Genomic DNA, 288,358 nt, shown 5'->3' with positions numbered 1-288,358 from the left:
AGCCTAGATTCATGAGAAGTCGTTACCGTATTTAATCAAGACTTTTAAAAGTGTATCTTGTAATTTAACAGGACACTTCGAAAGTAATATTTCTCAAAGTATCTGTGGTGAACTATTTTTAAGACTTCCTATCAGTCGCAGGCCAGCAGTTTCATAAGATACAATGAAAATGAATTACTAGAAAATTATCATGGATATCAACAAAAACAAATTGCTATTAAAAACAACAACAACGAAAAACTTCTAAGACAGTTTCTTTTTGGGTGATGCAAAAGTTTTGGAAATAGAGAGTGGTGATGGTTGTACAACATTGTGAAATTAATAAATGTCACTGAAATATACCCTAAAAAATAGCATATTTTATATTATATGTATTTTACCACAATGAAATTAAAAAAAAAACTCAACCAACTTGCTCTCATAGGCCATGTCTTGCATAGCACTATTCTAAACATTCTTGTTATCTTATTCCAGTCTTTTGTCACACATGGGCACCACTGCATACCAAGAGCATGGTAGTGGGAGCAGCCCACCCTGGGTGCAGGCAATAAGGGGTCACATTGTCTACAGAGAATTTAAAAACATTAATAAAACTGACTAAAAATCAGTCTGCTTTTTGTTATCATTATTCACCAGCAATTGTAAACAATGTCAGTGATAAAATACTCCTTCCTGAAAAAATGTCTAAGTTCTAAATAATTGCTACAGTTACTATTGTTTTAATAATATATATAGGCTTTAAATGAGCATATTTTAGTACTTATCCTGTAAAAAAAAAAAATTGTTTCCCAAGACAAAGTTAATTTTGAGGACTCCTAGTTTATACAGTAGAGTCCCTGGGTGGTACAAATGGTTAACACACTCGGCTTATAACTGAAAAGTTGATGATTCAAATCTACCCAGAGATGCCTTGGACGAAAGGTCTGGTGATCTACTTCCAAAAAAATCAGCCGTTGAAAACCCTGTGGAGTACAGTTCTACTCTGACACACATGGGGGTTGCCATGAGTCTGAATCAAATGCACAGCGAATGGTTATACAGTTATAATTATACAGTTAGCATTCCAACCCAGGAGGACTGAGCTACTCTTCTTTGTTCATTAAGTTCATAATGGCTACAAATCGTTTGAGCTCCCTTCCACTGCAGTTCATGTCTCCAATTCCTGTGCCATCTTGCACATGTCTACTGTTTAAAAAGTGGGTTGAGAATAAATATGATAGCTGTATGTGGTTTTTCTTTCCTGTTGTGAATTTTTAGATCAAGTTATCAGACACAAACATATTTGCAAGCAGCTAGAATCAGTCTTGAACAAAATACAGTGAAACACCCACGGTTTAATATTGTTCCTTGAAGAAGGTTATTAACTATGCAACAATAAAATGTAAGGAAAAGACATTTACATAGGAAAAAAAGAACCAGATTGAAAGAAGAATGCCAAGAGAAATGACAAGGGCTGTTGGCCTTACATTGCCAAAAGGAATCAAAAGTGCAATGTTTGACTGCTTTGATTATTTTCTTCAAGAACTGGAGATTCATTTTAAAGCAATCAATCAAATAGCCAGTGTTTGCTATCATTTGGCCATTTTCTCTGACTTCACAGAAGAAAAAGTTGTACAGTTTCTATCAAACATAATAATAATAACAATTAAAAGTATTATTTATGATGAATTTTCTGGTAAACATATTTAGTGGAAATTTTTAGATTGTCTTTGTCAGGATAGCTCCGCTTTTGTCCTTTCTATATATTGGGGTTCAGCAAGTATATTTATTTGAAGAAAGAATTTGGTACGTTAGAAAAATGTTTGAATATTACTATGCAAGATGACTCTAAGGACTTTTTAGTTTTAACCCACTTGAATCTATGAAATACCCTCTTTGAGAAAAAAAAAAATGTAACCACTTCAAATTTATTTGTGTTATTTCTGTAGTGATTGTGAAAAGAAGCTGAAAACAATCTAGATGATTAATGCTCAAGGAAAACAAAGCAAACTGAGTGAAATTATATAGTCATTAAAAGAAGTGGCAGAAAAATGTTTATAATACACAATGAGCGGTAAAAACTAAGAAGTCAGAAGAGTATTCACACAAACACACACAGATGAGTACTTGGCATAACTGGATAAAGATATTGAAAAACATTGTTTAAGTGTTCATTTTTGTCTAAAAATTTGCATAAATTCATAATAAAAAGAATTTTCAGTTCTAAAATTTCTTAAAACTCTAAGTGATCTTTTTAATGTCTTATCAAAATATAGAAAGCTACAAGTCAATGTAGCAAATACCTTTTTTCACCAACATAAGTGGCAACTATACACATGGACCTCGCAGAATGGGATACACAGAATCAAATCAACTACACCTGCAGAAAGAGACAATGGAAAAGTTCAATATCATCAGTCAGAACTGGTGGACAACAACACAACACTGGGAATTATGGCCTAGCCAAGCTCACACACATTTTGGGGTACACGATCAAATCCATAACACAGAAGCAGAGCCTGTGATAAGAATTTGCGGGCATGTGCTTTATTGAAGGAGTGCTCTACAGGAAAACCTATAAAGGATGAGGGAAACAGAATAGGGAAGGGGAAGGAGTTGATAAAGAATATGATCTCAGGTAAACTCTATCTTTGGCCTTATCCATTGAGATGTGCCTGTGTATGTGTGTGGTGGTGAAGGTCTGGGGGAGTGGAGGTGCCCTGGAGCATAAGTCACAAAGCAGATTTGTCCTACCTATAACAAACTATCATTGCCAGCCCCCAGGAGGGAGGTGTGTAATTTTCTAAGCATCCCACCCATTGGACTTGAAGAAATTGAAAAATACATGCACAGGTCTAGTGTGGGGTATCAGCAATATCTGCTATAGTCCATCCCATGCAGTGCTCAGATCCACTGGTTTCTCACATTAACTCCCTTCCATCTAGGTACAACTTCTCCAGGCTTCCAGTTGGTCATGATTTCTGGGGATGCTTCTAAGAGGAAGTTTAGGAGAACAAAGTAGATTTCTGCTATGGTAGTTGGCCCCAAGACAATAACTGATACCCATTGCCCTCCTTTAGCACTCACTCTAGATTTCCTTCATCCTTGGCTAGTACTTCTGCAAGTCTAAGTGGCTTTCTTTGGTGGGGTGACCTACACTGCATCTTTGAGAGGTCTGGCCCCTGCTTACTGTTCTTTGTCAGTCTTTGGTTGCTGTTCTTGCCCATTTACAGTTAAAACTGGGCATGGGAGAATCAAGAGATACCTCAGTTGATCACCTGAGTGCCAAATAATGTTCCTTCTACTCCCATTTTGTAGCAGGCTTATCTATCTCCTCACTAGCAATCAGGATCAACTAAGTCTGACAGTGTGGGACTCTCTTCTGTGCCTGCTACTACCACAAGGAGCCTTAACGACCAGGTGACAGCTATTGTAATCAGTTTAGTGAGTCTCTTTCTGAAAGTGACCTGTTGACCTGTTGGAAGTGTCCCCCTTCTGAGAACCAGGACATGGTCTGAAACATCTTAACCAAATCTCAACAATGAGGGTATTGGCCTAAGTAATGACATAGTAGTTGCCTTAGGCTAGATTCTCTAGAGATGCAAAACCAGTAAAGCATATAAATATACATATGTAAAGAGATTTATATCAAGAAAATGGCTTATGCAGTTGTAGATGCTGGAAAGTCCCCAGTCTGTGGGTCAGGATGGAGGCTTCTCCTGATTCACATAGCCACAGAGGCTGGTGAACCCCAGATTGGCAGATCAGACAGCAGGACTCTCGCTCATAGGCTGCAAAAACTGACAAATCCCAAGACCAGCAGGCAAGCTGCTAGCTCAAGCCACAAGAACCAGAGGTCAGACTAACAGGAGCCAGCTGCATCATTCAGAGAGAGCTAAAGCCCTAAAACTTTGCCAGAAAGTCCGCCTATATTGGATGCAGGCCACACCCACAAGAAAACTTCCTTTCAGCTGATTGGCTACTCTCAGCAGCTCTCATCAGGGAGGTGATTGCATTTGATTCAATCTCATCATGAAGGTGATCACACCATCCTACAACTGCCAAACTATGTAACTGCCAAACCACTGAGAATCATGGCCCAACAAAGTTGACACACAACCTTAACGATCACAGTGATACCTTGTTTTACATTTGTTACCTTTTTCAGTGTGTAGCTCACTCTAGAATCACCCATGAAGGCAAAGGAAAGAATGATTAGAGACTAGAGTCTGAGCATTTCAATACTATTATGTCCCTAAGATTAACTCCAGTAAGTGATAAAGATGTAAAAATGGAAAAAGATAGAATTATCATTCTTGTATGCCAACTATGAGGCGTGTATTAAGTTCTCTTTATTATAACAAGAATCACACAGAATGCTGAGTACGTATCAAAATATTCAGGCTAACAAATCACACACAAGGTCATCACAAAGGATGGATGAGTACTGCCTTCAGCACTAGCTTTTTAATTTCCACTCTATAACTCAACACTATAAACATCATAATTGCACTCCTCATTTTGCTATTCCATATAATCCTGGAAACACTTCAATTTCGAAAGAAAAGGGAAGGGAAAATTTCCTCTAATGAAGTACTTCTTGCTGTAATAATTGGGTTTTCACCATAAATGATGAGATTATGCTGATATCTCCTTGGTTTTAACAGCTGAAAATGAAAACTGAGCTGCAGTAAGCTCAGCTGCTGGGAAGCCAGTCACATAATAAGAGCAAAATCAGATTTTGAAGTGGCTTGAAAATAGGGTTGCCAGATGAAAATATAGGACACCCAATTTAATTCAAGTTTCAGACAATGTTTTTTTTTTAATAGCATAAGTGTGTCCCAAATATTACATGGATAATATTGTTATAAATTATCTGTTGTTTATCTGAAATTCAAATCTAACTGGGCATCCTATAACTTTATCTGCTAAAAACAGCAACCCTAGGTAACAAGAGAAACCAGAAAAGATCTCATCTGCCTGTTTTTATAAAGCCATGGAGCCATCACAACCCCTTTACCCAGTGAAGAGAATGTAACCCGTATACAAACAACTGACACTGAGCTGGGAGTTTTTTCAGATTTTATCAGGACCAAAATTAACTGGTAAAATGAGAGAAACAGACTAGGAGAGTGTCTCAACCCTAGGAGAAATAGAGACAGGAAGGGAAAAACCAAGCAGACAGAAGAAAGAATGAAATACAAGGAAGAGAAAAGAGAACTAGAAAGGAAGAGCACAGGGGAGGAGAGAAAGAAGCCATTAGAAGAAGGAAAATGAGCCACACAGGGTAGAAAGCAGCCATTTTCACCAGCTCAGAAGAAGCAAAATGGAACCAAAGCCCACCAGAAGGGAACCACATAGCATGTCATCTCCGGCTCCAAAGCCAAGCTATCTCCCAACTCAAAAATCGTGGTAAGATACTTATCATATCAAGAATCTAGTAACACACGATGTCCCATCCTCAAGAGTAAGTGAAAAAGCCGTTACACCATATTCAAGCCATAGCCTAAGAGTGATTTCTTATTACCAAAAAAAAAGGCTTCTGTAGCATCTTCTCGAATCTACCTTCTCTCAAAGGAGGCTCTCTAAATACATAAAGCCATTATCTGTGGCGTTAGGAAACTACTGCAATAAAATATACTGGAGCAGAGTCATATTAACAACCTTGAAAGATCCTACCAAGAAGTCAGATATTTTGACAGCACATAATGCAAAAAATACTATGAAACTACTTAGTTCTACACTGCAGGGGCTTTAAATATTACATATATCTTGTAATGATAACAATAAGCAAGCATGTAACTCTAGCCAGTGAGATCAAGCAAATGAGAAAGCTCAAGAATATCACAGAACTTAGAAAACATCTGATTCAAATATTTCTAACAGATGAGGAAAGCCTAATTGTCCACATCTTACGTAAGCTGAGTTTTATGAGGTTTGGCCTCAGTTAAAAAAAATCACGGCAACAGACATCTCGGTGTCTTGTCCACAGCCCCCGTCCTCACCACTTCAGTTAACTCCAGCATGATTTCCAACTGCCAACACCTCCATTCCTTTACGTGCAGGCTTTCTCTCGCAGCTGCTGCTAAAACTTTATGACCCTCAGCACGCTGAGAAATTAGCAAACCCTGTTAACAGCCCTCAAGCATTCCCTCACTGCTTAGGAGGGGGGATCTAACTGGCACCCGCCCTTTCTGCTGTAGGATTAAGCACCTGATTACTGGCTTCATTTGTTGTTGTTAGCTGCCCTTGAGTAGGCCCCACCTCATGGCGGCCCCAGGCACAAGGGTATGAAAGGCTGCCCGAGCCTGGCCTTCCCCATAATCAGTTGCTGATTGGACTTTGTGTTCCATAGGGTTTTCATTGGCTGATTTTCAGAAGTAGATCACCAGGCCTTTCTTCCTAGTCTGTCATTTGGTTAATACATTTCGTTTTTATTATACTATGATAATACCCTATTTTGCATAATAATTGGCACTTATACCACTTAATTTTTTCAAAGGACTTTTATATATATCATCCTAATTCAGTGTTTTTCTTTCACTCGTATTTTCTCTTTTAGGTGACTTTATGAATTAGTAACGTATCAACTTAAAAGAAAAGTGAAACTTTCCTGTCAGAAGATAACAATCACCAAGCCCTTAAGGCAAAACAACAAGAAGAAAAACCTAACTGCTTTTTTAAAAAGGTGAGATGAAGAAGACTTAAAAGAATCTGAAGTCCATTTAAAGACTCTGGCATCATTTAGGTTGCTAATTATTTCTATTTATAGCAGCTAAATGGGCTACGGGACCTTTGCCTGTGCCCTACTAAATCAGTGCCTAAACCGTCCTCTAGAATTGAAAAGTTCTGAGGGTTTCCTTGACCTCTAAAAATTTCTTCTTAAGTAGCCACAGGAAAGTCATCTCAGTACTTCAGGCACTCCACTTCTCAGGTAATAAGGGAGGGACTTAGGAAAGTTGGGAGGAAAAAGATACTTCATTCACAACCCTATCTGTTAGACAGTTAATATATCTTTGGCTTTCTAACACCTTGGAACACCTTTCCTATGGTGAGAAATTCTCTGCCTCTTGAGTCCTGGTCTGCCCAAGACAGAAGCCAGAGACTCTCTTTCCCATTTCCACACAACAAGGCACTGGTACGTGACAGAGGCCTCCCCAATCAGATACACTCCTGTTCAGAACTGGTGACCCACCAAAGACAGTGCCACACAAATCCATCCTGGGCAAAGTGACTGCAGAGACAGGCTTCCAGAGGCAGCCAAGGCCTAGGTTCAGATACAAGCTTCAGAGTAGTTTTTGTGGACAGCAGGGAAGCAGCGATGTCACCTCCATCTGGTGACTTCGCAGGGACAGTCCTGTGCTATGATGTGCAAGACGCTCCTGGCTCTATAGCCATCAAAGCTGGCTCTCTGGCCCCTGGAGGTCATTTGATAAGCTTCTTTTCTGCTGAAACTAGCTAGAGGGGATTTCTGTTGCTTGCAACGGAAAACAGCTATAGCTAGATCTCACTGACAGTCAGTGAAGCTTTCTCTCATGTTTGCAGCTGACAAGCTTTTTATATGAAAAGCTTTAAGCCTCTTGAGGACACAGTCAGATTTATCCTTGAATCTAATAATCCATGATGTTTTAATATCCCAATTTTTCAGAAATGAGAAATCTGAAGTTCAAAGAGATTATATAATTTAGCAAGAGATTGTTGTTGTTGTTAGATGCCGTAGAGTCTCTTCCAACTCATAGTACCCTATGCACAACAGAACGAAACACTGCCCAGTCCTGCACCATACCCACAATTGTTGCCATGCTTGAACCCATTGTCGCAGCCACTGTGTCAATCTATCCTGTTAAGGGTCTCCCTCTTCTTTGCTGACCCTCTGTTTTACCAAGCACAATCCCTCCTGATAACACGTCCAAAGTATGTGAGACAAAGCCTCGCCATTCTTGCTTCTTCTAAGGAGCATTATGGTTGTACTTCTGCCAAGACAGATTTGTTCGTTCTTTTGGCAGTCCGTGCTATATTCAAGGAAACCCTCATGGTGTAGTGGTTAAGTGTTACTGCTGCTAACCAAAAGGTCAGCAGTTCGAATTCGCCAGGTGCTCCTTGGAAACTCTACAGTGCAGTTCTACCCTATCCTATAGGGTCTCTATGAGTCGGAATTGACTCAACGGCAGTGGGTTTGGTTTTGGTTTGGTATGTTCAAAATTCTTCACCAACACCGCAATTCAAAGGGTCAATTCTTCTTAGGTCTTCCTTATTCATTGTCCAGCTTTCACACGCACATGATGCAATTGAAAATACCATGGCTTGGGTCAAACGCACGTTAATCTTGAAGGTGACATCTTTGCTTTTCAACACTTTAAAGAGGTCTTTTGCAACAGATTTGCCCAATGCAATGTGTCTTTTGATTTCTTGACTGCTGCTTCAATGGATGTTGATTGTAGATCTAAGTAAAATGAAATCCTTGACAACTTCAATCTTTTCTCCCTTTATCATCATGTCACTTATTGGTCCAGTTGTGAGGATTTTTGTTTTCTTTATGTTGAGGTGTAACCCATACTGAAGGCTGTGGTCTTTGATCTTCATCAGTAAGTGCTTCAAGTCCTCTTTGCTTTCAGCAAGCAAGGTGGTGTCATCTGAATAATGCAGGTTGTTAGTGAGTCTTCCTCCAATCCTGATGCCCTGTTCTTCTTTATATAATTCAGCTTCTTGGATTATTTGCTCAGCATTTAGATTAAATAGGTATGGTGAAAGAATACAACCCTGACACACACCTTGCCTGACTTTAAACCATGCAGTGTCCCCTTGTTCTGTTCGAATGACTGCCTCTTGATCCATGTACAGATTCCTCATGAGCACAGTTAAGTGTTCCAGAATTTCCATTCTCCACAATGTTATCCATAATTTATTATGATCCACACAGTTGAATACCTTAGCATAGTCAATAAAACACAGGTAAAAGTCTTTCTGGTATTCTCTGCTTTTAGTTAGGATCCATCTGACATCAGTAATGATATTCCTGGTTCCACATCCTCTTCTAAATCCAGCTTGAATTTCTGGCAGTTCCCTGTTGCTATACTGCTGCAGCCGTTTTTGAATGATCTTCAGCAAAATATTGTTTGCTTGTGATATTAATGATATGGTTCTATAATTTCCGCATTTGGTTGGATCACCTTTCTTGGGAATAGGCATAAATACGGATCTCTTCTAGTCAGTTGGCCAGGTAGCTGTCTTCCAAATTTCTTGGCATAGACAAGTGAGCACTTCTAGTGCTGCCTTCGCTTGTTGAAATACCTCATTTGGTAGTCCATCAATTCCTGGAGGCTTGTTTTTCGCCAATTCCTTTAGTGCAGCTTGGACTTCTTCCTTCAGTACCATCAGTTCCTGATCATACGTTACCTCCTAAAATGGTTGAATGTTGACCAATTCTTTTTGGTATAGTGACTCTGCATATTCCTTCCATCTTCTTTTGATGCTTCCTGTGTGTATTTTCCCCATAGAATCCTTCAGTATTGCAACTCGAGACTTGAATTTTTCTTCAGTTCTTTGCTTGAGAAATGCTGAGTGTGTTCTTCCCTTTCGGTTTCCTATCTCCAGGTCTTTGCACATGTCATCATGATACTTCACTTTTTCTTCTCAAGCTACCCTTTTAATCTTCTGTTCAGCTCTTTTACTTCATCATTTTTTTCCTTTTGCTTTAGCTACTCGACATTCAAGAGCAAGTTTGAGAGTCTCTCCTAACATCCATTTTAGTCTTTTCTTTCTCTCCTGTCTTTTTAATGACCTCTTGCTTTCTTCATGTATGATGTCCTTGATGTCATTCCATAACTTGTCTGGTCTTTGGTTATTAGTGTTCAATACGTCAAATCTATTCTTGAGATGGTGTCTAAATTCAGGTGGGATATACTAAAGAATGTACTTTTGCTCTCGTTGACTTGTTTTAATTTTCTCCAGTTTCAACTTGAACTTGCATAGGAGTAATAGATGGTCTGATCAGCAGTCAGCCCCTGGCCTTGTTCTAACTGATGATTTTGAGCTTTCCATCCTCTCTTTCCACAGATGTAGCCAATTTGATTCCTGTGTATTCCATCTGCTGATGTCCATGTGCATAGTAGCCATTTGTGTTGGTGAAAAAAGGTATTTGCAATGAGAAGACGTTGGTCTTGCAAAATTCAATCACGTGATCTCTGGTATTTTTTTCTCTCACCAAGGCCATATTTTCCAACTACTGACCCTTTATCTTGGTTACCACCTTTTGCATTCTAGTGAGAAAAGGAACTAACATTCGAGCTTAACCCCTTCTGACCCTCTGACTCCAGTTGATGCCCTTATCACTCTACTCTGTGAACATACCCATGGGGATGCTGTTGTTGAGATGAACAAAATTTCCTTTACAAAATGGGGGAATTTCCTCTTTAAAAGGTACTACCTCATTTTTCAGATTAAATGAGATAATATATGCAAAGCACTTAGGATAGTACCTAGCACGTAGTAGGTGCTGGATCACACACATGGCCCTGCTTGGGAAACACATACACATTTTCTATATGTAAGCGTGAAATGATAAAATTTTTAATGGTGTTCCATTTTGCACTGAAGCCAGAGATTTATGAAACTATATTGTCAGCTTGGTCAGTCTCCCTGACCTGTCAAAGGACACCAAGGACTAATGGCTCCATTTTGGTATTAAGTGAAGAATTATCACATCCAGACAAAAAAAAAAGTGTCAATTGACTTTTCTTGGTTGCTCCAGAAGGCAGAACATGGACAAAGAAGTAGACATTATATAAAGGCAGATTTCAGCAACATCTGGAGAGAGTTCAGTGGTCAGATGTTTCCTGAGGAAGTAAAGGTTACTGAATGTGTCCAAGCTGCCTGATGGACCATATGGTCAAGGTGATATGTAATGGCATCCTGTGCTGGGTGGGACACCAGATGATCATAGCCTAATCCAGTCTCTGTGCTAAATTTCTATGGCATTTTGTAGGTTGGGGAGAGTAGTTCTACTTCCTAGGTAATTTCGGGACATCTCAGCCTTGGAATGTATGTGAATTTTGCTGGATTGAAGATAGTTTCTTTCTCTCCAAAAGCTATTTTTCCATTTGCCTTTCCCTGTACCTCTTGAGGGAAGAACCGTGTTGAGCATCTGCTCTGGGATTTATGTCCTGTCCTCCAGCTATGAACAACACCCCCGTTCCTGTGTAGGTGGGAGGCTCTCCTTTTAGAAATTCCCTTCTGTGCTGTGCTAATCGCACCCTGGGTAGGTTTTATATCTTATTTTTAGGAGCAAAGAATCCCAGCACCAACAGTAGTTTCTGTGGCAACCTGCATCGCCCCCTTGCCTGTCCAGCTGTGCAGAATTAAATTCTAAAAGAGGCCATTTTACATCATGTAAAGTCTATCCATGGTGAAAGTTTTTTACAAATAAAGGCTTTTTTTTTTTTTTCTAAATTGGAACTAGATGGGGAATTAGGTTGAGGGGGTGAGTAAAAGAAACAAAACCTTTACTTAGAACTGAAACTATTATAAAATCCCAGGTGTTCGCAGGCATGTCTAGTTGCCCTGGTTTTTGTTTTTTTTTTTTTTTCCATAGGACGTCATTTCAGACACAAAAATATCATTGAGACCGATGGAAACTAGGTTTGGATATTTATATCAGAGTTTGTTGATAAGTTCCCCTTCTACGCCCTCCTTCATAAGGTCTTCCTGCATAGCCTTCCGCTAGACTAGATTATAAATTGACATGCTTTTCACATTCATTGAATAGATAGTTCTTTCACACCAACTATTCCCACTTCCAGGAAGTTTTCCCCGTACTCTCCCTTCCTAAAGTAGTCAAAGCAGACAGTGTCTACCTTGGTCAGGCCTAAGGGTGGGCATGTAAAATCAGCTCCCTCAGAGTATGATTTAAGGAAGCAAAAAAACAAACCAGTTGCTGCCACAGTCAAGTGAATTAGACTCATGGTGACCCCATGTGTGTCAGAGTGGAGATGTTGCTCCATAGGGTTTTCAAGGCTATGATCTTTCAGAAGCAGATTGCCAGATCTTTCTTCTGAGGCACCTCTGGGTGGATTCAAACCTCCAATCTTTTTGTTTGTAAGACCACAACCCCAAAATAATCTCTTCTAAGGCCATACCGTGTCCTAGATTGTACTTATAACCACCGCTTTTGGTTATATCATTTGTTTCCACATGATTCTGCAAATATGCTTACAGGAGGAGTAACATCTTGTAATTCAATTTATATTTTATATTCTGCTTGCTTCTAGTAAAACATAAGGCAGCCCACAACAAAAGAGACCTTCTCCCTAAGACCATTAGTATAGAGATTACAGAAGGGAATAAATATGCCCAAATCCTAGACTAACATCATTACTATGCTTAAACATTGATTAAGCTCTAATTTCCCTGAAGCTAGTCAAAAGAAATTTTCATTATGATGGATTATATGGTTCTTATCACCTATCAAAAGGAAACACATCGGTTTGTCAAGAGAGAAATTTTTCTGATGCAAAATTCTTAAACTCTTGTATTTAGGGAACGGAAGAATGACCTTCTCTTATGGTAGTAATTTAAGAAAAGATGCATTCTCCTCATGGCCATTTGTTATATTGACCTTTGATAATATCTGAGGTTATAACCTCAAAATAAAACTCAGTGATGCATTAAAGCATTTAAGAGTCATAAATACATTCACTCAATCCATTTAACCAGATTTGCTCCAGCAATATTTGGGAAATAGGAAGAAGGGTTCTAAGGGGGTGTGACACAAAAAGCCAGGTTTTGATAGGAACGGTGGCAGTAAAAGTGAGCCCTAGATGTCAGATTAGATGTGAGGGGTGAGGATGGGAATCGCATAGGGGGCACTGATTTTATTAGAGAGAAGAAGGGAGAAGGGTAACTACAAAAAGGGGACGAGGTCTGGAAAGAGGAAGTGAGAGGAGTCAAAGACAAACTATACCTGCTTGGTAGTTTTGCCTAAGACCATCGCTGGAACTTGCAACTCCTTGATGGTGAAATTTGATAGTTGCCAGCAGAAGGATAACCATAATAACTCAAATGGCTTTCATTCGGTGCTACTATGCATAAAGCACATTTGTTGTGGGTAAAATATGTCTCTGAAAGCAGTGAATGAAAACTGTAGTCTCAAAATTGTGCCCCTAGGACAGGGAAATTTGGCCCAAACCTCCTTGATTAACCTTACTTCTTTTTACTGAAAGTTCTAGAGTTTTTTTTAGAAAGCCAGAAAAAATAAACTAAAACTCTGTGTGAGTTTTTCATTAGAGTCTTACTTAGACAGTATGTATTGGGTATCAGAAAGCATTAGAACTGGTGTCCAAAAAATGAGCACAAATTGAGTTCTGATTTTAAGGGATACAGAATTGATTTTTTTTCCACTTGGTCTAAATTTTTCCTTTACCCTTAAGTTTTGGTAACGCTGAAATGTCAGCAAAACAGATTCAGCTTATAACAGCATAAGATCTTTATTTTCCATCCCCTTGCTTTCAAAGACAGCTAACTCCAGGGGCAGAAATGAATGCATGGTTTCCAGGGTCCACTCCCGTGTATTTATCCTAATAGCTGTAGAATTAGATTTGAAGGCCAGTAGTTGGCACACATGTTAAAAACTTCTTTGTACACATTTGTCTATATCTGAGAATTCAGAGAAAGCAGTTGGGAGAGAAAGGAGGGGCATTTAATTCTTGATTTGTTTTTTCTCTCCTTGATAGATGGAAATTCCTCAAAGACAGAGGTCACCTTTTACCCATCTTGGCATCCTTGGTACCTAACGCAATACTTTACATGCAGGTGACACGAGGCCATTTATTGAATGAACTGATAATAAGACCAGTTGTGCCAAGTATAGGAGCCCTGGTAGCGCAGTGGTTAAGAACTAGGCTGTTAACCAAAAGGTGGCATTCGAATCCACCAGCTTGGAAACCATATGGGGCAGTTCTACTCTGTCCTATAGGGTTGCTATGAGTCAAAATTGACTCAACAGCAACAGGTTTGGTTTTGTTCTGGTACAAAGTATAACGTCTAATACTCCAGAAAAACTCACCCTGGCTGTATTTTGAAAATGAAAAGGAAGGCTCACAATTCCAAGGGTTTATGAGAGGGGAGTCGAGGTATTATCTCTGAGTCTCCGTCCCCTCACCATGCCTGCCCAAAGCAGGTCAATTCAAGTCAGCATTCTCTTATTTGGCTCTGTAGCTGGTTGGGGGAGTGGGGGGGTGGAAATTTGTATAGTCTTTTTTTGCAAAAGAGGTTGAGGATGGGATACATAACATCATAACAAGGGCTGGCGATAGAAGTCCAGAAAAGCAGACTGCCAGGGTTTCATTCAGCCAAGTGGCTCCTTAAAGAAGACATGACAAAGACTGGAGTGAGTTACAAGAATGCTAGCATGCGCCTTTAGGCAACATGAAAACAGAATAAGCCTAGAGAACCCCAAAGACAGAAGGCTGCCTCAATATTTCTGCTCTTGGGTAATCCCAAAGGATGAGAGTTTTGCCTCTGCTCATCACTGAAATCATGGCTCTTTCTCTGTATTTCTCCTGTAGTAATAGCTCTGTCAGATACTTTTGCATACAATGATTACAGTGATTGCCAACCATTGGATTCCATTTTATTGAGCATGGTGTCTGTTCTTTGGTAAAAATGATTTTTACATCATTTCTGTCTCTTCTATAGCTACCCTGCCCTGTAAATACCTCACCAAAAGCTCTTCAGTTCACTGAGGAAGCAAGGCTGGCTTCCTCTCAGTCTCTTGCTTTCCAGCTGAAATAATTACTGATTCTCTTAGCTTACTCACAGCTACCTGGAATTTTGCACACAGAATTTCTTGAAAGTAGAGTTCTTTCTTTTCTGGGAAAATTCTACCCACACCAAATCCCTTCTGTTGTGGTTCTCTAAAGTTCTCTCATTCTTTATCTAAATGCCCCAAATTTCCTAACGACTCCAGGCTTGACTCATTGCTTTATCTGACAAGTATTAATACATTTAATGAAGGAATTTAGTCCACTAATGTTTATTTTAATCACCAATATATTTAGTATTCCTGGCTTTTTTTTTTAATTCCCTATTTTTTCATGATTTCCTGTTTGGTCTTGTTTCTTCTACTTTCCTAATTTTTACTGGATGAAATAGTTTTCTTTTTTTTCTTTCCTTACAGAGCAGGGGATGGCAGAATTTTTCTTTTATGGGCCAGATAATGAATATTTTAGGCTCTGCAGACCATACGGTCTCTGTCACAACTACTCAGCTCTGCTGTCGTAGTGTGAAGGCAGCCAGACACAATATGTAAATGAATGAGAATGGCTATGTTCCAATAAAACTTTATTTACAAACATAGGCAGCCAGCCAGATTTGGCCTGTGGCCATAGTTTACCAACTCCTGCTGTAGAGGATTAGAAGTTCTACATCATTGAGTTTTTGACAAACATGTTTTGTATGACTTAAAATATACATTCAGCTTCTGTAACAAATAACCTGAATAATGTGGCTTAAACAAGATAGTTTATGTCTTTAATAATGTGTAAGCAGTTTGGGGCTGCTCTGGCAACACCCCAGTCCTGGGTGTTCTCTTACTCGTCCTCATGACCAAGGTATTGACCTCACCTATATAGGGTTGCTATGAGTCAGGATTGACTTGAAGGCAATGGGTTTGGGTTTTTTTTTGGTTTATATCCACACACAAGGGGAAGAGGAAGTGGAGGGCATATCCCTTCTCTTTAGGGGTACAACCAGGAAGGTGCTCAAATCACTTTTGCACGCATCTCTTTGGTCAGAAATTACCGTATTTTTTATGGAAATAACGCACACCTTCTATGTTTGTTTGCCAACCACAACCTCCCTCCGTGAGGTATTTTCATAAGCACGCTATGCTAATTTTTTTTAAAACATCACACCTTGTTGGGGGGAGAGTTCTCTTGGCAAACAAACGTAGGAGGCATGCATTATTTTCGTGAAAATACAGTAGTCATAGCCCATACCTAGCTATCAGGAGGCCTGGAATATGTGGACACACTGGGAGGCCATGTTGTGCTCAGCTACAAATCCTATGACTACAGCTCATGAGGAGGATAGATGTTGGAGAACATCTAGCAGTCTCTGCTACAACTAAAACTTTGGTTTTCTGGTTTATTTCAAGGATTAATTAGAACCTATAACCCCTCATTCAATCAAAACAAAACCTTTAGCATATATTAGCACATTGAAAATCCAGTTACGTTTGTACTACTCTCATCTCCCTAGGTCCTTTTAACTCCCATATTACTTTTTGGTGCTTCACACCTCTTGTTTAATAGATGTGATTGCTTAATTACAAACAATTTCTAAAGTCTGATCTCTAAGCTTTCTCAGTGTCCTTTGTAAATAAAGCAAATTTTAGAGCAGTTATTTTACGGCTTTCCCTCTGTATTAGCTTCTTAGGGCTGCTGTGACAGAATGCCACAAACTGGGTGGTTTATAAGAACAGAAATTAATTATCTCACAGTTTTAGACGCTAGACGTCCAGGTCAACATGTCAGCTAGGCCATAAAGTCTCTCCAAAGTCTCTAGCGGGAAGGTCTTTTTTTGTCTCTACCACCGTCTGGTGGTCCCAGGTCTTCCTTGGCTTGTAGACGCATTTTCACGTGGCCGTCCTTCCATTATCTGTCTCTCTGGGTCTCTTCTCTATTATAAGGCTGCCTCTCAGATCAGATTAGGACCTGTGCTACTCCTCATGTTATCTGATAACATCTTCAAAGGTCCTATTTCCAAACAAATTCACATTCACAAGTACCAGAGATTGGGACTTTAACATATCTTTTTTTTTTTTGGGTGGGGGGACGACAATTCAATCCACAGCACCTGCCTTTTTCCTACGCAGAAAGCCAAAGCAGCATGTGGAAAAGGCTTCATATCTTTGCTTTGAAAGATCTGGGTTTTAATTACTGTAATTTACCTAAGAGTTTTGTGTTTTGTGGTGGAAAACATGAAACGAAATATTTGCTAATGTGACATGACATTAAATGAAGGAACAGCCCTCCACAGACAACATGTGTCTGAACTGAATTCCCTGCAGTGGTAACTGTTCTCAGAATTGCAGACATGGCCCCCTTTCCGGAATAATTTTCCATTCAAATGTATGGGCGTTTGACAGACGGTTTGTTTACATGCACATTGGAATGAAACGCCAAAATCATTTGGCTTGGCATCAAGAACTGTCTCTATTTTTGTTGTCTGCAATGCTGTGATTCAGTGCATTTTAATAAGTTTTTAACTCTGCATGAATTTGAGTCAGAGGAAGCGGAGGAAAGTCTAGGATGACACACACTTATTATAGGCTGTAAAGGGATGAGACGTCATCTATTGTTTGCCGTGCTAACCAACCCTTAAATTAATGCCCTTTCTTCCTTCAGAACCGAATCATTTTCATTACAACTGGGCGTGAGAAACTTGGCATTATTTGGTGCGTTCCTTTAAGAGGCTTTAAATCTCATATCATGCTTTAGTATTCTCCAAGTTCTAACTCACCCAGATTTTATTAGCCTTTTTTAGGGTTTGGACTTTGGAAGGTGTCTTTCCCAGGTGACAGAACATTAGACATTTGCAGTTCACTGTGTGGGAATATATCTGGACCCGAGCAAAGTCAGATACGAAATGCAATGTTGTTTTCTGTAGGGGCTGAAAGAATCCCTTTTTCCCCATGTTCCTCCTCCTGCTTTTTGATTTACTAGGCAGAATCAATTGTGAAACATAAAGTAAAATTTAAAAGCATTGAAGTATATTATATTTTTTTCTTAAGTGAAAAAGTAATTTGGCCTCCCTCATTTAAGTCTTACTTAATAGCTACTATAGCAGGGACAACCAGTATATTTCAGTTGCCTGCAGTTTCTTCCTGTTACTGGTGGTAGAGTTTGAATTTTAAGTTGCTGTCCCTGGGAGACACAGTTAAGTATTAACTGAAAGGTTGGTGATTCTAGTCCACCCAGAGGAGTCCAGGAAAAAAGGTCTGGCAATCTACTTCCAAGAAATCAGCCTTTGAAAACCCAATGAGACCTAATTCTACTCTGACACACATGAGGCCATCATAAGTTGAAATCGACTCTAGGCAACAGCCTTGGCTTTTTTTTTGAAAGTGAAAAACTTCCATGGGGAGGTCCATAACCAATCTCTATGTGTTAAAATGGAAACTGGAATCTGTTCTGGAGACAAGATGTTGTTATGTTTTGTGCTGCAGATAGATGTAAAACAAAGAATTGCACATTACTTTTGGGAAAGCCCTGAACCATTAAAATAACACAAATAGAGATGTTTCAGACCAAGATGTTTTCATTCAGGTTAGTAACAGGAATTGGGTGTGTCTTCAGCAAGACTGTGTCCTTGCAGAAAAATTTTTGTTTTCTAAGTATATTTGGACCGCACTGAATATATCTCAAAGGGGCAGTTATTTGGGACTAAATAACCAAGACTTCGATTAATATGCTGCCTAATAATTACTGTGATTGCCTTGAGGTGGAGAGGGCAGAGCATCAGACCACAAGGAGTTTCCCCTCTGTCAGTCATCCTAGAATAGAAAAGTGCCTTTGGACTGAGGGAAGGAAAACTCTTTTTCTGAGTGGCCGAAAGGGGTAGGGTCTAGACTCTCAGGAGAAAGAGTATGGGTGGTGCCATTCATGGGAAATAAGCAGGTGCCTGTATATGGTGACAGGTCAGGAGAAATGGCCTGTAGGAGACCTCTATGAAGGGGTGTGGTCCACTGGCTCTACTTAACTTTTTTTTGGCCTAGAATTTCCCAAATATCTTTGAACAGGGAACTCCTTTATTTCATGACACTTGTTAGCATGCTGTAGAATAATTTTCTGAAGAATACAGTTTGGGAAATGGTGTTAGGCAGGCTTGTTCCTAGCAAGCATCAGAATCTTCTGGAGGGCTTGTTGGAAGACAGATTGGCGGCCCCACCCCCAGAGTTTCAGGTTCAGTTGATCTGGGGTGGGTGGGGCCTGAACATTTGCATTTTTAACAAGTTCCCAGGTGATGCTAATATGATGCCGCTGACTCAAGGGCATGCTTTGAGAACTACTGGTCTATGTGAGGAGCCCTGGCGGTGCAGTGGTTAAGAGCTCAGGCTACTAACCAAAAAGTTGGCAGCTCAAGTCTACCAGCTGCTCCTTGGAAACCCTATGGGGGTAATTCTACTCTGTCCTATAGGGTCACTATGAGTTGGAATTGACTTGATGGCAATGGGTTTGGTTTTGGGTGTTTTTTTTTTGGTCTATGTGAACAAATCACAGGTTGAAGCTGTCTGGTTTCTTCTTTCTTTTTGTAGAGTGACATAAATCAAGAAGTAGGCACTGAGTCTGTACCATGAGCAAGGCATACAGGTTTAGTTGTGCCCAGGAAACTCAAAGGGGTCCTTGATGAAGAGGATTCCAGAGACTAAGATTCAAATTACAGCCACCCCTCAGTTACAGCAAAGTAATTTTTAAAAATTAATAAGTAGTTATTATATTATCTAAGCTTCCTGGTTACTTTGACCATTGTATAACTCAACAGTATTTTTGTTTAAAGTATAAAGTAAAAGAGAAGAGATGGCGTTTTGCTCATTAATTTTAGCTCTGGTGAATTTTCTACAGTCTTGCCACCTTAAAAGCCATTTGGCCATGCTGGTTTACATAAAATCACAGCAGTCCAACATCTAGTCAATTAAATCTAAATAAACTCAGTCATTAGGCTATTTGGAATGTACAGCAATAAACAACTGGTTCTGTTGATTGCTTTGGCTGGATTGATTAAATGCCTCAGAGAAATAGTAGAAACACTTCAGTTTGTATGACAGCTTTATGTTCCTGCTTTCCAGTAATTATAGAGTCTGTTGAGCCAGTACTTCCAAAGGAAATACTGTGGATGTTCTGAATTGGTATCTAATTTACAATATATTATCGTCTTCATTATATTTACCTGAAATCGAGAAGTTTTTGAACTAATTCTCCATTTCAGGTAAATATCTTGGAGATGATAATATTAAATCATATTAAAGTTAAAGTACATTAATTAAAGTACATCGGAATAGATGAGTTGCCTGCCCCTAGCTGAAGTTCATCTAGGGAAGTTAAATACACACTCAAGTACCATTTCTATATCTGTGAGGCAATTCAAAATGATATGCATCATCAGCCCACAAATTCAAATCTGCTTCACTCCAAGTTGCTTTAGGCATTGCCTCTTGGCAAAAGCAGGCTCATCTGCCTATAGCAGTGAACTTCAAGAAAATGTCAAGGTCACTCATTCTATGTTTCAAAGACTTACTAGCTAGCTCATCCATCTATCCCTCTTCCTATAATGTGCATCTCAACGACTGTGGTGGCCCTTAACTTGGGCCTCTCAAATATCCTGTTCTAAGGAGCATAATCGAATACGGCCCTGACTGCAGCCCCTCTGGATTCACCACCATACACGCCAAGGTCACAATCCACACTGACCACTCCCAGGCAATGATTGAGCATCAGGCGGATACAAATGCAGGCTCATTCCTGTAAGACGCGAGACCCCTTCAATTGGTAGTTTGGCTCATTGACTCCACACTGGCCTGGCTGAGCCTCTCTTGGAACTGTGCTGCAGTGAGACTCTTCCTACCCAAACCTCCTTCCTTCCCTCTCTCCTTCCACAGGGGTTAGACCTTACCTTGGTCTGAAGGCTCTTTCTACCTCCTCCTGCTCTTTTCCCTTTATCCTTCACAGGTATTACAACATATATCTAACCCTATCTTGACATCTGCTTCTCAGAGGACCCAGCTAACACAATGACATGATTTTAATACCACCACATAAAACAAATCAAGACAACTTGTAGTTTATGAGTCAACTTTAAATAATGGGGAAAATAATGCTGGACCTAGGGTTAAAAAAACAATCTGAAGGTTTAGTAAAACAATCTGAAGGTTTAGTAAGCTTTCTTGTCAAGGTCACAAATTAGCTATAAAACCAGTTGAAATTTTCCAATGTTACGTCCTTTGTACTTTGTATGTCAAAATACCCGCAGTGGCACATCGCTATGAAATGTCTGGCTTGTCCTGATACGCACCCACTCCTGTTCAAAGATTGACACAGAATCTTTGTAAACTGTCTGTCATGTAACAATTTTTTGTCTTTGATTAATCTTACTGGTGTACTTTAGATTTTCTTACTTGTTTCTACTTAAAACATTTTCTAGTTGGAAAATCATTAGGGAAACTATAGAATTTTTTTTTTTTAAATAAAAATCATCACCTAGTTCCAGCATCCAAAGATACACAATAACCACAGTTACCGTTGTAGTATGCTTTTGTCCTTTTTTTTTCTATGCACATGTGAGTATATATGTATAAATGTATACACATACATATATATGTTTACACAGTTGAGATAATACTATATATATGAATTTAGTATCCTGTTTTTCCTTATGGTATTAACATTTTTTTATCAAATACTTTTAATGGTTCCTCAATATTCCATTGTACGATCATCTCATTATTTATTTAATTATTCCCTTATTGTTAGAATTTAGATAATTTCTGATTTCCTATGATAAGTACCCCATGTTGAATATCTTTGTTCATAAAAATTTACTCTGCATTTTGGAATATTCTCCTTTATATAGACCCCTAGAAGTCCCTCCTGACTTCCTGATAAGCCTGCAGCTTGAGAAGAATCAGCAGGCTTACTTTCCACATCCACATGGCATATCAGAAGGACATGGGTATAGGAGGGCCTAGGAGTTAGAAGACTCACTAACCCACAAACTAGCTAGGTGCCCTTGGCTAGTCTCCTTACCTCAGTGTCCACAAGTGTTAAGTGAGGGTGTGGAATTAGATAATCCCTATTGTCCCGTCGTGTTTAATATTCTTTGACTCTCTGTGACCTTGCCCCTTATCCTATCATGTTATATAGACACAAGGGAACAACTCGTAATGGATTTAGAATATTACTATGCTTTATACCCTGAAAGAACACTCAACATTGTACAGGAATATGGCTGGTTCTGTGACTCTCCCCTCTCCAGCTCATTTAACTTATTGTTGTCTTTGTGTTTTTAAATTACTTTTGGTTCCATGGTGTTACTGAAGCACATTGTACCCATGTGAACCTGCTCAATGAGCCTTCTAATATTAACCCAAGGCAAAATATTGTTCACTTGTTGGTTGCTAAGATCTCACATTTTAAAATTTTCTTTTGTGTTCCCTGCATTTACTTCTGATTCAATCCTCATTAAAAAAAAAAAAAAAAAAAAGTCTGTATTGTTTCTCTGAGCATGTCCTTGTGCTTGGAACTGAATTAAAAAGAATTATTGTTGGCGTCAAGAAATTTCCAATCGAAGAGCCACAATACTTTGAGTTGTTGTTATTGTTAGATGCCCATTGTTGCAGCCACTGTGTCAGTCCGTCTCATTGACGGTCCTCCTTTTTTTTGCTGACACTCTACTTTACCAAGCATAATGTCCTTCTCTAGGGACTAATCTCTCCTGACAACATGTCCAAAGTATGTGAGACGTAGTCTCACCATCCTTGCTTTGGTATAAACGTCAAAGAGACACCTGAACAATTAGTCTGAACCTCAGTGCCTGCCAAGGAATGAGTTCTTCTCATGGGAAGTCAGAAAAGGAGGTCTCTGAGGAATTCTGAATTTGGAGAGGCTAGAACCAATTTTTTTTTTAGAACCAATGCAATATTGTGCTTCTCAAAGAGAATATGTGTGGAAGAAATGGGATTCTATAAGCTTTTCAAATGAAGTGACAAAGCTTCGGGTCTGCCAAAGAGAGAACATTTTCAGATCTAGACTCTAAATATGTGAAGATTTTCTTCATAATACATAAAAGTAGAAACAGGGCCATCTAATTGTTTATAAATTAGTTGACTACAGAATAAACAGAAATAATAAAAACAGATAGGTCTCAGTGAATGGCAGTACAAACATTTAATCAGAGTTAGTATGGGGAATTAAGGCTAAGCCCTTGGATGCATTAAAATGCTAACAAGAGAAAGTGCAATTGCTGTCAGTTGCCCTAGACCTTTTATTAGGATTCCTTATTACGTCTGGAAACCCTGGTGGCGTAGTGGTTAAGTGCTCAGCTTCTAACCAAAGGGTTGGCAGTTCAAATCCACCAGGCGCTCCTTGGAAACTCTATGGGGCAGTTCTACTACGTCCTGTAGGGTCACTATAAGTTGGAATTGACTCGACAGCACTGGGTTGGGTTATTACGTTTAGTTACAACTGCACTTTATGAACACGGTAGTTCTGGCTATTTGCTCACACATATTGCAAGCTTTACCTGTATTTACCATCATAGACTCAATGGAGGGCTTTAGGAAATAAAGCAAAATATTGCCTCTTCTTTAAATGGACTTGGGATAGAGAGAGTGAAATGTCTATCTGTGTTTTGAGAATGGTAATACAAAGAATCAGTTAATGCTAGGCCAGGATGTTTTCTGAACAAAGAGTTTTGTAGGCGAGCCAGTACCCAGCATACTATGTGACTCAGACATGAATTTTAGAGCTTGAAATTCTAGAGGAGAAGAGTCTTAGTTTGAATTCCCCATAAAGAAAAGCCTGAGACAGGATTGAAGCATGGTAGTTGAATTGAGAGGTAATACCAGGGAGCAGGAGCGAAGTTGCTGAGAATGAAACAGAACAGATATGAAGTCTAATTCAAGGTGCCTTTTTGACCTGGTTACTGCTGACAGCATCAAGTCTCATTCTCACCATAGGCCCTTGGAGGATATATGGAGAACGTGCCTCAACATTGTCTTACTGAAGAACAGGGAGGCAGGGGATTTATTCAACAACTTCTGTTCCTCATTCTTTGAAGCTTGTCCCCAAAGGCATTAACTTCTCCTCATTTCCAGGATGCATGTATGCAGGGACTGAACAGACTATGAAGAAAGTCTAAGGTAAAAAGCAGAGAGATGCCCTGGCACATATTTGAGGTAAGACATTGTTCACTTACACAGACTTACCACTCACCAGTTCCAGTGTTCCATTCTGAGGTTTGTGCTGGAAGCAGATAGGTTGATAGAATGTGGTCCTAGGCCTGCAGAGGACAGCTACTGTTGACTTCTTGGTGATGCTAGTGTCCCCCTCACTAGTGATTCCTGTTGCCTTAGTGATGGGAGTGTCTTCTGGACCATCCTGTTGGAACATAGCCATTTGTTAGGTTCTCTGGTGCCATGCAATAAACCTATTCTAACAGACCCTTCTTATTATTTTCTCCATACTTTGCCAAGGCCATTGTTATGTCTCAGCCTGATTTATTATAAATTATTGTCATGTCTAAGCATCAAAGAGCCCTGTCAGCAACATATGAAGTATCTTTGCTAAGAATTTAAATCCCAAGTTTTTGAGAGGGTGCACTTACATTGCATTCTCCTCTGTCCAGCTCCTCAAGATCCACTCCCATGATGGTGCCAAGTTATAACAGATGACTGCCCTGACAGGGAACACAACAGAAAACACCTGAGGCAGCAGGAGAGCAGTGGGATGCAGGCCTCAAATTCTCGTAAAAAGACCAGACTTAATGGTCTGACTGAGACTACAAGGACCCCAGAGGTCATGGCCCCCAGACCTTCTGTTAGCGCAGGACAGGAACTATTCCCAAAGCCAACACTTCAGACAGGGGTTGGACTGGACTATGGGATAGAAAATGATACTGGTGAAGAGTGAGCTTCTTGGATCAAGTAGACACATGAGACTATGTGGGCAGCTCCTGTCTGGAGAAGAGATGAGAGAGCAGAAGGGGTCAGAACCTGGCTGAATGGACGTGAAAACAGAGAGTGGAGGGAAGGAGTGTGCTGTCTCATTAGAGGGAGAGCAACTAGAAGTATATAGCACACATGTTTTCAGGTTCCTGCCTGTACATATTAGCAAGATCCATCAACTCTTTGAGTAAGAAAGCTATCTGCCCCTGCAGCAAGGGACTGCTTGGGCTGTACTGAGATCCAACTGTAATTACTGGTCTGGAGGCAATGATGGAAGGGGGGAGGATCTTGGAAAGTACAATACTAATTTGCACCTGCCTCAGGTGAGGTCTCTGTGTTGTCTGCTGGAAAGGGGGGTTAGAGGGAGGGGAATGCTCCTTCCAATGCACAGAGTTCTGGGGACTCTAGGGCTTCAATGTTCTCAGGCACATCCTCCCAAATACACCCGTGCCGTGTCTCAGCATCCTAATCTTTTATCATAAGAGCTCTGACTTTACCTAAAGGGACCTATCAAGGATAAGCATTCACTTTCCTTAATAGCACATCCATCCCTCATCAGTAGGCAATTAACATCTCCTTAATATTGCCATGTACATTTTCTAGGCTTTATAGCATGCCCTGAATTGATAATTGGCTTGTTTGTGGTTCTCTTTTTTCAAGGTTTCTACAGCAGATAACAAAAGTTATATACAATCCTGATCCTTATCCTCATAAGTACTAGAGCTACTGTGGAAGTCAAAGCTCCCACTTTTTACCTAAACCTCAATAAAATCCTCCACAAGTAAAGTTCTTGGCAATTATAATGATACAGCTCACCAAAAGTTTTCACAATCCCACTCAACATCAGAAGTGGGATCCTTGTTGTCACTGGACCAGTTTCAGCATCCCGTCCTGAAGGTCCACTATTTCTAGGGCCACTTCCATTCTCAACTGTCTTAATCTGGGCTTCCCTAAAGCAGAGGCTGCTACAAGGTCTTGGTGTGGAAGCTTATTTGGGAAGTGGTCCCAGAAAGCAGAACTGAAGGATGAGGGAGAGTGGGACAGGAAAAGAAGTAAAGCCAATGAAAGGTGCATTTAGAGTTGGTAAATGTAGATGGCAAGTGGAGCTCAATCCTGTGGAAACCATCTGAAGAAATTCACATCAAAATTGTTCTACCTACAGACAGGAAGACAGTGCAGGCTGGGGTATTTACCTAATCTTCCTCCTCCTGTTGATGGAAGTCTGTCCCCAGAGGCAATATCTTCCTGACACTTGGACCATTTGCAGAGTGAGCAACCCTCCATGGCTTCTGAATAAGCAGTACAATGGAAAAGCAGAGGGACACCATGGCTTGCACTCAAGGTAGGATGCTGGACCTGTCACAGAACTGTTCACAATGGCAGTACTGACATCAGGCAGGCCAGGGCTTGTGGTACAGGGCACTCCAAGCATCTGCTACAAGAGGTCAGTGAGCTAGCAAGAACTCAGGAAAACTGACAGATAACAGGATCATCAAAAACCATCAAAACCACCAAATTGAGAATAGGTATAAGATTCATTAGAATAGTTTCTTTAGGGAAGACCTTCAGAATGCCAATGACTCATGGTTCAAGGTGTTAAGCAGAGAGCAATTTCAATTTAAAGCTGAGATCCATGAACAAAAGGGCTCTCTACCTTCCCAGAGACCAAGAAAATTGATCGACATAGCTCAAGCTTTTTGGAGCAAATTAGGAAAAAAAGGACAATGATTGCTCCATCTGAATGAGATAAGGCAAAACAGGGAGAGGCTGGAAGAGACCAGTCAATACTTTATTTTTGAGGTGCGCTAATATATACGTACATACATACACACACACACACACACACACACACATACATACGGAGCCTTGGTGGTCTAGTGGTTAAGAGCTCAGCTGCTAGCCAAAAGGTCAGCAGTTTGAATCTACCAGCCACTCCTTGGAAATGATATGGGGCAGTTCTACTCTGTCCTATAGGGTCGCTATGAGTCTGAATTGACTTGGCAGCAAAGGGTTTGGTTATTGGTTATACATATATGTATGTATGTATGTATTTAACATTATTTGGGGACTAGTGTGTACCCAGAGGGCCCTGCCCATTGTAGCAGAAGATGGCTTTGTGGTATTGTGCATGGGGAATTCTGTGCAGAAGGGTAAGTCATCAAAAGGCAGTGAATCTGGGGTCTCACTCAGGTGGAGAAAGTTTGGTTTTCTCACCTCCAGGAAATATCAGGTGGTGCCTGCAGAAAGTTTTCCAAGAGAAGCAGAAAAGCTAGAAAAGTCAGAATAATGGTTACTTACAAAAAAAAAAAATTTTTTTTTTTTTTATTAGGGGGGCTGGAAGGGTATTGGTTAGGATAAGGCATATGGAAGGGGCTTCTGAAGTGGAAGGCAAAGTTCTATTTCTTGACTTGGATGGTTAACTTTATAAAAAATCATTAAGTCATACTTTTTTGTATGGTTTTCTGTATCTATAATATATATTCCAATAAAAAGTTGTTTTTTTTTTTTTTTCAAAAAGAGAAGGAAAAATATTTAAGGGGCCAACAACCAAATATAATGTGCGGACTCGCTTTAATTCTGATTTGAACAAACCAATTATAAAAAGATATTTATGATATAATCAGGGAAATTAGAACACCAACTAGATCTTTGATGATATTAAGGAACTGTCGTTCACTTTTTGGTATGATAATCGTATTGTAGGTTTTAGAAAACAGTCCTTATTTTTTATAGATACATTCTGAAATATTCTTTGATGATGTTTGGCATTTGCTTTAAAATAAGTTAGTGGGGGGAGAAAAAGCAAATAGGGGTAGAGATGAAACAAATTGGCCATATGTTGGTAATCGTGGAAGCTGGTTGCAGGGTACATGGGAATTGACTATAACCTTCCCTCTACTTTCGTATATGTTTGAAAATTTCTATAGCAAAAAATGTTTTTTATTGACATGATTTGGACGACTAGCTCACAGCAAAAGGCAGATAGATCAATAAGTTCTACATGACTTGTCCAAGGCAAGGTCATGGAAGCTCCACAGATACATCCAAACTCCCTAAGGGACCAAATTACTGGGCTGAGGGCTGTGGGGACCATGGTCTGGGGGAACATCATTTGGCATAACATAATTTATAATGAAAATGTGCTACATCCTACTTTGGTGAATAGCGTCTGAGATCTTAAAAGCTTTGTGGGCGGCCATCTAAAATACTCCACTGGTCTCACTCCGTCTGCAGCAAGGAATAAAACCAAAGACACAAGGGAAAGATTAGTCCAAAGGACTAATGGACCACAAGTACTACACCAGATTGGGTCCAATACAACTAGATGGTGACTAGCTACTACCACCGACTGCTCTGACAGGGATCACAATAGAGGGTCCCAGACAGAGCTGGAGGAAAATGTAGAACAAAATTCTAACTCCCCAAAAAAGAAAAGACCAGACTTATTGGTCTGACAGAGACTGGAGAAACCCCGAGAGTATGGCCCCCAGACACCCTTATAGCTCAGTAATGAAGTCACTCCTAATGCTCACCCTTCGGCCAAAGATTAGACAGGCCCATGAAACAAAACAAGACTAAAGGGGCACACCAGCCCAGAGGCAGAGACAGGAAAGCTGGTAAGGTGGAGCCCAAGGTCAAGAAGGGGAGTGTGTTGACATGTCATGGGGTTGGCAACCAATGTCACAAAACAATGTGTATTAATTGTTTAATGGGAAACTAGTTTGTTCTGTAAACCTTCCTCTAAAAAATAAGTTCTGTTTGTGGATTGCTCAAACAGCTTTCTTTCTCCCTCTTTAATTAACTGCTCGGAAAACTTACCTGACTTGGGATAGTTCTTTAAGTAAGTTGAAACTTCAGGGCCAAGTGTCATTTATCAGACAAATATAATGTCCCTTAATACCAAATATTCCAAATTCTTCTTCCAGATCAGAGTGGCAAAATCAAGCATGTTCTAAGTTCTCTCCGGAGAGCTGGAGACCATGAAGCACAGGCTACAGTTGGCTGCAGTGAGCATGCTGTCTAGAAGCTGAAGCCCAGATTGGTGAAAAATACAGGACAGAACCTTCCATTCCATTCTGCAGAGTTTTAGCTCCAGACCTAAAATCTGTTCTGAAAAACCTCCCACACTTGTTGAACAGCTGTTCAGTCTCAAGTTAGCTTCCAAAGTAAAACATAATAATATAGGTTTTTTTTTTTTTTCAAGGCCTTGCTGCCTCAATTTTGTCATGCTGACATCAGCACTATATGCCTACTGGTGTGGCAAACTGAGAAGAAAATGTTTCTATGACCATGTGCTGATTTTAAAAATAACATATCTAATCAGCCAGCTGTGATGAGACAAAAAAGCATTAATAACCATTTCTGCAGTTTATTTCCTCCTAAGCAGTTCTGAAATATTAATCTATCTTTTCAAAACTGTTATACAGATATCATACAGATGGCCCATTTGATGGGTGCTATTTTTTTTTATTTTAAACACACCTCCTGGGAGATCATGTTTTTACCAAAAGTTAGGAAAAATAATTTAGCCCATATCAAAGGGGTAGAACTAAATATAGAATTAATGTTTTGACAAGTGATTTGTGTTTTATAAGACAGTGTTGTCAGGACATGGGGGTACAGTGATTTGTTCACCTGGAACTTGAAAATAAGGGAAATAAAGACTGACCTCAGAGTTACACCATGCAATCACAATGACAATAGCTGAGGACATAAATGTGCTTTAAAGAGAGAGGACAAGACTAGGCTACAAATGATTAAATATATTCTGATATCTAAAGAATGCGTTCAACAATACAGGAGAGGTCAGCACAACTGCACTAAACCAAAAGCAAAGAAGTTTCCTGAATAAACTGAATGCTTTGAAGGCCAGCATGGCAGGAGCGGGGGTTTGGGCATCATGGTTTCAGGGGACATCTAAGTCAATTGGCATAATAAAATTTAAGAAAACATTCTGCATCCCACTTTGGAGAGTGGCGCCTGAGGTCTTAAATGCTAGCAAGCGGCCATCTAAGATGCATCAATTGGCCCCAACCCACCTGGAGCAAAGGAGAATGAAGAACACCAAAGACACAGGGTAATTATGAGCCCAAGAGACAGAAAAGGCCACATAAGCCAGAGACTACATTAGCCAGAGACCAGAAGAACTAGATGGTGCCCAACTACAACTGATGACTGCCCTGACAGGGAAAACAACAGAGAACCCCTGAGGAAACAGAAGAGCAGTGGGATAAAAAAAAAAAATACAGACTCCAAATTCTGGTAAAAAGACCAGACTTAATGGTCTAACTGAGACTAGAAGGGCCCTGGAGGTCATGGCCCCCCAGACCTTCTGTTAGCCCAAGACAGGAACCATTCCCAAAGCCAACTCTTCAGACAGGGATTGGACTGGACTATGGGATAGAAAATGATACTGGCAAAGAGTGAGCTTCTGGGATCAAGTAGACACGTGAGACTATGTGGCAGCTCCTGTCTGGAGGGGAGATGAGAGGGCAGAGGGGGTCAGACGCTGGCTGAATGGACACAAAAAGAGAGAGTGTAGGGAAGGAGTGTGCTGCCTCATTGGGGGAGAGCATCTAGAAGTATATAGCAAGGTGTATATAAATTTTTGTATACGAGACTGACTTGATTTGTAAACTTTCACTTAAAGCAATAAAGATTGAAAAAAAAAAAAAAAAGAATGTGTTCATCCAAAGGTGTGTGTGGGTGGGAGGAGAAGCGGCAATGGTCAGTCATGGAAACATAGAAAGATGAGCATCACTAAGACAAGTGTCAGCTGTGCACACCTAAACATTGTTTAGGGGACAGGGAGCCTTAACCAATGCCCCTGAGTTACACAAGTCTCATAGTAAGACCATACTTCCTATGAGCCAGATGCATCAGGCTATGGCCACCCAAGACAGAGGTCACAAACTGGAGCACTACACACCTAACCTGGCTCACAGATAGATTTGTCTGGCTCACACAGGTTTTCCTTTTCAATACTCAAATTAACTGGAAACATTTCCAAAAATGAAAAGTTTATATAAAATTCTTCATAGATTATTTTTCTTGTAAAAGTCCATATTCCCATGTGACAACAACCAGCTAGAACCGAGTAAAAGCTGTCCCTTTCAGATCAAACGTGTGCTTTCTAGCTGCTCACGGCCCCCACCAGTTACCTTCATTCATTTCTCTTACCTGCCTAGCCCCTGCAAGCACCTGTGTTGTCCACCTTTGGCCTAATACCTTCAGCTAATCTGTTGGTCTCACTTCCTGGGTCCTGAGTCTATGTTCATCATACAATCTGGTTTTAGTCTGACTTCTCTTGTTGATCTTCTACAGGGAGAGAATGTCTGGTCATGTTGATGTCAGGACTTCTGACTATGTGACAGTTTTACATTTCAGTGCAGTAAGAAACTTGCATTTTGATTTTACACATCAGTCTCTGGTAAATCTACCCTTAAGCCATGGATCCACTCTTGGCGTACTAACAAAACCAAGTGTTGGTCTTCAAAGCTGAGGATCAAAACTCTAAATTCACCATGGGTGATGCTCCCTGGCAAAGTGACTTGGGACTGAACTACCTAAATGTCACCATATGGAATCCACTACAAATAGGACATTTTCCAATATGTATTTAATGTTTAAAAGATAAATTTGCTTACAATATTATGCTTTTCCATTGAATATAGTTGTGTGTGTGTATGTGCGCACGTGCATGTGTGTTAAAAAATCTGGAAATGAGATATTAGTTAGTAGAAGAGCATACCAGATGAACGTTTGAGTTAAAACATAAAAAAGATCTTTGCCTTTCTAGGCACTTCTTCCTGTAGTGCTGGATATATGCTTTTAGTTGCTTTACTCTTTCCATTAGTATCATATTTCATGACTCTTTATAAACTATGAAAGAATTATTGCCTTCCCTAATTCCAAACCTTATCTTCCACTTTGTTAATGTCACTGCCTCCTCAGTCACCCACCAGCCTCCCTTATTTCATAATTTAGAAAATGTCCACCTACATATTGCACCTCAATTGTGTCATCTGCCAAAAAGCAAGATGATTGGGAAAGAAAATCTTAAAAACACTTCCTACACAGTCACACATTGCAGGGGGCTTACATCACAGGCGCTTGGGAGTCCCACTGTGTCTGGGAGAACTTTAGAGCAATTCATGCAGGAAACAACTTGAGAACAGATGAACTATGAAAGAGCCTCTTTAGCATGGGTGTATCAGTACTGACTCATGTGACAACTCTGAAATGTTGAGGATCCTCCAACTCTTTCCTCACCACAGCCATAAACATAGACATTTCATTCATTCATTCAAAAAAAACAATGGATATCAAGTATCTGCTATGCGCAAGTAGCCTAAGTTACACCAAAAGCCAATAGAAAGTATGTTTTCCTAAACTGAGTATCAGTGATCATAATTATGATGGTGATAACAATAAAAACAGACTAGGAACTTTTTGCCCACATAAGTTTTCAGTGGTCTTGTTCCCTCCACTGCACAATATAACTGTTTGGCAGGTTATAAGAATTTCTAGAATGTGCTAAGTGTATATATATATATACACATATATATACACATATATATATATATACACTTATGATTTGTATTATTCTCCTATAAATGTCTTTGGATGACAAATTGGAGATTACTAACAAATATAGGCTGAAAGGTGATAACTACCAAGAAAATATCTCTGAACTCTGCTTCCAAATAACTTTAAAAACACACCAAAATGTCGGGAACTCATTTTATATTTCTGTGCCCCCATATCATTCCTCAGTCAGCATCATTTATGGTCAAAACATCTTAAAATGAAAAGTGAATACGTGGAATGTTAAGAAATAATAAATTGTTCTCTTAAAATTATGTTTTTTGAAATCATATATGTACTTGATTAATAAATGAACCACATGTAAAAGGATCCTAACTGAGCAACTTGTCAGACCTTTAATTTCCACAAAATGGAATACTTCTAAGGCCTATACTTCAATAACTAAAATAGAGAGGGTATATTTCATCTTCCATATCAGAAAGAAGTGTGTGGGTCAATTCCTTAGCAGGGCTACAAACTGTGTTAGACTGGGTTCTCTAAAGAAACAGAACCAGTGAGGTATCTATACAGCTATATGTATATAGAGAGAGAAAGAGAGAATGAGAGAGAGATTTACTTCAAAGGATTGGTTCATATAATTGTGGGGGCTGTCAAGTCCAAAATCTGTAGGTCAGGCAGCAGGATAGAGACTACTGTAGGCTTGCACCCCAAGATTCCTAGGTCAGGCAGCAGGAAGAGTGCAGAGTTAAGAGAGAGCATGAGTTCTGTTAAAATATCTGTTTCTAGTCTGGGAGCAGACCACACCCTAAGGAAACTCCCCTTTTAACTGAAAGATTGATTACATTAGATTTTATTATGGAAGATGATTACATTACACTACATTATATTAGACTACATTATGGAACAGCACCACCACACCACCAGGGTTTACAATATATAAGTATATATATATATGGAACAGCAACTAGTCTAGAGTTTGACCAAATCACCGGGAATCATAACCTAGCCAAGTTGACACGTAAAACTAGCTATCACACAAACATTCATGCTTATCTTAGTTCTTACTCTCTAAAAATCAAACAGAATGATAGGAGAAGAGAAAAATTGACCACATTTTGGGAGGACTAAATATTGATGTTTTAATTATGATTTTAACTCAAATCAGGCACACAGTAATTGGCCCAGGAAAGGGTTTTTTTCTCATAAAGACTGAAGTTTCTTCCCGTTGGTGAATACTTAGAATTCATATACAGGTAGGAACATCAGAGCTACAATTTTAATGTAAACATTATTGTAAATAAAATCTACCCTCTCTCTCTCTCTCTTTTTCTAAAACAGGTCTGCTTAACTGAAAACTTGTTCTTTCTCCTGTCAACTGTCAGCAACAAGCCAAGGAATTTAGTAACCTGACAGTTTCTAGAAACTATGCAAGAGTATGTGTTGTTAAAACTGAGCTGAGATACTGTTAACTTTTAAATGATAGTAAACAACTGTTCTGTTTTATCTTAGAGTGACAAAACAATGACTGAGTTCCACATGAGAACCCTGCAATTACTTTTAAAACTGCATTAGCAATCAATCTACAGGTAGGCCTAGAGATCTGCCAGCCATGAGGACATTTGATGGACTCACAGGGGTGTGTCTGATCTACTTGTATTTTATAGAAGGGAAAAATATCAAGCCAAATGTAAAGTATCAGGCATTCTGTAAGTGACCACAGAATGACATGCCCAAGAATAGCATAAATATTTACCTGTGCTACTCAAAGCCACTACCAAACCTACTCCCAACTTAGACAGAAGGAAGATGACATCCCTAGTATTTGCTTTGAAAGGCAAGGACTGGAGTGAGTCCATCCCAATACAGAACCATGGATTCCCGAAATAGACACTTAGAGTCTGTGACCTTGGGCAGTTTCCATAACTTCTCTGAGTCTAATTTTTTTTATCTGTAAGATTAATAAATTTTTATCTATAAAATTAATAAATTTAGTCTATAAGATTGGAATAAAAATACCTATCTCACAACAATGCAGGGGTGCTATAAGTTCAGATGAAATAATGTGCTTAGCAATTTGCCTGGTGTTTTTTTTTTTAGTAAGTGCTCGATAAATGAGAATAATTTATATTATCTTCCCAATGCACCATTGCCAACTGCTGGAAGCAAAGAAATAGCTGCTGCTTCTGGCTCCTGCTTTGGCTTTACCTCACGGTACCCAGTTGACGTCAGCTGGTGTACCTCACAGTACCCAGTTGGTGTACCCAGTTGATGTCAGCTCATTCAGCTGCTAACTGAAAGGTTGGAAATCAGAGTCTACCCAGAGGTGCCTTGGAAGAAAGGCCTGGTGATCTACTTCTGGAAAAATCAGTCATTAAAAACACTACGGAGCACAGTTCTACTCTGACACACGTGGGGTTGCCATGAGTCAGAATCGACTTGACAGCAACTAGTTTTTACCCATTGGTGGGCACCACAGCTGAACCGAAGCAGCTTCTAGTTTCTGAGAAAGCATTCCTAGAGGAAGTCAGTTAGGTATCAGCAACATCGTGGCTGTGACTTCCTCTACTGACATTGTTGAGATGCCGAGAAAGAGAGATTGTTCTCCTAAGAAGGTCTGACAGAGGGAATATGTGTACCCACTTCTATGAGGCAGTGTGTGCTGGGCACCCCAGTGTAATTTAGAACGTCAGCTTTTGCATGAAAACCATTTTCCTCATTATGAGTGGGGTTGCGCTTCTTCCCTCTATGGGTATTTTCATCACCGACTGAAGTCTTTGCTTAAATGTCACCTCCTCCTACCACAATATTGAAAATAGCAACCCACCTCCCCACCCCTCCTTATGTTTTCTTCTTCCTTAGTTCTACTAATCTAACAGAAAATATTGTTTTCAAATTTATTGTATCTATTGCTTTTGTCTTTTTCCTTCAGTTAGAGTGTAATTTCCTTGGGGGCAGGGACCTTTGTCTGCTTTGTGCCTGGAACACTTGATAATTTGTTGAATGAACAAACAAATACAGAGTTTTGCTTTCTATATGCATACAGAAACTGGAGAGCTTCCTGAGAATATGTAACAGTGATATGGAGGGCAGGGAAAGTGAGGGGGTGGCTGATAAATCGAGAACAGGGTGGAAGGGCAATTTCAGTTTTTGATCTTTGAACCATGTAAATGAATAAATATTTAGTGGAATACCAGACATCGCTGTTTCTACAGTCACCAGCCATCCCTGATAGGCCTGACTACTTTCTCTTCACTCTCTCACAAAGGACCTCTCTCCCTTCCCTTTTCCCTGTACCCCCTTAATTTCTCTGTCAACCCTCAAAATAGCTGATGTTTTTGCTGCTACATACGCATATGCATCTGTACACATCTTTTTTGCATAAGTAAATATTTTAAGTAAAGTATAGAGTTGAACTTCAGTTTCAAAACAGAGATATTCTACTCAAATATGGACTAGAATAAAAAGCCTTTAATAAAGGCTTATGGAAAGACAGCCAAAAAAAAAAGAAAAGGCTGAATCCTAGAGAAAGGCTAAGCAGGAAGAGAAATGGTGCCTTAAAAGGCTTGAGAAAATAAATGACGGTCACTCCTTTGACAGACAGTAGCCTTCCTCCCAGGGGTCACAGAAAGCAAGATGCACCGTGCAGCTGGTAAAGTGACCCTTGGGCTGGGAACAAGGCACTGGGAGGATGCTCCTTGCTGAACTATTTCTTTGAGATCGAAAATCTGTGATTCTGGGTCACATCCTCCACCATTCTGATCAAAGGATTCATTGGTGCTACGTACGGCATCTGAGGCGAATGGCTCAGAAAGAACACAAACAAGCAGCTCTGCAACACGCTGAGAAGAAAACAGGAGGGGCACGTGAGTCGGGATGGGTTAAACATTGTGAATTCACTTACACAGTCGCCAGCAGAAAACATGATCTACACTGAAGACGACACTGAGAGCCCTCCCTTCAAATCTCTAGGGTGTTAGAACATAACTCAAATTTTAAAATATGTGTGCTTTTTTCTTCCATTCCAGCCTCTTTTTCACCTCCTTCCCATATTTTCCAACCAGTTTTAGGCAAGCAAATTATTATTCTAGCCAAATTCCTCCAGGAAGGAAATCTATCTTCATTTCTCTCTGACAAAGTAGGTAAGACAGTGATGATATCAATCTTTTAACTCACTGGATTTTGCTCACAGGGACTTAATGAATATTCATTAATACACTATGATAAGCAATGCAAAAATATGCATTGAAGTGATAATGGCCATGAGTGACAAATACCTAAGCCTTCTTTATGCAGGAAATGAATTTCTTCTTAACTACATTCAGATCTGACCAGGAATAGACCAAGCGCCTTTTATGTGCTTCTATGAATTTTAATTACATAAGTAGTTAAACTACGAAGAAAGGAGTCATTTTTAAATGTAAGACATTCCTAATTTCTTGCAGTTTTTTCTCTGGATAAAAAAAATGTTCGTCAACAGTAATTCTTCTGCATCAAAAATTTTCAGAATCACATACCTCAATAACCTGAAGATGTCTTATTAAAACAAAGTCTAAAAATATGTTTTAAATCAATTTATTAGATTATGTATTGATTTCATCCACAAACCTAGAGAATCATGTTAATATCAGTGGAAATTGAAAGCAACGTTTTCTAAATTGCTGCCTGCTATTTCTCAGTGTCGGTTCTTGCTTCTATCGCAAAGCATTGTAATGACACCATCCTTTGAGATTCTCCTTTCAAAAACAAGACTATCTGTCATATGACGTCATAGCAGCAAGTCACTGCACATCATTCAGTTCTTTGCTTTCCCCCTATCTCCTCACCCCCATGACAGTCATTATTTTACCACTGTGGGAGTCACACAGTGAAGAGGAGCAGGCCCCATTACACGTCCAGGTTACATAACCACTCAGCCCTAAGGGAACAACCCAAATGCTCTGAGCAACACCCACAGGGAGAGAACTTCAGACCCAAAATAGTAACTTGCTCTTAGCAGCAAAAAGAGGACACAACTCCACTGATGATACTCACAGACCGCAGTGCAGTCTGTGAAACTGGGCTTTCCTAGAGTGCCAATCGGAGGTCGCGCTTCAGCGGTCAAGAGCGGGAGGAAGGGCGAAGACAGAAAGCCAAGAGCCCAGGCAGTTGCTATGGCAGCAGCAACAGGACTATGAAAGGTTTCCAGAAGCAGATTGTCTCAAGAGTTTACAACACGGCCATATGCTGTTTGTGTGTAACACAGTCCTGAGGAAGAAGGGTTCTGTGTGTTTTCTGACTCCCTCAGTCAGTTTGCATTAAGATTAATCTAATGAAATTCTGGAGAGGCAAGTCAGACAAGCTCTCTGACCTCGATCTTCAAATTAGGCTGCAAAAAAGGATGTTTCCTTCCCAGCTTCTTGTGCAGGAAATGCAGAAATAAGCCAATCACTCATGTACCTCTGGCCCAGGTGGCTGAAATTTCTGGTTATATGGTAACATTTACTAGTAGTGGGAACCCTGGTGGCATAGTGGTTAAGTGCTATGGCCGCTAACCAAAAGGCCAGCAGTTCAAATCCAGCAGGCACTCCTCGGAAACACTATGGGGGTAGTTCTACTCCGTCCTATAGGGTCACTGTGAGTCAGAAATGGGTTTGGTCTTTTTTTTAACTGGGGAGTAGAGTCCCTGTATCGTGCAAACGGTTAATGGGCTTGGCTGCTAACCAAAAGGTTGGAAGTTGAGTCTACCCAGAGGTACCTTGGATCAACTTTGAAAAATTATCTGTTGAAAACACTATGGAGCACAGTTCTACTCTAACACACATTGGGTCGCCATAAGTCAGAGTTGATTCAACAGCATCTGGTTTTTCACTGGTAACTACATATGGAGTGATTGATCTAATCACAAACCTGATTAGGTTACTTAGAAATATTAGGAGATAGTCCAGGTAGTGAAAGGGGAATAGTCCCTGAATCTGAATTCATTTCAAAAAGCAACAAGGAGATTTTTTGTTTGTTTGTTTCTCTTTATTCCTTGCTGAATAACTAGTTGAGGAAAGCTAGGCTCTGTGTGCAGATGTCAACTGTTTCCTGGGGCAAATGGCCAGACCTTCAGAGGTAGGAGGATGTCCCTTCTCTAGATAAGTTTAACCCCTTTAGTGTCTTTGAAACCATACAATCTCTGGGTTACTTTCCAGATTTCAAGGTGCTGGGGAAGACTGCTAAACCCGTCACAAAACCAAACCCACTGCTGTCAAGTCGATTCCGATTCATGGTGACAGAGTAGAACTGCCGCATAGAGTTTCCAAGGCTGTAAATCTTGACAGAAGCAGACTGCTGCATCTTTCTCCCACACAGTGGCTAAAAAAAAAACAAACGAAACCCACTACTGTCGAGTCGATTCTGACTCACAGAGACTATATAGGACAGAGTAGAACTGCCCCATAGAGTTTCCAAGGAGTACCTGGCAGATCTGAACTGCCAACCTCTTGGTAAACAGCTGTAGCACTTATCCACTACGCCACCAGGGTTTCCACAGAGTGGCTATTGAGTTCAAATCACCATTTTTCCATTAGCTGACAAGCACCACTGTGCCACTAGGGCTCCTTGGAAGACTGCAAGTAACAACCAATCCTGTGAGTCGGTGTTGACACATTTCCCTGATATCACCCTGAAATCCTGATAAACTAAAGTCAGTAAGCATTTATTGAATGCCTACTATGAGCCAACCAATGTGCCAGGCATTAGAGATAAAGGGATAAATAAGACATGAGGTCTACTCAAAAAGAGCTCACAGCCTGGAAAGAAAGACAGACATTTAAATGCAAAAATGTAGTATGATGAGTCCAGTAACAGAAGGATGTGACAGGCAATAAAAGGGCAGGAAAAGATCTACAAAAACTGAGCTGGGTTTTGAATGACAATCAGAAGTTTGTTAGTTGGAAAGAGGATAGTCTAAGTAGAGGGAATAGTAAGTGCAAAGACAAGAAACCCACGAGAACATGGCACCCAGGGAACTCAGTATAGTTCCTTATAGTTCCTGGTTTCTGTGCCTATTGGTGCACCCCGCATCCCTGAAACTCTGTGGTTAGGGCGTGAAGATATGTATTTGCATAAGCATATGTTCATATATGGACTTGTATCTGAGGGTAGGAAGTGGTGGGATTTCACCAGGTGATATCTGGATTCTTGTGATTTGTGGTCAAATGCAGAAGCCTAGAGAAGCTGAGTTAAGAAAGGTGATCGCAGGATGCTATATGACCCTTGAGGCACTGGGGTGGCTATTACCAAACAGAACTTTAAGGTGTCTGGAGATAGTATGTATGACCCACTTAGAATTTTAGAAGAATCAGTCTGGCTCCAGTTTCAACAATATGGCAAACTAAGATATCTGAAAATCCTCCCCCTGCAACTCCTATAAAAAGTAAAAAATCAAACCTATTGCCATCAAGTCGATTCTGACTCACAGTGACCCTATAGGACAGAGTGAGTAGAACTGCCCCATAGAGTTTCCGAGGAGCTCCTGGTGGATTTGAACTGCCGACCTTTTGGTTAGCAGCAGTAACTCTTAACCACTATGCCACCAGGGTTTATAAAGACTCTATAAAATATAATAAAAATAATTATAACTTCATAGTCAAATTCGCACAGACATCAAACGGGGACATCTCCACGTGCCAGAAAAGAGGTCACTGAAAGCCAGAGCTGTGACCTGAAACAGAGCAGTGACCTGAAACAGAGCAGTGGCCACTATAGGCCATGGTGGTTCAAGGACCTGGATGCAGGATGGATGGTAAAGGTAAGACAAGATTTACGAAGAGGAATCAAGAAATCCACAACCGTATTGATATTGTAACACATCTGCCTCAGTTACTAATAATTTAAGCAGACAAAAAGATAGTTGGGATGTAGCATACTTGAACAACACAATTAACATCTTATTTGCCCTTGGGGAACCATCCAAATATTATAGGATCACAGCCACAGTCCAATCCCTGAAGTGCTTTCCAGAAGGAACAGAGCTCTGTGATCTGGAGGGAAAATGTGCTTCCCTTCTGTGGGTAATCTGACAACTTTATGTGAATCCTGGTTACCTAATAGAGTTCTGACAAATGAGCATCTCTCATCAGGGACACAATGGATGAGGGGTTTCTTACGACCCTGATAAGAAGGAAAGGAGAACAATTAAAAAATAAATATTACATATAGACTGCTGGCCTGACAGAGACAGGAGAAACCCTGAGACTGTGGCCCCCGGACACCCTTTCAGCTTGGTAATGAAGTCACTCCTGAGGTTCACTGTTCAGCCATAGATTGGATAGGCCCATAAAAAAAAATGAGACTAAAGGGGCACACCAGCCCAGGGGCAGGGACTATGAGGCAGGAGGGAACAGGAAAGCTGGTAATAGGGAACCCAAGGTTGAAAAAGGAGGAGAGTATTGACATGTCATGGGATTGTTAATCAATGTCATAAAGCAATGTGTGTACTGACTGTTTAAAGAAAAACTAGTTTGTTGTGTAAACCTTCATCTGAAATACAATAAAAAATTAAAAAACAAAAGTTTCCCAGTCAAACCCAGCCAAGGTCAGCAGATCCACCAAATTGACATGTAGACTCCTGAGAAATAATTAATGGTGGTTATTTTAAGCTACCACATTTTGAAGTTATTTGTTACATACCAATATCTACGTTCCTACTAATTTCACTTTTTCAAAAACATGTATAATATTCTCAAGCTACTCTTACTTATGAATTGACATTTACTATCTACCATGAGGTAGAAAATATTTTTAAAATATAATCTACCACTAAATTCAGGCTATCCTACTGTCTTTATAGCGGTTCGATTATTGTATCATCTGTGACGGCACTGGGTACTGGGTTGGGTATGAACCTAGATACTTTTTTAAAGAATTTAGCTGTTTTAATGTTCTTCGATCAATCTCCATTATCTGAAAGAGTATAAAAACCAAACGTATGTATATTTAAAAGTCACCTTTTGAAGAAAAAAAGGCTCAGCTATTACATCTTTTATGAATTGACTGTTTTGAGAATTAGTGGCTGGAACATCTTTGGTCCTTTTGAAATCAAGCTACATTGTTTGCAATAGTGTGGCAGTCAAGATAGTAATTATGAGCAAAGAGAAAATCTTCGTAGAGAATTTTCTAAAGCCACCAGTTTGGGTTTTTTTTTTTTTTTTCCCTTCCGTCTTAGTTTCATCAGTAGCTCTGGACCTCAGTTGACGCAGAACTGGTGTCAAATACAAGAGAAATGAGTGTACCCAAAATCAATCACTAATGTTAAGTCAAAAAAGCAGGAGCCTTTCAGAAAGAAATGAATTTGCCTTCATTTTTATTATTTCAAAAAAACTTTAGGCATTTTTATGATGCTGTATAACACTCTCCTCACTTTTACACTTTTTAAATGCCTATGAAAACAAGATGGATATTGAAAGAGAAGATGCAAATATTAATATTTTAAATCCCTAAGTTTTAAATCCATCAGCTTTTCTTTCTGCTTACTGCCTTTTCTAGAATCTCTGTCTTTTTCCAGTGTTCTTTTTTTTTTCCCCCCGACAGTCTTCAATTTTCCAAAACAAAGGAGGATTGATTAGGACCTTCTTCATTCATGCTTCAGGCACACCATTCTCGGAAGATGGAATGCTCCTTTGATAATCCTCTCCAAACAAGCTCTCTAGTCAATAACTCTCCTTTTTTGGTAATGTAAAACAGATGGTACCATCAGTCATTTAGCACAAGACAAAATGCCTCCCTTTGTGCAAACTACCAAGCCATTTGGTTTAAAACTAAAGGATAAATCACATTTGCCTAATGGATGGAACATGATAATTTCTCCATGTTGTTACTAAAATCAACATGGCGGAAGTTACCAATAGAAAGGGCTAAACAGTAACTCTAAAGAAATAAAAAAGAGCTCTTTAACCCTCATTGAATATATCTTTGTTTTAAAGTTTGGTTCTGTTTTCACCAAATTAATCAACATTTTTACTTTGCCTACAATTAAACAGTTTTAAGGAGTCCCTGGGTGGTACAAATGGTTAAAGTACTTTACTACTAGCTAAAAGGTTGGTAGTTCGAACTCACCCAGAGGTGCCTCAGAAGATAGGCCTGGCAATCTGCTTCTGAAAGATCACAGCCTTTAAAGCCCTATGGAGCAGTTCTACTTGGCACACATGGATTCACCATGAGTCAGAGCTGACTATAGGCAACTAACAACAACGAACAGCTTTTAGAGAGCTCCTTTCAACACAACTATTCTTGAAGCCAGTCTATGGAAAAAACAACATTCCCACGGAACGTTTTATGATACTTAGGATACCAATGAATGGCTTTGAGTATGATCTTTTTATATCTAACAAGGAATCTGTGGGTGGCACAAACAGTTAAGCACTTGGCTACTAAGCAAAAAGTTGGCAGTTTGAATCCACTCAGAGGCATCTTTGTTACCACAAAACATGGATTCGAGCTGCCTGCCACAAAGCCAATACTGAGACAGGGGTGAGGTAAGTACCAAGAGGGCTTTATTGTATACTGGTATACAAGAGACATGGGTTATACAAGAGACAGAGGGGAATGGGCTCCTCCAAAGTCTGTCTGTCTGCTGGCGACTGACTGGAGGGTTTTATAGAGTTAGGGCTTAGGCTTAAAGAATCTGGAGAATGACAGTTCCCCTTTGAGGAGGGGCATGTTGACCGCATTTCAGACATGTTGACCTTCTGTGGGTATTCTTTAAAAAAAAAAAAAAATTAATGCCATCCTGGTTTCAGTCACAAGATGGGCCCCCATTGTCTGGTTGTCTTGTCCCAGACCTTATTGATCATTGTTCTGCTTGTTCAAGAGGAACATAGGTGGATCTTAAACTTTATAAAATCATGGAGAACGGGAGAGGGAAGGAAGGAAACAAACTACAAATCACAAAATCACCTGGAAATGCAAAAGCTAACTATGCAAGCCATGTTGAAACAATGCTACAATACCCAGGACATTAGGCCCCTACAATCTCTTTCTCATGCTGCCCCTTTCATCTTGAAAGAAAGGCCTGGGGATCTACTTCCAAAAGATCACAGCCATGGAAAACCCTACGGAGTACAGTGCTACTCTGACACACATGGGGTAAGCATGGAAATTAGTTTTGTTTTATTTTTTATATCTAACAAAGCAATAAAAAGATGCCCACATCTGCATCATCTGTTTTCTAAGGTAAACAGTCAACCTTGGCACCGAGCATCACCAGTTGGACAAGAAACTAAAGTCCACCAGAGTTAAAGGACCTAGGTTCAAATTGCTTTCTCCAAGTCTGACATGGATCTCCTAACTAAGGTCGTTACCCATATTCAAAATATACACTTACTTCCCCTGGCAATTATACTGCATATCAAAGGAGATTTCACCAAGAAAGTGAAAAGTCTGTCTCTTTTTGTGGTAATGGTTTCCCAAGAAATTAAGTGAAAAAGACTGAAATAACAATCAAAAATCACCTTACTCAATGGCAGGATGCCACTTTAAAAATATGTAACTTGGCCTCACTAGTCCCCTTTGTCTTTTTTTTTTTTTAAAGTTTTCTTACCTGCCTGGACACGTCACGGCAAGAGACTATTGTTTCTTTTATGATAAAACCCAATTCATGTTGTGGTTCTTTGAGTTGTTGAAATACGTTCCCTTTTACATCCACTAAAAAAGGGGTGTGACTCAAACAGAGGGAGGAAAAACTAATTTAGTACCATGTGCCAAGTTCTTTACATATGTCAACTTATTTAGTCATCATGAAAAAAAAAAAAAAACAAAACTGTTGCCTTCCAGTAGATTCCGACCCATAGCAACTCCTAGGGTTTCTGAGGAGTGGATGGTGGATTCGAACTGCTGACTTTTGCTTAGCAGCCAAGCTCTTAACCAGTATAATCATCTCTGTTTCATAGTTGAGAAAATTGGCCCCTTTAAATAGTAACTTGCCCAAGACCACATACAGAGTAAGAATGATGGAGTCAGAACTTGAACCCACATATGTCTGACCCCAAAGCCAGTGATCTATCCACAATTTATTATCTACTTATAATTTTAATACCAAAAAAAACCAAACTCATTTCCATAGAGTTGATTTTGCACATGTTACAGAGTAGACCTGCTCCATAGGGTTTTCTTGGCTATAATGTATATGGAAGCAGATCACCAGGTCTTTCACAGTACTGCTGGGGGGTTCAAATCACCAACCTTTTGGTTAGTAGCCAAGAGCAAACAGGTACCTTCAGAATTTTAATAAAACCTATTTAATGACATTTATAAGAAGCCACCAAGGTTCATGTAATTTCTGGATCTCATCTTTTTATTTAATCTACAACTTCCTTTTTGGCCCTTCTTAGCTGCCCAAAATGTAAATAACACAATTAAAATACTGTCCTCTATTACAATATTAAGACTGTACTAGCATTCATTTGTAGTTGTTGTTGTCATTGAGTTAGTGCCAACTCATGGCGACCCTATGTACAACATAATAAAACATTGCCTGGTCCTGCACCATTTCCTGATTGTTCACATGTTTGAGTCCATTGTTGAACACATTGTGTAGTGTGTTCCAAATTAGGGGGCTCATCTTTCAGCACTATATCAAACAATATTTCGTTGTGATCCATAGTTTTTTATTGACTAATTTTTGGAAGTATATCACCAGGCCTTTCTTCCTAGTCTGTCTTAGTTTGGAAAGGCCACTGAAACCTGCCCACCAGAGCTTCCAGCATTGTAGCAACACACAAGCCACCACAGTATGACAAACTGACAGATGGGTGGCAGGTTAATATTTATGAATATTATATTAAAATTGAATTGTTCCATCAGGATATAAGTGATTTACAGGCAAGAAGGACAAGCTCTTTACACACACTCGGGGGAAAACATTGTGGTTTAAATTCCAGGCTCTGTCATCAAGCATCCTAGGTTCAAATCCTAGGATATTTGATTAATATATGGAGATTGTGTTGAAAATGACTTTTCCCTTTTCTTGCATTTTCTAACCTATTCTCTGTTTGCAAAGATAAACTCTCTAAATCGTGTTAGAAAAATTTGATCATGTGACCATTATATTTTCAATAGACACTTTCTACAAAGCATGCTATAAATTCATACTCTTCTCCAAGCAAATTAATTCAGTCCTTCCCAAAGCAAAAGGAATGGACATGTGTGACCCTCACTGATTCATCAAAATAAGACATCTATAGGGTAGAAGGAAGAAAGCTGTTGTTAGTTGCTGTTGAGTTGGTTCTGACTCATGGCAACCCTATGTACAAAAGGACAAAACATTGCCTGGTCCTGCGCCATCTTTATGATCATTGAATGTGTGAGTCCAATATCGAAGCTACTGTGTCAGTTTATCTCATTGAGGGTTTCCCTTGTTTTCATTGGCCCTCTACTTTACCAAACGGAGAGGAGAAAAGAGAGGGCAAATCACCTGCCTCTATCTCCCCCCACCAAGTGTTTTTGTGAAGGGGAACTCCAGACAATCACTGAAGCATGGCCATATCTTTAGTCTTAAAAATAATAAAAAGGAAATGACTAATAACTGACACTTTTTTCCTTAAAAAATGACAAGTTCATTATATTTCAAAACCTTTGGATTTGCCATTCCTTCTGTCTGGAATGCTTGTCCCCATATTTTCACAAAGCAGTTTCCTTCCTATCTTTCAGGTGCCTTTTTCACAGAGGCCTTCATCCCTGGCTAAAAAAGCCCCCATTCCCATCCCCCCCAGGATCCCTGTTAAAGCATCTCCACAGCGTTATCTGGGCCTGAAGCTATCTTATTGTTATGTGTTATTGCCTGTCTACCTCAATTGACTATAAGCTCCTTGCAAGCGGGGAGCTCTATTTTGTTTACTGCTGCATCCCAGATGCTTGGCACAGAGTAGGTGCTCATTAAGTACTTGCGGATTTAACTGCAGGAAGACAAGTCCCTCTACCACTCTCCAGTCAAGTCACCAAGCCAGGAAGGCTGTATTGAGGGACAAATCTAAGGAAGTAGCACTTCCGCCCTTGGTTGGGCCCTGAAGTCTCAATGATTAGAACACACTGCAGCTCCTGTCTATGGCATCTGCAGCTCAAATCCCAATCCTACACATGTGCAGCATATTGTTTCAAGGAGTCTGTATCATGATTAAAAAAACAGTTGCCATTGAGTCAATTCTGATTCATGGCAACCCCATGTGATGCAAAGTGGAACTGCACTTCATAGGCTTTTCAAGGCTGTGAACTTTTGGAAGCAGATCACTGAACTTTCATCCAAGGCACCTCTAGATGGGTTTGGACCACCAACGTTTTGGTTGATAGTCAAGCACTTAACCATTTGCACCACCTAGGGACCCCTATATCATGACTTTCATTAAAAAAACCATTGCTATCGAGTTGATTCCGACTCACAGCAACCCTAATCTTTCGGTTAGCGGCTGAGCACTTAACCACTGCACCAAGAGGGCTCGTATCATGACTAACCCATTGCTGGTGAGTCGATTCCAATTCATAATGACCCTATAGGGCAGAGTAGAACTGCCCCATAGGGTTTGCAAGGCTGTAATCTACAGAAACAGACTGCCACATCTTTCACCCACTGAGTGGCTGGTGGGTTCAAACTGCCAAACTTTCAGTTAGCAGCTCAGCACTTAACCACTGTGCCACCAGGGCTCCTATATCATGACTATCAGAGTTCAAATTCCAGTTCTGGCTCTTACTAGCTGGATGACCTTGGACTAGTTAGTTAAGCCCACCGTACCGTGCTTAAGTTTCTTTAAATGGGGATACCTGTTCCGTAGGGTTGTTGTGAGGATTCACTGAGATAAACGTATTATATACTGGGCTATAATAAATTATAGTTCTGAATTTATTAGTGATGAAAGGTAATTTATACATGTACTGCTAGTCCTTCTCCCACGACAGATCTCATTAATTGATTGTGGCATTTCTTCTTAAAATAAAACATATTGGCTGCACAGCCTTCTCAACACTGCCTTCTGACTAGGTAAATCACTCCCAATCAATCATTGGGAGTTGGCATGCAAAGTGAAACCTATTAGCCATTCCTGATTCAGAAGCTCTTAACAGTCTGTCAAGCAGGATTATTAACACTGAGCTTGGTGTCCAAAAGTAAATTGGTAGTTAATTTTGTCTCTGGACAAATGGCAAATTCAGCAGTAGGTATCCATGGACAAATTCACTGGCGTAGGAGAAAGTAATGGGAGAATCTGCTCTTGATAGATGAGGGCAGAAGGGAAGGTTTTCCCACTAGCGTTGGCTTCCAAACGTGGAAATAAGGACTGTTGGACGGCAGGATGTGAGCATTGCTCCAATTTACTTTCTGATTTACTCCTTTAGATGAAACAGCTCTGATAGAAATTGAAAGTTCACCAGGAAAAATCATCCCCCTTAAAACTATAAACATCTCAGATGTTGACTGACTTCCCTGGAATTCTTATTAAACATCCTAAACCCCCCCCCCAACAATTTCTGGATACAAATAAATACCAACAGAGGTTTAGAATTTTAAATAATAGAGAATCCAACTTTTTTTTTTTTTTTTTTGCTGGTACAGGTTTTGAAGTGAGAGAGGGGGTTGAGGAGCAAGAGCTGAGGAGCCTGCCAGCTTGACTGAGTAACAACGACACATTCTGAACAAAAATATGAAGGTGGAAAAAATAAGAGCAAAATGAGAAAATGACACGTGTTTGATTTGCTTCTACAAGTTTGGTCCTCCCAAAAAACAGCCAATTAGAAGATGTAGGTCTTTCACCACCCCCATTTCTTCTTCCTTGTTCTCACTCTTGGTGACTCTTCCTCTTCTCTAAAGGATTCAACGCCCCCAGCTTTCTCCATTAATTTCATCATCAAAATCTGCCTTTAGGCAATTAGTTGGGGAAGGACTAATTCACACCAGAGTGGAAATGTCTAACCTGACTTAATAATTCCTCTTATAGGCAATGCATAGACTTTGTGGATTTACTACCCAGTCTTTGGAGTCTGTCAAACTTATGTTAGAATCTCAAATCTTCCATTTAGTAACTAGAAAACCTCAGATGGTTAACTATCTGAGCTTCGGTTTTCTCAACTGTAAATGGAGATGATAATGCCTACCTCATAGGGTGGTTGTGAGGACTAAATGAGACAATGTATATTATTGGTTAGCACAGTGCCCATGTAGCACCTGACACTTAGCACTTCATAAAGTACTATTATTACTGCTATTATCTTGGAATTTTAGCTGGATGCAGATGACCGAAATTTGTATTTCTGCACTAGTACTTGTTTTTAGACAGCAGATACTCAAAACGTATTTATTACAGGATTACACGGCACTGGCAGCTTCTCACTTCTAAGGGGTCCTTAAGGTCCTTAATTCCCATATAAGTGACATCAGAAGCCACAGATGTGGCCTCAATCTCCAAAATATACACAAGAATCATGGAAAAATACAAGCAAAATTCATCCTGCAATAAAAGAGGTAGAGAGGAGTCTAATCTGTGGGACAAAGACCACATCAACCAATGAGATAAAATGTTTAACTTATTATAAAATTACCAATGATTGTGGTTAGTTTACTAAACCATTAATACTAATTAATAAGGAAGCAGCTTGATTCTAATAAACGTTCTAGAAAAGGCTCTTAAACGGGTTCTCAGATAAATGTCTTAACTTGAAGAACAGTTACTTAATCATTATGGATTTCAGGCCAAACAGATTAAATTTCAAATATAAACATTCTTAATTTTCACATTTAAATCATATTAGTGCACAGTTTCTCTAGCAACTGAAACTTTGGACATGAGACGGGAAGGCATCACAAAACCTTGCACCATTTCTTCTATCCCACAGTTTTACAAAAGCACTGTGAAACAGCTCACTCAAAACTATGTACCCACAAGCCATTCTACACAGTCAACATAAACATGCCTTGCTTCTCGCCTGCCATGATTTCCCCAAGAACACAGCCACTTTGGGCTTCTGGGTTCTAGAATTTGAGAAGCAAACAGTTAATCAATAAATGGAATTAAGTTGAGACTCAACCAGCTGGGCACATAACACCAAAATGTAAAATGTATGTAGCCTTCCTTCTGAGTCAGTTCCCTGATGTGCAGACAAGTCTACCCAAGGCCATTCATTCCCACCAGCAGTGAGCTATCTCCTCTTTGTCTCCCTATCTCAATTCTGGCACAATCTGTCTCGGTTCACCAATCTTGAGTCCACAATGTTACTCGGCTGTACAACCTATTCTGTCCCCCTGGTTCCTCTCACCAGGTCCTATCCCCCACTCTCGGGTACCCAAAGGTCAACAAATACACCCCAACTTCTCAATAAATCCCCTTTTATCTATTTCCCCATGTAAGGTAGCTAATAGGACTGTGCAACAAACTCAAGAAATTCCAAGCAGAAAGCCTGAGGGAAGGGAAGAACTGGTTCCTATTCTCACAACAGGCATCTGGGCCTCCTGGGACATGGTGGTTAAGAGTTTATCAGCCTGATAATTCAAAATCTCCCCAAATCCAAAATCGACCCAAAATGAACACATACAAAAATCTTTGGAGAAGTAGTTTAGCAAAATAAAAACAGGCAAAAATTTTATTTTCTAGATTGCTTTATAATTGATGTCTCTTCAAGAAGAATGTAAGTGAGAAAAAATTTAATTGAAGAGAAATGCTCAATTGCAAGTAGTTATTTATTCACCTGACCCTTGCAGAAGCCCTGGAGGTGTAGTGGTTAGGAGTTTGGCTGCTAACCTAAATGGCTGGCAGTTCAAATCCACGAGGTGCTCCTTGGAAACCCTGTGGGGCTGTTCTACTCTGTCCTATAGGGTCGTTATGAGTCGGAATCCACTCAGCGGGAACTTTTTTTTTTTGCAGAAAAATATTTCTCAAAGTCTCTATCAGGACAGCAGTGACCACAATAACAGGTTCCCTTGGCTCCAGTTAGCCTGACACCTCCTGAATGTCCAGCAGAAGAGAGGAGAAAGACTGACTTATAGGTTTCATAAATGGTATAACAGAAACTGATTTGCAAATACGTTTTTGCTTGTTAACTTGCCAAACCTAGTAAAGAAGTATTAGCTTTCAGCTTTCTTAACTAATGATAAATCAGTTGGTTTATTCAGCTCTCTGTCTTTATATCTCATAGTTTATTAAGGTGGATGACAGTACCACCTTGATATTCCTTGTATTGTATCCCTTCACCTTTAAAAAGGTTTTCTGACTATTCAGGTGCCCTCTCTCTCTAAGCTAGCTTAGTTACTCGTGGGTAACTTGGTTTGCAAATATCTGCCAATAGTCTTTGATTCAATGATTTCTAACACCACTGAGTTTGAGTGTGATTTGAATATACTGACTCTCCTTTCACATTATAATTTGGCTGTCAATTTTATTGACCAGTAACTGTGTTTTTATTTTTAGACTATACTGAGGAAAGAAGACAGAAGTTGATCATGTGCTAATCCTCCGGATTTTTTTTTTCCCTAGTGGTTCATGGGGAATTTGAATTCATATGGCTACTGGATGTGACAGCTTCCACGACTATACTGTGATGCCTCTTTTCACCTGATAAAACCTCCATATGCTTTCACAAGCAGATCTATTATGACTGCATGCACAAAAGAACCCACCAGAGCATACAATTATGAGAAGCTTAATCACAGAATTCCCCTAGAATAGTAACTAAAGAATAAAATCAGAAGAAACAATGAAATTAAAAACAGCAAATATAATAAGCCATGCTCTGCATAAGCATTTAGTAGATAACCTGTTAACGGATTAAGAGGCAAAGAAGGTGCCAAACTGTGACTTGGTCTGTGCCATCAGAGATGTGTAGTCATTGAGGAACCACAGATAGTGTGATGAGAGGCTTCATAAACCCCACAGCAGGTGCTGGTGAGACATGAATGGGGGTAGTGTTATTTAAAGTAAAATCTTTAAACCTTAAACTAAAAATATTCCCTGAAGTCTTCTTAAAACCAAAAATAGTTGAGCTTAACTAGTAAAAAAATGTCTGCCTTGAGCACTATGCTCTTCTAAGAACTATCTATATGGGATAAAACTGACATCAGCAACTTGAAAGATTAGATAAGAACCTTAGGGGGCAGTGAGTTTACGTAAACGGGAGAGGACAACTCAGAAAAGGGAGGTGGGAATGGTTGCACAACTTGAAGAATGTAATCAATGTCACTGACTTGTACATACAGAAACTGTCCAACTGGTGTATGTTTTGCTATGGATATTCTCAACAACAAAATAAGTAAAATTTTTTAAATAAATAAATAAAAGGAAAAGGTTTTCTGTTGTTAGTGGTAGCAACATTAACGGAGCAGTGTTTGTTTGGTGAAACTCATCAGACTAAGCCTGTTAGGTACATAAACACAGAGCAAATACTCACCTATTATTTGGGGGGAGGTTGTGTCTGGTTGGCACTAACCTGCATGCACATGCTTCATGTTGAGATGGAAGTGTTCTGTTTAATAATGTATTGGGTCTGTGTCTCCCCTTGGTAGAAACCCATTGCCATCAAGTCCATTCCAACTCATAGTGGCCCTATAGTACAGACTAGAACTGCCCCATAGGGTTTCCAAACAGCAGCTGGTGCATTTGACCTGCCAACCTTTTGGTTAGCAGCCAAGCTCTTAACCGCTATACCACCAGGGCTCCACCCCTTGGTAGAAGTAGAAGAAAATTTTTTTACCTAAGTTTAGTCCTACAGTGTACTGCCTTTGAAAAGTATTGTTTACTTTAGGACTTATTAAAAACCCAGTAAGCCGAGCTTTAGGAAGGGTACCATCAACTATTTGGACACTCTAGACTTGGGACCAGAAATTTGGATTGATGTGGATTTATTCCTAAAAAGAAAGGATGTTTCCTCTTAAACAAACAGTTTCTTTTATAAGGATCAGCACAAAGCTGGTTCCTATGAGGTGGAGGTTAAAGATGTTCCAAGTGTCCAGCTTTTCCAGATTGGTGTACCACTCCATCATCTCTAACATCAACTACTCTTCCTCCCCTCAGTACTCTCTCTCCCATCTTTCAGCTCCATAATTTGCTGCAAAGTCTCTCAGAACTCACGAACTGTACCAAGGAAATTGTTCACATGGTTATGGAGGCCGGCAAGTACCAAATTTGTGAGTCAGGTATAGGCTTCTCCTGACCCAGGTGACCGTAGGGGCTGATGAACCCACACAGGCAGGTCAAACCACAGGCAGCTGGCTCACAAAGCTGCAGAAGCTGGCAAATCAGGTCAGATGATAGGCCACTGGCCCACGGGGCTGTGGAAGCTGGCAAATCCCAGAATCAGCAGGTCAGACGGTAGGCTGCTAGCTAAAGTCCCAAGATCAGCCAGTGACAAACTGGATGCAGGATCCAGATGCAGAGAGAGAGCCCCGCCAGGGAACCCACATATGTATCTTGAAAGCAGGCCACACCCCAGGGAAGGGTGTAACTTGAGTAAGGATGGGACTTGAGCCACGCCCTCCTGCAAAGCTGTGATTCAAAATACACCTCACACCAATCCTGCCCCATTAACATGTAGCAGTTAGGATTTACAACACACAAAATGGAGGACAACCATACAATACTGGAAATTGTGGCCTAGCCAAGTTAACACATAACCCCAACCATCACAGGTTCCATATACCTTATTTGCACAGTTCTCCTCAATCACTGTACGTGAGTCAAAAAGACCATGGCTAGAAGGGCCATATGAAGTAATTAATTGCCCTACGCCCCTTCAATCCCACTGCCAATCATCCTTACATTTGTTGCTGGTGCTAGCTGCCATCAAGTTGGTTCTGACTCATAGCGACCCTACGTACAACAGAACGAAACACTGCCCGGTCCTTCGCTATCCTCACAACTGTTGCTATGCCTCAGCTCATCATTGCAGCCACTGTGTCGGTCCATCTCATTGACAGTCTTCCTCTCTTCTGTTGACCCTATACTTTATAAAGCATGATGTCCTTCTTCAGAGACTGGTCCCTCCAGATAACATGTCCGAAGTATACGAGATGAAATCTCTCTATCCTCGCTTCTAAGGCTCATTTGGGCTGTACTTCTTCCAAGACAGGTTTGTTCATTCTTCTAGCAGTCCCTGGTATATTCAATATCCTTCGCCAACACCATAACTCAAATGCATCAAGTCTTCTTCAGTCTTCCTTATTCATCGTCCAGCTTTCATATGCATATGAGGTGATTGAAAATACCCTGGCTTGAGTCAGATGCACCTGAGTCCTCAAAGTGACATCTTTGCTTTTTAACACTTGAAAGAGGTCTTTTGCAGCAGATTTGCCCAATGCAACACATCATTTGATTTCTTGACTGCTGCTTCCAGAGTAAGGCCAGGCCTCGTGAGAACTGGAACTAATAAGCCATTAAGAATCAGTGTAGCTACTTAGTCTCTTTCAAGGGTCACACTTCATGACTTGTCTTTGTTCCATTCATCTCTCTTTACTACTGTATTAGGTTAGGCTATGCTTGTTACAGTAACACACAATCCTCAAATCTCTGGCTTAATAAAACAAAAGTCAGTTTCTCCTCATTGTTCTCCAGTCAGTGACTCAATGATTATATAGCTGTTCTCCATGTGGTGAGTCAGTGATCCAGCCAGCTTTGAGCTATTAGTTCAACAAATCTCAATACATGCTCTATAGCATTGTACAGGAGCCTTTAATGCCTCAGTTTGGAACCAACACACATCATTTCTGCATGTATTTCTTTGGCCAGAACTGGTCATGAGATCTTGTCTAACAACAAAGAGTTGGGATGTGTAGTCTCCCATAGGCCCAATAAGAAAAAAAGATCTAGATATTGCTATGCACTGCTAATGTCTACTATACCAAATCAGGGCTTCGAACCAGTTCATTCCGATTCAAACCCCTGCTGAAAATTTGCATTTCCACCTGTTATGGATTGAATTATGTGCCTCAAAAATGTGTGTCAACTTGCCTAGGCCATGATTCCCAGTTTTGTGTAGTTGTCCACCATTTTGTGACCTGATGCGAATATTCCTATATGCTGTAAATCCTACCTCTATGATGCTAATGAGGCAGGATTGGAGGCAGTTATGTTAATGAGGCAGGCTCAGTCTACAGTATTAGGTTGTATCTTGAGTCAATCCCTTTTGAGATATGAGAGAGAGAAGTGAGCAAAGAAGAGAGGACTTCCTACTACCAAGAATGAAGAGCCAGGAACAGAGTGTTCTTTGGACCTGGGGTTCCTGCACTGAGAAGCTCCTAGACCAGAGGATGATTGATGACAAGAACCTTCTCCCAGAGCCGACAGAGAAAGCCTTCCCCTGGAGCTGGCACCCTGAATTTGAACTTTTAGCCTCCTAGACTGTGGGAGAAACAATCTCTGTTTGTCAAAGCCATCCACTTGTGGTACTTCTGTTATAGTAGCATTAGATAACTAAGACACCACCCCCAGAAAGGTCTTTTAATTTCTCTCTGGAATGTTTTATAGTTTTCAATGTACAGGTCTTGCACATAAAAACTCAACACTAAATGTTTCATTTCTCTAATGCTATTGTAAATGGTTCAGTTTTAAATATCAATTGCCAATTGTTCATTCCTAGTATATGTAGATAACAATTGATTTTTGTACATTCGGTGAGTTCTCTTCAATCCGGTTCAAGGGAATATGAGTGATTCCTGGCCTGTGTGTGCTCTGAGAATAGTTTATATGGTAACTTCAGTACTTGTTCTTTTCACCGAAGTTGCTATCGCCTAGCCTTGTAGAGGTTCACCCAATACATGCACAGATTGTGTCCAGTCAAAGATCCAAGGAGACTCCCATCCAGATACCTGGAACTCATTCTCTGTCTAGCTTTTTCCTCTCTGAAAATTCTAGTCTCCTTGGTCTTCCAAGGAATCTTGGTGGTGCAGTGGTTAAGAGTTTGGCTGCTAACCAAGATGCTGGCAGTTCAAATCCACCAGCCCCTCCTTGGAAACCTATGGGGCAGTTCTACTCTGTCCTACAGGGTCGATATTAGTTGGAATCAACTCGATCGTAACAGGTTTTTTTTTTTTTTTTTTGAGTTTTGGCCTTCCAAAATCCAATCTCTGTGTCTTCAACTGAGGGAGATTGTTAAGGTTTGTTTGGATTTCTCCTCCCTGTACCACAATCTGGAAATTGCCATGTGGTAGAAAGCCTGGCTGAAGGAAGGGTTCACATCTTTCTTTGCCTTCTCTCAAAAATTATAATCCTATGCTGCCTATTACCCAGTGTCTGGACACCAACTGTTTCCTATAGCTTGTCCTGTTTTCTTGTCATTAATGGAAGGATTACTCCCATATAACCAGAAGAAGGAGTTCTCTTCCTTTAATTTTTTTATGTTTTAAATTGTGTTAATAATTTTCATGATAGTCATACTTGCATTCCAGATAAAATCCCTACTTGGTCATAGTTCATTACTTTTTTTATGTATTACCAAAATCCATTTGCTAATAACCTATTTAGCACTTATATATCTATTACTTTGGTGTTTCTGGTTTCTAGTTTTCAATTTATTTTGTTTTCTATTAATTATATCAGGTTTTGTTATTCAAGTTATGACAGCTTTATAAAAATTGGGGAACATTTTATATTTTTCTTGAATTTAGAATTATTTCAATAACATTGAAATTACTTGTTTTTAAAAGATTAGCTAGAGCCAATCTGTGCAGACATCTAATTTGGATGCCTTTTTAAATGATAAATCTGAAACTACCTTTCAAATCCCTTTATGGAAGTTGGTCTAATGTATATTTTTTTAGGAGGGATTAATTTAATTAACATATTTTTTCCTAGGAACTATCCATTTCCTCTTGCTTTTCAAATTTGTTATCATAGAGTTTCATATAGTATTTTCCCAATGTTTGCTGATTTTCAGGTCTTATTGTACTTTTGGAACCCTGGTAGCACAGTGGTTAAAGCACTCAGCTGCTAACCAGAAGGTCAGTGGTTGGAGCCTACCAGCTTCTCCATGGGAGAAAGATGTGGCAGCCTGCTTCCATAAAGATTTACAGCGTTGGAAACCCTGTGGTGTAGTTCTACTCTGTCCTATAGGGTCGCTATGAGTCAGAATCGACTCGACAGCACTGAGTTCGATTGTTTGTTTTGTTCTGTTTTTTTCTAGTTTATTGTATTTTCAATTATATTAATAGTTATGCTTCTTTTCCCAGGCCTCAACCATACATATATTTATTTACCATTATGTGGGGAAAAAAAGAGGACACTAAGTAATTCCTCCAACAAAGACACTTGATTTCTCACCTTTTCCTCTTCTATTTCTCCTCAATAATATCAGGTCCTTAGAATACTTTTACTTCCCCACTGCCTCCTCATCCAACCTAAAGACTTAGCTAAGGTTCATTTGTTACTTAGTTTAAAATCTTTTCTCAAGTACTTTTCTCAGATGGAATATGTGAGTGCTATGTTCTCTGAATTCTTGGAAATATCTTTCTTTGACCTGAAAAGCCAGTGATCTCCTGGTTGGCTATAAAGTACTTAGGATACCTTCTCTTATTTTTAACAGGCTGTAGTTGTTTTGTTTTGTTTTTCTCACATTCTTCTTGCCTTTAAGTCACAGAAAGAAAACATGTCAATATGATTTTTTTCTTTATGTTTCATTGTCTGGGAGCTTATAAGATTCTCTTTTCCTTTCTTTTTCCCTTGGAGTTCAAGAATTGTATCTGCATATGCTGGGTCTCTTTTCACCAATGTCATCTGTAATTCTAAAAGCCTTTCAATCTGCAATCTCGTATCTTTCCTTGGTTTAGGATAATTATTTCTTCAGTTATGGTTTTTCCTCCACCAGTGCCTATTCCTAGTTCTGGGATACCTATTATTCACAAGTGTTGTCTCCCGGACTTATCCTTCAACTCTCTTATCTTAATACAGGATTCACAAACCTCCATCTTCCCAGATTCTTTTGCCTGTCCTTCCCAAAATATTAGGAACATATTACTTATGGATAGAAATACAACAGAATTTGATTAAGGTCATTTTCCAGTAGTACTAAATGGGCAAAAGGCTCTTACTTTAATAATTGAATAATTAAAAAGACAAAAGAATATTAACCCCAAAGAAATATATAGTTATTACGGATGGTATGGAAACCCTGGTGGTGTGGTGGTTAAGTGCGACGGCTGCTAACCAGAAGGTGGGCACTTCCAATCCACCAGGCGCTCCTTGGAAACTCTATGGGGCAATTCCACTCTGTCCTACAGGGCCACTATGAGTTGAAATCAACTCGACGGCAGTGGTTTTTTTTTAAGAATAGTACAAAATATTACAAGTAGAAAATTTAGTATTAATGGAGTAAGTTACTCTGTAAAAAGAATTCTTATCATAATTTCTTTTGAAATATAAACATCGCATCCATCACTTTGCAAATAATGCAATTTTTACAAACCACAGCCAGCAATACCCTTAATCACTAAGTAAATACAAAATATTTTTTCCTACATGTCAGAGGATCTTCAAGTGTCAAAGCATATGGACAGCTGCTGTCACTGATTTTTTCCCCTAAAACTAAGGATAGATGGCTCTAGGGGAAAATGTGGAGAGAAGGGGAGAACCCTTTCTTCTGTGAGTGGTCATTTCTTTAGAATAAAGAAATCGTGTGTTAATAATCAAGCACTGTAGTCATAAGCAAATAGGAAAGCAACTAATTTTTCACTGGAAAGCAATTTGTCTTTAAAGAATGGAAAAGCAGTTAGTGCATTTTAAATTTCCTCAACCGATTGCCAAGAAACATCATTTGGGTGAATAGTTCAGTAAGTTTCAGGGGATGATTAAGCACTTTACACAAAAGAGAACATCTGTAGCCATCCCAGGAATGACGAAATTACAGGGCTATCAATCCTCCTGCTTCAGGGTATGGGCTGTTCACCAGCTGGAAGGGGAAAGACATTCACCCAATGGTATAGTATTTCTGTAATATCATCAATTACATGCAGATTTTTATTCCCCTTCAAACACAATTCATGGTGGGGGGGGGATTTAAAGTACGTTATGAGCAAGTAGTACACATAAGAGGAAAATCTTTAAAGAAATGAATATGAGAGAAATAATCAACTCTCAGGAAAAGAAGGCAGTATAGCCGGGAGGTTAACGAAGACATTTTGGGATATTTATCACATAGAGCCTGAGACAGTGTAGAATTCCGCATTTGTTGAATGAGTGAGCAAATGAATAAATGAACAAAGGAACAAACTCACAAGTGCCTGGGTCCAAATCCCAGACTCACCAATATTTGACCTTGGGTATTTTACTCATCTGTAGAGATAACTGTGCCACCTTCTTATGTTATTACTAGGTAATAAAAAAAAAAAAAAAGGTAATACATGTACATAAACAAACCCACTACCTGGAACAAGGTAAGTGCTCGACAAATGATAGTCATTTTAACAGCTCTCCTGGGACTGGTTTAATTTCTCTAATTCCTGACCAAATAGACCTAACAAATCATCTGCAGATACTTCATAATAGAGCAAATCTTTGTATATTGACTTTAGTCTATTAAGGCTCTTTGCGAAACCGACAGTGCTGTTAAGTCTCAGATAGTCCCTAATGCTAGCCTTTACTTTCAACGAAGCATTGTTTTCTACCAATAAACAGACCTCTTAGATCACATACTGTTGTGAGCAAAGTTCAAAGGCATAGAAAGAGTAAGAGCTGCTTACCCTGAGTTGTTCAAAGCACAAGTCAAAGGCTACTGTGGCTTTGGGCTAAATTAACACAGCAGTCATGGAAAGGATCATAAATGAGTGGCACTGACACTCCTTTCTAAGTTTTTCAATAATTAACTACTTGTTATTAACAAATTATCTTGGGGCCCACAAATTAGATGTATTCTGCAAGTTCAGGTATCTCAACCACACTTGAAAAATTTCTATGCCTGCAAACAGGGTACATACCCCTTTTTGATGCTCCAGGCTCAACTAGTTAAAAGCCAGGTTAAAAATACATTGCATAGCATTTGTGATTAAGATGGCTTTAACAATGAGGCCTTTCCACAAACCCAAGGATCATTAAAGGCTGCTTTCATTTCAACTGAAGAAGGTGCTGGAAAGAGAACCTGGTTTATTGGACTAGTTCTCCAAGGGCAAAGTTATAAAAAAATCGATTTTTTCCTGAACAATAAACTGGTTCAAAATTATAAATGTAACCATGAATAATCAAGTTATCTCTCTTCTGGAAGATTAGAAATTGGAAGACTGCTTAAAACTTGGAAAGAGTTTTTGTCATTTACTTCATGAATCAGTTAAGGCAGCCATGTACTATTACAAATAAGTTGCTACCTCAGAATGTTACTTGTCTAGAAAACCTTTGTGAGGCACCTTCCCTGATCAAATCAACAGTTCTGCAGACTAGGGGCAGGACCAGGTATCTTCAGCCATGTGTAGGGAGGGGGTACTTAATATACAGGGACGAGCACTAGAGCCCCCTTTCCCCATCACTACCATCAGCATCACCACATACCTCACTGGAGGGAACAGAAAGAAACCACCACGCCGGAGGCTGTGGTCAATGCTCAGGAGGCGTGCCATTTAATACTGGCGTTTGGATTCAAATACTGAGACTCTGCAGTGACAGAGTGACTCATCTATAGATTTATTACTAAACTAAGGTCACTCAGAAACAGACCCACCACTCCTGTCTCAGCTGAACGAAAGCCCTGCTGGCCTCGTGGAAGCTCAGTGAGGAGCTGAGGAGAGCTGATAAAGAAACAGCACTGGGAGGCAGGGGAGTGAAGAGGGGCTAGAGGCACATCCACACCACAGCGTAGAGGCCTTTGGGCCAGTGCGAATTTAAAGCGTAAAATAAAGAGGGTATAAATTTTGACTCATATATTGAGCCTTTACATTGACTGGGGCCCTGGTGGTGCAGCGTCTAAGGCGCTTGGCTGCTAACCGGAAGGTCGGTAGCCACTCCACGGAAGAACTATGCGGCAGTCGCCTTCCATAGAGATTTACAGCCTTGGAAACGCTATGGGGGCAGTTCCCTCTGTCCTGTAAGGTCGCTATGAGTCGGAGTCGACTTAATGGCAATGGGTTTTACATAGATTAACCAAAAAAAAAAAAAAAAAAAAAAACCCACTGCCGTCGAGTCGATTTCGACTCATAGCGACCCTAGAGAACAGAGAACTGCCCCATAGAGTTTCCGAGGAGCGCCTGGCGGATTGAACTGCTTACCTCTTGGTTTGCAGCCATAGCACTTAAGCCACTACGCCACCAGGGTTTCCTTACATAGATTACCTGGTTTAAATCTCACCGCAACACTAGGAAATCCCCTTTTAGAGACGAAGGACTGGGGTTCGGAAAAGCCAAGGGACTCTCTTCCCGGGGCTCATGCCCATCGCCATCAGACTCCGGGGATGTGGGAGCTCCAGCGGCCAGCTTCCGGGGGGTTAGGGAGGGGGAGAGACGCCCAGCAGCCGCTCAGAAACCTAGGCCTGGGTGAGGGGCCTGCTAACGCCGCCAGCAGGGGAAGCAGGAGGGGGGCCGCCGGCGGTGCGCAGCACTGCCCAGAGAAGGTGGGTCGGCGCAGAGACCGTAGCTGGAAGCCAAACGCAAACTGTTGGCAAGAAGCACCCGCTCCCTCAGCCAGCCCACTCGCTACTGGGAGGGGTTTCTCACGCCCCCTGCTCCTGGGTGACTGCACCGGAGGTCGGAAGCAAGCGGGGCGAAGGATGAGTCATCCCGCCTAATTCCTCCTTCTCGGTCCCCTCGCCTCCGCAAGCCAGCCCCCTCCCGAGCTCACGCTGCTGGGAGCAAAGACTCCCCTGACGTTCAGACTCCTCCACTAAACCCCCGGGGGCCTGCGGAGGGGATGGGACGGACGGAGCACGTGGCCAATGAGAACTTCTCTCTGTCACCCGCCGTCCAATGGACCCCTGTTTCGAGGTTGGGGCGGGACTAGGAGGGCAGAAGAAGGCGTTCCGGGGCTGGCGCGCGGCGCGGCGGCTCCTGGGCTCGCAGAGCAAGTGCTTAGCTGGGAGTCCGCGCCAAGGCGACGCGGGAAGGCGCCACCACTCCCGCTGCAGCTGCCGCCGCCGCTGGCCAAGGTGCTGGACGCGACGGGCCCGCTGGCCACCTCGCCAGTTCAGGCACCACTGCAACGCTCCAAACCCGGTCCCCATGGAAGAGATGGAAGAAGAGTTAAAATGCCCTGTATGCGGCTCCTTCTACCGGGAGCCCATCATTTTGCCCTGCTCTCACAATTTATGTCAGGCGTGCGCCCGCAACATCCTGGTACAGACCCCGGAGTCTGAGTCCCCCCAGAGCCGTCGGGCCTCGGGCTCCGGGGTTTCCGACTATGACTATCTGGACCTGGACAAGATGAGCCTGTACAGCGAGGCGGACAGCGGCTATGGCTCCTACGGGGGTTTCGCCAGCGCCCCCACTACCCCATGCCAGAGGTCCCCCAATGGCGTCCGCGTGTTCCCCCCGGCTATGCCGCCACCAGCCACCCACCTGTCACCGGCTCTGGCCCCGGTGCCCCGCAACTCCTGTATCACCTGCCCCCAGTGCCACCGCAGCCTCATCCTGGATGACCGGGGGCTCCGCGGCTTCCCCAAGAATCGCGTCCTGGAAGGGGTGATTGACCGCTACCAACAGAGCAAAGCTGCGGCCCTCAAGTGCCAGCTCTGCGAGAAGGCGCCCAAGGAGGCCACCGTCATGTGCGAACAGTGCGATGTCTTCTACTGCGATCCGTGCCGCCTGCGCTGCCACCCGCCCCGGGGGCCCCTGGCCAAGCACCGTCTGGTACCCCCGGCCCAGGGCCGCGTGAGCCGGCGGCTGAGCCCGCGCAAGGTTTCCACCTGTACAGACCACGAGCTGGAAAACCACAGCATGTACTGCGTGCAGTGCAAGATGCCCGTTTGCTACCAGTGCTTGGAGGAGGGTAAACACTCCAGTCACGAAGTCAAGGCTCTGGGGGCCATGTGGAAACTGCACAAGGTGAGTCCTAAGAAAAACCACCCCTAACTCCCCGCGCCTCCGACCCTCTGATTTTGCAGTAGACGGTCTACCTTTTTTGCTCACAGTGCATCCCAGTGGGGGTGCAATGAACGGGCCTCGGATGTCTGCCTCCCCCGTCTGGTGCATTGCAGGAAGCGCGGCGGTGCTTTAACGGCGCTCAGGGGAGTTGAATGTCCCCAGATAGTTGTTGCGGGGATGCCCTGAAGCAAGGCTCCTGGGGTGCGCTACTCGCGAGCTGGGCCCAGGGCGCCCCCTTTCCGCGGCGGACCTGCAGCCTCTGGCTGTGGACGGGGTGCGGAAAAGCTCTGCATAGCTAGGGACAGGCGTGTCAACGCCCAGGGACACCCGGCACGCTCGAGGGCAGGACCTGCTGCTGGGCTCTAGCCTCCGCCTGGGGTGAAGGGGAGGAGCAGAGGTGTTGGGGTCTCGCTGATGGCGGGGTTGACAGGGGCTGTGACTCACGGCGGGGCTGGGGGAGTCTCCGGCAGCGGAATACTGATGAGCCCGCGCTGGCCCAGGCCCGGCCTCCCAGCTTGAGAAGACGCCGGGTCCCCGTGCCTCGCGGTCAGGAGGCGGAGCCAGGGATTGAGAAGGGGGGGGGTTGGCCTGTGGTCGCCAAGGCAACACGGCAGGCGGTGGCTCTGACCCTCCAAGTGGAGATGTGGGACAAGAGTGGTTAAGACTAGAGGTTTCTGCACAATCTTGGCCCGAAAGCTAAGCAGCTACGCCTCCCAGGGTAACCCCCTCCAGCAACCACCCCCAAATACCCATTGCTCCAGAATTCGACTCTTTTCCTCTTTCAGTAGTTGCATGTACAAAGTCTGTGACACCTGCTATCAGATTTATCCCGCTGGTCTCTTTTGACAGAGCCTCCATCAAGGCTAGTGTCCAGAAGAGTGCTTTTAACAACCTGTTAGAAAGGTCATGCCATCCTCTAATCGAAATCCTCCAGAGGTTCCCCACGTTTCTCAGTCGTCCTTAGAATGGTCTACCAGGACCTGCATGACGTACACCTCCTTTAACCTCTCCGACCTCATTTCCTCCCACGCAGTGCAACCACACTGCTTTTGCTGTTTCTCAACCTCAGCCAGGCACCTTCCCGCCCCATGGTCTTTGCATTTGCTCTTCCCTCAGCCTGAGATGCTCTTCCCCAAAACCCTATATCCAAATGGCTCACTCTCACCTCCTTCAATCTCTGCTCAGATATCACCTTCGCAGTGAGATCTTCCTGACCACAATTGCTGCCACCCACCTCAGACACCCCCTAATTCCCTCCTTGCTTTGTCTCCATAGTACTTACCCTTTCCGGCATGCTATATATGTTAATTATTATCTTACTTTTGTATTGTCTCATGCTTTCCCCCTTCCCCTCCAACTAGAAAATCAGCTTTGTGAGGAAAGAGTTCTTTATAATGTTTTGCTCACCGCTGCTTAGAAGAAAGGAAACCATCCTTGAGGAGATTTGCCTAAATCTGACTTTTACTTTTTAAGCAATCCATTTAGTTGGGGGTGAGGAGGGCAGAGCAGGGGGTTTAAGATTATTGGAGGGAGATTTCCGTCACCTCGCTGCAAGCCCAAGGACGTGCAAGCCCAAGGATGAGGCAGGGCAGTGAAGGTGCTTCCAGGCCTCCACTGTGGCCCTGTGCTCAGAGGTCTCCCACATTCCTGGGAAATGAAGAAAGCCTGGCCTTGGAACAGGGGCCCTGAGGTTGAGGCTGGAACACTGATGTTTTATTTACAACAAGAAAAATAAAATATCGCCATTTTCAGCAAGCAGTGGAGGTTTTCTCAACTGCTGATCCCAACTGAATGGGACCTGTGTTTCCAGTCATTTGTATTCTTACATACAACCTATTAAACCATATTAGTACTGATGGAAATTTTATTCAGTACAAATCAAGCCCCACTAGGCACTTGCCACTTTTTAAAAAACACTTTGATTTAAGTAAAAAACAAGAAAGACATAATTAATTTTGAAAGTTTTTAAAACTTTAGTTTACAGCCAATTTTTTCCTCATATTAAGATTTCAACTCTTAAATTGCTATCTATAGTCAATGTTGAATTGCTCCAGAAATGTATCCTTGGAACTGAGAAATTAATTGCCTTGTCTGGAAAAAGAAGTTAGAGCCACAGGCTAATTAGGATGGTGGAGTCAGAGCATTATTTTTCTGTGGAGAGGAGCCTATACTTTATTCATTAAGACTAAAAGGAACCTTTATCTCTGTCAAGCCCAGTATACATTTGCAACGTTAAACCATTCGTTTTATCAGTAATGGAAGTTGTAAGTAGACAATATGGTGCTGACTGGGTTGAAATTTGAATGTCTGCTAAAAAAGGAATTATGTTATAAACATTAGGACAGAAAATAAGTAGGCAAGGAAGAGAGTTGATTTGGGGTGGCTCATGGGGGAAAGAAAAAAAAGACCATTTCTTCTCTGTCTCATACGTTTTTTTCTAAAATACGAAGTTGGTGTAATGTTTGTTCACGTCTATATTGGGAGCATTAAACTGCCAAGAATAAATAAGGCAGAAGAATGACAGATTTTTAACATTCACTTCTCATCTTTTGGAAACCCTGGTGGCATAGTGGTTAAGAGCCACGGCTGCTGGCCAAAAGGTCGCCAGTTCAGATCCACCAGGCACTCCTTGGAAACCCTGTGGGGCAGTTCTGCTCTGTCCTGTAGGGTCACTATGAGTTGGAATCAAATCAACGGCAATGGGTTTGTCATCTTTTAGATAAGCAAAAAACATTACTTTTATATTTTATCTCCTTAACAAGATAATTAATCTGTTAATGTACAATTTTCTCATGTAGTCTGTTTTAGTTAATGATAACTCTCTCTCCACAAAAGCTCATGGGCCAGAATTCCTATGTCTTTCAGAACATAGGAGAGCAAAGAATTTCACTAAGTAGCTCTTCCAAAGTTAGGAAGTTATTTATGGATACAAGTTATTACTAGACCTGAAAGTGTCCATTAATATTCTATCATATTAATAAATCATTTCTACTGATAAAGAAAATCCTGTGAATAAATGTTTCCCTCAGGCACTAACTCACATCTTCCACATTCAAGGAAATTGGCTAAAGTTTATTTTTTAAGTTGTTTTATAAACAACTGGTTGAAATTCATTATTGTCAATTGACCAAATTAAAATATTTTTCAGATATTTATGGTTCTGATCTTCAAAATACATGTAAAATAATAATGCACAAAGTGGCCTTGTAAATATCTAGTAATAGTTTTTATTTAGTGTTAAAACCAAACCCACTGCCATTCAGTTGATCCCAACTCCTAGCGACCCTGTAGGACAGAGTAGAACTGCGCCATTGGGTCTCCAAGGCTAACCTTTACGGAAGCTGACTGCCACATCCTTCTCATGCAGAGCGACTGTTGGTTCCAATGTGCTTTAACCACTGCTCCATCAGGGCTCCTAATTTAGCATTCACACTTGCTATATCCCTTTATCCAACTTAGGTTTGTATAAAGCATTGATACACAAAAATGATTTTTAGACTTAAAAATAGGTAATTAGAACCACTATTAGGAGACCTGGTTGCACAATGGTAAAGTGCTCAGCTACTAACCAAGAATTTGGTGGTTTGAACCCACCAGTGGCTCCTGGGAGAAAGACCTGGAGATTTACGCTTGTAAAGATTCAAAAAAAAAAAAAAAAAAAACGAAACCCCCTGCTGTCAAGTCGATTCCGACTCATAGTGGCTTTATAGGACAGAGTAGAAGTGCCCGATGGAGTTTCCAGGGAGTGCCTGGCAGATTTGAACTGCTAACCTCTTGGTTAGCAGCCATAGCACTTAACCACCAGGCCACCAGGGTTTTCCCCATAAAGATTACAGCCTAGGAAACCCTATGGTGCTGGTCTAATCTGTCCTACAGGGTCAAGACAAGTTAGAATGGAATGAATGGCTCACACAACAGAAACAACAGAACCACTATTATTACATGTAATTTTAAGCAGTTCATATTTCTAAATGCTAACATTCTCCTTGAATTCCTGGTATGTTTTATCAGTATTATATTCTTTTGTGCTTGTGCTGTTGAACAAGGATTATCTTTTCCTTTCTATCCTAAAGACTGGTTATTCATTCTGAATCTTGTCTCTAATGTTATTTTTCTCTTACCTTTTTTAAAATCAAGAATTGCATTGTAAGCAACATTTTAAAATAAACAATCAATTGATATACCTTCATTATCAAAGTATTCTAGAAAAATTCTGCTTTGTTGTATGCTGGTACATCTCATCAAATATTTGTGTGGCAAAATGTTATTTAATGTAACAGGCAGCATACATTCATGCTTTTTAAACTTTTAAAAATTTATTTCTAGTACAATCGGAACATTCTGTGTGCAGCGTAAGGATTCTTACAGGTATTAAGGAGAATGTTACAAAGAAGGGACTTGTTGTTCCTTGTACTGAGACCTAACGGAAAGAACTAGATGCCAGGTGGTCTGGTTGCTAGGCCTAGCATTGCCACTTACTTGTGGGTGACTTCAAACAAGTGTCTTAATCTCTCTGTGCTTCCTACCAAAAACGATATAAAGGAGCTAAAACTATATTTGTCAGAGTATTATGAAAAATAATTTAAATGTTTATAACTTACTAATTTCAGTTTGGCATAACAGAAGGTTTTTTGTGCAAAACGGAAGTTGGCTTCTCACTAGTTAACAATTTCCGCCAATTTGGTGTACTCTACTTTCAGAGCACAGGGTGCAATATGAAGGCTGATCTGAAAGAGAGGCCTAAAAGTAAGCTACATCCTCATAAGACCAGAGAGGATACTCAGTTTAATAAAGGTTAGGAATAAGAATACTGCACAAAGATTTATTTCTATATTAAACAATAAGAAATGTATTTTGTTTTCCAAATTAAAAAACTAAAATGACAGCTGATATGACTGTTTTTTCAGATTCTCCAATGCAGACATTGTTACCACTTTGAAGTGGCAGAAATTATTTTTCTAGTATATGCCACGGAAAAGATGCTTTTAATTGGAATTTCAGGTCAAATCACAGTTTGTATAAAGTGAGAAAAAATAATAAGAGCCATCTGTTATCAGGTAATAGGGATAATGCACAGGCAACAATTATCCTTGCCGTCAGTATAATAAATTGCACTTCTCTCACATAAACAAGTTAAAGGACTTTTCAAAATGTGTATGTGCACATAATATAACTTTAGCACAGAGAAGGATATACCCTAGTACATGATAAATGCTTAAAAATTATGTCAGTACAGCAGGAAATACACAGAAATACCACAAGTGGATGGCTTTAACAAAGAAAAATTGATTCTCCAGTAGGCTACGAGTCCAAATTCAGGCCGCCAGCTCCAGGGGAAGGCTTTCTCTGTCCACTCTGGAGGAAGGAAGGTCCTTATCATCAGCCTTCCCTTGATCTGGGAGCATCTCAGTGCAGGAACCTCAAGTCCAAAGGATGCGCTCTGCTCCTTGCTGCTTTCTTGGTGGTATGAGGTTCCTCTGTCTCTCTTCTCTCTTTTATATCTCAGAGATTGGCTTACGACACTTGTATATCTCATCAATATAACTGCCACTAATCCATCTCATTTCTATGATCATAGTGATAGGATTTACAACACATAGGGAAGTCACATAAAATGGTGGACAATTACATAATACTGGGGCTCATGGCCCAGCTAAGTAGACAGATATTTTGGGGTGACACAATTCAATCCATGACATTCTACCCTTTGGCCCCCCAAAATTCATGTCTTTGCCACATGTAAAACATATTCACCCCATCGAAAGTCTTAACTCAATTATAAATCCAAAATCCAAAAACTCCTCTTCATCTGTGAAATCTAGAATACAAGTTATGTGCTTACAAAGTACAATGGCAGAACAGGAATAAGCTAGACATTTCCATTACAAACGGGAGAAATTAGAGGAAAAGAAGCCATAACAGGCACCAGGAAAGTCAGCAGAACACATTATATTAGCCCTCAAGGCTTGAAAATAATCCCCTGTTCTCTGAGACAGTGTACACAATGGCCCTGCCTTCCAGACTCCGTATTGGCCACACACTCCAGATTCTGAGTGGAGGCCCCTTGGACCTGGGCTTCAGCTCCACCTTCCAGGCCCACTGGGACAGCAACTCTGTTCCCTCAGCTTTAGGTGCACCATTCTCATAGTCCATCTGAGTGGCAACTCCACCCTTAGAAACACCAGAGGCCATGGCTCCACCCTTTGAAACCCCTGAGGTCATGGCCATACATTTTGAGACTTCTGGTTCTTGTGTTCCTTGTCTCTTCAGCTTCTGTTTCCTGGTTTCTTGACCTCTCAGCTCTTTGGGACTCATGCCCACATCTGCTCTGCTGAGGCAAGCGTTCCAAAGCTCAGTAGCTCCACCAGTAAGTGCCTAGAGGCACCCCAGTTCGCCAGGAAGCCTCCTGTGCACAGGCACTCAGCTCTCTTGCTCCATGGGTCAGCTCCAGCACTGTCTGGCTCTGGTCTCCTGGTTCTGCTGCTGCTGGTTCTCTGGCTGCTGGTTCTCTGCTGCTGTTCGTCCTCTATCCATTCACAGTTTCAAAACTGCTTCCACATTTTAAGTATCTCTTAGAGCAGCACCCCACTCCTGGTACGAAATTCTGTCTTGGTCACCTAGTGCTGCTATAACAGAAATGTGACAAGTAGATGGCTTTAACAAAGAGAAGTTTATTCTCTCACAGTCCAGTAGGCTAGAAGTCTGAATTCAGGGCACCAGTTCCAGGGGAAGGCTTTTTCTCTCTGTTGGCTCTGGAGGAAGGTCCTCATCATCAGTCTTCCCTTGGTCAGGGAGCATCTCAGTGCAGGAACTTCAGGTCCAAAGGACACGCTCTGCTCTCAGCACTGCTTTCTTGGTGGTGTAAGGTCCCCTGGTCTCTCTGCTTGCTTCTCTCTTATATCTCAAAGACATTGGCTTAAGACATCATCATAGTGATAGGATTTACAACACATAGGGAAATCACAAAAAATGGTGGACAAGCACACAATGCTGGGACTCATGGCCAAGCTAAGTTGACAGATATTTTTGGGGGGACACAATTCAATCCATGACATACACTCTTCCAACAGAGAGGCAACATTGACTATTTTGAACAAATATACTATCCACCACACTCTTAACTCTTTCATCCTTGCTTCTCTATCTAGGGATGGGCCTTCTTGGCCTGTTCGAAGTCCAACATGACTCCTTAAACCCCAGCTTGATATGACAGTTCAGTTCAAGTGTCCACTATCATCTAAGTAATGTCTTGTAGTTCAAATTCTCAAATTCAGACAGATAATCTGATTGACTCAGCTGAGTCAGGTATTTACTGGTGTCTCTCTGGGTTACAGTTCAACCCCACTGGATAGGTGGATGTAGAAGGCTAGTTGAGGCAAATGAAGCACTTGTGTTGGGTACAGAATTTAAGGGGAGGACCAAAAAACTCAGTAATCACGATAAAAAATATTTAATGTGCCATTTTGAAAAATAAAAATTAATGGAAAAGCTTACACCAATGTTCATTGCAGCATTTTTCACATTAGCCAAAAGGTGGAAATAACTGAAATGCTCATAAACAGGAAACCCTGGTGGCATAGTGGTTAGGAGCTACGGCTACTAACCGGAAGGTCACAGTTCGAATCCACCAGGTGCTCCTTAGAAACCCTATGGGGCTCTTCTACTCTGTCCTGTAGGGTTGCTATGACTTGGAATTGATGGCAACAGGTTTGGGGTTGGTTTTTTTTTTTTTTTGGCTCATAAACAAATGAACGGATAAACTAAAGTGTGGTATATACATACAATGAAATATTACTCAGCCATAAAGAGAAATAAAGTCCTATGCATGTCACAGCATGAATAAACCTTGAAAACATTACGCTGAGAAACTAACTTGTTCTGTAAACCTTCATTTAAATAACAATAATAATAAAGAAAGTTCTGTTGATCTCCCACAACAAAAAATTGACTTTCACCAATTTTGCTTTAAATGGCTCATACTTCAATTTTGATGCCTGTTTTGTAGTAAATGCTGTAATTATACATGGATAAATGAAAACATGTCATAAAGAAAATTTAATGATCAAGAAATAAATATGACAACAAATTACTATTTATTTTTAGATAAATCTTTCATGTTTAACATGTTATAATTAAAAACATTTCTTTCTAAAAAAAACATTATGCCGACTGAAAAAAAGTCAGTTGCAAAAGGACAAATACTGTATGAGCTTACTTATATGAAATGAGCAAGGATATAGAAACCAAGATTATTAGTTCTTACCAGGGTAGGAGGGAAGGGAAAGGGGGAGTTTTTGCTTAGGGGCATTGAGTTTATATTAATAGTGGTGGAATAATTCCAAAAAGTCTAGTGATAATGGTTTCACAACAAGAAGAATGTAATCAGTGTTACTGAATTATACATGTAGAAATTGCTGAATTGGCGAATGTTTTGTTGTATATGTTTTCATCACAGTAAAAAAGTTAAAGAAAATAATGCAAAAAATAATCCATGATGAACAAACTATCAACGATTTCAATAAAGCCAAGACCAGCAACAATGCCATGTGAATCAGTACTGGAGCCTGAAGCAAGAGGAATATCAGTAATACTGATCTTGTCTCAAGGATTTTCATCAAGGATTTTTTTGCATTAATTTTGATTAAAAAAATACTGCATTAAAATGTTATTTATGTTAATTATTGAGGTTTTGGTGCCACCACCCCCCCACCCTTAAATTCTGCACCCAAGTACAGTGTTTCACTCCCCTCACCCTAGTCCTCTTCCTGGAAGACATTACCACTTGACATGATTCCTGGACTCACTGTGCAGCAGGAGCAAAAGCCAGGGCAGAATGGCTTCCAGAGAAGTGTGGGCAGGGAGGCATTGACAAGCATCAGTTGAGTAAAGAGAAAGCCATTCTGGGCACAGAAGAAAGTCTTCTTGCCCTGTCTAGATCCTCTGTATTTTAATTACAGAGCAGATTTCTTGAGATGGTTCCAAAGTGAAGCAACAGACTTGGTGATGATGAAAAAGAAGACAGAGAAATACAGAGAACACTGGTGGCTGGAGCTCAGTGCTTCCTCTCCCCAACAACCTCATCACCACCGAATGGTTGTGTCGCTATTCTTACTACTATTATTTACTAGGGTGAACGTGGCCAGGTAAGAGCAAAGTGGTCCCTCACTTTGCTTGTGTATGAATGGGGCAATGGGGCAGAACTACATTGTTGTTATTGTTGTTAGCTGCCATCAAGTCGGTCCCCAACTCATGGTGACTTCATGCCCAATGGGACCGGACAGTAGTGATCTAAAGGGTTATCATCGTCTGATTTTTTGGAAATAGATCGCCAGGTCTTTCTTCTTAGTCTGGAAGCTCCTCTGAAACTTGTTCAGCAACATAGCAATACAAAAGCCTCCACTGATAGGTAGTGGCTTCCCTTGAGGTACATTGGCCAGGAACTGAACCCGGGTCCCTGCATGGAAGGAGAGGATTCTACTACTGAACCACCACTGCCCCTTTGCCGCTACATTAGTAGAGAAAATAAGGCAACACACAGAGATACAGATCTGAGAAATGGAAAGAGAATATAATTTCAGTCCTGGAATCAGTCATGTCTGAGGCCAGCTACCCCCTCCAGCCTTTCCAGTTATGTGAGTCAATAAACCTCTCCTTTCTTTTTTCTGTGCTTTACCTGGTTTGTGTTGGTTTTCTGCCACTTCTAAATGAGAAGTCCTGACTATAAAAGAATATGAATTAATACATATAAACATTTGTATTTGAAGACGCTAATTCTTATTAATTCTAGATATTGTCTCTACTGTTCTTAGAAGGCTGTGTTCTGATGCTGTAAATACAAATGGGGAGGTAATTTTGGTTCAATGACGCAGAAATAATATTTAATCTGATGCCATCTACCCATTCACCATTTGATAATCTTTATTAACCTAGGGACTCTTTCATCCATCTATTACTGTCAGGTTGCTTATAAAGAGGCCAAAGGAAACTTTTTTTAAAAATTTAGCCAATACTCAGTTCGTGTAGTAATGGCAATTTTAAGGGCAATATATTGATGAAGTTGGTTCTAAAATCAAACTTCTGCCAGTAATCAATTTTGTATTTTTAAAGGCAAGACACGTCTTAAGATATGCATAAGCACTCCAAAATTCAATGTGTTTTGACCTGCAGTCTAGGTCAGAATTTCTCAAATTGTGTCTCTATAAATTTTCTATAGTTAAATAAGTTTGAGATTCTCTAAACATGCTCCTGGTAGTTCACGTTGTGCATTATTATATCAATATACTGATACATCCTGCAGCAAAGAAACCTGCTTTCATTCAACTCAGCACTTTTAAAGCTTCTTTGACATTGGAAACTCTTTTTGAGGGGTACACAAGTTTGGGAAACCCTTCTTCAGTAAATGATCATGGTAGTCAATAAGTTAGTAAGGAGGTAACTGTTACTAATTTCCTGTCTGTGCAGAGTAGATTATCCTAAAACTCCAGCCTGTGGATAAATGTCATTAGTAACACTATCCTTAAATTTTATGCAAATTCTTAAAAATAAATGTTAAAAAATATTAAAAGACAAAGAGATAAAAAGCAATGTTTTTAATATTTATATATGTGAACTTGAATATACATTGCTTCCCTTTTTATTATAAATAATTTAACTCTGAAAAGAGAATGATTTTACACATTAGTAATACTAAGATAATATACTGACAAAATAACTGCTATGTTCTACTTTTGATTACTTTTAAGATTTATATACATGAAGCCAAATGACTAGTTTGGGTTTTTCATTAAATTGTGGTAGATAGAAATTGGGTGTTTTTAAACCACTTTTTGTAAAGCAAAATAAGACAGTATTAAAAGGCTAGAAGTCTAATGTTACCTCCTCCTTCTGATACACTCTGGCCTTCCCCATCCCCCACTGAGCCCCTCGCTCTTCCTGTCCAAGAGGCCTGCCCTTCACCATTTTCTTAGAATGGGCCTTCAGATCTCCCAACTAAGTAAACTTGCCTAGCCCAGCTTAAATGAGCCAGCCTCAACAGCTTTGTACCAGGCCAACCTACCAGTCCCAAACCTGAATGTTGCTCCGCAATCCCACCAGTGTTAACCTTGTAATGGCAGTATCTCCTACCCCTGCAGAATTTAATTACATTCCTTTTTTTTTCACAGTTGAAAGAAAGCTTTCTTCATTTCAACTAATTCATTTTAAACTAAAAAACAACAAAAACACCTTTTCTTCAGTTTTTCATCTTTGAGTAAATAAATGTCATTGACTTTTCTCTCCTTGTCTCTAGAGACTCATCCACTCCATGGTTTCAACTACCTTCTGGACCTGAATGTACAGAGTTAGATCCTGAAACAGATCTGGTCCTCTCAATCCCCTTCCCTTTCACAGTTTCAGTCCCAAACAGTCTTCTCAACCTTATCTTCTCTCCACCCTGACCGCCTTCATAGCTCCCATCTCTGTGCTGTGACACTAAACATCTGCCCACTGCACTATCATTTCCTATCTTAGAAGCTTCCACTGGACCCTGAATAACTCAAAGTCAGTTCTGACACTATTACTACCCCTGCTGGTATTTTACACAGGCTAATATGAGAAACTTACAATATTGGTTATATTGCTAACTCATTAAAATTCCCGCTACTGATTCTTTTAGTCACTAAACCTCTTATCAAACATATAGTAAGTGCAGAAATGGGAGAAACAAAGATACCTAAGAAACAGTCTGTGATTTTGTGTTATTCAGGGTCCAGTGGCAGAACCAGGGTTTGAATTCAGGCTGCCTGACTCTAGAGCTCATGTCTTTAACTGCTATTCTGCGCTGCCATCTGCTAAACACAGGAAATGTATGACCTATAAAGCACATTATGATTTTATGGTCTTAGAAATTGCAGTGACATAACAAATAACTGGGGTCCTTTAGTATGAAAGGTGCCCTGGTGGCACTGTGGTTAAGAGCCCTTCTGCTAACCAAAAGGTTGGCAGTTTAAATCCACCAGCTGCTCCTTGGAAACCCTGTAGGGCAGTTCTACTCTGTCCTATAGGGTCACTATGAGGTGGAATTGACTCAATGGCAATGGGTTTTTAGTACGAAAATTACTGAGAAGTTAAAAGTCATTTGTCTCTTAAGTTTCCTTGTGATAAAATACATTTATAGGGGAAAATGGGAAAGGAGAGACAGTATGTTGAGTATTCCATAGACCAGATAATCAGAGAGGTTGCTGGATATGAGCAGGTCAGATTACCTTGTGAAGGTCCATCATGCCTCCCTCCCCTGCCAGAACTAAGCAGGAACCCTCTTCAGTGACAGAAAGGCTGTTAAGTTCTATCAGCTCAGCTATGGATACATTCTCCCACTCATGACAAAATAATGTCTTAAAATTTATAGACCAAAAATAGCACAAAAGAATAAGTAGATTTTTTTTAATAAAAGCAGACTTTTAAGTATCTTTATTTCTGCAGATCTAAAACATAAGTACAGCCCTGAAAACGCAAAAATATGTTTAAGCCTGCAAGTGGGTATCTGTGTTTACTTTCAGTTTTTCTTGAACCTCTTACCTAGGCAGGTAAAAGAAAACCTGTGTGTTACAGTTCAAGAATATGTTCTTGACCTGCCTATTACCTCACACACAGCATGTCCAAATCAGAATCCATCCTCTCTTCTCATTTTGGAACTCATAAATTTCCTCCTCTCACTCTTTGAATAGGAACCAAAGGATACACACATCTTAATTCCAGAGAATGGTAAAGAGTGATGACTCAAAGTATTTCATAACAAAGAATTTCAAATAAAATATGAAAATCAACACATTTTAAAACATAGGCATTAGAAAACCAAACAAAGCCTTCACTTAGTAGAGAAAAGCATCAAGTTCTAGAACATCAAAGAAGGAAGTGAGACTTAGGAGGAATCTTAGTGAAGTTTTCTTTAATAATCTTTGAGTACTTATTATATTCTAAGTTCATTATATCCTAAGCACTAATCTAATTACTTTCTACATATTAACCTATGGAGTTCATACAACAACTTTTTGAGGGAGGTGTTATTATTGTCCTCATATTACAGATAAGGAAACAGACTAACCACAAAGCCCAAGGTCAAAGACAGCTAATGCCAAAGCCAAGTTTTCCTCTTAAATAGTCTGGATCCAGGCTCTGTGCCTTAAGCACTGTAACCACCATTACTGTACAGAAGAATTCCTACGAAGAGCTTCGTTCACTCTTATCCTGACAGCTAGAGGTAAGGTTGCTCTTATATGGGTCAACAGGTCATACAGTTCATATAATTAACATACCATAAAAATTCACCCTTTCCAAGGGTATATAATTCAATGGTTTTTAGTATAGTCACAGAATTGTGCAATAAGCACCACTATCTAATCCCAGAAGGAGCCCTGGTGGTGCTGTGTTTAGGCACTCAGCTGCTAACTGAAAACCCACCAGCCATTCCAAGGAAGAAAGATGTGTCAGTCTGCTTCCATAAAGATTATAGCCTCGAAAACCCTATGGGGGCAGTTCTACTCTGTCCTGTAAGGTTGCTCAGAGTCGGAATCAACTTGAAAGCACACAACAACATCTAATTCCACAATATTTTTATCACCCCAGAAAGAAACCCCATACCTATTAACAGTCAATCCCCACCCTACCCCCAGCCCCTAGCAACCACTAATCTACTTTTTATCTCTATAGATTTGCCTGTTCTAAATATTTAATATAAATGGAATATTAAAATATGTGGTCTTTTGTGTCTGACTTCTTTCACTTAGAATAATGTTTTCAAGGTTCAGCCATGTCATAGCATGTATTAGTACTTCATTCCTTTTTATGGCTGAATAATATTTCATTGGTGGCACAGTGGTTAAGGGCTATGGCTGCTAACCAAAAGGTCAGCAGTTCAAATCCACCAGGCGTTCCTTGGAAACTCTTTGGGGCAGTTCTACTCTGTCCTATAGGGTTACTATGAGTCAGAACTGACTCAACAGCAACAGTTTTGTTTGTTCGTTTATTTATCAGTTGATGGACGTTTGGGTTGTTTCTACTTTTGGCCATTTTGAATAATGCTGTTATGAACATTCATGTACAAGTTTTTGTGAACATACTTTAAATTCTCTTCAGTATATAGTTAGGAGTAGAATTCTTGGGTCTTATGGTAACTCTGGCAGCATCATGGTTAAGTGCTACCGCTGCTAACGAAAAGTTCGGCAGTTTGAATCCGCCAGGCGCCCCTTGGAAACTCTACGGGGCAGTTCTACTCTGTCCTCTAGGGTCGCTATGGGTCGGAATCGCCTCGACGGCAGTGGGTTTGGTTTGGTTTTTGGTATGGTAACTCTCAGCACTGGCAGCACAGTGGTTAAGTATGCACAGCTGCTAACCGAAATGTTGGTGGTTCCAACCCATCAGCTAGCTGCTCAGTGAGAGAAAGACTTGGCAGTCTTTCCTGTAAAGATTACAGCTTCAGAAACCCTATGGGGCTGTTCTACTTTATAGAACTATGAGTTCTACAGGGTCACTATGAGTTGGAATCAACTCATGGCAATGGGCTTTTCTTTTTATGGCAACTTTATCTTTAATATTTAAGGAACTACAAAAGTGTTTTCAAAGAAGTTATACGATCTTACCTTCCAACCAGCAATGTATGAGTTCTAATTTCTCCACATCCACGCCAACACTTGTTATTGTCTTTTTTATTATACCCATCCTAGTGGATGTGAAGAGCCCTCGTGGCACAGTGGTTAAGTGCTTGGCTGCTAACCAAAAGGTCGGTGGTTTGAACCCACCAGTCACTCTGTGGGAGAAAGATGTCGCAATTTGCCTCCATAAAGGTTATAGCCTAGGAAACCCCGTGGGGAAGTTCTACTCTGCCCTGTAGGGTTGCTATGAGTCAGAATTCGGTGTGGAGTGGTATCACATTGTAGTTTTGATTTGCATTTCTCTAAAGATTAATGGGAGCCCTGATGGTACAGTGGTTAAAGGGTTGGCAGCTCAAATCCACCAGCCGCTCCTTGGAAATCCTATGGGGCAGTTCTACTCTGTCCTATAGGGTTGTTATGAGTTGGACTCAACAGCAACAGGTTTGTTTGTTTTTCAATGACTAATGATATTGCGCATCTTTTCATGTGCTTATTGGCTATTTGTGTATCTTCTTTGCAGAAATGTCAATTCAAGTCCTTTGCCAATTTTTAAATTGTGTTGTCTTTTTATTGTAGAATTGTAAGAGTTCTTTATATATTCTGGACACTTTTAAAATGGAAGGAACAGAGATGTGAACCTCTGATCTCAGAGACACTCTCAGGAGAGGAACACAGGCCCAGAGCTGTGCATGAGGAGAAGACTTGCCTGGACTGGCCCACCAGGACCTACTGCTAATTCCTTGCCCAACAACCCCTATTGGCCAATTATGAGGCAGAGCTCAGGTAAACTCTACCAGGATTGGCTCTTGACAAACAGGAAATGTGGAAAAGTTCAAAAGCAGAAGGAAGAAATAATTTAGTCACCAAGGTCCCTGGATGTGGCAGCTATGCATCCCCTCACCCCAGGTTCTACTTCTCCTGACTGTGATAATGGAGCTCACTTCAGCACATTACAAAGTTCCAGTGGTGCTATGGCTCTGTCGTTTAAGCATTGTGGTTTTCAAAAAACTCACTTTGGGATGTCAACACAGTGGATTTTTTCCCCTACATTTGAAAGTTATAGATTGATAGAATTAGGACATTGGATCTTAGAGATCATTTGCTTAAATCCCTCCAAAATCAGAAAAATAAATCCCAGAACACTTCAGTAAATTATCAGAATTACACAGTACATATTACCTAAAAATGCTTTGATGTCTTAGAATTTATATTTAGAATTCTTAGCATCCAAGACCTATTTTCAGTTACTTCTGTGTGCACGTGCATGTGTGTATGTGTGTGTGTTTTCAATGAAGCTCAGTTGAAATACCTATTCTCCTTTTTGGGGGTCTTCCCTTCCTCCCACACCTAGCCCCCCCGCCAACCCCTGCACCTATACTCACAGTTTTTTCTTATACTCCGTGTCTCCAACTACCAAAATTTATCTACTGTTGTCGCTCTTCCTATAAGGGGAAATTATATGTAAGTCTAAACTGTTAATGTTCCTTCATTATAGGTAAGATATTCTCTTTTTAATATTGACTTTCAATAGACAATGCCTTTGCTCAAAGGATCATTCTAATTGTAGGGGTTTTAGCATCAGGCCAGAAAAGGAAAATTTTGTATGCAATAGGCTTTGCTGTGTCCCTCACATAGAAAGAATTGCTGCATTGCAGCATGACTATCCCCTTGGACTGGCTGCCTGGTTGGGTCCTGCCTAGCAAAAAGCACAAAGAAGTTCCTGGGATGAACCAAAAGGGAGTCTTCTGTTGCTCCTCTCCCCACTCTGTTGGCACTGCTTATCAGCTTTTGTGGCACCTTACTGACTACCAGCCTCTCGTCCCCTCCCTTCCCCTTATGGTTTCCTGCGAATCTTACAGTTTCTGTCTACCTGTCCTCTGGCCCACTGTCTGTGCCTTCCTTCCTGGTCATCTTCATTGCTTGCTGTGATCACTGTATGTCCAGTCTGCTCACCTGTTTCCAGACTCTTGACCAGCAGTTTCTACAAAGTATCTCTGCCCAGCCCATGTGAATAGCTGGCTTGCATACGCTCTCCCCTGTTGTCTTCCCCAGTCCTGGCTTCCTTCCTACTTGAAGTCCCACTGCTGACAGCTCCTCAAATCATACCTCACAGGTAGCAGCATTAGAGCTGGCACTGATCCCAACAATAGATTATTTTAACGTAGTTGGCCAATAACTTGTAATGCTTAAAATAAGATACAACATAAAATCTGGGTTGTATAAAAAATGTACTCATATAACTCTTTTCTTTTGAAACATGCCATAAAATGATTTAGCTAAATATAAACACAGAATCCATTGACATATAGCCACCACTAAAATGAAATATGACAGATATTTAGTAGAGCCTGGAAGCTCTGCTTGCATTGAGGGCAGAAAGTAAAGGATAATTTACAAATTTCATCTGTAAAATAGGAAAGAAATGAATTAGTAGGTAGAAGATTATTACCCGATTTGGAGGCTAGCCAAAGACCGGTCACTTAACTCTTTTCCGAATGGAGCCAAATACTTCAATTATATTATAGTTTCTCTCCCTTAAGCCTTTTATTTACTTTTATGAGAACAAAGTTACCAATTCAGTGTTTACGTTATTTGATTTGCATGTTATGATTACTTTAGGATTATTAAGTTTGTTTTTTAATTATATATATATATATATACACACAAAAGGTTATTATTGTGAGATATAAACCAACCCATTGCTGTCGAGTTGGTTCCGACTCATAGCAACCCTATAGGAAAGAGTAGAACTGCCCCATAGGGTTTCCAAGGAGCAGCTGGTAGATTCAAACTGCCAACCTTTTGTTTTGCAGCCGAGCTCTTAACCACTATGCCACCAGGGTTCCATTGTGAGATATAGCCATCAAAAATTAATCCAGAGTATTTTTAGAGAAATCCTTTAACAAAAGGATCGATATAATATTTGAATAAATATTGCATTTGAAAATAAATTACATTTAGTATTTGTCCAAATCTCATGATTTTCTTCAGGGATTAATTCGTATTAATCAGTGGTACAGTAAACCCAACTACATTCCATTCTGTCCTACTGGTTCTTTAATCTTCCTAGCCATGCCGAGGAATTCAGATAATCAGTATTCAGACATCCATCCTCACTGTAACTACCTCAAGGCCAGACATAGGCTGAGTGAGGCCCTTGCTGCTGCTGATTCAAGTTCAACATACTCATGGGGTAGCATAAGACCATCTGCTATTTGTTCAGTTGCTAAACTGGGGAAGTACACACAGCCAGGGAGATTTTTAGTTTGCTTACATGAGCAAAGGACTTTTATATGCCCTGAAAGAGGAATTGATAATAGTCACACAGATAATGAGGTGTGACCATTTTACTTCCCAAATGCCTCTGAGAAGAGGTGGTTCTTGTAAATTACTGAGACAGAGGTCACGGAACAGCTGTTGCTGGAACAGGTCTTGCTGTGCAAACTATGCTATAAATTGTGATGGCAACTATGCTATGAAATGTCTTTTCCACTATGAAAGATTTCTTTGACTTTATAGTAAGGACCAGTAGAATTGGATTAGGAGGGCTTTATGCATGTTCAGTTGGGACTGAGGGCTAATACTTCAGTTTGACAGCTCACTGTTGCCTCACTTCAAACTTTAAAATACCTTATGGCAGCCACTGTATCACCTGCAGGAAATATGAGACTCCACCTCCCCGTTTCTAACAGCAGTTGAACATGGATGCCATGTGAAATAGCCAAATCAATGCCTTGTTCCTGAGAGCAAATGAGAACAAACATTTCTGAGACTACAGATAAGCTACAAGAATCTGGGATACATGCCTGGAATTTAGGTTAACAGACAAACAATACAATTGTCAGGAGAAACAGGAAATAGAATGAGTGTGGCAGAAATGCAAAAACTAGTCTCTGATTAAGTCCCTTTATGGCATGCACTAAAATGAGAGTTAGGGTCAAAGGATGGGAGCCCAGCTGAATAGGCCTTTTCCTGATAAAACCATGGTGCACGCAGCCAATGTTGTATCATGAAGCGTACTGGGATACGGCCAGGAAAGCTAGGCTCTGCCTCTGGGTCCACTACCATCAGACAACACAATGAGGGGCTGAGAACATAAGGCTTGAAGCAGACAGCCTGGGTTTAACTCCTGGCTCTTGTACTGCTTAGCTGTGTGAACTTGGGAAACTTACTTAACCTCTCTGTACTTTGGTTTTCTCATCTCCAAAATTGAGATAATAACTGGACCTATTCCAAGGATTGTTATGAAGATGAAAAGAATGGTAGACACAAAGCCCTTGGATCAGAATATATGCCTGATTAATGTGAGCTATTTTTTTTATTGTTTATGCATAGGATGGGGCTGTTAATTTCTGCCGAGACCCAGGGTGGTTGGAAGGACTGGATGAGAAAACAAACGTATGAGAAAACCTTTTGTAACAAATCCAAGTTGTCTTTTTGTATACATGGGAAAGACAACAAAAACAAAATATGGAGAAAACAACTGAAGCTCCTGCAGCTGGTTGCCTTCACATGTGTGTCCCACTCCTGGGAATGAGGGAAAGTCAAGTAGCCAAAGACAGTACCTTTCACAGAGGGGCAGAAGGTGAAGAGATGAAGAAGAAAGGGAGGGAGTTCCAAGAGCCAGAAAAACTGTAGCAAGAAGTTGTGTTGACTCTCAGAGGCAATCCTGATCTTGTTATCTCTGTTCAGCTTATCATTCCTAGAGAAAAGGGAGCTAGTACACTCTGAAAAGAGCTGGGGCTTTGGAGCCAGAAAAGCTGGGCTTCTTTGCTTACTTGAGTATGTCTTTGGTAAGTTATTTAACCTGCCTGAGCCTTGTTTTCCTCATCTGTGAAGTAGGCAGTACATCACCCACTGCTACAGCTGTAGGGCAGGCTCAATGAGATTGTCTTTGTAAAGTGCCTAGCACTACCAGGTCTTCAATAAATAATGGCTTTTATTACTCAAAGGTCATTCAGCAATTTGTATCTGTGCTCTGGTACTCTTTTAGGTGCAGGGAATACAGTAAAACAAAAGAAAATAGATTAAAAATCTCTGCCTACTAAAAAATTTTATTTAACAGAACATTTCTTGACTTCTTACTGTAATCCTTTCAAAAGTTGTATGTTCTCTGACAAGAGAACACATGACTTTTTATATTCATTGGGTTTTGCACTAAATGAAGGTAGGATTTGAGTTAATCAGAGAAGACGCAGGGGTGCTGGCCTTGACCAAGAGCAATGAGAAATGTAGATAGATCAGTCTCACTACCCCCATATGGAGTCTTAAGAGTTGGGGCTGCTCAGCCGTCCCCATTTCCCTTTGTTCTCCTGGACCAGGGCTCTCTGACTTACACTCCCCTCTGGGTGTTTGCAAGAAAGTCAGCCTATAACTGCAAGAAACAAACAAACAAGCAAAAAGCCTATTTCTGTCAGTCAACTAGAACTGCTCCATAGGGTTTTCTTGCCTATAATTTTTACAGAAGCAGATTACCAGGTCTTTCTTCTGTGGTGCCACTGGGTGGGTGCCAACCACCAACCTTTAGGTTGGTACTCGAGCACAAACCATTTGCACCACCTAGAGATGACTTCAAGAGGGAAGCAAAAAAAAAAAAAAAAAACACTACCACATCAATCGTAAGCTACACTCCAATTTCAGAAATATTAACATACAGTAGAGGTGGGAGAGGGCAGTCCATCTAGGAATTGGAACAGTGACAGCCAAGTGTAGTAGGAAAACCCAAGTCTCAGAGTTAGAGGCCCACGTTCTGCTCCTGTGTCTGCCTCCTTGGGCAACCCGCTTAACTCCTCTGGGCCTCCGGCTTTTCATGTATAAAATAAGGATGTAGGATTAGATAAGAGCTAAGGTCCCAGTCAGTGGCAAATTTAATTGGGATCTAGATTCAGTGATGTTTCTCTGGCTTAGCTCCTGACAAGAGCTACTTGGATAAAACTGGCCGCTGCCTGCTGCTCGTGCCTTTATGAAGAAGAGACACTTGACATTTCCTTCCGTTTCAAGTTCCCCATTTTGGGCTTCTACATTTTGGGATCAAAGAAAGATGGGCCAGGAAGCTACAGCATCTTCCATTCCCCTCGTTTTACCTGGGCGTTGGAAGTGCCCTGGGGGCTCCACAGACCTGAGGACTCCAGCTGAGGCCAGGAGAGAGGGAGGCAGAACAATGCGGGGCAGGAAGGAGGACAGGCAGCTAAGTGGAGAGAAGCTCTCATGCTTTTCAAGTTCTCCTTCCCCATCCCGGGGTTGAACAGCCCACTGAGGGCTTCTTTCATAACCCTCTCTGCTCAGAATTTATGTGAGAGAAGTTTCTATAGACTATACTCATTGTCATTTCCTTGTAGGGAAAGCAAAGGAGAGGGAGGTCAAAAAGGAAAAAAAAAAAAAAATGCTGTTTTTGACTATCTACTTCCTAAAATAAGATTTGATTCAGAGAGACAAAAGGTAAAAACAAACGGGTGAACATGCCTGTACCTTCTCACTCCAACTTCATGGGGATTTTGAGGATGGAGTTGGGGTGTGAACCTCACCTGGAGTTTTTTTTATCTCAAAGCAATAGCCACAGATTAGTGGTAAACTTCCAAGGAGAATAATGTATTGTTTATTTTAGAAGCCCAATTCCTTCAAATTTCAAGTGATTATTGGATTCTTTTTTATGCAGAAGAAACAGAAGTTTGGGTTTGTTGTTGTCGTTCTTGTTCAGTGGTATGGTGGTAAGTAAGTATTTAAAGCCCTGATTTGTAGCATTTGCCATGGCCGATTTCAAGTTACCAGCGTGGTGTCACTGACCTTGGAGTTGGGAAGAGAGCCAGGCTCCAGCTCCAGGGCTTCTTAGTTCTTTTGCTTTAAGTCGGATGGGAGGAATTGCCAAATTGCAAGTTTTCTTAAATTATTTCTAAAATTATTTAAGCTTGCAGCTGCAGAAAAAAAAGATATGCTTTAGAAATTTTTAGTGTCAAAATCATAAATGTACAGCTCAATGAATTTTCACCAACTGATCACACGTGTGTAATTAGCACTAAATCAAGAAACAGAATATTATCCCCCTTTCCCTAATCTCCCTTCCAGTTATTAACAGCCCCCATCTGCCCCTGCCACAGGTAACCACTATCCTGCATTCTGTGGGTTAATGTTGCCTCATTCAGTATTTCATATAAATGTAACCACACAGTTTGCACTCTTATGTATGGCTTCTTTCACTCAACTTTAAGTCTGTGGGATTCATTCATATTGTCGCACATAGTTTTAGACCATTCATTCTCATTGTTGTATAGCATTTCATTTTACGAATATTCTACAATTTACGTTATCTATTCTACCATTGATGGGCATCTGGGCAGTTTCCGGGTTTGGGCTATTACAGATAAACCAAACTAAACCCGTTGCCATCGAGTCATTCCGACTTATAGTGACCCTATAGGACAGAGTAGAACTGCCCCATAGGGTTCCAAGGAGCAGCTGGTGGACTCAAACTGCCGACTTTTTGGTTAGCAGCCATAGCTCTCAAACACTGCTCCATCAGGGATTTAAACATTATAGTTAGTGTCTTCTTGTACACAAACATCAGCACTTTCGTTGGGTGTATCCCTGGAAGGGGAATTGCTGGGGATAGGGTACACATCTTTCAGCTTTCATACACACTACCAAACAGGGTTACTAAATGATTGTGCATTCCTTCAGCAGTGCTCCTCATTATCACCAACACTTGATATTGTGTGTCTTCTTGTTTTAGCCATCTTGGGGGCTAAAATATCGTTAGTGATACCATTGGTGATAGCCAGTAGTATTAAGCATATTTTTATATGTTTACTTTCTATTTGGGTGGTCTCTTTTGTGTGATGTCTTTTAAGTCTTTTGCCCACTTTTCCATTGGGTTGCCTCCCTTTTCTTATGGACGTGTCTTATATTTCTTTTTTATCCACAAATCCATAAAAAATCTAATACTGAAATAAGCTGCGTTTTCCTTGTGGCTTTCTCCTGTGAACCAGATGTACACTAATTAAAGAAAAAGATGGCCACCTCTGCTTTACTTCTCTGGATGCAGAGCATCGCTGACACTCTACATTGCTTTCCTTCAAGTTTTTATCAGGTTTTGTGCATATTTCATAGCTTCACTTAGAAACATCATAAAGCAATTTAGGGAGAAAGGGTTTTAAGTGCAAACACTTAACTGCAAATGAAAACAGATTTTCAAAAGAGAACAATTCTCTCTTAAACGAAAGAGCTATGCAAATAGTCTGCAAGAAAGATAATGAATTCAAACCTCAGTAGCCTCAAAAAAGTAATTCTGATTTCATATTAAATATAAATTTTAGAAAGTTTCCAGAAATGAGGTTTCTTTTTCCTTTCTATTCTCTCAGTGGAGAAATCTTGTTTCTTATCTAGAAGTCTTTTTTTTGTTAAAATCCTTGTCCACTAAAAAATGAATTTCTAAAGTACTGTGTAGGCCGTCTTATTTTAAAAATACATCTTTTTTAGATACCTCGGTGCAATCTGTTAATCCATAACTGATCCAATGACAAGAAAATAGAAAAATTTAAAGAGTAGTTCACAATTTCAGAGGTTAAGGAAAATCCCATTCATATATTTAGAACTCTCCTCAGGTGGATGGATATGGGTCAAATATGCTTTACCTTCCTTCAGTATTTCTCTCATGTAATGAAATAAGGTAAAATATTAAGAATACTATTTCAGGAGACATAATTAAGTCTACCCATGAAGAAGAGGGAAGAATTTTTCTGAAATGTTCCAAAGACAATCAGGGATATTCCTAAACTCTCCTGAAGACCCAGGCATATTTCCACTGAAGCCCAGGTCCTGCCATATGTGCCTTTTCACCGTACACCAGCACAGGCAGCCCAGAGCAAAACTGAAAAGAAGGTGATGTTTCTCTTCCACGTGTTTTGTTCCCGTTGTCACCGTACTGCCCCTTCATAGTGCTCCTTCACGTTGCCGAGACCGGATCGGCAAACATACAGTACCTCCATTCTGGGCCTGTGGCAGCCGTTGCTATCACCCTTCCCATTAAGTCCAGATGTAATCCAAACGTAGCTCTGAATTCTTACAGCACTCTGAGCAGCCAATCCCAACCCATCAGAGCTGGCATTGAAGATGGCGTCTATTTACGATCACTTTTTTAGATTCCATCTTCCTTGTCAGCTTACCAAAACCCCAAAGTGTAAATGTATTACTTTTCCCAGCATTATTTACATTGTCTTATAGGGTGGTTCCTGTCTTCTGAAGCTCTGACTTGTTTTCTATCCCGGTTCTGCATACCTCCAATCTCCACACACACATACACACATACAAACACACACACACACACACAAACACAAACACACACAAAGTCTAGAAATGTGAGTCAGATACCCACAGAAGTGAGATGAAGCAAGGTTTGCATACCTAATCCACAGGAATAGCAAGAATAGTTTTCACCTTCAGGAAGAAATACACTGTCCTACTTTTCTGGTGCGGTTTGGCCCTCCATCTTTCTTTGGTTTGTCACTTTTGGAAAAGACATTTTTCTACTATAAGAAAAATAATACTTTAAACACAAAGATAAATGGCAGCTGACACTTGGTCTCAGCATTTAGAGAGAAAATGGGAGTTGTGAGACTGGCAAACTGAGGACCACATGGCAGTTCAAGTCAGATGTTATCTTGGAAAATGTGGACCCAGAATTGGCGTATTTCCTAAAAAAAAGCCTGAAGCCCAACATCTAGATCATTTTAATGTGAACTCTTCAATTTTTAAGTGTTGCTTTAAATTAACACCACCACCACAATGTAATGAACTAAATACGTCTCCTCTCCAGGCCTAACTTGCCCTGTGAGCCTCAGTTTACAATCTCTGGACTAGAGTCTAGAACAAGGATTCTCAATATTGATGCTGTTGACATTTGGGGCTGTGTAATTCTCTGTAGTGGGGCCTGTCCTGTGTATTGTAGGTTATTGAGCAGCATCAGCATTCCTGGCCTCTACATACTAGATGCCAGCAGTACACCCACCCCTTCCCTGAACTGTAACAATAAAAAATGCCTCCAGACATTGTCAGATGTTCCCTAGTGGGTACTGGTCTAGACTGAGATATATGGACCATCTAAGTGTACCTCATGACCCACCTTCTCCATCACTAAGACCGCCACTCTCCTAATTATCCAGGCCCGAATCCTCCAAATGCTTGGATATCTCCCTTTCTTATAACTATTCCGTTTCTAGCACCTATCATTTCTCACAAACAACGCTTCTTTTATTCTTTCTAAAACCTTTACCTCAGTCCATCATGTTCTTTCATCTAGACTATTGAAATGGCCTCCTAACTAGATACCCTGCACTAGTCTTCACTTTCTATATTCTATTAGCCATTCACTGTCAAGTTGACAATATTTTCTATCATGTCGTTAACCCTATCCCCACCTCAGCCCTCACTCAAAAATGTTAGTTGATGTTCTCTTTAGCAGAAATGTTGCTAAGCATCTAACAGCTTCTGTGGGAGCTTATCAGGAGAGGCAGCGTAGCAACAGAACAAATGGGTGCTGTGGAGTGGCAGGTATCTTGGATTTATTTAAATCTTGGCTCTGCAACCCAGGCTCACCCCACCATCTATCCTATTTTAATTCCTAACCAACTTTCCATCTTTCCCATCATTCTCAACTCAGGGTGGTAGAATAGTGTCTGGCTAAGAGCTTGGACACCAAGATACACAAACTGAAGTTACCTCTTTCTCCTTAAACCTTTCTGAGCCTCATTTTTGCCATCTATAATATGGAGATAATAATACTATATGCCAGGTTATTGTAAGGATGAACTGATATAATCCATATAAAGTACTTGGCACATTGCAGGCACACAGGAAGCACTCAATAAACTGTCATATAATATTATTATTGGACCTTCTTTTTGTAAGATTTTATAGATCTTATAGTCTGTGCTGCCTATTTGACACTTTACATACACTGAATTTTTCTACTGCACACACATATAAGTTATTTTTCTAACTGGAGTGTGCACTTATTGGGGTCCAGAACCCTGTGGGCCTAGCATAAAGCTAAGAAGATAGTTGGCACTCAGTAATACTAATTCAGTGGTCCTCAAGGTTTGGTCTGGGAACTTGATAAAAAATGCAAATTATTGGGTTCCACCCCGATCTATGTATCAGAAGTTTTGGGGATGGAGCCCAGCAATCTGTGTTTTAACAAGCCTTCCAGGTGATTTTGATGTATGCTGAAGTTCATGAACCACTCAAACTTATAAGCTCGTTTATTCATATATTCACCAAGTGTTAATTGAACACTTACCACGTGTCAGGAACTTTTAGGAACTTGAGATACAGTAATAAACAAGACTATATCTCTGCTGTCATGGTGTTTCTATTCTGGTGGGAGACACAGACATAACAGAAAATCAGATAATAGATTTTCAGGTAACGGCAGGTGCCGTAAGTAAATTAGTGGCATGGGATGGAGAATGACTGGAAGGAGGCAATGGATATGGAAGTTCCTTGGTCCCTGGTAGTCAAGGAAAGCCTCTCTAAGAAGGAACACTGAGCTGAGACCTAAACAATGATGTAAAGGAGCAATCATATAAAGATCTGGAGAGAAGACGAACCACCCAGAGGAAAGAGCACAGGAGTGAAAAGGACAGAAATAAGCCCGGTGGAATGTAGCAAAGTGAACAAGTAGGACAGTAATTAAGAGATAAGGTCAGAGCGATAGGTTAGGGACCTGATCCTGTAGGTTATGGTAAGTGGTTTGAATGTTATTTTAATTGCAGTAGTAATCCACAGGCAGGTCTTCAGCAGGAGGGTTTTCAGCCTTGGATCCAGGTTTTAGAAGCAGGGATGATGATAAATGGTTAGATTTAGAATATATTTAGGGTGCAAAAGAGAGAAGAGTCAAGGATGACTACTAGGAAAGGGTCTCAGTAAGTGACTAAATGATGGTGCTATTTATTAAGATAGAGAATATTGGAGAAGGAGCAGGTTTAGTGGGATAGCAGGTGAGGGAATTCATAGTTCTTTTTTTGTCTGTGTCAGATTTGTGGTGCTCATTAGACATACAACGTGAAGGTGTACAGTATACAAGCGAATACCCTGGTCAGGAGCTCAGGAAAACTAGATTTGGGGAGTAAATTTGAGAGTCACTGGCTTATAAACAGGATTTAAACCCATGGGCCTAGATGAGAACCTTAGGTACAGAGTGTAGAGGTTGAGGAGTCCCGGGGCAGTACAAAAGACTGATGAGCTTACCTGCTAACCGAAAGGTTGGAGGGTCAAGCCCTCCCGGAGGTGCCTCAGGAAGAAAGGTATGGTGACCTACTTTCAAAAATCAGCCAGTGAAAACCCTACAGAGCACAGTTCTACTCTGACACACATGAGGTCACCATGAATCAGAATCTACTCGACAGCAACTGGTTTTTGGTAGAAGTTGGGGCAAGTGGGGAAATCAGTAAAGATGCTCAGAAGGAACAGCCAGTGATACAGAAGAAAAATCAGAAGGTGGTGCTCCAGAACCTAGCAAAGAAGGAGTTTTAAGAAAAGAATGGTTCTCTGTGCCGAAGGCCGCTGAGACGTTGTGTAAGATGAAGACAAAAAACCGACCACGGGGTTTGCCAAAATGGAGATAAATGAGAACCTGACAATAGTGGTCAGTGGAGTAATGGGAACCAAAAGTCCAGTGGGAATAGGTTGAGGAGAGAATGGAATTTGAAAAATGGAAATTGAGTTTAGGCAGACCTTTCAGGGAGTTTTTCTGTGAAGAACAAAGAAATGGGACAGTACCTAGAGGAGATATAGTGAGAAGTTGCTTTCTTTTTTTCTTTTAATTTTTTTTTTTTAGGAAGAGAGATATTCAGACCTGCTTGTGTGCCAAAAAAATGATCCAAAAGTGCTGGAGAAATTGATGGTGCAGGTCCTGTATTGACTCCAGGTATGAAGACTTGGGAAAATAAATAAAGATTCAAAGTTTTATAGCCTCCACTTTAATAAATTTACTGGAACATTTCAGAATGTTGTAACAAATGTGTAAATGTCAGGTAGAACTCTGTATTGTTCTGGAAGGCACAGCTGCTTATCATAGGCCTGCTAAACTGAATTAATTATTATTTAATCAAACTGTTTTCCCTGCCAGGGCAATGTAGCAGCCACTTACTTGAATGCTTTCTTAGAATAGCATGTCCAGAGAGAGAATTCCAGCTCCAGGTTTCTACAAGCAGTTTTTGTGTTAAAATTACAGGATTAACTCTAACTTTCTATCCCAATTCAGCAGTTAGACCGTCTACACGTGTCAGTTGTTGTTGTTGTTGTTAGGTGCCATCGAGTCGGTTCCAACTCATAGTGACCCCATGTGCAACAGAATGAAACACTGCCCAGTCCTGTTGCCGTCTTCACAATCATTGATATGGTTGAACCCATTGTTGCAGCCACTGTGTCAGTCCATCTCGTTGAGAATCTTCCTTTTGCTTGCTGATCCTCTACAAACATGATGTCCTCTGCAGGGACTGGTCACTCCGGATAACATGTTCAAATTATGTGAGACAAAGTCTCACCGTTCTTGCTTGTAAGGAGCATTCTGGCTGTACTTCTTCCGAGACAGATTTGCTCATTCTTTTGGCGGTCCATGGTATATTCAGTATTCTTCGCCAACACCATAATTCAAATGGGTCAGTTCTTCTTTTGTCTTCCTTATTCATTTCCCAGCTTTCACATGCATATGAGGTGATTGAAAACACCATGGCTTGGGTCAGGTGCATCTTAGTCTTTAAGTGACGTTCTTGCTTTTTAACACTTTAAAGAGTTCTTTTGCAGAGGAAGGGCAAAATTTCCTGTCATTATCACCCCCACCTAGCACAGTGTTCTTTGTTTTTCCCTGTCATTTTTCAAAAACAGAGCCTTGACTTTATGTTCTACATGGCTAGACTGTGGCTGAAGATGACACATCATTATTCCGTTATGAATTGAATCGTGTCCCCTCAAAGTGTGTATCAAATTGCCAAGTCTGTGATTCCCAGTATTGTCTGATTGTCCACCATTTTATTACCTGGTGTGATTTTCCTATGTGTTGTAAATTCTACCTCTATGATGTTAATGAGGTGGCATTAGCAGTAGTTATGTTAATAAGGCAGGGCTCAATCTACAAGGTTAGATTGTGTTTTAAATCAATCTCTTTTGAGATATAAAAGAGAGAAGTGAACAGAGAGACATGGGGACCTCACACCATCAAGAAAGAAGCACCAGGAGCATTTGGACCTGGGGTCCCTGCTCTGAGAATCTCCTCCACCAGGAGAAGATTGATGACAAGGACCTTCCCCCAGAGCGGATAGAGAAATCCTTCCTCTGGAGCTGGCGCCCTGAATTTGGACTTCTAACCTACTGGACTATGTGAGAATAAATTTCTCTTTGTTAAAGCCATCCACTTGTGGCATTTCTGTTATAGCAGCACTAGATAAGTAAGATATTACCCAGACAGCTGTACTTGGGGCATTAGTGGTTCAGCTGCAGAATTTTTGCTTCCATGTGGGAGACCCAGGTTTAATCCCCAGCCAGTACACCTCATACACAGCCACTGCCTGTCTGTCAGTGGAGGCTTGTGGGTTGCTAAGGTGCTGAACAGGTTTCAGCCAAGCTCCCAGAATAACATAGATGAGGGAGAAAGACCTGGCAATCTTAATTCCAAAAATCAGCCAATGAAAACCTTATGGATAAATACATTCAAGCATACCAATGATCATGAAGATGGCACAGGACTGGGCAATGTTTCATTCTTTATACATGAGGTTGCCATTAGTCAGAGCCGACTCAAGGGCAACTAACAACAATAACAACAGTCCTCACCACTCACAGGCAACTCCATTATTTCTACCCCATTATATTAGTTTTGTCTGCTCTCAAATTCCATTTGAATGGAAATCATATACTTCTGTTTTGGGCTTCTTTCACTTAGCATAATGCTTTCGATATTCAGGCATGCATGTTGTTCCATGTATTGATAGTTCTTTCTTTTTATTGCTGACTAGTACTTCACTTTATGAATATACCGTAATTTATTTGGGCATTCTTCTGCTGTTGAGTGTTTAAATTCTTTTCAGTTTGGAGCTATTATGAATAAATTTTCTAGCACAAATTCTTTTGTTGACATATGTTTTCTCTTGGTAAATAACTGTGGGTAGAATTGCTGGATCATTACCCTATATTTTGTTTTATAATAAACAACCAAATAGCTCTCTAAAATGGTTGCATTATTTTAAACTTTCATAGCCATGTGTAAGAGTTCTAGCTCCTGAAAATCCTCTCCAACATTTGGTGTGATTAATATTTTTAGTTTTAGCCAATGTAGTGAGTATGAAATGCTGTCTGCTTATGGCTTTGATTTTCATTTACCAGATGACTAATGATGTTGAGAATTTTTCATGTGTTTTTTTAGCCATTAATATGTTTGCTTTTGTGAAAGATCTTTTCAAGCTTTATGCCCATTTTCATTGGGTTATGCCTTTGTTACTGATTTATATGTAATGAAATTTTCTAGATAGACGGGTTCTTTGAGGGCAGAGCGGGTCAGAGGCTGGCCGAATGGACATGAAAATGGAGAGTGGAGAGGAGTGTGCTATCTCATTTGGGGGAGAGCAACTAGGAGTATATACAGGAGGATATACAAGGTGTATATAAATTTTTATATGAGAGACTGACTTGATTTGTAAACTTTCACTTAAAGCACAATAAAAAAATTTTTTTTTTAAAAAGTATCATGTTGAGTGAAAGTAGCCAACACAAAGGAATACATACTGCATGATTCTGTAAAAATAAGAAATCTATGATATGTGCGGAGGATGTTTGGATACTGACCTAAATGGTCCTGGGAGAGTGTGTCAGGAGTAAAGACGTTGGCTAGATTGTAACAAGATGGACTGACATTGGGCTCTGAATGCTGGCTAAATGTTGAGTAAGGAAAAAAAAACAAAAACCAAACCCATTGTCATCTAGTCGATTCCAACTTATAGCAACCCTATAGGGGTAAGGGATGACCCTGTAAGGGAATAAGACATGACCTAATTTTAAAAAAAAAAAACGGACATTTAAACTTTTGAACAGGGAAATTATATGATAAAAATACTGTTTCTAAAAAGATTATCCTGCCAGCTGAGTACAGTTTGATTTGTACAAGGGAAAACGGAAAAGTCATTACAAATTCTGAAGTGTTCCAGGTAGGAGGTAATTCATCTGTGTGTTCTGGTTGGATGACTTTTGGAATGAAAAAATGCATCGCCATCGAGTCTGTTCCAACTCATAGCAACCCTATAGGACTAGAACCATACAGTTTCCAAGGCTGTAATCTTTACAGAAGTAGGCTGCCATATCTCCCATAGAGCAGCTGGTGGGTTCGAACTGTCGACATTTCAGTTAGTAGCCTAGTGCTTTAACCATTGTGCCACCCGGGCTCCTCCTTTGGAATGAAAGACCTATAAAAATCTTAAAATTGGGACAAACTATTTCTTTTGCAGAATTTACTCCATCTCTCATTTAATGCATTATTCAGAAATAGTTTTAGGGTCTTACTGGTAACCACTGTTCTAGGAATAGACATCCAAAGCCCTAGTAGAAAGAAAAGGACAGCATTTTCCCCCATTCTCTCCTTAGCCTCTGATTCTATGCCTCCAATTTGAATATTGGTGAAAAATAGAAAAAATTAAAAATTGAAAGAAAACGTTACCCCATCATGTGTATTTTTAACAGATGGCCTGCATTTCTTATTATTAACAAAGGCACCTGGGTAAATACTGTGCTTATCAGCTTCCATAACTGCTGTTTCTGTAGAATTGTGGAAATTAATTCAAAAGTCATATGGTAGCTATAGCAACATGAGGCAAAGTTGGGCAAGTGGTATTTCAGGGAAATGAAAATTCTCTGCCCTTTCTCTGTTTTGTGCTCTTCTGTGTGCTACTATTTCCCTCCTTGGAGGAAAGAGCTGATTTCCTAGGACCATTATGAGGGAGAGCTGATGTTGAGACCTGGGTGTGGCAGACTAATTCTCCATTTCACCAATTCTTTCTTTACAGACCTTTGCTAACCTACCCTAGAGAACTTGGAGGACTGTGTAGTCAGCCCCAATGGCACCAGATTCTTGCTTCCTACTACAATCTCTGAAGCTAAAAGCAAAACATCAAATGAGAATTCTTACTTGCATGTGGAGAGCTAAGAATATAACCCATTTCAGCTCAAGAATCAAAAACATCGTTTTCTTCAGGCATCTCATAACAAACTCCTTCCAGAATCTTCAGGGGATTTGTCGTTCTGAATTTGATATAGAGACACCACATGCCACTGAATTAAAGGGGCTTAAGCAAGATCGAAATTTATTTCCTCTGTGTAAAAGTCTGAGCTCAGTTTATGTCTTCTGTTGAAGCAGTCATCAGGGGTCTAGATACCTACCATCTTGCTGCCATCATCCTCATGGTCCTAATGTCTCACCAGCATGCCTGCATCGTTGTTACCACAAAAGACAAAGAGAAAGGGAGGGAACGTCCAGGAAGATGCACCTATCACTTCTCCTCACATCCCACTGACCAGAAGTTAGTGACAGAGCCACACCCAGCAAGAGAGTCCAAAAAATGCAGTCTTTGTTCTGGATGGCGAGAATTCACATGCAGCTGAATCATTAACCATAAATCAAACCATATGTGATCTCATGTGGTCTTCCCAACCACTTACACTGATAGACAGGCAAGACGGAAATAACTCTTCCCACTATATAGGTAGAAGGTTCACCCCACCTGAGTGGCTAGCCCAAATGCACTCAGGTAATTAAGTGGTTCTGTCTGGACTGGACTCCAGTTTTGTTCTGAGTCCCAGTGCTTGACTGTGTGGTGCTGTAATGCAGGGACACCTTCAGGCCTACTGTGACAGGTTGAGTCGTCCTAGCCTGGTCCCCTAGATTATCGTGCGTCTTTCCTTCAATTTTCCACTTGTTTTTCAGTCTATTGCACTCACTAAGGAGCCCTGTTGGTGCAGTGGTTAAGAGCACGACTGCTAACCAAAAGGTTGGCAGTTCAAATCCACCAGCTGCTCCTTAGAAACCCTGTGGGTGGTTCTACTCTGTCCTATAGTGTTGGTATAAGTCAGAAGCGACCTGACAGCAATAGGTTTGATTTTTTATGGATACTTACTGAAGGAGTCCTGGTGGCACAGTGGTTAAAGTACTTGGCTGCTAACTGAGAGGTCTGTGGTTCCAACCCACCAGCCACTCCACGGGAGAAAGATGCAGCAGTCTGCTTCTGTAAAGACTGTTGTTATGTGCTGCCAAGTCGGTTCTGACTCATAGCAACCCTGAAGGACCGAGTAGAACTGCCCCACAGGGTTTCCACAGAGCAGCTGGTGGATTCGAACTCCTGACTTTTGGTTAGCAGCCAAGCTCTTAACCACTGTGCCACCAGAGCTCCTCTATAAAGATTACAACCTTGGACAACCTATGGAGTAGTTCTGCTCTGTCCTATAGGGCTACTGTGAGGAGGAATCAACCCCACGGCAGTGGGTTTGGTTTGGGTACTTAACTGATAGGCAGGCTTTCAGCTGTTGCTTCTTGCTGTAATCTGAGATAGAAGCACTAATTTTATCAGGTATAGTCTTAGAAACTAAATAATCAAGGTTGTTAGAGTTTAATTTAAAATCAGAGTAAATTGGCTTGGAATCAGGGCCCAAAGATCTCCTATGAGTAAATTACATGGTCTTTGGTGGATAAATTTCATAATATCAGCTTGGTTCTGCAGTCATCTTTTTCATTTACCTCCTATTTCTTACTTGAGTTCCAGAGAGATGGCTTAGCCTAATACAACTGTGTTAGTGTCAAAAAAAAAAAAAAAAAAGATTTTGTAAGTTTGGCCTGTTTTTCCAGTCAATATACTACATTGCTTAACAAACCCATTGCCATTAACTCGATTCCAACTCATAGTGACCCTATAGGACAGAGTAGAACTGCCCCATAAGGTTTCTAAGGAGCAGCTCATGGATTCAAACTGCCAACATTTTAGTTATTAGCACAGCTCTTAACCACTGTGCCACATTGCAAAAAAAGAAAGATGAATAAATTCAGATTAAAAGACTATGATTTTGAGTTTACAACAAAAATAGAGAAGAATATAAAGCATGATTTTATATCTTCTAAAATTTCTGATGTACATTGCTATTTCTATGTATGTCATATTTGGTTTGGTTCATAAATGAATAGATTGTGTTTTACTCACCTAGTGCTGCTATAACAGAAATACCACAAGTAGATGGCTTGAACAATGAGAAGTTTATTTTCTCACAGTAAAGTAGGCTAAAAGTCCAAATTCAGGGTGTCAGTTCCAGGGGAAGGCTTTCTCTGTCGGCAGCCTTCTCATCAATCTTCTCCCGGTCTAGGAGTTTCTCAGCACAGGGACTCCAGGTCTAAAGGAGGCTCTCTGCTCCCAGCACTGCTTTCTTGGTGGTATGAGGTCCCCCTGTCTCTCTGCTTGCTTCTGTCTTTTATATCTCAAGAGATTGCCTCAAGACACAATCCAATGCTGTAGGTTGAGTCCTTCCTCACTAACACAACTGCTGCCCATCCTCCCTCATTAACATCATAGAGGCAGGATTTACCACGTGTAGGAAAATCACAGGATACTGGGAACCATGGCCCAGCCCAATTGATACATACATTTTTGAGGGAACATAATTCAACCTATGACAGATGGTAAGCAAATTTTAAAGATGAAAAAAATTAGGAAAAAAATTCAAATATAGCAAGACAGTATTTTAAATTTAGTGTACTTCCTTTAGCAGATAAAATATTACCATAAAATAGAGGAAACTCAAGTTTTAATATTATGATGACTTCCAAAAAACAAATCCCCTCCCCTGTAAGAGGAAGTAGTGTTACTTCTATTACAAACTTCTTGAAGACAACTGAAGGAATACCTGTAAGTTACGTTGGATGATTTTAGAAGACAGCGACCACATTTTAAATCGGTAAAAACAGGAAAACTAATAATCAGGCTAATAGCAGTAATAGAGCAACTCATGAGCTCAGCCATTCTCTGTCATGGACACCCAAGTAATTTGCTTCACGTTGAAAATGTGGGCAGAATTTTCACGAAAAGGTGGTAGGCTTTAGGGTGATCAGAATAAGAATTGTGAGGCTTAGAGCACAGCATTAGTGGCTGTACAGACATAATATGTTGAGGCCCTGTAGGCTGGCTACCCAAAGAACACCATCAACAAACACTCAGAAAAGGAGAAGGTCCGAATAAGTCTGTTAATGAATGGAAGACAGGTACATTTTTTCATTCTTTTATCTGATGGGCAGAAGCTAAGCCAAGTTTGATGAATACTAACAGATACAAGATATTGCCTTAAATCTCTATTTCACTGTAACAAAATAAATATTTGCATCTTAATCCCAGAAGCCGAAAACACCGACCTTTGATTTGAAGGTAAGGCAAAGGCTTCAGCAAATTGTATTATGTATGGCAAGAGAGCAGCAGTAGCGGAAACAGAGACATAAAAAGAAAAAAATATTTGACGGAAAAATCAAGAACTTAGACCAGCTACAATTAAGATCCTGGAATCGTGAAACTAGGGGGAAGAATAAGGGCATTAGAATAGCAAAACAATAGTGTACTTTGGTGGTTTGCTGAGCTGATGATCTAAACCAGCCACCTGGGCTCATCTATTCTGTATTCAGAGAGCTGTACTCTCTGACAGATAACTAACTGGCTCTGCACACATGAGGTGACATTTTCAAACTGCCGAAAATATGTTGGACTCATTTGTTGAATGTCAAGGTTTTACGTGTGAGTTATGAGGTCTGGGATCACGATTATAGCATTGGAGATTCTTTCATAAGAAATTTGCTTTATTTTGTTTTGTTTTTAGAAATTCGGCTTTGGGTTTAGGTAGCACAGTTGCAATCTGCATATTTGCATATGATTAGTGTCTTATGTGCTGGACCCAGGGTTAGCACAATGAATTTGATTTTTTTTTTATTTTAAAACAAGATAAATGACAATATTTTTAATTCCTTCACAAGATAACGATTCACTTATTATAAACTAAATTTTGGTCTGGTTAGAGAGGTTTTAATACCTCTGGAATATTGGAATTTTTTTAGCTGAATGAAGGATTGTTACCCCACAAGCATAATTTTTGTCCCACTGTAAAGTTTTACTTTTCCACGTCTGTAATAAATGTAGGTGAACTAAACATCAGAGACATGGAGTGTGAGCAGTGAGGTGGGTTTTCTGACATGCATATCTGAGTTGATACATCCAAACTCGAGGACTAGCCACTATGGAGGAGGACTGTATTATTAAGCTTTTTAGGATTCTCTAAATTTTCTCTGTATTCATTATTTATTAGATAAAAATCAAATAAAGCTATTTTTTAAGAAAAACACGTCATATTCTGTTTTGGGGATTGTCTTCAGGGTTTATAATAAGCCACAAAGAAAATCAACTTTATTATAGTCACATCTGGCTTTTAGAACTACCAAATCAGATCATCCACCATACTCACCAGAAATGTCCCCAATGCCTTTGGCTTCTTCAGAATGCTAAGCCTACTCTCAGTGAATGTAAAGTTGCTACCACTGAAGGCTTTCACACTCTGGGCTGTCTGCTCTGAAAACATCTCCCAAGAGGAACCAACACATACTCTGAGTAATGGCAGCCTCATTAAAATAAACATATAGGCTCTCAGGATGACTAACTTGAAGAATGTTGCTCTGTTTTAGATCGTGAAGGAAAAAAAACATATTGTATAGCACACAGACACCATAAAGACTAGGCATTTGGAGTATGACAGACAGCTATCCATTGTTTTATAGCCCCATGTTGTATGGATTGGTTTGTTCTTTTAATCAAAATAAACATAACAAAGTCCATCTGTAATGAGTTAAATTTTACCAGTTGCCATCCAATCAACTCTGACTCAAGGTGACTCCATGTGTGTCAGAGTAGAGCTGTGCTCCATAACGTTTTCAATGGCTGATTTTTGGAAGTAGTTCATCAGGCTTTTCTTTCGAGGCACCTCTGGGTGGACTCAAACCTCCAACCTTTCAGGTAGCAGCCAAGTACATTAACTGTTTGCACCACCCAGGGACTATGGGTTGAATAAACCCAAACCAAACAAACCAACTCATAGTGTCCCTATAGGACAGAGTAGAACTGCCTTATAGGGTTTCTAAGGAGTGCCTGGTGGATTCAAACTGCCAACCTTTTGGTTAGCAGCTGAGCTCTTAACCATTGTGCCACAGGGCTCCATGGGTTGAATACCAAAACAAAAACTAAATTCATTGCTGTTGAGTTGATTCCGACTCAAAGCAACCCTATAGGACAGAGTAGAACTGCCTCATAGGCTGGTGGATTCGAACTGCCAACCTTTTGGTTAGCAGTCGAACACTTAACCACTGCTTAATCACTGCGCCACCAGGCTCCATGGGTTGATTAGTGGCCCCTAAAAGATGTGTCAAGTCCTAACCTAAAAAAACTAGAACCTGTGAATATAACCTTATTTGGAGAAAGGATCCTTGATAGGATCTCAAAGTGATATCATTCAGGATGTAGCGTGGACCCTAAATCCAAAGCCAATGACAGACATCCTTAAAAGGCTAATTAGGCTCTGAAAATTCTCTCCTTTCTTTGGAGCCTCATGACAACATTTCTAAAGAAATAAAATGAAAAAAGTATGTGCAACATGTAGCTATTATTACATATTACTATAACCCCCCCCAAAAAAAACCAAAAACCGTTGTCAGCCAAGTCAATGCCAGCTCATAGCCACCCTACGCACAACAGAATGAAACACTGCACAGTTCTGCACCCTCCTCACAATTGCTGCTATCCTGGAGCCCATTGTTGCAGCCGGTGTGTCAATCCATCTCGTCAAGGTCTTCCTCTTTTTCACTGACCTTCTACTTTACCAAGTATGATGTCTTACTCCAGGGACTGATCCCTCCTGATAACATGACATAATACTATCTTGAATGTAATTTCCTCTCTAAGCTTACATAAACTAAGGCAGAATATATAAAATGTAAGTTCATGACAAAACCTGTTAACATCGAGTCGATTCTGACTCATAGTGACCCTGTAGGGCTAAGCAGAACTGCCCCATAGGGTTTTCAGGGAGGGGCTGGTGGATTCAAACTGCCAACCTTTTCGTTGGCAGCTGAGCTCTTGACCACTGTGCCACCAAGGCTCCTAAGGTCATGATACTGCCCTTTTATTTAACCCTATCAATTGAAAATTCTCTTAATAACTTATTTTAAAATAAAGAATTCAAAAAAAAGTTTCCTACAACAGAAGAGGATCTTATTCATTTTAATATAACCTCTTTCAACTTAAATGTACTTTATTTTTTTTTATAATAGTTTATTGTATTTTTGGTGAAAGTTTACACAGCAAATTAGGTTCCCATTTGACAATTTTTGTACAACTTGTTCCATGACATTGGTTACAATTTTTGCAACATGTCAACATTCTCATAATTTCCATTCTGTTTGTTCTGTTTCCATTAATCTAGCTTCCCTGCCTCTCCTTGCCCTCTCATCTTTGTCAGTGTACTGTAAACAAAACTATATGCATGATGCTGAAAATTACTCCCAATTAGATAAAAAGTATGATTTTTTTTAATTTTCACAAGGATTTGCTATAAATTAATTTTAGAAAACTTCAGTGTAAAAGATGACTCTATTTTTAACATTTCAGTTTAGACACAGTGCTTTAGGACTGCAACTAAGTAAAAGAAAATACAGCCACAAACTCAAACTGATTTTCCCCCAAAGATCACTTTTAACTTTGATCTCTTCTTTTGAAATGGTAATTTTGCCTCCTTTGCCTGATTTTCATTTTTTCTTTTCCACCAGTGGCTCTAATTAATCTAAAAATGCAAAAACAAAACAATTAAAATAATTCTTAGTTTAATCTTTCAGTGCCTATGCATTTAGGCATTTATCAAACCAAGCATTGGCTTACCGCTGGGTCCATCATCCTGCAGGCCAGGTAAGAGATAAACCAAGGAAGGGAAAAAAAGGAGGAAGATGGGAAGGACGAAATAAAGCGAAAGGGTATACTGGGTACAAAAATCAAGCCCACAAGGCTATCAGGTTTGTGGTTAAGAACAGGACAGAGGGATGAGTTAGGCAGGGCATGGGGAGAGATGGGACTGAGAAGAGTGAGGAAATGGAGGGAAAAGAGTGTTGGTCTTTTTCTAAAATTCAGGTGATATGGTAATGTTCCCGTTAGCAGAAGATCTATGATTCATAGGCATGAGCACGCCTAATTATGTCTGGTTGACAGGAAAATAGCCTTTTTCTTAGTCCTGCCAAGCTGCCCTGCCCAATAGTTTATAAAATGAAGCTTCTAATGAGAAGAGGTTGTGTATGATGAACATGGAGACTGTACTACCATGTAGAGAAGGAGGGCAAGTCAGAATCCTCACTCCACCTCTCACTTAACTATGTGCTGCAATTTCCTTAATTGTGAAATCGGGGGCGGGAGGGAGACAGAAATAATACCTGTCTCAGAGTTGTTGTAAGAATTAAATGAATTTATAAATGTAAATGGCTTCAAAAATTATCTGCACCTGGAAAGTGCTACATAAGTTTTAGTCATTACTCATATTTTCCTTACGTTTTCCATTGCCAGATTCAATGAAATAACAATATCATAACTGCAAAGTAATAAACCAAATGAGCATAAATAATATCCAATACTTTCTCTTCTTTGGAAGTCATAAATCATCCTCTCATGATGATATCAACATGACTAGGGACGCAATAGATGGTCCCAGATAGAATGGGAGAAAAATGTATAACACAACTCAAGTTTTTAAAAAAGGCCAGATATGCAAGACTGGTAGAGACTAGAGGAACCCCTGAGACGATTGCCCAGGGATAGCCTTTAAGCTTGGAACCCAAACCACACCCAGTAATCACCTATCAGCCAAAAGACAGGGTGGCTCATAAAATAAATAGCATCACACGTGAGTACTCTGCTCTTCTAAACAATCATCTAAATGAGACCTAACCGTCAACATTTACCCTCGACCAAAGATGAGAAGGTAAGAGGGCCAAGGAAGCTAGATTAATAAAAAGTGAACAACCAAAATGGAAAGAATGAGAATGCTGACACATTGTGGAAAGTGTAACCAATGTCACTGAATTCAGGTTTTTCCCATTATCTGAAAGTAGAGCATTCTTATGAAACCTTCTATAAGCCAAAACAGCATAAAGTAAAAAGTAATACCATTAATTCATATGGGAAAGCTTTTTGAGCATTCCCAGATCCAAAAAATAACCTACTAAATTAGGCCAAATAACAGATAAAACCTAAAGTAACACTAACGTATAGTAAACGCTGAGATGCTGAGTGTAGGTCTAGGGGAAGGAGATTGATTGGTGACGCCACTCTCACTGCCAGCTGCATCTTTAATTGCTCGCAGCAAAACAAACACTGAATGCTAGTTCCAATTTTTGCCTTTTCAGAAATTCTCTACAGATTTCTTTCAGTTAGCGAAAACGGGTACTAATGCCAGTCTTTTTGTAAAAGCGAAGTGGTGTAAAGTGAACTTTCGAAAATTAGGGGATACCTGAAATATGCTGTCATTGTTGTAAACCACCCCATAGGGTTTCCAAGGAGCGGCTGGTGGGTTTGGATTCCTGATCTTTTGGTTAGCAGCCCAGCTCTTAACCACTCAGCCATCAGGGCTTCCATGTAATATGTATAGAAAATGTTAAATAAGCACCTAATTTGCTGTATAAACTTTCTCCAAAAACAAAGTATTTAAAAAAAAAAAAAAGATATCAAAATGATGTCTAGAGAATGATTAATTCTGTGATAGTCCTGGACTTTAATTACCAAATTTTAAGATAACAGATTTTTTTTTTTTAATTCAGGTTGGCCACTTAACTATCTTTAGAAATGGTAGTGGATTAAATTTATAACTTCCTTTACAAAAATCTTAAGACCCAGAACCCTTGTAGTATTACCCTTACCCATAATATATTTCCTTTAAACTTTATAGTCAATTAGTCTGTAGCTTTGGGTGATAATTTATAATCCCTCCCATCCATAAGAATATCTGTCAATTTTACAGTTGTGCTCATGTGTCTGAAACACTCTCAAAGGGTGTGAAGTGTGACCTTTCAAATTGATTGTTGAATGAACTTTTCTTCATCTGAACTGAAGTGTCCCCCATTCTCAGTGTACACTGAACATGGCTTCCCCGTCCATCAGAGACCCTGCCTCCTACTAAAAGAAAGCGCTCAGAAGAAGCAGAGTGTTTTCCCCAGACCTTGGGAGGAAATGAGCGTTTGAAAACTTGACTTATCCTGGGACTCTTACAGGTCTGATAAATACTGTGAGAGTGCCTATTGGGTGGGCCTAAGTACAACTCATCTTATTTTCATGAATAAAACATTTCATAAAAGTGAAATAAAAGTGCTTTTTGCAAGGCATTTTTCAAGATTCTTTTCAAGTTTTTGTGAATTTTTTTAACTGTAAAGATAGTAAAATTATGAGTTTTCTCCATCAGCTGCCAGTAATAAGGTGGGGCTGTTAATAGTACACCAATAAGGTGATGTGACCTACTGAACTCTAACTCTCAATGCCTAGTGATGATGTGCAATGTCCATAAACATCTGTGTCAAGACTGGAGGCTAAAAGGGAATCTGCTTAGGCAAGAATCTGAGTATAGAGTGGTAGCAGATAAACTGAATGTTATAGAATCTTGGCAACCTCTGTGCCTACCTTAAACCCCTACTTTGAAATCAAGGACTCATCTTATTGAACAGTAATGATATGTCAAATTGATAGTGCTGCTTCAGGAGATGAGATTTACTGTCTCTTTCCCATTTGAAATCAAATGTGTAAGGAATTGAATAGAAATAGTGACAATAGCCAGAAAGAAATAGAACTAAGGGATGGAGCTGATGATGATGTAATTTAACCCCCAGGAAAAGAAGAATTTCAGCAGACACATAGTAGGGGAGGAAAAGGGTTTTAAAGAATTGTTAACTAATAAGTAATTCTTAATCTTGTTCTTAGACTTGGCTCTTTTGTTATTTTAAGGCGTCCCCTCAAGTGTTGGGAATTGGCAGTTTGTGCTACATTATAGGTCTTTTTTCACCACATTAATGATTTTGGAAAAATACGTGTTGAAAGGACTAATTTAATACCAAGCTAAGTAAGAATATTAATGGAACCAGCGATGCTTATCATATAATAAATTTTAAGTGTGGATTGTTTTGTTTCAATGTGGAAGCCCGCATTTATACCTAACTGACAATCCTAGTTTAGGATGATTTAGCTGTTTGCACTATACCCTCAGCTAATTACACCTACACTAGCAATTTATGTGCATGTAACACTTCCTAGGCGTTTTGTGTAAAAAATCTCCCATCTCTCAACCTCAGTGCCGCAGTAGAGGTCTGCCAGGTAAGACCTACCTGCCCTCACCCCACCCCAAATTTCTCTCCACTCCTTTCTCCCCAGTGATGGTTTTGGCTAAGATAATCCCAGCTCCTCTGAGGCACCCTGGGCAGGCCAAGGAGGAGAGAAAGGAGAATAACTGGGAGAAAGGAAGAAAGCAACAAAGAGAGAGAGAAACAGCATGAGAGCGAGAGAGTTGAAAGAGAGCAAAAATGAAAGAGATGAGGTAAAGAGGAAAGAAGAAACATACACATATATATTTTCATGGTATATAAAATTTTTAGGGGTGTTGAGTGTTCTATGACCACCTCCTATTCACCCTGTTGGTGAAGGAAGGACGCTCCTCCCTAAATAGTACAAGATGGCTGAACATTGGACAGATGAGATTGACGGCAGTTTATTAGTCACTTATACTTACAGTTTGGGGAAGGACACTTTAGGCCATGTGGGGCCACACAGGAGATACACTCGGGAATAGAGTGAACCAACAGGGGCTATGGGAGGCAGGCTTTGTAGTAACAGATGTGGGAAGAGGTAATTGGTTTGTGTGAATAATTTCACAGGCTGGCAGGTAGGTAAAACCCATTAGGTTGAGGACTGGGAGGAGTGCAGTTGGTGTTGTTGATAGGGGGACTAGCTAGTGGGGATTCCTTCCCACTGGGTGGGGGCCATATTTGGCAGGAGCAGAGGAACTCACAATTAGGCCTTTGTCTCCCATAGAATGTGAGCTCTGTGAGGGCAGGGACTCATGCTGTTCACTACCCTAATCCTAGCACACAGAACAGCATCTAGCCCAGAGTAGGTGCTCAATATATTTATTTGCTGAATGAATGAGTGAATAAACAAATGGTAACTCTTTCTGAAGGCCATTCCCAAGTTGTTGTGACAAACGGTGGCAGCTCTTTAATAAACATGTCTGAGAAAATTAGGAAGGAGCGGGACTTCATTGCATGTACAGATTCTAACTGCTAAGAAATATTCGCATTACTGCAAGTCCCACTGTGATGTGGTATAATTGTTTCAGTCTTGATGAAAAAATTTTTAAAAAGCCATAATGGCACTTACACTAAACTATATTAATGAAAATGGTAAGGCTGAGATGAAATGGCTTTTAATTTGTAGATTCAGGATCTCACCCAGCCCTTTGCTTTTGACTTCATTGATTGTTCATGTCAAACTCAAAAATCTCTGAGGCTTTTTGAAATACTGGAGCACTATCTTAATGATGATCTATCAAAGGATTAAAAATTCACAATAAATAGAATTACCTAATGAATTTTAAAGGTATACTTGCCTTTCATATCATTGGGTACAAGGTAAATTGCTACTGCTAATGAGATGATTCGAAGCCCTGGAGGCTCAGTGGTTAAAGCAGTCAGCTGCTAACCAAAATGTTGGCAGTTCTAACCTACCAGCCACTCCACTGGAGACAGATCTGGCAGTCTGCTTCCATAAAGATTTCACCCTTGGAAACACTATGAGGCAGTTCTACTCTGTCCTACAGGGTTGCTATGAGTTGGAATTGACTTGATGGAAGTGGGTTTGGTTTTGGAATGAGATGATACATAGTTCTGACTTTTTCTGGAAGTCAGCAGAATAAAACCAAGCATAATGCTTATGCTTGCTAATTTAAGAAATTTAGCAATGACTTGATCAGTAGTGGCGGTGCTTAATACAGAAAACAGAGAAAGCATCAAGACACCTCTGGATCCATGTCTCCTCATCCCCTGTCTTAGGCTGGGTTCTCTAGAGAAGCAAGACCAGTAAAGCGTATAAACATATATATATATATACACACACACACACAGAGATTTATATCAAGGGAATGGCTCACACAATTGTAGAGGCTAGAACATCCCAAGTCCATGGGTCATGATAGAGGCTTCTCCTGATTCATGTAGCAGCAGAGGCTGGCAAACCCAAGATCATTAGGTCAGAGAGCAGGGCTCTTGCTCACAGGCTGCACAGTTGGATGAATCCCAAGATCAGCAGGCAAGACCTCAGGTAAGCTGCTAGCTCAAGTCCCAAGAACTGGAGATCAGAAGAACAGGAGCCAGCTACAGAATCCAGCACTAGCAAAAAGCCCCTGGGCCTTTGCAGAATGTCTGTTTATATTTGATGCAGGCCACATTCCCAAGGAAACGCCCTTTCACCTGAATAGCTACTCACAGCAGATCCCATCACAGGGGTGATCACATATCAGATCTCAACAGGGAAGTGATCAAAACATTATACAACTGCCAAACCACTGAGAATCATGGCCCAGCCAAGTTGACACACAATCTTAACCATCACCCCCTCTTACTCCAGCCATGCCGAACTGCTCTCAGTCCCCAACCAGGCAGCTCCATCTTATACCTCGGTACTTCTGTTTGCTGTGTTCTCTCTAAGAGAACTACAATAATGCTACAACACTTGAACTCCCCTCCTCTCTGAGGCCTCTCTTAACCCACTCTACAGAGAAAACTGTCCAGTAGAACTGGTTGATGACTCTGTGCTTGCCTGTACACACACCTATCACACAGCACTATAACACTTTTTTGGGTTTATTTGGTTACATGCCTACCCCTTCTCTGGATCACAAACTTCCTGAGGGCACAGTCTGGGTCATGTTTGTCTTTGTGTTCCTAATAACTAACCAATGACTTTCTCATGGACACCCTCAACAGAAGGACTGATGGATGAACAGGCAGACAAATGCATGAACTTCCTTAACAGTGCTGAAGGTATGAAGGAAGGCTTAGTTAACATTCTGATATTATGCTTACTGGGGAACAGGGTTGTTGGCTGTCTTTCTAGACTGTCATATTGAATATGGCTCCCATCTGTGAGGTCGTAAGATAAGAATTCTCAGGACTAGCCTTCGGGGACAGAGCTGCCTTGTATTCAGCATGGCCTCTATATAAAGCACAGCTACACATTCATAAGGCAGAGATTGTCCATGCAATGATTTTTCTGTAATCTGCTACATAATCAGTTCAACCCTGAAAACCTCTGCAATGCAAAAGAATTGAGAATTTAGTATAGTTATGTTTCAGCATTCTCACATTATCAACTGTTTGTCAGTTTGTCATTCTGGGGTGGCTTGCGTGTTGCTATGATTCTGGAAGCTATGCTACTGGTATTTCAAACACCAGCAGGGCCACTCGTGGTGGACAGGTTTTAGTGGGGCTTCCAGACTAAGACAGGATAGGAAGAAAGGCCTGGCAACCAACTTCTAAAAATTAACCAAAGAAAACCCAGTGTATCACAACAGAATATTGTCTGATACAATGCTGGAAGTTACTCAGAATACACAGTGGCTACAATGATGGACAAGAACATACCAACAACTGTGAAGATGGTGCCGGAGTGGTCAACATTTCATTCTCTTGTATCTGTGGTCCTTTTCTTCTACTGCTGGGTGGGCTTGAACCACCAGCCTTTAGATTAAAGTTGAGCACAAACCATTTGCACCATCTAAGGACTTTCTAGGAGTCCCTGGATAGTTCAAACAGTTAAGCGCTCAACTACTAGCCAAAGGTTGGTGGTGGTTCAGATCCACCCAGAGACACCTCAGAAGGCAGGCCTGGCGATCTGCTTACAAAAGGTCACAGACTTGGAAGCCCTATGCAGCAGATCTATGCTGCACCCATGGGATCGCATAAGTTGGAATTGACTCAACAACTAACAACAACAAGGACCTTCCAGAAATACAGGAAATACAATATGTATACATTTTAGGAGCTCATATAAGCAAGTTTTGCCGTTAATATTACTAACAATCTTGGATAATGTTTTATCTGTTTTATCTAGGAAATTCAAATGTATGCTTGAGATTTTTAGAACAGAAGGCAACTAATGTTAAAGGATTCAGAGGAGGAGGCCAGCCTTTGTTCACCTGGAGAAGACTGAGGATAGGTGTGGAAGAAGAACTGTTAGCAGGAGGGTAGATGTCAGAGCAGGTTGGGGCCAGGGTCCTGGGAAAAGCCCACAATCAAGTAACACCACTTCCTTTAACTCTACCTGCCAACGAGGAACTCCTGTGGCCTCAGAAGAATTCCCTTACCCCAGGGAGCAAGATGCCCAGTGGGAGGGATGGGAGGAGAGAAACAGCATCCTAAAAGGTAAAATCAGGTTCACCTTCATGGTGAGCAACGTAAAACTAATATCATTTCAAGGTCCCCTTTCCTCACCAAAAATTGCTCCCATTCTTCTCGATGTTACTGAAAATTCCTTTAACTAGAGACGAAGCCTTTCATTTGGCAATCAGAAATAAAAGATTTAAAAGGGAAATCTCTGGTTTAGATAAAAATTTAATGTGAATGAGTTTCAATGAAAGTATAATCAGGAGTTTGGCCAATCATTCTTAAGTGACTGGTATCAGATCCTTCCCAGTTTAGAGAGGAAGAAAAAGGAGGAGAGTTGGCACCAGGGGGATGGCGTAAGCTGAGGGAACAAAGAAGGAGCAGAACACGAATGTGCAGACTTTACCAAATTTGGCCATAATTATCTTCTGCTGGGTGGGGACAATGACAGCCTGGGGTACTGAGGCATTTCTGTCACTTGTAATGGATTTTGAAGACCAGCTGACAACCTAATAAGAATCTTCATCCTGCTGGAGGTGAGAGGTGACTTAGTTATCAGGTTTGCACTTTGCACAGAGGGTCCTCATGATAGTCTTGATATTTTGCATCCTCACACAGGGCAGCACGCTCATTCCCTACTCAGATCTGTGCAGAGGACACTGCCTTACTCCAACAGAACTTCCCGATCCTGCACTGAGTCTTTCAGAAGAAAACCTTGGCGTAATGGATTCCAGGATGCAATTCAGTTTGTGTCTTAGTTATCTAGTGCTGCTATAATAGAAATACCACAAGTGGAAGCCTTAAACAAAGAGAAATTTATTCTCTCAGAGTCTAGTAGGTTACAAGTCCAAATTCAGGGTGTCAGCTCTAGCGGATGGCTTTCTCTCTTTGTCAGCTCTGGAGAAATGTCCTTGTCCTCAATCTCCCCCTGGTCCAGGATCTCAGGCACAGGGACTCCAGGTACACAGGAATCACTCTGCTCCCCGTGCTGCTTTCTTGGTGGTATGAGGTCCCCAAGTCTCTGCTTGCTTCCCTTTCCTTTTATCTTGAGAGATAAAAGATGGTACAGGCCACACCCCAGGGAAACTCCCTTTACCTTCAATCAGGGAGGTGACCTGAGTGGTGTTGCAATCCCACCCTAATCTTCTCAACATAAAATTACAATCACAAAATGGAGGATAACCACACAATACTGGGAATCATGGCCTAACCAAGTTGACATGTACTTTTGGGGGGACACAATTCAATCCATGACAGTTTGTTAAACACATACCTCTAGATTGATAGCATTTTTTTTTCTTGCGAGTCAGAATTAACTGACATAATTTGTGTAGAGATTACTAGGACATGTTTATAAAATGTTATTTGAAACACTTAACATTATGTTAGGTTTTAAAATTAAAAAAAAACTTGAAAATATTTCTCTGTATCTTAAAGTAATAAGACAGAGTAGGAAATGGAAGTGATGGTAAAGAGAAGGGAGTACTTCTGTACAATAGCAGCACTAATCTTAACAGAAGCATAGATAATAAGAAATTGAATTCATACATACTGTATGATTCAATAACTTTCTGGGTATCTTATCTTTGCAAGGAACTAATAGTTTCCCGAAGTAAGAGAAAAGACAGTTGGGAGTGCACAATTGTCATTTGCTATTAAAAAAAAAAACCAAAATCAGTTGTCGTCGAGTCGACTCCAACACATGGTGACCCCATGTGTGTGTGTGAGTAGAACTGTGCTCTCTAGGGTTTTCAGTGGCTGATTTTTTGGAAGTAGATTATTAGGTCTTTCTTCCATGGTGCCTCTGAGTGGACCCAAACTGTCAACCTTTAGGTTAACAGCCGAACTCTTAACCACTTGCATCATCCAGAGATTCTCATTTGCTGTTAAGGTGTTTTAAAATCTATTCCCTCCACCTTGGGTTAAAACGTCATTTAAAGGCCTATGGAGCCCACACTTGGTGGGTGAGGAGTGAAATGAGCTGCTGCTCAAAACAGCCACTTCCCCACGCAGTGTTCTGTCTGTGTGATGTTAGTGGCAGGCTCAGCAGTCACCTCGCATAACCTGCCTTTGTTCGTGCAAGCTTACAGCAGGCTTTTCTTTGGAAATGATTGCACAGTTACTTAGTCGTTTACAGAATCAACCAATTCCCATGGCGAGATTCATTTCTGTGGGAGTCAAATCTTAGATTCTAACTAACAGAGCGAAAATGTGTTGTCATGGAAACCATTCCTATTGTCACTAGGCTGGAGCTGCAAAGCACTTGCATGGAAATGAACTGACAAAGATGCTGAGGGAAACGGTGGAAGGAAGTAAGACATGGCTTAAATCCATTTTTCTGAATAATATTGATGATCACTCTTAATTTTATTTTGGATGGAAAATGACCTATAAATACTGAGGCCTTACAAACCTTTCAATACTGGGGAAAAAAAACTAAAAATGTTTTAGAAGCTACTTTTCAAAGAGCTTCTCTTTTGCCTATTTGCTGTTGTTGCTGTTGGGTGCCATCAAGCTGATTTTCAACTCTTAACAACCCCATGTGAGGGCCAATTATTGGAAGTATAAGATTGTATTTTAGTTTGTTCTCAGATTATCTGAAGCAGTGGCAGTAAGAGGGAAAATTATGTTAAGGATAATTCAATTTCCTTGTATTCGGACTGTATAAATTGAGGACTGTCAGAGAAGGAATTTATGGATTTACCACTCAGACAAAAGAACAGCATGCCTCTCAAACTCATAATCAAAGTAAAGAGACCAAGCATTATCTCCACACAAGCTTGTTCTTCCTCGAAACTTAGGGCATCATGAGTTGACCAGAAAAACCACGTATGTATTGCAAGCCTTATGATATCTACACCTTCCTAAAGGATGGAATCCTTCAGAGGGTGGGGGAAGGTTATAGTCACAGGTAATGTATCATTGTATTTCTTACTCCATGGCTCCAATCATTCCTGTTCCCTCTGAGAAACTGCCATTTTTCAAAAAAGGTATGAATTTCTTCTTAAAGGATTTTCAAGCAGACACGCCTTTAAAATTACAATTACATCCACTCTTCACTTATCGACATGGTTTGGTTCCAAAGACCAGGTCATTATACAAAAATTGGTGTTATGTGAAAATGGAGGATGACCACATCAGACCACAAAAATGGAGGATGACTACATCATTATATAACTACCAAATTACATCATTACATAACTGCCAGATTATGTCATTACGTAGGTATAAAATTACATTATGTAACTGCCAAACCACTGAGAATCATGAGCCAGCCAAACTGACATATAACCTTAACCATCACTGCCAGGGTTACTCTCACCTCACACCTCGGCATTCATTATGACCAGGCATATGTCGCTAATGCTCAAAATTGTTGGATAATAGATTTTTTACTACTGTCGTAAATGTGAAATGTTGAGTAATGAGATAGTTGGTAAGTGAGGAGGAGTAGGTGTATGTCATTGTGGGAGGGCATACAGACCAGAGTTAGCTGATGACTGGATTTCAGGTACTGCTGGGTATCAGCAACAGAAGATAAACTGACAACATAACCAGGGGAAGGATATAAGAGATGGTAGGGTCTTCATGAAAGGCAGCAACAGATCCTGAGTAGAAGGCTACCAATATCAAATGTTAAAGAAAATTGAGTGAAATATTCCCATTAGTCAATTATAAGTTGCTTGAAAGGCCTGGTGGAGTTTCATGGTTATCTATTTAAATTCAGAGATCCAGCTGAAAAAAGAAGACCTTTCTTTTTTTCTACACAAGGTGGGGTAGATTATTTATATAGATTATTTATATAGGGTACATTTATCATTTGAAAAAAGTCAGGTTTTTTAAAAAACATAATTTATAAACAGTAAAATGCACAAATCTTAAGTTTACAGCTAAATAAACTTTTACATATATATGTGTATGTATGTATAAAACCACCACCCAGGACAAGATATAGAGCATTTCAATCACCTCAGAGAGTTTCCTCGTGCCTCTTTTCCGTCAATCTCCTGACCTTCAGAAGTCACTGCTCTTCTGACTTCTTTCATCATACATCAGTTGTGCCTGTTCTTGAACTTCATATAAATATAACATGTCCTTTTTTGTGTCTGACTTCCCTTGTTCAACAAATATTTTTAATTCCTTTATGTTTTGCATGTATCATTAACCTGTGCTATTTTTTATTACTGAGCGAACAGTATGCCATTGTGTAATTATACAACAATTCATTTGTCCATTTTACTGTTGATAGACATTTGGGTTGCTTTCAGCTCCGGGCTGTTATAAATAAAGCTGCTGTGAACATTTTATACCACTCTTTTGTGGGTATATACTGCAGCGTAGGGTAGGTATATGTTTACCTTTATTAGAAAACACCAGTTTTCCCGAGTGGTTTTACCGTTTTAACTCCCACTGGCAAAGTGCGAGGCTCCAGGTGCTCCACATCCTCACCAGCACTCAGTATTGTCAGTCTAGTGGGTGTGTGGTTGTCTCTCACATGCACCCTTTGTTTTTAAAAAAGCTGTGCTAATCTCTGCATCGATGTTTGTCTTCAAACATAGTGGGCTTCTGAGGTGGGAATTTAAATCCAGGTATCGTGATTCCCATTTCCCAGTGATTCCTAATGATCCCATGTCTTTGCAAAAATGTAGCTTTCCTAAAATAAAAGTTCAGGTAAACTGGGATTTCAGGGCAGCCATGAGCTGATGATCAGAATAGATTTCAGTTGGAAAGGACAACTTTGATATTCAAAACACTCGTCAGTTTAGGCTTCTGGACCGAACAATAGCCCCTTGCTCTGAAAAAAGAGACCTATAATCTACTACCTGTCCCTGCTTCTAAGAAGTCATTGAAATTCAATGGCTGACTCTAGCATGGTGGGGAAGCTTCATTCTTGGTGATCAGCCAGAGGGTGATTGAACCTGTTCAGTCTTACAGAAGGTCAGCAGGTCAGATATGAAAAGAGCTGACCTTAACTCAACCTTGAAATGAGTCTACAAGTGGCAGTGGGTCAAATTCCTTATGTTCTTTGTTGCCATCTTGATTTCCATCGAAAGCTCCTCCAACTTCAAAGGGAGAACAGGAGATACATACTCTAAACAGATTACAAAATATAAAGTGAAGCAATCTGGCCTTTGCCAAGCTTAATGAGCATCCAGTTCTTAACTGACTGCATCCTGGAAATAAACATATAGGTACAAAAACCCACCTCTTTCTTTTCTGATCAGGCCACCATTGTGGTTGAGCTTCGAAAGTATATGAGAGGTGGAGAGGAGTCTATTTGGGCCCAGTAGGCCCATAATAAAGACAAGGGGAAAAAAATGATCCTGATTTTCCAAATTTTATCTAAGAACAGTATTTCTGGTGGGAACGATTTTATAAAGAGTGTTTGGGTTTCCTAGCTAACCAACTAAAATGTATACAAGAGCAATGTATTTTTATAAAGTGGTTCTCCTCATTAATTTCTAGATAATTTATAAGTTCAGTTTAAATTTTTCTGTTTGAGACAGGGATTGTTTAGAATGATGTTTCTTCATTTCCAAAAGAGACTAAACTTTAAGAGTGGGTGGTGTAAACAGTCTGCACTCACTGCTAACCTAAAGATTAGTGGTTTGAACCCACCCACCAGCACCATGGACGAAAGGCCTGGCAATCTGCTTCTGTCAAGATCCCAGAGCCCTGGTGGCACAGTGCTTTAAGAGTTCAGGCAGCTGACCAAAGAGCCAGCCAAGAAAAAACCTTATGGAGGAGCTTTTACTCAACTCATGGGGTCGCCATGAGTTGGAATCAATTCAATGGCAATGGTTTTTGTTTTTTTTTTTAATTACAGTAAAAGCATCTCTATACAAAAAATACTTCAGTGATTTTCATATTATCAGTATATTTCAAATTGTTGTTGGTTGCTGTCAGATCGATTCCAACTCATGGCAACCCCATATGTGCAGAGTAGAACTGCTCTATAGGGTTTCCAAGGCTGTGACCTTTTGGAAGCAGATTACCAGGACTGTCTTCTGAGGTGCCTCTGGCTAGGTTTGAACCTCCAGCCTTTAGGCTAGTAGTTGAGAGCTTAACCACGTGAGCTACCCACAGCACAATAGCATGTTTAATTATTTAGTGAAAAGCCCTTATTTGTAGAATCAAGATTTTCTCTCTGGGGCACTTAAATACTATTGAGAACTTAAAATTCAAACATTTCAAAATTGTTCCCTGGAGGTGAAAGCAAAGCCAAAAGCTATACAACCTGGAAGAACATGGTGGACCAGTGTGGACCTGAAGGCAATCAGAGGGAGCCGTAGAGAAACAACTTTCTGGAAAAGGGCAGAGGTGCCTGTCAGAGCCCTAGAACTCTCTAAAGAGAGAAGGTAGCATACGTACAAAAGAGAACTATCCTGCAGTCCATCCCCAAATGTAAAATCTAATATTTACACAATGGCTTAGTCTGGGAAGGCATATTTCTGATCCTCCCTTGTAAATATTTAGTAACTGCCTAACAACACAAATATCAGAGCTTAGAATCTCCATGGAAAGACATGCTCTCTGACAGAGCCTTGGACAGAGTGCTGTTGACCTCACGGCCTGTATGCCTGCTGCTTTATTAAAGTTTCATGCCTTCAATCTCAACAATTGCTGCATGAATTCTCTCATGGCTCCCAGCCCTTGAAGGACGTAAAAGCCACAGAGACTTGGCAAATCAATTTTCTCCCAAGAAAATACGAACATTGGGTGAGGTGACAGGTTTTGTTTTGTTTTTTGTGCCCTGAGGCAAAAAGTGGCTTTTCCATCTCATGGCTGGAAAAACCTGCTATGGGGATTTGCATCTCCAGTTTGAGAGTTTCATGTCCAAGGCATAGAAACATCTTAATAGGTCTGGTGGATAAGAGCCCTGCAGATTGTCTCTAGAGTTCAGGTTCTGGCCAGAACTGGCTATGTCTTGCAGGAAAGCAGATACTTCTCATTTTCTCTGAGAGGTAGAGAAGCTGTGGAGAACAAGAAACGGGCTGCATTTCTGCTGTTGGTTGTTAGAATATCCTAGGCTGCTTCTGTTTCATTAGAGGGCCTGTCAGAGGGAACTTTTAAATGGACATTATTAAGCCCAGCACGGTCACAATTTCAGAGTAATGTTGGTTCCTTAAGGGTAGGGATTGTGTCTACTTTCTAGATCATTGCTTCCTAGTACCAGACACTGTGTCTAGTACAGGGCCACCCAGTAAACCCAGTGCCATCGAGTCGATTCCGACTCATAGCGACCCTATAGGACAGAGTAGAACTGCCCCATAGAGTTTCCAAGGAGCGCCTGGTGGATTTGAACTCCATAAATATCAGTTAAATTAATAAATCATGAAGGGAAAACTTATAATTTCTGTCTGTATTAGCTAGTTTTCCTGCAGTAACAAAACAGTCCCCAAAATCTCAGTGGCTTATGAAATATTTATTTGTTGCCTATTATACCATAGGAGGTAGTCTTAAGTTCTGTTCTACGTGTCTTCTCATTCTGGAACCCACAACCACTATGTGGCATGTATCTATGTTGTGATGGAGCCAGCTTGTGTCAGCTCACAGGTGCTGACAGTGCGTATCTCTTCCCAATTCCATGTTCAGTAATGTCATGTCAGTAGCCTGAAATCAACTATGTTGGGAGTATTTACACTGCCGAAATTGTCGAACACTACAAATCAAGGCCTTTTTTTTTTTTTGAGAACTAGTTTTATCAACACATCACTGGATTTTTGTGCAAAAAGAAGGAAAGAAAGAGCTGGCAAATAAAGCGCATCACTTGGCCAAGGACGCTAATGAACCAAGGGCATGTGCTCCATCTATAAGGGCGTATGCTCCATCTATAAGGGCGTATGCTCCGTCTATAAGGGCGTATGCTCCATCTATAAAGGCATATGCTCCGTCAAAGGTGGGGAGGGAGCAAATAATTGTGAACAACACTACAATCTACCTCACTGACTGAATAATTGTAATTAACCAAACTCCAAATTGGGACGTGTGGTATGACAAAGTTTTAGTGATTTGTATGTGTATATTTTAACATCATTCTTATTATAAAAACAATAAAACTTATTAAGTGCTTGGAAACCCTGGTGGCTTAGTGGTTAAGTGCTCCGGCTGCTAACCAAAGGTCGGCAGTTCGAATGCGCCAGGTGCTCCTTGGAAACTCTATGGGGGCAGTTCTACTCTGTCCTGTAGGGTCGCTATGAGTCGGAATCGACTCAACGGCACTGGGTTTGGTTCTGGTTTGGTTATTAAGTGCTTACAATATACAAGGTATTGTGTAGAGGGCTTTATGTACATGATTTTATATAATCCTCACCTCAGCCCTACGAGGCCGTTACAGATGAGGAAACTGAAGCTTATATAGTATTTTAGATTGGGAACCCTGGATACAGACTCTAAGAGAGTTGCACTAATTAGTTAATTGTTGAGGGCTCTCAGGACATCAACCTGTAAGAAAGTGAGGAAGCCAGGCTTCAGCAAAAGGAGAAACTGACCTGCAATAACCTCAGTCAATCCTACAGGACATTCTGGAGCTGAGATGGCCCTTAAGAGTTGTCCCCAAATCAAGGCAAGGGAGCCTAAGGCAGCCACTGGCCATGGGACACTCGTGGACAGGGGCCTAGCATTGAAAAAGGAAGTTCCCTGTGGCCAGCTACAATTGCTAGTGTAGTCTGTTAGCAGTTTATATCCCCAGCAGCTGGAAGTAGGATGCATCAGCTTAAAGAGGGAATCTGAGCAGACTACCGTAGTTATCTACTACAGTTAGGTAATACATCCATGGTCACACAGCTAGCACATGGCTAGGATTTAATCCCAAGTTCAATGGCATATTGGTCCCAGTGCACTGTCTAATTAGATTGCTACTATCTGATAAAATAAAGATTTTCTGGTATATTTTTATTGTTTAAAAAGTCAATGCAATGGAATGTTTGGATTTTAATTTTTTTAAGGGGTAAATGGCACTAGTGTGTATTTGCTTTTGATCTGAATGTCTGTGTGTTTGTGTGTGCAGGTCTAGTGATGAACAATGGGAAAGGGGCTTGTATGTAACCACACATTAGATTAAAAGTGCATGGTCCTCCTTCTTTATGCCTGCCCTCGATCATCTTGTTCTTCACTCCCAATGCTTAGATCTCAGTTACCTGATGACTTCATCTCATCACTTTTCCCTCTACAAACTTTATATGGTCAAGTTCACAATAAAAATGGAGAGATTTGTTAAATATATGAGAGCTGTGCCAGTTTAGGCAGGGGAACTTGCATCTGTTAATGATATGCTCCCTTATTTACCATTAAAGTTAGCCTGGGCCTGCAGAAAGGCCAGCCCATTGCCCAGGGACTGTCCCACCACTCCCTATGTCAGAGCCTGGGTTAGCAACCAATTAGCAATAAGCAGCAGTTAAGTAGGCCAAGCCCCTACCCACAAAACCCCTCTGACATCAGCCTTACCCAAAGCTAAAAGCCTCCCCTTACTCTACTGATAAGATACCTTACACAAACATATTCACACACTCACACATTCTCACACACTCACATATTCTGACACACGCACACACAAATACACACAGTCATGTACACTCACATGTTCTCACATACATATATACTTACATATTCACACATATATACAAACCCTCACACACTCATATTCACATTTATACACACTCATATACTCAGACACATACACTTTTACACTCACATTCATACACACACTTAACATACACATACGCATTCACATACACATACTCACACATACTCTCACATGCACATATACACACACACAACCCTGCTCCTCGAAGTGTGTTTCTGCCTCCAGGCCCAGCTATTCTGTTTGCCAATCTTAGCCTGACTGTTCACTGTTGGGCTTAGAGATAAGGTCAGCATCTCCAGGCAAGCCATCATCTGAGGCTTCCTACTCATCCAGCTACAGCAAGCTGGGGCTCTGGGTAGATCCAGTGTCTTCTACCACCAGTGAAACCAGAGGAGTGATCCCTTTGTGCGGGAAGGAAAAGTATGGGCAGGAACAATAAAAATCTTAACTGGAAGGTGAATCAGGCCTCTTGGGCAGCTCAGCTTGAAAAAAAAAAAAAAAAAATTTTTTTTTTTTGAAGTTCCCCAAATAGTTGATATTCAAAGAGATTTTACTCCTTTACCTCGTTGCGCACTCAGTCCCATGCCTGCCTAAGATATCAAGCCAATAGGTGACAATGCTGGCATTGGACACAATGCAAAGCTTCTTCCCCTCTGCAATGGGTCCCGTCTGTTCAAGAGAGGTCCTTGTCAAATTCACCACAAAATTTTATTCCAGAAAAAAGTGTTGACAATTTCATAGATTAACTAGTCATGCAGTGGCTTGCATATTATCTTGCTATTAAGCATAATCAGTTCTAACTAGTCTCCTCATCCCCTCATCAACCCACCTTCTTAGGTTTTACATGCTCTCACTGTGAGTTGTTTTTGTTTCCTTCCTGAGTGGGTAAAAGAATGCAACTTTTTTTTGAGAAGATGAAGAGAAGAACATGACTTTAGAATCAGACTAGGGTTTGTTTTCCAACTCTTCTATTTGTGAGCTGTGAAACCTTAACTCAGCTATAGAGGCTATCTGAGCCTCTGCAAAATGGCAGAGTGATTATTGAGATTAAATAAGATACACACTTGAAGCACCCATCAAAGTCCTGATTGATAAGAAATGACCAGTATATTGTAACTATTAGAATTTCTTGCTTTTACCTTTTCAATAGTACAATGTTAGTGATACAGTGAGACTCAAAAATCAGTATTCAAGAAAAATTGTTGTCCTGGGGGCCTCCCTTCAGAACCACAGTGCATCAATTGTCACCTTCCTCCTGTGTTTCGTGTTTACCTTGGTACCTGGGAAGAAGGTGGAGTAGGCTTTTACTTGACTGATGCTGCCCAGCAACACCTGACAAGCACGGACTATGATGGAGTGTGGGGCAGCGCCCCACACAGGGAGGCAGCTAGGTCATTTTCTGGGCCATCGAGCTGCCGCTGTTTGTTTGCTGCCTCACCTGTTTTGTATCAACTCTTTGGTTGACCCTTTTTGACTTATCTCATGCCTATATCTTCAGATCCCAGGTAACCAAGAAGCTTTCTTTTATTTGACTCAATTTGTCTCCATTAAATATTCCAGTAAATCAAGGGAAAAACAACACGCTCAAGTAATGTTCATGATGGGGGAAGGAAAGGAGTCGCTGTCTTCTCTCTGGGCACACTCAGCAGCTTAGATGGATGACTGGGGGAAGTTAGAAGTTTGTCAAGATGGACTGAATTCCTTACATGTTTGCTAACACCCCCCACCAAAAAAAAAAAAAAAAAAAAAAAACACGTTCTGAAAACTTCTCCAGAGTCGCTTTCCTGATTGAGCACCTGATCTCTGGTGACATGCAGTCCTTTGGGAGGCCAGGGGAGTGGGATCCAGGTGGAGGTTGAAGGGGAAAGGAAGGAGGAGGCAGCGTTCTTTGTTTCTCTCCTCCAAGCTCTGAACAACCTGGCAGCTGTCTGTGAGCCCTTGGCTATTCAGAGCATGCTCAGCAGAGAACAACTTGACTGGAAAACTGCCGGTGTTTCTGCGGCTACATCATTTCCCCGCATTCACTCAGCTTCTCGTCGTGACGCCTTTTCAGTAAATTAAACATCCAAGAAATTCGAATGTCATTACTGAGGCATTTTAAAACGCATCTAGAACCTTGCCTTTCTCCCTCTAATGACATGTACAGCCAGAGAAGCGGAAATGAAAACACACACTAAATATCTGCAGCTTCAGTATTCTGGTCATAAATTTCCAGGGATGTCCTGTGGTCCTGAATACAGAACATCTCTGTTAGCACAGAGCAGGAATTTAAATGCCTCCGGGAAACAAAATCAATCAATAATAATTTTATTCTACATCAGATGAAGCTTAAAATGTGATCAAAAGGCTATCTTATAAAAGCAATGCACATATAAATCCTTACAATGAGAGAATTTTCTAATGATAAATTTTCAAGAATTCTTTCATTGTCTCCTGCTCAATTTCCACAAGTGGACAATGCTTAAGAAAAAGGTTCCTAGATCTTCCTCTTATAATGCAGGTATTTTCCAAATACCAGAACAGTCGTTAGCCAAGAGAAGGCATTCTTGGGACTGAACATACAAATAACAGAGGAAATTTGCAAATAAATTGATTTTTGCAGTCACTAGTTGTTTTGCCGTATAAAATCTTGGGAGTGGATAAGGCCAGCACCCTTTGTCTACTACTGAATAATATTTTCTAATATAGCACCACTTCGTCAACAATTCTTGATGAGTATCAGTCCTGACATGTTATACAGACACAATTAATTGCACGGCTAGAATAGAAGAAATCAGTTAGCTTCAGTTTCGTGAAGCTGAACTAATTTGGCGTCTGAACTCAGACCTCCAAGATTATAATAAAAAGTGGAAGAAAACTTTGGTGGCCCAGATAATTGTTACTCATTCAGAAAAAAAGGGGATATGAATTCTAAAGTAACAATGAAAAATTTTTTCTCCTTTAAAATATTTCTTATCGAGTCAATTATGACTCTGAGCAAAAGTTAGTAAATAAAAATTGCCCAGTGTGCTTCTACTGAGAGATTAATAAGGTGACTATATTGAAAAATATCTTTTTTTGTGTATGTGTACCTGTTTTCTTGTTTTTTGCAAAAATGAGTTCTAGCGTATTCACTATTATGTAGCCTACTTGGTTCTCTTAAAGAGTTGTAAATGTATTTCCATGCCACGAAATAAAATATCTTTCTGCACAAAAAAAAAAAAAAATTTCTTTCATTTTGCTGCCTGCTGTTCCAAGTGAGGCCCTCTTCTCTTCCTTCATTTTCTGAGCTCCTGGAAATAGTCCCTGAGGAGAAAACTTTTACCCCAATTACGGTTCAGCAGGGACCCGGTAATAAGTAACTGAGTAGCCCTTTCAACAACTATAGGCTCAGTCTGTGCTTTTTCTTATTCAGGTGTCTCATTCTAGTCTCCAGGAGCCTGAGTAACTGAGCAAAGCGTAGGTAATCAAGGGTATTCTCCAACATATATCCTGTTCTAGGAATCTGCCCTGAAAATCTCTAGCAGTAGGGTTTGTGATCCGAAAGGAAGAAGATGAGTAAGAACTAATGACAGCCAACATTTATTGAGCATGCACCATTCGTCAGCAGGGCTCTTAGTACTTTAGATATAGTGTCTCATGCAGTGCCCACAACACCCAATAGCAGTATTATTATTCTCATTTTATGGAAGAGGTAAACCTACCTGTACAAGATTGAACAGCCAGTAACTAACAGTATTGGGAACTGAACCTTGGTCTTCATGAATCCAGAATCATTTCCTTAACAACGACCCTATACTAACAGGGGTTTTTACATTCATTAATGCATTAAACCCTCACAACAACCCAACTAAGGAGGTATTGTTATTGCTCCCGCTTTTTGAGTTGGAGTAACTCAGTCAGAGGGAACTTTCTCAAGGTCACATTTAGTAAGGAACAGAGCCGGGATTTGAATACTGCTCAGTTTGCTTCCAAAGCTTGTGTTCTTTGTACCATATCATTGCTCCTACCAAGCATTCTGGCATGCATATTTTTAAAGACTTTTTAATATAAGGCAAATATAAGAGAAAAAAAATTCACTGAATCAAAAGATAGAATGCCAAGATTCTGTCATTTTACTGAAAGATAGAAGTAGGTGAGGCATTGGCAAGGAGGAGATTGGGCTTAGTTTTCAAATAAGGCATTGTGGGAAAGGGAGTGTGTCTTTTAATTTATAGGAGAGATAGAAGGATATGCCAAGGCTGATGGGAGCAGAAAATTTGTATCAAGCTCAAAAACAAGTAACAAAAAACTCCAGTACAGGGATTTAAATCCCTGTAGGGGATTTAAGGGGTTAATTTTTTCCACGTCACAAAAAGCATCCTGATAGGAGATCTCAGGTTGAGCAGCTGAAAGATGCTATGGAGACCCAGGCTCTTTCTCTTCCCACCCCTCCACCCTTACCATATTGCCTTCATGCTAGTCATAAAATGGCGGGTGGAGGTCCAAACGTCAATAAAGGCAGGAACCAGAGGAAAGAGGCTTCACCAACCACACTGGTCCCCTGTTAACAGAAAAGCAAAAGCTTTCTCATAACCTTCCCCCTGGAAACTTCCATTTAGGTTTAATTGATCAACAGTATGTCTCAGGGCCACACAAGCAGATAAGAAGGCTGGGAAAGCAAGTGCTTCCCTGGACTCACTGTCCTCTCCCCGCCAAAATGCATCCCCTTATAGATAAATGATGTGGGAAGTCAGAAAAACGGTAAGCCTTGGTTTAGGAAACTAGTGTGCACAGGAGCTGGGGCAACAGGGCTGTACTTGGGAGAAGAAAGAGACGATGATGAGCGGGAATATCGTCCTGCCCTTTGTATTTGTCGCTGCATTTAAGTAGCCCAGAGCCTTACACCACGGTACTCTAACTCTTTCTTTTCTCATCCTGTTCTTGGCTCTCACCCCAGACCAAGAGCCCTTTAGGCTAAGCAATGTTGACAATAATCAGATGATCTGACTCCTGTTTTTTGTTTGTTTGTTTATTGTTTTTGTTGTTTTAATCCTTGGCAAGTAAAAGGCATTAAATAAATTATTGATTAAGTAATTAATTAATGAGATGAGGAAATCATGGGCTGCTGAGGGGTTTAACAGAAACCCTGGTGGTGCAGTGGTTAAGAGTTTGGCTGCTGACCAAAAGGTCGGCAGTTTGAATCCACCAGGCGCCCCTTGGAAACCCTATGGGGCAGTTCTACTCTGTCCCGTAGGGTCACTATGAGTCGAGATTGACTTGACAGCAATGGATTTTTTTTTTTGGCGGGGGGGTTGGAGGCGTTTAACTGGAAGGGCCAGAAGTTTTCACTGCTTCAGAGGAGAAACTACTCAGGAGCCTGTGGCAGAAGTCTGGGTGCCATTGTTACCAGAGTTCACATGTACAAATGTCGGTTAAAATGACCCAGGCTCAGACAAGAGGAATCTGAGGAGGTTGATGCAGCTCAGGTCTTGTGCTGAAAACAACCCTGGGTGGCCTTGCTGCTGCTTTGTACAGCTGCCATGGTTTCCTTCTTTCTCTCCACAGAGCCAGCTCTCCCAGGCACTGAATGGACTGTCAGACAGGGCCAAAGAAGCCAAGGAGTTTCTGGTGCAGCTGCGAAACATGGTTCAGCAGATCCAGGTATCGGCATCACCTGAGTGAGGCAGAAAGATAACCTCATGGGTTAACATGTGATTGTATAGTGGGGGAGTTTGTTTCTTTTATTTTTACGCTATGGGAAATTCCTTTATATTTTTTCTGCTCTATCTTTTCTAACACACACAAACACACACACAGACCAGCTTCAAGTATACCCCTTCTTGAGGTAGTTACATTAAGCCAGAAATACAGCCTGTTTTTCCAACTGGTTCTTATCTTCCCACACTCGGGTCCTAATACTCTATGCATGTATTTAGAAAGAGGCCTATTTCTTGGTGAATTCAGAGTCATCGTTGTTGAATTTTTAAAACCCTGTAAGTTTCCCCAAGTGGCTTATAATAATTATGCCTTATTTAAACTTAACAAACATCACGTTTTCCTTCCTTGTTTTCTTTCTTCCTTCTTTCTTTCCCTTTTTCCTTCCTCTCTGTCCTGTAGTATTGCTTCTCCTTTGGCCTAAATACATCAATATTTTGCAGCCTGGATCCCCTGGTGCCTATAAGTTCAGGTTGCTTCATGAGGACACAGTGACCAGCAGGTCTACCAGCATTTGAGAGCTCGTAAATTCTCCAATTATAGCTGAAGGGAAGACGCCATAAACTGCATGAGATGCTAAAATAATGACCCTCTGCACTGTTGACCATTCTTACGTTTTAAGGTTTACCTCACAGAAATAACCTTAGCTCTGGCCTCCAGTAAATGGGCTCTCTGAGTTAATGTTTAACCCATATCAAGGAAGAAATGGCTCTTTAAAAGTAAGCCAGTCTTCTGAAGCATTATGCGCTGATTTCTTTGCCTCTTTCTGGCATGCATGCACATGCTGGAACAACCAGTTCCCTCACAACCTAACAGTAACGCACTTCCTTCTGCTTTCCAAAGCAATAGGCTTTGTCAGCCCCTTCTTTGCTTGTGCTGGCCGAAAATGTGCAGCCCGAGGCTCGCCTCTGCCCTTGCCTCTTCATCAGAGAAGAGCTTTCTTTCTGCTCAGAGGAGAGCTTTCTTTCTGCTGTAAGTCAGTGACAGAGTTGGCTTGGCTCTTCTGGAGGGAGGACTCCCACTCCGCACCCCCACCCCCACCCCCACCACACACACAGATGTACACTGCCTGGGCCATAGAGAGCTCCTAAATAATGTTTCCCAAAGCAGTTTCTCTGAGAACTTGAAAGCAATTACTGTTAAAGTCAAAACAGCACTTGAAGAAGCCGTTGCTCAAGCAATTCCGTATGCACACCTTACACTATGAAGAACTTGCATTTGAGAGCAGTTACCAAATGCCCACCAGTGGATTATCATATAAAGAGACATAGTTCTTTAGGACTTTAAGAACAAATGAACATTTGATAGGCCAAGCTTCTCCTACTCTCTTTCTTGCCAGCCCCCCAAAGTTTACCTTTTACTCAGTTGGGTGCTAGTTTTTAAGCACTATTAGTGTCTAGGTGAGTATTCAGCTTACACTGCTGTAAATTCCAAAAAAAAAAAAAATATTTTTTCAGATTATGGTTTAAGAATCAAAATTACATACGTAACTATCGAAAGGACTACCTTTAATGCTTATAATACAGTGAGATGCTTACTTAAAAATAAATGTCTGTGGCATGTACAGATTTAAGTTGAGTAATTTTTTTGGTGTAGGATTCAATTTAAATATCATAAAACCAAAAAAACCAAACCCAGTGCCGTGGAGTTGATTCCGACTCATACCAACCCTATAGGACAGAGTAGAACTGCCCCATAGAGTTTCCAAGGAATGCCTGGCGGATTCAAGCTGCCGACCCTTTGGTTAGCAGCCGAAGCATTTAACCACTATGCCACCAGGGTTTCCTAAATATCACAAGGAAGTTAGAATTCATTTAGTACATGGCTACCTTTCTCCCACAAGCTGATGGGTCTCTGATTTTTACAGCAGGGCAATGCATGTAACATACACCAATTGTTCTCAATTGCCTAACTGTATTCACCACTTGTTTTCCTCAATGACGTGAACGAGTACTTTTTTGCCCCTGTTTATTCCTATAAACTTCTGTCATCATAGGATTACTGTTTAATATTGAAGACCAGGGCCAGCCTCTCTCTCTTCCCCTGAATTTAATGACGCCTTTCTCTTTCATGCCTCACCCATACCCCACTCCCTCCTGGTTGCCTTTGTAAATGCTGCTGTCTACCATACATATAGGAAAACCTGGTGGTATAGTGGTTAAGAGCTATGGCTGTTAACCAAAAGTCGGCAGTTCAAATCCACCAGGCACTCCTTGGAAACTCCATGGGGCAGTTCTAATCTGTCCTATAGGGTTGCTATGAGTCGGAATTGATTCAATGGCAATGGGAGTGGGGTTTTGGGGTACCATACATATGCCAGCCCTCAAAAAGTTTCATGTTCAACTCTACTAAGGCTTTCTCTTGCTCGATATAATCTGAACTGTGGAGGTGATTTCCTTTAGAAAAAAATTAATGTATTAAGTAATAAATATGTATCCTTTTGATCTAAAGGTAAAGCAAAACGCTGCCACTGTAGAATGAAATTTTTCCAGGTTATTTTTAAAACTAATACCAAATGTACATTGTGGACAGAGTTCTCTTCATTCCCCTCAGCAGTGGCTTCTACCCCACAAATGGAGGGGGATGAGCTGGGAAGGAGTTCTGTTTTTGCTAGCAGCCCCAGGTGCCCAGACACCTTGCAGCTGAGATATGCTCTCTCGTGCAGGAGAACAGCGTGGAGTTTGAGGCCTGCCTGGTGGCACAGTGTGACGCTCTCATTGACGCCCTCAACAGGCGGAAAGCTCAGCTGCTTGCCCGCGTCAACAAGGAGCATGAGCACAAGTTGAAGGTGAGTGATTTACCATAGGGAGAACCAGAATGTCCATGAGCCAGGTGCCCAGAGGCTGTGAGGGACACCTGGGAGGATTCCCTCCGCTGAACAGGGGGCAAGCTGCCCATAGTCATTTGTGGCCAGTGAACAGGCCAGAAAGGAGCAGATGTCATTTTGTTCACCACATGCTCCTCCATCTACCTAACCAATATTTGTTGAGTGACTTCTCTGGGCCAGAGATAGCTCTGTGTGTGGGGATAATAAAAAATTTAAAAATCCTTGCCCTCATGAGGCTTATAGTCTATCAGCAGAGATAAACAATAGCAAGATAAGAAAGATATGCAGTATGATAGTAAAAATTGCTAAGGGAGAAAGGAAGGCAGGAAAGGGTCATTGGGGGTAGGGGCTGGAATTTTAGATAGGGTTGTCAAGGAAGGCCACAGAGGCAGAAGCATGTTTTTGAGCTGTGAAATGGAATCTGCACTTTACAGTAAACAAATAACATGTGAAGTTAACTTTGCCATTGGACAGCTTTTGTCATCACCAATAGAATCGATTGATTAAAAGTCGGGGGCCCTTTTGGCAAAAGGACTGGCCCTCCTGGAGACATCTGATACTGCATCCATTGCCCCAGTGGAAAAGGGCAACAAGAGATGAGGACAAGGCTGGGTAGATGGGAAGGGCAGAGTAGAAGGAAGTCCAGCAGTGGTCAATCAGCAGGGGTCCACAATGCAGTCGGTAAGCATTAGGGTGGTTACCAGTGGGTGGTAATGGGTTAGTGTGCAGTAGTGGCCTGAGATTGGGGTAGAGGGAGAAGTAAGGTCTGACCATGGGCTCTCTGTTGAAGTCCTAGCAGTCAGCATCAGGGAGCTTCAATAGTAGGCAATGGTGAGTGGACAATCTTGGGGGAGTTGGTGGCCAGTGAACGACCTAGTAAGCAATAGACAGCACCTAGCAGGTTCAAAACAGCCACCAGTCCCCAAAGAACAAGATAAGTCCCCAATTCTAAAAGAATGGGGTTCCAGAAGGAGCACCAAGGAAGGATTTCAAGAATGAAGAAATAAGACAAGATGACAGCCTCTCAGATTTGGGACTAAAACTTGGTGGCAGGGCAGCTTCGAGCAGGGCCGTTCCACAGTTCATGGTTTCTAGAAATAAGGGACGAAATCAGTTTCTAATAAGGGCATGAGGCCAGTGCAAGAACTGCAGCAAGTATGGCTGTACTGAGCCCTGAGCAGTGGAGTTGCTGAGCCTAAACGTCTGCCCCACTCCAAGCACTTGGACCACCGTGAGGACAGGGAGCCAGCAGAGTAATAAAGAAAAACAGTTCCCCAGAGAAGCTTAACGGTTCATTCCCAGGGTAAACAAAACCCCAACTCTAGCTTCCTCATCTAAGGCTCCCTTCTACATCACTTGCATGTGGTTTCTCAAAACACATAATGTGATTGGGATATAATATTACCTTTCTCCCCAGCCTATCTGGATTGCCCAGCTGCCACTCCGAGGGGGTCTGTGGAATCATGGCAAGCAGGAGACCAAGCTGTGACAATGGGTCAAAGTCATAAAGTTGCTCACAGGGGCTGCACCCCTAGATGAAGATTATTGCCCAGACCTCTGTATCAGCTAGTTCTGAATCAGTGTCCTGTCTCTCTGAGTATTCCTAATGAGACAGCAACAGTACAGTGTTATCAGGGAGAGAGGCAGCGGATTCCTGAAGCAATCTGGAAAATGGTTCTACTCCATAAGCATTTTCCTCCAAGATAGGTTAGATCTGAATACAAATTTCTTCTATATTCATCATTTTTTATCTGAATTGAAATCTAGAAATATCATGAGATTTGATTCTGCAGTTGCCAAGCCAATTTTAATAATAGCAATAGCTAACATCTGGGGACACTTTGTTTGAGGCAGCAGTATAAAATGTTTGTTCCAGGGATTAACTCACTTATTCCTCACAACAACTCTATGAGGTCATTACCACTATTATTCCCATTTTAGAGATGAAGAAAACACAGCACCATGATACTACAAACTGATCCAAGGAGTCAGAATTTGAGCCCTGTTAACATGGCCTCCAAGTCCCTGGGTGCAAATGGTCAACACCCTTGGCTGCTAACCAAAAGGTTGGAGGTTCGAGTCTACCCACAGGCACCTCAGAAGAAAGGCCTGGTGACCTACTTCTGAAAAAATCAGTCATTAAAAGCCCTATGGAGCACAGTTCTATTCTGACACACAGTGAGGTCACCATGAGTCAAAACTGACTCGATGGCAACTGGTTAAGCTGGCCTCAGAGCCCATAATCTGAACCACTGTGATCTATTGCCTCTAGCTGATACACTACAGAGAGAAGGCATGTCCTAACCCTCATCCTTTCCCACCTAATGCACACCTGCTAGGAGCTGAGTGCTGGGTGAGGGAGCAGAGGAAGGAGGAACAGGAAGGTGATGCAGGATGAATCCTGCCCTTAAAGAGCTCAGAGTAGGAGAGAGAGAAGTCATACCCACAGATGACGCCAACCCAAGTAGAGAGAGACCCTCCATCAGAGAGGTGGCCAGTGCAACAGACCTTCTAGGGAGGACAAAATTATTTCCAGCTGAAAGGGTCACAAAGCGCCTCATGGAAGAGCTGGCATTGGAGTAGCCTGAACCATGAGAGGTGTGCCTTAACGGATTACTTACCTTCTTGCCTACGGGAATCTGCAAAGCTGTCAAGGAAGAAGACAGTCATTAGCACAGTGGTCTTGGTCCATCCAGTTGGCTGTGAGGACAAATGTTTTCTGGTTGTACCCCCTGCCCTAACGTTACTAGAAGATTGTCACTATAGCCCTTTGTTTTAGCACTCTTTGGAAACCCAGAAAGCTGTGGCTATAGCAGTCCACAGAAAAACCGTTTGCATCACATGGAGCTATGTAAAATAAAACCACAGCTGTCTTTGGGAAATGAGCTGGATTGCTAGGGTTTTCCCTGCTAACTAATGGATCAGTGCTTTAAGTAGGCACCAGTAAAATCCAACTTTTTCTTGAGGGAAATCTTTTTGAAAACATTACACTTTCCAGACAGTGAAATAGAACATGGTAAACTGTGATAAAGTCTTAGGGCAAATATAGTAGCAACTGCAGATTTTCTATATGGGAGAGATATAAGGGCAGCAATCTGAATGGAAGAGGGAGTCAAACCTGAGAAAGCACAACTTATCCATATCAGAGAACAGCAGAGGGGTGTGAAAGCCCCCAGCTCTCTGCCTCCTTGGTGCTGCCTCTGCAGGACAGGGCTGTGAAACTCAGTGATGGGGTTGTGCTGGGATGCAGATGGCACAGGAATGGCTTCAACGCATCACTGAGACTCCACATCCAGTGTCTGTATCCTCTTCCCCTTCGCTGATGGTCCATCTGTACTGGACCAGGCATGGCACGCTGATACCCTTGAGGGCTGCTAAGCAGAGGCAGCTGCCTGCCCTCATTCGGCCCTGCCCAGGGTAGAGTCCCTGCCCCAGGCCTCAAGGGCTGCAGAAATGAGACAGGTGGCTGATTGTCCCCTACGGCAGCAAAGCTGTTCTGTCTTCTGTCTCCAGCTATTTGCTTCTCTGCTGTTTTCAGCTGATTGTATCTGTCATTACCTCTAAAAACAGCCACCAATGCTGCCGCTGCCACCATGACTATTGATGCCAGCCTCCACTTCTCCTGCCCTCTCCTGCTCTCCCTCTGCCTTTTTCTTTTCTTGTCACTTTTGTTGCTACTCAGATTTGTGAGAAAAGACTGCCCTTTTACAGACATCACTTGCCAAGCACAGTACTTCTTTATGTCTTTGTTGGCTAACCCATCACTCACTGTCCTTTGAGGATAATCTTATGGTCTTCCGCTTCCTTTTGGCTGAGTTCTCTGGGGGCCTGCTTTTTACTGACAAAGAGGGTAACTGTGTGTGTATTTTTCTGGCAGCTTTCTATTCTTCAGCAATCCAAAAGCCTGGGATGCTGGAAAGCTAGTGTGTATTTCCACAGTATTTATAATCTACTCATACCCCTTTCTGAAACCACTGATTACTTGCACAGATTTAAGACTTCTGGTTCTGAGGCAAGACAGAGCAGAGCCAAGATCCTGTGTCTTAGAGACTGAGGTGTGAGGACATGAGTTATTGCTTGCTAGGTTTGTGACCTTGGGCAAGTCCCATAACCCTTCTATGGCTCAATTTCTTCATCTGTATGTAAAATATGGACAGCAGTAGTATTCATTTCATAGGGCATTATAAAGCTCTTAGCACAGTACTCAATAAGTATTAAAAAAAAAATGGTTAAGGGCTCAACTACTAGCCAAAAGGTTGGCAGTTTGAGCCCACCCACAAGCACCTTAGAAGACAGGCCTGGCGATCTGCTTCTAAAAGGTCACAGCCTTGAAAACCCTGTGGAGTGCAGTTCTACTTGGTACACATGGGGTCACCATGAGTTAGAACTGACTCGATGGCAACTAAGGGCAACAACATTATTAGTATAGGTCCCTGGGTAGTGAAATGGTTTGCACTCAACTTCTAACTGAAAGGTTGGTGATTTGAATCTACCCAGGGGCACTAGGGAAGAAAGGCCTGTTGAACTACTTTCATAAGATTACAGCCATTGAAAACCCTATGGAGCTCGGTTCTACTCTGAAACTCGTGGGGTTGTCATGAGTCCAAATCAACTCAATGGCAACAGGTTTATTATTAGTATTGTTGTTGTTATTGTTGAGAGAGAATGACTGGAAATAAGGTTTTACTCAGCACACAGAAGAAGTGTCCTGGGGCTTGTTTTCTATAGTACGATATTCATAGCGTAGAATTAGCTCACAGATGGGTGTGATTGTCCCTGAGTTTGGGAAATTCTTTGGTGGCTTGAGTTTCTAATTGATCATAGTTCAGGAGCCCTGGTGGCAGAGTGGTTAAGCACTCAGTTGCTAAACAAAAAGGCTGACAGTTCAAACTGACCAGCCACTCTACAGGAGAAAAATCTGGCAGTCTGCTCCCATAAAGGTTACAGCCTTGGAAACCCTGTGGGTCAGTTCTACTCTGTCCTGTAGGGTTGCTAAGAGTCAGAATTGACTCGATGGCAGGGGGTTTTGGGTTAATAAAATAGTTCACACAGTTTACTGAGGTATTTAAAAAAAAAAAAAAAGAGAGACTTTGAAACATATGCAGATGTGGTCATATTTTAGGAACAGTGTTTAAAATGTAAATTACAGTTAATACTATACTGTGGTTTCAAAAAATGTTGGAGCCAAATATCTATTTTCAGAACATGATGAACTAAACCAAGTAGCAGAAAGTTACAGGAAGGAAAATGTTTTTGAGCGTTCAAGAGCTATTACTCACTTAGTTTGGAACTACTTGGGTAGCGTCCCAACAATCAGCAGGGAAACCTGGATCCCTAGTTTCTTGTCCTATCCGTGTTTTGTTAACATCTTTCCCAGATCTTCCTTAGCTGAATAAGGCCCTAAAATGTCCTTACTCTCTGTGATTCTCACAGGGGATTTGTGACAATGCTTAAGTTACAATGTGTCATTAACAAGATCAATGCTTTCTAGGGAAACCCTGGTGGCGTAGTGTTTGGCTGCCAACCATGTTTTACAGAAACTTTACAAATAGCATTTTTCTTTTCATAAATCCAAAGAAATATCTAAGAATTATTTTGGCTTTTGTAAAATTAAAATTTGAAATAATTCTGAAATCAGTTTAAACATGTTCTCTCTCCAATATTTAGAATGAATTAATATATTGAATAGTACAAGATGATTGGTTATGTTTCAACTCTATGGTCCACTGAAAGAAAAGTATATAGTTATTCAAAAAGATTCTGAAAAAAAATTTAACCTTTAATTTAGCTTGCCAAGAAAATTACCCACAGAGGTGGTTGAGGGATAGTGATAAAGCTTATTTTATTATAAACCAAAAAAAAACCCAAACCCATTGTCGTCAAGTTGATTCCGACTCATAACAACCCTATAGGACAGAGTAGAACTGCCCCATAGGGCTTCCAAGGAGCGCCTGGTGGATTTGAACTGCTGACCTTTGGGTTAGCAGCTGAACTCTTAACCACCAAGCCACCAGAGTTTCCTACTTTATAAAGCTTTAATATTTACAAAATGCCTCCATATGCAAATTGTAGTTGTCTATAGAATACTTGATTTTGAGTCCTAGTGTACCACTGAGTTTTGTTGGAGTCATTATCATCAGCGTCATCATTTTCTTTATTATTTACCATGTATTGCCTATTATAATCCCATTATGTTTGCAAGAATTAATTATATGGCTATATCATTAAGAGTACAAATTTACATTAGGAATAGTATTCCTCAAACTGCTTACTTCAGCTATTCTGCCATTGCTTTATAGTAAGGAAATAATTCTTTGATTCAAATCAGCAAAACAAGGGAGGGAAAGGATGAAAACAGAAAGTGAGAGAGAGAGAAGCCTCTCTAAGCTCACAAAGAACTTAAAAATAGATATGATTTGACTGGCTACAGCCACTAGTAGAAAGAAAAAGCAACAAATTCAAGTCGATAAGCAGCTCAATCCCAATAAAACTAATGAAAAAGAGTCCAGTTTGTTCACCTCAAAGCATACATTTGGAAAAACTAGGAACACTGGAACAATCTGAAACCTTCAACTTCCCTCAGCAGAAGTTTACAGGGGTCAGCTTTAATAATTTAACCACAATTATTAATGATTACAAACCCATCATTAATGGAGAATTCCTTTCAGATTTTCCTTTTGGAAAGTCTATAGTGAAGAATATTGAACATACCATGGAGTGCCAAAAGAACAAACAAATCTGTCTTGGAAGAAATACACCCAGAATGCTCTTTAGAAGTGAGGATGGCAAGACTTCATCTCACATGCTTTGGACATGTTGTCAGGAGGGACCAGTCCCTGCAGAAGGACATCATGCTTGGTAAAGTAGAGAGTCAACAAAAAAGAGGAAAACCCTCAATGAGATGAATTCACACAGTGGCTGCAACAATGAGCTCAAACATAGCAACAATTGTGAAGATGGTGCAGGACCGGGTAATTTTTCATTCTTATGTACCCAGGGTTGCTATGAGTCAGACCTGACTCGATAGCACTAAACAGCAAAAACAACAACAATATCTTACATAGGGGGGAAAAAAAGATAACCTTATGCTTAGGGGAAATAGTTTTAAACTGTGAGGGGAAGACATGGATTATACTTAAGATAAAACAAAAAACCCAGTGCTGTCGAGTGGATTCCAACTCATAGCGACCCAATACTTAAGATAGAATTCTTAAAACAGGAGTAATAGAATGTTAGTATTTACTCAGGCTAAAAATTCATTAGTGACATCCTCCAGAACCCACGATGAGAGATAATATTATAAGAAAAAGTATTTTTTAAAAAGAAGAAATAAAAAAAAATTAAAGAGCTACATATTAGATGGAGAGGTGAATGGAGGTGAGGGAAAGGTGTCAAGGTCAAAATTGGATAAAATTCCTCTAAATTCACCATTAGTTCTTGCTGCTGGTTGTATCGTGTGAGCTGACTGGAGGAAGGAGACTGGCCTGTCAGAATGAGATGAGAAAACGTAATGGATAGGCAGAACAAAATTTTATATTTGTGTAGTATAAGCTATCATGGTTACGTTATGCTATTGAAAAAAATCTGAGAATTCATAAGGATACAACATTCCATTCTCAGACTACCCTTTACCTAATAGGTCTCAGTGTCATATTCTGACCCAAGAGATGACCTTTATAAATTTGCCACTTAACAAAATAAAACTGCTCAAATGATTGATAGGTACTTGCTGTCCAGAACAGATGGTGACTCTGGTGATAAAATTGTGAAAGCCTTCTTTGAACTATGGACTACAGATTAATTCTTTATCCCATGAGAGCTGATTTAGGCTTCAATGCAGATGAAAGCATGAATATTGGTTTCCGAGCCCCTATCTGTGTCATTCGTGCAACTTGCACATTTCCTAAAAAAAGGATTTCTCGAGTCCAGTAAGCTGCAAATGTGGTGCCAAGGGTTTCTCTGTTTTACCAGAGCCAAGGGCACAGAAATATATAACTCAAGGGAAAGAAGTGACAAGGCCAGGCTTCCTACGAATTGTTCTACATAATAAGAACCATGTTGAAATAAATAATAAGTGGTAGAAATAACATAGGTTGTAGCAAGCAGCAAGTAAAAGAACTATAAAAACACTTAACTACAGAAAAAAATATTTATACTCTAAGATGTCACTTTGAGAACTAAGGTGCACCTGACCCAAGCCATTGTATTTGCAATTGCCTCATATGCATGCGAAAGCTGGACAATGCATAAGGAAGACAGAAGAAGAATTGATGCATCTGAATTATGGTGTTGGCAAAGAATACTGAATATACCATGGACTGCCAGAAGAATGAACAAATCTGTCTTGGAAGAAATACAGCCAGCATGCTCCTTAGAAGCAAGGATGGTGAGACTCTGTCTCATATACTTAGGACATGATATCAGGAGGGACCAGTCCCTGGGGAAGGACATCATGCTTGGCAAAGTAGAGGGTCAGCGAAAAAACTGGAAGACCCTCGAGGAGATGGATTGACACAGTAGCTGCAACAATGGGCTCAAACATAGCAACAATGGTGAGAATGGCACAGGACTGGGCCGTATTTTGTTCTGTTGTACATAGGGTGGTTATGAGTCAGAACCAACAGAACAGCACCTAACAACAACAACAAAGTGATCTAATTATCTGACTGATTTCCACAAGGTGGGTTATCTTGCTAAATTAATTCAGAAACTAGAAGGCAATTACAACACACCCAAAAATGCTACTTCTGGAAACCCTATAGTTTAACTTTTAGCAGTGATTTTATTATACGCTATCGTGATCATTGTGGAATGGCCTATTAAAATCTAAAAAGATGGACCCAAGTCAATTGCAGCAAGAGGGAGAACTGAGAGCCAGGAACTCACGGATATTAAGTCCATCCAAGAAGCTTGCATTGTAGACTACAGAAGCCAAAGCTGAATCTCTCCAACCCTTTGGCAATGCAACACTTTGGCTTCCTAAGGGTAGGCAGAGAGCCCCAACCTTCAGACAGCTCCTTCCTCATTGTCAACATGAGAAATAAACCTGCTCAAGGGAAAAATTTATAAAAGCCAACATAGAATTTTATAAGGGCTGAGTAATGTGTTATTTCAGCACATTTAGGTCAGAAAATTATCACTGAGCTACACTCTTTGAAAAATAAACACAATGGTTCAGTCCGTTTTGTCTCAGAAAGCACTCACTTTGGGTTATAGTGTTTAGGTCTGATATGTGCTTGTTATTCAGACTTTCAGTGCCAGTCAGTTGGATAATGAATAGTGACTGCTGAGGTTTCTGCTACATGGCAATGTGGCTGCATTGGCTACTAGAATATAAAAACGTCTTCTGGGAACACTTTAGTTAAGCCTCAAGCAGAAAGGAGGAGTAGCGTATTAGCTGTAGGTCATCTGTCTTGCTTTTTTAAATGTTTTACTTGTATTCGCCCCCCACCAAAAAAAACCAGAAGCTTAACTTTCTTGCTTACTTTGTGAATAAAAATAAAATAATTTGCATTCCTTGAGCCCAGACCAACAGATGGTGGTAGTGGGTTGTCAAAAACATACTGGATGACAAAGGAAAATAAATCAACCAGTGAATTTAAATTTGATCTCTCCTAAAAAATCACAAAACAAATAATCTTCACATCAAAGTTGGTTTCTTTCATCTATTCTGATAAAGGGATTTCAAACTTTACATCTTATCTGTCAGTTTAATTTTTATTAAAAGTAAAAAAAGCAAGAAAAATCATCTGTCAAAAAATTAAGAACAAAAACCAGCAATAATGAGTTCAGAGTCAAAAAATTACTAACAACTTAAATGTCCAATAATAGGCAAACAAGAATGGTTAAATAAATGATGACCTATCTACTCGATGGGATATTTATGTATCCAATAACATGTATTGATGATGACAATGTGGGAAATACTTACAAGATAGTATTAAGTGTGTTAATGGTAAAAATTGTCACATACTGTGACTGCAACTATAAATAAATATACCTCAGAAAAAAACTAGCAGAAAATATCAAAATGCTTTAAAATTTTGCACTAAACTAAAAAACCCATTGCCTTCGAGAGGATTCCAACTCATAGTGCCCTATATGACAGAGGAAAACCGGCCCATAGGGTTTCCAGGCTGTAATCTTTACAGAAGCAGACTGCCACGTCTTTCTCCCATGGAGTGACTAGTGGGTTCGAACTGTTGACCTTTCTGTTAGCAGCTGAGTGCTTAACCACTGTGCCACCAGGGCTCCTTATAATTTTGCATTAGGATGGTAACATGACTTTTTTTTCCCCATCTATTTTCCAACTGTTTTTTAAACTAGATGTAATAATCTTTAATGGAAAATAAATTTATAATCAAAAATGAAAAGAAGGAACAAAAAGGGTTTTTTTGAGTAATAATTACTATTAAAACCCCTTTTAGTTATTATCTATAAAATCTGCAATACCAGATATCTTTGAGCTTTTGCAAAGTAGTATAAATATCAAGGATATGAGTGATTAAGGTTTCTGGGAAACCCTTGTTCAACTCTGTGCTTCAAAAATGATTTCAGGATTTGGGTCACTGAGAAGAGGACACAGAAGGTAAACGTCTCTAAAGAAAAGAAACTTTTCAAGGAATGTCATGTGTTTAACACGGGACAAAGGCAACTTCCCGGAGGGAGAAACTACGTGTTCCGAGAGATTCCTTTCTAGGTGACAGCAGAAACACGGCTTGGCAAATACAGCAGCCTTTAAAACTGCTTTCCAAGAGGAGGCAGTGATTCTAAGTAGGCTCTTCTCAGAACTTAATTCTGCATCATCCCCTTTCCCAAGCTTATCTGTCATTCTCTCATTGTCCTTCAGCAAACTCCACCTCAGCCCTCCAGCCTCCACCAAAACAATCAAAACGAATGCCCCTGAGGCTGTGGGGAAGGGGCAGGAAGAGAAAGGCGACTTTCTGCACTTTAGGAGGGGCTGGCAGAGGGCAGGAGAAGGTGAGTGACAATTTCACAGAGCAGAAGCAGCACGGGAGCTGCAGCTTCTTTGCATATTCTCCACAGCCTCCCTCACAATACAGCAACTCACAATAGAGTCACTTCCCAGAAAAGAATAGAGTGAGGGGGGACCTGTGGAAGGTGTATCTTGATGTGCCAGTGTAGCCAGATCCACAAAAAAATTAGTAAGGGTTTCAACATTTGCATTCCTTTCAGATGGGTCCTGTTATCAATTTCCTGTAAGAGTCATTGTCCAATCTGTCTTCCAGAGTTTTCGTCCACAGCAGACATTGCCACAGAAGAGTTTCATAAATTTAGTTACATCTCATGATGCAGTTGGATTCTGGTTTGAAGAACCTTTCCAAAGTCCCAGTTTGCCAACATTGCTTCTTTTCTACCCTCTGCCATTTTCGACTGTTCTGTTTTCTAATCAATCCTAGGTGGTTCGAGATCAGATCTCTCATTGCACAGTGAAATTGCGCCAGACCACGGGTCTCATGGAGTACTGCCTGGAGGTGATCAAGGAAAATGATCCCAGTGGCTTTTTGCAGGTAAAGTGTCAACTAGTTTCTGGTTCAGATTCTAAGTGCCCCTTGGGACTAAAAGCCTAGGACACCTAGGACAGACTCCCAACGACTCAGGCTGGACATGGGTCCCTCTCTAGTGGAACCTCTACGTTCACATTTCCATGTGCACATGGGTGCCTGCTGAGTCCCAGACTTCCTGGAAGTCTCTGCCACCATGTGCTACAAGACTGAGAAGTACAGGGGCGGAGGGGATGGGGGTTGTTTGTTTTTTTGTATTTAATCATGAAAACACAATTCCTTGTAAGTTCTTCCAAAGCAGAGTTATCGCCTTGCCTAAAAATTGGGTCCTTTTCCACTAACGTATCTTGGACAGTTTTGTCAGCTGGAAATGTCTAAATAAAGGTACACAAGGTGTCTGCCACAAAGTCAGTGATTTCCCATATATGATGATGTTTTTCTTGTATGTGTCACTATTTCTTTGGTGTTGTTTTAGTAGATACGCTGATACAAGCAAATTCTACTTGAATTTTAATCCTAATAACAAGGGACCTTTTGTTCAGGAATGCGTAGATCCCCTCCAACTCATATTCTGTTAAACTGGCAGAGTGGTAGAAGGAGACTGAATATAAGAAATGAAAGATTTTCGACCAAAGAATAAAGTGATAACTGCATGAAGATGATGTGCTTAGAATGCAAGAAACTCCATTTTGTACATCATCACATGCAACTTCTCTAAACTGTTTTATAAAACTCATTTCCAAGTCTCGATAGGATACCAACACCTCAAATTAGAATCTTAGGATTGTCGGCTCTAGTAGAATTAACTAATTGCCAACATAGCATTCTTTAAAGGCATTGGCTTTTAGTTGATCAGTCATAAATAGTATGATCATATATTCAGGTTTGTCCATGAAATCAAGTCCCTGGGTATTGTAAATGGTTAAGTGCTCAACTACTAACTGAAAGGTTGGTACCTTGAACCCTTCCAGAGGTGCCTCAGAAGAAAGGTCTGAAGATCTACGTCCGAAAGATCACAGCCTTGAAGACCCTGTGGAGCACAGTTCTGCTCTGCACACACAGGGTCACCACGAGTCTAAATCAAGTTGATGGTAACTGGTAGTTATTTACAGTGCACCCCCCCCGACTCAGGAGTGTCCAGATTAATCATGATAAATCACAGGTCACCCTCGTCACAAGAGGCTCCGCCTCATCCACTCTGGCGCTGACTCCATTGGGACAGGAAGGAGTGATTGCCAAGGTGGTTTGGTGGAAATGCTCCAGGAGCGTCGAGGAGCAGTGTTCTGTCTTGAGTGTGGTGTTACATTTCTCAGGCTGTGGTCTTTGATGTGATTAGATTTCTGACGCGCTCATAAGGAGAGTGCACCTGACTGAGGATCAGTGGGGGAAGGGCACACTCACGCCCAGGATGACCACGGACTTCGACTTGAGTCTGGACAACAGTCCTCTGCTGCAATCCATTCACCAGCTCGACTTCGTGCAGATGAAAGGTATGTGCTTGCGTCTACTGAATCAGATAGCAACATCCAAGCAGATATTGGTACTTGAAGCGGGATAAAGACTGTTTGCCAAATTGCAGCAAATCAAAGGCAGGTGCCAGGCTTATACATCACCTGATAGGTGGGAAAGTAAACACACGCATAAAAACCCAGAAACCCCGCATACCTCTGGTTAATGCTGCAAAAATCTGGAGAGGCTCGTATCTTTTCATATAATGAGAAAGTACCCTTGTAGCTGTGTGACCTCGCTCTTAGTCAGACAGGCTTAGTGCCTCTCTCTTAAAGAATCTTTGAGATTTCACATGCATCAGAGGTAAGGAGCAAGAGAATATCACTGTACATAAATAAAATCTTGTTACAGAAAGTATTAAAACCTGAAATGCAGAAATAGTGATATAAATCAAGGGAGTCGTGGGTTGAAACTACCACTTCCACATGGATAGAGCTGGTGAGCAAATGGCTTGAGCATGGATCACTGGGAATTTCAGAAGGTCATAGTCAGCATGCCAGCATCGGTCAGGGGAAAGAGAGCCTACATACAACTGAAGTAAACTTTAAAATTAGGTGATGCAATTAAGGGATGTGACAAGATCTCTCTGAGATTTCTGGCACCTAGGGGGGAGATACAATGCAAATTATCTTAAGGGAAATAACTCTTTCAAGAAAAAATGAAAACCGAAGCCTACCATGCAACGATATTTTTATGGCAATGTAATATCCATATGAAGAATATTTCAGATCCTTTTTTTAACTCTTTAGTTTCAAATAATTACATTTACAGGAAGTTGTCAAAATAGTAAGCAGAGGTTCTGTGTACTCTTCACTCAGTTTCTTTCAATGGTTCTATCTTATATAGCTGTAATATCAAAACCAGGAAATTGCCATTGGTATAGTGTGTGGTATAGTTCTATGCCGTCTTATATGTGCCAAAAAAAAACCAAACCCAGTGCCATCGAGTCGATTCCAACTCATAGCGACCCTATAGGACACAGTAGAACTGCCCCATAGAGTTTCCAAGAAGCGCCTGGTGGATTCAAACTGCCGACCCTTTTGTTAGCAGCCATACCACTTAACCACTACGCCACCAGGGTTTCCCTTATATGTGCAGATTCTTGTAACCACCACCACAGACAAGATACAGAACTGTCGATTCACCACAAAGAACCCTCTTGAGCTACCCCTTTATAATCACACCCACGCCCCCTGTTCCACCATCCCTCACTCTGGAGACAACTCATCTGTTCTCCTTCCATCTCTATAGTTTTTATTTTCTGATCTTTTTAAGAACTAAAGAAATTCATTTGCTCTTTGCACCCTCCTGATTTAAACATTCACATAATACATGACTCTTAGAATTCAGTGCTTTAAAAAAAAAATGTTATTTAAGAAAAATCTACAGGCTTCCTTTTATCTGACAGAAAATCATATAGCCCAGCAAGTGTTAGGGCTATATATTTAGGACTCCCATCATATAGTTAAAGTCATCCCAGTACCTGGCACATATACTTTTTTCATCATTTTAAAACATTTTTGCTTCCTTTTATTTGCAATTTTCTCTTTTGCTTAGTATCTATTGCTTTGGGAAGCTGCCTTAATTTGCTGTTATGGTAACAAAAGCATTTAGCATTTATCAGCTGCTTACCAAACTACACACTCTCCTAAGTGCTTTACATGGAGTAACTCATTTTATTCTCACAATCCTAGTAGGCAGCTGAGGTAACTGAGGCACAGGAAGACTGGATTACTTGCTTGAACTCACACACCTGGTGGGTGGTGGGTCCAGGATTCAAACCCAGGAAGTGTGACTTCAGAACCCAGACCCACAACTTCTCATATGTGCTGTGATAGCTAGTGCCTTACCTAGTGATTTCTTTAAGGAATAACTGAATTTCTGTCTTAAACTTGAGAAATCTAGTTTTTCATTACAGCAATTTTTTTTTCTATTTAAATTTTTTTCTTTACTACCTGTGTGGTAGTCTGGGGAATAAAGCCATTGCTAGTAGTGTATAGATAAGCCCCTGAGTAATGCAAACAGTTAAGCTCTTAGCTATTAACTGAAAGGTTGGCAGTTTGAATCTACCCAGAGGTGCCTCAGAAGAAAGGACTGGCAATCTACTTCCAAAAGATCACAGCCATTGAAAACCCTATGGAGCATAGTTCTACTCTGAAATACCTGGGGTCACCATGAGTCAGAATCAACTTGACGGCAACTGGCATTATTGTTGTTTTTATTGTTTTAGCAAGGTATAGAGCCCCTGGTAAATCCCCCTCAGTCAGCTTCTCTCTGTATCCAGCTCTTTCAATGAGGTAAAACCAGGTCATGGCGCAAGTAGAACAGATAAGAAAATATGTCACAAAAGGGCAATATGAGGGCTTTTGGTGGAAGAGGAAAAAGTGAGCCAACCCAATTAGCCTTGGTGATAGGACAGGAGGAGGGGACAGGTAAAGGGTAAAACCCTCGGGGCTTTGAAATGCTTTAATCAGCTGCAGAGCCCTCTCCTCCCCCATTTGTTGCCTCTCTGAGTCATGTCCATCTGTGCACGCTGGAGTCCAGGCCAGTTGGCAAGATGGTAACAATTGTGTTGGAGTGAAGAAGCCCTTCATCTGGTATGGGAACTGCAGGCTCACGTGCTGTGCATCACAGAGCACATTTCTAAAGCCTTGTCCCTTCTCCTCGGACACGTGGCCATTTAGGACTGCACACAGAAATAAGTGTGGACACAGCTGTGTGCACAGTATATTCAAGTGTATACACACACACAGAATGTCAAAGACTCTAAAGCCCCAAACACAGAACGCCCTCACAGCAAAAATCTACCTGGCACACAATGTTATCCAAAACAGTTATTTATGAAGTTAATATCATAAGCCATTTGGTGTGAGACTGAATTATTCCATTTTCCTTTTTTTTTTAACACTTCATCTTAATTTAATTTACTTCTGATTATTATCTCTCTGCAGAGAGTTAATTTATATGCTTTGCTTTGTGCTCATTAAGTTTAATTAATGCAGTGAGAACCCAATCCTCTTTAGAATCTGAATCATTTTTATCCTGTCAAATGCTTGAGATGGAAAGAGGAAGCCAAAAGGTCACAACGCAATACAAGGTGATTGGCTGTAGTTAAAACTTCTCCTCTCAGGCCCTTTGGTACCTGTTAACATACACACAACTACACAGCTGTTCCAACATAGTGTTAATGTTTTTTTTTTTAAGAAATTCTAATTCATGTAATAAGCTATACTTTCACAGCTTGTCAGTAAAAAATATCTCAAGAAACTGCACCCTAAAATCCATGTACAATTGACCAAAATTTAGCCCATGTTTGGACTGGTGTTCAAGTAATCTGACCATTGTGAAATTAATAATACATGCAATTCAATGTGTGTTTTCTAATTGTGCTAAGTGGACTACAGTATAAAGTTAAAAGTTTTTTAAATGACTCAAAATAGGTGTTTAAAGTTATGATTTAAAACTGATAACCAAAATATCTGTTCACTTCTTGTCTCAGAACTTGAGCAATCATATCTCTGGTTTTGAAATTTCATCTCACATGCCTTTTGTAATTTTCCTGATACCAAGGAAAAGGGATGCTGTTGGTTTGTAAATAGTTCCATTCAGGTCAGCTACGACTCAGCAAGAATGTACAGCTGAAAGTTATTCTGTTATGAGCTAAGGATTTAACTGACTCCACGTCCCTCCCAAGCAATTGAGATCTCTCTGGAGAATGCGGCTGCCCTCTTCATTCAAGCATCCCTAGACTGGAATGACATGTTTTCTGGTTGTATTTTGGTTAGAAAATCATCTTACTGTCCTTCCAGACTATTGGGAGAGGTATTTGCTCTTTCAGGTGTTTATAGAAACAGCAGATTAAGCTTTGTTTTCTCTTTTTATTAGAGAGTAATAAAAACTCTCTAATGAAAATTTCTTCCTTAATTCTAAGTCAATATTGCCAACTCTTTCCTAAGTCAGAAAAAAATTTTTTAAGATTCCCTTCTAATCTGACAAGGGCTCCATTACATGGTTAAAGGTAGATTTCAGACACGTGCCCCTCCCTGAAAAAAATGACCCCAGAATTGCCCAAGTACCCGAAGCATACCAAGATTCGTGAGTCATTGTGCTGAAATGAAATGCAGTAAGTTCATTCTGAACCAAGACGAAACAGTGACCTAACATTCAAGCCTTTTTAGCGTGTAGACCAAAGGCTGTTAATCCCTTTAAGTGCCTTTACTCTTCTAAAGACACATTTATCTTCATTAACTGACAGTGAATATAAGAACCCCGAATATGCACCAAGGTCATGGACAAGGACAGTATGATCTGAACAGACTGCCCTATAAATCATTGCGAAAGAGCTCCCAGAACTTGGGAGTGGTAGAGATGAGCACGCTGGCTGACTCACTCACATGGAATCTGTTCATGCTTGGATGGTTTGGGTGCCTGCAATACATGTCCTCAAAACAGGCATCATGTTTACCCTTAGCAATGTGCCAGTGACAGATTTCCAGAAATGGTTTGTGTTCCTCTAAAGTCGAAACTTCCCTCAGATGCCATGTGTATTGTTGAGCCATCATAAAAAGGAATGACGGTATACAAAAGAACCTTCAGAGAGGAGGACTCAGTAAGATTGCGTTACCAACAACCATAGCTCTTAAGGTGAAATATTTCATTAGTCTATACCAGCAAGTCTTGGGAATCTTTGTTGTTCAATTACAGGAACCAGAAAGAATCTTTCCTCTTGGAATTAGGTCTGGGAACTTAGCTCCAGTACACGGTTACTCAACATCAGGCTGGAGAAGCGGTATAGTACAGTGTTAAGCATGCTGCCCCCGGAGGCAGGCTGCTTGGGTAAATCCCAGCTCTGCTACTTACTAGCCATGAAACCTTTCTGGGTTTCAGAAATGGGAGTAAGAATGATAATAGTACCTACTTTGTGGGGTTGTTATGAAAATTAAATGAGTTAGTACACATAAAGCTGTCACCACACTGTGTGGCATTCAGTCTAAGTGTTCAAAAAGTATCACCTGTGATCACTCTTCCATGTTCAGGGTGGCAGGCTAACTTCCTTTTCTCAGATGTCCTCAGGGCACTCCTGTTTACTTTCACAGAGAAATTCTGGATGGTTGTGAGCATTCACAAGCTGAAGGATTAGAGGAAAAAAAATAAGTTTGAAAATGTGAGATATAATTTGAAATAGAGTAGCCTTAAAAAGCCAAGACATTTGAACCCTTTGGTATAAGAAGCCACTGTTGCAGAATAAAATTTTGAGCTACAGCAATGGTAGAGCAAAGGGGCTAAATGTGACATCTGGCTTCACCAAACTTCTTCAAGGAAATCAATGAGAATAACTCCCGCCTTATATCTACGAGAAGAGCCCTGGTGCTTCAGTGGCTGTGTGTGTTCAGTTGCTAACCAAAAGTTCGGTGGTTTGAATCCACTACCTGCTCCACAGGAGAAAAACATAGCAATGTGCTTCTGAAAAGATTTACAGCCTTGGAACTCCTGTGGAGCAGTTCTACCGAGTCCTATAGGGTCACTATGAGTTGAAATCAATTAGATGGCAACAGGTTTTTTAGCCCGATGCTTGACTGTATAGGCTGAAAGAATACCAAGAACTAGATTTCTGATTAGGTCAAAGAGAACTAGCTCTTAAGGAAAAAACAAAGATGCCCAGGAATGATCATGAAAGTCTTAAGATCAAGATAGCTATGGCAACCCCAATGACAGGAGTTTCAATGAAATAAAACACTGTTTCTCAGAGTTCAGTCCAGAAACTATGGCACTATCCATTTCCAAACCACAGAAGGGGAATTAATTTGAAAGTACTTTAGATTTTTGTAGACCATTTATTTTATACCTAATAAAGGGGAATAGGGTAACGTAACACCCACCATAAAATCTATTTCTCTAAAAATGCCAGCCTTAGTCTTTGCTAATGAGGCTGTAATTTTGTCACATTTGCCTTTTATATCCAACATCATTTGGGGATAAATAAGGAAAAATAAAAATAATTCTCAGCACATTGAGAAATAGATTTTGACATATGCAAATTTCCTGGGTTTATTTGTTCTTTTTTTCTTTCTCTGTCTCCTTTTATTTGTTTGTTTGCTTATTTTTTTTAAATATAGGATGGTATTAAGATCTAAATATTAGTGAATGGTTAGACTTTTTTCTATCCTTTTAGTCTTTTAAAGTGTATCCTCTGAGGATTTATAAATGTAGTTCTAATATTTTAATTACACATGACATCATGTAGTTCAGTTAGTTCTATAATTATACCTATGTCTACAAAGGGAAATTTCAGTTCCTTATCAAAGGCATTGCAAGTATTTGCATGATTCAATTTGAAACCATCTTGTGATCTTATTCTTTGATTTTATAATTGATAAAATGTAGACTTGCCTGAAACATGAACAAAGGGAAAATGAAAGCCTGATATGGGTGTTAATGAAATAAGAAAGTCTAGGGAATTGTTTTATGGTAAGCTCTAACTAATAAGGACAGCTAAGAGCAGCTATGCCAGGGAGAGTCATTCCGTGTCTCTAGGAGACTTTTGAAGAGTGGTTTGCTTCAACTTGTCACATTTTACTTCTGCAGCCGCATGTTAAAAAATTTATTTTTTTAATAACAAAAACAAGTTTTGAATGAAAAAGTAAGTCCCTAACACTAATAATGACAAAGTAAACCCTCCAATTGCAATCCCTAGGTTATGCCCCTTGCATCCAATTTGCAGCCTCTTTGCATTCAATCCTGCAATCTGTTTATTGAACAAGGGAGGTTCTGAAATCCAGAGGTTCTGAGCACCCCTGAAGGCTGAAGTAGCCATTGTTCTCTGATAAGATTCCATCCAAACACTGTGCCATTGAAACTTGAAACATAATTTCTCTCCGTAAACTGATTGATTTCAATTAGCTGGTCACTAAATCCTGAATTAATTATGTCTGATTTAGTAGCTCAGACATGGTTTTATTATAATGGATAATTGACCTGCATTTTATTCACCTTCACATCTCTATGTTACAGTCATTGCTTTTGTTTTCTAGGTTATCCACGATAGAAGCTGTTTCCCAAACTGCCGTCAAATTAAATATCTTCTTGGTTGGGGTAACTGGCAAAGAGCAGATTTAACTCAAGGCATGACACACAGGGTCCAGTTTTGATACAGCATACCAAGTGTTCCATGGTTAACATTTGTGCATCTAGAAGACTCTGGATATGGTCCAAGCTGCTCTCTCCTTTCATTAAAGAGCTAAAGAAATAAATCAATGTTTTGATGCTTAAAAAAAAACATTTAAGCAGTTGGTAAAAACATTGTTCCCAAGTCTTTACATTGAGTTCATACATTAGGGACTGAGGTTATTCCTTAAACAAACATTTCTACGTCTGTTTGTCTGAAGACTCAACTAATCTGCAGTTTTAAATAGTACAGAAGATTCTCAGCATGAAATGGGGAGAGGGGATGTTGTGACTAGTAACACCATGACATGACAGGTGCTCCCCAGGCCATGAGGACCCTTCGACTCTCCTCTACCACAGTCCAGTCTGCTCCCATGCTGATTCACTGTTGAGTTTTCTAATGTGCAGAGCCAGTGGATTTGGGCAAGTGCTGTTTTCAAGGTAGCTCTGCCTTGAGCGAATGATGTCAGGATTCTCACAAGCTTGGAAACTGAAAGATCACTGTTTGTGTCACTTGGTACCAAATTTTCAAAAATGCACTGCTATAGCTATTTGGGTACACAAGACCTTGAATAGAATGGTAAAAAAAAAAAAAAAAAAATGATAGAATCCTAACAATATTGTAGTTTCAGAGCTCTCTCTCAGAATAAGCAGTCCCCAGTTTACAACTGTTTTAGAACTCAGAAAAAAATTTACAATAAAATTATTAGCATGGTTTCAGCCAAGTTATTATGGGTTAAATAGGTTTTAGTAGGCTGGGCTGGAAATTCAGTCTCCATGTAAAACATTTCTCTTAGGGACAAGTTGCCTCCATTGGCTCAAGGGTATAATTACAGAGCAGTTCTGTGAACGTATCTGTCCCCCCTCCTCCTGCCACAATTAAGGTGGAAAATGCCACCTTGAGCTTGGAAATAGACACACAGCTTAGGAACCAGCCTCATTCTTGGAGACTCTGGGAAGGACCCTGTTCAGGTCCCCCATGGTGCTTCTAGACACATGTCTGTCAGTTGTATGTTTATCATTCCAAGATTCTGAGATGTTTGCAGCTCAACAGAAGCCAGGGTTACCCTAATTTCTGTTTAGCTTCCTCTCCAGTCCCAGCAACCCCTATCCTACAGCTGGAAGAGTGTTGTACCCACAACAACAGCGCCACCCTGTCCTGGAAACAGCCACCTCTGTCCACGGTGCCCGCTGAAGGATATATTCTGGAGTTGGATGACGGCAGTGGTGGTCAGTTCCGGGTAAGCAAACTTGTTAACCAAAACCAGGGACTAGCTCACAGGACCCACTGGTCAGTCTCAAGTCTGTCTTTCCCATTCTACTTGAGGTGGGCTATTCTGAAAGGGCCTGCATACCCTTCGGCTGAGCCTCGCTTTCTCCTGTGCCATCAAAGATGGATGAAGAAGTGTCTGAATGGAAACTGTCCTAAAGAGAAGGTGCATGTAGTACTGCAAGCAAGCTCTGGAGTCAGATTGCCTGCATTCATATCACACCTCCACCAGATAGCTGTGTGATTGTACATTTCTCAGCTCAGAGCCTTCAGGTCCACATTGGTAAAACAGAGATGATAGCAATAACACATACCTCATTCATTGTTGTTAAGTTTCAGTTAGATAACCCATTTAAAATGCTTAGCATGCTGCCTAGCACATGGCAATCCAGCAGTATTGCCTATTTTTATTACCATATTGTTTATTATTAATAATATAATTTATCATTGTCTAAGATTTGTCCCTGTGTTCAACAGCTTCCTAATGTCTTTGTTTGGCATCCCTCTTCATTAACATGATCTCCCATTATCCTTTCCCTAATCTAAGAGGCTTCTCTAGCAAAGGTTTCCCAGTTCTATAGTTCTTACTGCGCCTTTGACCAGAGAGAGCTCATGCCAACAAATTACTGTTTCTCCAAGGCAAGGGAGCCCTAACCATTGGGAAGCTTATTGTCTGACCTTTTGGTAAGATGTGGCTATGGTACCTACAAGTCAGTTATCTGTATAAATACCTGTCTCTGCATGCCTGCTTCTTTCTCATACACACACAGACTTACTCTCATCTGTTCCCCAGCCTCCTTATTCTGTTACTGGGAACTCCCGTAGCAGGGAACTCCCAAGGAGGCAGCCCTTCTTAGTACCGAGGCCAGTGTCTGCACTGATGAAGATGGGACCTCTGTCCAAAGGGAGACTCCTGAGGAGGGGGCTTTCTTCTGGCTATCAATGGCCAAACTTGGCCCTCTGGCTTTCAAGAACAAAGTCTATCAAGGCCTCCTTTTCCTGAGTGTGTTTTGTCTAGGTTTAAATAATTGAGAGCAGGGACCATGTCCTGTAGGATTCTCCTCTCAGTTCTCTTTTTTGATAGGTAAGCTTACATACATATGTGTTGAGTTACTGGCATGACAAAATCAAGTTTCTACCTTTCCAAAATAAGGCTCTCAGGATCCACTTCTTTTGTACTGTGTTATGTGCGCCATGCATGTGCACATAAAAAAATCTTTCTATTCATCAGCTTCTCACCCTTCACTTGGCAGTCTTTTCAGTTCTTGTTTTGTTTTTAGAGCTTTTCTTTTTCCTTTATTTTTTTTTTTCTTCTGTGAAACGAATTCTCCTGGCTTTCCCAATTCTCTCGATAAATAATTTTATTTTGCCTCTACTTGCCCCTGTGAGGAAACCCTAGTGATGTAGTGGTTAAGTGCTACAGCTGCTAACCAAGAGGTCTGCAGTTTGAATCCACCAGGCGCTCCTTGGAAACTCTATGGAGCAGTTCTGCTGTGTCCTATAGGATTGCTATGAGTCAGAATTGACTCTACTGCATTGGGTTTGGGTTTGGGTTTTGCCCCCGTGAGTACCTATAGGCAGCCTTCCAGGCATCCACCTGTGCATGGTGCTCCTCTCTTGCTGTTCAAAGGTCTCATGTTCTTTGTGCTTCCACGTATACCTAGATGCTGGTGACTCTCAGTCCATCTCTCTCACCCATACTCTTCTCTCCTGAGAGGCAGGCCCAGATGTCCACCTGTTGGCTAGAAATTTCCATTTGTACACCCTGGAAGTGCCCTAAACTTAGCATGCTTTAAAACTCATAGTTTTCTTCCAAAATTTAGCCCTGTCTCTCCTACACCCCAACTGCTGTTTCTCCAAAATATTAGGCTCAGAATCTTAGCATCTTCTGGCTCCTCTCTTCTCATTGAGCCCCAATAACATTAAAGAAGTCCTTGAATCCCATTGATCCCTCCTGGTCAATGCATGGCTCTCTCCAAATGTGTTCCTTATCCCACAGGCCACCGTGAGAAGGTATGACCACTCCACAAATTTCCATCCAAGAGGCTACTTACACCACAGTGTCTCCAGGCTGTTCTTTGCCTTGCTACTTGAGGTGTGATCCTCACTCAGCAGTATCAGCTTCACCTGGGAACTTGTTAAAAATGCAAAATCTCAGACCTCACCCCAGAAACCTACTGGATTAGAAACTGCATTGTAACAAGATACTCAAGTGATTCCTATACACGTTAAAGTGTTAGAAGCACTGAATGAGATGGAAGAAATATTCAGATTTTTCTTACTGCTGCAGTATTAATGAATCTAGGCGATCCCAGACCCCAATCTTCTTATCATCCCGCCAAAGAGTTGTCACTTTAAGGCTGTGTTTTGAATGCAAATTATTTTTACTTATTACACCAGCATAATTTTGCAAAGTGCACAGCTGAGGAGGAAGGCAAATGCCTAGCCTATGCTAAAGATGCATTATGCTAAGATTTATTTTGAGCCTTTGAAATGTCACTTTCCCTCCCTTCCCTCTGTACTGTGATGAAAACCTACCTATACTCCTATGGCTTTAGAGTATAGTATTTGTGACAGTTCCTGAAGGTATCAGTGGAGTTATAAACAGCATAGAGCCCATCTTCACATTTTCAGGCATCATTTTTACAAGCCATACTGATAAAGAGCTCAATAGGTGTAATATACTGTATTAATGCCAAGTTAATAATAAGCAAAATCCTACCTATAAGCACCCAATTTTAATTTTTTAAGCCCTACCTGCTGGCCCTGGTGGCGTAGTGGTTAAGTGCTACGGCTGCTAACCAAAAGGTCGGCAGTTTGAATCCACCAGGCGCTCCTTGGAAACTCTGTGGGGCAGTTCTACTCAGTCCTGTAGGGTCACTATGAGTTGGAATCGACTCGACGGCAGTGAGTTTGGTTTGGTTTTTGGTTTCTGCTAAATACAAGGCACTATGCTAATCAACTTGCTATATGACCTTATGAAATCCTCACAACAATCTTATGAGGTGGGTATTATTGTCCCCATTTTACAAATAAGGAAATGGAGGCTAAAAGAGGTAAATCAAATGGACCAATATCTCACAGGATTCAAATCTAGATCAGGCTTTTGCTAAAGCTTTTTCTCCGAAAAATTCGGCATTGCTGCCTCCCTTGCCCCTCACAAGAGTTCACTTCAATGGTGGCCTCTTTTTGTTGACTCTCAGGAAGTATATGTTGGAAAGGAGACAATGTGCACTGTGGATGGTCTTCACTTCAACAGCACATACAACGCTCGGGTCAAGGCCTTCAACAAAACAGGAGTCAGCCCGTACAGCAAGACGCTGGTCCTCCAAACGTCCGAGGGTAAGGTCCTTCAGCAGTACCCCTCAGAGCGAGAACTGCGTGGCATCTAAAATGGCTGGCAAGCCTGGAGGTAACTCCACCACTCCCACATTACTGCCGTGGTCCATGACTTGCTCTGCACTCTGGCACAGAGCCGCTGTTCCTCTTCTGCCTTTAGAAAGCCCATGGGATGTGGATGTGATCAAACCAAAGATTCCACATCGGCAGTTCACATGACTTGGGCCGTCTGCTTCCTTTAATAACACTCTAAATAATCTGCAGTGGAAGAAACTGAAAATGAAGCCCTGAATCTGCCCTCGGTGTGTCAGATGAATGTATCTAGGCGCTAGAGCAGGCTCTCATTCTCCATCGATTTACATCATTGGCCAGTTTTGCCCAGATGATTCTAAATTGCTTTGTAGTGCTGGTTTGCTCCTGAGGGTGGGACCTAGGTTCGTTCCAACTATGGATTTGTATGACTGAATGTGTTTCAAATGGGCATGGGGTGCTAGAGCTGTTCAGAGAGGGCCTGTTGGCCACTCCTCACTTAACCAGCGTGAACTGCTTCCATTTCATGCCCAAAGCCCACGCCGTCGGCACCAGGACTGAGACTTCCTGTGGGCACCAAACAGGAAGAGACCAGCAACTCTGCATTACCTCACCATTTTCATCTTTGCCAGTCCCCCTAGGCTTTGTTAGGCTGCCTAGGGCCAGCATACAAGGCTAATCTCTAGTGAACTTTCACTTGGCTATACTGTAAATATTTTGGTCATCAAAGACAAGTGATCCACCTCAGAAGAGGGGCTTGAATTTGATGGCCAGGCATAATCTCTAAGGCTTTTAATATTTTTATTTTAAGAGCAACACATGAAATTAAACTTGTGAAGAGCTATTTGTGGCCGGTGCCAAAGCATTTTCAGACATTCTGGGTGTCATTTTAATCATGAACGTCACCCCTTCCCCACTGGCATTCTCCATAACTTTCTTCCACAGGACGATTATGCTGATTTTGTTCAAGTTCAAAATGTTGGCTAAAAGAACTGTGGTGGTATTTTTTTCGTACTCACCACACATCTCAGCATGTGCCAATCACCCCTAAAATTGTTCACATGGTTAAAACAAGCACAATGTAGAATCCCACAGCGAGGTGGACAGCCCCCTGGCTGTGAAAATGGTGCTTTGGGGAGCAGGTATAAATCTATGTGTGATGCTATTAAAAAGATGGATTTGTAGTAGGGAATAACTAAACAGCCTATTCCCATTTGGGTTACAGTAACACATAGCTAGAGCCTTTGCTAGAATTATCATCGTATCATCATCTCTCTGGGATGACCTACCAGTTTGAGAGCAGATGCCTCCTTCCCTGAAATACATGCTAAAGCCCTCTATGAGTTTTTCTAGATGCAACACAGAAGGCACTCGACGGTGACAGCTTCATTCCCCATGTGTGCACAAAGCAGTTTGATTGACGAGTTAAGTGCATGCCATGAGAGCAGGGAGATACTTTGCAGCAATGTTGCTAATATGTGTCACCAGGCCTATAGGAAAACTATTTCTATTCATAGTCCATCATAGAAATCATACTATTCTGCTAATACCGGTTCTTAGCATAGCAGCCTGAACACTTACGTCTCTCTTTTCATCCTGCAGGAGGATGTAGTTTCTCAGTTCCTTTTAACGTCCATAAGATTATGGTGTCTAATTTAATAAATTACAGGATTGGAACTGCGATCCTTGGTACCACAGTCACAGAACTGGGTGTCATTTTCTAAATGAAACTAACGGAACAAGTCCTCTTCCAACAAAGAAACTGTACTGTAGAAATTAATTTCCTCCATGAATTTTATAAATTGTGTACAAATATAAGGTATGTATCTGAATAGAAAAAAAAAAAAAAACTTAACATCATGTAGATATCTCTGTTACTGCACAGAAGTGATTTTCTCATAATGAAATAAAGTTCACACACATACTTTCTCCATAACTTTGGTTTGTTCTATTTGTTTTTCCCTCATTCTAATTCATTCAAGCAGTGAGATAATACTCAGAAAACAAGAAAATAGAATGACGAGCTTATTCAGAAATACTTGATCTGTAACAAGAGAAAGCTTATAGAATTAAAGAATTATCTCTTTTTGTTTTGTTTTGTTTTTTAGAAGCCAGTGAGAAAAAGATGCAATTGGCAGAGTTTTGCTACTTTAACTGTACTTACCCTGTATTAGTCTTATTTCCTACAGTTTTTGGAAAGGTTTGGTTGGGAGATTTTGTTTTTGTTGTTTCTACTGCGGGTGGTGGGGTGGTTCGTTTTGGCTTTCTACTGTAACAAAGTCTTTTGCTTTCTTCTTAGCCAGAGTTAAAGGGAGAGAGAATATTAAATAAACAATGACAATACAATGTTGGAAGTGGAGGCTAGCAGGAAATACAGTATGTCACAGCACATGGCAGGAAAAAGCAGCATGACCTAAAGGAGCAGTGAAGACTTCCCAGAGAGAAAAGAGGAAGAACCCCAAAGAGAGGGAATAGCTGTGTACAAGGCAAAAATTTCAAACATTCGCCTTGAGCTGGCCATGAAAAGGAAGCTTTTCTTTCATTCAAAAACATTAATTAAGCACGTTGATTACGTCAGGCACTGTGCTCAGCCCAGGTCACAGAGATGCATAAGGCACGGCCCCTCGTGAGCTTTACTCCTCCTTCCTGGACCTCATGGCACCTTACTCAGAGCACTTAAAAACTATGTCACCACCTCACCTCTCTAGAACTAAGTCATCCACCCTACAATCTAGATAGCCATCTTACAACCAGGAAGGAAGCAATAGTGATCACTGATCAGCCAAAAAAAAAAAAAAAGTGAGTCGAGGAATTGAAGCTCCTATGCTTTGCTCACAGCAGAGCCCTTGGTCTCACTCAGCTCACACTTTCTCTTAGTTTATGCACAATTCTACCACCAAGCTCACTGATCCATTTGCCAAGACCCCAACAGACTAGAAGCATCACATAGGAAGAGAAGAGAGGGATTGTTATAGAAGCAAGTTAAGGCTCTTAGGAGCATACAGTATGGAAGGTAACTGGAAAAAACTGTGAATAGACCCCCTGCCCCAAAGAAAATCAAAAGAAAGCATTCTGTGGTATTTGCTCTGATGAAAGAAGTCATAAAGTATATAGCGCATTTTAGAAAGATTTTGATCTAAAACACTTAAAAGTCAGTATGTTCTCTGTAACCCTGGGTTATAGGGTATTAGGTATATCTCCGAAAGCTTTATGGAATCATGATATGAAATAAGCCAAAAAGCTATTACAATGAGCCCCACTCATTTTTGTGTCATGCTTCTAAGTACTTTCTTCATTGTCCATCAAAACATTTTATGAAAAATGACAGCAACATGAGAGTCAGAAAATATTTTTAGGAAACTGAAATCCAGCTGAGGAATTGTATCAAAACTATCCATTCCAAGTTTCACTATACAGTCCTGAGGAAAAAACAGAGATTTATTTTTCTGTTCATCCTGATAACTATATAGACTTAGACCTCATACCCATTGCTAATGTCTAAATCCCTTCCCCGTTCTGTTGCTGCTATATTACAGATTGACCCTATGTATTAGTTTCCCACTGCTGCTATAACGAATTACCACAATCTTAGTGGCTTAAAACAATATAAATTTATTATCTTACAGTTCTGGGGTCAGAAGTCCAAAATGGACTTCACTGGGCTCAAATTAAGGTGTTGGCAGCTCCAGGCTCCTTCTGGCGGCTCTAGGAGAGAATTTGTTCTCTTACTTTTTCCAGCTTCTAGAAGCCGCCTGCATCCCTTGGCTTATAGCCGCTTCCTCCATCTTCAAAGCCAGCAGTGTAGCATCTTCTAATCTCTCTCTGACTCTAAGCCTCCTGCCTGCCTTCATAAAGATTCATGTGATTACATTGGGCCCACCCAATGTTATAATCCAAGGTAATCTTATCATCTCAAAATCCTTAATCACATCTGCAAAGGCCCTTTTGTCATATAAGGTAACATATTCATAGATTACAGGGATTCAAACGTGGATATCTTTTGGTGGGGGGGGGGTGTTATTATTCTGCCTACCACATCCTGTCAGGAAGGTAGTACTATCATCATCCCACTTTAAAGAAGGAAAAAATGAATTTCTGAGAGATGAAGTAACATGTCAGACCTAAGCCTTTCATTCTTCACTGCCCAACACAGTGCACTCTGGTGCTGACATTAGAACAGTGCTGCTCACACTCAGCCAAAGGGAAAGAAAGAGAGGAAGCCTGTCCACTAGGCTTCTATGAAAGCATCTTATCAAACTGAAGCAGCATCATGTAGTTGCCTCATATAAAAAACCAAAAAACCAAACCTGTTGCTTTTGAGTCAAATCTGACTCATAGAGACCCTATAGGATAGAGTAGAACGGTCTCATAGAGTTTCCAAGGAGCTGCTGGTGGATTTGAACTGCCAACCTTTTGGTTAGCAGCCCTAGCTCTTAATGACTGTACCACCCAGCCAGAAAAAAAGAGTCATGTTAGAGTTTTGTTTTGAAAAGTAACATTTCTGCTTTAAGAAGGAGATGCAGAAGTAGCTGCCATTTCCAGCATATTATCCTTTCCCCCAAGCTCCTCCTCAGGTCCTGTGCCTGTTTTCAAGTCTCTGCATTTTCTCTAGCTCCCCATCCCCACCCAACCCGCCCTTGGCTGGCTAGCTCACCTAAAGAGGCCCACCTGCTCAACTGGTACCAATGGAGTACATTTGGCTGGCGGCGATGGATTGCTGCCTAGAAAGCAAAAGCAATGTCAGCACCACAGCTTTGATGACCTTGAAAAAAAAAAATTTTTTTTTTTTCCTACCAAATAAGGTCTGGGACTTGGAGCCCTGCTCAGGTTGAAACCACAGAACTATTTCTTCACAGAAGCTCTCCAGCCCTCTAGATCTCAACCATGAGGAGAAGTGGGGAGAAGATAATCAGAGTATCAGACTTGAGATAAGACTGTAAACCCCAGCACTCGCAGAAAATATGTGCCCAAGCCATTGAAGGAAATACTGCTCTTAAGCATCCCTTAGCTGAATGTCCACAGTAGCCATCTCCCCAGCACTTCTCAGGGTTGTTTCATCTAATGGCAATAAATTGATTGGGATTCTTGAAATTACATCTTAGCAATTGCTTTCTAAAATGGTGTCATGGAAGATGTTATTCATAAAGATTAAAATGTCTTTTTCCCCTATCAGACTTACAACATCACTCTGCTCTTCCAGTGAGATAGCTCCTTCTTCTACTCATCCAAGGAAATCAATCACCCAGAGAATATTTTAGTGGTACAGGCAGAATATAAACTTATGCTTTCATTTTTGTAAATGCCAACTATCCCTAGATGTATCCTTTACTGCCCAAAATCTCTTTGCAGATATTTTCTAGTGAGCCTAGTGCAAAAGTACTGTACACTTGAGCTCTGGCACACTGAGAACCCTAGAGAAGTTGCAAAATTACTGCTGAAAGCTAGTTTAAGGCAGTTCTAGCTACCTGCCTCCTCCAAGGGCCTTAATGGGTCTTAAAGCTCTGCCAGTGACACTGAAAATTCAACATTAGTAAGAAATAGTTGATAAAAGACAGTATATAGTCCACTGAAGAAAATATTTTCTATGCCACCTTCTGCTTTGCTTTTCCTGGCCCAGAGTGTTAGGGTCTACCCCCAAAAATTATTTATTTAGAAGAATATATATTTCCAGGACAAAAATCCTCAAAGTATATAAATCAAACCTGACCAAATTTAGGCAACTTTCACAAAGCCAGAGAAAAGAGATGCTTTGTTCCTTTTAGTTTTGATAAGATGCATGGTATCCCATGGAATTTTCTTAGTGTTTCCATAGGACTGAACTGGATCCAGAACCCTGTTTTTAGTTCTGGGGCCTACAGTTTGCAGTTCATGCTCTGGGGAGCAGCTTAGTACTCTGGAATCCTCTATCTATTTGAAATAGAGGGATTTTCAGTTCTTCCAGTGGTAGCTCCACAGAGATAATATCATGGTATTCTAAGCCAGAGTGGAAGACTTGATGATGAAGTAGCAGCTCTCCCACGGGTGGCAGGAGGCTGTTTTGGTGCTTATTTTAAAAGGAGGTTTTCAAAACAGGTTTGTTTCTCACTCTCAGCTGCAATTAATGCCACACTTAAGAAGGCTTAAAATACCACCTTTTGTTGAAAATTATGTACCAATTGTACATAATTGTGAGTTTGGCTACTTATTAGATCATTTAAGGAAACTCAGCCTCCTTTTTCATTCATTTCTTCACCTCTTTTTAAATCTTCCCAACAAAAGCAAATTATTTCACAGCTGGTTTAAAATTGGACTGAAACTCATCTGCAACACTACTTGTGCAATTCTTAGTGACATATCTTGCTTTATTGTGCTCTGAATTGCAACCATCCTGTTGGACCACGTACAACTGCTTAACTTATGCAGGAACTTACGAAGCTATTCATTACCAGACAGGGAGACAACCAAAACATTTACCCGGACACAAAGGCAGCTGGATTAGTGTACCCTGTCATAAGGAGCAACTGTCAGCTTGCTTTTCCTCTTTGAATCCAAAAATGACAATTTAAAGGCTGTAGTTTACATTTTCAAAATATTTTACAATATTCCCAGGAATCTTTAGTACTCTATACGTATTGGAATAAGTGGAGCGATTCCACCCACAGAAGTAAAAACCAGTCAATGATACAAGACACAGATTTTCTCTGAATTATTATTTTTCTCACGGTCAGCTCTCCTGCCAACTTCATGTTTTCCAATTGCTCAATTCTATTGCAATGTATAGCACATGGCAGCCTTTCCATAAGTGTTAGCTAAATGAACAAATAAAAGAACTATATAGTGAGCCAAACAGGAGTATACTACCTACCTATTCCTTTTCCTCCTCAAACCCAAAAGTCAGTAAATAATTCGTGTGGTCCCACAGTTAACTTTTGCTTTGGTAGCTCTTGATTGCTTCTTCTAAGTAGAGGCCTTTGTCATCGTGTAGCTCCATTCCAGAATCAAGCCAATCCCAGGTAGGAAGGGAAAGAAGTCTAGGCAAGGGCAAGAAGATTATCATGATCATCAACAGAGTTGACAGAAAGCCTGTCTTGACACATTTCCATTATGAACACAGTCCCCATCCTGGAGTTGTCCATACGCCTAGAGTCACCACACCAGTATGCAGCCACAGACACACCGTCTTCCATTGCTCCTCCCTGCTAAACTGCCTTCATTTAGCAAAGCTTTTTGACCAGACAGGATCACTGCATGCAGTGAAACATGATGAGAAATTAAAAATCTCTTAAGGAGCTGCTTGCCTTTATCTAAGGATCTATAGGGTTAAAATTAATCATAATATTCTCCCTGGATAATAGCTGCAACCTGAAACGCAGCTTTGTATCATGTATTCTAGAAAACAAAACATCCTTCTTTCTCTTGATCAACAGAATATTAATAGCTGAGAAGCCTTTTGCATATCTCAGTAGCTGTGTTTCAAAGGGGAGGTGAGGAAGGAGGACATACACCCTTTCAACGTCCCATTTATAACACAGAATACACACTTAGGTAGTTGCATGTATGCTCGAGGTGAGTTAAGCATAATCTGGCTAAAACAGGAAGTAGCAATATGTTCTCAATATCATCTTATTGCCCCTGGCTCATGTCTTTGAACATATCCAGAGGGGTGTGACCAGGAGACTGAAGGATCTGAAATCCATGCCACAGAGAAAAGGTTGGATATCATTTCCATTTAACCTAGAAAAGGGAAGATTTAAAGAAGATCAGTGACTGCTTTCAAATACTTGCAGAGCTAGTGATCTGTTCTGTGTGCACCAGGTACTAAAGCTAAAATTGATGAGTGGAGCTCCCATAGAAGTATATCCAGACCAATGTAAGCAGTAACTCTAAAAACTGGAGGGGGCTGCTCATAGGCAAGGAGTTCCTCATCATAGAGGATTTCAAGTGGAAGCTTGATGGCTGCTTCTCAGATGTTACTGACACAAATCTTTTCCTTCTAATATTCGTGCAATCTAAGGTGATATGAAGTGTTATAGATGACCTATGGGCAACTAACCAAACGTTTGTGCTATAAAAGGAGAATTGCTTGTTTAGTCAGTTTGGGATCAGGTGGAAAGTGCTCTCTCTCCTGTGTTTCATTTCATGACAAGATAGGATTTTTTTTTTTTTAAGGAGCTGCTTAGAGAAAATGGAGTAAGAGTCCAGCCTATAGGGGATGGGTGGTCATAGATGGGAGAAAACTCAAAGACAGAGGTGAAGTGGTTGGGTAACATGAATGTTAAATAAGTTTGCCTAAGTAAAGGGCACAGTTCAAGAGTGAGAGGAGTCAAGAAAAATTGGGCCATGGGGAAACACTGGATCCACATAAAAGGATAGGAAAGACAATAACCATTTGAGTGACAAGTTACTAATTCCATGAATAACCATAGCTGCACTCAGCCCCCACCCCACAAAGCGGTGTCATCGCTGACTGTAAGTTCTTCTCCATGGTGCTGAGAATACAAAAAGGTGAGTACCTTTCATGATGGGATTGTATATGCTCCCCAAGGTCTGGAGCAAGTACACATCTTCTCCTTGGTTTCCACATGATTGCTTGGGGGTTCGATACACTCTGAAATTCATCTTAACTATGTATATCCTTTCCCTTAATTTTTAAAGCAATGAGCATTTTCAGTATAATATCACTACCTGGTTAAAAATATATTTCCAAGAAAATTCTTGTTGATAAAATCTTTTACTGACCTAAATATTGATGTAAATGCCTTTTCTTCCTAAAAGAAACCCATGTCAGTTTGTGATGCTGTGTTGTTGTATTTCAAAGACTTCCATTAAAGTAAAAAACTATTTTAACCTTAAGAATTAAAACATAAATCATTTCTGAGCAAAGAAATTATCAGATATATGTCAAGTCACCCAAACCACATGAAGCTTAGGTAGAAGAAAATGTGAATGTGTTATTATTGGGAACACAAAGCCTTAGATTCCATAAACAGAAATTCCTTTTCTCTGAGATCTGGTTTATGCTTTTCTTTAAAAAAAAAAAAAAAAAACTTCCACTAAGAATAAGTCTAAACCCTGAAAAGCTAACTGTAATATTGTGAGTTCAGACATGAAAATGAGGCTGAGTCTTGGCAGTATTAAACTTAAAACTTGTCAATGCTCTCGTCCTGAGCTCTTCAAATAGCATCATGTTCCTGAACAGGCACTCCAGACATTTTTGCTTGAGCACACACAGAATAGCATTTTGATAGGATAAAGGTGTGTTCAACAAAGTAGACCATGCTAACCAAACCAGAAAAATATTCCCAGGAACAACCTCTCACCACCAAAACAAAATTATTTTTTCAATGAGAAGAAAGCTCCTTTGTGGTTTTTAAACATGGAATGTTACCATCATGCCAGCTATATTTTCCTAAATTATTACTATTAAACTGAGTTTTAAGAAGACCCCAATGGGTAAAAGATCAATCTCTGGCCAGACCACAGCACTGCATAGAATCAGCTATTGCTCGATGAAAGAGAAAGGAGTGCTTTCAGTAATTCAGAGAAACTAACTCACACGCCTTTCTAAAACCCAATCAAGTAATTGGTAATTCCTTATTCTGACATAATAGTGATACTTGTGCCAAATCTGACAATCTAAAATACACAGACGTTTCACCACCAATACACCTCACCATTGCCCCCAGGTCTTGTTTACTGTTAGAGAGCCAGAGATCTCAAGTGAGGTCCCTGGGGTCTGATCCTAATTCAGAAATAAAGGTAAGGCTCTTTCCCTGACTACTGGTTCAACCCTATCTTCCTTAGGCCACTGTATGTTTCCTTTCTTGTTTAAAGATCAAGTCTTGAGTGTGCTAGCATAAGAAATTATCTCATCCATTTAGAGAGGAAAATATAAGTATTAGTAGAGAAATGGGAAAATATGAAACAGCAAACAGTTTGTAAAAATCATCCCCACCTAGGACAGGAAAGCTGGTAATAGGGAACCCACAGTTGAGAAGGGAAAGTGTTGGCATGTCATGGGGTTGTTAACCAATGTCATAATAACATATGTATAAAAAAAAAAACATATGTTATTGTATACTAACCGTTTAATGAGAAGCTGGTTTGTTCTGTAAACCTTCATCTAAAGTTCAATAAAAAAATAATAATAATAATAATAAAGTACAATAATGAAAAAAATCATCCCCACCTAAACAGAAACCCTTTAAGAGACCACTATTGTACATTACAGGTAGTCATTTCTGGGGTAACTGAAGGGGATAAGGTATTAATCTCCTGGTCATCAATGGGTAAAATTTACCTCTAAAGTTTCTAAATTCAACTAAAAACACTCAATTAAAATGCAATCTTTCAAAAAAAAAACTTTTCTACGACTTAAAAATTGGGGGAAATGCAAACAGTTGCCTGTGATGTTTGCGGTATCCTCTTGGGTCTTGGGTCCTGGCCTGCTGAGAAGGTCCTCCCAGCCCCAGCCATGTTGGTTGTGCCTCCTTGCGGGGTGGATGAGGCTTTGAGTGGATGCATCCATCAGTCAGGCAGGTCTTGGGGTACATGGGCAGGTGGCAGAGTTCTGATCTCTAGTTTGCATTCATCTTACATTTAGACACAGATTCAGAAGAACAGACCCTCCCTTTTCCAGTGCCTTCGGAAAGATTGCCGCTGCGTAGAATGAGTCCTTTCTCCTCCACCCTTAATCTACAACCCAGCTTCCCCGGGAGATCCTACTTTGATTTTCGATCCTCACCCCACCAGCTGAGCTTGCATTCCTCTTTACAGTCTCTCAATGCACCGGGTGAGCTGAGCTCGTCTGACCTTTGCTCTTGATCTCTGTGTCTTGAAGGAATCTCTGAAATCCGTGTTTTGTTCTTGCCATCCTTGTGCGTGGAGAGGGGGAATGAGCTAGTCTCTGTCTGTGGTCTGCTTCCGGTATGAGGAACACTGGGATGATGGGGCTTTGTGCGTTCTTGTTTGTGTGGTGTTACGACCAACCATTAAGCTGTAGTCGATGTATAATGGCATTGGAAAGTGACAAGTGAAGTTGTTCTTTTTGCACAAGCTGTTACCACCATGGATAACCTGCTCTGTCATAACATGCAGTGGCATAGCACGGCATAGGCGCGGGTTGAGTGGAGGCCGGGGCAGTGGTTTGGAGGTTTGCGACCCTGCTGTATCCAAGAATCCAGCGTGCCTGGGAGACTGGATCAGTGCATCCAGTCTGGAGTGGTCTGATTAAACATAGACTCAAGAGATCTTTATTGAAAAAAAATAAAAACACGCCAACAGCAGAATGCATCCTACAAAGCCTTGCAAACCAGAGAGCAAAATATTAAAGTATTTTCTGTAAAAGCCCGTACTCACTAGTGGGACAGTCGGTGGTGCTCTGTGGCTGGTTATCTTGCCTAGCAAAGGGAAGGGGCCACTGCAAACTGAATTAGAAACCCTTAACCGCCTAACTCTCAAAGATCCCAGTAATTGAAGTCTGACCTCCCCGAAGTTTCGCACAGCCACAGGGGTGGTGACAGGGCTTTAGGCTGATTTCAGGGAAGCTAGACGTGTTACTTTGAATGAGCTCTGTCTAGCAAATAGAATCTTAAAATATCTAAGATGCCGGCGTATTGATCTCTTCAGGACTATATTGTAATCATGGATACACATGACGCACATTTCACATTTCCAAAGGTTTCTTTTGTTCTTTTGGTTTTTTTTAATTCTTTTTGCTCATCTCACATCCTGGAATGAAGAAGGCCACAGCATGACAGTGCAAAAAGGCTGCAGGGACTTCAAGCTCTCTTTAAAATGACATTTTTCTTTGTGCCTTTACGTTCCTTATTGTTTTTCTGTGCACTACTGGCTTTCAAACATGCTTCATTATGGAACTTTTTTCACTTGTGTCTACTGTTCTGAAATATTGTTACAGTCTTTGTAATGTATATTGTCTCAAGAATAAAATGAAATGTGGGATTGGGGATATTTAATGGGTGTATTTAACAGCATTGTTCTAGTATCGTTGAATCTTAAATGTATGATGGTGTGTTTAAAGTAGTGTAAAAAAATTGAGAATACTTGTTTGAATACTTGTTTGAAAAAGATTCACACAAGGCATGATTCATGTAAAAATTTTAAAAGCCCTATTCAGATTCTACAAAGCTGAATATGAAATTCCGTTTTAAAACTCCCAGCAGTCTGTTTTCACCAAGCTCTATGAATAGGAGTTAAAGTGACAATTGATAGAAACTAAACATAAAAATCAGCGATGAATTGGGAGAAGATGGTTTTTTTGTATATGAATTCATCCAAGAGTAGAATAAACTAACCAAAAGTAAGGACATAATCTTTAAGTTCTGTTTTTAACTTAGTTGTTCGTCCTGTCTTTATATTAAGTTTCTTTCCTAATTCTTCTAAAATGATTTTAAGTCAGTGTATTCTCCTTCAGGAGCCCTGGTGGCCCAGTGGTTAAAGGGCTTGGCTGCTTGCTGAAAGGTTGGCGGTTCTGACCCAGCAGCTGCTCCTCGGGAAAAAGATGTAGCAGTCTGCTTCTGTAAAGATTTACAATCTTGGAAACTGTATAGGGTAACTCTTATCTGTCCTATAGGGTCACTATAGCGGGAACTGACTCCACAGCAGTGGGTTTTTGGGGATTATTCTTCAATTGTTTGGGAAATTAGCACAGAAGGACCTAAGTTGGAAAAAAAATGATCCTTTCTCTACCTTCTAGTGCCCATTTCCACGTCAGTTCCCAACATGACTCAAAACTGTAGATCACACACCTGCGGATATTTTAACGCTAGCCATGCCTTCCCCCGTCCTGATGCAGGTTCTCATGGGGTGGGGCGGTATCCAAATCTTGGAGAAAGAGGAAGAGTTAAAAAAAAAAAAAAAAATCTCCACAGGTGATTCTAATACATCTCCAAGACCATTTCCACCCCCATCAGTCCCCCACCCCTCCCTCAGGTGAGAAGGATTGATGTAGTAAAATAAGCGAAGGAGACAATATTTTTTACTATGTTCAATTCATGTCATTATTAGTAATCGTCAGATGTATTTATTAATATATGGGTTACATTACCTGTTCAGTTATATATGTATCATTTAACCCAGGCCCAAGCCACAACAAAGCCTTTTGCATAGCCAGAATTAGGAGTTACAGCAACACTCAGTGACTCCTCCATTTCAAATGGAAGACTGTTTATCTGCCTTAAAACCATAAGCCTTCTTCATATGGAACCTTCAGTGGAAAAGATTAAACTTGGAAAATGATGAAAATTTAAGCTGCAGAGTTTGGAATCAATTGGAGGAGGATTTATTAAATGGTAAAAACGTCTACTTTACATTTTGAAAGAGAAGAGAAGCAATTTTTACCCAGCAATGTAAAGGACTGCAAAAAGGGCTTTGGTTTTTAATGAATCAGGCCTCTGGTGACTGTTCATTTGGTGCTTTTTATCAACCTGGTTGTTGTTGCATAGCTTTGATGTACACATCTCTTTATAGGATGCAATTTTGAGCCACAGTCTGCACCTTACTCTCAATTAGGCAAGTATACTTACTGTAATTGTTACATTTTACTTATGTGGTTGGTACGCTCAATTTTCTTCATAAAATAAATGGTGGCAACTTATTTTATGTCAATAAAATTGTCTAATTGTCATTCTGACCCCGTTATAACAATTTCTCAAATACATTAAAAAAATGGAAATGGTCCCTGTATTTTTTGTTATACCTCAAAGAAGCTAACTCTCCCCACTCCCAGCTTTCTTATACATCAGTGCAAAGCACGCTTTATGAGCCTTAAATGTGGGTAAAGGTACAAGTCAGACCAACTGTTGTAGCGTGTGTAGCATTTTAAATTGAGCCCTTTTTGGCATTAGATTATCAAAAGAGACATGTTTTCTTATCAATGTCAATTTTGCTTCCTATTTCTCTCTTCCATGCCTTTCGCTTGGAATGACAACAGTTGACATTAAAAAGCTGTTGGCAGGTACGGAACAACCTTCTTCTGTTACATATAGCAAAAACCAAAGTGCGTGTGAGGCAGCTCACAGGTTCAATAAATCAGCAATTACCTCTCTTCAGAGTGGGTTATTTACAAAAGGCATTTAGAACTTGGGACCTAACAATGTGTACAAAGACATCATTCCACCTGCACCTGATGTCCAAAACACCTACTGCACCAGCAAAATATTTTACCTATTAGTTTTAGGAATAACACGCAAAATATATTGTTAAGTTATGAAGGAAGCAATCCAACCTATGTCCCAGTCACAATCACTAGTGAAGATTATGTTTCTGATAGCTTCAAAGCCTTTGAACTTTCACTAGAGCTGAGGAAATTTTCCAAACAACTGGATTTTAGCCATTCTGCTGAAGGAATCATTCCTGATTTCACTCCGTGTGTTTTATCCCTCCTCCATCTAGGACTCTAGATCCTAGCCTCCCTGCCTCAAGGGGTTTAGTGGGTCCCCTCTCCCTTTATGTCTCTGGTGCACTGTTCTGCCAGTCACCGAGTGAAGGGACTTGCACCTTCCAAAATCGATGCCACTTAACTCCTGGATCACCTGGTTGGGAGTGCAGTCTGAGTCAGGTAACCCCTGCTGATCGGTCGTGTGTCCTCCGTCTGCTTCTGGGTGCAGAGAGTACCACTTCCCAGGACGTGCCCCCTGTCTGCTCACTTATGGCCTCTTCTGGTCCTGGACACCTCCTTCCTGCATGGCAGCATGAAAACAGGACACAACACTCCTCACCCACCCAAGAGTCTGTTACGGTGTTGAGCTCGTTGAGTCAGCCTTACTAACCCAATTCCCTTCTGTTGTTCCCAGTGGCCTGGTTTGCGTTCGACCCTGGCTCGGCACACTCTGACATCATCTTCTCCAACGACAACCTGACTGTGACCTGCAGTAGCTACGATGACCGGGTGGTGCTGGGGAAGACAGGCTTCTCCAAGGGTGTCCACTACTGGGAGCTAACTGTGGATCGCTATGACAACCACCCTGACCCTGCCTTTGGTGTGGCACGCATCGACGTAATGAAGGATGTGATGTTGGGAAAGGACGACAAAGCTTGGGCAATGTATGTGGACAATAACCGGAGCTGGTTCATGCACAACAACTCGCACACCAACAGGTACCCTGCAGCCCCCAAACCAAGCCTTCTTCATGTTGGCTTCTGGTCGAGAATGAGAGCCCACTCACAGGCTCCCTCATCCCTTGCCCCAAACACCCACATCAGCAAAGTGCTCTGAAATAACCACAACAAAGTTTAGAAGATTTGACTGTCCAACCAAAGTTTCCTTTAGTTGCTACCAAAGTTCCTACTGTTACACTTCCCTTGCACTTGGTATCATAATGGCAAATGATATCACAAGGCAAGTTAACTGCCTAATCATTAAAAGCCAAGTTCAAAGACTTATTAATCAGACAACATTAAGGAAATCCAGTAGGTGGTCTTCATTAAGTAGTACAGAGGTTCTATTACTCATGGCTGAATCAATTCTGCTGGTAATTATGCATTATCATTGCATAATGACAGAGATGTCAGCACTTTCCTAGTTCCCTCATTGCTATATTCCACCCATGGCTGGAAACTAAGGATCTCTATACATATCCATTAAAGAAAACAGTCCAGGATTCAAAACCCAGGCCTACAGTTTACCAGAAAAGTGCTTTGGGGCAAGTTACTTAATTTTTCTGAACCTCAGTTTCCAAATCCACCAAATTGGAGTAATAAAATTTTTCCCTACAGGGAGTATTCTGAAGATTAAACAAGAGATGTGAAAATGCCTAATGCATTGACTGACACATTGGTGGCATCTAAAAACGGAAGCTATTGTTGTTCTTGAAGATTATTATCAATACTACTACACAGAATATAACCCATTCATTAAATCTTATGGATGCCAGTTAGAATAACTGTATACTTTGAGGTATTCTCTCATTATTGTATGAATTCAGAGCTCCCAGTTTGCTGGGGAAAGAGAATCTAGTACTCTCCTTGGGTTTCCTCTACCACCAAAATATAGGAAATTATAATTTAACACATACTAAAAATTTTTCCCTAGACTTCATTTTTCATTGGTTTCATTCGGTTTGTGTTCCCTCTTCAAATGGATTTTCACAGATTTCCTAGCAAAGGAGTGCCCAGTCTTTTCTCAAAGATTTCCCCAGGGTACGTTACGCTCCCACTGGTGTCTCTGGGGAAAGCGAACCAGGCAATGGTAGGATAACTGACTTCACTATCTCAGATTTCTCTGTATACTCATCACTGGCCTTTCTCTGGCCATTAGGACTCCTATGGCCTTCCTTTCCTTTCCCGTGGCTACTTTCTATGCATTTCACTTGGAGTGAACGCCCATACCACTTCAGCTTGATATCAGATTCTACGAGGTGTAGATAAGCAGTTATCTTCAGGGATGTATATTTTGAAGAGCCCTCTGTCACTAGAGTCATGATGCCATCACCTATGTGCCATGCTTACTTTCCCTTCTAGCTTCTTTAGTTTGGAAAGAAGGAGTGGGTAATAACACAACCGCCATACTACGCAGAGAAACACGTTTTTAAAGCTAAATATGTCTGCTTGCATGCAAACTGCATGCATGTCACTTGTGCTGTCATTGCTGAACCCGTGAATGAACAAGTCGCGGTTTGTAAACCTGTCTTTTAATGACTGTGTGCAGTCTGTATTCTGCATGCCCAAGGAGACTAACAGCACTTTTAATGTCTGTGCTCTGCTGAAAGGAGGATAGAGTTTGATATTGCTGGATCTCAAAGAAGGGAGAAAAGACAAACAGGCTTTTCCATGCTTAATGGCACTTTGCGAAACCATCAATGGAAGCACAATTCTTTGTAAAATGGTGTTTGTGTGCAGAGTCCCTAAAATCACTGTATCTCCTACAGTGTAATTATTTCTTTGCTGGGGAGGCTCCTCTTTTGAGATGTCATTTTGTAGAAAGTCTCTAACTTCTTGATTCAAATTAATGTTTCAAAAAATTACCATCTTTCCAGAATGAATTTTTCTATGTAATGAATATCATAAGGCCCCAAATCCAATTTCTCATGCATATGATTTAGGTTCATCTTAAGTGCTTCTTTATTTTGATTTTCAAATTAAGTCATTTTGAATTTAATGATATTTAATTCACACCATTTGTGCAAAGTGTGTAACATAGCTATGGTCAGGCCCCTGATAGTCCAAAGACTGTTTTTTTTTTAGTCTTTTGTGTTTTGTTTTCTACTGCTGTGGCTCAGTGGTAGAGACCCTATATGAATGTGAGTTCATTCTCAGCAACAGCAGAGCAGCCATGGTTTAACCCAGGCAGTCTCAACGGGGGAAATACCTTCCTCAAAGAGGGGGCGGGGGATGGAATTTGTTTTGGTGGGGGCAAAAAAAAATTTCTCTTTTTATATATAATGCACAGCTACATTTACAGTGCATAAGTAGATACACAGTATATCTGTGATATCAAAATTTAATGCAGTGAGTGAGGAGCAATTAGGAAAAAATTGTTTAGGGTCCTGGGGGAGGCAATAATTTTTAAAGGTTGAGAAGCACTAGTTCAACCATACAGAAAGGGAGTTTCTAGAATGATGACAAGCAAGTAAAACCCAATTGTTTTCTTTTCCCACAGAACCGAGGGGGGGATTGCCAAGGGGGCCACAATTGGGGTACTCCTCGACTTAAATAGAAAAACTTTGACATTTTTTATCAACGATGAACAGCAAGGCCCCATAGCGTTTGAGAATGTGGAGGGCCTGTTGTTCCCTGCAGTCAGCCTGAACAGGAATGTGCAGGTAAGCACCACACCCTGAATGTAGAAGCAGCTTCTGATGACAGCTGCTTCAAAGGCTGCCCATGGCAGTTAAACTAATCCCTGAGAGAGGAAAGATGACAGTGTAAGGCCCACACCAAGACATGGAGGAAAGGAGGAGGGAAAGGGATCAACACTAATAGCAGACATGATTCCAAACCAGTACAAGTCCCTTCCATACCTGGCCACAGTCCAGTTAACAGCAACTGGGAAACTGGAATTCTATTAATGGTTTGGTAATGATCATCCCTCTGAGCTCTATTTAGTCTCATCACTAAGTAGAAATGAAACCGTTGAACCAGCTGGCATGAAAACAAATAAAATAACTAATGCAAAGCTCCTTGAGTGGTTGAAAGAATAAGCGACTATGGAAGACTGAAGTTTAGTAGTTTTCAGAACTTCTAAGTATCTTCTCTGCACTCTTGTTCAGCTCTGCTAGGTGCTCTGGGGATATAAAATTATGAAACATAGTCCCTTCCTACAAGTTACTTATGATTTATTGTAGCTATAAAACAACAGGTTCTTCTCATTTATTCATTCATTCAACAAATATCTATTGAGTGCCTATAACATGCCAGGCACTATTATAAGCATTTAGGATACATCAGAGGAGAAACAGATAAAAATCTTGCCCTCATAAAGCTTACCTCCCAGTTGCAGGAGACAGACAATAAACAATAAGCAATAAACAATAAACACAACCACTAAGTTAATTATATAGTATGTTAGAGGGTGATAAGTGCAGTGGAGAAAAGACCAAGGGCAGAGTAAGGGGACCAAGAGATCTGGGGTCAGGCAGTGCCATTGCAATCCTAAATAGAGTGGTCGGGGTTAATAGGCCTTGTTAGTCACAGGTGAACACAGCATTCAAGGAGGCGGGGAGTGAACTGTATAGATATCTAGGCAAAAGGCTTTCCAGGCAGACGGAACAGCTTATGCAAATTTTCTAAGACGGGGGGGGGGGGGGCCCACGTGAGCATGGAAGGGCGAAGAGGCCAGTGAGCTGGGGTAGATGAGTGGGCAGGGGGAGGAGCAGCCGAGTGAGGGTTGGGTGGGAGAGATAAGAGCAGTTCAGGGAGGGATGTGCCCTACTGACCACTGTTAGGGCTTCCTCTTCCCTCTTGTGCTGGGCCTCTCATCAACAGCTATGACCTCATTCAGGAAATGGTTGCCTTAAAATAGACAGGACTTGAGAGCTCAAAGTGTTGCAGGTGATTTTTGCCTTGTTCAGAACTACGGTCTTGGGAGCTAGTTAAAAAAAGGAAAGAAAAGAAAAAAGAAATCATCACTGTTTATCAGGACATGTAGTAAAAGTGATTGCAACCCAGTCAAAGAGTCAGTCACCACAGGTTCCATCATGAGTGACCCCTGTCCTTCTCACTCCTGCAACTAGATGGGGTTTTCTGCAAGGCTGGAATCTAATCTTTCAGAGTTCAGCCTCTCTATATTGCAAGAAAGAAAACCATAAATTGCCCAAAAGGGAGCCTCAGAAAAACTTCATTCAGAATTTTCCACACTTGCAGGTGTCTCCCTTTCAAAAAATACTAGAAGCGCTCTTCAGTAGTTTCCAGGACATTCTGAGTATCTTCAGACAAAGGCTCTTGTGGTCTGGGGAAGACAGGGACAAGAAGGGAGAAAATGACATGACTGGATAAAATGGTTCTAGTCTTTTCTAAGTAGATTAAAAAAAAAAAAATTTTTTTTTTTTTTTTTTAATCCATTGAGGGGAAAGCCTTGTGGCGTAGTGGTTAAGTGCTACGGCTGTTAACCAAAGGGTTGGCAGTTCAAATCCGTCAGGCGCTCCTTGGAAACTTTATGGGGCAGTTCTACTCTGGCCTATAGGGTTGCTATGAGTCAGAATCAACTTGATGGCAGTGGCTTTGGTTTTTGGTTTTTATCCACTGAGGCAAGGGGCTGAACAGAAATTGATCAAACAGTGTAAGTGGCCATGCTTCTTCATAATTGGCAATAATTTATCCAACCCCAGAATGAAAGGTTTACCCTAGTTTGAATGACTAGTGGACAATAAGAGAAAGGTTGTGTCTGCTAAGCTGTTCTCCATCCATGAAGTTGGCAGTGGTCACTGCAGTATGGTCAACAGACTCTGCTACCTACAAATCAAGGCCTGTATCTTCAGTCACAAGAAACATATTCTCCCTAGAGTTCTTAAAAGAAGCAGATGGATGAGAACTATATTACTACGTGTCACCACAGATTTGGGAGCCCACCCAGTTACCACAGGCAGAGTTCTACTTGGCCCTCGAAAACAGATGTTAAAGAGAAGTGAGAAAATCCCTTTTGTATTAGGAGCACACCTACTATGCACTGGCTGTGTGGGAAAGGGGGTGCCTGGGGTGCCTCGCAGGACTCACATTCTCTTTCCCCAGGTCACACTTCACACTGGGCTCCCAGTACCTGACTTCTACTCCAGCAGAGCATCGATAGCCTAAGGATGAACTGTGGAGCCGCCAGCTGCCTGTTCTTACCTCCATGGGAGAGCCACAGCGAGGAGCTCAGCCAGCGTGCAGTGGGATGAGGAGAGGGAGAAGGAGGAGAGAAAAACTGGTCATCTATAGTCTTCATATCCCACAGCTCTGCCCCCTTCCCTTCCAGCCTCTCCACTGGTATATAATGCCTGCATTCACTTCCATGTTCAGCAATTCTACCAACACAAGACCTAGACAGCCCACCGTGTCACTCCCAAATTTTGCTTTTATTTAACTTAGTTTTTTATTTAGGTGAGTTATATTTTCTTTTCTGGCCATCTTATTGGAGACTTACTGAACTGGCACTGCCAAGAGAAAACCCCCCCCGATGATTTTTTTATTATGCTTTCTAGCAGATAAACAGGTTGTAGGGGGAGGTAGGGAAGAATGAGCTGACTTTGGAGATTGCCATTTACCTCCTAGAATGTTCTTGTCCTGTTACCTCTCGTGCAGTGTTGGCTCTGCATAGCTAACCTATGGGAGTGGGGCAGAATGAATCTAGCATTGTGAAGTTTTACTAATCCATTAAAGCACTGCTGTACAAAGGTTCACAGTGGGATAGGATAATTAGGGTAGCCAAGTAATTGGGCAGACCCAAAACTCTGGCCATTGCATGAAATTGGGAGGCTCCTAGACATATGCAGACCAGGGGACTTAATGATTTGGTTCATTTATTTGATACAGATTATCAATTGAGAACCTATCATGGACTAAGCACTGTTCTAGACACTGGAGACACAGTGCTGAATAAGATAGGCAAGGTCCCTGCCTGCCTGGAGCTTATATTCTAGTAGAAGAATAAACCAAAAATCAAATCAATAATTACAAATTATAATACGTACTACAAAGGAAACAAACAAGGGGCAAAGGGGCTTATTGGCAAGACCTTTCAGATGCCCAAAATGATGCTAAAAATCCATACATTCTGGCCATAGGACCAATGCATTGTTCCCTCTCTAAGTACCAACTCAATGACTTTTCAACTGTGATATTTTAACGATGGGTCATCCCAGAGCCTTTCTTTGGTAGTAATGATACTGGCCTTCTTATTTGTTCATGCTGCGATGACACTAAACCTTAAAAATGGATGGCAGGTGTTCATTTTTTTCTAGTGGAGAGAATTCACTAACTGGGGACATTATCGTTAATGACCAGAGAGAGGAGGACCCATTCTCAGTAACAGGAGATCTTAAGTTGCAGTCCATTCGCATTCTCAGGATAAACATGCTTTTCACCTCACCGTGCACACTACCTGTGCCTGCTACAAATGAAAATTTCATCCGCTTTGCTGCCATTCACAACCTAACTTTCTGAAGTAGTTCAAATGATGTTTGGAAGAAAATGAAATTATATGTCTTTGCTATGACTGATAACAGAGTGATAGAGCTTATTACTTCTATGTAGAATTACCTTTCAGGTTCTTCAGTCAACACAATATTTTAGAAAATTCAGGACCTCAGAAGATTGCAGGAGGTTCTGATTAGTTGCCTAAATATTTGCCAGCGAGCCAAGCAATTCTCCGTGAATAAAAGGTTAACAAATAGAAGGGGAGAGGTAAGGTAGGATGGGAAAGCTAACAAATTAAAGTTTTGGCAAAAAGTAATATATGTAAATAGCTAATTATTTACTTTCGTGCTTACTTTATTTAGATTATTTCTATCAGTTACAATGTTTTTCTAGTTAAGTATACCTAATTTATTGAATGGGTGCTATCCTGTTTATGTCCGTTGTGGTTTTTCTTGGCTACAGAAAATCTCCGTTGCTGGGCAACACTAGTTTGATATTTGATTTAATCTCCAATGAGCCTCGATGGCTGGGCCGCTGTAGACTCATAGTTATTCTTGTTCTTTATTAAATCCATCCTGCTAATTAGATTTCCAGTGATTTGTAACACGTAGTTTACACTGAATTGCAATTATAGATGCATACAGCTACCATACTAGAAAAAACTGTCATTTCTGCTGTGCAAATAAATGATTTTTATGAGACAGCCTCATGTGTCTGTTTAGAATTTTTTAGTTCTTATCTATTTAGGGTGACAATTCACCTTTGTCGAGGCAATACTTCTGCAAACTGTAATTGGAAAGTCTAAAAAAAAAAAAAAAACCAGTTGCCATGGAGTGGGTTCTGACTCTTGGAGACCCCATGTGTGCCAGAGTAGAACTGTACTTTATAGGGTTTTCGACGGTTGTAAACTTTCAGACGCAGATCGCCAGGACTTTTTTCGGAGGTGGATTTGAACTGCCAACCTTTCAGTTCATAGCTGAAAGCTTAACCATGTGTGCCACCCATGGGCTCCTTGGAAACCCCCCAGAGCTCTTGAAAGTACCTGCTCTTTATCCCGTTTCCTTGAGAGTATTGTCACTGTCCCCCGGTTTTACTTATCTCCTGAACCTTAACTTCATATGAAATGTCTACAGTTCAGACACTTACTGGGGTGTGTCTCCAAGCATTGGAGACATATATTAACAAAAGCACTTTTTAAAAAGCTACGACCTTGTCACATCAAATAAAGTGTCACTGATTTTTCCAAACCTGGTTCTTTTAATATTTTTTTAATGGCTCAACAATACAGTTGTTTTAAGATAATTACATTATGGATCTTACACTGTCTTACGCTTTTAAAATGAACTGCCTTCATTTTTTTTATTATAAGAATAATATTACCTAACAGAAATATTAAATTTTTTTTTACTATTATAGTATTATTAACAGTAATATTTGATATTGTTAGGTAATATTTTTCTCATAATAAAAAAAATAAAGTACTATGGTCTAGGTTACAGTCTCACCAAGTGGCACCTTAGATGGTTGGGAGCAGATGCTGCTATCTGCCCACCCACTGTGGTTTCTGAACATCCCTTTCTCCTCACACTCTACCCTGGGATTTTCTTCTTCTTCCTCTGTTGGTCTCGTTTCTCTTCTTTCTCTTTTCTTCTCTTCTGTTCACTACCTACTGAAACACATTAACCATTCCTTACTTTGTGGTACTAAGATTAACAGTGTTTTGACCCCCGGCATTTCATCATACAGCTAATTAAGTGATTTGCAAGAAATCTTTCTATTTTCTGGAAATGAGATTCTTGTGTTTCTGCCTCTAATGTGTGCATTAATCTTTTCACACATTTTTCACTCACTGATAAGAGCTATTCAACTGACTGATAAGAAAGGTGGGCTTGCTATTAAATCAGCATTTCTGATTATGAATCAAGGGAACTATAATAATTAAACAAAGAATTTCTCAGGTCACACTACCTTATAATTTATATAAATACACTAAAGACTCCTGCACATAGTCTTCAAATATTTTTGCCAGCTAAATATCTTTGCCTCAGAGACACCTGTTTAAGGAACTTGGAGTCTGACATAATATATCACACATAACTGAGGCTACTTAAATTTTGTGTTCATCTGAAGAACCAGCCCCTCGGATGTAATACAGAATTCTGGGTATTGAATAATAATGAACAACAGAACAACTAAATGCACAGAAACATCCATCCCATCCTTTGGATTTATTAATTTTTTTTCCACCCCACCACAGCTATATATGTGGCTCATCTTTAAAATGACGAATCTTGTGGTATGTGAAGTATATCTTAATTTTAGAAAGCGGCTTCATTGCAACACTCAAAGGATCTCCTAAACATGAAGCCTAGTGGGCACAGGATACCAGGAGCCCTGTCTTGGGCTCATCAGACAGGATGCCTTCCTTTGCCAAGTCTGTGCTGCAACAGTCAGTGTTGGACACGACCTGGAGCCTAACATGAGAACTCGCCTTACAGCCTCCCTCACACTGCACCTTAATAGTCTGTTCCTATCTCCCCAAACTTGCCCAATGCTTCCGCAGCCCTTATTCTCTCAGATAAAACCCAACATTGAGATGGAGTGGTCCCAGAACCTAGGACCTGATCTCCTTACTCTACCTCTTATAGTTCCTCAGGAAACTGAAGGGTTTTAATTTACTTCCTCTTCCTGTCTGATAGAGATTGCCTCCACATTATGTTCTCTGTCTTCCTAACATGGCCTTTCATTTGTCCCTTTCCTTTCAGCCATAATGGTGGAGAAAGTAGAATAACTGGCAACGGTTAAGGAGGCAATTCAAAAACTGCTCTTACATACCCTTGTTGTTGTTACCTGCCATGGAGTCAGCCCCAGCTCGTGGTAACCATTCCATAATGGTGCACCATCCCCATGACCGGTTTTGGTCTGAAGGGTTTGCATTGGCTAAGTTTTGGAAGCAGACTGCCACGCTATTCTTCCTAGTCTGTCTTTGTCTGGAACTGAAGCCTGTTCAGCATCACAGCAACATTTAAGCCTCCACTGACAGACAGCTGCACATGAGGTACAGAGGCCAGGAATTAAACCGAGGAAGAATTCTACCACTGCCCCCTACGTATCCTTAACCTGTCGTGGCAGAATCCACTCCAACTCACAGCAGCCCTATAGGACAGAGTAGAACTGCCCCATAGAGTTGCCAAGGCCATAAATCTTTAGGGAAGGAGACTGCCACATCCTTCTTTAATGGAGCGGCTGGTGTGTTTGAACCTTCGACCTTTCAGTTAGCAGTTGAGCGCTTTAACCACTGCATCACCAGGCTTCCTTACGTGCCCTTAGTGGTTACAAATGTTGCTTATGTCTACTTTCCTTCTCCTACCAGGTAATAATAAAAAATCACCATGAAATCTGAAAGGGTGAATATTTTGGTTAGTGTTCTTGCCTCTTTTTCCAATATTTTTTCTAAAATTCTCTAATAATTAATGAATCAAAAAAAATTGTAATTTCGTTCATAAGCATGGCTGAATGTAAAATTTTAACTCCCTATTAACAACTTACAAACTGGTATCTTTTGATTTATGCCCGTGATTTTTAATGTATATGATAAAGGAAACCATAAAGGAAATGAAACAAACTTGTGAGAGAAAGTTTCATGAAGGTATAAACCAGTGGTCCTCAACAACAGCTATAATTCTTTAATAAGGATGATACGTTCAATTATGTATTCTTGTATGTAACATACAAAAAACAGGGGCATAAAGTGAGATAAAGCATGTAACAGTGCTTTGTGCAATAGAGATGAAAAGCATGTTAAATATAACTTAGTTATTAAATAAATTCTACACTCTGTACTACCAGGCGACCCTGAGTGCATAAGTGAGCTCAATATCTGGCTACTGACTCCCTGAGCACTGGTCCTAGCTCCACAGTACACCAGCAAGCGATGGAAACCCACCCACAGTTTCCACATCTCTAAAGTGGGGGCAACAATAGGGTTGTTTTCAGGGTAAAATCAAATAATACATGTAAAACACTCAGAACAGTGCCTGGTACACAAAGAGAGCTGTGAAGTCTTAGAAAATATAAACTGTGCGCAGTCTGCTAACAAGGCCAGAGACCCACACCCTCCCTCTATTATTAAACTGTCAGTAACATTATCCAACTGTCAGTAATGGCTCTTACCACCATCTTCTTCAGAGATAATGTCTTTCTTAGGAACTTGACAAAATATTTGTCAAATGTTTCTGCAAGAATGAATGGAAGGATGTAGGCAAGGAAATTTGGAGAAAAAGCAATAACTTGACTTGTAAAACACATTAAAATCTATATTAAAGTAACAATAATCAAAATAGTATAGTACTACCATGATCAACTACAAATAAATAACTCAAAGATTTTAATACATGTTGAACAGAGAATCACAAAAGAAAATAAAGATTATTCAAAAATGTTGAAAAGCATTATTCAAAAATTCAAAAGTATTATTCAATAAAACTATATTCTTAATCACATCACATTCAGATATTAAGACGTTAAACATGAAATATTAAGAAAAAACTTTATAAACCAGAATTTAAATATTTATCTGATCTTTCTCAAGGAGGCTTTTTTAAAAATAACTATAAGCTGTTTTATGCAATAGCTTACCAAATTTCTAAAACTCCTCTCTAACTTGAATTTAAAATTTTAAATCCTTCTTTGTTATTCCTGCCCATCTATCACAGCAGTCTGTTTTCTTCTATAATTAACTAGGCCCATCTTTATTCCATAGACCACTTCTAGTACTAAAGATTTATTGAATTTATTGATTTAATGGTATGTTGCCATTTAACAAACTACTTTTAAGATGGAGATATTAAACATGAACTGCTTTATATTCTGTTTCTAAGCTGTTCTTAGCTAGTAGTCAATGAGTTTATAATGAACAAGTCATGTGCAGTAAATGAGGGTCCTAATTATTCCTACTGTAATGCTGATTTCCATGTATGGTCTGTGAGGAGACTGCTCCACTCAATATATTTCCCTAATTGACTGGTGGGCAGTGTGGCTGTCAGAGCTAAGAAATACATCTCCGGTCTTATCCGCTCGGCAGGCTTACTATAATGAGCAGATGGTGGTTAACTGCAGCTTCTCAAGAGGTTAGCTTCATCACTGGCACTTTGGCGAAACCATTAGGCTTTGCAGAATAGGCAACCTTTGACTATCTGTGTATACGTAATATACTTAGATCTGATATACCTGCTGAAAAACCGCAAATACCTTCATCAGAAAGAAATCAATCTTACAAACTTCTGAGGTTCAGCCGAAACTCCATGCCACTATCAAACTCCGTGTCTTCAAGATTTTAACTAAGACCGAGAAGTAAAGGGTAGGACAATTACCACCAAGGAGCCCTGGTGGTGCAGTGGCTAAGCACTCAAAGCCACTCCGAAGGAGAAACATAGCAGTCTGCTTCGGTAAAGAATTACAGCCTTGGGAGATGTTGGCGAGAAGCAATGGGCCGGGGCACAGGGAAGCAGGTGGCAGCAGGATGGTAGCGCTGACGGCGGAGCTGATCCAGCCCACGGCGCAGTACACCAACGCCGTGCCAGATGACAGCTGGACCTCCGGGGTTATAAAATTCCTGTCATTGAAAATCTAGGTGTTACCTTAGACCAGTTTGATGCTATTGATTTTTCTAACAATGAAATCAGGAAACTGGATGGTTTTCCTCTGTTGTGAAGACTGAAAACATCATTGGTGAGCAATCACAGAATATGCCATATAGGTAAGGGATTTAATCTGTCTCTACCCTGTTTGACAGAACTCATTCTCATCAACAACAGTCTTGTGGAACTGGGTGATCTGGACCCTTTGGCAGCTCTCCAATCACTGACTTATTTAAGTATTCTAAGGAATCCTGTAACAGATAAGAAGCATTACAGACTGTATGTAATTTACAAAGTTCCACAAGTCAGAGTACTGGCTTTCCAGAAACAGTAACAAAAAGTGCATCAGGAAGCAGAGAAAATGTTCAAGGGCAAACAAGGTGCACAACTTAAAAAGGATATTACCAGGAGAAGCAAAACTTTTCATCCAGGTGCTGGTTGGCCAACTGACAGAAAGGTGGGCCATTTCCAAGGATGTAGAAGCAATCAGAATGCTACATAGCACATGCATGGGCGCTGGCTGAAGTGAAGAGGCTTGAACGGATTGCTGCAGTCTGGTCAGAGACCCAGCAGAGAATGCAGATCTGGGCCCACTGACCACGGCAAAGGACCCAGCAGAGAATGCAGATCTGGGCCCACTGACCACGGCGAAGAGCAGATGGAAGATGACACAGTCCCAAATGGATCTTGGGTACCACATGGCCGGGGCATCTACAGGATGTGGAATAATGCCGTCTGGGGACAAGTCTTACTTTTTGAACATGGAATAATCTCCTTATATGTGTCTACAAAGTGGAATTCATAAGCATGGATGAAAGGTTGCTGGTCATTTTGTAAATTTTGAAATCTAAATGTCAGTTTTCTACAAACAGGAAAATTAAAGAGCACTCACTGTGCTGCCAAGTTGCATCTCACGGTGGGGTGTTTGCAATGCGGTATATGGTAGTTTTTAAGTTGGGAGGGTGGGGTGGTGGCCTTAGGTAGGCCTCTCTGAATTGTTTAGATTTTAAAATTCTTAATGAAATTCAAGATTATCTGTAAAATAATAATTACAATTCTGGAAACCCTATGGGCCAGTTCTACTCTGTTCTGTAGTGTTACTATGAGTCAAATTTCAACTCCATGGCAATGGGTTTGATTTTTTGGTTTGCAATTACCACCTACAATGCGCATGCTGGGTGTAAGCTAGCTGTTCATTTTCCTGGTTGAGGGAACAGACTTTCTTGGTGTTAAGAGAATCTGAGCATCTGCTCTCTATGCCTTGGAGATGGGTGAGGAGTGTTTCAAAGGGTCAGGTGAAGCACCGACGGCCAACCCAGCGGGTGTTCCAAAGGACTGGGTGAAGCACCGAGGGCCAATCCGGGGGGTGTTCCAAAGGACCGGGTGAAGCACCGAGGGCCAATCCAGGGGGTGTTCCAAAGGACCGGGTGAAGCTCCGAGGGCCAATCCGGGGGGTATTCCAAAGGACTGGGTGAAGCACTGAGGGCCAATCCGGGGGTGTTCCAAAGGACCGGGTGAAGCACCAAGGGCCAATCCAGGGGGAGTAAAGACATCAGATGCCAGTTCGAGCCCAAAGCCAGCAAAAAGCAAAACGGGCAGATTCAGTCACAAGGAGATTCAGACACATTTCACACAGTGTTTTTCTTTTTCTACCCCTGAGATATTCAGTTATCAGAGTGCATGGTAGCAGGCAGGCTTCATGCTAAAGCCTCTCATCAGGTCTCTGGCAGTATCTAAAGGAAATGTAATAATCACTGGGGCACGCTCCCTGTAGAGACTTTCAAAGACACTATAAAGAAGGATAACTAAGGAACATAGGTTCTCCCAGAAAATATGATATTTTTCATGGTCAGAATCTTCCTAGAGCTAGACTAACACTAATAATAATACCCCATTTTCCTATTTCTCAGATGCAAAGGTTGACTGTTTTTTGTGAGTTTTTCTTTCCTCGCACTTTAACATATCTAAAATCAGGACACATCTTACAACACCTGTCAAAAGAAACTCACCGGCCACTGGTAGAGTTGTGGTCTCAATCTTGGCTGCACAGTGAAATCATCTGCAGAACTTTAAAAACTAATGCTTGTATACTAATTTAATTGGCTGGGATTCAGCCTGAGATCTTAGGTTCCCCGGGTGATTCTAACGCATGACCAGGGTTGAGAAAGGTGGGATAAGGAACGAGCGGGTGACATACACTCAGAGACGGTTGTTATTGCCTGTGTTTGGGAAATTAATAAAGGCAGGGAGTATCAGTCCATTGGTCTGTTACTTCTGTCCAGTTATTTCCTTTGGTAGCTGCTGAATTTAAACTCGAATGTTAATTGTCACTTAAAAGGTCTTTTAAGAGAGTCCACTATAATGCAGCACAGAAAAGGAAAATATTATTGCATCTGCACAAATTACCTGTAAACTGGGTAATGCAATTGAAGGAAATAACAATTGCAAAAACGCGGAGAACACATCACAGGTTTTCCAAACCTAGGAAAAGTTGTTGGGACCAACGCTTGTATCAGGAGAAACCACCATTCAGATGTCCAAATCTATCAAAAGCTACCAGCTATTTCCTGGAAAAGTTCTTTGCTTCCAGTGATTTATAATTCAATAAACAGCAATGATAAAAACAAAATAGCCAAAAGGGGGCAAAGGAAAAAAAAAGCAGCACAGTATTCGTTAGGACGTTTGTAAACTGTTCCACAGCATCACAAAGCCAGTGACAAGGGATGTGCCTTCAATTTCTGGGATGTGTTTTTTTTTTTTTTTTTTTTTTAACAAAAGCGGATGTTTCAAGAGTGGGGGGGGTCTCTTCAGTATTGATTTTATGTCTCAGAATACCATGCCCTTCCACTGAGTTAGCTCAAAAAACAAGAGAGCTTCTCCAGCTCAGCTGAAACTGGGGACACAGCCAATTTTACCTAATACATCTTTCCCAAGCAATGAACACAAGAAATGCCTCTAAGCTACTCAAAACTGAACTTAGACGGCATAAACATCCACACAGCTGGTAAGAAACAATTTCATTCTTTGGGTCTTGCTGATCTGAAAATATGTCTCAATGTGGATTCTAGGGTCACAGAAACCTGGCTCCCAGCCCAGTTCTGGCACTTGATAATTACGTATCTGTTGTTCATGTTAGTTGCCATTGAACCAGCTCTGAATCACGGCAACCCTATGTGCAGAGGAGAACTGCTCCAAAGAGTTTTCAAGGCTGTGACTTTTTAGACATAGACCACCAGGCCTGTCTTCTGAGGTGCCCCTGGGTGGGTTCAAGGCACCAACCTTTTGGCTAGTAGCCAAGCACTTAGCAGTTTGTACCACCCAGGAACTCCAGGATTTACATCTAGACAAATTCATTAACCTCAATAAATCTTAGGTTGTCATAAACTGGAAATAATAATACCTACACCGCAGGGTGGTTGTGAGGATTAAGTTAACAAGTATATTTAGTGACTAATACAGTACCTCACTGGAATCCCTCTTCACTAAGCTCTTGTTTATACTTGCAATGGAGAATGGTCAATATGCAATTAATAACACACTGCTGTTACATTTGCAGTGTTATTGTTGAGGGTCTTTCCGGCAAATCCCCAAACATGTGAGTGGTCTTGGGAACCCCTAACACATTGACCTACTGGGAAATTCAATTACCAGATGAGTAATTGCCTCTACCTTCACAGTGACCCTTAGGATAAAGCTGGGAATATAATGCTTTGAGTGGATCTCCTCAAATGGGATGCTCTGAGAGTAGAGGCCTGAGCAAGAGAAACGGTGTAATGTTCCAGGTACCTTACAGCCCACTCTCCCCAACCCCCACCACCTCTGATCTTGTTCTGGAGGTGTTCTGGCTTCTGTTAAGTAGGTTCAAGTCTTAGAGTCCCAGTAACGGATTGCAGGATCTTTGGTTTTGTCCAGTTTTTCCATCAGTACATAAGAAGTTCTCAAAAACACCTTTGTTGAATTGAGCTATGTAAAAAGTGGCTAATTTAAAAGCTGAAAGAAAATACTCTAAAATATTAACAACGGATGCTGCTATTACATTTCATTTTCTATATTTTATATACTTTCTAAATTTTCTAGAAGAAACATAGTTTTTTAATAATGAGAACATAAGTAAAAAATAAATATTAGTTTCCAAAAAATCTAAGCGATGCTCCTGTAAGTTAGATGAGGAATCTACAAGGACTGGGCCGAGATAACTTTGACCCCAGAGTTTTGGCCACAGACATCCTGGGTGAGGCCCACATCACAAAGTATTTGCCTCTTGGGACTTAAACTTGGCTCTGCTCCCTTCCATTCAGTCTTCGTAGCTCGTATCCATGAAACACAATGGTCAATTCATGAAACAGATTTGTCAACTGCTAACTACAAAAAAAAAAATTAGAAGACCACTGATGCTTCTTGGCTTTCAGTGGTAAATGCTACAAGCTGTAAATGCTACAAGCTGTAAGTGTTGCCATCAGCTTTTAACTGCCTGCAGTGATGGATGGAAATAATTTTTTAAATAATAAAAAAAACTTCCCTAAATGTATCTTCATGAAACTAATATTAAAAATTAGTTTGAACACATCAATTAATAGCAGGAGGAGGCAGCCTAAAAATATTCTAGGTAGCAGTAGGAAACTATTCTACAAGTTTTTAAATTTGGCATGAGCAATTCAATAGCTGACAGTGTTACCACTTATTATAATGTATGATAATTAATTATGATTCAACATTGATAAATACCAAAATTAGCAGTGCCCAGCTACTCTTAGTAATGCCAACGCTCTTTCTAGCCTTCTAGCCAAATTCACTTTTTCATCACTTCTATCGCTTTAGTTCAAAAGAATGGTACATTTGTAGCTAAAGTATATTTTCTATATACAGAAGAAAGAGTTTTCATTAAAACTTTTATATTAGATCTAGCAATTACACTCCACACAGAAATGAGGGCATATGTACAGTAAAAACATCTACAAAAGTGTTCATGGCAGCTATGTTTATAATAACAAACAACTGTATACAATCCAAAAGTTGATCACCAGTAAAATGGAGAAACAAATTATGCTACATTCATACAATGGAATACTATACAGCAAAAAAAAAAACATATGAAGTTTGGCAAGAACATAAATGAAACTTTGAGACTATCTTAGTTATCTAGTGCTGCTATAACAGAAATAACACAAGTGAGTGGCTTTAAGAAACAAATTTATTTTATCACCGTTTAGGGCGCTTGACATCCTACTTCAGGGTACCAGCTCTAGGGAAAGGTTTTCTCTGTTAGCTCTAGAGGAAGGTCCTAGTCTCTTTAGTTTCCGTTTCCTGGTTCCTTGGAGATATCCAGGTGGCTTGGCATCTCTCTTACTCCATCTCTGCTTGCTCTACTGCTTGTTTAATCTCTTTTATATGTCAAAAGAGACTGACTCAAGATACACCCTACACTAATCCTACCTCCTTAACATAACAAAGAGAACCCATTCCCAAATGGGATTATAACCACACAGGCACAGAGGTTAGGAATTACAACACATTTTGGGGGGACACAATTCAATCTATAACAGAGACATAATGTTGAATAAAAAACCAAAAAACCAAACCTGTTGCTGTGTCAATTTTGACTCACAGTTACCCTACAGGACAGAGTAGAACTGTCCCATATGGTTTCCAAGGAGAGGCTGATGGATTCGAACTGCTGACGTTTTGGTTAGCAGCTGACCTCTTGAGTACTGCACCACCAGGGATGTGTAAGCTCTTTGTAAATCTTTCTTTGGTAATATTTTTATAGCAGTATAACAGAGAAGTATACAAATCTTAAGTTCATATCGTTATAAATTTTTACAAATGAATACCATCTAGAAAACTATGGAACATCACAACAGCTCAGAAGCCTCTCTTGTGCCCCCTGTCATTCTCTCTTGATACACTGATTTCTAATACTGCAAAATATGTCTGTCTCTTTTAAATTTTATATAAATAGGACCATATAGTATAATTCTATTGTTTCAGACTTCTTTTACTCAACATGGAGCCCTGGTGGCACAGTGGTTAAGAACTTGGCTGCTAACCAAAAGGTTAGCAGTTCGAATTCACCAGTCTCTCCTTGAAAACCCTATGGGACAGTTCTACCCTGTCCTATAGGGTCACTATGAGTCAGAACCAACTGAACAGCAATGGTTGGTTGGTTGGTACACATCAAAAGGGATGTGTAGCTTATTAAAGTTATTTTAGTAAACGTTTGATATCTTTAGTAACCTGGCTAATAACATATGTGTAAATCACTCAGCTGGTAACCAAGAGGTTGGAGGTTCAAGTTCACTCAGAGGCACCTCCAACGAAAGACCTGGTGATCCACTTCCAAAAATCACCCATTGAAAACCCTAACACACATGAGGTCTCCATGAGTCAGAGTGACTTCATGGTAACTGTTCTGTTGTTGTTGTTTGTTTGTTTAAGGTATATTTATCTAGTTCTCATAACCTTTGAATCAGAGAACATCTCGCCATTAACTGTGACAACTAAAATGTCACTGATTCTTGTTCCCGCTTGCCTTAATAAGACCTCCAACCACTGCATACTGTGTCTTGTATTTCTAGAAGTCTCCAGAAGGTGTCTCCCATGTGCTACTAATCCTGCTGGCGATGTCTGCCCCACCAGGCACAGAAGTTCCTCCAGTTCTCCTCTAAGCTCTGCAGCTGTGGAGTGTAGAAAATGACTCTCTCCTGTTCATGTTATTCTCTGCTGGGGGGTAAAACAGTGTTTCTGGGGTTTGAGTACTTTCACAAAGTTTAGTGAGTAAGTTCTTCCAGTTTTTACTTACAGTCCTCTATGACCCCATTGATACTCATACTTCCAGGTTCCCGGACCAACAAAAAGATTCAAGAAACTGCTACAATGCCATGATCAGACTTGTTGCTCCCCTCTGACAGCTACGGCTTCTTCCTGGGTCAAGTTAATCATCGTACTCCTTCTGCCCTTAGGATGAGTTCTCACCCAGCAAGCTCCTGTGCCCTCAGCAGCTGCCCAGTTTCCTAGACATGCCCATGTATACCTAAACCCACACAGCGGGCATGACCTGACTCCTTTCCCAGATGACTCCCCTCCCCTGGGCGCACTGACTTGTCCTAGGCCTGTCTCACCAGTTCGCAGATGTGCCCAGACAGGCTTGAAAATCTGTGATAGACCCCAGCACAGGTCCCTGCTATGCTGCTATGCCAATCCTGTAAGCTCATGTAGTTGACTGGAAGACTCAAGCCACTAATACATCAGTCTCTGAGTGTTTCTAGACCTGGCATAAGGATGCTGACATCCAATGTTTTTTAAAAAGATTTTTCCAATGCTCTGTATTTTATTCTAAAACATAAATTATTTCTTTAGAATTCAATAAATTTACATTTAAGATTTTGAAAAGAAAAAAGTGTCATCTATTTTACGCTGTAGCAAGACTAATGAAAATAATTTTGATTTATCTTCTTCAGATTACAGTAATTTTTTTTCAGAGGGTCTTGGTGCATAAATATCTGGAACAAAAAAAAGAAAAATAAAGCAGTGATCAAAACTGCAATTACACCCTTTGCTCAATCACTCCATTGCCTGTGATGTCAGGTTCAAATGGCAAATTCTTCCACCTGCTACTGTTGGCTTGTCTCTGCAGTTCTCACACTGAATCTTTTCCTCAAAAATATAAAAGATGATATTCTAAGTGGGATAAAACATCATGTTTTCATCTTAAACCGGAAACATAAATCGATGATTCAGATACTATAATTCAAGAGGGTGGAGGAGGAAACAACTTCCAGGAAGAAAGAGAAGCAGCTATTACCATTTGGCTTCCAGGCAGATGCAAATGCTCTTTCCTTCCTGTGAACTCAGGTAGTACTTAAGGTCTGGGCTAACTGATTTTCCGTTTAGCATATTCTCCCTTATAGTTTCATGTGAATGTGGTACTCGATCTAGTTTACAAGTTCATGGTAAGACAGAGACCATGACCTGTATTTTTTGTACCATTAGCCATGAACACAGTATCTTGTACATAGTTGTGGTGGATTAATTTTGTGTGTGGCCTTTCTAGCCATGGTCTTGTAACTCCCACACAGGTGACTGTGTGATAGGGTAATTGTGGCCTACCAAGGGGATGGGTCAGTTTTGCCTTAAAAGAGAGCCAATTCCAGGGCAGGAAGGAGAAGCCCACCACCAAAGAAGAGCGCAACAGGAAAGACCCAGCAGCAAGAGATGGCACGGTGGGCTTCCAGACCAGAGAGAGAAAGCTGAATGCCTTTGGGCAGAGATTAAGGTCCGGGGAGAGGCATGCCTGTGAGCGTAGTGGCGAGATGCTATCCTGATGGAAAAACTGTAGTCTGAGGGTTCTTGAGCCTGAATTGTAACTGTTACTTCCCTAATAAACCCCATAATTGTAAGTATGGTCTGCGAGTTCTGGGTGGTCATTCTCGAATCCAGTAGAGAATGCTGTGAGAGGGATGGTTGGTGTCAGAATTGGTAGAGATGGCGGAGAAAGGAGGCTTGTCTGGCCCCCACCTCATGGGAGAAAGCCTTGTGCTGTTGATCTTGGTTCTCCTTCCCCCTTGTGGGGTTGGAGGAGATCAGACATCTCCCTCGCCATTTTTACAACAGTGGACGGAGAATAAATGTTCACTGATTGCTTTGTTGACTTCCCAAGTTGGCCAATACTTTCAGATCTTCTTTCACCTGAGACATGACCCTAGGGAAGTTCTATGATCATAGTTATTAAAACCTATATTGCATTGTGGCCATTCCCACAATTAGTACATGGACTGGCAGGGGAGAGATGAGGAGAGGGAGGCAGTTTCCAGAAAACAGGGTACAAGGTACTGTGCAGGCAATGTATGCATTATATAGCACCAGTCTCCTTATTCTGCAGTCTGCTTGCCAAATGAATAAGTTAAAAACACTGAATTTGAAAGAGAGGTTATGCTATGCAAAACTAATGCTTAATGAACTATAATCCACCTTAGACAACAAGGAACACAAACAAAGAAGCCCTGCTTCTGTGTATGAGATCAGGTACAAGGGGCAAGTCAAAACGCGAGGTTAGCTGGGGGTTTGCATTGACACAGGCCAGGTGACAAGGAGGCTTCACCTGTGCGTGTCGCATCACGATTATCTGCTGAATCCCTGTGCTTAGCACCTTTTCCGCTTCTTTTCCTCTGTCAGGATTTGTTCACATCTCTTTGCATAATTTTCCCAAGATTACATAATCTCCTCACTTGTTCCCATGGCAAGTTGAAAGCTTATTCTGAAAGCATGAGTCTTGTTGCCTTAGTAATAATACCGGAGGGTAAAGCAAATACAAACAGTTCATAAACTCAGATATACAAGAAAATACAGCTTTTTTCTTTTTTTTGTATCAGCTTAATTTCTAGTGTAAGCCCTCACTCCTCAAGGAAGGGGAAAAAGTTTGATCTTAGTCAATGGCCTACTCAGTTCGGGATCCCTCACAGGGACTTACCTACTGCCAAGGCACTGGCGGCAGGAGGCTAGGAGCTGGATAGCCTCTAGCCTTAATACCTTTCCCTTTGGGTATTCTCTGAATCAGCCTTTAGCACCTGGTCTTCAGCCAACCACTGCCTCAGGCCTTGATAGGGCTGGGGGGTTTTGTGAACACGTATAACCCCCCACTGCCAACCCCCACCCCACAAGCAGCCACTTGCTCCCAGAACCACGGGAGGTCCTGCCACCTCCCTTGGTTCTTCCCAGGAAGCAAAGTCCTGGGCTGAGCTCAGATACTCAGACCACCTGGGGTTCCTGCTGCCTCCTCAGGGATACAGGCTTGAGACCCCTCAGTCCGAGGCCAGCGACATTTCTACTCTCCCACACACCCTCTGTCATCTTCTCATTCCTGCTCCATTCTCCTCAGACCCTTGACCCTCACTCATATCATGTCTCCCATAGGTGAGTCTAGACCTGCAGTCCAAACCAGAAGCCTCACATCCTTCACAGTAGTTGTGAGCAGACTTCAAGTGCTAGAATAGCTCTTGAGGAAGACAGGAAAAAAGTGAACTACCAGGAGAAAATTAAGATCGGTTTGTTCTAAAATGTAATCCCAACCCAAAAGTTTACATCGCAATAATGCTTTAAATATTTTCCAGCATTTCTACACTCGTATCTTTTTTGAGCTTAGCTATATTGCGGGTGAATAGGACAGAGAATGTTAACCTCACTTCGCAGAAGTTGAAATTCAGGTAGTAAATGATTCTCCAAGTCTCAGGATATCCTACATGGCCTGACAAGTCAAACTGCTGTATCAATGAGCAAATCAAATATGACAGGATCTGAAAGTGCCAAGAACAACGGCTTGCTTCAAGACAAGCCAAATATACTCAGGTAATGAGGAATGGTCACTGTCGGAGCCAATTATACAGATAGCAATGTGGTCATCCTCACTGTCTCAGATACTACAGCCACTGAATAGTATAATAAAGCCAGGCTCTCAGTCATCTTTCTAAATACTTTAAACAGCAGAGCCTTACGGAGTAACCTTGGTTGACACATGCATTAAATATACTGAGTGAAATGTATTTATATTCACTCACTGAGCACAAAGCTCAGCTCCTCTCTTACCCTGTCCCTCTCCAGTGTACATATTTGTGGGGCCTCTTTGGTCCTGGCATTTCCCCAGATTTTAGCACTGATTTTAGAAGTTGGTCAAAAGGACAGAGAACAGCACAAGCAAACCGAGTGAACAGGGTAAACAGGTCTGCTGAGGAGCAGTCAGAGCTTAAGTTTACTTAATAGATCTGAAAACCTATTTCAGAGGGGAAACAATACGCATCGATGCACAAATCTGAAAACCTTTTCAACCACTTGGAGCCTTGGTAGAGCAGTCATTAAGAGTCCAGTTGCTAACCAAAAGGTCGGCAGTTCAAATCCACCAAGCCGCTCCTTGGAAACCCTATGGGGCAGTTCTACTCTGTCTTACGGGGTTGCTGTGAGTTGGAATCAACTCAAGGCAATGGATTTTCAACCACTTACTTGTTAAGTGACCTTGAGCAAATTACTTAACTTCTTTAAGCCTTGGTTTCCCCATCTGTAAAATTAGAAGAAAAATATAACTTGCCTCACAGAGCTGGTAAGAGGATTAAATAAGGTAATTAATGCACATTAAGAGCCTAGCCAAGGGGCTCTGGCGTCACAACAGTTAAACACACGGCTGCTAATCAAAACGCTGGTGGTTTGTGGTTTGAACCCACCAGCAGCTCCATGGGAGAAAGACATTGCGATCTGCTCCCGTAAAGATTACAGCCTAGAAAACTCTGTGGGTCAGTTCTACTCTGTCATACCAGGTCACATAGAAAATCAACTTCATGGCACCTGACAACAAGAGCCTAGCCAGAGCCTTTGGAAAATTCTAGTTGTAGTGTTGATGAATCTCAAAGTGGTATCCCAATGCAACAGGCCCTACTTTGAAATAAACCAGTGCCTGTTGCTATCAAGTTGATTCTGATGCATGGCAACCCCATGTATGTCAGAGTAGAACTGCACTCCATAGGGTTTTCAATGGCTGACTTTTTGGAAGTAGATCAGGTCTTTCTTCCAAGGCAACTCTGCGTGGACTGGAAGCTCCAACCTTTTGGTTAGCAGCTGAGCATGTTAAATGTTTGCACCACCTAGGGACTCCCTAATTGACCATGGCAAATCTTTGCTGTACTTGTACAGAGGTCATGCCACCCAGGGGGTACTCCCACCCAAGACTAAGCAAAGCAGGGATACTGAAGCAGGCCTGTTTCTTAGAGACATGGGAACTCCTCTATTGGCTCCACAACTACTCAGGGTCCTTGTCAGATCTAAACTCAGGTTGCACAGCAGTGTCTGGGACGCTGCCTCGAAACCTCCCCTCCCTTTCTCCCTCACTCAGCGTCAGACTTGAATCATAGTCTGACAGCTCTCCCAAGTTAACCTGCTTCTTCCCCCATTTCCTTTCCTAAAGACATTTGCCCTAACAAAATTCTTGCTTAATCCTCTCTTGACATCTACACCTCTGAAGACCCAGGATAACATGCTTTCTCATGGTTCTTTTCTGACAGCAGACAACTTATACTTGTCCTGTGAGGTCTGGACAGAGTTTGCTCAGCTATCCACACATGCCATTTTATAGGAACATCCACAGTGAGGCCATAGATGAGAAATGGGAATAACACAAGTCACTGTGGCCAAGGCTGGCATAATCGGATGGAAGCAATTTGAATCTGGGCTTTTTCAGAAAACCAGTTTTTGGTGTTTCTGACTAGGCGAAAAAAAAAAAACAGTTTTTTTTCAAGGTATTAAGATAATAATCAAATAACTTCTCTAAGCCTCAGTGACCTAGGTTAATACAGGACCAGCTTGTTAGACTTGGAAAGGACCTGGGAGACCATCAAGCTCTGTGTTTCCCAAACTTCAGTTATGCCCATACCACACTTCATAATTTTTGCCCTACTCATGCACCACCTGAACTGTATTTACTTTTCTGTAAACAAATCCACCCAACCAAAAACCTGTTGCCATCAAGTCAATTCCAACTCACAGTAACCCTATAGGACAGAGTTAAACTGCCCATAGGGTTTCCAAAGCTGTAATCTTTACGGAAGCAGACTGCCACATCTCTCTTCCATGGAGAGGCTGGTGGGTTCCAACCACAGACCTTTCAGTTATCATGAATGCTTAACCACCGCACCACCAGGGCTCCTTAAACAAATTCACTGTAATGTAAAATTTAAAACACAAAGTTTACATCAGGGTGTTAATTTGAAAAGTATCGTTTATCATAAATAGAAACAATGTTACTAAATTCTAGTTAGATGCTGAAACCTGAATAAGGTGCTGAATCTGGGCCTGCTTTCTGTTAAAAGTATAGATTTACGTTAAAGCATGTTAGCTAACACTAAAGACTTTCCAAAAAGACTAAACCAGAAGTGAAAAGGGAATAACTGTCCCACGATGTGATTTATTACTGTTTAAGATTGGGTCTATGCAGTATCCCTAAAATATCTGGTACCATTATGTTCTCTGAAAACACGGGGTTGGATGATCCCCTCCCACATTCTATAGTTTAAACATTCTGTAATTCAAAGTTTTTCTCTTTAAAAGATATTCAGCCTCAGGGGTGCAGGCACACTAACTGGATACTGAATCAAGTAAATAGTGTGTTTGTCAGATCATCAGTATCCTGGGTTTCCAACAAGAATTTAGTAACCTAACCGGGCAAGAGGAGGGGCTGGCAGGATTCACCTATTTGAAACCATCTTAAACAAAATTAAAGGAGTCCTGTTGGCACAATATGATATGAATTAATTAATTTCATCATATAGTGCCAACAGGACTCCTTTAGTTTTGTTTAATTCAGTTGCAAATAGAGACTTGACGGCAACGGGTTTGGTTTTTTGGTTTTGTTGGCACAATGGTTAGGCATTTGGCCGCTCCCGTAAAGATAGCAGGGTAACTATGAGTAGGAAAAGGAGCCCTGGTGGCTCAGCAGTTAAGCACTTGGCGCTTCAAACCCACCAGCCATTTCAAGGAAGAGAGATGAGGCAGCCTGCTTCCATAAAGATTACAGCCTTGGAAACCCTATAGGACAGTTCTACTCTGTCTTACAGGGTCACTGAGTTGGAATCCACTCAACGGTAACAGGTTTGGTGTTTTGAGTTTTATGAGTCAGAATCAACTCAGTAGCACACAAAAACTAAGAAAAAAAGTGAGTTTCCTTTTGGTGTCTTCCATCTCCTTTTCTTCTGCACCCCCTGGTTCCTCACTCTCCATCCAAGTGTCCAGGCATTATTTTGCCTTTGGTCCTCAGAGATCTCTTTGGGAGTAAGAACTACTTAGCCCCAGCTTTCCCTCACCCCACTCCTCCACTCTACTCTCTCATCCAACTGTTTAAGCTGGTTGAACGATTTCACACCAAAGCATGAACAGCCTATAACTGGCCTAATGCTGTGACCATCTTAGAGTTTTGGAAGTTGATATACAAACATATTTTTTATGATGTAATTTATCAAAGAACCTTTTCTTTCAGCCTTCCCTCAAAGTTCACCACACAGGCCCCTTTATTTTTAAGATAAATCATTTTGATGTGGACTCGACTCCCATTATTAATTCAGGGTATTTCTGACATCTGCCATCCTCATTTCTCCTATCAATACTTTCCCATGCAGGTCATCTTTATTGCATAGGGCCCAACTCAGTCTTAGCCCTGCTCCCCAGAGGCCTACGTCTAAACCCCTGAAGCTGGGATGACATGGGGTCTGGATGTTTTACCAAACCTGAGCTTGTCACTTTGGTTTTTATGGTGAGGGCTACCTTTGGCCTGATCCAAATACCCTGCCCTCAACCCTCAGTGCATCAATTTGAAAGTAATCAGCTTTGGTTTATTTTTCAAAGTAAATTACATTAACATAGGTTGTATTGCTTAAGGTTTTTCTAACTTAACTCTGGCAACGGGCTATTTCTAAAATAAGAGACTAGTACGTATTGAAGAAGTCTCTGACATACTAAAACACCGTATGTTTGCATTTGCCAAGGTTTAATAAAAATAAATATACAAATAAATACCTCCAAAGCTGGAGGTGAATGGTGCAAAGATTAGCCCGTACTGCAGATTAACACAGAGCCGTTTTTTTTCTGTAAACAAGGCAACCGGCTCCATGAGCAATCCCTTCATTTTCCACACACATATCCTCTTCTCTCCCGCCCCCCGTAATTCAAAGAAGAAGCCTAATATTAAAAAAAACACGTAATCAGCCCGAAGCTGCAACTAGCAAGGTCCCTGATTCTCATTAACCGATAGGTGGCAGAGCGCTCTGCACATGTCGCTGTAGACAGGACAGCAGTGGTCTAGAGCCAAGAAACCGGAATCTCTGAGTTTCGGGAAAACAACCGTGGCGCTTTGGGCTTGCTTTCTGAAGCCTGGGATCCAAGATGGGGCGAAGCCAAGGACTGAGAAGGGGGAGGCGAGGGCGAGACAACTGAAGTAAAAGCGTCCCCACCCTCCAAGATCCTTTCCAACGCTATGGTGGAATCCATCCCGGGGGAGAAATAACAACAATAATAAGGGCACAGGAAATAAACATCTGTAAAACAAAAGTTTGCCAACAACATGCTTTCACACACAGACCATGTCCTTGAACCTGAAGAAGGGAGAAGACTGTGGCAGGACACAAGCTGCCCTCCTGGATTCTGCAGATGCGGAGGGGAGCCTCCGAGTGGCTACGTGACCTCTGGAACATCCCACCTCAGGCTGCCAAGAGGGCTCAAACCAGGGTGCTTAGCCAACAGCCTCTCCTCACCCCCACTCCATCCCGGCGCGTCGGATACGCAGAGCTCTCGGGCAGGGGTCCAGGGAGCGCTCGCTGTGCTGCCCACCCTTACCCCCACCCTCCACGCCCCTCAGAAGCGGGGGAGCGTCCAGGCGCCTTCTTCCGGCCAGCGTGCGAAGGCCGTGGGGAAGGGCGGCGCCACGCCGAGGGGCGGGCCCCAAACTTTCCTCCGTCCCAAAAGCAGCCGAGGAGCCGCGAGCCCGGCGCCGCCTTTCCCTCCTTGCCGAACGCCTCCGACCCTAAGTCCGGCTCGCTGCGCTGCCCACCGCCCCGGCCCTGGTCCCCACCGCCCCGGGCCTGGTCCGCACCGCCGCCATGGCGAAGCCCCTGACCGACCAGGAAAAGCGCCGGCAGATCAGCATCCGCGGCATCGTGGGCGTGGAGAACGTGGCCGAGTTGAAGAAGGGTTTCAACCGGCACCTGCACTTCACGCTGGTCAAGGACCGGAACGTGGCCACCCCCCGCGACTACTTCTTCGCGCTGGCGCACACGGTGCGCGACCACCTGGTGGGGCGCTGGATCCGCACGCAGCAGCACTATTACGAAAAGTGCCCCAAGGTACCGGGCAGGGCGGGGTCTCCTCGCTGGCCCTAGTGGAGCCGCCCCTTCCCCGGGCCGGACATCCCTGACAGTGTCTATGACTCGAACCCGGAGCGGGGGTGGCAGGGCAGCCAGGCCAGAGGAATCCCACCATGTCCCCTCCCCACCCCCTTCGTGTCCGGCTGGGCCAGAGCCCAGTATCTGGGGTGCATTCTTGCTCCACCACCGGGGACAGCCACCCTGAGTCTCTATGAGACGTGTTTGGATTATCGGTGAGCAGCCTGGGGGACAAATTCCCCACCCCGCCGACACCCCACTCACATCCTCGTGGTGCTGCCCGCCAGCACCCCAGCCCACCCACTGCCCTGGCAGACCTGGACACCTTCTAATGAGCAAAGGCAAAGGCCTCCTCGCCTGTCCATTTCTTTTCCCCAAAATCTTAGAGCATGTGCTCTCAGTATTTAATGAAGAGGTAAAGGTCAGTCAGTGGTGGTAGATGAGGTTGTGTCTCCTGCAGACTTGTTTCTTCTCTGAGCTTTTAGTTGTGACCAGGGTCACAGTAGATTGTCCTGGATGGAATGGGAGAAGAATGTGGAGAACTCAAATCCTTACTTAAAAAAAAAATGCCAGACAAACTGGAACAGTAGAAAACAGGGGACTCCCTGTGACTATCACCCTGAGATACTCTTTAAACCTAGAACCCAGGCTATCCCCTGAGATCACCTTTAATCTAAATAGGAGAGTGGCACACAAAATAAAAAATATTACCCATAAGATGGGTCCCTTCTTAAAAACCATCAGTATGAGACCAACAGGTCAACAATTACTCAGAAGCAAAGATAAGAAGATAAGGAGGCAGGGAAACTAGAGTACTGGAAAAGGAACAAACAGAACAGAGAATGTCAACACGTGATAAATGTAACTAATGTCACGAACAATTTGTGTGGAAATTGTCAAATGGGAACCTAACTTGCTGTGTAAAGTTTCAACAAAAACTCAATAAAATATTACTTAAAAAAAAGGAGAGAGAGAGAGGGTAACGGGGCGCCTCCTATCCTGTATGCCAGGCATCGTTCTAGACCTTGAGCAAAATAAACAAAAGCCATGCCTTCTCAGAGCTTAAAATTTAGGGAAGAGAAATGAATACAAAGTTTGCAGATGGTAATAAGAGCTAAGGGTTTAAAAAAAAAGGCAGAAAAGAAGAATTGAAGGGTGCCTCCTTGCCCATAGAGACTTTAGTGGGTTAGATTGAGAGCGCTAGTGGAGTCCCTGGCTTCTCAAAGTGATCTCGTGAGTGTGGTGGAGCCCACAAAGCTGTGCTCCTCTTCTTGACTCTGTTTCTGCAAGTAGGGTGTGGTGCTCCTGGACTTCCTTCTTTCCTCTGGGTTGAAAGCCTAGGGCCAGGCAATGCTCTGGGCTCTGAGACCCACCCCTGGAGCTGTTGAGGAGAGCAGTTTACAAATCACCCAGCTCCACTGCCCTGGGCAGGAATGGAGAGTTCCTTTGGGTACTTTTGCCAGCACAGAGAGACATCATTTCTGTCTGACCAATCTGGGAAGGTGGGGATGGGGGAGGGACTGCTGAGGACATTACAGGGAGAGGGACTGTGTGCAGAAACTGAAGGTGAGAGGGCAGCTCTGGCAGCTAGAGCGTGGGTGGGTATGAGTCCATATTGGGAGAAGAAACTGGAAAAGTTGGTTGGAGGCCTATTGTGAAGGGTGAAGGATTGGAATTTACTCTGTAGTCAGAGAGAAATACATAAAAACGTGTATTTGGATTTTTAAAATGTGTAAAAGCATGAGGAAGAAAAGAATGGCCCATAATCCCAATATCCAAAGAACGCCTTTAGGAATTTTGAAAGGAAAGTAAATTATTCCCATAGTAAGAAACTGCAGCTTAAAAAAAAAAAAACCAAACCCACTGCCCTGGAGTCAATTCTGACTCATAGCGACCCTATAGGACAGAACAGGACTGCCCGATATAGTTTCTAAGGAGCACCTGGTGGATTCCAACTGCCAACCTCTTGATAAGCGGCCTTAGCGCTTAACCACTGTGCCAGCAGGGTTTCCCTGCAGCTGTAACAAAGCTTTAAAATGGAAACTCTTCCTCCCCTGGAGGCCTTGGCTTCTACTCAGAGTAATAACTGCTAAGTTATTTATGTATCTGTAGAAAACACTGTATGTACATATATTTACTGAATCTTCTGGGGGCGGGGCAGAGAGAGGGTGGTGGGCTACTAAGCACACACTTAAGTCCGCTCCCTTAAGGTGGAGCATGAGATGATTAGCCGTGTTTTAGAACTACCCTCACCCTCCCCCCACTTCCGTAGCATTTAGCACCATAGAGCACATTCACCTTGTGTGTTTCTCCTCGGCTGGCTTCTCTGACACTTTATCGGTTTTCTTGGTTCCCTGGCTAACTTCTTTCCTGGGCTCTTCTCTTAGCCTTCAGTGCAAGTATAAGCCAGGCATTCTGTTAGTGATGCCCTAGGGATACAACAGTGCAAATGACTCATTCAGCAACCATGAATGTCTACACATGACATACGCTGGTTTAAGCAGTATGGTCCCTGCCCTCATGGAGCATAGAGCAAAGCCTGTAGGTACGTCACCATGCAGATGAATCTCAAGTCTGGATCTTCAGTCTGAATTATTTCTCAGCCTCCACTCCTACATTTCTAAGTGCTTGGTGAACGTACCTAGATCTCCTCTGGTTTCCTCAAACTCAGCGTGTTCAAAACTCAGATCACCATCCCTCCCAATCCTGCCCCGTCTTCCATGTTTCTAATAGCTTTGCCATCTGACAGCCAGACACAAAACTTTAGTCTCACCTTTGACTTCCTCCCGTATTCCACATTCAACAAGTTGCCAAATTTTGTTGATTTCTGTAGGTTCCCTGGAAATTACCCACTTTCCTCCATTCTCATTTCTCTGCCTAGTGGAGGCCCTTGCCACTGGTCTATTGCAGTGACTTCTAGGTCATTACCTTGCTTCCCAGAAGCAGTAAAAGGGCAGGCTGGGGCAAGGCATGACTGGCAACCATATTTTGTTTGGCCAGCAAGACATCATTAAGTATTTCAATATTCAGAGCCTTTGGGCAGGACACGTACCCTCCAGTTCTTCGCTTAGCATTCCTCATTGTCGTGTGTCACCTCTGCTTCACGTTTATTTCGTCTGCCTGGTTCTGACAGCATTTGAGTTTGCAGTTCCATCTCACACTATGCATTATAGTCTGATTAAGCTTCCTAAAGCAACGCATCTTGCCTTCTGCTCCAATAACATTGGCTCCCATTTCCTGTAGGGTTTAAGTCCACAGTCCTTAGTCAGCATTTAAAGCCCTTCTCAGTCCAGCTGAACCAGTGCTTCCCATCTTGTCTCCCATCACCCTCCTGTACCTACCTTGCCTTCTCATTAAACCAATTTGCTACCCTCATCTGTGCCCTGTACCTCCCCACTTCTGGGCCTCTGCTCATCATACGGTGCCCTTTCTTTCCTTCCCTATGTGCTCTCTATGCTCAACTCCTGACTCCTCTGTAAGTCTCAGGTTTGTTGCTGTCTGTTCCATACGTCTCCCCATAAGTACCCTGACCCCCTCTGCTTAATGCTAGAATGCAATAAAAAATATTTTTTAAATATTGGCTATTGTTATGTCTTCTTTTCTATCTTTATAAGCCTTTTGGAAATCTCCATTTTTTGTATAGCGTGCCTAAAACAGTTTAGTAATGTATGCCCATAATTTATAAGGTATATTAGAGATGCTTCAATGTTTTACTCCTGTACCCTGTTGCTGGTTCCAACTCATAGCGACCCTATAGGACAGAGTAGAACTGCCCCATAGGGCTTCCACAAAGTGGCTGGTGGATTCAAACTGCCAACCTTTTGGTGAGCAGCTGAGGTCTTAACCACTGCACCATGAGGGACATGTAATAGATGTTTGGAGACCACAAGCTAAGAGAATAAAAGAAAAAAAAAAAAACCGTCGCCATTGAGTCAATTCCAACTCATAGTGACCCTATAGAAAGAACAAAGTAGAACTGCCCCATTGGATCTCCAAGGAGCACCTGGTGGATTTGAACTGCTGACCTTTTGTTTAGCAGCCATAGCATTTAACCACTCTACCACCAGGGTGTCCAGCTAAGACAATAGGGGAGATCTATTTTTCAAGGTCCTAAATACTGCCAAATATAAGGTACGGTTTCTCAAAAAAAATTATCCCTGAAAAAATGGGGAGTTGCCTTAAATTCAAGTCCTGTCATATAATGAGGTGCTTTCTCAGTTACTTTGAGCAACATTTTTTGAGAAAGACCCATGAACTCGAAATGTCTTAAATCCATGCTAATTTTAAATCACTAAGTGGGAGGCAAAGAAATATAGTCATTATTCCTGGGAGGAGGGTGACATCACAGTTGCAAGTGTTGGATATGTACTGTATTTATAAACATAATATTTATAGATCACTTTAAAGGAAAAAAAAAGCAATACATAGTGGTTACATTGTAGAGATCATGAAAATATCTGTCCTGGTATCATGCAAGTAAGTATTTGTGGCTTGAAATACTGTTTTCTGTGACAGCCCCCATGGCCTCATGAACAACAGCACCAGTGATCAGGGAGAGTGGGGCCATATGCCTGTTTAACCTATATCTGTCCCAGGAAAGTCACCTTTTCCCAACTTGCACAAATGTATGGAATACACTGGTATCCCAAATGACAGCTTTACAGACATTCAAAATGTGGTTTGACTCAAACAACTTAGATAAAAATGGAGGCGATGTGCTCTGGAAAATAGTATTAGATGACCCACTAAGACACAAATGTTGACTATCCATGTGAAGACTTGGAATTCAACTATTTGATGAAATAAGAATGAGAAAGAGTGAAATTTCTAAATTGACATTTTTATGTAATATTTTATTTTAACTTATATGTGTAACTAATAAATATTACAATAGGCATTATATATCAACCATTTTCATATTTTTTATATTTTCAAGTCGGCCAAATGATTTTCATTTTGGCCCTTATTAGGAAATGGAGGAGTCCCTTATATATGAGGTAACTTTATATTAGCACATTTTCAGATTTTTTGTTTTGTGTCTGGTGGTAAAGAAACAAACAGTGAGGAACTGGTGTAGAGAGTAAGATATTGTAAAGGAGGATAAAGAAGTTAGTCACTGATGTATTTTTTTGAAAAACTAGTAAGCTGTGTTTGTGTACAAAAGGTTTTTAGTAGAGCCTGACCTTTGCACCTCTCACTTTCAATTCTGACAGCATTTACTTGGCTTTTACCCCGTCGAAGACAAACCGTTTCTGAGTTGATAGAGGAATTTCCTGTTTCATCAGGAACAAACACTGAAAAACTTTCAGTAATCTTTTTTTGCATTTTTCCTTTTTTTTAGAAGGAACTGTTGCCAGTTCATAGACTCTCTAAAATAATTTTAATTCTAAAATAATCAAATGTAAAACTGTTTGTAGTAATCGGTCAGGGAGGAATATTATCTAACCATGGAGTATACCTTGAAAAGAGTTAATCTTTGTGTTTCTGGGGTAACTGGGGATAGTCATAGCTAACCCACCTGCCCCTTGCCCACAGAGATGTGCTGTGAATATTTTATGAGTGACTAGTAAGCTGTGGCAGTCTGACTTTTGTCTCTCCAAAATAGATGCTTTATTCATGAGGTTCAAAGTGGTGTAACACGTTGAATCTAGCCTTGCATTTTTTCTCCCTGGGGGTAAAAAATACTGAAGTACTTTGCCAAAAATAGGGTACAAGATAGTTTTCCCAAAGCCTGTTATCAGTAATGCTTTTGCTTAGCAGACTGTTGCCCTTCACTTGAACCTATGCTAAAGTAGCCCTTGCCTGTTGTTTCTTATTGGCAACCTAACATACGACCTTGTGTTTTTATGGTGACAAGTAAGGTTGACTTCATAGAGTACACATGACCTCTCTTTTTCTTTATTTCAGAGGGTTTATTACCTCTCTCTGGAGTTTTACATGGGCCGAACATTACAGAACACCATGATCAACCTTGGCCTGCAAAATGCCTGTGATGAGGCCATTTACCAGGTACATTGTTCCCATATTTCTCTTACCCTCTCCCTTGAAATTTTAAGTTCACTTCAGTAACCTTGGGGGTATAGCAAAAAATGTTGAAAAATTGCATCTATAGACATGGCAATTACAAACTAGTAGAAATAGAAACTATTGATGATCTTTGGATTAAGGAAAATAACCAGAAAAAGAAGTTAGAGAACTGGTTATGCATCTTGAAAATTTTATTTTGCAGAGTTTTTAATAGCATTCCCCAGCAAATTATACTTTAGAGGTTAGCATCTGAACAAGTCTTTGGGAGTTACCTGAGTTTCCTTGTACTTGAGTTTATGCCTCTCAAAGCATAACTTTGTGTTCCTATCTACTTTTTAAGAAATGATCAAAGTTTGATTGTTATTCATGTATCAAGGCAATATGTGAAAGTGATAAACTTTAAAAATCCTATTATCATACTTTCTATAACTATTGCTCATGAGATATAAAGTACACTTCGTCCTTAAAGGAGAATCCTGAAGTCTTAAAACTAATATGCCAGTGGTTTTTTGTTTTGTTTCATGAACAGTTTCAACTGTTTCTTCCCTGAGCTTCAGGTATCTCCATACCTAAAACAAATGGGCCTTAAAACCCAGACCCAATGCCGTCGAGTTGGTTCTGACTCATAACGACCCTTACCATTTTTGATGTTGTTGGAAAGAGGAATGCGTATTTGCAAAGAAAAATTCTAAATGAGACAATGTTCAGGCTGCTCCTTTTCCTTGACATGGCTTTGTTCCTTCATGTGGCTAGCTCTTTGTCACTAAGGGCTGGTTTCCTTCATGTGGCTTACAGTCACCAGGTAACAAATTTGAAATTCCCCACAACAGTGAAAAGGAAAGAACACGCTCAGCATTTCTCAAGCTGAAAGAACTGAAGAAAAAATTCAAGCCTCGAGTTGCGATATTGAGGGATTCTACAGGGAAAATATTAAACAACACAGGAAGCATCAAAAGAAGATGGAAGGAATACACAGAGCCCATATACCAAAAAGAATTTATTGATATTCAGCCATTTCAAGAGGTAGTATATGATCAAGAACCAGTGGTACTGAAGGAAGAAGTCCAAGCATAGGCGAAAACAAGGCTCCAGGAATTGATGGAATACCAACTGAGATGTTTCAACAAATGGCTGCAGCACTAGATGTGCTCACTTGTCTATACCAAGAAATTTGGAAGATAGCTGCTTCGCCAACCAACAGGAAGAGATCCATATTTATGCCTATTCCCAAGAAAGGTGATCCACACAAATGCAGAAAGTATCAAACAATATCATTAATAGCACACGCAAGTAAAATTTTGCTGAAGATCATTCCAAAGTGGCTGCAGCAGTATATTGACAGGGAACTGCCAGAAACTCAAGCCAGATTGAGAAGAGGATGCGGAACCAGGGATATCATTGCTGATATCAGGTGGATCCTGGCTGAAAGCAGAGAATACTAGAAAGATGTTTACCTGTGTTTTATTGACTATGCAAAGGCATTCGACAGTGTAGGTCATGACAAATTATGAATAACATTGCAAAGAATGGAAATTCCAGAACATTTAATTGTGCTCATTAGGAACTTGTACGTAAATCGAGAGGCAGTCGTTAGAACAAGGGAATACTGCGTGTTTTAAAGTCAGGAAAGGTGTGCATCAGGGTTGTATCCTTTCACTACACTTATTCAATCTGTATGCTGAGCAAATAATCTGAGAAGCTGGACTATATCAAGAAGAAGGAGGCATCAGGATTGGAAGAAAACTTGTTAACAACCTGCGTTATGCAGATAATACAACCTTGCATGCTGAAAGTGAAGAAGACTTGAAGCACTTACTGATGTGAAGATCAAAGTCCACAGCCTTCAGTATAGATTACCCCTCAAAATAAAGAAAACAAAAATCCTCACAACTGGACCAATAAGCAACATCATGATAAATGGACAAAAGATTGAAGTTGTCAAGGATGTCATTTTACTTGGATTCACAATCAACACCCATGGTAGCAGCAGTGGCAAATCTGCTGCAAAAGACCTCTTTACAGTGTTAAAAATCCAAGGTGTCACTTTAAGGACTAAGGTGTGCCTGACGCAAGACATGATGTTTTCAATCACCTCATATGCACGTGAAAGCTGGACAATAAATAAGGAACATGGAAGAAGAATTGACGCCTTTGAATTGTGGTGTTGGCAAAGAATATTAAATATACCATGGACTGCCAAAAAAAATGAGCAAATATGTCTTAGAAGAAGTACAACCAGAATGCTGCTTAGAAGCAAGGATGGTGAGATTATGTCTCACATACTTTGGACATGTTATCAGGAGGGATCAGTCCCTGAAGAAGGACATCATATTTGGTGAAGTAGAAGATCAGCAAAAAAGAGGAAGACCCTCAGTGAGACAGATTGACACAGTGGCTGCAACAGTGGGCTCAAGCATAACAACGATTGTGATGATACCACAGGACTGGGCAGTGTTTCATTCTGTTATAAATGGGGTGTCTATGAGTCGGAACCTACTCAACAGCACCTAACAACAACAACACAGCAGTAAAAAGAAGTGAAACCGGTTTTGAGCTCTTACAAAATTTAGTTTCAAGATTTGTTTGAGAATGCAACTTTTGGTGTAAGGATACGAATGTAAATAGGTGGCTCCGTGGAAATCAGACCATCAGTCTCTAGCATAATTACAGCTTGTGCGTATGTTTGCAGATGCGTTAATTGTTTTTCCATTTTAAATAATATCTAATTTCATGGATTGCATGACTTTCAGATAAGAACACATTTGTTTTTACAACAGACCGTTCTCTAGCCCAGCGTGGGCTAGATTATCATCTAGCCAACATAGGGCAGGTCACTTATCTAGCTATCAGTTTCATCACGGGAAGATGTGAAATCCAAACAAAGTGATCTCCAGTGCTGCGGAACTCTGATAAGAGTTTGCTGGTGCTAGTGGACTCCAGCTGTGCAGTCCTCAAGTACTTTAGGGTCGGAAGCTATCTCTAGGAGCCAATCCCATCCATCACCGGGTTGCTGACACTCCCTGGCCTTCCCAAGGAAGAAGCAGAGACTTTTATCCATGTCTAGCTGGACTGCATGACTGAGATTTCCCTGACTGTTGTCAGGTTCAATCTCTCATAGCAGTGACTCACTAACTGATTTTGAGTTAACAGCTGTTGACCCTACTGAGTAAATATGTTGTGATAATTAGAAGATGAACTTTAGTCTATCCAGAGAAGTACGACCTCATACCTTTTGATAATTTTCAAAACCCTTTAGTCCAGTTAGTGTCAGTTTGGTACTGGACTATTTCTGGAGTTTTTTAACCCTACCATACAAAAAATAATTTTAAAAAAATAGCCAACATTTATTGAGGACTGTTTGCCCAGAAATAGTTCCAGATACTTTGTTTGTATAATTTTATTTAATCCACAACAGTCTTAAGTGAGCACAGTACTATTACCCTCTTCAGTTTTTAAATAATAGAAGTGATACATAGCAAGATTTCATAGCTTCACCAGGGTCATAGACTAGAAAGCAACACCTAGTGCCCACGCCCTTCACCATGCTACTGCTGCACCATCTTTTACAGTTTACATCTGCAGCAACCAGGTTCTGGAATGGGCATCTCATGCCAGAACAAACTGTGTGAGGGACCTAGGTTGAGAGGGCACAGATAAACCTGGGTGCCTGACCCAGAGCTTTAGGAAATGACTGTTATCTATGAAATGGGCTACAAATGAAGCAGCATTCAGTGTGGTTTTTCTTTCATCACTAGCTTGGATTGGATATGGAGGAGTTAGAAGAAATTGAAGAAGATGCTGGGCTTGGCAATGGTGGTCTTGGGAGGCTTGCTGGTAAGTACCATCATCTTGGCAATTGATGCCTTCTCACATGGCAGTGCTTAGAAGAACTAGACAATCTTCCTAGGAGGGGCGGGAGGTGTAACCTGGTTGTAAATATATGTGTTCTTCAGTTCTCACCATGGCGTGATTAATTCTAGACAAACTATAGAGAAGGGAACTTGAACAAAAGGGAAATTGCTTAAAACCCTTGAAGGCGTTGCTTAAAACCCCAGAGTTAACCAGATGCTTCCTGTATACTTAGAGGTTTCCACAGTGGCCCCTTTACTTTGCTGTTACTCGTTCACAGCTTCTCAGTTCACATACTTGTATGGTGTGATGCAAGTTACTTAACCATTATCTTATTGTCTTGTACACTTCACAATTTACTTTTTGACTGACTAGTCGGTAATGATACATTTATTAATTTATTGATATGATTTAGTTAATTAATGTCCCTTTTTTGTGTGTGGATGCAACTTGAGCTCTTTGCTTTATCCAGATAGTAATTTTCAGCAGATTAAGAAAATGTTGAAAATATAATACCAGGTCCATTAAATTAAAAATATGTATCCCTATGAGTAAACAATTCCAGTTCTTGATGTCTCCCCTAGAGAAACACTCAAACATGTGCATAAGGAGGAGGCATGTGAAGAAGCTGTTACAGCACTGTTTATAAAAGGAAAATACTAGAAATAACCTAAATGCCCCTCAATAGGAGAAATGGCCGAATAAGTGGTGGAACATCCATATCAAAAACCCAAACCCCTTGCCATCAAGTCGATCCTGACTCATGGCGACCCTATGGGACACTGTAGAACTGCCCCATAGGGTTTCCAAGAAGCAGCTGGTGGATTTTAACTGCCAGCCTTTTGTTTAGCAGCAGAGCTCTGAACCACTGTGTCACCAGGGCTCCAGAATATCCGTGTTACAGGTTAATGTGCTGTAGTCTAAAAGGATAAAGTTAATTTATCTATACTTCTCTGGACAGATATCCAAGGGGGGGGAAAGTGCAGTAAAAGTCACACGATGTGATACCACTTATGTTTTTTAAAAAATGAAATTATTTTCTATGCATATATGTATGTCAATCCATAGAGAAAAGGTCTGGAATTTAAAATACCACACTCTTCTAGGGAGGCTTGCAGAATTGGGGTGGCCATCAAAGGATATGCTAGCGCCATCTGTAATGTTTTAATTTTTTACGAGGAGAGAGCATTAATGTATTGCTTGTGAAATTTAAATTTAATAATAAAAATGTGTTATCATACATGTACGTATCAAACTGTACTCTATGACAAGTAAATATCTATTTCCTCCATTTTAGAACTAGTTCAAGATTTTCCTAATTTTACACACACCTTCAGGTTACTAGAAATCCATTTGCATCTGTTTCATATTATTTACTCCTCACTAATTTAACACACTGTGCTTTAACGTTGGCATAAGTAATAAAAAATGTTGCCTTTGGGATAGTTGCCACCAGGCAATTCAGTAGGTTGTCCATGGAGTTGTAAGATCAACAGAGCCAACGGGATGGACATCTAAGAATGGAAACCAGCCTGCCTGCCTTTTTATGTAAAACCTTCAGTATTTGTTGGCTGGGTTAACCCACAGTCGGTGCCTGACAATAATAATCTCCCTCCTTCAGTTGACTGCTAAAGTCAAAAAGTGACGTGGTGATTGAAACTGAGTAATTTTCTACCAGAAAAAAGAAACTAAGGAAGCTCTCTCAGCTGATTTAGTATCAGGCCCACTTTGAAAAATGGTGGCCCTCTTAAAATAATAGCAAAGAAAGCAAGGGTCCTGGTATGCAGCAAAGTCTACGTTACCTGTGCTTACTCTCATTACTGACCTCATCTCTTACCCGAATGAACAGGTTGGGAGCCCCTTCTGGCCAGGCTGTAAGGATAATATGAACAGGACCAAGGAAAAGCCAAACACTCATAATTTCAGAGAGCCGGAACTGGAGTTAGAGCCAGGCCACATGGGCACTGGAACAAGAAGACCGTTAAGATGTTAAAATAACATGAAGGCCTTGGACACTTGAATTTGTGCACCTCTGTTCTAGGGCTTCGCCATGCACATGACTCAGTACCTCTCTATGTGATCTATAACTCCCAGTGTTCCTTTCAGTCTCAGATCCTGCTATAAATTCTCTTATTCTCCAGATATTCCATAGTTTAAATTTCTGAGAGGATGGTTCTGATTAGTGTAACTCTTTAGCTGCCATCAAGTCGATTCCAGTTCGTAGTGACCTTATAGGACAGAGTAGAACTGCCCCATAGGGTTTCTAAGGAGGGGCTGTTGGATTTGAGCTGCTGACCTTTTGATTAGCAGCTGTAGCTCTTAACCACTGTGCCACCAGGGCTCCATATATTAGTACTAAATAAGTAAAATATATAAAACCAAACTTATTGCCGTCAAGTCGATTCCAACTCACAGTGACCCTGTAGGACAAAGTAGAACTGCCCTGTAGAGTTCTCAAGGCACCCCTGGTGGATTTGAACTGCCGACCTTTTGGTTAGCAGCCATAGCCCTTATCTACTACGCCACCAGGGCTTCCGGTAAGATATATATACATATAAATTAACATATATGTCAGTGTGTATGTATCAATATGTCTGTGTGTGTGTGTGTTTTAAAAAACAGATTAGCTACATGCCAGTGTGTTCACAGTGGTTATTTCTAGATGGTGAGATATTTATTTTTAAACATTTTGCATTTTCTAGATTTTTTATAGTATTGTATTTTCTATGGTATTAATATTTTTATTGAGATATAATTTAAATAGCATAAAATTTGCTTTTCAAAAATGTATAGTTCAGTGGTTTTTAGTATATTCACAGTATAGTATTAATTTTACAATTATAAAAAAATCAAAATCTACTGTATAATAGTATCTGCATTTAAAAAGGCAAATACGGTTTCTCCTAGAAAAATATTATGTAGCTACTCTGTTTTATAGAAAAAGAGCTGAAATTTTGACTAAGCTTAATGACTGTGCATTTTGCTTAGCCTGCTTCTTGGATTCCATGGCAACCCTGGGACTTGCAGCCTATGGATATGGAATCCGATACGAATATGGAATCTTCAATCAGAAGATCCGAGATGGATGGCAGGTATGTGAGCCATCTTTTTAAATCTCATCATTAAAGTACTTCTCTTCATGGTGCTCTGGATGATTCTCTAATTCGTGGACATTTAAAGTTCACCAAATTCTCTGGCATTTGGTTGACATCAGAATACTATCAGTTTTTTCCCTTTGGGATACAAATTCCCTAAGAGCAGAGAGCCTGCCACTGTCACTCATCACCAGATCCATAGCACCTAGCACAGTGCCTGGCTCATGAGAGTACTCTGGAACCATCTATCACTGACTGCCTGAATGTGGACCACCTACAGTGTGCAGTATTTCCTGCCCTGCACCGTGCAAAATGGAGGAACACATCTTTTGACTCATGATCTCCCCCAATAACCCTTGATGGTAGAAAGCATATTGCTATTTTTGTAAGCGAGAAGACAGGCTCTTAAGCAATGAGGTGACTTATTTCTCATCACACTCCTGGCAAATATAGGACTATATCCGCAGATTTCTGGGTCCACGTTCAGTACTGCTGCACTCAGATTCTTGCCCTCCTTAATATGCCTATCTTACAAGCTAAATAAGCTGAGTGTTGCAATCTTTTTATAAGATGAAATCAAGTAATATTGTTGACTGGTAAATAAATCTGCCACATGTTTAATTATAACTATTGTACTCTTTATAAAGTCATATAATAGTAATCGATCCATACAAATGACTCTGTAACCAAATTAGATTCCTAGGTATTTGTTTCCTTTATCTTTGGTAACTGTTGGAGTCTGCAGTGAGCCCTCGTATGGACAGTTTTCCCTTATGCTAAGTGCAGTTTAGGCCCTCTCTATATCTCATACACATAGTCCACTGACACAGAGATACTAGAACTGATTTCCAGAAAATCTGAGCTCTCTGAGCCCCAATCACACTCTGGGACTCCATGCTCAGGGACTGAATGGGGGCCTAGGCTGGGGCTCATGCCAGGGAAGAGGAAGGATGAACTGATGAGAATAAGCTTAGTATTGCCACCACACAGACAGCTCCAGTATTTGGACACTCTCTGGTTCATGGAAGGAAGGAACTAGAAGATTTTGGTATGAAGAGAGAATGTGCCAAGGAAAAAGACTCAAAAGGAGAATATTGGGAACATATTGGAAGAAAAACTTCCAAATTTGGTAAGGACCATTGGTGTGTATCTTCAGCTGTGCCTAAATAAATAAAAACTGGGACTCAGCATGATGTAGAAGAAAAGCTTGGACCTTGGAATCAAAGGCCTAATGTCAACTCATGACCCTTCTAAGGCATATTGCCTCACTGAGCTTACCTCACTTCTCTGAGCCTAAGTTTTCTCATCTAGGAAGTGGAGATACTAACTTCACAGAATTATTATGACGATATGTAAAAGATCTGGCATACAAGTAGGTACACAATAAAGTTGTCATTTTACCAAAGAAAAATCGAAAACCAAACCCGTTGCTGTCAAGTCAATTCCGACTCACAGCAACCCTATAGGACAGAGTGGAACTGCTCCATAGGGGTTCCAAGGAATGGCTGGTGGACTCGAACTACCGACCTATGGGTTTGCAGCCATAGCTCTTAACCACTGCACCACCAGGGCTCCACATAAGAAAAGAGAGATAATTTAATAAGTTGTGGTATTATAAAATGTTAATATAGCCACTAATATTTTGTTTTTGATTAATTTTAATGAAGTGGGAAATTTTTCATAATATAATATTAGTTTAAAAGAGGGGATACACAATTATATGGAGGCATGACCTCAACTATCAAGAGAAGGCCAGAGAGACAAAAAAAAAAAGTGCAAGAAAAAAACACATCAAAGCTTCAACAGTAAGTATCTCTGGGAGGTTATCTGACGTAACATTTCCTATCTTCTTTTTGCTTTTTTTACATTTCTCATTATTTCATAAGGCATGTGTATTTCATAATCATAAAAAGTTGCAAAAACAAAAGAATTGTTTCCCTTCCCTAGAGATACATGGTGAGAAGCCTAGCTTAGCATTTTGAATATGACCATCATTTTGACACAACTTGACCAAACAATACATTTTCAGTCTTTGGAAGTGTATCATGTGGTACTCATTATGCCCCAGAATGTTTAAGGATTTGTTTCTTATCTTTTAACTACTGTTGTATGAAAATTTTAAAAGAAACTCAGCAAATCAAACTCAAAAACTTTTTTTTCCTCCAGTCCACTCTCCCAAAAGGTCACTTTTATAAAATTGATTAATTTCATCTACCCTTGCTATTACATTTAAATGGTCTTTATTCCATGAAACTATCTTTTTCTGTTTGATCAGACCAAGGAGGTATACATTTTCAGTGTTCTTAAAGAAAAAGAGAAACCAATGGCTTTTGTTAATTCAAAATATTCTAAAGCTAGCCTTTCTAACCATCATCACTTCTTGGTGTTTCGTTGTGACTTAAAATTAAATCTAAAGGTCACATAATTTTATCTACAGCATCCATTGTTTACTGGGATGGGATTTTAAAGGGCAAATATAAAATTTATTATACCCTCAAAAAGAAGCCATTTTCATAAAAAATAAAACCCATCTGCCTGGAAAGCAGCACATTTCTTCAGGATATAGTCATGTCCCCATTCACTGCTCTAACAAGGGCAGGTAGGGAGAAGGCTGATGACAATTTCACAAGCTGGGAAGACATTTAAAGATTGATAGACTTTTAATTTTTGAGGCTCTCTTCAAGGAAGATTTGCAGTTACAAAGTGTTCATTGTGAAATCCCATGGGGAAAATAATTTTATCACTAACATTCTCGACTTAACATGAACTCTAATGAGATCATTGAAACCTTACCAGTGATCATTGTCTATGAAAATAACTGGCCACTGGGGGGAAAGAGGAGAAAAAGGCAATTGCAACAGCCTCACATAAAAGTTTAGCAGTTACACCAAAGTTCTGGGTAGAAAAGCACTTGCAGTGGGTATCTCAGACTTGAATCAGACAGTATCCGCCTGAACTCTTCTCTTTTTTCTTAGAACCTGTGCCAAGTTTGCTATGGCCAGTCATGCACAGTTCCCATTACCCAGCAAGCATATAGTTAAAAAAAAAAATTGCTGTGGATTCGACTCCAACTCATGGCGATCCCACGTGTGTCAGAGTAGGACTGTGTTCCACAAGGTTTTCAGTGGCTGTTTTTTTGGAAGAGGATCACCAGGCCTTTCTTCTGAAGTATGACTGAGCGGACTCCAACCTTTTGGTTAGCAGTTGAGTGCGTTAAACTTTTGCACCACCTAGGGACTCCATTGTTGAATTCTGTGTGTTGTCCAGAAACATTTTTCAGTTATTTGTATCATCAGAAGGCAATGTTTATAGACTTTTCTTAATGTTTGTTCACTGGTTCTTCATGAGCTATGTATCCCACGGTTGAGGGGAAAAGCATTTCTTAGAATTTGGTCACTGACAGCACCCCCTGAGCCGACCTCTGTTTCCATGCTGGCAGGGGTACAGATTCCATTGAGTAATTCCTCCAGGGTGAAGCCAAGTCCAGCTGCCCTCCCCGCATCAGGTTGGCACATTACTCCTTACCCCACAGAGGCACACTGGCTTTGTCCCAGCCCTGTGTAGCGTCTGGGATGAAACAGAGTCAGCATCACACTTGGATATATATGAAAGCTCTTCTCCTGTCTTGCTGCCATTCTCCATATGTCTCTATACATTAGTGCATTCAGGGATAGCTGCTACATGGAAATCTACATAGACAATTTGTTAATTCATTGGACGAAAGCAAGGTAGAGAGAAGGTTTTAGTGGGGGTAAGGGGGAAGTGGCAGGAGGCAATTCTATCTTTCTCCTAAGATCTGCTAGGACCAGCTTGTGGTCATGGAAGACCTGTTTTCCAATTTACCTTAAAACCAGGCCTTGATAAAATTGAAAAAATTAATGTTTTACCTACAGAAAGAGACTGAAAATAAAGAGCAGCAAGCAAACAAGGTCTCCTACAGAACTTTTTAAAATTAAAGCCAGCCATTATGTGGTAAGGAAAAATTAGGCCAGCATAGATGGAATTGAGAGCAATCAGCTAGACTACGCCCGTGTCACTTAAGAACGAACCCCCAGAAGAGTGAATGCAACCTCTGACTTGCGTAGTGTATTACCAGGAAAGGGACTGGTGATGGGAAGTCCAGAGCGCATTATTCTCTGTTCCATGAGCATTTTGAGCTTCTTGGGGGTAGAACCATATATGATCTTGCTACATTTCTCAGCAGAAAATCTCTCTCATGAGTGCTTCCATGCAGAGGAGGACAGTTACTGCCTCACCACTGTCCTCTTTCATGCAGCACCTTCAAAAGTGTCTTACAACAGTCCTGAGTGCTGAAATGAGGCCAACGGGCCTGCTGCTCCTTCCTGTTACAGGAAGCAGTGTTCACATGGACCAATGTTTTAAAACCCAGAAACTGCCCTTGCCTCATTAAGTGCAGCATATTGTAATTCTGAGTGTTTTGATCCTTTATTGATATACTCATTTATTTGCTATACAGTTTCTAGTTATTAATAAGAACTAGTAATACAGTTTCTAGTTATTAATACAAGCTAGTGGACCCTAATTTAAGCTTCTTATCAACTGGTGAGCGTCAACAGTTTCCATGTTAAAATTTTATTTTATTTTTTGTCATTTTCTTTATGACTGGGGACAGAGGAACTCTAGTTTTAAATTCCAAGTGATAGTATTAGTTATTGACTTTCTATCACCACGTAGCTCCTTGTTGCTCTTTGTGTGGTTGAGGGACCAGCAGCATCAGCAGACGCTGGGAACTTGTTAGAAATGCACAATTTCAGATACCGCTCCAGACCAACTGAATATCTGCATTTTAACAAAATACGGTGCATGTGCACATTTCAGTTTGAGAAGTGCTGCTTTGCTCAGTTTTTCCTCTAGATTTCATCCTGCATTCTCCTTCTTCCAGGGGCTAACACCCAGCTCTTCCATTAAACCTTATTCATAAACAGTGTGGAAGATTTGGGAAATGGCCTATGTTTCCCTACCTAAAGTTGTACTTTCTATGAGTTTCCTTTTCATTCATCATTATGCTGGTAGTTAATATTAATGGGCAGCTGACTGGATTTTTGTTACAAAGTCATGATCAATCCTCGAATAAATAAATACGCATTTCCTTGTCTGCCTGTCGACATCAAAGTTTTGTCTAATATCTCAAAAAGATAGTAGCTGTGTTTGTTTCTGCCTCTCTACCCGGTGCCACCCTGTTCCTTGGATAGACATTGAACTCATATTTACATACCACCAAGGCATCTAGCATTGTGTCATAATTTATACGCAGTATTTTTATCTTCCAAAACTAAAGCAGAATTTATAAGGGGTAAGGATGAGGAATTAAATAGGTAAAATGACCACATTTGGGATAATCTCACTGACAAGCGTACTTTGTACTAAAAAACCTTACTCCCTTCTCTTTTGGGCAGAGCTCAATTCCATTTATTAATATATATGTAATATTTTAAAGATTTCACCGTAAAATATTTACTTTAAAAGTACACCCCACCAATTAGAGAGATGCAAATCAAAAGATAAGATGCCACCTCACCCCTGCAAAAATGGTACTGATCAAGAAAACAGAAAATAACAAATGCTGGCAAGGTTGTGGGGAGATTGGAACACTTATACTCTGCTGGTAGGATTGTAAAATGGTACAACTGCTATGGAAAACGGTATGGCGCTTCTTCAGAAAGCTAGAAATATAAATATCTTATGATCCAGCAATCACACTCCTGGATATATACCCTTGAGATCTAATAGCAGTGACACAAATAGACATATGCATGCCTGTGTTCATTGCAGCATTATTCAAAATAGCGAAAAGATGGCAACAACCTAAGTACCCATCAGTGGATAAACAAATTGTGGTGCACACATTCCCATAAAAACTTGTTACTGTCAATCAGAAATTCAGCAAATTAACAATAAAATTACAAAATTAGACAACTCAATACAAAGAGGAGCAGAATTGAGCAAGTAGAAGGCAGAATTGATGAGATTGAAGATAAAGCACTTGGCACCAATATATTTGAAGAAAAATTAGATTAAAAAAAAAAACTTCTAAACATGAAGAAACCTTAAGAATCATGTGGGACTCTATCAAGAGAAATAACCTACAAGTGATTGGAGTACCAGAGCAGGGAGGGACAACAGAAAATACAGAGAGAATTGTTGAAGATTTGTTGGCAGAAAACTTACCTGATATCCTGAAAGATTAGACGATATCTATCCAGTATGCTCATCGAACTCCATGTGAGGTAGATGTTAAAAGAAAGTCACCAAGATATAATCAAACTTGCCAAAACCAAAGATAAAGAGAGAATTTTAAGAGCAGCTGTGGATAAATGAAAAGTCACCTACAAAGGAGAGTAAATAAGAATAAGCTTGGACTACTTGGCAGAAACCATGCAGGCAAGAAAGCAATGGGATGACTTATATAAAACATTGAAGGAAAAAAATTGCCAGCCAAGAATCATATGTGCAGTAAAACTGTCTCTCAAATATGAAGATGAAATTAGCACATCCGGATAAACAGAAGTTGAGGGAATTCATAAAAACCAAACCAAAACTGCAAGAAATACTAAAGGAAGTTCTTTGGTTAGAAGATCAATAATATAAGGTATCCACCCAAGACTAGAACAGAGGACACAGCAATCAGATGTCAACCCAGACAGGGAAATCACAAAATAAATCAAGATTAAAAAAAACCCTCAAAACGGGGAAACAGCGATGTTGTTATGTAAAAGAAGACAATATTAAAACAATAAAGAGGGACTAGGAAATGTCACTTATAGATCTTTCATATGGAGAGGAAGATAAGGTGATATAAAGAAATAAATGTTAGAATTAAACTTAGAAAAATAGGGCTAAAAATTAAGGTAACCACAAAGGAGACTAACTATCCTACTTATCAAGATAAAATACAAGAAAAAAAAAAAAAGAGCAGAAAAAACATCAACAAAAACAAAAAGGAAAAGACAATATATAAACTACTCAGCACAGAAAACTAAGTGGGAAAAGAAACTGCCAACAACATGCAAAAAAAAAAAAATCAAAATGACAGCACTAAACTCATATCTATCTATAATTATGCTGAATGTAAATGGACTAAATGCACCAATAAAGAGACAGAGAGTGGCAGAATGGATAAAAAAAACACATTCCATCTATATGCTGCCTACAAGAGACACACCTTAAACTTAGAGACACAAACAAACAAAAACTCAAAGGATGGAAAAAAATATATCAAGCAGTAATAATTTCCAACAAAATAGACTTTAAAGTTAAATCCACCACAAAAGACATGGAAGGACACTATATAATGATTAAAGGGACAATATACCAGGAGGATGTAACCATATTAAATATTTACACACCCAATGACAGGACTGCAAGATACCTAAAACAAACTCTAACAACATTGAAAAGTGAGATAGCTCCACGATCCTAGTAGGAGGCTTCAACACACCACTTTCGGTGAAGGACAGGACATCCAGAAAGAAGTTCAATAAAGACACGGAAGATCTAAATGTCACAGTCAACCAACTTGACCTTATAGACACATACAGAACACTCCACCCAACAGCAATCAAGTATACTTTCTTTTCTAGTGCACATGCAACATTCTCTAGAATAGACCACATATTAGGTTATAAAGCAAGCCTTAGCAGAATCCAAAACATCGAAATATTACAAAGCATCTTCTCTGACCATAAGGCCATAAAAGTAGAAATCCATAACAGAAAAAGCAAAGAAAAGAAATTAAACACTTGGAAACTGAACAGTACCCTCCTCAAAAATGACTGGGTTATAGAAGACATCAAATATGAAATAAAGAAATTCATAGAATCCAATGAGCATGAAAATACTTCCTATCAGACCCTTTGGGACACAGCGAAAGCAGTGCCCAGAGGTCAATTTATATCAGTAAAAGCACGCATACAAAAAGACAAAAGGGCCAAAATCCAAGAATTACTTGAACAAATAGACAGCAACAAAAGAAACCCTCAGGCACCAGAAGAAAGCAAATAATAAAAATTAGAGCAGAATTAAGTGAAACAGAAAACAGAAAAACAATTGAAAGAATTAACAAGACCAAAAGCCGGTTCTTTGAAAAAATTAACAAAATTGATAAACCACTGGCCAAACTCACAAAAGAAAAACAGGAAGCAAATAACTCAAATAAATGGAATGGGCGATATTACAACAGACCCAACTGAAATTAAAAGAATCGTATCAGATTACTACCAAAAATTGTACCCTAGCAAATTTGAAAACCTAGAAGAAATGGATGAATTCCTGGAATCACACTACCTACCTAAACTAAAACAAACAGAGGTAGAACAACTAAATAGACCTGTAAAAAAAGAAGAGATTGAAAAGGTAATCAAAAAACTCCTGACAACAGAAAGGCCTGGCCCAGGGCGGCTTCATTGCAGAGTTCTATCAAACTTTCAGAGAAGAGTTAACACCACTACTACTAAAGGTATTTCAGAGCATAGAAAAAGATGGAATACTCCCAAACTCATTCTATAAAGCCAGCATATCCATGATACCAAAACCGGGTAAAGACAACACAAAAAAAAGAAAATTACAGGCCTATATCCCTTATGAATTTAGATGCAAAAATCCTCAACAAAATTCTAGCCAATAAAAATCAACAACATATCAAAAAAATAATTCACCATGACCAAGTGAGATTCATACCAGGTATGCAGGGATGGTTCAACATTAGAAAAACAATGTAATCCATCTTATAAATAAAACAAAAGACAAGAACCACATGATTTTATCAATTGATGCAGAAAAGGCATTTGACAAAGTTCAACACCCATTCATGACAAAAACTCTCAGCAAAATAGGAATAGAAGGAAAATTGCTCAACATAATAAAGGGTATCTTGGTTATACAGTCACTATGAGTCGGAATCGACAGGATGGCAGTGGTTTTTTTTTTTTTTTTAATATACAAAGCCAACAGCCAACATCATCCTAAATGGAGAGAGTCTGAAAGCATTCCCCTTGAGATCGGGAACCAGACAAGGATGCCCTTTATCACTATTCGTATTCAACATTGTGCTGGAGGTCCTAGACAGAGCAATTAGGCTAGATAAAAAAAATAAAGGACATCCAGATTGGTAAGGAAGAAGTAAAAGTATCTCTGTTTGCAGATGACATGATCTCATACACAGAAAACGCTAAAGAATCCTCAAGAAAACTACTGAAACTAATAGAAGAGTTCAGCAGTGTATCAGGACACAAGATAAACATACAAAAATCAGTTGGATTCCTCTACACCAACAAAAAGGACAACAAGGAGGAAATCACCAAATCAGTACCATTTATAGTAGCCCCCAAGAAGATAAAATACTTAGGAATAAATCTTACCAGAGATGTAAAAGATCTATACACAGAAAACTACAAGACACTCCTGCAAGAAACCAAAAGAGACCTATAAAAGTGGAAAAACATGCCTTGCTCATGGATAGGAAGACTTAACACTGTAAAAATGTCTATTTTACCAAAAGCGATATATAGATAACAGTGCAATTCCAATCCAAATTCCAGCGACATTTTTTAATGGGATGGAGAAACAAATCACCAACTTCATACAGAAGGGCAAGAGGCCCCAGATAAGTAAAGCATTACTGAAAAAGAAGAACAAAGTGGGAGGCCTCACTCTACCTGATTTTAGAACCTATTATACCACCACAGTAGTCAAAACAGCCTGGTACTGGTACAACAACAGATACATAGACCAGTGGAACAGAATTGAGAATCCAGACATAAATCCATCCACATATGAGCAGCTGACATTTGACAAAGGTCCAAAGTCAGTTAAATGGAGAAAAGACAGTCTGTTTAATAAATGGTGCAGGCATAACTGGATATCCACCTGCAAAAAAATGAAACAAGACCCATACCTCACACCGTGCACAAAAACTAACTCAAAATGGATCAAAGACCTAAATATAAAATGTAAAATGATAAAGATCATGGGAGAAAAAATAGGGACAACACTAGGAGCCCTAATACATGGCATAAACAGCATACAAAACGTTACTAACAATGCAGAAGAGAAACTAGATAACTGGGACCTCTAAAAATCAAACATTTATGCTCATTCAAAGACTTCACCAAAAGAGTAAAAAGAAGCTATAATATTTCCAATCAGTGTCTGATCTCTAAAATCTACATGATAGTGCAAAAACTCAACTACAAAAAGACAACCCAATTAAAAAATGGGCAAAGGATATGAATAGGCACTTCACTAAAGAAGACATTCAGGTAGCTAACAGATACATGAGAAAATGCTCACAATCATTAGCCATTAGAGAAATGCAAACCAAAACTACAGTGAGATTCCATCTCACTCCAACAAGGCTGGCATTCATCCAAAAAACACAAAATAATGTTGGAGAGGTTGTGGAGAGACTGGAACACTTATACACTGCTGGTGGGAATGTAAAATGGTACAACCACTTTGGGAATTGATTTGGCGCCTCTTAAAAAAAAAATTATAATTTTTTTTTAAAACTAGAAATAGAATTACCATACGATCCAGCAGCCCCACTCCTTGGAATATATCCTAGAGAATTAAGAGCCTTTACAAGAACAGATATATGTACACCCATGTTCACTCCAGCACTGTTTACAATAGCAGAAAGATGGAAGCAACCAAGGTGCCTATCAATGGAGGAATGGATAAATAAATTATGGTATATTCACACAATGGAATACTACTCATCGATAAAGAACAATGATGAATCCATGAAACATTTCATAACATGGAGGAATCTGGAAGGCATTATGCTGAGTGAAATTAGTTGCAAAAGGACAAATATTGTATAAGACCACTACTATAAGAACTCGAGAAATAGTTTAAACAGAGAAGAAAACATTCTTTGATGGTTGTGAGGTGGGTACAGAGGGAGGGAGGGAGAGAGGCTTTCACTAATTAGATAAGAATTATTTTAGGTGAAGGGAAAGACAACACACAATACAGGCAAGGGCAGCACAACTGGACTAAACTAAAAGCAAAGAAGTTTCCTGAATAAACTGAATGCTTCAAAGGCCAGTGTAGCAGGGGCAGGGGTTTGAGGACCACAGTTTCAGGGGACATCTAAGTCAGTTGGCATAATAAAATCTATTAAGAAAACAGTCTGTATCCCACTTTGGAAAGTGGCTTCTGGGGTCTTAAACACTAGCAAGTCACCATCTAAGATGTATCAATGGGTGTCAACCCACCTGGAGTAAAGGGGAATGAAGAGCATCAAAGACACAAGGCAATTATGAGCCCAAGAGACAGAAAGGACTACATAGACCAGAGACTACATCAGCCTGAGACCAGAAGAACTATATGGTACCCGGCTACAACCAATGACTGCCCTGACAGGGAACACAACAGAGAACCCCTGAAGGAGCAGGAGAGTGGTAGGATGCAGACCCCAAATTCTCATAAAAAGCCCAGACTTAATGGTCTGACTGAGACTAAAGGGACCCTGGAGGTCATGGTCCCCAGACCTTCTGTTAGCCCAAAACACAAACCATTCCCAAAGCCAACTCTCCAGACAGGGATTGGACTGGACTATGGGATAGAAAATGATACTGGTGAAGAATGAGCTTCTTGGATCAAGTAGACACATGAGACTATGTTGGCATCTCCTGTCTGGAGAGAAGATGAGAGAGCAGAGGGGGTCAGAAGCTGGCGGAATGGACACAAAAATAGAGAGTGGAGGGAAGGAATGTGCTGTCTCATTAGGGGGAGAGCAGTTAGGAGTATATAGCAAGGTGTGTATATAAATTTTTGTATGTGAGACTGACTTGATTTGTAAACTTTCACTTAAAGCACAATAAAAATTAAAAAAAAAACAAAACCTGTTGCTGTCAAGCTGATTCTGACTCATAGCGACCCCCTAGGACAGCGTAGAACTGCCCCATAGAGTTTCCAAGAAGTACCCAGTGGATTCAAACTGTCGACCTTTTGGTTGGCAGCCATAGCTACTAGGACAGAGTAGAACTTCCCTCATAGGGTTTCCAAGCAGCAGCTGGAGGTTAGCAGCCTGAGCTCTTAACCACTGCACCACCAGGGCACCATGGCGTATATATAGGCATATGTTTATACGTGTTTGTGTGTGCTGCATATTCATATATAAAGCACATAGGGGGCACAATTGTGGATACTTCCTAGACATGACCAAACACCTCACAGGATAGGTATTCTGGGTTTGAAGCCTTAGACCATAGTCTGGGGGGACAACTCGGTCAACTAGCACAACATAGTTCATAAAGATGTATCTGTCAGTTTCTCATACTGTGGTGGCTTGAGTATTACTGTGATGCTGGAAGCTAAGCCAAGCAGTATTTCAAATGCCAGTACGGTCACCCGTGGTGGCCAGGTTTCATCAAAGCTTCCAGACGAAGACAGACTAAGAAGAAGGACCTGGCGGTCTACTTCTGAAAAAAAATGGCCAGTGAAAAACTTAAGAATAGCACTGGAACTTTTTCTGATATAGTGCCGGAAGATGAGGCCCTCAGGTTGGAAGCAGTCAAAATATGACTGAGGAAGAGTTGCCTCCTCAAAGTAGAGTTGACCTTTATGACATGGATGGCATAAAGCTTTTGGGACCTTCATTTGCTGATGTGGCACAACTCAAAATGAGAACAAACAGCTGCAAACATCCATTAATAACAGGAATGTGGAATATACGAAGTATGAATCTAGGAAAATTAGAAATTGTCAAAAATGAAATGGAATGCATAAAGACCGATATCCTGGGCAGTAGTGAGCTGAAATGGACTGGTATTGGCCATTTTGAATCACTCAACCATATGGTTTACTGTGCTGGAAATGACAAATTGAAGAGGAATGGTGTCACATTCATCATCAAAAAGAACATTTCAAGATCTATCCGGAAGTACAGCACTGTCAATGATAGTATAATATCCGTGCACCTAGAAGGAAGACTATGATCTAAGGCTTCAAACCCAGTATACCTATCCCGTGAGGTGTTTGGTCATGTCTAGGAAGTATCCACAATTGTGCCCCTTATGTGCTTTATGTATGAATATGTATGCAGCACACACAAACACGTATAAACATATGCCTATATATACACCATGTTGCCCTAGTGGTGCAGTGATTAAGAGCCCAGGCTGCTAACCAAAAGATTGGCAGTTTGAATCCTGCAGCTGCTCCTTAGAAACCCTATGAGGGAAGTTCTGCTCTGTTGTATGTTCATATGATTATTATTCAAGTTTATGTACCAACCATTAATGCCAAAGATGAAGAAACTGAAGAGTTTTTCTGCACTTTGAAATTGATCAAGCATGCAATCAATTACTGGTGATTGGAATGCAAAAGTTGGAAACAAAGAAGAAGGATCTGTAGTTGGAAAATATGGCCTTGGAGATTGCATGATAGGATTTTGCAAGACCAACTTATTCATTGCAAATACCTTTTGTGACTATACATGTCATTTTGCTGAAGATCGTTCAAAAGTGGTTGTAGCAGTACATCAACAGCAAACTGTCAGAAATTCAAGCCTGACTCAGAAGAGGATGTAGAATGAAGGATATCATTGCTGATGTCAGATGGATCTTGGCTGAAAGCAAAGAATCAGAAAGATGTTTACCTAATTTAATTGACTATGCAAAGGCATTTGACAGCATGGATCATAACAAACCATGGACAACATTATGAAGGATGGGAATTCCAGAACACTTAATTGTGCTCATGTGGAACCTGTAGATAGACCAAGAGGCAGTTGTTCAAATAGAAAAGGGGAATACTGCGTAGTTTAAAATCAGGAAAGGTGTGTGTCAGGCTTGTATCCTTTCACCATATCTTTCAATCTATATGCTCAGCATATAATCTGAGAAGCTGGACGACATGAAGAAGAACATGGCATCAGGATTGAAAGGAAGACTCATTAACAATCTGTGATATGCAGATGACACAACCTTGCTTGCGGAAAGTGAAGAAGACTTGAACCACTTATTGATGAAGATCAAAGACTACAGCCCTCAGTATGGATTGCACCTTAACATAAAACAAAAAATTCACAACTGGACCAATAAGCAACATCATGATAAACAGAGAAAAGATTGAAGTTGTCAAGGATTTCATTTCACTGGATCGACAATCAACACCCATGGAAGGAGCAGTGAGGAAATCAAAGGACACATTGCATTGGGCAAATCAGCTGCAAAAGCCCTTTTTAAAGTGTTAAAAACCAAAGATGTCACCTAGGGGACCAGGGTATGCCTGACCCAAGCCATGGTATTTTCAATCACCTCATATGCATGCAAAAGCTGGACAATGAATAAAGAAGACCAAAGAAGAACTGATGCCTTTGAATTATGGTGTTGGCGAAGAGTATTGAATAAACCATGGCTTGCCAGAAGAATGAACAAATCTGTCTTGGAAGAAGTACAACCAGAATGCTCCTTAGAAGCAAGGATGGCAAGACTTCTTCCTACATACTTTGGACATGTTATCACCAGGGACCAGTCTCTGAAGAAGGACATCATGCTTGGTAAGGTAGAGGGTCAGCAAAAAGAGGAAGACCCTCAAGGAGAGGAATTGACACGGTGGCCGCAACAATGGACTCAAACATAGTAACGACTGTGAGAATGGCTCGAGACTGGGCTGTGTTTTGTTCTGTTGTACATAGAGTTGCTATGAGTTGGAACTGACTTGACAACACCTAACAACAACAGTTCATTAAGATGTTCTGCATCCTAGTTTGGTCAGTAGCATTTGGAGTCTTAAAAGCTTGCGTGTGGCCACCTAAGATACAAGTATTGGTCTATACGTATCTGGGGCAAAAGGAGAAAACCAAAGACTCAAAGAAGAAGTTAGTCTACAGGACTATTAGCTTACACAAACCACAGCCTCATCTATCCTGAGACCAGAAGAACTAGATGTGCCTGGCCACTACTAACAATAGATCTGACCAGGGACACAATAGATCATCCCAGATAGAATGGGAGAAAAATGTAGAACAAACCTCAAATTCCTAAAAAAAAAAAAAAGCTGCCAGACTTACTGGACTGGTAGAGATGAGGATCCCCCAAGACTATTGCCCTGAGATACCCTTTAAACTTGGAACTGAAGCCACCCCCAGAGGTCACCTTTCAGCCAAATAATAGATTGGCTCATAAAGTAAACAGCATCACCTGTGAGTACTGTGCTCCTTTAAATAATTGTCTATATGCGACCAAACGGTCAATATTTACCCTAAAGCAAAGATGAGAAGGTAAGGAGGGGGGCAAGGAAGCTAGATTAATGAAAATAAAACAACTAGAATGGAAATAATGAGAATGCTGACATGCTGTGAAAAATGTAACCAATGTCACTGAGTAATATGTATAGAAATTGTTAAATGGGAACCTAATTTGCTGTGTAAACTTTCACCAAAAATACAATAATATACCAAAAAAATAAAAAAAGAAGTACACCCCACCAAAATGTTTTTGTTGTTGTTTTGATGCGTTTTCTGAAAACCATCTTCATTTGATGTCCAGGATACCGTAAATAGAAATTATAGTTTTAAAAAAAACTTAGAAGAAGTATTTTTTTTGTAAAGTTGACAGATACATGGGAAAATGTTGAAATTATCAATAAAATAAATTATTATTTTTTAGCATGTGTCATGGATTGAATTATGTCCCCCCAAAATATCTGTCAACTTGGCTAGGTCATGATTCCCAGTATTGTATGATTGTGTACCATTTTATCATGTGCTGTGATTTCCCTACGTGTTGTAAATCCTAGCACTATGATGTAATAAGATGTGGCAATTATATTGATGAGACCTACAAGATTAGATAGTGTCTTAAGCCAATCTGTTTTGAGATATAAAAAAGAGAAGCAAGCAGAGAGACATGGGGACCTCATACCACTGAGAAAGCAGTACCAGGAGCAGGGCACGTCCTTTGGACCTGAGGTTCCTACACTGAGATGCTCCCAGACTAAGGGAGGATTGATGACAAGGACCTTCCTCCAGAACCAACAGAGAGAGAAAGCCTTCCCCTGGAGCTGACGCCTTGAGTTTGGACTTATAGCCTACTAGACAATGAGAGACTAAATTTCTCTTTGTTAAAGCCATCTACTTGTGGTATTTCTGTTATAGCAGCACTACATGACTAAGACAATAGGCATTATTTTTAAAATGAATCAAAATTTATAATTCATTATCAAATCAAAATTATATAAGGATTGAATAAAATAAAGACTATGAAATGTAATGGTGTTCTGTAGCTGTACTCATAAAAGCTTTATTAAAGGAGTTTTCTGTAAGTAGTATTGCTTAACTGATTACATGCATTCTGGGCACAAGAATCTTAACTGAAACCATCATGTAGGACCTAAAAAAAACCCAGTGCCGTCGAGTTGATTCCAACTCATAGCGACCCTATAGGACAGAGTAGAACTGCCCCATAGAGTTTCCAAGGAGCACCTGGCAGATTCGAACTGCCGACCCTTTGGTTAGCAGCCGTAAGCACTTAACCACTATCAGGTAAAAGTATACAACTACAAATATCCCTGAAGGGCCACTTAACTCAAGCTTAACAATTGGATTCACACATGTTAAGACACAGCCTCTGGAACACAGAACTAAAGTCAAATTTTAGCTCTACCACTTACTGTCTGTGTAATCTTGGGCAACTGATGATTTCTTCGTCTTTAAAAGGGGAAAAATCATAGTTCCATCCTATAGAGTTGCTGTGAGGATTAAATGCAATAATACATATGAAACATGTAGAGCAATATTAACAACTATTTTTGATTTAGACAGTATGACAGTAACAAACATGGATTGAGATAGACTGAACCAACACTCCTTCTTGATAAAATCAGTATTCTTGAGTTGATTCAGTTGAAGATATTTTTGTTTGATATAATTCAAGGGTTAGGTCCACACCGCCTCCTGAAAAAGAATTCAAAGCTGTGTTCTTTTTGCAGGTAGAAGAGGCAGATGATTGGCTCAGGTATGGAAACCCCTGGGAGAAGTCTCGCCCTGAATTCATGCTGCCTGTGCACTTCTATGGAAGAGTGGAGCACACCAAGAATGGGACCAGGTGGATTGATACCCAGGTATTCAGACTGAGCTCACAATGAGCATTTTGATAGTATAGCATAGTGTATGGTACAATGAATATGTAGTACAGAATATAATGTGTATATGATACTGAGTATAGTAGGTTGTATACTGAGTAATAGAGTATATTTTAAACATAAGTTTAATATTCCTCTTAGTGAAACCCACTTATTTAGCAGACAAGGGGAGCTGAGGCCAAGGGAGAAGTGATTTCCTCAAGGTCAAGTGACTTACTAGGGTCATTTTGCAAGCCAGCATCATTAGAGGTTGATCAGTTCTATAATACTCAGCATGCATAACTCTCTAGTTTTATATAAACTTGTTTATACCTCACCCTACCACCATATATTCACTTACTTATAACTTCTCAGGGATAAATATTTTAATACTGAAGTATTTATTCAAAGTATTATCAAAGCTTTTATTCATTGTGAACTCAAGAAAAATAATGCAAAACATTGCAAAACGTATTCTGTTATTTAATGCCAAATCATTTCTAGGGAAATAATGCTCGTGTCAGTCTAAGTTATCCTGCCACTCAATTTGAGTATTACCCTCTCACCGAACAATTCACTTTTAAGCACCCCCAGTTGTGGTTTGTGTTGTGCAATTTCTTGATAAATAACACCTATTAACTACTGGGGAGCCCTAGTGGCTCAGTGGTTAAGAGTTCAGCTGCTAACCAAACGGTTAGCATTTCAGATCCACTAGCTGCTCCTTGAAAACCCTATAGGGTCACTATGAATTGAGTCAGTGTCAACAGGTATTAACTACTAGACTGTACTACCCAATCACTGGAGGCTCCACTTGAGATATTTGTTTAATAAATATGGCCTCAAGCTGGAAAAGATGTATCATTGGTTATTCCTTACAAACATAAAGGAAATGGTAAAAGCCAAGTAAATAATGCTCTTATATTTCAAAATTGGAAGCAAAATTCTGTATAGTAATACTAAACTCAGCTGGTTTGTAGATTATTCTCCATGAATAAATCCTTATTATCTTAAAAAAAAAAACACAATGCATGTTACAGCTAATTAAAAAAGGATGATTTGTTCTGCTGGTCTGTGTAGCAGAGTTCACAGTTCAACAATGAGATTTTTTTTTAAAAACTGTTTTCCTATCAGTGTGAATTTATTCAGCTTATGAGATAATGAACTGGAAACTGAAATAGGTAATTTATCTTATGATGGTATATGGAGTAAACAAATACTGTGATTTCAAGTTAAGTTTCTCTTTCATGTTGACTCAACAGTAAAACATAATCTAAATTGCACTTGGTTGCAAATATCATCAGGAGAGCTGCAAATAAATCATTAATATGCCCAAATAATTCACACGCATATTTGGTATTAAACTAGCAAGTAATTGATACAGATTTTGGCACCTACGGTGGAGCTAGCTTGTTAACTGCAGAGTGCCTCTAGCAATTTTATAATGTACCCAGAAATCCAATTAGATAGTGTGTACATTTCTGTGCCTACCAAGCAAGGTTATGGGACAGAGGTAATATAAAGTGAACTGACCCAAGCCATGCAGGATGTTGTAGACTGAAGCCTAAATCAGCCCCAGATTTGTAGCTAGTGAGGTCAGAGAGCATGAGCTCAGACATACTCTGTGCATGCAGTGGTCAGCTTCCAGTAAACTGAGTGATTCCTTTCATTTTTGTGTCAGTTCAGGTCCTCTGACAAGCAGACACCAAGAGAATTAAAAGTGCAAGTGACATGAGAAATAGTTTAAACTGAGAAGAAAACAGTCTTTTGTGGTTACGGGGTGGGGAGAGAGGGAGGGTAGGAGGGTGGGAGAGGGGTATTCACTTATTAGATAGTAGATAAGAACTACTTTAGGTGAAGGGAAAGACAGCAAATACAGGGGAGGTCAGCACACCTGGACTAAACCAAAAGCAAAGAAGTTTTCTGAATAAACTGAATGCTTCGAAGGCCAGCGTAGCAGGGGCAGGGGTAAAATCTATTAAGAAAACATTCCGCATCCCACTTTGAAGAGTGGCGTCTGGGGTCTTAAAGGCTAGCAAACGACCATCTAAGATGCATCAATTGGTCTCAACCCACCTGGATCAAAGGAGAATGAAGAACACCAAGGGCACAAGGCAATTATGAGCCCAAGAGACAGAAAGGGCCACATGAGCCAGAGGCTACATCATCCTGAGACCAGAAGAACTAGACGGTGTCCAGCTACAACCGATGACTGCCCTGACAGGGAACACAACAGAGAACCCCTGAGGGAGCAGGAGAGCAGTGGGATGCAGACCCCAAATTCTCATAAAAAGACCAGACTTAATGGTCTGACTGAGACTAGAAGGACCCCGGTGTTCATCGCCCCCAGACCTTCTGCTGGCCCAGGACAGGAACCATTCCCGAAGCCAACTCTTCAGACATGCATTGGACTGGACAATGGGTTGGAGAGGGATGCTGGTGAGGAGTGAGCTTCTTGGATCAGGTGGACACTTGAGACTTTGTTGGCATCTCCTGCCTGGAGGGGAGATGAGAGGGTAGAGGGGGTTAGAAGCTGGCAAAATGGACACAAAAAGAGAGAGTGGAGGGAGAGAGCAAGCTCTTTCATTAGGGGGGGTAATTGGGAGTATGTAGTTTGTAGCACGGTATATATAAGTTTTTGTGTGAGAGACTGACTTGATTTGTAAACTTTCACTTAAAGCACAATAAAAATTATTTTTAAAAAAGTGCAAGTGACATATTGTGGAAATGCCTGTGAAAGATAAAGGGGAAAGGGAGCAGGAGGAGGTAGGGATCCTTCAGACGACCATGCAGGCATGACACCTGTGAAAGGAGAGGGAGGAAGGAGGAGGATTGGGTAGAAAGAGCCTCAGCCTGCAGCTCTGATCAAGTCTCGGCTGGACTGATGGAGCCAGACTTAGAAGCCCCAGCTCTAGTGCTCCTTCCATGCTTGGTCAATGACTGGGAATGTCTTGGTGAGAGCACAGCCTTGGTCAGGGCTCTGAGGCAGCATCTAGAAGCAGTCAGCTAACTACAAACTCCTCACAGGAGGTTCTCTCTGAGGTTCTCTGAAGGGAGATCTGTGCAGAGCACTTAGCAGGCTGCCTGGATTACATGTCAGGTGTCAGAAGGACACATCTTATGAGAACCCAGATTCAGTCACATTCTGTAAATGACTTTTCCTGGTGGATCACAACTTGCTTTAAAAATCTCCACAGACCTTTATTTCGTAGAAAGATATTCAAAGAAGGGTGATTTATTACTTCCAGGTCATGGTGATCATGAAAGCAAGCCTGAGTATATATGATTGATATGGGCTATAATGCATCGTTCATTTCATAATTCAGCAGACCAAATTAAAGAGATTTATGGCTAGGTTTCAACCCTGTTACTGACTGTGACCTTGGGCATGTCACTTCTCTCTTAGCCTCAGCCCCCTCATCTCCCAGATGAGTGGGTTTCATTAAATGATCTCTAGCATTCCTCCGATTCAATTATTTTGTCATTCTCCTTCCTTAGAACCTGAATCTGATGAGGCAGGTAACAGGAATGACCCATTTCACATCAATTTTAAATTCATTGTGAAACATAACTCATCTTCCTATTCTGTTTCAATGTCTGTCACAAATACTGAGCTAGATTTTTCAAAGCTGTTTTTTTTTCCACCTTAGACCCATCTCAGCTAATTATCAAGTGAGTTGTCAGATCATTGTATGATTCACTGAAATATCCCTTCTTTATGCAACTTTGAAAAATCTCGCATAGCATTTTAAACATCTTATTTTCATAAATTTCCTATGCCATTCATTATCACCATATTTGAAATCAGATCATTAAGTAACCTGCATAAAAACTTATCTGACTGCTGTTTTTTTTAGTGAGTATAAGCTCTTTGTATTCAAACTTAGTAGAGCAATGGTTTGATCTCAAACATGTTCTATTGTATAAGTCAAAATTTTTCTAAGGCTAATACCACAGCATTATGTTTCATTGGAAGGAGCCCTGGTGGTGCAATGGTTAAGCACTCTGCTGCTAACCAAAAGGTCAGCAGTTCAAACTCACCTAGCAGCTCCGCAAGAGAGACAACCTGGTCATCTGCTCCCATAAAGATTATAGCCTAGGAAACCCGATGGGGTGGTTTTATTCTGTCCTATATGGTCACTATGAGTCAGAACTGACTAGACGGCATATAACAACAACATTTCATTTTACCCGTTTTAAGACAAGGGGCATGAGGGAAGTCTATGTGGCATAGAAGACCATCAGTCTGAACAGTTTGGATGGGGTTGTCCCAGTGGGAAAAGGGAGGAAATCAAGTAGGGGAGGGAAAATCAAGGGCCCTCTAATACCCTTACATCCCCGGGACTAGGCCTCACAATTTGAGTTGGGGATAGAGCCAGGAGCAGAACTCTAGTTGGCAGTAGTCAACCCATTGTTCAACCTGCATTATCATACCTTGCAAACAGCGAACAGCTGCTTTGGTTTAATCGTACAGGTGGTCCTAGCTCTGCCATATGATACGCCGGTGCCTGGATATATGAATAACACCGTCAACACCATGCGCCTCTGGTCTGCTCGGGCACCAAATGACTTTAACCTCAGAGACTGTGAGTATGGCTGGGCTTTGGTTTCTGTGTGTGTGTTTAGTTGTTCTGATTGCTAGTTAAAACGAACTGAAGTTTCTAAAGTCCTCCATGACTAAGCAGGTCCAAAGGCCATTTTAAAGTAGTCCTCCATTATGACTGTCTTAGATGTTCATGTGAAGCTCAGAATAAAGGTTTGTTGAAATCATCATGTAATTTTAAGAACTTTAGGAGTACCACACAGCATGCAAAAATCAGGTGAGAGCTACAGGCTGGCTTCTGTGTTCATTTGTTTTTTTAATATTCCCCTCAGTCAACGTTGGAGACTACATCCAGGCGGTGCTGGATCGAAACCTGGCCGAGAACATCACTCGGGTCCTCTATCCCAATGATAACGTGAGTGATCAAGTGCCATTTCTCAGTGGAAAGAGAAGCAGCTTATTTTGGAATAGCGTAATCAGTAACCCTCTAAAGCACATATTTAATATTGATTTCTTTTCACATGTAAAATAAGCTCCATATCTCTTGCTGAAATGTCTAGATTTCCCATCCTGCCCAAGTAAGGAAAGCAAGTTTACACTATTCAGCAAATCAAATTGATATCTTGCCCTTGACAAATGACCCCATCACTAATTAAGAGGCTCCGTAGATGTATTTCAAAACAAGACTGGATATAAAAGATGAGGCGAAGCACCTTTCCCGTTCCAACCATAAACTGTACCTGTAAAGTCAAAAGGACGTTTTTGGACCACTAGCAGTGTAGCAGGCGTGGCGTCAGTTACACTGCATGTTATTCAGTCCTCATAACAACCCTGGGAGGGCAGGCGTGGCGTCTCCATTTTAAAGATGGAGAAACTGAGACTCAGAAAGATTAGAGAAGTTTTAGGTCTACAGAAAAATTGAGCAGAAAGTTTAGAGAGTTCCCATATCTCTCCCTTCCCCCCCCTGCACAGTTTCTTCTCTTATTAATATTTTTTGGCTATTTGGTATTAGTGTGGTACAGTTGTTATAAGTGATGAATCAATATTAATGCATTAGTCCATAGTTTATGGTAGGGTTCACCCTTTGTGTTGTATGGTTCTATGAGTTTTGACAAACGCATAATGTCATATATCCACCAGTAGCTTATCTTTTGGTCTTGAACAAAATATTGAAGTCATCACTAATATCATTTGAGTTCTAATAAGGATTTTCTAATATTAAATACTCCTAATTTTCCCACACCACAATGAGTTTTAAATACTGTGTATTTACACTGCTTCTGGTTCAAATCCATTGCCCACTTAAAAGTCATCCTCCTAGCTTCAGAGAAGACCAAACCTACCTTTTTTTATAGCAATTGGTAATATACATTAAGTTAGCATGAGGTAAAAAGTTGACTAAACATATTGGGTAAAAGGTAGCTCTTTGGATCATGTTTTTGTAGTGTGAGTTCATAAATCATTTTTGGACTGTAAGTACAAGAACAAATTCATTCCTTCTCCCCAGCCTTGCCATGGCCCTAGTCCAGACATTCATCTCCCTTCTGAGAATCTCACTGCTGTACTCAGTCTGCAACTAGTTTCTTCCCTGCTTAAAACTCTTTAAGAGCTTCTGATCACCTATAAGTAGAGATTCTTAGGCATGTTACCTAAGTACTTCAGTGATATGATCATGAGTCAGAGGACTCATTTTCCATGATCTTACCCAGGCAACAAGGTCCCAGCTATACAGGATTATCTGCCCTGTTCTTGGTCACTTACACTCTCACATAGGCTTCCTCTGCATTCAGGGAATACTCTGGCCCTTTGTGTCTACCTAAAAAATTCCTATGCATCTTTCAAGGCTCAGAAAAAGATTCTTTCCTGATTACCCAGGTTCACAAAGTACTGTGTACCTGCTTTAATTTTTTTTTTAATTATCATGTTGTATTTTAAACTGATTTATATATCTCTCTCTCCCCAGTAGATTCTTGAGGTCAGTGATTGTGTTTAATTAATCCTTTTATGTATAACTAAAAAAAAAAAAAAAATTTTTTTTTTTTTTTTTTATCTAGGACCTTAAAAATTCTGGAGCTCAATAAATGTTTAAATTCATTATGTATGGATTCCTAATGTTCTTCATTTATTTTTAGAATAATGACTTAATTATAATTTTTATGGTGATGCATTACATTAGAAAAAATGTAAGCAATATAAAAAAGTACCAGGAAGAAAGTAAAAAAAAACCATTCCAAAGCCTACCCCCTATAAATTATCGTTGATAATATCAATCCAGACATCTTTTTATGACTTTTATTTTTAATTCAGTTTATTTTTATCAAAGTTATATATATATGCATAATTTAAAGAGAAAAAATATGAGGCTTATTATAAAAACACAGTCTCCCATTTCCCTCTTCTCAGAAGTAATTATATTCCCTCACTCTTTAATTGGCTTTCTGGGTATATGTGTTCATATTTCTAAATAGCACGCTGTTATTACTGCTTCTTGATTTTCCCATTTTTATAATTGTTTATCGCTCCCCACTATTGGAGATGATAATATAGTTTACTTTCTCACAAACACTCCCACCAGCACCAAAAACAAATACTTCCCTTCCCCCATTCTTTCAACATAATCACATATAATTTTAACTAGCTCCTTAAGTAGTGTTTACATTATTACCCAGCACCATCGAGTCGATTCCGACTCATAGTGACCCTATAGGACACAGCAGAACTGCCGACCCTTTGGTTAGCAGCCGTAGCACTTAACCACTGTGCCACCAAGGTTTCCGTTTACATTACATTACGTTATTATTACATTACATTATTATGACTATTACATATTACATTACATATGACATATTACATTACATTATTATGACTATGTAAATACCACTGACAGCTGAACCATACATGTATGTGTATCATGTAATGATTACTTTTCCTTTCCTTAAGAACTTTTTATTTTTCCTGGAGTTGATAATTGTTTATTTGCTTGGTTTTCCGAGTGCTTTCCCCTAATTTATCTACACCTTACCTCAGTTGTATAAATATTCTGTCAATGTATTCAAACACATGATGTATTCCGTTAACTCAATCTTCTTGAAAAAGTCTTCGGGGTGCTCAAGGATTGCACGCTCTGAGTGTGCTGTTCAGCTGTAAGCTTGCAGTTTGCCTTCCTCTTCATTCTGAGGACCCCTGTGCTTTTCTCTGTGTCCCCTCTTTCCTAGATCCATCATCTTTCTTTGTTCTCTCCCTTGTTTAGGTAACACACATGATCCTGAGTTTCCTGGAAAAGGGTGTATATGTGGTCAATTTTTCTGAGACCTTTTTTATTGAAACTATCTTTATTCTGCTCTCACAATGATAGTTTGCCTGGGAACAGAACATTCACATGTTTTTTATTGTCTTCTGGTTTTCAGTGTTAATGAGAAGTAAAATGTCAGATTCAGATTCTTGATCCATTTATACAAAACATGATTTTTTTAATTTTTTTTATTAACCTTTGGGAGCTTTGAGGATCTCCTTCACTCTCTCCCTCCAGAAATTTTCAGTGGTGTGCTATGTTGTGGATCTGTTTTCATCCATTGTGCCTGGGCACTCAGTCTGCCTTTCAATCCGGGAACTTTGGGCTTTAGTTCTGAGAAATATTCTTGAATTATATACTTTCTTCATACATCTTCATTTTTCTCTGTTTTTTTCTTTCAGATGTTGAACATCCTCAACTGGTCTACTAATTTTCTTACCTTTTTTTCTCCTATTTGTTACCTCTTTGTCTTTCTGCTCTACTTTCTGGAAGATCTCAACTCTTGTCTTCTGTCCTACTGGGTTTTTCATTTAGCTATTATGTTTTATTTTCCAAGTAAATTTTTTTTTCTTTAGATATGCTTTTCTTAAAGATCTTGTTCTTGTTTCTTGAATATGATATCTTCTCAAATCTGTCTAAGGGTATTGATAGTTTTTCAATCATATTCTTCTATCTAATCTTTGTTTCCTTTGGTTTTTGTTTATTGTTTTTACCTCAGACTTTCTTTTCTATGGTTTTCTTGGCTGTCTGATGATCCTTGGCTGCCCACTAAAATTTGAGAGAGGAGTATCCAAAAGCTTTTTTGGAGTTCTGTATACGGGGTGGTGTTTGTCAGTTTGAGCTTCACTACATGGTGGTCTGGTGGGGCCATTTCCTTCTTCAGTTCCTGATGTCATTGTCTTTAGGTCTTTCCTCTTGGGCTGGTCAAGTTCCCTAGAGAAGATTCTTGCAGCTTTCTGCCTGGTGGAATTAATATGACCACCTGTGTTCTGAAATGTGGTTGGGAGAAGAAGGCTGGGAGTCTCAACATTAAGTACATAAACTTTCACTGAACCCCTCCGCTTTTCAGTATGGGATAGTATTACCTCCAACTGTGTCTGCTATACCGCAGTCCAAGGATCCCATTTTACCATCTCCAGAGAATAAACCTCCAGCTTATGCCCGAGCTTAGGGAAAAAATGGCCCAGCTAAGGGAACCGGAGATAAGGTCTGAGGCCAACTGCCTTTTAGAAAGGCTTTAACTAACCTTTTTGCATTTCTTCACCTGTTTCTAAAGGCTCCGAACCAAAAACCAATCCCATTGCTGTCAAGTAGATTCGGACTCATAGCGACCCTATAGGACAGAATAGCACTGCCCCATAGGTTTTTCAAGAAGCAGCTAGTGGATTTGAACTGCCAACCTTTTGGTTAACAGCCATAGTTCTTAACCTCTGCACCACCCTGGCTCCTCTAAAGGCACAAGTGTTGCCAATTCCTGAGCATTTGTGGGCTCCAATGTATAAATCAGGGCTTCAAACCTGTTCATTTTGATTTGAACAGCTTCTGAGAATTTGCATTTCTAACAAGTTCTCAGAAAGTCATACATAAGAATCACCTGGGGTCTTATTAAAACGTAGATTCTGATTCAATATAGCTGGGGTGGAAACGCAAACTCTTAGCAGGGGTTTGAACCCAAAGGAAACGGTTTGAAGCTCTGATAAATTGAGTTGCTTTTGGCCCTTCTACATTCAGCTTTCTTGAGTCTTCTGGGTCATTTACCACTTGTCCATCTCTTTCTCAGCTTCCAAGAAGCTGTTGCCATTGTCTCCTCTCTCATTTCTGTATGCCTTTTAAAAATCCCTTTGCTATCATTTTAATGGGGTTTCAGGAGGGAGCAAACGCTAATGCTTGGCATTCAGCCACCCATCTTTCACCAGATGTCCAGCGGGCTCTTTAGCCCTAACGTTTCCTGGCCATGCCTAAGAATGTGGACCACTCTTATTCAGTCTCTCTGGCTTAAAGTTTTTTGAAGGGAAGGAGCTAAGATTGAAGCAGGAGTATTTCGTGGTGGCTGCTACCTTGCAAGATATCATCCGGCGTTTCAAAGCCTCCAAGTTTGGCTCCACCAACAGTGCCCAAACTGCGTTTGATGCGTTTCCGGATCAGGCAAGTATTCAGTCTGTGAACACAACCGGGGACAACTGAGGGACCAGGATTTCCTATCAGATTTACTTCTCTCAGTGCTAAAAAAGTTGAATAGGAATATGATGTTTAAGGCATTTTGTAGAAGATGGGCATTTTGTGTAGTGCTTTTCCCGGGTGTGTTTGAGGCAAGGAAGCCATATCCTGGGCCATCCAGCACCTTTAGGTTCATGTGTCTTCCCCACACAGGTTGCCGTCCAGCTGAACGACACTCACCCTGCACTCGCCATCCCTGAGCTGATGAGGATTTTTGTGGATATTGAAAAACTGCCCTGGTCTAAGGTCTGCACAATTTGGCTGCTTTTCCTTAATTGATCAGACTATCTGTGGTTGAGAGATTTTGCCAAAAGCTCATTTTCCAGTTTTTCAAAATGATTTACTGTGGCTAATGTCCTACAGTTAAAGGTAAATTTTGCCCTGATACTGCACTAGTGCTTTACAAAAAGCAGCCCTGATCATGCAGTGGTTAAAGCACTTGGCTGCTAACTGAAAGGTCAGAGGTTCAAGCCCACCGGCTGCTCTGCAGGAGAAAGATGTGGCAGTCTGTTTCTGTAAAGATGTACAGCCTTGGAAGCCTTGTGGGGCAGTTCTGCCCTGTCCTATAGGGTCGCTATGAGTCAAAATCGACTCAACACAGTGGGTTTGGTGTTTTGTTTAGTGCTTTACAGAAGGAACCCTGGAGGCACAACAGTTAAGCACTTGGCTGCTAACCAAAAGGTCAGTGGTTTGAACCCACCAGCGACTCCATGGGAGAAAAGACCTGGCTATCTGATCCTGTAAAGATTACAGTCTAGGAAACCCGATGGGGCAGTTCTACTCTGTCCTATATTGTCGCTGAGTTGGAATCAACTCAATGGCATGCAACAACAGTCCTTTACAGAGAAAACATGATTAAAAAGTAAATAAATGTATTCCTGTGGACACAGATCAGTAACTATATTGAGAAGGCTTGTATTATGTTCACCATTTTTGTATCTAAAAGGATCCTAAATTAAGTTTTCTAGTCTCTGAATGCAGGTAATTCAAAGTGTTCCCATAGCTTTGGAAGTCAGTATCTTAAACATTTCTTTGTACCTTCTCAGAACATTACTTAAGTTTTTCTTCCTCAAACTTTGTGTATTTAGTAAATGAAAGATATGTTAGGACAGTAGACAAGATTTTACAGATGTGTGTTAAGCTTTATCAGAAAGTTTACAAATAGGTTTTCTTCCTTTTTTGGCCAAAAAACATGTTTCCACTATCTGGGCCATTCAGGAATCTAGTGCATCTAACTGCATACATAACGTATGGAGCTGTCCTGTTGCAAAAGGTCCAGACCATGTTTGGTCCCGTGTGATTGGGCAGGTGCCTGTGGGGCAGCCTTTCTTGCAGAGGAAAGCAACTAACTGTCCCTTTATCCCAGGCATGGGAAATCACCCAGAAGACCTTTGCATATACCAACCACACAGTGCTTCCCGAAGCCCTGGAGCGCTGGCCGGTGGAGCTGGTGGAGAAGTTGCTTCCTCGACATTTGCAGATTGTTTATGAGATAAATCAGAAGCATTTAGATGTAAGTCATCATGAGAGATTCTTTATGCTTACCTCTCACTGGAATGAGGTCTTAAGATGAGAGGGTGGTTTCACCCTCACCAAACTTGAGGCCCAAACGTCTTACGTTGATAAATCAAAAGTATCCAAGTCTGAATGGGGCTCTGCTAAAAACATCTTTTTGCAAGTGCTAGAATGGAGGGAGATGGTCTCCCTAGGGCTAAACTGACCCCTCTCTGTGGGAGTGAACTTTTATATTCACTGCATCAAAGATTTTGCTTGGGAAATGAACAGTGTTATCCCAATATTGTTTTAAACCTAAATGACCAGCAAGGCTTTTCTTTTCTTTTGGCTAGAGAATTGCGTCCTTGTTTCCTAAAGACGTCGACCGTCTGAGAAGGATGTCTCTGATAGAAGAGGAAGGAGGCAAAAGGATCAACATGGCACATCTCTGCATTGTGGGCTCCCATGCTGTGAACGGCGTGGCTAAAATCCACTCAGACATTGTGAAGACAAAAGTGTGAGGGTCTAACACTTGTTTATTAATGGAATGACACTAGTAAATTTAGGGTTCTATTTGGGGATAAAGAAAGGCCCTGGCAGAAATGTTTAGAAGTATTTTATTCTATACAAAGAACCTTTGTCTTGGGTTGGGGGCGGGAGGGGAGGAGCTTTTTCTCTGAGCAGCCCTGACTCTAGACCTAAGAATCCAAAAAACCGTTCTGAAAAGTCTGGAACATATATCAGTGCCAGGAAGTCAGATGGAGGTGATTAGATGAGGACTTTTTCTTATAATTCTTTTGAATTTCAAATGAATTTCTATTTAAAATGATAACCATAGCTGCTGTCAGCACCCTCCTTTTATTTCCTCTTTCTCAGCCTACTCTTGGCTTCTCGAATGTAACTCTGAACTTCATCCTGCATACAGGAACCTGTTGTTTCAGCCAAATTCAGTGATGTGTCTCTTCTGTCTGCAGATTTAAGGACTTCAGTGAGATAGAGCCCGACAAGTTTCAGAATAAAACCAATGGGATCACTCCAAGGCGCTGGCTCTTAGTCTGCAACCCGGGCCTTGCAGAGTTAATAGCAGAGGTAACTGGGAAGTGTTGGGAGTAGGGCGGGCTGTTGGGAATATAAGAGGCACAGGAGTAGATTTATAATTAGCAAATCTCCTGTGCAGCAGAGTCAGCTTCTTTAGCATGTGACTTCTGCATTCCCATCTAGCTCCACGCTTAGCAGCGCCTCGCACGTTGGTTTAATGCTCTAGTGTCACCATTTTGAAATTCTTAATAATTATTGAACAAGGGGCCCTGTGTTTTCATTTTGCACTGGGCCCCAGTAATTGTGTAGCTGGTCCTGGCTAATGGTACTCCTGTGACACAAAGATGGAAGATGATATCCCTATTTAGTAAAGGAGAATAGCAAAGTTCATACAAAGAACTAATAGAACCTGGGCCCTTTGACACCCTGTGGATTTCCCTGTGTTAACCCTTGAATGAAACTAGCAAAAGTATCTTCCTGTGTAGACTTTCTAGCCTCTTCTGTGGGTGGGTGAAGCCATTCTATATGTTGTATACTACATGGCCTACACCATTGTAGTCACTCACCACAACCAACCTACAGAAACTGCTCCATGTGGGCTTGATTATCACCCCTGAATTGAAATCACCTCTTCCTTTAAATTTAAAGAAAATTGGGGAAGAATATGTGAAAGATTTGAGCCAGCTGACGAAGTTGCACAGCTTCCTGGGTGACGACGTCTTCCTCCGGGAACTATCCAATGTGAAGCAGGTGAGGCTTCTAGGTGTAGGAGCCCTTCCTGGGCACTTGCTTTGAAGGTTTGTACTCCAGTTTTTCAAAATACACCATCCAGTGCTTCTGTATCTAAAGCACTCTGGCACCATGCACTTTCTCAACAGGAGAACAAGCTGAAATTTTCTCAGTTCCTGGAGAAGGAATACAGAGTAAAGATCAACCCATCCTCCATGTTTGATGTGCATGTGAAGAGGATACATGAGTATAAACGGCAGCTCTTGAACTGCTTGCATGTCATCACGATGTACAACCGTGAGTCAGCCCTGTAGCCACCAACAAGGCTAGGTCGCTGCCCCTCGAAGGCAGAAGCAGCAGTCTTGGTGTGGGTCTTCCATCCCAGCCATAACTGTCCTCTATACCATCTGCTTCTCTTTTTCAGGCATTAAGAAAGACCCTAAGAAGTTATTTGTACCCAGAACAGTTATAATTGGTGGCAAAGTAAGTTGGTTCTACTAGGTGGGGGGTTGTGGCTCTCATCTCTTGCCATTTCTCCATTTCTTTATGGCTGCATTCGGTCCATATGTTTGACATTCTTTTCCAAGGCTGCCCCAGGATACCACATGGCCAAAATGATCATAAAGCTGATCACCTCAGTGGCAGATGTGGTGAACAATGACCCCATGGTTGGAAGCAAGTTGAAAGTCATCTTCTTGGAGAACTACAGAGTATCCCTTGCTGAAAAAGGTACTGCCTTCATTGCAGAATATGCGGTGGCCAGGACAAATTCTAGAGAAGGATTATATGGTATAGAAATTGTAGTGACTGACCTCAAGGAGCTAGTAATTTAGGATAGAATGTCACTCTTGGACAGAATGAGGGCCTAAGCCAAGAACTTTTAAGGTGATTCAGCTGAAACTCAGATTGATGTCACCAGAATCACTATCACAGGATTGCATTTGCACATGCATTTTTCTGACACTAGCTAGGAAGAGCCGGGTGCTAGAGAAGGTGGCTTTGAGGTTTTAGTATGGTGCAAACTGTGCTCTACCAAAGAAAGGAAAGGTCTTCAGTTCCAAGTTTCAGTTTTGCAACAGAACTTCAATTCCTCATCCCCAGAGTTTCCTGTGGTCATTGTGTGGGAGGAAGGGCTCTCATTTGTTCATGTGGCAATAGGGAATAAAGACAGATGTCAGGTTGCCAAAGCACGAGGCTTAGACATGCCTTATATGGGCACTGCAGGATCAAGCATGGAGCTCCCATGTGAGGACAGCCAGACTGGCAAGACACCAACATCCCTTTGTCTACTGCAAGGACCTTTGCTTATGTGCATCACATGCTCACAAAGCACTGTCCACTGGCAAATGCCAGCCATGTATTCAGCCACTTCCTACGTCAAAAAGATAAAGGAACCTTCTCTTTTTGTGGTACTTTTGGGTCCCTGATATTACTGTTTAAGAGCTGTCTGTGTGTCCCAGAAAGAAGAGCCAGGCTTTTGGGGGTCCAAATAGAGACATGTATAATCCACAAATACGCTCTCAAAGTAAAGCGAAGAGCTAGTCCTGACCTTTGTAGACAAATGAGGCTTCAGGCAGCACTAATTTGTGTGGAAGTCAGGCTGAAAGGTCAGAGGCATGGCGTCTAGTCCCAGGGCTTATTGCCCTGCAGTGCACGTGAAGGGAGCGAGGTGAGGAGAAGTGGAAGAAATGCAGACCGTGCAATTTCCTCAGGTTGCAAGTGGGAGTCAGGAGAGACTCCAAGAAAGGGAAGCTTGAAGATATTTTATAAAGTGGAGGAAATAAAACTGATAACGAAAATTAGGAGAAAGAGAAGAGAAACGTGGCACTAACTTTTACAGCAGAAAATCAGTCTATGCTCTTTATAGTGTATATGCCAAGAGTAAGCATACAGGCAGTCCCCAGGTTACAAACATCAGACTTACATACAACCCATAGTTATGAACCAACCCCCATAACGCCTATTATATTAAAAATTCAAGGCACATACAATGGTTCATAATAACAACCGGTCGCTCCTTCACGAAATGCATCAAAACATTATCATCACTGTATTATTATGTTAAAGATGTTTTAGTGTATCTGAAAGTGTTTCTTTAATGTTTTTTATACAAGGAAAGGTACACTATACAGTAAGACAAACATTTGACTAACTGATGTTAGATATGAACTATACCTAACTGTTCCGACTTAGATACAAATTCGACTTCAGGACAGACTTAGGAACAGAGCTCATTTATAATCCGCGGACTGCCTGTACAGTTATTTAGCATTGTGGAGATAACCACCAAGAAATGACATAAAAAAAATGGACTAGAGTGGTTGCCTGAGTCACGGGAAAGGAGTAAGATCTGTCGTTCTATGCCATTTGAATGTTAATTTTGATGTGCATATACTACTTTAACGATCAAAGCAGGCTAGCTAGCTAAATGCTTGGCTATAATACAAGCAAATCTAGAGAAACAGAATTACTAATTTTAACATGCCTTGCTTGTAGTTATTCCAGCCACAGATTTGTCGGAGCAGATTTCCACTGCAGGTACCGAAGCCTCAGGGACAGGCAATATGAAGTTTATGCTGAATGGAGCCCTAACCATAGGGACCATGGATGGGGCCAACGTGGAAATGGCAGAGGAAGCTGGGGAAGAGAACCTGTTCATCTTTGGCATGAGGGTGGATGATGTGGCTGCTCTGGACAAGAAAGGGTAAGTGAATATCTCCTCTTTGTTGGGCAGATCACCTCCGGGAGGGTACATGAGCTCAGAGGACTTCCTGACCACAAAGTATTCCACTGAGGCTATGTAACATGAGGCAGAGCAGCTGATCATCTCACATGAGGAATCAGGGGAGCCTTTGGGTGACAGAATAGTCTTACTAAACCCAGCAAGTAAAAGAAAAAGGAGCTTGGGCACTGGATTAGTTGCTATTTGATATCAGCCATTGCAGAGCTGGCCTTAACGAGCCATTCAGCTCTCCGAACCTGTGATTTTCACTTTGATCAAAAGATGAACCAAGTTCTAGTTGAAGTTTTTGCCTATAATTTAAACCACTATCTAGTGTTCCTTTAAGATCTCAAATAGATGGACTGATATATGGTAGACAATAGATAGGAATTTACAGAAGCACTTGGAAATAGTTGTTTCCATTAATGTTGAGATAGGTTTCTTAACCTGGGTTCAAACAAGAAATAGAGTGCTGCTTGAAGGACCTGTTGGGATCACAACATTTGGAGAGTGCTGAAAATACTTCCTGACCCCTTGAAGTAAATTTTCACTCAGTAGCAAAACAAATCTTGAGAATTTGTGAGTCCAGAAAGCAACTCGTTCACTTAATACAGTGCTTGTTTAGAGGCATAATGTCTGCTTTGAAATGGATATTGCTGTATTCTAACAGATTAGACCATTGCTCTGGGGCTAGAATTTTCATAATCTACTGTTCTTACTGTCTTCAGCTATAAAGAACTAATCGAATTGGGGGGGATAAAAACTTAAAGATCTAGCTTAAAATTATTTGTACCCATGTTGAAATCTGTACTGCCTCCTCTAGGTGCTAGTATTTCTGGAAGTCAGCATTTGCATAGCTAATGTAGTACCTGGTTTTCTGTCAATCACACACACTAACAGAACCTTTTTCTTTTTACCCCCGTCCAAAGGTATGAAGCAAAAGAATATTATGAGGCACTTCCAGAGCTGAAGCTGGTCATTGATCAAATTGATAATGGCTTCTTTTCTCCTAAGCAACCTGACCTCTTCAAAGACATAATCAACATGCTCTTTTATCATGACAGGTGAGTTCCTATAAGGGTCCTTTTGGCTGTAAAGGGTAATAGAACATCTTAAACCAACTATAACCCATCCATGTAGATTAGTTAGATCTGTGATCTGGTAAACTAACCCAGGCTTGGAAAGAAAATTTAGATATTCTCTACTAACAATGCCAGTGAGGTTTAAAAGTAAGACCCATAAATCAGGTATTCTTTTTCTCCTTTCTCCCAGCTTTCCAATGCATCCATATGATGACATTCTTAAGAATTAATACGGAATCACCATAAAAAGGTTGAGGGCTGCTCAAAATTCTTATGAATGGAAACAAGTTTGGTAAACCAGCCATGCCTGACATTAAGTAAAAGGGAATCTTAAATGAAATCTTAGCATGCATGTGTTAATGAAGTTTTCCATTGTTTTTTTCCTTCGATCACACACACTCAAAAAAAAAAGGTTTAAAGTCTTTGCAGACTACGAAGCCTATGTCAAGTGTCAAGAAAAAGTCAGTCAGCTGTACATGGTGAGTACATTGCCGAGATTTATAAAGGAAACCAGTTTACTGTGGTTAATTAAAATTTTTGTTCCTTTTTGTTAAATCTAAATAGCAGGGCCTCACAAACAAATCAAAAAAGAGAAGTTATTCAGACCAAAATATGACTTTTCCCAAGTTCAGGTAAAGGTTGGAATTGGCATTTCAGTAGCAGCTTTAAGTTTTTTAATGCCTAAGCAAAAATATCATAGATAATTCAATATTTATTGAATATCTGGCATATGACAGGCATGTCCTGGATGCCAAGGATGTATAAAGCCTTAGTTTACTGTAAATACTCCTTTTATTTGTTCATTTATTCAACACAGAGGCACTGGCGGCCTTCTTCATGCCAGGCACTGTGCTGGGCACTAAGACATGAGAGGAACAAAAAGTCAGGCTCCTCCCTCCCTTCCCTCAAGGAGTCTGTTTAGTTCTGAGGTATATATCAGAATCATGGAGGCATCTTTTTCAAAGTGCAATGTCAGGTTCCCCCTGAGAGATTCTGATCTGAGTTGGTGGAGTCCCCCCTATATCTGAGAAACCTGCTAAGAGGATTCCTTGGCTGAGTACTAGTTTACTGGATAAGGACTGACCCACTAGTCTTTGAAAACTGCAAAATCAGTATTTCTCCTGGACTACTCACAAAGTAGGGCTATAGAAATAAAATCTGTAAATGTATAGAAAGAGGAAAGGTTGGAAAAAAAGAGGGAAACAAGAAAGACTATACCCAAAAAAAGGCTAGAACCATGTGATTAGCGCTTCATGTCACATGCAGAGTTATATATCTTTATCAGATAAACCTTTAGGTGTATTCTGTTAGTGGAAAGGTTGATCATCTCTGATAGCAAAGACTCTTAGTGAACTGCAGGCACTGGACTCAGTGTACAGGATGAGGTAGCTCTGTGCCAAGACTCCAGAGTGAGTTTCTTGAGGTTGATGCACTCTAAGCCTTTGCACCTTCTGGGAATGGCTTTGCCCTTGTCCACACAGTCTCCATTTTTGCCCTCCAAAAAAGCCATTATATAGCAGAAGAGCCGAGGGTCCATAAAATCTCCACCTCCTGCCCTTTGAACAAATAGGTAACTATAGCCAACAGAAACATGCTTTACTAACATATATTGTTCACTTCAAGGCAGGTAACAAGGTGGTTCCCACAGTCATCCCAAATGCTCTATTGAGATTTTAAAATAGGATCATTTAAGACCTGTGCTGCTTTGTAGCCTTCATCTTCTGGTAGTGTCATATCTAGTCCCCCAACAGCATATAGACCAGAGTAAGTTCAAGTTAATGGCCATGAGTACCGCAGGGCAGTGGTTCCTGACCACTGCAGCAAGAAAACCACATACAGCCCCCAAGAACTCAAAGACAGGAAAGAGAATGGCCACCTCTTGCCTTTTCCTATGGGCCTACAAGATGCTTTGCATGTAGAAAGGCCACAAAGGAAAATACGAATAAAACAGAGCAAGAAAGGGCAAGGACAAATGCAAATGTCACTTTAACACAGTGGGTCTCCTCTGTTAAAACTATGGCCCACATCCAACAGATGCCCATATAAAACCCAGCATTCTAGTCAGTCATTCTTGTTCACTGGTACAATTGGGGTTAATATGTAGTTGTAGTTTTTACTCTTAACAGTCGTGGTATTATTGAGGCTTAGAAAACAGTCCAGCATGTCTCGGAAGTGTATTCATTGTCCATTTAAAGAGTTAATGGAAGTGAAAAGAGAAAGCTTTCATTCCCTTATTTTCCAAAGTATGAATAAACTAATTCAGATTCTGCTTTGCAGAGCCTTAAGCAATCAGTTACTTTTGTTTTTCTTTTAAATCCTCATAATACATTGCTAGTATCTTTGAATAATGTCCTGTCATTTCCAAAGAACTTTTAAAGTTCTTTACTAAGGCATGAGGCTATAAAAATAACCTTTTTATCATATTCTTTGATATAAAAATGATGAGATTTTTATTTTTTTATTTTTTAATTAGGAATAAAGCCTTGAATGAGCCTGTTTTGAAACCCCAATAGAGTATTTGGGGCTCCATGTAAATTCGCTGGGTCATCTATCTCCAGAAAGAACAAGAAACGCTAAGTAGGATTGTTTGCCTGCATTATAGCTAACGTTTTAGAGTAGTGTTGTTCAGACTTTGACTGTGAGCCACAGGGTCAAGCTCTTGACCTGAAGCCTGGCATTTGGCATACAGTAAATGTTAGTTCCTTCTTTCCTCCTACAGTTTAGAAGGGAGGTTTTGTCATTTATAAAAAACCATAGCAGGGAGTTTCCATCTCTGGTTTCTCTTACAATGCAAAATATTTTTTCTTTATTCTTAAGAGAAATGAACTCTAAATATGAGTCTGCCCTACCTAGTTCTCAACTGTGTATTGAGTATATTTAAGATTCACTCCAATTTATCCTTGTCACTTTCCCCATGGAATGTGCTTGGCCTGATGTTTTTCATAATGTTCACTGGGCAGTCAGGCCCTGAGCAATAAATGCATGTGTTGTTTACAGAATCCAAAGGCCTGGAACACAATGGTACTCAAAAACATAGCTGCCTCGGGCAAGTTCTCCAGCGACCGAACGATTAAGGAATATGCCAAGGACATCTGGAACATGGAGCCTTCAGATCTAAAGATTTCCCTATCTAGTGAATCTAGCAATGGGGTAAACAAAGCCACTGGCAACTGAGTTGTAAAATGTCAGAAAAAACAGCTTGTTACTGAACTCAAATTTTTTATTTTAACATTCCTTGATTTTGTTTTGTTTGCTAATAATCCAGTTAAGTATCTTTGGGAATGAGGAGAGAAAGGGTCTGACTGTATGAGGGCTAAAAAAAAAAAAAAGTCAATCCCAAGGGCTGCATGAGTGCCAAAACTTAATATTTTAGAGCAGATTGGCTAGCATGCTAGTATTTTCCCCAGAGCTAGTCAGAAAGCTAGAAAATTGCTTGGAACTTCTTTAATGTCATTTAAATTAATTCAACTAAGTGAAATACAAATGATTTTACTACATTGGAGCACCTTTCTTATAATTGTTGTCTAAGTCCAAGTCAGAGACCACCTTATTCACAAATATCCCTGGCTGTTTTGGTAAGTACACATTTTTAGGTAGGATCCAAACTTTACCAAGTTCTGATTTTCCACAGTGAGGTTTCAGCGTGTTTCACAAAGTAGACTTTGATAGGCCAAATGATAGGATATGCCACCTAGCATCCATGCTTTCCCTTATTAAAATGGCAAGTGACTTGTAGAAATGTCAATGACTTCAGCTCATCCAAGCAACCCAGTAAAATGTTACATCAAAAAATACACATCACAGGTGGTGGTGATTGGACCAAGTCTTCACTGAAGGTTTCTGCTGCTCTAGGACCATTGTCTCATGCCCACTGCTTGCTCAGGAAGTATCTGTAGAAAAATAACCTAGATCATCAGCTCATATGCTTTCCCCACCTCATCATCTAAGTAAGCCAGAGCAGCCCTGATTGCCTTTAAGGGAAAGCAAAGCAACTCTTACCTTACAGTTATTAGTAGTATGGGGCTTTTGCAAAGGTAGTTGTGATGGCAGCCAGGAGGAAAGATAACCATTTTGACCCTCTCTTTATTCCTGTATGCATTGTATGCGATTTCATAGAGCTGCAAAGGACAGAACAACAGACTCATAGGTTGACAATCAAAGCCATGAGTTTTCTAGTCTAATGTTCCTAAAAGGGTACAGAAACAGCCAGCCTGGGGAGTTAGTCCCATTAAGTTAGAGACATGGGATCTCTCCACATCCACAGCTGTCTCTGTAGTTCATGATCTGCATCCACACAGCTGATGGAGACACTGAGAAAACCTCGTCGTTCCCTTGCCCAGGCCTGACTGCCAGAGGGCTAGGAATTCCTACAGACCCAAACTAAAAATAAACTAGTAGAGGTTTATTATTTTGTTCTTTAAAAACCACATCTCCATTTTTATAGTCGCTATTCTAGAGTGGGAGCCCTGTTGGCACAGTGGTTAAGAGCTCAGCTACTAACTAAAAGGTCAGCAGTTTGAATCCACCAGCCACTCCTTGGAAACCCTATGGGGCAGTTCTACTCTGTCCTGTAGGGTCGCTATGAGTCAGAACTGACTCGACAGCACCTAACAACAACATGCTAGAGAGACTATCTGGAGGTTGCCATAGCAGCGAGAACTTTATATTTGCAAACTCACAGACCCTGGATAAGGAACCAGACTCTTTCCCCCCAAACACTCCTTTGAGATGAGTAGCATAGGATGCTGATGTTCACTGTGTATACCGCCTCCTACAGGGCAGCGTGGCCATTTAGGGGTGTAGAGAATCCCTTATAATGTCAGAGATCCTCCTTAGAGCTCTAATTAAAGTTCGGTCAGATAAGAAAATGGTGAAATAAGTATATTATGTTTCAGTCAGCACTGAACTCTTAGTTTACCTTTTTTCCATACTCCAAAGGCACTGTCTTGTCATCCTCTCCATGTATGATGAGAAGGGGAGAAGACAGGAACTTAACACTAGGGACAAGTGGAAGAAAAGCGTTCAGTTCAAGAATTATACGTTGGGATTTCGCCTCTTCTAAGTTAAAGCTTTTGCAAAGCATGAGGTTTACCCAAAACACAAGGTACCTCTTCCTTTCCAGGAATAATAATACCATAAGCTTCATATAGTAACTTCTTTTTCTCTAGGCAAGTTTCCCTCTCTTCCATTTACTCATACAATCTAGTAGGGTAGTATTTTCTTTTATGTGATTTTTAAAAATACCAAAGAAGACACTGAAATACTGAATGTATACAGCATTAGAAGAACTTCATCATCTTCCTTATTATATTTTAACCAAATGACTATAAAACAAAAACTTAAAAATAGCAAGAACTACCACAAGACCAAAGAGACCTCTTTGTTGTGATTTATTTCCTCCTTGGAAATTCTATGGGGCAGTTCTACTCTGTCCTATAGGGTTGCTATGAGTCGGAATCGACTGAATGGCACGGGGTTTCCCCATATATGTACAGGGTAGACATGCACTTAACAGATTCGATTAGCTTCCTGATCAGCCTCCTAGTTTGGTAATTCAGAAAGGCTATGGCATGAAGAATGACTTGTTCCCACTCCAAGAACTTTCTAATATAAATACACCCTTCTCCTCCAAATTCCAGTACCCATCTACCCATCACAGTGATCTGCTGTTAACTCCTAAGAATGTTAGGTCCCTCAAGTTGTGTTGAAATAAGGGGGAAAAATAGATAGATAGATACAGATAACTACTACCTAGTTGAGGCCTTCTTAAATTCTCCCAATTGCAAGAGGCTAACTTGCCAAACTATGGTTGTTGTACTTGCTGTTGGGTTAGTGGGCTGGATGGTGAATGGGCTTTGGTTACTTGGGGAATAAGGTCTAGAAGTGAGGCCTCCCCTGCGGTATGTTAGTCTAGACACTAGAGGATGCTAAACACTTTAAATCTACAACTTCCTTCATGACAACAGATAAAGGATTGAATTGGTGAAGTCACTGAATTAGGAAGAAAATATCAAATGCTGGAAACTCGTGGACACCTTACTCTACTTCCTAGTGCCCATCTAAGAATGATATTTAGACTTCTCATCTCCCCATCTAATAAGTCACACAATAATTACCCCCAAATCCTGTGAATATAGTAATAATGGACATCTTTTCATCATTAGCTTACTTTTCATCATTAGGGAAGACTATTTTGTCTTTTTTCATGGAATCCATAAGCAGGCGTAAAAATCCTGGAAGTTTACGGTAAATCTGTTCAAAAAAAGAAAAAATTAACACTTAACCTTGTAGCTATAATGTCATTTATTATAGTCTGCCACTATGATCTATAGTAATAACCCAGTGCTCTAGAGTAATATACAGTTTTTTTTTCCTAAGTATAATGAATTTTTTTTTTGAAAAAAACTTTTTAATTTGAAAATAATTCATGTAAATGCAGGGAATTTGGAAAGTACAGAAAGAAACAAAGATGACACACATCACACATAATCACACCATGTGTAGATAATCACTGTTAACATTTTGTTATTTTTAATCCTGTCTTTTTTAAAAATATGAATAATACCATTAACTCTTGTTTCTCTATACTCAAAAAGGAGCAGGGATGTACACAATCTAAAAATTGCTTCAGTAATGAACATAATTAACTGGTTTTGTTGGGGAAAGAGTATTCTGATTAGTCAAAAGTTCTGGTGAAATTACATAATACATAGATAATTGGTTTTAAAAGACACGATAAACTTCATTGAACACAATATAACAATGCTGTGATTTATACGGCATTTTAGGTTTTAACAGTGACCACAGGACCCCAAACATCAATCATCATCCTAAACATACCAAAAAAAAAAAAAAGTTCCTGTTTAATAGCAAATTCCAGTAAACAGAATGCTAGATAAATCAGCTTTTACTGTGTTTTCAAAACATCAATAGGTAAATTGGTTTATGCTTCCTAAAAGCACCCTTTTCAGCTGAAAAGGAGGGGAAAAGGTCAGAAACCTTGAGCAATATAGAGCCTTCCTTACAAGTTTGATCCCTACCTCTAAACTATATCCCACATCTCCCTCTCTTCACATCTTTGCTATCATCTGGCCTAAGTCACAGTTCATCTCTTGCTTGGACTGTGACAACAACCTCCTAAGTGACTCCCTGCTTCCACCTTCCTCTATAATCCAGTTCCCACAGGGAAACGAGAGTGATAATTTCAAAATGCAAATCAGATCACGTTACTCTTGCTTAAAATCCTCTGAAGGCACTTGGAATTAAACCTAAACATTCATGTTGACCTTTGGGGCCCCACAGAACCTGGCTGCTCATCTATCACTCCAGCCCTACTGCCTTCTTTCTGCACCTCGAATGTGCCAGGCTTGTTCCTAACTTCTTCATGTTCCCGGTCCTGCACCATCCTCACAGTCATCGCTATGTTTGAGCCCACTGTTGCAGCCACTTTGTCAATACATCTCATTGAGGGTCTTCCACTTTTTTGCTGACCTTCTACTTTACCAAGCATGATGTCCTTCTCCAGGGACTTGTCCCTCCTGGTAACCTGCCCAAAGTACATGAGACGAAGTCTTGCCATCCTCACTTCCACGGAGCACTTTGGCTGTGTTTCTTCCAAGACAGATTTGTTCATTCCTCTGGCAGTCCATGGTATATTCAGTATTCTTCACCAACACCGTAATTCAAATGCGTCAATTCTTCTTTGGTCTTCCTTATTCACTGTCCAGCTTTTGCATGTATATGAGGCAATTGAAAATACCTCATATACACCTTAGTCCTCAAGGTGACATCTTTTTAACACGTTAAAGAGGTCTTTTCCAGCAGATTTGCCCAATACGATACATTGTTTGATGCCTTGACTGCTTCTTCCATGGGGTTGGATTACGAATCCAAGTAAAAGGAAATCCTTGATAATTTCAACCTTCTCTCCATTTATCATAATGTTGTTTATTGGTCCAGTTGTGAAGATTTTTGTTTTCTTTATGTTGAGGTGTAATCCATATTGAAGGCTATAGTCTTTGATCTTTATCAGTAAGTGCTTCAAGTCCTCTTTGCTTTCAGCAAGCAGGCTTATATCATCTGCATATTGCAGGTTAAGGAGTCTTCCTCCAATCCTAATGTCATGTTCTTCTTCATATCTTCCAGCTTCTCGGATTATTTGGTCAGCATACAGATTGAATAAGTATGATGAAAGGACACAACCCTGACAAACACCTTTCCTGAGTTTAAACCATGCAGTATCCCCTTGTTCCGTTTGGACAACTGCTTCTTGTTCTATCTACAGGTCCCACATGAGCACAATTAAGTGTTCTGGAATTCTGATCCTTCACAATGTTATCCATAATGTGTTATGATCCACACAGTGGAATGACTTTGCCAAAACACAGGTAAACATCTTTCTGGTATTCTCTGCTTTTATCCAAGATCCATTTGACATCAGCAATGATATTCTTGGTTCCACGTCCTCTTCTGAATCCAGCTTAAACATCTGGCAGTTCCCTATTGATGTACTGCTGCAAACACTTTTGAATGATCTTCAACAAAATTTTGCTTGCATCTGATATTAATAATATTGTTTGATAATTTCTGCATTCTGTTGGATCACATTTCTTCGGAATGGGCACAGATATGGATCTCTTCCAGTTGGTTGGCCAAGTACCTGTCTTCCAAATTTTTTGCCAAAGATGAGTGAGCGCTTCCAGCACTGCATCCATTAGGTGAAACATCTCAATTGATACTCCCTCCATTCCTGGAGCCTTGTTTCTCACCAGTGCCTTCAGTGCAGCTTGTACTTCTTCCTTCAGTACCATCAGTTCTTGATCATATGCTACTTCCTGAAATGGCTGAACATTGACCAGTTCTTTTTGGTACAGTGACTCTGTCTGTATTCCAGCCATCTTCTTCTGATGCTTACTGTGGCATTCAGTTTTTTGCCTACGTCATTGTTGTTTTTAGGTGCTGTTGAGTCGGATCTGACTCATAGTGACCCTGTGTACTACAGAGTGAAGCCTTGCCTGGTCCTTCTCCATGCTCACAATCGTTGTTATGCTTAAGCCCATTGTTGCAGCCACTGTGTCAGTCCATCTCCTTGAGGGTCTTCCTCTTTTTTGCTGACCCTGTACCTGATAACATGTCCAAAGTATGTAAGATGCAGTCTCGCTATCCTTGTTCTAAGGAGCATTCTGGTTGTACTTCTTCCAAGACAGATTTGTTCATTCTTTTGGCAGTCAGTGGTATATTTAGTATTCTTTGCCAACACCACAATTCAAAGGCATCAATTCTGCAGTCTTCCTTATTCATTGTCCAGCTTTCACATGCATAAGATGTGATTGGTCGTTAGGGTTCAGTGCATCAAGTCTATTCATGAGATGGTCTCTAAATGCAGGTGGGATATACTCGAGGTCGAACTTTATCTCTCATGGACTTGCTTTAATTTTCTTCAGCTTCAGCTTGAACTTGCATATGAGCAACTGATGGTCTGTTCTGCAGTCAGCCCCTGGCCGTCTTCTAACTGATGATATTGAACTTCTCCATAATCTCTTTCCACAGATGTAGTCGATTTGATTCCTGTGTATTCCATCTGGGGAGGTCCATGTGTGTAGTCACCATTTATGTTGTTGAAAAAAGGTATTTGCAATGAATAAGTCGTTGGTCTTGCAAAATTCTGTCATGCAATCTCCAGCGTCATTTCTATCACCAAGGCCATATTTTCCAACTACCAATTCTTTGTTTGCAACTTTCACATTCCAGTCAACAGTAATTATCAATGAGTCTTGATTACATGTTTGATCAATTTCAGACTGCAGAAATTGGTAAAAATCTTCTATTCATCTTTGCCATTAGTAATTGGTGTGTAAATTTGAATAATAGTCATATTAACTGGTCTTCCTTGTAGATATTTGGATATTACCGTATCACTGAGACAGTGCTATATTTCAGGATAGATCTTAAAATGTTCTTTTTGACAATAAACGTGATGCCATTCCTCTTCAATTTGTCATTCCTAACATAGTAAACCATATGATTATCCAATTTGAAATGAACAATACCAGCCCATTTCAACTCACTAATGCCTAGGATATCAACGTTTATGCTGTTCACTTCATTTTTGATGACTTCCAATTTTCCTAGATTCATACTTCATACATTCCATGTTCCGATTATTAGTGGATGTTTGCAACTGTTTCTTCTCATTTTGAGTCGTACCACATCATCAAATGAAGGTCCTGAAAGCTTGACTCCATTCACGCCATTAAGGTCAACTCTACTCTGAGGAGGCAGCTCTGCCCCAGTAGTATTTGAGTGCCTTTCAACCTGAACGGCTCATCGTCCGGCACTATTTCAGACAATGTTCCACTGCTATTTGTAAGGTTTGCACTGGCCAACTTTTTAAGAAGTAGATTGTCACGTCCCTCTTCTAGTCTGTCTTAGTCTGGAAGCTCTGCTGAAACCTTTATACCACGGGTAACCCTACCGGTATCTGAAATACTGGTGGCATAGCTTCAAGCATCAGAGCAATACGCAAGCCACCACAGTACAACAAACTGACAGACGAGTAGTGGTTTAAAAGGATAACAAGTGTAAAAGATCTTATAAAAACTGGACACCCTACATAACTCTCAAGTATTTTATAACACATAATTGCCCTATTTCTACCCCAGTGCCTTGGCTCACCTTCTCTCCTCCCTCTGTTCCCTAACCTCACCTTCAGGAAAGGAGCTCAGATCCCATCTCTCCATAAAACATCATGGGCCACAACTGCCCATGAAACTTCACTGGTCTCTGAATTCTTCCTTCTTTGAAATTGTTCTTGGTCCTCCCCTAACACTTACTTTAGTCTTCTCTGTAGCAGAAAAAGTAAGAAAAGGGAACAAACATGTACTGAGCATCCACTAGCAGCTGGGTTCTTCATCTTACTTAATTTAAACTTCACAAGAGCCTATGCAGTAGGCATTATCAACACCTGTATAAGAATGGGCAAACTCAGAAGGGAAAAGACTTACCAAGGTCATAAATTGTTAGTGGCAGAAATAAAATCTGAACCCAAATCTACCTGGCTCCAGAGTCCACGAACTTCCTACAATTTTCTGAGTAATGAAGTTGATTCCAAAGTGACAGGTGAATGATATTTTATTGCCCTCTTCCCCCATTTATGTCCTGTCTCTCCAACTAGAAAGGAAGCTTCTTAAGGAAGCATGCCTTTTGCTACATCCATGTGTCTCACACCACTCAACAATAATGTTCATAGAGTTATCGCACTTATAATAAAAATAGCTGACATCCATTGAGTGCTTATTTTGTGCCAGGCAGTACTGTAGATACTTTTCATATATTAATTTGTTTAATTATCACAACAATCTTGAATAAACTATTATTATCTCCATTTTGAAGGAACCCTTGTGGTACAGTGATTAAACTCTCAGCTGTTATCCAAATGGTTGGTGGTTTGAACCCACCAGCTGCTCCATGGGAGAAAGATGTGGTAGTCTGCTTCCATAAAGATTTATGGCCTGGAAACCCTATGAGGCAGTTCTACTCTGTCCTACAAGGTCACTATGAGTCGAAATCGACTTGACAGCAGTGGGTTCGGTTTTGGGTTTATCTCCATTTTATTGTTAAGGTAGTTGAAGCACAGAAAGCAATTAGCCCAAGGAAACACAGCTGTTAAGTGACAGGCTCGAACATTGAATCCAGTAAGTCTGACACCACAGTCTTAGTTCTTAAATTCTGCATGATACTGCAGGTCTGCTATGCTTCTAGACTGTAGAAGTGTCTGTTAAACAGAAGTTTTATGAGATGTTCAATTAAATCCCAAGCTTTAAAAAAAATGGGATCTTTTCTACTTCTAATAAGAGAGGAATTGTTACAGGCCAAGCTTTTGCCACAAACCACTAGAAAATCTGGATAAAGTATAAAGAACTTTTCTTTAAAGGTGTCAGAGACCTACCAAGGCAGCGAGGACTTGGGGGCTGTAGATCCCAGAGAGAAGGGAAGCTCAGAGAGGTGAACTCAACATTCAACACCAGTTTCTTGAAACACAGCTGTCAAGTCAAAATAAAGCAAGAAAGTAGAGGCAAAAGAACACAGAATGGATAAGGCAAATAGAAAAGAACGTAATAAGGGGGTTGATTTAAACCTAAATATGTAATTACATGTAAATAGACTAAACACTATAATTACAGAGAGCCTCTGGGTTATGAACATCTGCCTTGTCCTTTAATGTTATATAAATTTGCTCTCACTTTGACAGGATTGAACCAACCCCTACTGCAACAAAGTCTTCACCACAGTCACCTTCACTTGCTGAACATACAACTTTTAAATCATTCAAAAGGCTCATACCCCTTTCTTGCACTAAAATAAGGATAAATAAGAACCATATGCACCTGTTCTGACTTCCTTACAAATGTGACTTAAAGACACACTCAGGGATGGATCTCATTTGTAACCTCGGGACTGCCTGTAATAGAGTTTACCCCATCCTGGAAAAGAAATAGAAATCCCACTACATTCTGCTCACAAGAGATATACATTAAATATAATAATCCATAAAAGTTGAAAGTCAAGGGATAGAGAAAGATGTAACTTGCAAACATAGACTAAAACAAAGGTATGCTAACATTAGACAAAATTCACTTTAAATCAAGAACCATTAATCATAAAAAAGGGAGACAATGAAAAAGAGCAATCCACCTGGAACACAAAAAAATTACGTTATTAGTTGTGTGCACCTAATAATGCCTGTACTGACTCATAGCAACCCTACAGGACAGAGTCAGACTGCCCCATAAGGTTTCCAAGGATCAGCTGGTGGATTCAAACTGCCCACATTTGGTTAGCAGCCAAGCTCTTAACCACTGCACTACCAGGGCTCCAGATGTTGTGTTAGCAGACATGAAAACAACATTAATTAAGCTCTTGAGTGACCAGGTGCATTGTCAATGAGCAGTAATATTTTGAAAGGAGTCTTTTCTTCTGAGCAGTAGTTCTCAACCAAAAAAACCCAAATCCATTGCCATCAAGTCTAGTTCCAACTCATAGCAACCCTATAGGACAGAGTAGAACTGTCCCATACAGTTTCCAAGGAGCGGCTGGTGGATTCAAACTGCCAACCTTTTGGTTAGCAACCGTTGTGCTTAACCACTAAGGCTCCAGGGCTCCAAACCGTGGCCTTAAAATTTTCAGCAAACCGTGTTGTAAACAGATGTGCTGTCATTCAGGCTTTGTTGTTCCATCTGTAGAGGACAGGCAGAGTAGACTTAACTTAATTCTTCAGGTCCTTGGGATTCTCAGAACGGTAAATGAGTGTTGGCTTCAGCTTAGAGTCACCAGCTGCACTGGCCCCTAACAAGAGGGTTAGCCTGTCCTTTGAAGCTTTGAAACCAGGCCTCGATGTCTGCTCTCTAGCTATGAAATTCCTAGATAGCATCTTCCAACGGAAGGCTGTTCTGTCTACATTGAACATCCGTTGCTTATGTAGCCACCTTCCTCAATTATATTAGCTCGATCTTCTGCATAACTTACTGCAGCATCTACGTCAGTACTTGCTGCTTCAACTTGCACTTCTATGTTACACAGACAGCTTTCCTTAAACCTCATGAACCAACCTCGGCTAGCTTCCAGGGTTTCTTCTGCAGCTTCCTCACCTCTCTCAACCTTCGTAGAATTGAAGAGAGTCAGGGCCTTGCTCTGGATTAGGCTTTGGCTTAAGGGAATGTTGTGGCTCGTTTGATCTTCTATCCAGATCACTAAAACTTTCTCCATATCAGCAATAAGTCTGTTTGGCTTTCTTATCATTCGTGTGTTCACTGGAGTGGCACTTTTAATTTCCTTCAAGAACTTTTCCTTTTTGCATTCACAACTTGGCTAACTGTTTGGTGCAAGAGGCCTAGGTTTCGTCTGTCATGGTCTTTGACATGGCTTCCTCACTAAGCTTATCATTTCTAGCTTTTAATTTAAAGTGAGAGACATGCAACTCTTTCTTTCACTTGAACATTTAGAAGCCATTGCAGGGTTATTAATTGGCCTAATTTCCATATTGTCAAGCCTCAGGGAATAGGGAGGCCCAAGGAGGCGGAGAGAGATGGGGGAATGGCCAGTTGGTGGAGCAGTCAGAACACACACAGCATTTATCAATTAAGTTCGCCATCTTACACGGGTGCAGTTCATGGCACCCCCAAACGATTACAATAGTAACATCAAAGATCACTGATCACGGATCACGTAACAGATATAACAATAATGAAAAAGTTTGAAATATTGCAAGAATTACCAAAACGTGACACTGAGACATGAAGTGAGCACATGCTGTTGGAAAAATGGCACCAATAGACTTGCTCAACACAAGGTTGCCACAAACCTCAGTTTGTAAAAAATGCAGTATCTGCAAAGTGCAATAAAGCAAAGGGCAATAAAACAAGGTATGCCTGCATGGAGATATGACTACAAGCAATTGAGCATTAGGCATGGAATAAAAATATAAAATTAGGACAATTTATGCAGATTTTTTTTTAAAGTATATCTTGTGATCCAATTCTTTGTGTTTTATTTTGTTAGAAGGATTGCCTTCTCTACCTGGCATATGATGTAAAACCAGTAGTCAGTTGCCTTGAACTCCCTGGAGACTATCATAGAATCATGAAAGATATATAGTTGACAGTTCATAGGTCTAAAAAGAGGTTTATTTTTACTTTCAAAAAGGAATAATACCACCAGTGACTGCCCTGACAGGGAACACAACAAAGAGTCCCTGACAGAGCAGGAGAAAAGTGGGGTGCAGGACTCAAATTCTAGCAAAAAGACCAGACTTAATGGTCTGAGACTGGAGGGACCGCAGAAGACATGGTCCCAGGACTCTCTGTTAGGCTGTAACTGAAACCCTTCCAGAAGCCAACTCTTCAGACAAAGATTAGACTGGACTATAAGATATAAAATGATACTCATGAAGACAGTGCTTCTTAGCTGAAGTAGATACATGAGACTAAATGGGCAGCTCCTGTCTGGAGGCGAGATGAGAAGGCAAAAAGAGACAGGAGCTAGTTGAACGGACATGGGAAATCTGGGGTGGAAAGGAGGGGTGTGCTGTCACATTACAGGGAGAGCTACTAGGATCACGTAACAATGTGTGTATAAATTTTTGTATGAAAACCTAACTTGAACTGTAAACTTTCACTTAAAGCACAGTAAAAAATAAAAATTTTTCATTTCAAAAGAAAACAAAAAGGAATAATAATAAATAAACCTAAGTCAAGTCTATTGGAAAATTTTAAAGATAAGAAGTATGGTTAATGAAAAAAAAAAAAAAAACTTAGCTTTCGATAAGCCACTCAGTTGTTAGAAGAAAATAAAAAGACTACCAAATCCAAAAGCCATTTGTGTCCCCTTTCACAGTGTCTTAGTTATCAAGTGCTGCTATAACAGAAATACCACAGAGTGTCAGCTCCAGGGTAAGGCTTTCTCTCTCTGTCAGCTCTGGGAGAGGTCCTTGTCATAAATCTTCCCCTGGTTTGGGATTTTCTCAGCACAGGGACCCAGGTCCAAAGGACGCACTCTGCTCTTGGCTTATCCTTCTTAGTGGTAGGAGGTCCCTTTCCTCTCTTGCCAATTCTCTATTCTGTATCTCAAAAGAGATTGACTCAAGATACAACCTAATCCTGTAGATTTTGTCCTGCCTCATTAACATAACTGCCTCTAATCCAGGCTCATTAATATTATACAGGTTAGGATTTACAACACTTAAGAAAATCACATCAGATCACAACATAAAGGACAATCACACAGTACTGAGAATCATGGCCTAGCCAAGTTGACACACATTTGGTGGGGGGATACAATTCAATCCATAACAGATAGCAACTAGCTAATAATCTGTCTTGAGTTAGACAAACTTAGAAACATGTAAAACTAGTTAAGAAAAGGAAGGTGATTAATAAATATAAGTGTGTAGAAACAGACTATATTCTGACATGATGTGAAGATGAAAAGCATGAATATGATTACTATAAAATTCAGGCTAAGAATTACATCTAAGGTAGGGCTTATTGACTCACTTTTAACAAGGGATAATTGAGAGTTGCAACCCATACGTTGGTAAATGGAGCTTCCAGGATAATAGCATCAACTGGGCATCCTTGAAAATAATAAAAAAGAAAACAGTAACTCCCCTCTTATACTTAAATACCATCTTTATGTATGAACTTGTACATAAACTACCTCCATCAAAATCAGCTGTGAAACTTATTAATAATGCAAATTTCTGGACCTTACACCAAACTGAGTCAGAATCTCAGGGAAGAGAGGGCCTGAGAATGTGCATGTTTTAGCAAGCTGTCTTCTCTTCCAAGAAATTCTATGCACATGATAGTTGAAAACCACTATCATCTTCCAAGAACACAACCAGTTCATTGTTAAGAATGTGCCAGAGGCTGACTAGGTTATTTTAGCCACCGTCCCCTTCTGAGAAAAAATAGAAAATGTGTTTGTGGGGTGTGTGTATGTGTTTTGAGGCATCTGAGGGCTACTAAATTAGTAAGAATTTGTGGAGCCAGTACAAAAAGAGAAAATTCAAGAGAGTTTGAGGTGCCTTTCTCCTCAAAACAGTTGAAATTCTGAAAACTAAGGAGGTTGCTAAGAGGTTTAGAAGCTAAACAGAACTTCTGGCATTTTCACAGGTCCAAAGGAACAAAAAGTAGAGTTCAGTATATGCCAAGGGGAGAGCCCTAGTAAATTTCTCAGGCTTTTGGCTATGATCTCAAAGGACTACACCCTGGGAATAATGGTGAACTAGAAATAGACAAGCCCTCAAAAAGACTGAAGCCCAGCTTCAAATAACTTCAATCTCTGATTGCATTAGGGTGATCTTCCCCTAATATAACTGCCTTTTAGGGGAAAATAAATTATTTCTGAAAGATAACATCACCCAGAGCCTCAGTTATCTCTACAGTTCTCCATAAACAATGTCTTAACACTATCAAAAATAACCAGGCATACAAAAAAGCCAAAAATGGACCAAAAACAAAAAAGCAGATGACAGAGATCAACAAGAGCTCTATATATTGGAGTTATCACATAAAAAAAAAAAAAATTTTTTTATAACTTACAGTAAACAAGAAATAGTAAGATTATTAAAATTTTAATATCTATTAAAGCTAATACATTGATATTAAAATATTGAAATTATATTTAAACCACACATATTTACATACATGTGTTACATATATAGGCATATAATTTAAATACATATTAAGTGATTGATAAATTCAAGAAATAAATGGCAAGAAAAAATTTCAGCAGAAAGCTGTAAATACTATAAAGAATAATCAAATGGGAATTCTAGAATGGAAAAATATAATAACAAATCAAGAAATCAACAGACTAGTTAAACACCAGATTAGGTTTAGCTGAAAAGAAAATTAGCGAACTGCCTAATAGGTCAAAAGAAAATAAAGCAGAAAAAGACAAAAGTCTGGAAAACTCATAAAAGATATGGGTGGGATATGGGGGATGGACACATTTACATATAGTTCCAGAGGGGAAGAAGAAAATGGCAGACATAATATTTGAAGATATAATGGCTAATAATTTTCCAAAACTAATGAACAACATCAAGTCATGGACTTAAGAGGTACTATGAACTAAGCAGGGTAAGAACTAAGAAACCACACCAGGCAAGTCATGGTAAAGCTTCTGAAAACCAAAGCCTTTTGAAAAATTTCAAAATTAGCCAGAAGAAGGAGTAAACATTATCTTCGAAGGAGCAACAGTAAGACAGACAGCTGACTTCCTAAAGAAATAGTGGAAGCCAGAACACAATGGATAACATCTATAAAGTGCTGAAATAAAATTTACTGCCAACCTAGAATTCTATGCCCGGTGAAAATAGCCTTCAAAAATAAAGGTAAAATAAAAATATTTTCAGAGCAAAGCTGAGAGAATTAATCAACAGACAGGCAGAACAAAAATTACCCCAGATGGAAACTCAGAGATACGGGAAGTAAGAAAGAACAAAGAAAAGGATAAACCTAAATACTGACTATATAATCCAAGAATAATGTTTTATAGAGTATGTAATACAAAAAAAATTTAAAATACATTATAGTAACAGTTCATAAGTTGGGAGTGTAAACAGAATTAAAGTATTCATTTATATTAGACTTTAGTTCATGAAGGATACCTGTTCATCTCTAGAGTAACTACTAGAAGAACTGTAAAAAGAGTCTATAACAAGCTAGTGGGGAATGTGAGAATAAACAGAATAATAAGAGAGTGCCAATGGACTTACTTGCTTATTTACAGTGCAACACTATCAACATTGTGAATGAGGTGTGCACAAGGGGCAGGGGCTGTATGGGAACTTAGGGACACACTGAGATAATGTTTGCCTAATTTGCCTAAATAATTAAAGTTGTGTATAGCAGGTAAAAACCAAAACCAAACCCACTGCCATCGAGTCAAATCTGACTCACAGCAACCCTGTAGCAGGTGATTTTCTTTAAAATGTTTACATGACTTAGACTGACCTATATTACCAGCTACAAGAGATAATATGAGAGATTACAAACTGTTAACACCCATCAAAATCATCTGCTCCTATTCCCAGAGATTCCAGTTCATGAAGTCACTTAGGATCCAGGAACCTGTGTTTTTAACAAACACTTCCAGGTAGTTTTCAGAACATTTTGAGAAACACTGATACGTATATTATGTAAGAAGGGCTGCAGAAAGCAAGTTCTGCATATCACTTCATAATGTACTATCTTCTTCTCCTGTAGTTTATACTACTCCATATTAGCATTTTTATTATCACTTCATGAGAGCTCTTTCAAAGGACTCTTATTATCAGAGGCTTTTTTTCAAAAGTCCTTTTAGTATTTTTTTAAATTTTATAACCTTGAAAAGTAGCTATTATATTAAATAAGGAGAAAAAATAGTTTGTTATTCAGCTTTAGAAACTGTCTAAAGCTGAGACATTTAGGTATCTGTGTTCTACGTATGTACAACAGTCTTTTGACTTTTTATTTCCTCATGTCAAGCCAAGCAATTTTAGCATGTAAGTATTTTAATTACCTTTCTCTTCTAGTACTTTTGCAGCATTTGTTGCAACTCTGTAAAGATATTAGTAGATACATGAAAAATGACATAACAGTCAAGTAAACAGTACAAAATACAACATCCAGTATGAGCATCTGATGGAAGCTTGGGACCCTTTACTTAGAAAATGCACTAGATACAAAATTTTTCACAGGATTTCAAGATGTTCTACAGACCCTAAATTAAGAATTCTTTTCTTTAAAATTCTCAAGGAGACCTTTGGAATGGGCTTTGGTGTCATAGATAACCACGGAGCTGACCAGACTCTCCCTTGTTTTACAAACAGGCACACTGAAATCATGAGGTCTCTAGCCACCTGTGGGTTGTGGGAGAGGCCAATGAAATGTCTCTGTCTCCTAGCTCAGTGCTCCTTCCAGTACCCATTACTGCCTTTGATATGATGCCAGAGGCCCAAGGACCCACCTCAGGCAAAGGCAGAACATCTTCAGGCCCCACTTACCCTGTTCCCAGAGAGTGGCCCCAGAGACACACAGGCGTGGTGCCACTTCTTGCCTTGGTCCATTCATAGACATAAACCGCATCTGTGGTCAGTCCCTCCTCTGTGGCCTTACCCGTGGAGTCCCCAAACCCTGGCATGAGAAAAGGCAAACATAGTATCGCTGCCTATAAGGGATCATCATAAGCCTCCTGCTTATTAAAACATTTTTGTACATCATTGTAACACATACCTCTGTAGTCAACAGACAAGACATGAAAGCCACCGTCACTCAGCGCCTAGATGACAAAGGATCTGTTAGTACTTTAATTAGATGTAACCAGAAAAGGTTACAATGTAAATTTGTAAGTTTGATTTTTCCCACTCCTCACCAACAGTCCGTATCCCCAGTTGTGATAGATTAATAGATGGGGAAAAGGTGTATTTTTTAAATCTGTTGTTTGATTTCAAACTTGAGATCAGACTTGGCGGGAAAGCTAAAAAGCAGCACGGCAGAGCTTAAAACAGCCTGGGCCAAGCCCTGGCTCTGCCACATACCAGCTGCAAGTTCTTGGGCAAGTTATTTAACATATTAATAAAATATAAATATTACTCAGAGAAATTAGAAACAATAATAGCTACATTCAGAGTTGTTGGGAAGATTACATGAGATGATATATGTTAAGTATCTGGCTACATAGTAAGAAGATAACAAATGCCTTTGTAAAGAATTCCCTTGAAAATAAGAACTCTAAAGAGAGTTGCATAAACAAAGAACAGTAAAATATTTATATTAAATATGAACATATGAAGAGTTAATATCAATCAAAAATAAAGAGATAATTCAAACATATGAAATCACGGCCAAACCCCTAGTAGAAAAATGAAGAAAGAATATAAAGGCACAATTGTACACAAAATATGCATATAAACCAAAAACCAAACCTGTTGCCATCAAGTCAATTCCAACTCATAGCAGCTTCATAGGACAGTGTAGAACTGCCCCCATAGAGTGGCTAGTGGATTCGAACTGCTGACCTTTTGGTTAGCAGCCAAACACTTAACCACTGCACTACCAGGGCTCTGAAATATATATAGTGATAGAAAAAGATAAAAGGGGGCCAAAATCTACTGAGTAAGCACTCATTTTTAAAACTTCATTTAATCTCCACAACCATCCTATAAGGTAGGTATTATTCCCATTTTACAGATAAAGAAACTGAGCCTGGGGAAGTTTAAGTAACCTGTTCAAGTTCACCCAGTTGGTTAGAAGTAGAACCAGGATTCACAGCTGTGTCTGCCTCTTTGTCTAAATACTGGGTTTCCCCATTACATCATAGATGCAGTTGGCAGAATCTCATTAAACCAAAAAACCAAACCCAGTGCCGTCGAGTCGATTCCAACTCATAGAGACCCTATAGGACAGAGTAGAACCGCCCCATAGAGTTTCCAAGGAATGCCTGGTGGATTCGAACTGCTGACCCTTTGGTTCACAGCTGTAGCAATTAATCACTACACCACCAGGATTTCCAGAATCTCATTAGGAACTTCTAAATAGAAATTGAACTAATAATGAGGAAGGTATTTACAATGAAGAAGCTGCTGGTCTTGCAAAATTCGATCATGCCATCTCTGGCATCATTCCTATCATCAAGGCATTGCACTGGGCAAATCTGCTGAAAAGACCTCCTTAAAAGCAAAAGCAAAGATTTCACCTTGAAGACTAAGGTGCATGTCATGGATTGAATTGTGTCCCCCATAATATGTGTATCTACTTGGGTAGGCCATGATTCCCAGTATTGTGTGGTTGTCCTCCATTTTGTGATTGATGAAACTGTCCTGTATGTTATAAATCCTAATTTCTGCTTGTGGTTAATAAGGCAGGATTGGGTCATGTTGAAGAGAATTAGGGTAGAATGTAACACCCTTTCTCAGATCACGTCTCTGATCCAATGTAAAGGGAGTTTCCGTTTATTTATTTTTTTGTGTGTGTGGCCTGCATCACCTTTTATCTTAAAAGACGTAAAAAGAGAGAGAAGCAAGTAGAGAGACAAGGGAACCTCATACCACCAAGAAAGCAGCACCGGAAGTAGAGCATGTCCTTTGGACCCAGGGTCCCTGCACCTGAGAAGCGCCTCAACCAGGGGAAGACTGATGACAAGGACCTTCCTCCAGAGCCAACTGAGAGAGAAAGCCCTCCGTGGGAGATGACACCTTGAATTTGGACTTGTAGCCTACTAGACTGTGAGAGAATAAACTTGTCTTTGTTGAAGCCATCCACTTGTGGTATTTCTGTTATAGCAGCACTCGATGACTACGACAGTGCATCTGACCCGAGCCATGGTGTTTTCAGTTGCCTCATATGTATTCAAAAGCTGGACGATGAATAAGGAAGACCAAAGAAGAATTGGCACCTCTGAGTTATGGTGTTGATGAAGAATATTGAATATACCATGGACTACCAAAAGAACGAACAAATCTATCTTGGAAGAAGCACAGCCAGAATGCTCTTTAGAAGCAAGGATGGTAAGACTACATCTCACATACTTTGGACATGTTATCAGGAGAGATCAGTCCCTAGAGAAGGACATCGTGCTTGGGAAAGCAGAGGGTCAGTGAAAAAGAGGAAGACCCTCAAGGAGATGGACTGACACAGTGGCTGCAACAATGGGCTCAAGCATAAGAATAACTGAGAGGATGGCGCAGGACCAGGCAATGTTCTGTTGTACGTAGGGTCACTGTGAGTCAGAACCAACTCGATGGCACCTAACAGCAACAACAATAATGAGGAACTAAATGGAACGTTTTATATCTATTTAAAGTACACCCCCTCCAAAAATGTTAGCCACAACACAGTACAGCTAAGTATCCAGGGAACTAGGAAATTCACGTGTTCTCTGTGGCACAGTAGACTGAAGGACCACTTGGCAATACTACTCAGAACGACAGAGCAACAAATCCTACTCCTAAGAACGTATCTCTGGGGAAAATTCAAATGAAGAAAAAACTAGATGCTTAAAGTTTTCTGTAGACATACTTTTTAAAATGAATTTTTAAAGAAACTATCTCCAACAGCAGTGGGATGGTTAAGTAAGTAATTGCCTATAAATAAGGGAAAATGATTCAGCCTTTAAATTGGTAACTATGATGACTACGGAGCCCTGGTGGCACAGTGGTTAAGTGGTTGGCTGCTAACCAAAAGGTCAGCAGTTCAAACCCAGCCACTCCTTGGAAACCCTATGGGGAAGTTCTACTCTGTCCTACAGTATTACTATAAGTTGGAATCGACTTGACGGCAATGGGTTTTATGATAACTATAAAAACATGAAAGAATGTTTATAAAATATTAAGTAAAAGAACACAACATAAAAATATACAGAGATACAATCATAGTAATGTAAAAACCTTATACAAGGAAAGAGATAAAGACTAGCTGAGAATGCAAATAAATGAAAATAGCTATATTAGGTGATTGAAGTGATGAATGGATGATGAGAAAAGAAAGGAAGAGAAATGGAGGGAGAAAGAAAGCTAATAATAACAATGGAAGGGCTAAGGAAGTTTGGTCATGCTGGGATGTGATAACTATGGTACTTGGTGCCCAAATATGTGCCTGGAGGAAGAAATCCTGTCATACCAGCTGCTGCTCTCCCTCCCCACCCATCCTAACTACCACAAGGATGATATGGCTACTTTTCATACCTACAACCCTTGTCCTTTCTGGGTTCACAGAGACCATATAATTCAGTTTTGTCACGAATGGGAGATTAAAAAAGTACATGTTCTCACCGACATCTTCTTCACCACTATCCCACGTGGGAAGTTCAAGGAGTCGGGTGCAGGGTGGAAAGCAAACCTAACCCTCTGTAGACATTATCATTCCCAGGCAAAACTGTATCCAGCCCAGCACCACTCCACAGAGGCTGGCTCTGAGAAGGCAGTGATGAGGAGAAGGGAGGAGGAAACAGGAGAGGAGCTTCTTGCCTGCCCAAGGGCAAGGGGAGAGAGGGAAGAATGAAGAGGGTGCTGGTGATATTGGCCCTGGCAGGATTCTGAACCCTGCTAATACTGTTATATCAGGAAAGAGCTCTGAGATGGAAGATGGCATATGGCAGGAAGGATCCAGGTCCTGTGGTTGATAACTGAAAAAAAACAGCACAGTCACTTGTGGCAGGGATGACCTAACTGGAATGTGGGAGAAGATAAACAGCTTGCCTCACCAGCTCTGAGTCAGATATGACTGAGTGGAAACCCTGCCATCTTCTACACACACTTGGAAATTCAGGGGCTATCCCAACAAACTGGAGTCATGCCCAGCTTAGCAAGGAGAGCAAAGGGGTGGACACCATCCCATTCTGCAAAAACTTACCTGGGGTTGAAGCAAGAGCTTCAATATCTTTTAAAAGTGGACCATCTGTGTCTTTATCCTATACCACAAAAAAAGTTGGCTTCTTTTAGGAGTGATCATTTCCCACTCGATATACTCTCTTCCCCCATCCCCCAGGCCTCAAAAAAAAGCAAATAGAAGTATCTTCAACTTCACTGGCATGAAAGTGTTTTGGGACCCAGAGATGTTCACATTTTCTTTTGATGCCTCGTGTTCAATAGAAGAAGAGAAGTCCACTGGTGGAACTTTGAATCCCAGACACAACATCCCCCACTAACCAGTGATGCTCTAGGACCTCTCAGTAGGCTGCCACACTGAGGACCTGAGGAAGATCTATGGCTGTAGCCCAGAATAAACAGAGATTTATAAAATTAGTGCCTTGACGCCTCTTCAGACATACCTTCACTAGCTTAAGTCGATGAGAAGCTGCCCTGTAGAGAAGGTTAAAAAAAGGAAAAAGAAAGAGCAAGAATTAGAATTACAGTGACGAATTCAACAAAAAATCACTACCATGCTGCTGGCATCTGATCTCACACCTTCTTTTTTTAGGTTAGAGAAATAAATAACTAGGAGAAAGGGAAATGTCTTTTGGAGTCAGAGCCGGCTTGGCTCTGTCAGGGCGAGTGAGGGATGCTTTCCCATTATTGTAGCATTCCTCTAAAGCAGTCCTGAATGCCCAGGTCCCACTAATGCTTCTCAATATAAGCATTTCAAGAAGTACTAATGATCCACCTCCTTTCACTCCTACACAGCAAAACCTACTTCTAAAAATATGTTTAGAAGTTAAAGGAAAGTAAGTTCCAGAAAGTAGAGTTTCAGAACAAGGGATGATGTAGTTAAGTTGCCTGTGCCCTGTCAGCTCTGCCATTAAGTACAGGATGAAGTGAAGGAGAGACTCACAGCCCTAGAGATGCAAGAAATGTTTTTTCCCCCGCAAAATGGCCATACGGTCTACTCTCTATCTTGCCACATTAAGGTGAGTCAGAGATGATTAAAAAAAAACAGAGAATTTTTCAAAACCACTTGAATTTTGTCTTAGAGCAATTTCTTAAGCTTTAGTGGATTGTGAAGCCCTTTGAACATTTGGTTAAAGCTACAGACACTTCCCAGAGAAATATACCCACACTTCAAATTTTATGTACAATTTTTGGGGGCTCATGGACCCTCTGGGGCTTCCATGGCTCCCAAGTCTAGTACCACTGTTTTTGATGCATCAGCAGGACACACATCCTCATTCTCTATCCCCTCCCATTTGGGCTCCCCTCACCCAGTACTGCTGATAGCAAACTGAGACTTCTAGACAAGGGATGACAGGAAGCTGTGGCAAACCCCAGAGCCAGTAGATCTGGGATAACTAAGGGCAATTGCAGATTCACACATGGACGTAATACAAACATGATTATGTGGTCCACATGATCCTTTGAATAAATACATTACAACACCATGCTTAAGTTTACACATTAAGAATGCAATGTTGAAAAACGTCAAATTTCACAGGAAATCTCAGCAAATGTGGTTCTGAAATAGGTACATCAAGAAAGCTCCTTGACATTAGCAATGAGAAATCTGAAAGGGGAATTAGGAAAACAAGTCCATTTACGATAGCATCTAAGAGAATAAAATACCTAGGAGTAAATCTAACCAGGGATGTGAAGGACTTACACAATGAAAACTATAAAACACTGTTGAGAGAGATTAAAGAAGACTTAAATGAATAGAAAGATGCTCTGCATTCATGGATTAGAAGACTTAATATTGTTAAGATGTCAATATCACCCAAGCAATCTACAGATTTAATGCAATCCCCATCAAAATTGCAACGGCCTTCTTTACAGAAATCGAAAAACCAATCCTCAACTTTAGATGGAATGGCAAGAGGCCCCGAATAGCTAAAGCAATGTTGAAAGAGAACAAAGTAGGAAGACTCATACCTCTTGATTTTAAACATACTATACAGCTACAGTAATCAAAACATCCTGGTACTGGGATAACAATAAACACATAGGCCAATAGAACAGAATTCAGAGTCCAGAAATAAACCCATACGGGTTTATTTTTTTGACAAGGGTGCCAAGTCCATTCAATGGAGAAAGAAGAGTGTCGTCAATAAATGGTGCTGGGAAAATTGGATTTCCACATGCATAAATATGAAAAAGAATCCATGTCTCACACCATACACAAAAACAAATTCAAAATAGATTAATGACCTGAATGTGCACACTAAAACCATAAAATTCCTAGAACAAGCAAGGACAACACTATCAGGCCTGACTTTCAACAACGGATTATCTAATATAATAACAAAGGCACATAGCAAAAGACAAAATAGATGGGACTTCATAAAAAATTTTTAAATTTGTTTATCAAAAAAGTGAAAAGTTACCGACTGGGACAATATCTTCAGAAAGCATTTATCTCCAACAAGAATCTAATAACCAAATATATATAAAACTTCAACAACTTAACAACAAAAAGACAACCGAATCATAAAATGAGCAAAGGACTTGAACAGACATTTCACCAAAGAGGACATTCAAATGGCCACCAAACACATGAAAAGATGCTCAGTATCATTAGCCATCAGAGAGGGATGCGAATCAAAAACACAATGAGACACCACCCACTAGGATGGCTAAGGTTAAAAAAATAACAATAACAAACGTTGGTGAGGGTGTGGGGAAACTGGAATCTTTACCCATTGCTGGTGGGAACGCAAAATGGTACAGCTGTTGTGGAAAACACTGTAGTGGTTCCTAAAAAAACTAAAAAATAGAACTATTATAAAACCCCAAACCCGTTGCCATAAAGTCAATTCCAACTCATAGCGACCCTATAGGACAGAGTAAAACTGCCCCATAGAGTTTCCAAGGAGTAGCTGGTGGATTCGAACTGCTGACCTTTTGGTTAGCAGCCAAACTCTTAACCACTGCACCACCAGGGCTCCAAAACTACTACTATATGACCCAGCAATTCCTCTCCTAGGAATATACTCAAAAGACTTGAAAGCAAAGACTCAAAAGTGGACTTGTACCCCAATGTTCATTGCAGCACTATTTACAATAGCCAAAAGGTGGAAACAACCAAAATGCCCATCAACACATGAATGGATAAACAAAACGTTGTACACACATACAATGGAATACTACTCAGCCAGTAGGAGAAATGAAGTCTTGATACATGCTACAGTGTGGGTGGAGCTTGAGGATATTATGCTGAGCGAAATAAGCCAATTACAAAAGGACAAATATTGTACGACCTCATATAAAAAGACAGAAGGCAAACATATAGAGACCAAAGTCTATTAGTGGTTACCAGGTGCAAGAAGGAGGGGAAAAAGGGGTTAACGGTGATGGAAAAATTGCATTGATTAAGGGTAGGGTTGCACAGCTGATTATTTTAACTGCTGTCAGTAAGTTGTATACCTATAAAGAGTTGAATTGGCAAAAGTTGTGTGATAGGTATATTTACAGAAATGACAAAAAAAAAAGTAGCTGCTTATGTACAACCAAACACTTCGTGGGATTTAGTTCCTTGGTCTGGAGGTTTAGGATCATGGTTTCATGGGCACATCTCAGTTCACTGGCCTGATAACGTGTTTAGTGCTCCTGTTCTACCTCCTAGTTTGTTGTGTAGTGCCCAGGGTCTTAAAAGCTTACAAGCAGGCAATAAAGGCACAACAATTGGCCTTTATTCACCTGGAGCAACAGAGGAAGGAGAGTCAGGAACAGTAGGAGGATATGGAATGTGTTGGTAACTGCCTCCTTTGCCATGAGACCGGAAGAACTGGATGATGCCCGGCTACCATTATTGAACATGTTTATCAAAGATTCCATAGAAGAATCCTGATCAAAAGGGTGGGTGGGGGATGCAGAATGGTATTTCGAATTTTTGTGGACTCTTGACTTTCTGGAGCCATGAAGGGTGGATGAACCCCTGAAACTATTGCCCTGAGATAATATTTAAACCATAAACCAAAAATGTCACCTGAAGTCTTCTTCAAACCAAACAATAGTTTAGCTTAACTAGTATAAAAGGTCTGCCTTGAGCATTATGCTCTGTTGAGAATTATCTATATGGGATCAAATTGACAACAGCAACCCAAAAGATTAGATAGGAACCTCAGAGGGCAGTGAGTTTACGTTAATGAGGAACGAACAACTCAGAAAAGGAGGGTGAGAATATTTGCACAACCCAAAGAATGTAATCAGTGTCACTACGTGGTACATGTAGAAACTGTTGAATTGGTGTATGTTTTGCTGTGTACATTCTCAACAACAACAAAATAAACAAAATTTAGAAAGAAAGAAAGCCCCTTGGGAGAAGGCAAGTCTTGAGAAAGCCATCACCTGACAGAAAAAGACAGTGAAAAAAAGAGACATAGGATAGGGAGCCAAGAGGCAGATTGCAGAGCTTGTCACTTAGTTTGAAGTGTCCCTCCAGAGACAGAGTGAGGTCAGTGGGTTTCTGAGGCACACCACTCCTCCCCCAAACTGAAGAGGTACAGTCAAGACTGATAATCATCACCCAACATAATTACTCAGAGATACACTAAAGGCTTTGACAACACATCAAAGGAGAGCCAGGCTTCTGGGAGACTTTGTTACAAAGCAAGGTTGGGACCACAGAGTGGGGCTGATGCATCAGTATTCTAGACTAGAATTAGGCAGATGGTCTCCTAGTACCTATGGTCAAAATTCCAGGTGATCTCTCTTCGAGAGTCATACTTTTGATTAATAAAATTAATGCTAATAAAATTTCCACTGTGGATTTCTGGAAAGACCTCTGGTGTGGAATTTGTTCTTTTTCCCCATAATTCATACCCATTCTCTTTAAAGTCATCCATGAATTCAATCCATCATTTCATACACTCTAAGGGAGTAAAGGACCTGCTGTCTTCTTTAAAATCAATATCCAAATTTTCAAGTTATTCTTTTTTCCCCTCTAGTTAAGGATCCACATTATTCCACATATAGAATGATCTTTTAAGAGAAGCCTATTGCCAGGACACCCTTGGAATTCATCAAAAGAATATATATATATATATATATATATATATATATATATATATATATATATATATATCTGTGGAGGCAGGCTTACAGAGTTGAAAACTGTGAGCTGCCCTTCACTCCCCCACAGGACTAAAATATTCTCTCTCTCTCTCTCAAAGAAACTAATAATAGTTTTCCAAGCAAAGGCACTGACCTGTTCTCTGCACTGCCGTGGAGATAAACTATAATTGGGTTGCCATCATGAAGGGCTGCCTCATACCAGTAATGGTCCTTCCCCTTAGCATCTTCACCCCGGCATCTAGGGACCGTGTGCCTGAAGAGCAAGGAAAGGCTTTAGCAAACATGTACACAAAGAGAAATCCTTTCTATCCTTGTGGAGAGGTTGGTTCTCCTTGGAGGAACCTGGAAGATTTTCAATGCACTTTCCCCTTATGTATGTATGTGTGTATATGCAAACATACATGATATATATATAAATACACATACAGACGTGTATATGTGTATGTGTATATGCATATTTATATATCTGTATTTTTATATATATCACACATTGTGTGTGATTGATATATATATGTATACACATATATAAATTTTATCTGAGAAATATATTTACATGGTAAAAATAAAAATCTAACACCATTTTGTCTTATAGCAAAAACCACCACTGCCCTACCCCACCGCTCCCATGCACAATCTCTTTTAACCACTTACTGTTTTAGCTCTTCTGACTCTTATACCCATTGTCCTTCCAAAACTGCAATTCTTAGATACAGTCCATTGAAATAACAAAAAATGGGTGGAGACAAGTAAAAGATAATGGATATTTGACATCTGCCATTGGTTTAGCTGAAGAGACAGATTGGGAAGAATTAAAAGGGAAACCAGTTCGTGTTGGAGAAAAAACTGTAACATGAAACTAGGTTATTTTACTCATGAAACTAAGTGACCTTGTAATTTTAAACCCCTCTGTGAGCTCTAGCTCCTCCATCTTGTAAAATCAGTGAATGAACCCTGAAAATGCAAACACTGCCATATGACACATCACAAGGAAACATGGGGAACTGGCCATGACATGATAAGCCTTCACTTCTCTCAATTGTTTCAGGGCAGAAAGTCTGAGAATATCAGCACCACTGCCAACCAGATGAGCTAATCATGATGGGGATCGCTAACTCACCAAGCTGAGTACCAGTGGGGCAAGAGTGGAGAAAAAAAATATTTTCAAAACCCAACATTATTACCTAAACTGTACCCTACAAATTAGGAAGAAGCTACACGAGTCTTTTCTGTCTCATTTCATAATCAGATGTTTAAACTCAGGAAAGTGAAATATAAAATGAGGTAATGGGAAATTTGCAGCCAAGAACAAGTGCTAGGAACCAAACGGAGTATTGAGATCAGCATAGCCAAAAAAAAGACAATAAAATGCTCATGATTTCTTTTGACAAATATTTAAACAGTGGCTTCTATGTGTCAAGCACTGGGTTGATCCATGAAAACCCAATAAAGTCTTTGGCTGGCCTGTGGAAGCTACAGCTCAGCGAAGAAGACAAGCATTAACCAAATAATCACATAAACATTTATTTAACTACAATGGGAATAAATGTAAAGGACAAGCAAAGACAGCCATGAGAGCATATACCTAAAATGGCAGATGAGGGAAGGCTTCTACAAAAACCACCATTTAATAAGACCCAAAAGATGAGAGCAGGCAGCTAGGTGGGCAACAGGAGGGAGGGGAAGGAGCAGAGCGATAGAAAGAAGTGTTCCAGATGGAGCTCATCCTGGGAGGATGTGCCTTGACAGCCAAGGAGGCCATTGTGTCTGGAGCAGAGTGAGGGAACGGATGGTATAGAATGAGGAGAGGTGGGCAGGGCCAGGTCACTCAGGCCTGGTGAAAGACCCAAAGCAAAGGACAAATTCTAAACGGCTTCACATTCCAAAGTAAAATTTCTGGAAAGCAAAGTCAACCAGATCAAATTTCAATATAAGGGAATTGAAAAACTTCCAGGTGCCTCCAAGGAGCACCAATCTCTCCACTGGCAAGTAACATGGCACTGCTTGCCCCTGACCTCATAATATGGGAACTTTGTCCATAAAGCAACCCAGTGTCCAACCACTGCACTCACCAGATTCCCAAGATCACCCCAGGTTCCACTTTAATGTAGAAGTTCACTGTGTGAGCAATCTTTATCTCCGGTTTCTTTAAATCCACAAGATATGGTGCTTTGTCTAGAAAGTAGGCACTGTTATCAACTCCTAGAGCCCCATGTCTTTTCATCACAATCCAAAAATAAATTAGCCTTTATGATTAATATGTTTCTAAGTTGTAAGCTACTATACTTAACTCTTAGTGAACTATTTTATTTTATAAACTAAGAGTAGCCCACAGAAGAGTTACAAGGAAAAAAGAAATCTACAGCTAGATTTTAAAGTGCCACCAGTGTGGTAAACCATAAGAGTTTATTCACTCCTTACCCCTGTCTCAAACTAAAAGGTGAGGCGATCATTCCACTAAAAAGGTCTGTTACTTAAGTCGAGCATAATTTTTTCACTAAGTAAAATCAAGTCATTAGCCATAAGCCAAGAAGTGTCCAGGATTAACATACACCCAGGGACATGCAGGTAAAACTGTTACCCGTGTGCTACAAAGACTGCATGTTACATTGACTAACACATGGTTCACAGAAAAACCATGGGGAGAAATAGATTCCTCACATCAGCACCTCCTCTCTTTCAATGACTTTTTCAAGGGATACACCTAATAAGAGGAAGGGGAAAAGTAGAGAATACAAGAAGCTGGTATCCATATGAATAGCTGATGTGAAAACTGATCTCCTGAACTTAAACCCCATCCACAAGGCCATATTTTTCTATCTGTCCCCAACAGTCTGCAAGAATTCATGCAAGACAGCCACTCCAAAAAAATAAAAGAAAACCTGTTGCCCTTGAGTTCACTCTGACTCATGGCAACCCCATGTGTTACAGAGTAGAACTGCTCCATAGGATTTCTTGACTATAATCTTTATGGAAGCAGATTGCTAGGTGTTTCTTCTGTGGTGCCTCTGGGTAGGTTCAAACCACCAACCTTTCATTTAGTAGTCTAACACAAACCATTTCTGCCACCCAGGGACCATTGCTAGACCCCAAAGTCAACTATAGGTTTCAGACCATTTATCTCTAGTGACAATTTTGTAACTGACATACATTTTTCATTATGCCACAGCTTTAAAACAGTGAATTCTATATTTGGGGAAAAAAACTGTAGCCAAATTCATGAAAGGTATATACTTACAAAAATTTAAAAAAATTAGCATGTCCATCAAAGGAGGGAAAATGTGTTCTTTTAACGGTTTACTAGTAAAGTTGTTATACAGAGCAGCAATTTTTCTTCTGAGTGTTGAACAAGAGTGTGGAACAGACCTGCAAGATATTGTGAAACAAACAAGGTTTTCAAAATCAAAGTTTTGTCTTGGTTTGTTTTTTATCTTAAGATCCTGATCAAATTACAGAGGCTAATATTGGGAATTACAGGTAGCTTGGCATTTTTTGGGGGGAGGGGGCATTTAAACAAAATCCTTTACAGAACTATATGTAATTGTCTATAGGCTGGATCAGGACTGGGCACGAAAGGGGAAGCAGGTGAGGAAAGCAAGAAGGCAAGGTCCCAGAGTCAGCTGCTGAAAAGCCAGGGCTTGATGGGGAGAGGAGGGGAGGGGATGGTAGGTGCACTGGAGTCAGGCTTATTCCCTTAGTGTAGCCCCATAGAAGGCTGAGGCTGGACCCCAAAGTCATCAGGAAACAGAATTTCAGCCTAATAGTTGCCACAGTTTTTAATTTATATTATTATTAATTTATATTACCATTCAGTGCTATACCCAGAAATTCAGTGCTATATACACTATTATTAATAGTCTAAAGCAGTGAGCAGATAATAATTTGATCCAACTCTTCTGGCTGGATCTTAGGAAGCAATGAGCCAATAAGAGAAGAGCCTCACTTCTGATGTAACATTCTTAGAGGGGAGGGACCCAGCAGCAGCAGGGTGGGAAGGCTGGAGGCCCAGGCAGGGGGGCTAAAGCAGGGCTGGGGCCTAATGTGGAAGTGGTGGGATGAGGCAGGCCATGCACATCTTGCTTATTCTGCAGTTCCCTGTGTCATAAACCAACCAAACTGGGAGCCATCAGCAGACAAGAGATGATTTGTCCATGTTAGGCCACTAATACACCTCTGTCCCTAGCCCCATTTCTCATGAGGGCTAGAGTATATCCTAACTGAAAGACTAGGTGGGAGACGAGGGATACAGGGGCTCAAGGGCACCATCTCTTGCTTCTGGTTTTTGACCACATCATCCCTTAAATAAATTCCTTTTCCTATTGTGAGTGCTCAAAGTTAAAACTGCTCAGTGTAATCAAATCATGAGGGGCGGGGGGTGGGGTTAGAAGGCATTTTTGGCAAACTGCTTCCCCTGCCCTGAGTTCTCTGCTAGACTAGAGGCAGTTTAGAAGAAAACTTTTATCTTTGCTTTGCAAATGAGGACACCGAAAATGTGAAGGTCACACAGCCAATGAATAGCAGAGCCATGGTACACACAGACCTATGTGATCTCCATGAGCTGTTTGTCACAGTCCTGGTGAGTTCGCCACCCATAGAAGGAAAAATGAACCCCACGAACGAGGCTGGTCTCAAAAAATTCTGCTCCTACACTGTTTACAATACCAAAAAGATGGAAACAACTAAAGTGCCCATCAGCAGATGAATGGATAAATATATAATGGTATATTCACACAATGGAATACTACACATTGATAAAGAACAATGATGAATACATGAAACATTTCATAACATGGAGGAATCTGGAAGGCATTATGCTGAGTGAAATTAGTCAGATGCAAAAGGACAAATATTGTATGAGAACGCTACTATAAGAATTCAAGAAATAGTTTAAACACAGAAGAAAATATTCTTTGATGGTTACAAATATGGGGAGGGAGGGAAGGAGGGAGAGTGGTATTCACTAATTAGATAGTAAAAAAAAAAATTAGATGAAGGAAAAGACAACACACAGTACAGGAGAGGTCAGCACAAGTGGACTAAACCAAAAGCAAAGAAGTTTCCTGAATAAACTGAACGCTTCGAAGGCCAGAGTAGCAGGGGTGGGGGTTTGGGGACCATGATTTCAGGGGACACCTAGGTCAACTGGCGTAATAAAATCTATTAAGAAAACATTCTGCATCCCACTTCTGGGAGTGTGTCTGGAGTCTTAAACGCTAGCAAGCGGCCAGTTAAGATCCATCAATTGGTCTTAACCCACCTGGAGCAAAGGAGAATGAAGAACACCAAAGATACAAGGTGACTATGAGCCCAAGAGACAAAAAGGGCCACATAAACCAGAGACTACACCAGCCTGAGACCAGAAGAACTAGATGGTGCCTTCCTACAACCAATGACTGCCCTGACAGGGAACACAACAGAGAATCCTTGAGGGAGCAGAAAAGCAGTGGGATGCAGACCTCAAATTCTGGTAAAAAGACCAGATTTAATGGTCTGACTAAGACTAGAAGGACCCTGGGGGTCATGGTCCCCAGACCTTCTTTTAGCCCAAGACTGGACCCATTCCCAAAGCCAACACTTCAGACAAGGATTGGACTGGACTATAAGATAGAAAATAATACTGGTAAGGAGTGACCTTCTTGGCTCAAGAAGACACATGAGACTAAGTGGGCAGCTCCTCTCTGGAGGGGAGATGAGAAGGCAGAGGGGACACAAGCTGGCTGAATGGACATGGAAATACAGGGTGGAGAGAAGGAGTGTGCTGTCTCATTATGGGGAGAGCAACTAGGAGTATATAGCAAGGAGTGTATAAATTTTTGTATGAGAGACTGCCTTGATGTGTAAACTTTCACTTAAAGCACAATAAAAATAATTTTTAAAAAATTTTTAAATTCTGGTCTTAGAGAGTGCAGTTTTAGGAGCCCTTTATTACCTTTGCAGGAGGCCTGGTGGCACAGTGGTTAAGTGCTCAGCTGCTAACCAAAAGGTCAACAGTTCAAACCGACCAGCCTCTCCACAGAAGAAAGATGTGGCAGTCTGATTCTGTAAAGATTACAGCCTTAGAAACCCTATGGGGCAGTTTACTCTGTCCTATATGGTCATTACGAGTTGGAATTGGCTCAATGACAACGGGTTTTGGCTTTACCCCCTTTACACCCTTGCCCCCCTCTTAGTGTTCCTTCCTCACTCCTCCTCCCCACTAATGTCCACTATTCTCAGGAGCCCTCTGATACTAAAGGCACCAAAGGAAAAAAAAAAAAAAAAGCCACCAAAGAAAGACCCCTTAAAAACCTAATTTTCCCTCAAGTGTTAATGAATTAAAAATCAGAGAGCTTATATATGTTTGGAAGAGGCGTGAAGGGAGAAAATAATGACCCTGATGGATTTCTAGCAGCTCAGCAAGGGGTGGAAAAGATATGTGGGTTGAAGGTGATGGATAGCTCTTCAAATACATCACACCTGGGCAATTGCCTGCTCACAAAATCAGTCCCAGCAAGAAAGAAATGAAAATGATTGTTTCATAATACTTTAAAATAGCCCCCATGAAGGCAGGAGGAAGGAGAGGACATTGTTGTTCTGATTTTAGAGATGAGAAATCAAAACCCAAAGAAGCCACTTTGAGCCACAGATCAAGCCAAGATGGGCAGAGCTGAAAGCAAGCCTGTTCCTTATGGGCCCTTTCCTCCAGTTTGCTGGCTCCTGCTTGCTGTCTCCTGACCCCGTGAACTCACCGCTACGCTGCCTCTTAGTCTCCCTCTAAGTTATCCTTTGAAGATAGGCAGGTGATTGGGAAGCAGAGGCGATGGATAGAAATGTGTTTCTGTTTTTTAAAGAATAATTCATATAGGACCTTTCTCTCAAATAGCGAGAGGCACTTCTGTGAGAAGCGCTGTGGGAGAGAAGAACAGAATGACCAGATCCCTCAGAGCATCAATAATGCAGAGCCGCTTCTTTTAAGTAGGGGGCTGTCAATTTGACATCCACTAGATCAGTAAGGGATCAAAAATCACCATGGCTAATAGACCTTATTTGAGCAGAGGATGCAGCCACATCAAACAGGCACCTTGGGGCTTTGGTGTTCTCCCGCCTGCCCTTTGATCAGCAGCAGCTGTAACTGCACAGCATCCCCGCCCCCGCTCCCCCCACCCCACCCCACCCCGTCCCCCTCGTAGGAGCCACAGACCCTAACTGGGTGATTCTTAATAGTGAAACCTGGTGGACCCTGAGTGGCATCAAGGTGAATCATGCTCAAGTGTCTATAAACTAGCTTTGGAGAAGCCCAAATCTCACTACATTTGGCAGCACAACTATTCCAAATATAAAGACATGCTGCACACCCATCATATATGCTCATTCAGCCAACATGTATTGATCATCAAGCATCTGTGTTCTCCTCCCTTCTTCCCTCCCAACCAAATCCTGCCCTTACCTTCACACCACTCAAGTCTCCTTGGAAACCCTATGGAGAAGTTCTACTCTGCCCTAGAGGGTCGCTATGAGTCAGAATCCACTTGATGGCAACAGGTACGGGTATCTAGCACAGGCTGAGGTTAATAAATATTTGTTGACCTCCAGGTTGAAAATTCTGAAAGGAAACTATTTCTTTCAGAAGAAAGAAGGCAGTGATGCTAACTGGTCGCTTTAGGGGAGAGAGGAAGGACATCTCTTTTTTTGTTTATAATTTAAAATTAATCAATGTGAGCTCCAAAAGAACACGTATTTCTGTTTCATTCACTGCTATGTCCCCAGGACTTAGATTAGTTCCTGATACGTTGTGAATAATCAATATTGTAGAAAGAATGGATGAGTTTATCAGCTTTCTTATGGGGTTTTTCTAAGCAGTGTCTAAAAATGTGAAGACTTGGGATGAAAAAGACAAAAATCAGAATAGCCCTTCTGCTTCCCCCAACTCCTTTCCTTAATATTCTTCCCACTTTCCTAATTTAAAAGAAAAAACCAGTTGTAAGTGAAGAGATGCTGTCCTAAGCCCACCCATCTTAAGCAGCAGCTACATCTGATGAAATTTTTATTAAAATACATCAATCCCCAAGACATTCAGAAAACAATCACTAAAAATATGTTTAAGTGTTCTCTTTGAGTCTCACAACACATCACAATAGATCCAGTGCTACAAGCATTGCCTGGCGCACAGCAAGCATCCGCGAATGTTTATTGATCTAAACTAAGCTGGCTCCAAATTTTAAAAAGATTCAGGACACTGGAAATGAGTCTGTGCCTCAGTGCTGGCACCTCAGATCAGGAAGTTTCTGCTCGGATTAAAAAAAAAAAAATGCACTAGTATTTTATCTATTCTTTCAGGAAGTTTCTCTTGAGACTTTTTTTTTTTTTTTACTATTTAGTAAGGCAAGTAATAGAAGATCCCCAATTCCCCATCTCCCACTCCATTAGCAATAAAGTGGGTTGTTCTCGAGAGTGTGAACCACAGCTGTGATTCTCTACCTAACAAACGTTCTTTACTGCCACATAAATGTTAAATAATCCGTCATCAACTCTATAGAGAGCATGAAAGAGAGAGGTGGGTAGATGCCAGCGTAGCAGAGAGGAAAGGCCTGTGAATGTGAAGTTTGAACAGTCTGGTCAGTCAGGACGTTGTGAGTGGTCATGGGGGAGGCGGGGCCTGCACTGTTGGCCGGGTGTAGAGCCGGCACTCTGCTCTCTGCACTGAGCTAGGGAAGGAGCAGAGGAGTGAAGATGTGTCGTCATCATTCTGGACATTCCAAAGTGAAATTTCTTGTGTCCAAATGTGATTTGGGGATATTTTGGAATCAGCAACAATAAACAAAAAAGAATAGAAAGAGGTAAAGGTAAGCAAAAATGCTAATGCCGTCCCACATCAACAAAACACCTGAGTCTCCTGGGTCCGGGCTCTCCAACCAATATCTGGCTTCAATATAAACAAGACTGGCAATATATTGCTGGTCAATTCAGGTAACTTAAGAGTACATACTGTTCAAATGAAGGATTCATGAGAGGAAAAAAGTAAAACGCCCACGGATATACAAACATGCAGATACAAACGATGCAAAAACTTGACACAGGTAATGCTGAGTGATGGTTCCAGTGTACTATACATCTTCAGCATCATGGAAGTGTGCTCATTAAATACATGCCAGAGAGTTCACACTCGGGGAACTGGGCAGTGACCTTTCCATCCTGTGCCACCTACACAGATAGGCCCGTGACCCAAAAGGATACTATCCCAGATTATAACACTTATTATTGTCATTGTTATTTAAACCCATCCTGCATGTTAGTATATGTATTATGTATTATGTAAGGCAGATAGGAGAGACGGGTATAGGAACCTGAAGCATCCAATTGGAATCTCTACTTCCTAAGTCCCCAAAGGATATATAACTTCCTGAAAAATCAAACCTGTTAGTGCCTGGCCTGGACGGGAATTGAGGATGAGGAAAACCAAACTCACTGCCGTTGAGTAGATTCCAGCTCATAGCGACCCTGTAAGACTGAGTAGAAGGGCTCGGTAGGGTTTCCAAGGAGTGGCTGGTGGATTCAAACTGCCGACCTTTCGATTAGCAGCCGAGCTCTTAACCACTGTGATAACCCAGTCCAAAGAGCCCCAGAGTTCGCAGGGCTCTGGGGGCCCCCTGGAGCCACGGTGGTTGACTTCTGGTTCCTGCGGAGAGAACTGGGCCCGGCGGCGCCCGCCAGAGAAAGGGACCCTGGCCCTGCCCTCACCGCCCCCACCCGCCTCATCCCGGGCAGCCAGAGCCGTCGGGGACCCTGCCAGGGTGGACCGGGGACGCCCGGGCGACGGGTACTCACCGCAGGTTTCGCACGGCCATGTCCCACCAGGCCGCCACGGAGTCAGGGTCGGGAGGCCCGGGCGCCGCGGCCACCTCAAACTCCTGCGCGCCCATTCCGCGCCGTCTCCCGAGCCGCGTAGCTGGCAGTGCCGCCTGAGCTGCCGCCTGGAGCCTCCCGTAGAGCCGCGCCCGGCCCCTGTGGCGCCCACGCCCGCCCTCCTCCGCGCCGGGCGGCCTGCCTGGGAAGGCAGGTGCGGCGCGGTGAGCCCGACCCCACTGCGGGAGGGACACGCGTCCTGAGGGTGGGCTTCGGCCTCGGGGTTCTGGCTGTTGGCGGCTTCCTCACTACAGGAGGAGAGAAGCGAACGACGGCCTCAGGGAAGAGAGGCTTCCCGCCCAGCCTGTGGAACCAGGTGGCCTTCTTTATGCGGGGTGCTGGTGACTTAGGGGCTGGGGAGAAAGGGAAGGCTTTAAAAAGGGTCACGCACATCCCTCAACCCTTGATTTCTACCCTGAGCCCTTCATGCTCTCGTTCTCTCTTCAGACATCCTTTAGAAGTGTTTTCCAAATGGAGGTCTAACCAATAAGTGGGGTATGAAATCAATTTAAAATAAAATAGAAAATGAATTTTTGCATAGCTTGCTGTGTGGGTGGCTCAAGCAGTTTGCAATAAGCTGCTAACTGGGGTTCAAACCCATCCAGCAGCTCAGCTGAAGGAAGGCCTGGCCAATTGCTTCTGTGAAAATTACAACCAAGAAAACCCTCCGGAGCAGTTCTACTCTTTAACACATGGAGTTGCCATGAGTGACAACCAAAAGGCAACAAATTTAGCTGTAAGCATATGAAACTTTTGTTTTCATCATACATCTGTGTGTGTGTGTGTGTGTGTGTAGTGTTATAAAATAAAACCTATTTCTTACCATGGTGGTAGTAAAACAAAACTTTGAAATCTACAGCTTTAGATGATCTTGATGAAGAATATATTAACCTTGGTCTGCCTTGACCTTCCTTTTTTTATGTCCCCTTTCCTTTTTCTTTTCCTGAACCTTCACAATCCTCAATTCCCCTCCCCCCCCCACACACACAAACACACACACACACCCCGCTGTCATCATTTCTGTAGGAGAAATTTCTCTGAATCTCTTTGAGTAATGGTTCATCTGTCCACAGGGTTATCTACTATACAATTATTCCTGGTACCCCAGATTAAAATCTTTTGGGCAGTTTGTTTAGCAGCACGTGACAGAACCCCACTGTTGTATCCAGGAGTTCACACACACCTTGAACTGTTTGGCACCTGGTACAGGCTTACATGGTGCCATTGTTTCCTAGGAGACAAGACTGTCTACCAGAGCTGCTCCAGGGAAGTCACAGGCAGAAGTGTAGGGGCAAGGGAGGAAGAAAGGGAATGAGGTTTTTTTTGGATGAAATTTTATGCCAGCATCAAGGCAACCTCTCCAGAATAAAAATGTGGCCTTTCGTGGTGCTTGTACTGTTTAGGTTATCTGGGCAGAGGGCACAGCAACGGGCTGCCAGCCCTCAGAAAATGTGCAGGGATCTATCAGCTTGGGGACGGTCAGCAGTCTGGAGGAAATGCTGCTTTTTGAGGACCAGGGCCATTTGGTATAACTGGTCAGGTGAGGGGGGAATTTTGTTCATTGCCTCTTGCAATGATTCTGAGAATGTCAATTTTTCTAATCACATCAAGATAGGGAGAAGAATCAGATCCAGAAAGGGCCTACGGGGGGATCTAAGCCTGACTGATGAGCCAGCTACAGGTAGGTTTTCCTGGGACCACACCCTGCCGAATGGGGAAGGTTAAGGTCCAGCTCAAGCAGTTGTCAGATTCCGCCCCTGCAGTTTTTTGCAAAGTTGGTCTGGAATCTCATAGAACCTGCTCCTGGAAAGTCTGGATGAGACCCTGGGGCCATGCCCTGTGGAGGTGGAGAGATTAGAGACAGAAGAGTGGCAGGAGAGAACTGCAGCTGCAAATGGGTCCAGAATCTATTTCCATCTGTTTATTCAGGTGAGAGGCATACCTGCTGGTTGAGTGAAGTTGTAAACCCGATGTCTAAGAGAACATTTGAAATATTCAGCAAACTTTTTAAGGTCAAAAACCACTACAAGTCCCCCCCCCTTTTTTTTTAAGACTACAAATTAAAGCTCCATAAATAGTCCCTTTTTGGATAGCACCCCCTGGAAATCAGAAAGCAGAGTCCCTGATTTGACAGAATCTAAAACAATAGATTGATTAATTCATTCAGCACCTATTTACTGAGTGGGAGTCTCTGGGTGGTGCAAATGATTAACATGCCCACTTGTCTGCTAACTAAAGGCTGGAGGTTCGAGTTTGCCCAGAGAACCTTGTAAGAAAGGCCTAGTGATGTACTTCTGAAAAAATCAGCCCTAGAAAACCCTATGGTGCACAGTTCTACTCTGACACAAAGATAGCGTCGCCATGAATTGCAATCTACCTACTCTATGGCAACTGGCTTACTGGTTTTACTGGTACCTTTTAGGTGCCAGGTAGCATGTTAAGCACTGTAGGGGTACAAATCAGGACCCTGTCTGCTAGAGAGATGTACTTCAGGATTAATCATGAAAACACAGAACAGAAATTGAAAAGTACCCTAAATGCAGTAATCAGATTAGTAGATGGCAGGGGCTGGAGGTGGGGAGGGAGGATTGACTACAAAGGGGCATGAAGGAACATTTTAGGGTGATGGCAAAATGTCCTACATCTCAACTGAGGTGATTGTTACATGACTATAAACATTCATCAAAACTCAGGACTGAAAATCTTTCAAGGATAAATTGTACTGAATCTAAGTTATACCTCAATAAACTGACTTTTTCAAAAGGCACCTAAGGAATGAGTAGATAAACTATCTAAACAAACACATCCTAAATGATGTGGAAACATCAAAATTTATGGAACATATATTATTTCTGGCCTTGGAAGCTTAGACTCTAATTGCAAGGTGCTGGTAAAAATATATGAGAAACCAATAAAAAAAAAAAATAGCAAGGTGTTATTTCCTATAAAAGAAAAATAAGTCTTGACTGCAGATAGGTTAATTTTGCCACCTAAAATTATTCTGGAAAAAAAAAATGGGGTATAAGACCCACTGTTTAGCAGCTGCCATCCAGCTGTGGAGGTGAACTTCTGGTGATAAAGCATTTGAGGAAAAGAGCTAGCAAACAATTAATTGCTGATTTTCTATTATTTGGAGAGTGCTTTTATCTAGAAAAGAAAGTATTCTACCCTTTGCATTTTCTCTCTTTGTTGAAAATACAGCTTTATCGAAACATAATTAACATACCATAAAATTCACCCTTTTAAAGTATACAGTTCAACAGTTCATCACTAGCTAATTTCAGAACATTTTCATCATTCCAGAAAGAAACACGACACCCATTAGCAGTCACTTTTTTTTTTGTATCCCCACCCCCCAACCCCTGGCAAATATTAATCTACTTTCTGTCTCTATGAGTTTGCCTATTCTGGACATTTCATGTTAAGTGACTCATATAATAGCCTTTTGTGTCTGGCTTCCTTCACTCAGTGTAATATTTTCAAAGTTCATGTATGTTGCAATATGTACCAGTACTTCATTCCTTTTTATGGCTGAATAATATTCCATTGCATGGATATCTCACATTTTGTTTACTCATTAGTTCATGAATATTTGAGTTGTTTCCATTTTTTGGCTTTTATAAATAAGGCTGCTGTAGGTACTCATGTAGATGTTTTGTGTGGACATTATTGAGGTAGATTAATTATATTTGTGTGTGGCTTTTCTAGCTATGATCTCATATCTCCACCCAGGTGACTGGGTAGGACTGTGTGATAGGGTAATTGTGGCTTATCAAGAGGATTGGTCAGTTTTGCCTTAAAAGATAGCCAGTTCCAGAGCAGAAAAAGGATCCTACCAGAGAGGAAGAGAGAGAGAGAAAGGAAGAGAAAAAGAGAAGGAGAAAGCTGTAATCCTGAAGATGGTGAGAAGCATTGGCAGGAGAGACCTGGCAGCAGGAGACAGTGAGGTGGCCTTCCCAGGACACGGAGAGAGAGATGAGTGCCTTTGGGCAGAGGCCTAAGGCCCAGGAGACGCATCTCTGTGAGCACGTTTGGGAAGAGGCTGTCCTGATAGAAGAACTGTACCCTGAGTGTTCCTGAGCCTGAAATGTAACTGTTACTTCCCTAATAAACCCCATAATTGTGAGTATGGTCTGTGAGTTGTATGCCCATGGCAATGAATTATCAAATCCAGCAGAGAAGTAGAGAGTGCTGTGGGAGGGACCATTGTTGTCAGAATTAGTAAAGGTGGCCAAGAAAGGAGGCTTGTCTGAGCTCCATCTCATGGGAATCAGCCTTGGGCTGTTGATCTTGATTCTCCTTCTATCTTGTGAAGTTAGAGGAGATCCCCCATGCCGTTTTTACAATTATGTTTTCATTTCTGCCCAGTATATACCTAGGAATAGAATTGGTGGGTCATACGGTAATTCTACCATTAACTTCTTTAGGAACTGCCAAACCATTTTCCAAAGAGGCTGTACCAACTTACAATCCTACCAGCAACATACGACATTTGAATTTTTTCTTACTCACCTATTTCAACTTTCCATGCACAAATAGAGAAATCATAAAAATCTGATGATATTGAGATTGAAATGAAATAGTAAAGGGAAGTTTGGGGATAATTGTGGACTTCATTAATCTATTTTCATGTTATCTCAATGAAAGGGAGTGAGTGAGGAAATTAACTCACTCAGAACATTTGTTGTTCCATGTTGTTAAGGTTTTATATTAAGTCTTTGCATACAGCAAATCTAATTTTAGAAAAACTCATTATAGTTACAAGAGTGGACATTGGATTATTCTTGTGTGCCTGGAATTGAGAGTGTTAATATGGGCTTCCTTTTAATTAAACGAGTGATTTCCTTGAAGAGAGTGAATGCTATGATCATGGGTCCCTTTCAGCTGGGGCTGGAAGTACTTGAGTGCCTTTCTTCTTCCAGAGAACTCTTCACATTCCAGGACATGACCCTACCAGTTCCCTTGTTGTTCCAAGGTAAGAGACGTGACTCTTTTTCCAGTACTTGTGGAGAGGCAGAGCCAGGATTAAAGCTCAGGAGTTAAAACTCCCTTCGACTTCTCTGTATGCTCCCTTTTAAAATTCCTCCAGCCATCTCTTAAATGTTAGTTGTCCTCCAGGGTTACCCTCCTACCTCTGCTTCTCTTCTTAAAATACACCACTATTTCCAAAACTGTTCAATAAGTTTGGGAAGCTCTGGGCTAAACACAGTAAAAAAAGAAAGAAAAAAAAAATTCCTTTGGTCAGAATTTCATTTCTCAAAAATCTTTACTTGGTTAATGTCCTTTGAGAATGTTTAGGAAGAAGGTATATTGTTGTTGTTGTTATTTACCATCAAGCTGGCTCCAAGTCATGGTGCCTTCATGTATAAAAAACAATGCTTGGTCTTGTACCATGTTCATAATCTTTATTGTGTTTGACTCCATTGTTTTGGCTATTATCTTAATCCATCTCATTGAGGGTTTTTCTCGTTTTCATTGCCCTTCTACTTTATCAACCGTTATGTCCTTTTCTACTAATTGGTCTTTCCTGATGATGTGTCTAAAGTAAGCAAGCCGAACTCTCGCCATCCTTGCTTCTAAGGAGCACTCTGGTTGTATTTCTTCCAAGACCGATACATTATCGTTTTTCTGGCAGCCCGTGGTACGTTCAATGTTCTTTGCTAACACCACAGTTCGAATGCAGGAAGGGGGTATAGAATGCTGCATTCTTCTAAATTCTTAATCTCCTCTTCCAAACCTGTTTCACTTGCAGGATTCCCTCTTTTGAAGAACAGCATCATCACACACCAAGTTTCTCAAACCAGAAACTTGATATTCATCATTGATTCTTCTGTCTCCCTTAAGCTCAGAATTCTCTTTCGATAAAACTAAGATATGTCTTGATGTAATATTTATTTATTCAACAGGTATCTACTGAGTGCATTTTGTATTGTTTCTGGCTTTGGAAGCTTACACCCTAATTGCAAGGACAAAACCTACACATATGAAAAGCTAAATAACAACCTGAGATGTATCACCAGATAATAAATGATATGTGCCAAATGAGTACTGATGATAACATATATTGCTGCAGAGACGTCTTTGTGGGCTGAGTAAGTCAGGCAAAGATCTCAGGAAGGTATTATTCCATTGCTTACAAACAGCCTTGAAAATAGGATATAATTTGCCTGTCCAAAGAAACCCATCAAAACTGGAAGGAACATCAACAGTCATTTACCAAAACTCTCATTTTACGTAGAGGAAACTGAGACTCAAAGATGGGATGATGAGCTGCACTCATTCAGTATTTATTGAGCACCCACTGGATGCAAGGCACAGCATGGGCTGCACTCATTCAAAAGAGCAAGCGAGGTGAGACTAAATATGAAACAGCACCTGGTACACAGCAAGAAACTAAACCTCTGTTAAAGCATCCCCAAGAGGCAGCGCTATGATGGGTAGGTGATGGGACCATCTGGTAATTATGAACCGGGAAGCTAGTCCCGAAAAGAGCAGAATTAAAATAGTTAATCATGTGTTAGGTAGGCACTAATTATTTCTGCCTCGTGAGTAATCAGGGTGGAAGAATTTTCCACCACCTATGTTGTCCAGGCACCTTATCAGATATGCAGGCGAGAGATTCTGAAGCAATCTTTATAGCATCCATTCAATGGGAAGGTGACACAAGGCTAAAATCTTCTGGTTGGTTTTAGGACAAAATAAACAGGAAGGCAAGATTTTTTTTCCTTTTCTTTTAACTTCTACTTGAGTTATTGAAAAAGTTTCTCTCTGATAAATTCAGAGTGAGGGTACTTCCCTGGTCCACAGTCCAACCTTAGAGTAAATAATGACATGAGGTTTTTACTCAAGAAGAAGTCAAACAGGAAAAACTAAAAGATTAGGCAAGAATATACATAAATATTCTGCTAAAAATGAAAGCACGTGTGTGATGAGGACAGAAAGAAATAGCAGCAGTAGGTAACGTAAATGGACTGATTTTCAGTCCCACGAGACTAAGGGTTTCCAATTCTGGGCTTCTGGTTGCCTGGCATCAGTTTGAATTAATCTGTTACTCATTGTTTGTAGAATCTCCGAAGACATCCTGCGAGTAGCCTCATTTCCATGGCTCCCTGTTCATCCCCAAGTGTGTGTGTACTCCAGCACAGCTTGAAATTAGTATGTTTTTTCATCTTTGCCTTTAGTTTTAAAACCAGCAGAAAGAGAACCCCAGGGGACTTGGATGTGCCTGTGAGCTGGGCGACTTGTGCAAATGCTGTCGGATAGCCTGAGGCGGGTCTTCTTATCCTCACCCCGCCTGCCTTTGGAGGCTTGGAACAACCTGCCCCAAGAGAGGAATTTTAAAATAATAATATGTAGTATGAAATGAGATCATAGATATGAAAGCACTTCTGTGAAGTTTAAAAAAAAAATTCACCCTACCGATGCACAGTATTGATATTATTCATTAATGAATGTACGTGATACTCTTTCTGTCAGGCTCCTAGGCATATTTTCATGAGTTCATTTAAGAAGACAATTGTTGGCCTTCTGGCTTGGAGACTAACCCAAACCTACATGGAAGTTTAATTATTACTAAACACTAATGCGTATGGGAATGTACTTAGGAGTTCATGCAGCCACTCTCTTATCACCAACCAAAAGGAATTAAAAATTGACATCAGGAGAAGACTCCCTTCCTTCCTTACAGCAGGAGAGACAAAGGAATGTGTGGGGGTGGGGGTGGGGGATGCTGTTCCCTCTCAGACCTGCGGAAGTGTCAAAGAGGATAGGAACTCCCAAAGGAGCCTCCCAGCCCAGCAATCACAAATTACTTAGCAAACACCAGCTCATTAGCACAGAGGTGAGTGCTGAATAGCTTTGTGAGGCGACCAGTTAAACGTTTTTTAAGTAGCGAGGCTATGGTGTTTAACTTGCAAACCTATAGTCCTGCATTATAGAAATCAAGAATCCTTGTGT

At 40.7% G+C, this 288,358-nt stretch overlaps 3 protein-coding genes, 1 long non-coding RNA gene and 1 pseudogene across 8 annotated transcripts; 3 read left to right on the top strand and 2 right to left on the bottom strand.

Moving 5' to 3' along the window:
- The first annotated feature begins 61,106 nt into the window (after positions 1 to 61,106).
- On the top strand, positions 61,107 to 173,515 carry TRIM9 (tripartite motif containing 9). Of its 5 annotated transcripts, none has more exons than XM_049897928.1 (13): positions 61,107 to 62,180; positions 123,457 to 123,552; positions 126,272 to 126,394; positions 137,854 to 137,964; positions 139,295 to 139,448; positions 147,715 to 147,872; positions 151,105 to 151,243; positions 161,853 to 162,041; positions 164,738 to 164,779; positions 165,201 to 165,224; positions 166,063 to 166,312; positions 168,867 to 169,029; positions 171,434 to 173,515. In XM_049897928.1, exons 1-13 carry the CDS (start codon positions 61,107 to 61,109, stop codon positions 171,494 to 171,496), a joined length of 2,586 nt encoding a protein of 861 aa, XP_049753885.1. In that variant the 3' UTR covers positions 171,497 to 173,515. The 5 variants fall into 5 exon arrangements, with proteins under 5 accessions (XP_049753885.1, XP_049753884.1, XP_049753883.1 ...); XM_049897926.1 differs by having other exon boundaries at positions 61,108 to 62,180; positions 166,063 to 166,366; XM_049897927.1 differs by lacking the exon at positions 171,434 to 173,515 and having other exon boundaries at positions 166,063 to 166,366; positions 168,867 to 169,294.
- Positions 122,907 to 170,290, bottom strand: LOC126083870 (uncharacterized). The gene is made up of 4 exons (XR_007518886.1): positions 170,143 to 170,290; positions 158,115 to 158,280; positions 144,480 to 144,595; positions 122,907 to 123,565 (listed from the first exon to the last, which is right to left on the bottom strand). It is a non-coding gene; the product is annotated as an uncharacterized LOC126083870 (long non-coding RNA).
- Positions 173,516 to 178,340: 4,825 nt separating the features above from the next.
- Positions 178,341 to 179,263, top strand: LOC126083691 (U2 small nuclear ribonucleoprotein A'-like; annotated as a pseudogene).
- Positions 179,264 to 193,869: 14,606 nt separating this feature from the next.
- PYGL (glycogen phosphorylase L) lies at positions 193,870 to 245,041 on the top strand. The gene is made up of 20 exons (XM_049897931.1): positions 193,870 to 194,324; positions 200,271 to 200,372; positions 204,146 to 204,224; positions 207,228 to 207,331; positions 224,294 to 224,425; positions 228,897 to 229,008; positions 229,298 to 229,380; positions 234,259 to 234,402; positions 234,628 to 234,720; positions 235,841 to 235,987; positions 236,322 to 236,485; positions 236,943 to 237,057; positions 237,655 to 237,756; positions 237,885 to 238,032; positions 238,160 to 238,218; positions 238,323 to 238,464; positions 240,232 to 240,439; positions 241,387 to 241,521; positions 241,952 to 242,018; positions 244,537 to 245,041. The coding sequence occupies exons 1-20, from the start codon at positions 194,082 to 194,084 to the stop codon at positions 244,711 to 244,713; spliced, it is 2,556 nt and encodes an 851-aa protein (XP_049753888.1). The 5' UTR covers positions 193,870 to 194,081; the 3' UTR covers positions 244,714 to 245,041.
- A 360-nt stretch (positions 245,042 to 245,401) lies between these two features.
- Positions 245,402 to 280,419, bottom strand: ABHD12B (abhydrolase domain containing 12B). Its single transcript, XM_049897939.1, has 13 exons — positions 280,325 to 280,419; positions 273,759 to 273,886; positions 272,593 to 272,695; positions 270,657 to 270,776; positions 265,852 to 265,882; positions 261,318 to 261,363; positions 261,089 to 261,218; positions 260,605 to 260,642; positions 257,589 to 257,668; positions 247,709 to 247,791; positions 246,458 to 246,536; positions 245,539 to 245,657; positions 245,402 to 245,429 (listed from the first exon to the last, which is right to left on the bottom strand). Exons 1-13 carry the CDS (start codon positions 280,417 to 280,419, stop codon positions 245,402 to 245,404), a joined length of 1,080 nt encoding a protein of 359 aa, XP_049753896.1.
- Positions 280,420 to 288,358: the final 7,939 nt, after the last annotated feature.

The sequence above is a fragment of the Elephas maximus genome, chromosome 10 (genome assembly GCF_024166365.1).
Source record: "Elephas maximus indicus isolate mEleMax1 chromosome 10, mEleMax1 primary haplotype, whole genome shotgun sequence".
In the NCBI taxonomy this organism is placed as follows: Eukaryota; Metazoa; Chordata; class Mammalia; order Proboscidea; family Elephantidae; genus Elephas; species Elephas maximus.
The sequence above is the reverse complement of the archived record's forward strand: the minus strand, read 5'-3'. Positions and strand labels throughout refer to the sequence as shown.

Bases quoted from the DNA above. Each gene is read 5' to 3' on its own strand.
- PYGL (XM_049897931.1), top strand. From the start codon at position 194,082: ATGGCGAAGCCCCTGACCGACCAGGAAAAGCGCCGGCAGATCAGCATC. The intron at 204,225-207,227 runs GTAAGTACCATC...CATTTTGCTTAG, and splicing joins TGGTCTTGGGAGGCTTGCTG to CCTGCTTCTTGGATTCCATG. The intron at 235,988-236,321 runs GTAAGTCATCAT...TCTTTTGGCTAG, and splicing joins TAAATCAGAAGCATTTAGAT to AGAATTGCGTCCTTGTTTCC.
- TRIM9 (XM_049897927.1), top strand. From the start codon at position 61,107: ATGGACCCCTGTTTCGAGGTTGGGGCGGGACTAGGAGGGCAGAAGAAG. The intron at 62,181-123,456 runs GTGAGTCCTAAG...TTCTCTCCACAG, and splicing joins CCATGTGGAAACTGCACAAG to AGCCAGCTCTCCCAGGCACT. The intron at 164,780-165,200 runs GCAAGTATACTT...GAATGACAACAG, and splicing joins TGCACCTTACTCTCAATTAG to TTGACATTAAAAAGCTGTTG.
- ABHD12B (XM_049897939.1), bottom strand. From the start codon at position 280,419: ATGGGCGCGCAGGAGTTTGAGGTGGCCGCGGCGCCCGGGCCTCCCGAC. The intron at 261,219-261,317 runs GTATGTGTTACA...TTCTCATGCCAG, and splicing joins CTTGTCTGTTGACTACAGAG to GGTTTGGGGACTCCACGGGT. The intron at 245,658-246,457 runs GTAAACTAAGAG...TGTCCTTTGCAG, and splicing joins CTTTGGAGTATGGAAAAAAG to CTCTATGAAATCGCATACAA.